At 41.2% G+C, this 288358-nt stretch overlaps 1 protein-coding gene across 2 annotated transcripts; it reads right to left on the bottom strand.

The window, feature by feature from the left end:
* Nucleotides 1-62071: 62071 nt before the first annotated feature.
* Nucleotides 62072-187633, bottom strand: EPHA4 (EPH receptor A4). 2 transcript variants are annotated; one of them, XM_073359960.1, is made up of 18 exons: nt 187509-187633; nt 185007-185074; nt 179678-180341; nt 132996-133151; nt 117620-117958; nt 94399-94523; nt 93136-93295; nt 91718-91829; nt 84285-84343; nt 82232-82345; nt 81832-82017; nt 77636-77697; nt 76915-77124; nt 74250-74399; nt 71419-71612; nt 68807-68962; nt 67652-68523; nt 62072-64544 (listed from the first exon to the last, which is right to left on the bottom strand). In XM_073359960.1, exons 1-17 carry the CDS (start codon nt 187597-187599, stop codon nt 68409-68411), a joined length of 2961 nt encoding a protein of 986 aa, XP_073216061.1. In that variant the 5' UTR covers nt 187600-187633; the 3' UTR covers nt 62072-64544; nt 67652-68408. The 2 variants fall into 2 exon arrangements, with proteins under 2 accessions (XP_073216061.1, XP_073216062.1); XM_073359961.1 differs by lacking the exons at nt 62072-64544; nt 67652-68523; nt 68807-68962; ... (8 more) ...; nt 93136-93295; nt 94399-94523 and adding an exon at nt 114292-114369.
* Between the last annotated feature and the right edge of the window lie 100725 nt (nt 187634-288358).

Genomic DNA, 288358 nt, shown 5'->3' with positions numbered 1-288358 from the left:
AAGACTATAACCTTATCTTGTTTAATCTGTCCCTTAAAGTCAATACATTCTGCTCCTTGCCTTCCCTCTTCACATCTAGGTGGCAGCTAACACCACTATATGTGGTGCAGCTCTTCCAATCCATGACTCAGTTGGGCTTTCCAGTTGATCTAAATGTTGCTTATCCGCATATAAAGACTGTTTACTTTCCTGAGGCTCGGAGCAGCACTAACAAAATTACGACACCAAATTGGCTCATCTTTCATGGCATTTGGGAGAAATAGCATGTGAAGAATTGTGCACTTGCAACGGTTTCTAAAGCATCAAGCAGTTTTGCAGATGGGGCTAGTGGACCATTCAAAGTCTTATTGTGACATTTCCTTTCTTTTAAGCACAAGTCTACTCACTAAAGCAATAATACTTTCTTTTAGTACCGGCTGTGCCAATATAAAGCCACTTTGTCAGACAGGTGGTGACACTACAATTGAAGTGCATTCTAGTTCAATCGTTCATAAATCAAGGTATCTATTCCACGTGAGCTATAATCTCATTTCATAATGTGTACTGTATTTTGCAGCTATTGATATCATATTCCAACATGATTAGAAAATCACATTTTTCACTTTATTACATTTTGAATATCGTTGGGTTTCCCCCACTTTATTAAATTATATTGCATTAGAAGAGTCTGAAAATCCTCTGATGCATGACCAAGGACACAGTTCCAGCTGTTTTGTTTTTCTCATTCATGACATAAATGACTTTATTTTAAAAAGTACATGTATTTCACTTTATGTCTGTCAGGATACATCATTTGTGATGGGTAGACACTTCACTGCAAAGCTTTGGAAAAAGATTTATGTCAATAAAACCAGCTTTTGCATAGATCAGGAGTTTTAGAAATGGGATATAGCTCTTCAAATTACCAGTTTAAATCTAACACACATCAGATAGCCATATCAAATCATAGCAATGTAGGGCTGGAAGGGACCTTGAGAACTCATCAAGTCCAGCTCCCTGTGCTGATGTAACGCCGACAGACCCCGGTCGTCGGTGGGCGGGATCGAACTGGGACCTCTGGAGCTTAGTGCATGAGCCTCTACTACATGAGCTAAAAGCCAACTGGCTATTAGCTAAGGCTGTAGAGCAGAATCATTTAATTCTCTCTCTTTAAATGATCCAGGTGCCATTAGATGGGACAGAACACCACACCCAGAAGGTGTGGGGTTACACTGAGGCAGGAACAAGTAAACCTAGACCATTCCTGACACATAGCAGAACCATAGTGCCTAAAAGTCATTGCCATTTGAAAGCTGTTTAGTGGCCTATATGAAATGAATGGGTTTCCTATCGGTTTCCTGTGCAGGCAGGTGTTCACATGACAAAATCTTCTACCTAATTGATATCTTTGTTAATCTCAAAACAGTAGCCATGTGTCTGATCCTGAATTCACTTAAACTGCTGTAAATCAGGAGTAAATCTATACTGCTCTTAGTATAGTTATGCTGCTCTACGTTAATTATTTGTATTATACTTGTCCCCCAACTGAGATCACGTCTCCATTGTGCTAGGTGCTGTACAGACACAGAGTAAGAGACAATGCCTGTCTCAAAGAGCTCACAACCTAAATGGACATGACATCTTTATCTTCGTTATGAGTGTCCCAGCAAGGTTGCTTGTGACACAGAGGCCCCTTAGTGTAACTGACACAGGGTTCACTTTTGTGTGTGTGTGTGTGTGTGTGTGTGTGTGTGTGATACAAGCAATTCCTGTCTGAGACCTGACAAGCTCATTACATCTAATACACCACTTTCATGGCATTTATCCATAAAGGGTAGCATTTAAAGTCTCTACTGAAAGCTTGTAACTTATCAGTAAACATAATCATTGTCAGATGCGCAAACAGGTAATATTTAAGAAATAATGGAACTATATTGAAAACTCTGCCTTACAGTCTTGAACTAAAAGTTAGTCACCAGAAAAATCAGATGTCTCCGTAATGGCCGTTCAAATGGGAGAGAGTTGTCACCCACCCCTCGGGTAGCCAGTGATGTAATGCAAGGTTTACTTGTCTACCCTTGCCCCATCCCACAACAGTCAATGGAAAACCATTAAGACTACTGCATACAATTGAAATCACTTGGAGATAAAAAGGAACAGTATAACAGACAAGGGACCACCTTGTTCATGAATGAAGACAAGAATGATTCAGTATAATGGAGTGGAGCAAGACATTCTGCATCCATTCACTGAGGAGACAACTTGTCAAGCATGGGTATTTCATGAAAGACTGGATCCTGGTTCCCGGGAAGCCAGCCAGCTCTGCAACAGACTGAACTTTGGGTGGATTGTGTGTGAGGGAAACCAACTTCATTAGACAGAAAAGGTAGTTATTAATAAGCTTAGTCTCTAGTTCACATTTTATGATCGTTTCATATTATAAACCATTCGCTTCCATCACTCCCTTGTTTCCAGTGCAACCTCTATTCTTTCTTCTTTTGTTTTATTATCTGTACTCACAAGCGCTTTGCATTATGCAGGAGTAGTGATTTAAGGTAAAAACTAGTAAATTGGGGGTACACTGTTCCTTTGGGAACAGCAGCTCTGGGAGATCTAGGAGTACCCAGTGTCAGGGGCTGGATTTCACAGGGGAACAATTCAAGGGGACTCAGGTGCACTTATTGTTAACCTGCAAGGCAAAGATAGGACTGGCATAGCCTGGAGGAGAGTGGCATTAGGAAGCTAACACCCAGTTACCTCAGGCAAGACTCCCTCTTACTGGAAGCAGAGCGTAACAAAGTGATTCAGTCCTGGTTACCCCAAGAACCATCACATTACTGCATTCATACCATTTGAACTAAAAATCTCAACAAGGACCCAACATGTGAGGAAAGCTGGTTCATGTGCCACCACCTGATAGATGTGCTGCTGTCTGAGGAGGCTGGTGATGGTATTGCCTCATCTAATCAATACAATAACATTTAGGTTAAGTAGTAGGCAGACACAGTCCAGGTGATAAAATGGAGGACATATTAGAAACATGGAGCAACTAAAAAAAGTTATTGTCCAAGAGGAAAAGACTGAACCATTGTTCACAGTGACACTTAGCCTCCTTAATTGTAGTCCATTTGCGGGTGGAGAAGGGAAATAGGGACTGGAAAGAGTTCATTACTCTGAAAATAATTGTATGAGCCATTAAGTCAACCAAGGTGCTCAGATCTTATGGTGATGGGTGCCACATACATCTGAAAACAGACCTTGCTGGACTGCCAGAAGAATATGATACGGGGGAAAATGGGATAACTCTTTGCCTCTGAAGGCATCAGGAGGGAAAGGGAGTAGTTGTTCCTGACCTCTCCCCCTCACACAAATCACAGAAGGAGCTGACCTTGCTCAGGGTTTGTGGTTCAATTCATGCAAAACTCAGCATCAAGTTAAGTGTTGCTATGCTTTTTAAAGTTTTTGTTTAACCTGAAACTCAAAAAAAACTCAAAAGGTGCAAACCTACACAGATGAAAAGTGAAGAAAACTCTCTTCACAGGAATCCCTGTAAGAAAGACTGCTAAGTTTTAGTGTTAAGGTTTAAAAGTGCAACCTAACAACAAAGGAAAGGGGTCCCACTTTTCCCAATGCACACGCTGGGAGTTCTAGGGCACTGAAGCAGACCTCAATAAATCATTTCCATGTACAAAATTAACTTGGGAGTTAAACAGCAGTGGAATTCTCATGTATTCCTCTTTTCTGTTCAGGTGAACGTTTATATACCCCACACACTTAAAGGAGTTCCCTTTCAACTTCAGAAATGTGCTATTTGTAATGCTGCAATACGTGTGTGCGCGTGCATGTTTGTGTGTATGTGCAACCTATTTTTTATTATACTGGCAGGTAGACAGTGATATACCCATTTTCCTTTCCCCCTCCTCCCCCCGTAGCAATGGTATTAATGGGCAAGGTGCATTTGCATCTCTCAAAAGATGGTGATTTGCTAGCTGAATATCAATAAAGATATTCCAGACAAAAGTGGAAAAGGATAAAGACTGGATTCATGCAGACCTCTATTCTTGAGAGTAAATTGCAAAGCCATGAACATGTGAGTGCCTACGTTTAGATCTCATTGCCCTTTCCTCCCTACCTGCAATTTAAACTCCACTTAGATCAAGTCATTGAAGAGAAGTCAGGACTTCTTAACAGGATAGGAACAAAAATTAGGTGGATCTATGTCCCCCGTGCCCTCACTGCTTCACATACCCGTTTTGAACTACTGAATGGAGCAGAAATTGATAGCTAGAGCAGAGCAGTTCTTTCCATTGGCAGTTCAGTTGAACAGTGCCTGGTAAGGATCAGGTATTCCAATTATCTGAAATTACAGAAAATATAGCACCATATCCAGAGATCTTGATGCTTTACAACTTTTTATACTTTTGGGGCAGGGCGCTGCGGAAGAATAACATGGGCAGGGCCAAAATCTGCTCTCAGATGCACAAATGCAAATCCAGAGTGATTCCTCTGAAGTCAATTTATTTTCCCACCAGTTTAAGAGAGAGCGAAATTTGTCCCATTGTTCCCAATAGGGGGAGTCATATATACAAGTATTTGCTCAGAGACTGCCCTTGTGTCCTGATCTCGTTATGATTTGTTCCATTATCATCATCACAGGTCACTAATGCTGACATACAGGATAAAAACAGGGGAAAGCAAATAGCTTTGAAGGCAGCCTTCTGTTTTTAACTGAAGCAGAATTTTCCTTTTTAGGTTTGGTATTCTATGCATCTCTCCATTTTAATAGCTTCGAAACTCGCACATGCATAAGCAACATAAAAGCAGCATGGGGGTTACTACCTATGAGAGACAGGTGGGCTGCTTTCCTGTAGCAAATACCATTTCCCAATCCCTTATGCCTTTCTGTAATTCCATCAATAATTAAGAGAATATGCCGGTTTCACAGAACTCACCCTTATCAACTGCCAGCTAGCAAAAGCTTCCACTGCAAAGGTACTTACCATAGCACGTGCTAACAAACCAGGCTGCTTTGATCTGTGTGCGTGTGTGTGTGTGTGTGTGTGAGATACATAAAAACATACGGTGGTATGCACTAAACCATAAGTCAAAAGCCTTAACTTGTAAACTGGTTTAACAGCCATAAATTGAAGGGGTTTGTGTAGATGCTAATAAATTCCATTAAAAAAAAAAAAACACCTTTTTCCCCCTCACTCACAAAATTTCACTGTGAGACTTCACATCATACACCTGTTCTCATTATGGGAAACATACACTTGTTCTGTGATAAAGCATTCCTCAGTGATAGAATAATTAAATATCATGTTTCTTTCATTCCTCTTTTGATCATTATGTAATCCCTTGTGGCAATAAAAACATATACAGTAAAATGAGTCGTATATAGCAAGATGCATTTCAATATGCTGAAAAATATCTGATCCAGCAAATATATTTTGCAGAACTCCCTTAATGTAGCAATATATTTATAAATATCTATGAAAAGTAGTACATTCAGCTAAATTCCTTCTGCAAAAAACTGTCTGACTGACTATGCATAACTACTACGCCATAATATGTAACATATTGGGAAACATTTTTTTAAAGAAAATTATTTGAAATAATGGCTACCAAAGAGGGAATGTAGGATTTAGATACATTGCTTGGAATGGTTATTAAACATGATCTGTAATTAGGGCATGGCATAAGAAAACTAACAGATGAAAACCTATAGCAATTAAAAATATTTGCCTTTACTACTTTATATAAAGGCTAAAACAGCCATGTGTTCCATTATGGATAAGCGTCAAGTTCATGAAAAGCGAGTGATAAAATAAACGTATTTTGGTTTTTAAAACAATAATCCCCAGTTCTGCACTATGTTCTGCTTATTTTGCCCTGCTCAGGCAGCAGAAACCACCCAAAAAGCCAGACAAATCAGCTCCAGGGAGTTTCTCCTAATCCCCAGATGGTGTACAGCCAGAGTAGAGGCTGCGGTGGGGTAGAGGGAAGGGAATATGGTTAGAACTCTGCTATACTATGATCCATGACTGCTGGATTTGGTAGTCACACCTGTGAGATAAAGCTACCTTCACTGGCCCAGCTAGTCCCACTCTGAGCATCTCTCAGCCAGGTAATCAGAACCAATCAATTTAATTATTTTCAGGCAAGAAATAAGGGTCAAATCCTGCCCGGACTAGCACAGTGAGGATGAGCAGTGACACTGCTCACTGTATGCTTTTCTTTATGAATTCTGCCAATTCAGAATGAATTCCATAGGATTGGATAGATGGATGCCAAGTGGGACACACGGTACTGCTCCTCTGACCAGGAACTTCTCGACTCCCTGTTCCCTGACTCCAGTTACCATGTGCTCCTGAATATATCATATGCTCTAAGCAACCAGAAGAGATGGACTTTCCCTTGTTGCTGACCACATCTCCTTAGCCAAATGGGTACAGATTCTGTCATCTATACACACAGGATTTAGTGCACAAGAAAGGGCACGTTCAAGACTTGCACATGCATAAAGTGGAGTCCACTTTGAAAAATCAGACCCCATTAAAGGAGACGAGACAAAAAATTGTAAGAATTGATTGAAAAAAAATCCAGTGGAATATTAATTCACCCCATTCACCTTGTTCGAGGGCTTATATGGGACTTCAGTAGCATTGTCCTGCACAGGGATGAGTTTCAGCTGAAAGGGATTTAGACCTATAGTCCCAAAAGTAGCTCCTAATTTTTGGAGTCTTAATTATTGGGTATCCTATTTTAGATACTTATTTGTGGTTTTATTTTCAGAAGTGCTGAGCACTCTGCAATCAATGGAGTTACTCTGCATGGACATTGGCATAACTGAGATTGAAACCTGGCCCAAGGACAGGATTTTTCAGGCATCTTAGCCAAAGAGGCTGAATTCCAAGGGCAGACGATAACGACCTTTCCCAAAGATGCAAGTGAAAAGGGAAGAAATTGGTGGAGTTTAAAATATGCCTTTGTAAATGTTAACATCCGCACATTAATTTTATATCCAGCTAAATGATGTGTTACATGGTAATTGAGCTACATTTTCTGGAATGGGAAATCAGCAAAACAACTTTTACCAGTCATTACAACTGCTGGTGCCCTAAGACATACAGAGTGCCAGTAGGTCTGATGTGTGACAAATATGGGCCAATTATATTTTTCTGATTGGTTTATTTTATTTAAACTGTGTTAAGTATACAAATAAATAGCTTCACCCCATTCTAGCCAAATGAATGTAAAAATACTCGTAAATGAAGAAAAAAAATTGTCTTTTATCTACTCTCTTGACTGTGTCTTGTAGCTGTACCTGCATAGAACCTCACATGTTGGACCATTATAACTGACACAATTATAGTTTTATGCAGTGTAACTCAGCCAGTTCCATGTTAGTCATCATTTCTCAGTAGCTCAGATATTAAGAAGTCTGAGCAAACCCCGCTAAATTGAGTACCATTGTATATTGAAAATGCTGAGAAGCATAATTGCTTTCGGAAATCATCCCTAATCCTTAAAGTTATAATCGTTATCATTGTTTTAATTAAGTGTGGTTTTGGAGAGCAGATAGCTCAAGAGATTGGCAATAGGCGACTGGTTTAAATCTAGCCATGGTCAATCATTGCAAAGTTGTCCATTTCATGACTCGTCAGTAATCTTGTAGGCCTTCTTTGCAACATAGCAGACCAGGGTCCACATCAGAACTGGCACCAAACTGGAATCTCAGCAGAGAAAATAAGGCCCTGATTTTGGATCATGACCTGGTTCCTTTATGTTGCTCCAGTGGTGAGGAGTGACCAGAACTCAGATAGATCCCTTGTAGAAATTCCCCTTGTCTAGGTGCAGTCTAGGCAGCCCGACGTCACCACCCACACAACACCCAACCTTGAGGCTGGTGAGGGAAGGTCAGTGGGGAAGGAGTGTGCCCCGAGCACTCTGGTCTCTGGCTATTCTAGGCTGTGGGGTGAACTCCAGAGGGAGCTATGGGTCAGCAGCTGCAAGTTAGAGCAGCCCTTGCAGCTGCTCTGACTTAGGCCAGGGCCACATCTGACCTTGAACCTGCCCAGAACCTGGGAGACACAAATTGGCACACAGCCACCATTATCCTCTGTGTAGCTAGGCTGCACCTGCTGAGTACACTGCTAAGGAGGGGGCTTCTCAGAAACAGATCCCAAAAGACTCAACCTGGAGAGTGAATAACTGTGTCTTACTTTTAAAGGTGGTCCCTTAACCATTAATGCTGACACACTTTGGCTATGAAGAATCATGTACTGCTGTTCTTTAGGTGAGCAAGAGATTTCACTCCCTGGAAAGGAGTACAAAAAAATACTTAACTTATAAAGATGTACTGGTTTAAAGTGAAATCTGCTGTTAGATAATGATTATTCCAATTAGTTTCCCCAATTATTTGCCCATATCACAAAATCAGCACACAATTAGATACTGTTCATCTTAGAACAATTATCAATGCCTGTGTAACAAGGAAACATCAAGCCACTAAGTATTTCATAAACACTGATATCATAATCCCTTCTTAACCTGGTGGATGTTTTTTATCCCCTGATATATTGAAAAGAAGTCTAGGAGAGGCATTCTCCTATCCCCCTGGTAATTGGGCTTGTAGCATTCAGAAATTAACTATACAAATGAATATTTACTTTCCAGGGTTTGTTTATAGATTTTGCCAGATGAATGTGTAACCTATGAACTATAATTAGGGATTACCAGCTGTTACCAGAAAGCCTGGAATGCACACATCTTGCAAGATTGGAACATGTTTAAGAATGAGCTATTGGTAATCCTAAAATAATATTACTGGATGGAGTAACAGATTTGAAGGCTTATTAACCCTTTAGGGACAACAATTACAGGACGTGTGTATTAGGGGGTCACCTTTGGGAGACTATTTGTGAGCCAAATTGTGGCATTTAAGCACAGCCCAGAATAAGTGGCAGTGTCTAGGTGTACCGCCCCATCAGGAGCACTGGTAGAATTGGGACTCTGAAGTTACTTTGCACTAGGAGGAAAGAAATTTACTGAAAATGGGTGTATGGGTATAGTGATCTTATTTCCCACCACTACCAACACCACCACGCCCAGCAAGCTCTGCCAGCCAGTGCATAAGAGGGTGCAACGACTTGGCTCCACTCAGTCCCTACCTGCTCTCTGCCACTTGCTTGTGGTGGGAGGCAGCAGTGACAGAGCCTCTGCATGCTGCACTGGTTTGGGTGCAAAATCCCTGTAATCCTAATGCAGCTTGCTTCTCTACTCCTCTCAACAACCATATAATAGAAACTGTCATTAAGTCTAATTTTGTCACTCCCTCTAACTTTCTGGGGGGGAAATCCTTGCAGCATACAATTTCTTGACATGTAGTTTTTGCTCAGAGGAGGTTTTCAAGTTAGACATTAATCGAGACAAGCCATATCTGAGTTATGAGACTGAAAAAGTGGTGGTTTTTCACCTTTGGAAATTTGTTCTAACATTTTTTGTCCCCTCATAATTCAAAAACTAGTTGTTGTAAAAACTTCAGACATGGTTTATACACTAATCCTCACAGAGATCCAGAGCAAAAGAGACACCGAGTGCAGAATTATAAGTTACAAGGGTTGAATTTTTGATGCCATGGAGTTAGTTAAAAGTTTTCTGTGTGTTACCACTTCCGTGAGAGGTCAGATAGATGTTCAAAGCTTGTTCCAGCTAATCTAACATTTCATTAAGGGGAAATGACAGTCTCCAGAATAGATAAAACAAAAAATCGGAACATTTCCTGCAAATAGGTATTTCTGAACAGGTTTTGCTGTGGAATCAAGACACCATGACCCCATTCTGAGGTCATGAAGAAAATGTCATGATAACTCTGTTGCAGAGACAGAGACACACACACACACACGCACAAGCCTCAGGAATCTTAGGGCATTTTGTTGCTGTTTTTTTAATTTCACATTTGATTTGTACTCTTTAAAAAAAAAAAAAGACATAAAACAAAAGCAAGAGTGCCTTTAAGAAATACAGACATGCATAAGGTTCTATAAATTATTTTTTCTCAAGTTACTAAGTACAGTAATTCAAGCTTTGGCTGTCTGCCTAGAACTACAGTTTCCTTAAGTTCTAATTCAAACTTTCATCTATAAAATTGATTGTGCCATTAAAATAAAAAAGTGACATAATTACCAACTGCTCACTATAATTAGATACTGTTAGGTCCTTCTTCTTACTTGAAAAACATTCCCCATTTAATAGAGACAGTTAGTGTTGACTAATGATCTACTTCATTACTAACTTTTACCAGTTACTGGTAATAGTTGCCTCAGAGCTGTGAACACTTTGGAATAGCCAGGAATTTGTTTTTGAGAACCAATCTGAAAGGTTCCAAGTCAGGTTTAAGTCTGGAGGCTTAAAGCAAAATGGATTCCTTAGTCATGTCATCTGCAACCTGAAAGAGAGACTAGCTAGATAAATATGGCCCCTTGCGTTTATTACAGAACCCATGCCACATTTGGAAAAAAAAAGTGGGACAGTAACACAAGTCTCCTGAGTATAGTCCAACTTGGATATTACATTCTCTGCTTTAAAGGCCACCTTTTTCCTGCCTCCCCTTCAATTTCAATGGAATAAATTATTTACACACACACACCCCAAAAATTCATGGCATAGTGTTTTTGGAAGCGAGTGACAGCTACATTTTATGGTGTATTGTAAACTGTTAAAATTACAGACTCTCACATTAAATGTAAAAGTTTTCCTGGTCCTGCTTGCAAGCTAGGGGCCTCTGTAGGGATGTGTGAAATCAGTCAGTCTGCAGAAAGCCAACCTCAAGTCAGATGGGATGAGTTGTGCCTCTCTGTTTTAAGGAACAGCCGGATTTGTCTCTTTCTGGTTTTGGGGTCTTATGTTAGGGCTCAAAATTCCAAGAAATAAAGAATATTTATGTTCGTATATAACTTTTCTGTGGGTATGCCATGAACATAAGACTTTCCACTCTACAGATGGAGTGAGAATGATCCTTATGTCTCCTGGACCAATCTGTATGCGTATAAATGAGAGCAGAATTGGCCCACCTACCGAATGAAAGGTACTGCATAAACAGTAGAGGTAACCCCAAATTAAGAGGTCCAGATCTGAATCAGTGTTTCAAAGTACTCTAACTTCAAATATGTTCTGATCTAGACCCTATTATAAAATCTAGGGTACATTTTCAAGATGTAGAAACCAATCCCAGTTCAAGTTTTGAAGATCCCCTAACATCAGAGTATACATCAAGTCACTATTATTATTCATTAAGTTCTCTCTCGAGCCAGGCTATTTTAATTTGTAAACCTATTTACATATGAACTGATACATACTACTAAATGATATTTTTGGAGATAGAGTACATCATAAAGAGAGGTCAGTTACATATTTTAATATTATAATAGTATCTTATTGGTTTGCCTAAAGTTTTTGGTATTTTTAAACCAAACAACTAGCTCCATATTAACAGCAATAGAAAATAATGGTAAGGAGGGAAGAGAGTGATCACGGACAAACACAAGCTGCACTGGAAAGACCAAAGTTTGGCTTACAAACTCCAGCCCATGCTGTGGAAGTGCAGAAGGGTCTCACTCTTCTCAGCCACCCTTCTTCCTAAGAGATCCTGGACAGAGCATGCTGCCATAGAATAGGGTGACCAGATGTCCTAATTTTATAGGGACAGTCCCAATATTTGGGGCTTTTTCTGATATACGTGCCTATTAGCCCCCCAACCCGTCCCAATTTTTCAAGCTTGCTATTTGGTCACCCTACAGCAGAACCTCTCTCAGCCATACCGAAAGTGCGATGTGCCTCGATTCCATATTGGGCCAGTTCTTCTAGATCATGGCTCCTTCCCCTTTTGGGAAACTAGTTCCCATGAAGTTCACTAAAAGGGACTATGCTCTCTAGTGGGATTGTGGAGTCACAAGTGTGGGAAGGTCATGTGGAGGGGTTGCACTTTCTCTCTCCCGCTCCCCCCCTGCAGGATGTGTGCCAGGCTGGGTGTAGAGAAGGATGCAATGTATTACTTTAGATACTTCTCTGAAGTTAGAGAGAGATTTCTAGATTTAGTAGAGGAGTTTATAGTTTAGTTCCTTCTGCTATTCCCTACTTACACATTAAACTAATTTCTATTATATCATTCCTTTCAATGATATACATAATTTCAGTGTCTCTCTCCAAATTGTCACAACATTTATCTGGACAACTGGAAGAAAAAGAGGTCTACCAAAGGTTTATCTTGCATATCAGATCTTTGATTTTATGATTTCTAATGATGAGGATTATCACAATCAAATGGATGGTCAATTAAACCTCAGTAAATCAGTCTAGTCACTTTATCCCTTCTTAGCCTAGGCCAGGGATCGGCAACCTTTGCCACGCAGCCCATCATGGAAATCCACTGATGGGCCGGGACGGTTTGTTTACCTGCAGCGTCCAAAGGATGTGCTGTCCACCGCTTCCCGCAGCCCCCATTGGCCTGGAACGGTGAACCGCGGCCAGTGGGAGCTGCAATCGGCCGAACCTGTGGAAGCTGCAGGTAAACAAACCATCCCAGCCCGCCAGCAGATTTCCCTGATGGGCCACGTGCCAAAGATTGCCAATCCCTGGCCTAGATCCATCCTATATGGCAAAAATGTGCTTATGGAACAGGAAACTCCACAAAAGTTTCCTATCACTCTTCCCTCCCCCGCAAACTGAGAACAAACAAAGGGGTTTATCTATCTAAGGTACTTATATACGCCCCCCCAATCACTGCATTATCTGAGTGCCTCACAATCTTGAAGGCATTTATCTTCAGAATACCTCTGTGAGGAAGGACAGTTATATTATCTCCATTTTACGAATGGGTTACTGAGGCAGAGAGAGGCTAAGGCCCAGATTCTGAAAGGTATTTAGGCTCCTAACTGCCATTGAACTCTACAGGAGTTAAGCACCAACACATCTGTGAATATCGAGGCTTAAGTGAGGGAGAAAGGGTTCTGGAAACAGAATCAGAAACAGACTCTATACATCTGTGGCTTTTATCCATTTCAACAGTGCCCACCCCACTGATGATTATTGCCCAAGCACAGCTGCCCAGCTCATGGAAGGGCAGAGTGTGAAGGAAGCAGAGGATAATGCTGTAACAGCTTCCACCAACACAGTTTAGATTTTCATCCCCTCTATTCCAGGAGGCAGATGCTCTGGGATCTTTATAAATGTATGTGGAGTTAAATCTAATCTGCAAGATCTTTCCTGCGACATGCTTCTGTGGAAAACATTTGTCAGCCGTAAAACATTGATGATGTCATGTTATTTTTATGGAGAGAGGGGACTCTAATATTTTGCTTACCACCCTTAAACATCATTACGGTAACTTTCCTTTACAAATGTGAAAAATGCTCCATAACAACAGAGATGCAGATTGCAAACCATTTCACTGCACAGACTTTGTTGTATAGTTCCATTTGTTCATATCAAGAGCTCCCACAAGAACTTTTTACAATTGCAAGACCCAGTTTAGGAAGAAATGTTGGTCCCACCTCAATTATATGCTCTATTCCTCAATTTAATCCCTCCTGTCAGGGTTTACTGCCCCTCACTGATGCAGACACAGAGACAAATGAGGACAAACACAGGGATCATTTTGAGTGGCAGGCTGCAACTTGATTAAACTTAACACAGGGGAGGAGTACTGCCCACCATGTCACCCGTACTCTCACATACTAGGCATTTCAGATGGTTCCAGTGCAAGGATTACAGGGCTCCTACCATATAACCCAGGGATCAGCAACCTTTGGCACGCAACCCATCAGAAAAATCCGCTGGCGGGCCGGGATGGTTTGTTTACTTGCAGTTCCCACTGGCTACAGTTCACCATTACAGGCCGCTGGAGGCTGCGGAAAGTGGCAGCCAGCACATCCCTCAGCCCACATCGCTTCCCGCAGCCCCCATTGGCCTGGAACGGTGAACCATGGCCAGTGGGAGCTGCGATTGGCCAAACCTGTGGACGCTGCAGGTAAACAAACCATCTCAGCCTGCCAGCAGATTTCCCTGACAGGCTGCATGCCCAAGGCTGCCAATCCCGGATATAACCCATGCCTCAAGGCTGACATGCCTCAGCCTACCCCAAGGACTTGGCTCAATCTTCTGAGTTCTACTACCTACCCCCCATAAGGGGGAAAGAGGGTACTAAAGTGGGGAGGGACCCTGGCTGACGAAGGCCACAGGGTCTTCCCCTATACTAGTGTTTCCCAAACTTAGGATGCCGCTTGTTCAGAAAAAGCCCCTGGCGGGCCAGCACCGCTTCCCACAGCCCCCATTGGCCTGGAGCGGCGAACTGCGGCCAATGGGAGCTGTGATCAGCCAAACCTGTGGACGTGGCAGGTAAACAAACTGGCCCGACCTGCCAGGGGCTTTCCCTGAACAAGCGGTGTCCCAAGTTTGGGAAACACTGCCCTATACCATGACCACAAAATCTCATGTTTTTTACTTCTTGCAACTTTCCTTTATCCACTTAACCACACTGGAAACTTGGTGGCACCCACAGCTACCTTGGTCAAACACCCCTAACCACAACGCCATATATCAGGATTCCTGCTCGAGCCTTTCCCTCACATTCCTGATCCAAATGTCAGCCCCTGCATCCAACAACTGTATTCCATTGTCCCTGAAGAAAATCAGGTCAATTATAATGGATATCCCTATGCAGTACCACAGAACCCCCACTCTCCAAGAATATCCTGGAAACCTCATGGTTCACCTTCTTCCAAGTCTTATCCACATGGGCTGGTTCTCCAGTTCCCCACCAAACCCACCTTGCAAGCATTTCTGACCAGGCCAACCGAATGTCCAACCACAGATGTTTAATCAATCCAATGTCTCACTGAATTCTATCCTGCCAACTAATTTCCATGCAGACCCAAGATTACACTCCCCAAGGTGAATAACCAGGACTTTAGGTGGGTGTATGTTACTCAATGAGTGCAGGAGAAGCATTAGCAGATCCCACAGTACGCCTCTCTGGCCAAACCACTGAATGTGTATAGCTTTGGACTTTAAGACCACCAGTGATCCACCAGCCAACCGGGCCGCCTTCTTTGAAAGTCCAAAGCTCTATAGAATACCTGCAAATCCAAGCATCAGCTATGCTTTGGATATCCCCTGGAATCCAAAACAGATAGGGCTATGTCTAGTCAAAACCAAAAGCCGGAAAGGACTTCTATGAACTACCTGCTATACTCGGTGCTCTAAAAGACCAGCACAGATCCCAAAATGGATTCTCCACAAATACTATGGGTTAGTTACACTTATTGCCAGGGGAAAGGTTATTGGAAATAGAGCAGACATATGTCCTGTTGCAATTAGATTTCCAGTGCCCTAACCCTTTGATGCTGCCAATGTTGCTGCCCCAATCCTGAAAGAACGCATAGCAAAGTTAGCTGGGTGGAGACTGCAAAGCATTTTTCATTATTGCAGCAAACTCATGTCTTGTCAGAAAGCTGCCATCCGCATGAATAACCAGCAGGTCCAGGACCTTGTTCCACATGGCTAGGAAAGTTTACATTCATCCATACATATCCGTAACACCACAAAGGCCCCTTTCCCATTCTGATTTGTTTCAGAGTACCTTAACTGTAGCAACACTACTCCAGGTGACAACGGGTTTGTGGCTACCTGAGGCACCAGCTCACTTACCTTAAAAGTGCCAAAGAAAGCCAAGACAAATGCTGCCTTAAATAAAATGACCTCCATCCCAGAACTGCATATCCTGCGCAGAGCATTTAAAAACCCTGTAGAAATGGCTAAGAGATGTATACTGTATCTGTCACCTCTGCACCGTCCCTTAACTGCTTCTGCACTATAAAAACCTCTGTGTGAGTCCGGGTAACCTTCTAGCCTGCACCAGAAGAACAGGCCAAATAGCTGACATGATACAGCAGAGGAAGCTAGCCTGTGGTGCACCAGTGATACCACATATTTCATTGCCTGATGCCCAGGAATTGATCCACAGCCCTTTCTGAGCTCAAAATTGCATGAGCTCAGTAAGGCTGGCCCATTCTTGGGGAAGCTGCATTCTTAACTAATCCCATGGCTGTCAGATGCCAACCTTCCACAGTCAGTGGGGTGTCACCAGAGGATCTGTCCTGGCAGGTGGGGCAAGCTCCCTAAATCTGCTGTCCTGAAATTGAGACAGAACATCAGCAATGCCATTGTCTGCTCCTGGAACCTGCACTGCATAGAAAACAATGTTAAACAAGATGTAGTGCAATACCAAAGTCCTCACTAGCCTCATCACCCACGTAGACAGAGCTGACTGCCTATTTGCTATACGAAAAATAGACTGGCTGTCATACCTGAAATGAACTTTTGCATTCCTGAATGTCTGTCCCCGAATAGCAACTGCCACCAATACTGGACAAAATTCAATAGAGACAATGTTGATCATAATACTCTGGCCTACCCCAGCCTCTCGCCATCACTAAGCACACCTTTCACCTTCATAATACACCTAAGACCCCATTCCCCATGGCATCAAATTGCACCCGAAACTCTGCCTGCAGAATTCACTCCGAACACCAAACTGAGACACCACTAAGCTGCTTGAGAAATTTCTTCCAAGTCTCTAAATATTCTTTCTTTCCCCTAGTCACTGACAAAATGGCGAGGTTCTTTCATTCCAGATGTGGCTTCTAATAGATGGGCTCAAAATGCCATACCATGAGCAGCCACCCAGCACACAGTTTAAGTGTCCCGTGATCTCTTGGAGCTCTTTCAAAATAATTTTTTTCATACTTTTGATTGCCCTTGTCAGAGCCATAAGAGCATATAACTTGTCTGTGGGTAGCAAGAGACACCCTGAATTGTGTCCAGTTAACTTCCTAAGTATGTTAGCCTTTTTACAGGGCCTTCTGTTTTTATTTTAATGGTGAGGGGGACTCCAAGGTGCTCAGCCAAATGATGGAATGCCCTCAGTAGGCAGGCACAATTCCCCAGTCCAAATTTTCCTCCAAACAGGAAGTTATTAAGTACACTGTCTTGATTATTCAGGTCTGTCTCTCTCACCATTACCCACTCCAACATGGAGCTGAATGTCTCAAAAGCTACACAAGAGACCAAGCACCACATGGGCTTGTCCTTATAAAAATAATAATGGCCCACAAACTGAAAACACAGCAAGTTAAAATCTCTTGGGTGCATGGGAAGTACCCTGAATGCAGACATGATGCTAACATAGCACCAGGGCCACACTGTCTATCCATGGCTATTGAGGCATCAAATGAGGAATATCAAACTGAACGTAACTGCAGATTGATATAGCCAATTACAGAGGAGCCCTTGAGATAAGATAAGCTATGAATCATCCTGTTTTTTCCATGTTATATCTCCCTTGGGTGTGGTTTCACAGAAAGCGAAGTCTGGCATTGGAAGGCTCAAGAATGGTCCCATTACTCTCTTCACTGCCACTTCTGCCAGTTTCCCACCCACCTCAGGTGGATGGGTGCCAGCGGTATTCTTCTCAAACTCTCCCTTTGCAATGACAAAGTTGCGACCAGTATAAACATTTGGAGGGCATTAATTTCTTCTATTTACTTTTTAGAACCACACTGGTCCTTTTGATGTTGTAAAATCACTCAGCCACGATGAATCCTTAACATATTTTTAACAAATGGAATTATGTACATTTGAAGGTCTACTTAAAAAGTTCATTCATTCTTGAGGAACAAGGAAATCTCATCATCCCAAACATTTCAGTAGTTATCTGTATTTAGACCTGAAACTCTAGACAAGTTTTATTACATTCTTGTAGAATCAAAAGTCCCAAATCTTAGAAGAATATGATCAAGCAACAAAGATTATCTGTATTACAGGAAATTGAGTATGATTTCCTTCCTCCTTTTCTAGGTACTCAAACACTCAGTGTCTGAAGAGTTTCGGAGTAGCATCTGTGTTAGTCTGTATCTGTAAAAAGAAAAGGAGTACTTGTGGCACGTTAGGTACTAACAAATTTATTTGAGCATAAGCTTTTGTGAGCTACAGCTCACTTCATCGGTAGCTCACGAAAGCTTATGCTCCAATAAATTTGTTAATCTCTAAGGTGCCACAAGTACTCCTTTTCTTTTTTCAGTGTCTGAAAGAACCCACCATCCTGTTTAGTCCGGCCTAAAGTTTAAGAAGGTAGTCCTGCATCTTGCCAAATCTATGATATTAAAGTGATTTCTCACAGCCCTGTAGAATAATTTCTTTGGTTGTGTTTTAGAATTAACTACCAAGAACATTCTTCTCCCTCAACTATACAATAGTACATAAAAGCCAATGGTATATAACCAAGGCCAATGGAATAGTGTTTCATCTCCAATTTGTTAGTCTTAACTAGGGCTGTCAAACAATTTAAAAAAAGTTAAATCGCGCTGTTAAACAATAATAGAATACCATTTATTTAAATATTTTGGTTGCTTTCTACATTTTAAAATATATTGATTTCAATTACAACACAGAATATAAAGTGTACAGTGCTCACTTTATATTTATTTTTATTACAAATATTTGCACTGTAAAAAACAAAAGAAATAGTATTTTTCAATTCACCTAATAGTAGAGCAATCATAAAAGTTGAACTTACAAATGTAGAATTATGTACAAAAAAAACTGCATTCAAAAATAAAACAATGTACAACTTTAGGACTGAGTGGAGTTGTAGGCTCTACTTTTTGTTCAGCCAATTGCTCAGACAAACAAGTTTGTTTACAATTTGCAGGCGATAATGCTGCCCACATCTTGTTTTATAATGTCACTTGAAAGTGAGAACAGACTTCACATAGCACTGTTGTAGACAGCATCACAAGATATTTAGTGCCAGATGAGTTTAAGATTCATGCATCCCTTCATGCTTCAACCACCATTCCCAGAGGTCATGCATCCATGCTGATGACGAGTTCTGCTCAATAACGATCCAAAGTAGTGCAGACCAATGCATGAGTCAGGTGCCACCAGCAGAAGGTTGATTTTCTCTTTTGGTGGTTTGGGTTCTGTAGTTTCCACATCAGAGCGTGGCTCTTTTAAGACTTCTGAAAGTGTGCGCCACACCTTGTCCCTCTCCAGTTTGGACGGCATTTCAGATTCTTAAACCTTGGGTCAGTTAGAAATCTCACATTGGTACCGTCTTTGCATTTTGTCAAATCTGCAATGAAAGTGTTCTTAAAACGAACAACATGTGCTGGGTCATCATCCGAGACTGCTATAACATAATATGCAGGTAAAACAGAACAGGAGACATGCAATTCTCCCCCAAGGAGTTCAGTCACAAATTTAATTAACACATTCTCTTTTTTAAAACGAGCATCATTAGCATGGAAGCATGTCCTCTGGAACAGTGGTCGAAGCATGAAGAGGCATACGAATGTTTAACGTATCTGGCATGTAAATACCTTGCAATGCCGGCAACCATGGGCGGCGGGTGAACCTCCAGCTTGGGGAGGCTAGCCCCGGGCCAGCATGCCCCTTCTGCCCGGGGCCTCACCCCTCCTGCTCCGCTTCCCCCACCAGAGGGCCCCCCCGCACACCAGCCCCAGAGTGCCCGGTGGGTGGGCAGTCAGGCAGCATGGCCCCCAGCCCAAGCTCTGGAGGGCGGGCGGAGAAGCAGCTGAGTGTGGCCCCCAGCACAGCAGGCGGGCGGGCAGCATGACCCCCAGTCCCAGAGTGCTGGGTGGGCGGTGACGCAAGCACTGGCCCCAGGCGCCCGGAGTCCCTGGCTGCAGGCCCGCCCCCAGTAGCCGCGGCCCGGGGCAAGGGCACCAGAGCCCTCCCAAAAGTGGGGGGGCGGGGGCCCCCACCCGAGGTGGAGGCAAAAGCAGCCCCCTGCCTGTGTCCCAGACCCCTGCCTAGGGCAGGTGGAGGGACCCAGGCTCCCCCCCACAACTGCCCACAGCTCTCTCCAACCCAGCTCTCTCCAGTGGTGCCTCGGAGCCACAGCCCAACCATAAGAGCCGGGCAGGCAGCTGTGCGGAGCCATGGCGGACCTCTACCTGTCCACAGTGAGGGGGGTTCCAAGCAGCCCCTGGCCCGTGTCCCCACCCCCGGTCTACCCTCCTGCCCAGGGCAGGTGGAGGGTCCACAACTCCATGGCTCCTCACAGCTGCCCACATGGCTCTTACCATGGCTGCAGTGCTGCTCCGAGGCCCCAGTAGGAGCCGGGTTGGGGAGAGCCAGGCGGGCAGCTGTGGGGAGCCGGCATGGAGTTGCAGACCCTTCTCGTGCCCCAGGCGGCCGGGAAGCCTGGGGACAGGCCAGGGGTTGCTCTTTTAGGCCCCTTCCCCGCGCAAGTGGAGGGTCCACTGTGACTCCCCACAGCTGCCTGGACTCCCCAGCCAGGTTCCACACTGGCCTGGACAGGGGTGGGGCCTCAGGGGGGAAGAGATGGGAAAGGGGGTGCGGTCTGCCCTGGCAAAAACAGTGGGAGGGCTATCCCCCCCTCCAGTTCCAGCACCAGCACCACTGGCCGGGGCCCCCGGACACATGGGAAGGAAGAGTCACAGCAGAGCACGGTGGGAAGGAGGGGTCCTGGAGGTAGGGGCAGGACCACACAGGCAGTTTGGGTAAACTTAGCCTTCCCCTGCCTTTGATACCTGCCACTCATGCTGGCCACAAAAGTGCCATGCGAACACCTGTTCTCACTTTCAGGTGACATTGTAAATAAGAAGAGGGCAGCACTATATCCTGCAAATGTAAACAAACTTGTTTGTCTTAGTGATTGGCTGAACAAGAAGTAGGACTGAGTGAACTTGTAGGCTCTAAAGTTTTGCATTTTTTTGGTTCTGAGAGCAGTTATGTAACAAAAAAAAAAATCTACATTTTTAAGTTATATTTTCATGATAAAGAGATTGCACTACAGTACTTGTATTAGGTGAATTGAAAAATACTATTTCCTTAGCATTTTTACAATGCAAATATTTGTAATAAAAATAATAATATAAAGTGAATAGTGTACACTTTGTATTCTGTGTTGTAATAGAAATCAATATATTTGAAAATATAGAAAAACCATCCCAAAATATTTAATAAATTTCAATTAGTATTCTATTGTTTAACAGTGCGATTAATTAAATTTTTGAGTTAATTAATTTTTTGAGTTAACAACGTGAGTTAACTGCGATTAATTGACAGCTGTAATTTTAACAAGTGCAGCTTTTAACTATGTCGCTGGCTCCTTACCATAACTCCTCTTCTACGTGAAGGTTTCATAAAAAGTAGGGTATGGTCCAGTTAAATCCTTCTGATTTGTCTCTGATCACTCTTGTCCAACTGAGTTTTAAGCAACAGTAGAACTTTGTTTTTTGTTGTTTTGAGAAACAAAAATCTATAACTCAGTCTAAGAATGCTCTGTTTTTACATGCATGTAGTTACAGCCCATGCTCACCAAGAGGCTAATTCAGAAGCAATGAGGGAAGCAATGGGGTAGCCTAGGGCACAAACAAAGGTAAAACTTGGCCTCAAGTGCCTTTAATGGGATGTTCCTCAGGGTATAGCCTAGAGCAGTGGTTCTCAACCAGGGGTCCGGGTCCCCTCCAGGGGCCACAAGCAGGTTTCAGGGGGTCCGCCAAGCAGGGCCAGTATTAGACTTGCTGAACCCTGCCACCCAGGGCTGAAGTCGAAGCCTGAGCAACTTAGCTTTACAAGGCCCCTTGTGGCATGGGGATCCGGACAATTGCCGTGCTTGATACCTAATGCCGGCCCTGGCTTTTATATGCAGAAAAAACAGTCGTTGTGGCGCAGGTGGGCCGTCGAGTTTTTATAGCATGTTGGGGGGGCCTCAAAGAAAAAGGCTGAGAACCCCTGGCCTAGAGCAGAACTTAGCCCATTGTCTAGAACCTACGGTGAAGGAATTTCAAATACCTCTGGATATCCCATGGATAAAATCTGACCTCAAGCCAAGTCAGCTAAATTAATCAGCTTTGATTATACAGGCAACATGAATAATCCAAAATGGATTAAAATGGAAACCGATCCTCTTTGATTTGTAGTTGGATTTAAGATCCATTTCTTCAAGAATTTGCGTACTAAGAAATACTCAAGTTGTTCCTGATACTATCATTCATAATGTCATATCACACGATGTTCTATCCAAACAGGTCTAGTGGATCAATAATCTGCATTTTAACAAAACCTCACATACCACAAACCAACCACTTGTGACCGTATAAAACAAGAACTGAACACATTAAACAAATGAGGCATACCGCAAATGGATGCCCATTAAAGTCTATGTTGTATTTTTAAAACTTAGCTCTTTTGTAAGTTGCAAAAATATACACACTGCCTAGAGAGGTCGTGGAAGCTCCTTCACTGGAGGCTTTTAAAAGGAGGCTGGATGGATAGCCATCTGTCTTTGATAGTTTAGACACAATAAATTCTGCATCTGGGCGGGGGCCTTGCGATCCCTTTTTACCCTATGATTCTACCACCACAGCAGCACCTGCCAGAGGCTTTCTGCCCGTGATGAGCAGAGGCAGGGGGAGTACCATCAGGAAAATACACTTGGGTGGCAACTACTACACCCCCTCAAGTGTCTAATATCCCACTACCATAATCACCAGCCAGGTCCAGTCTTCAGATACAGTCATCATAGGTCCTACGGGCTCTCTAGTGATTCTGGTGGATTAAAAACCTCTCACAGCTTGTGCTCAGAGAAGACAAGACACAGGATTCTGGCTGCCCCTGTGCAATTAGGCAAAGAGGTGAAGTGTGTTCCATGCACTGTGCCCTCCTCTTGCACGTCCATCTATGACTAACATATCTCTGGTGAGGGGGAAACATGAACCAATTCAAATGTCCACTGTCTCGTGCATTTAGCCCTGCACCACTAATGACCAAGTCAATGCAACTATACCTTGCAATAAAGTTACCATCAGGATCCCACCTTTCTGCCTGGAGGCCATGTCCACACTTCAGTTGTACTGCCTGCTTCAAAGAGCTGTGCTGGGGACTGTGGAATAGGTACCCAGAGGGCAGTGTAAACACAACAGTGTAGCACAGTGCAGGTGTGGACTTGATGCAATGCTGTATCTTTAACAGGGTGGGTAGTGTGGAGGCATTGCAGCTTTGGTCCTTACACTGGTGCTCTTCCTCCTGCTCATTCAGTTACTAGTAGTTCATTTTCTGCAGTGAAGACATAAGCATGTGGGGCAAAAGTCTGCTCTTAGTTGCATCTGAAAATCGTAGCCATAGTCCCATAGCTGCACCGCTTGTATTAGTAACATTTGACTTTAAAACTTCCAGGCAATAGCCGAAATAATCCATTTTTATGCAGAGAAAGAATTGGGAGAAATAATTCAAGAGTTAAAAAACCAAACACAAACAAAGAGCAGGAGACCTTTTATTCTGTTGATCATGTGGTATTTCCTACTTTAGAGCTTGCTATCAGAAGTATGTTTGCCCAATCTGACATGCAAGGAATGGAGAAGCACTACAGCACAGATATATTTGCAATGAATAGGGCCCAGGAGTGGTGCTACCAGGAATTTCATGGGTCTCATTCTAGAAAGCGAGCAAGGAAGGAACAGCAGTGGGAGGGGAAGCATGCGAGAAGGACTGGGAGCTCATTTGGATGAAATAAACAGTTGTCTGAACCAATCCAGAACTGAAAAAGAAGTTTAGTATTTTACTTTTGGAAGTGGGAGTTGAGGCCAGGACTGGAAGCAGCTTGGGCTGGTTCTTATTTTTTTTTCCTTTCTCCTCATTTGCTTTTGAGTGGTGCCTATACAAATGTCACTTCCAGAACCTGTCTTTCCAGTGTAAGAGAGAAAGGAACCCTAACACCAGAGTGGCTTTTTAAAACTATCTTCTATAATTAAACTTGCTCAGTCTCGTAACCCCAGTGAACTTGGAAGAGTTTAGAAAATGTCAGTTGACTCATTGTATGAGATCACTCTCCTCAAACTAGAACTTTATCACTGTGACAACACATTCCTGGAGACAGTTACCTCTCTGCCTAATCTCTAGGTATTAGTATCCCAAAAGAGTCACTTTACTGCCTGATAGAACACTAATCTTCAACAAGCAGGTTACCTGTTAATGCCCAGAAACTGTCTCCATGTAGCTGACTCTGTTTTTTGGAGTCTCAGCTTTTTTTAATGTCTTCTTCCTCACTGGGAAAATGTAATATTTGTATCTGAGAAGGGGGACTTCCATTCTATTTGCTTTTATGAGTTATATTGACCCAAAGGTTTCAGAGTAACAGCCGTGTTAGTCTGTATTCGCAAAAAGAAAAGGAGGACTTGTGGCACCTTAGAGACTAACCAATTTATTAGAGCATAAGCTTTCGTGAGCTACAGCTCACTTCTTCAGATGCATATCGATATGCATCTGAAGAAGTGAGCTGTAGCTCACGAAAGCTTATGCTCTAATAAATTGGTTAGTCTCTAAGGTGCCACAAGTCCTCCTTTTCTTTTTGCGAATACAGACTAACACGGCTGTTACTCTGAAACCTGTCATTATGCAAGGCACTGCATTTAGCCGTATGGAGTGGAAATCTATCAACTGCATGAAAAAACTTGTACAGATACAGACAGACATCATCTTCCTTTCCAAATGCAAACAGATGGACATCGTACCAAAAGGGCTGCAGTTTCCACGATATGCATCTGAAGAAGTGAGCTGTAGCTCACGAAAGCTTATGCTCTAATAAACTGGTTAGTCTCTAAGGTGCCACAAGTCCTCCTTTTCTTTTTATTGACCCAAAGGTATATTGTACACCTTACAAGCTAGAAGCCTGATCAACATCACTTAGAAATGAATATCGACTGACAATAGAATCTGGCACCCCTGGAAAAAGCACAATTAGACAGGAATAAATGCTCTTCCTTAAATTAACCTGGCAGCAAACACTAAATAACAGAGGGTCTTGAAATGCAAGAGGGGTAGGGGGAGCAGTAGTGAATATAAGTAGTGAAACAAAAAATCCTTATAGTGCTTATTGCCTAAGTGCTTTGCGGAAGATGCAGGGCAAAATGAGAAGAATTGCAGAGTTTTGAGGCTCTAATGTAGCTCCTTTTGTCACCACTACAGATGGCAAGCTGTAAAGAGCCCAAGTTAATGCCTCGTGTAGACATCCTATACGCAGATATGTATTGCAGCTCTCTGAAGTGTTTGCAGTGAAACAAAAAACCAAACGCCTTTGGCCTGGTTTCAGGTTTTGTTGCAAATATGAAATTCAGAGCTGGTTTGCTGAAAGATTTAGAAGAGATTCACACATTTTCAAGTGATTCTGGAACAGATATAGGATTCAGGAACAGACATAGGTCAAATTATGGTTTAGTGCTGAATCCATATAAAGTTCATGTTCTCATGATTTCAGGTGAAACCTACAGGATTTGACTGAATTGCCGTATCTAATTTTGGGTCTGATCAGGTTAAGAGGGAGAGAGAAATTTGGGGTAAAATTGTGACTCAAAGCCATATCTTAATAGTGCGTTATGAAGGATCTTCACTCCAGCGAAAGCTGCTAAAGGCATCATGCCATTCTAACATATACACTAGAGTCCAATTGAAAGTCAATCCTAGAGAGTGTCTAAATACTGCCTTATAATGCTACATAATAAGCCAAAAAATGAAGAGAAATTGCTTGTAAGTTTCACTACTCCTGGGAAAGAGTGGAGTAGGAACAGAAAGAGAGGATATGTTCATACTCAGAGCTCTCTCCTCCTTTTTGTGCCAGTGAAGTGCTGGAAGGGATTTTCAGAGCCTCACAAAGTCCCTTGGGGAAAAGTCTCTTTCAGAAATGGCAGCAATTGTTTGGAATCGGGGGTGGGGGAGGGAATACATGCTATAGGAATTTAGCACACAGATCAACAGGCAGATCGATTGATACATAAAAATAGGTTGAAGTCAAGTTGTTTATTTACATGTAGAGGGGCAGGATGAGTCTCCCCCCATTCTCTTCAAATTCCACAAACTGACATCTGTGCTATACACGCATTATACTCGGTGGATGAAACACTGATCTCATCTATAGCATCTTTACACCAGTGTAATTCTATTGACTTGTGGAAACACTCCTGATTTACACTCATTAAACTGAGAGGAGAATCAGACCCAGGAAGAAATTCTAAACACTTCTATCATGTGAGAATAATAATGAAGGAAGCAAGTTCATGCTTAAATGAGTAAACAAATAAATAGATCTTTTCCCTTTCCTTTCGGGAGGACATGCACAGCCATACATAGACTTATCGCAAGCTAATGGGGAACATTTTTGTGGGAGCTCCTTGTTAAAATACTGGTTGCACATCTCTATCCAAAGAGTACATTTCCCTTGTCCTGCCACATAAAGATCCAATAATTTAACCTAACTGTAATTCCTGATGTGACAAAAAATTGCAAGGAATCAATTTGTAGACTCTCCAGTGCAGTAGATTTCCTATATTAGGCCCACGCTATATAGAACAACTACATTCAGTTGTCGGGTGGTTTTATCTTTAAAAAATCATAACATTTCCTTGGCTAATAACTAACTGTTAATGTGTTCCTATAATGCTCTTTTAAATTACTAGTTAAAAAACACACATAGACACTGTGCTGATTTCAACACTGCATTAATTATCTATAAATGTGTCTGAGATTTCCTAGCTCAGATTTTCACAATCTCATTATTCCTGTACAGACAATTTAAACACACTGTAGCCATTCCAAGTTCATCATCCCTATAATTTACACAAACCTGGTAATTGATATTTAGAAGTACAGCAAATCTGGAAGTGAAAAGAAATGTTAGATGGTCTGGTTTAAGTTCACAGACCTTTAATTTGAGCATATGTATTGAGAATTTGGGATTTGCATAGAAACGGGCTCTCTCTCCATTGTGCTCTGGAATGTGTACCTGCAGCCATAGATCCTCCTCTTTTTACCCCCAGAGAGTGGATTAGTTCTCACTGCTCATTCATTGTCTGGTGATACTTGAACACAGGCCTGATTGTAAGCAAAAAGTGGGCAAACCTGTTTGTAAAATGTATCCCCAAGAATAAGCACTTGTCTGGCTGTGCAGTAGAAATTATTTTTGGATCATTCCAATTGCTCATAAGGGAATGTAAGTACCAGGTAAACTGTAAAATAAGCTTCAGAGTAGCAGCCGTGTTAGTCTGTATCTGCAAAAAAAACAGGAGTACTTGTGGCACCTTAGAGACTAACAAATTTATTAGAGCATAAGCTTTCGTGAGCTAATTAATTGGCCTCTTACAGTTTGTATGGCAACTTCCACCTTCTCTGTATGTAAATATATATATCTTCTTACTATATGTTCCATTCTGTGCATCCGATGAGGTAGGCTGTAGCCCACGAAAGCTTATGCTCTAATAAATTTGTTAGTCTCTAAGGTGCCACAAGTACTCCTGTTCTTTTTGTAAAGTAAGTGCATCTCCTTGGCTGAAATCAAAATTACATCTGTTTTGTGAGGCTGAAAGACCTGGAAAGGCTGAATATTTTATCTATTTGATAAGAAAAACAGAAAAATGCTCCTTGACCTGACAGCGGGTCTTGCACATCTAGCCATGTGCAGAGTATTCCTACTCTGTGTAGTGAGGCAGGTGGCCCCCCAAGGACCCAGAGTGGGAGGGCCCCCGCACTGAGTCACTACACTACTCAGAGTAGGGATAACTAGTGGTATGCAAGTGTACCATGCGGAGGCAAAACTTGGGTCATCCATAACAAAGCATATTTACAGTTGTCATCACCTACCCATCCCCATCAAACTGCAGCTCCTAAGTCCAACCTAAGGTAGCAACAGTCTAGAAGTCACCTATCTCAGACAGAAAAGGAGTACTTGTGGCACCTTAGAGACTAACCAATTTATTTGAGCATGAGCTTTCGTGAGCTACAGCTCACTTCATCAGATGTTTACCGTGGAAACTGCAGCAGACTTTATATACACACAGAAATCATGAAACAATACCTCCTCCCACCCCACTGTCCTGCTGGTAATAGCTTATCTAAAGTGATCAACAGGTGGGCCATTTCCAGCACAAATCCAGGTTTTCTCACCCTCCACCCCCCCACACAAACTCACTCTCCTGCTGGTTATGTAAAGAGTTGTCACTTTGGATGGGCTAGCACCAGCAGGAGAGTGAATTTGTGTGGGGGGGTGGAGGGTGAGAAAACCTGGATTTGTGCTGGAAATGGCCCACCTGTTGATCACTTTAGATAAGCTATTACCAGCAGGACAGTGGGGTGGGAGGAGGTATTGTTTCATGATTTCTGTGTGTATATAAAGTCTGCTGCAGTTTCCACGGTAAACATCTGATGAAGTGAGCTGTAGCTCACGAAAGCTCATGCTCAAATAAATTGGTTAGTCTCTAAGGTGCCACAAGTACTCCTTTTCTTTTTGCGAATACAGACTAACACGGCTGTTCCTCTGAAACCTATCTCAGACACCACTTCAGCCTTATGTACCAGCCTGGACTCTACAGTCAGTTGGGAATGCTTTAATTGTTAGTATCCAGGACCTGAGTAGTGTAAGGTGCGGGTAGGGAAGAATTCTCATTGACAGCAGCTGTCCCTGGGCACTGGGCTTTGACCCCAGTAGAAATCCGTCAGAGCCTACCACTTACAAGGTATGATGCACGATACATCTCTTTGTTCAAACTTTCCTCTAATTATTTTAGTTGTATTCCCCCAGTATAATCTCTGGGGTGGTTATTCCCCCAGGACTGGTCTTTAAGAAACAGTATTAGCTGCTGTGAAGAGACAGAAGCTATGATTCCTCATTGCATTTCATAACTCATATATATAAACGGAGCCCAGACAACAATGTGACCACATTAACACCACAGTAACACAAGCAAACACCAAACAAAGACCTGCTGACTAAAAGAAATATTCTAATTTTGGGAGCCACTGAAGTTGGAGTGCCTGTTTCACCTGGCCGCCCCTCTGTCATGATGGAGGGGTGTCCAGGCCAAATTTGAGTGAGTGGCACTGAAGGGAGCCAGGCCCAACCCTGAAGGACAGGAGCTCCCTCAGTGGGGTAAGTGCAGGGAGAGCTCGTTCTCCACTTGTCTGGGGACTCCTTTCCTCACCAAGCTGGGAATAGGGTTGCGGTGCTTGGGCAAATGGTGCCACTGTGGGTGGTCGGTACCTCCTCGGCAGTTTAGTATAGTGCCCCCATTGAATCAACAGGCTATAACTACCCTTGAGGCACTCAGACAATTTAATGGCACCACATAAGAACCTGGGTAGATAGATACCATGTTGATGGGAACCAAATCCCAGTGTATTAATATATACATGTACTATATGCTCTAATTATTGCTAAATTAACTCAGTATTAGACCATCCAAGAGTATCACTGCAAGAGAGCAGGGAGTGGCTTTTTTTCATGCCCGAGACATGCAAATATGTTACAAAAGAAAAGTAGACCTAGAAACCAGCTAATGTATGTAACTCAGGAAGTTTGTGCCAGACAAGGGAGTAGAAGCACATAAATCACGTCAACGACCATTTTTTTTCCACCCACTGGATTTTTCCATTTTCTGGGTTTCATGCTTATTTCCATCCCCTCTTAAATATATTTACCCCAGATAGGTCTACTCTAATTAACCACATAGGACCTGATCTTGTTTTTCCTTTAAACAGAGGATCCCACTTTATTTTGATCTTTTGCATTGCCAGGTTGTCGTTCCTACCTTCCATTCGCTTTATTTTCTAGGCCAAATTTTGCTGTCCTCTCTTACAGAAAGGTCCCACCGAATTTAAGATTCTACAGAATAAGAACAATAAGATTCTACAGAATTTGTGAGGCAATAGAATTTAATAGAAAATGCTAATCTCTAATCTTTTATTTTCCTGTTTAAAAAAAAAAATCATAGTAGCAGGAACATAGTTTTCTTGCTAAATTTTATATTGAAACCCATGGAAAATTAGCATTTTCTATGAAATTTTATCTAGATACTTAAATGGCCCTCAGAGGTATCAGAGTGCCTGGCAATCATTAACGGACTTCATCCTCAACACCACTCAGAGGTAGACAAATATTATCCCTATTTTACAGATGGAAACTTCGGCACAGGATAGATTAAGTGACTAGCCTATGGTCACATAGGTTACTCTGTGGCTAAGCCAACAATTGAACTCTCAATTGCCAGTCCAGTGCCCTACCCACTAGGCAGTGCTTATTGTGCATATGTTAGGCTATTTCCTGTGGGACTAGCCAAGCATATTTTCTTCTTCATATATATCAACCAGCTTTACTAACTTAAAGTCTCAGTGAAAAAGTCCTATTAAAGATATCTTACCCCCTTGACTGTTTTTTTTTAAATCTTTGTTAATGTAATGCAAGTGGCTCTGATGCAATGTGGATGTCCTTGGATTGATTTACTTGGGCAGAAAATCTTTGAAATATGCCCCAGGCTAATTCACTTTGAGGGTTAAAACAATGCATCCCTGTAGAAAATAATATATTAGCAGGTAAAATGATGAATTAATGGCAGTACTCAAATAGCATCTCTGCAGTAACCAGAACAGCTGAATTAATAACATACTAGAGTTTTATTATTTCCTGAGAATTACAGCTATGGTGACATTATAGGCAGACCAATCTTCCCCTTTATTGGGCCTTGCTAGACATGGCACTACTCATGGCCTCTGGAGAGGTTTTTTTTCCTCTTGTGATCATCAAACCAGGTTACTCCATTTACAGTAGCCTCTCCTTTCTTAGCCATCTCTCTCTCATTCCTCCAAGTTCACACACAGGCCACGCACCTAAGTATCTATGTTAAACCTGGGCTCAGGCAGAACAGTAGTGTGAAATTTGATTGGTATACCTTTAAATCTGACTTATTTGGTGGGAACTGCTAGAAAATGAGCTGTCATTCTTCACACAAAAATGCTTTATGCAATAAATATACATTCAACTATAAAAATCTTGGCAACACATGTAGTAGTGGGCCAAATCCTGCTGTCAGTTACCCTGCAGTAAAGCTGGAGCAGTTCCACTGCAGTCAGTGGAACTATGCCAGTATAAATCCAGAATAAGAGGATAGAATGCAGCATGTGGTCTTATTTTTTAATCTAATCATATAGTCCAGTGAAGATAGAAGACTGTGTATATTTGAAATGGAAATATTTAGTCCAATGTACTTTTTCTAGAGAATGAATTTTGGGCAAATCCACCAGACACAGTTAGATTAGGGATGCATTAAACCCTGCTCGTTTTAGGGCTCTCTTTCTTGTTGGCCAAGAGTTTTAAATTTAGCACTGGTCTGTATGAATGGGTACCAAAGGAAAAAAAGAGTCTTATTATGGGGCTTTAAACAAATGCAAGGGAAAAAGGGGATAAAAATGTAGCTACCCCACATTCCCATCTTGCTGCTTGAGCCTGGCAGAAAAAAAGGCCTTTGGTAAGACTGAGAAGACATTAAATTGTTGGTTGGGTTTTTGAATTAGGAAAGGAAATTGGTTTAGTGGATTTAGGAATTTGTGTAGCAAATGCTTATTCAGCAAGCTCCAAATCATAATCTGAGCCTTCCAGAACTGTAGGCAAAACCAGCCTCCAGTTCCATGGTCACCCAAGAGAAGGGGAGGGGAAAGATTTGAAGTGGTAGCAAAAATGTAAGCAGCATATGGAATTCAGAGTTATAGCTTTACCTTAGAGCTCATAACCATCTTCTCCGGTCACCCTTATAGCCTCTTTCCTAAAACTGTTGTCCACACAAAAGTCACTGGGAGTTATTATTTGGATATTTTTATTTTATTTCATATATAGGTAGTGTCTTCTATCCACTTTTATTGAGACTAGAGATTAGAAAAAGTAAATCGTGACCCACTCCTGCAATCTTCGCTAAGCAATAATTGGGACAAAGTTACAGTCTTATCTCCCAAAACTGAAACCAAAACAGTAGACAGAGTGTGGTTTAGTGGATAGGGCATACAGATGCAGCAGACTGGGTTCTGTCCCTGGCTGTTCCACTGACCAGCTGTGTGACAGCATATCAAGTCATTTCACTTCTCTGCCCCTTCCACCCTTTGTCGGTCTAGCTTATTTAGAATGTAAGCTCTTCAGAGAAGGAACTGTGTCTTTGTTTTTTATAGTGCCTAGAAAAACAGAGGCCTCCAACTGAGCTTGGGATCCCAAGCATTATTTTAAAACAAACACATAATTGCAGGATAATAAATCAACTGCACCTTTTTTAAAATTAATAGTTCTTTATTCATTCGTGCCTTATAGGAAGAGCTTAAGAAGCTCAATTTATTTAGTTTATTCCAAGAGAAAGTTCAGAGGTGATTTGATCATGGTCTACTTGTAGGAAAAGATTTTTGGGAGTAGATGGCTCTTTAATATAGCCGAAAAAGGCATAATGAGATCCAAGGGTTGGAAGCTGAACCTATACAAATTCCAAATACCTAGAGTTAAGGTACACATTTTAAATAGTGAGGGTAATTAACCATAAGAGGAAAAATTTATCTAGTGATGTGGTAGATCCTCCACGATTTGAGGATTTTAAATCAAGCCTGGGTCTTTCTGAAAGATGTGCTGTACCTCAAACAGTAGTTATGGAATTCAGGCAGAAATTGTTGGGCACAGTTCTATGTCCTGTGCTATGCAAACATGCAGATTAGGTTACCAGCATGTTTCCTTCTGGTTTAAAAATCTATGACTTTCTAAGACCTAGCTGGATCTGGGAGCAGAAGCACCGGAAATCATGCAGGAAAGCTTGTCCTCATGAGATTTTCAGCCCAATGTTGTAAACCCAACAGGTTCTGGCAGGTTTGGACAAATATCTGAACTTTTGGGTGTTTATCTGAGTGCTGAACACTGTGTGGTCCATTCATTGCTAACCCGCATCTGTGCTGTGACAAGAACTGTGAGGAATTACCCTTGAAGCTGAAATGGGTGTGTGTGAATGGAACTGCAAACTGATTTTACACTTAAGTACTGTGATGGTGATGAGTGAAAAAGGTATAGACAGATAATAGATGAGTTGTCACTCATTTGCGATATTGTGAAATTTACAATTTCTACCAGAAACAAAATGTCGAAGTGATGAAGTTCCATCCTCTGAACAAAACTCTGAATTGTTATGAATTTGCCCAAGGCAAATAGGTTATGAACAGCACATTGTGGGTTTGTGAGTGTAATAGGAGCTGGTAATCCTCAGAGATTACAGGCTAAAGGACAGGTTTGCCATTTTACACAAACAAAATACTGTTTTGTTCAACCTACAGATCTCAACAAACACTATCCTACATTCATTCTGAAGCCATCATAAATTGCCCCCTCAAAAATCAAATGTTTTCTTTGAGGTTCGGAGGTTGAGTTATTTGTGCTCCCTTGGGGAGCTGGGTTGCTAAACTCAGAATCAGAGTAATCTGGAGTATTTTGCAGGCCTGTTTTCAGATCAGCTAGTTTGTCTAATGAATGAGATGTGAAATGAGTTCTGGGCTCAGGAGAAAGCTGGAAGAGGATTCCTTGGCCTCTCTGGAACTCATTGTCCTCATCTGCTATTGAATGTCAGAGCCTAGCTAACACCTAAACAAACCAATCCATCACTAAGCCTTCTTCAGAGCATTAAAAACCCAGGGCAGAGTGGTTGATTTGTGAATTCTAATAGTTTTTAGAAAAAGGAAAATGCACTTTTGGCCAAGTCTACATGAGACACTTTTGCCATTATAGCACCATCTGTTAGGGGCAGGATTTTTTGCAGCCTTTCTGTCAGGAAAAACCTTTGTATAGATGCAGTTATGCAAGTATAGAATTGCTTTTGCTGGTATAGCTTATTTTGCTCACTTAATTGGTATGATTTATATTGGCAAAAAACACTTCTATGCTCGCATAACTGCATCTGCACCAGGAGAATTTGCTCATATAACTATACCAGCAAACATTTTCTAGTTTAGACGAGGCCTTCGTTTGAAGGCATTTCAAACAAGTTGCAGGTATCAGAGTCTTAGTATTTGTCATTGCTAGACCATTGCATGAAGTAAACTTAATGGGCCAAATTTTTGAAAAGGTAGTTTCTAAATTGTATATTTTAAATTGTTTCTAAATTCAGTTTGCACAACAGCACATTTTGCCTCCAACACCTTCTGGTTGCACCCACTCATGCATATTTTGCATACTCCCCATAGACTCTTAGTCCAAAGTTTTCAAACTCAGGTGACTCAATGAGAACAGAAGCTATAGGTCACTTATTGTGGTACATTAATGTGTATCAGAGCTTCTGGTGCTACCATAATATAAATAATAAATTATAATAATGTCAATTATTTCCATATTGTGTACTAAGTATTTTTTCCAAGTTCTAGCCCTGCAAACTCAACCCTGCATCTGACAGTCAAGCTGGGTTCTTTCCACCTCATCTGCATACTGCAAAGTCGGACGCGATGAGAATCTGAACAGAGCAGAAGTCACAATAATAAAGACTCTCTGGGCCAAATTAGGCTCCAAATACATCTGCAAGACCCCACTGTTTTCAAATTATGCACTTAGTGACACTTGTGCAACCCCTTTGCCTTCTGTGAGTTTGCACAGATTATTAAATGCTTTTCAGTTACAAAAGTACTCGGCCATTGATACACAAGGTGGAATAGAATCTAGCTCCCTCTGGTCTCTTAACTGTGTTACCTGTACAGGGCTAACGAGGCTAGAGTGCAGGGGAGTCAATGACAGAGCTAATGAAGAATGTGTCACTTGCTTTGGGAAAACACTCCCCTTCGCTCTCCTACTATAGCGCCAAGAAGGAATCAGACCTCCAGACAACCAGATCCATAAGTGGTGACTAAAGTATTTGGGGACGGGGGGGGGGGGGGCTTACACTTCATTCTAGCCCTTGCCTAGTGCTGCCTCTGCTATTGTGTGTTTCTATAGTTTCCAAATATGGCACTGAGGTGTCAGACTTCACAGCCTAGGTGAAGCCTACTTTCTGGACAATACTAAAATGAGATTGAGTCCTCATGTTAATTTGGATGGTTAGAAAGTGTATGTAACAATCCACAGCAGATTATCTCTTCAAAGGAAAGATTCCTTATAGCTCAAACATGAATTCAAGTCCTAGACCCAGAGATCACAGTGATTGGTGCTTTAGAAATGCATAAACACCATAATAGTTGGTGTTATAAGGATTCCTAATGGCTCATGATAACTCAAGATTCATATTAAAGATTCTTTTGTGGTTAAGGTCATTTTAGAATTTAGTGGGCTGCTTTCTGCATGCGGAATGGAAAAAATATCCAATTGCGATATGTTTGTGAGTTAGACACCAAATCTCAATTCTTTTGAGGTTTGCCCTTCCCTTGAATTCAGTCAGCACATAGTTATTCAGTAAATAGTTGCTGTTATTAAAGTCATGGTGAAGCAGTGCTCCTATTTGTCATTTGCACTTCATAGATATAAGGGAGCGTAGATTAAAATCTATTAGTACAGTATGACACCCGGGAATGTTTCAGTGGCAGTAATTAAATCCTGATGTAAAACTGCTACAAATATTTCTCAAAAACTGAAACAGATGTTCCTGCAATCAAGGGATGAAGAAAACCTGAAAAGTTCCACAAACCACACAAGGGGGCACTTCTGAGGGAAACCTGCTGCACGACTTTGCTACCATGCTGTCTCAATTTGCCAGCAATGTTAAATAGATACAAGACAGGCCATTTTTTGGTATTATTATCCTGGTCTCCAGTAGCACGCCAGAAGTAGCACAATAATATGTGTCAGGGGACTTTGGAATAAAAAATAATGGTAATAATGTTGCACAAGGCTTGTAAATTTACATTTGTTTCCAAAACCGTAATAAATTAGCACAATTGCTCAGACTCAGTCATGACTCACAAATCATATCCTTGTGTGGCTTTTATGGCCTAGAATTATCTAATTAATAACCAGTAGTGGTTTATATGTAAAAATATTAATTATTATTACTATATTCATTCAATTGATGTGGAGTTAAATTAAAACACACCATGTGTTTTAAGCTGTGCCAAGCTGTGAGAGAGAGAAAAATGCAGGACCCTCTGCCCTTTATAAATTTAACTGTTTACTTGGGGGAGTTTAGTCTCATGGAAAGAGACACCTCAGCCTTTTCTACAAAACACACCACTTAGCTACCTTGAAGAATGGTTTTACTATGAAGCAAGCCTCTCCTCTAGTACCAGAATATGTATTCACCATGGAGTTGTCAGTGGAATGAGATGGAGAACTATTTGATCCACAGGGACATAAATTGGTAACAGAGATACAGTTGCTACTGTGACCTCTGAGTTTGAACATGGTAAGCATAATTCTCAGTTGAGCCAGTTTTAATCCACTACAGTGCGGCTTTAACAGAAAGAAAGGAGATATCGGGCCAAATGTTCTAAAGCATGCAGCACCCACAACTGGGGCAAGATTATATATAATCTCTTGCCCCAGTTGTGGGTGCTCCATGCTTTTGAATAAATATATTTATATATATAAAGTGCTCAGCTCCCAGTTGGTCACATATAGGAACAGCGTTAGCTCCCAGATCTTGAGCACTTTCGAAACTCTGCCCACTTCATTTAGGTACCTAAATGGAAGCTGAGCTCTTTAGAAAACCCTACCAATAACATTACCCAGAAGGTATAATGCCTACACCAATTCCTTACTGGAAAGCAAAATGACAGCAGCTACCACTTGTTTAAAACTAGTGCATTTCATTTTGTCAGGGCAATTGCTGTCCTGGTACTGTAGCTTATTAGCTCTAATTTATTGTCAGTGTTAAAGTGGTTAACTGCACTGTTATTTCCTCTGCTACTGGGCTTTATTGCATGTCTGCCACAGTGTTCAGAGTAAGCCCAGGCAGCAAAGGAAACAACAAAGGCCACCACTTAACAATAAATATCCTCTGCAGGAACATGACCACCAGGTAGGGGAAACAAAGCACTATGCTACTAGGGAAAATCAGGAGAGCAAAACTATAGCAGCCTTTATGGGTGCATAGTGAATAACTCAAAGTCATTTATCCAGTGAATTTAGTCTCTTCTTCTGCTTGTAAGATAGCTGTGCAGATTGTGATTTCCACTAGTTTAGTAAGTTTTCATAATTCTTTGATGAATAATCTAAGTCTGTGGATTGATCCCTATCCATTGCTAAGAGTATATGCTTACTATACACACTGTATTAATTAGTTCAGGGGGAAAAAACAAAAAAAAGCACACTGTACTATTGCGGTTCCCTCATTGGCTGAGCTCCCAAGCACTTCCAGTGCCAATACGTGTAGTCAATGGAACTACTGATATGCTTAAAAGTTCAGCATGTGAATAAGTGTTGGCAGGATCAAGGCCAGGAAATTTCCTTCCACCCCTCAAAAATCTTTACAAACACGATCTTGACATGCATTAGTGCCAGTGAAACTCAACCACTGGAAAAAAGCAAATACAAACAAAGGTGCATGAATGTGGCCAAGCACATTAATTTAACATTAGTGGAAATATTTTTACATCATTCACCCAGCTGTGTATCAGCTACCAAAGCCAAAAAATAACATTGCTTTGACTGCACAACACTGAAAGTTAACTACAATAGAAACAGACCATAGAGAGTGGAACAAATAAAAATAGTTACCATATTATTACACCAGTAAACCAGCACATCTATAAATATATGTATTTTATATACACACACTTGTGGATTAGCATGTTAAATTCTAAATTAAATTTTATACTGTTTAATCATTACACTCAATCATATAATTACAAAAAGTACCACTCTGGAAATACACTCAGCAGTCATTTCACAGGTGAAGCAAGACTTTTCTTGATTGCAACACTGAAAGTGATGCTTCCCTACTTTCCATTTAAGCAAATTTCAATAAACAAGCCTCATTTAAATAAACAAGCAATGAGCCCATTTCTTAAATCAGTGGAGTTCTCTTGATGTATTTGAGATCAGAATCAAATCCATTGTTTCCTCAAGTGAATATCTCTATGTCCCAACAGCAAAAGATTTCCTGTGTCAAAAGATTTCCTGTGTCCAGTGTCAATAGACACTGAGGACTATTCTCAGCGCCCTGCAATCTATAAATGAGCATCTGATCCATAAATGGAGATTTACAGTTAACTATAACTGTTAGCTACTGCACATAGTTTCTAGTTTTATATACACACATACCTTTCCAATGGAATTAGCTAAACAAGAACATAGGACTATCAAGTAAGCGACTGAGATCACTGAAATCTAAAGTGCATGTTAACCAGCAGCTGCCATGCATTGCTGACCACTTTAACTACTGACTTTCCCCAACATAAAATTTGGGGAAATGTATGTTCAATTTAATGCTATAAACTCCACAGTCGCCTCCAATCCTGACTCAACCCATGGAGCTGCCTTTGTAATTGAGACATTAGCTGGGCTCCTTGCAAGGACTATTTACTGATTTCCAGCTTATAAAACAATGCTGAGCAGTACATACTTTGAGTGTTGTCCTTTATTCAGGCTAGTGAGAAACATAACAAGAGTTAATACTTACAAGCTTGACTACAGGAACATGCAGCGCCATGAAGGTGTTTCTCCCTTGCTTCTGCAAAATATAAATGGCCAGCTGCAGAAAGGCAAGCTGGGAAATACCTTTCTTATAAAAAAGAAGAATCAGTAGGAACTAGGTAGGAGTTAGTCACCTAAATACCTCTGAGGACTTGGCCCTAAGTATTTATCTCGTTTCAGCAAAGAAGTTAAGTGTATGAGTAGGTCCTATTAACTTCACTGGGACTGAGTACTTAAGTGTTTTGATGAGTTAGGTTAGTCTTTTGTGTGTTGTATGTCACCACTAAATAATTAGGGTGTTCTTTCAAAGAATCAGTCCACTTTCTGTGGCATTGGTGCAAGATCCAAAATCCCCATTATTTATGGAAAAACAGTGTCTACAGTTTCCACTGATGTTTCTGATGGCATGTACTCTGTCTGAAAAGGGTGTTTTGTACAAGCAAGATCAGAGTGTGACCCTTCCCCTCTTTCCTTGGTGCTTTGCATCTATCAGCTAGTAGCAGATAGGACTAGTTTGAAAAATTTCACCCAGACAGTTTGCAGAGGAAAATTGGGTTTTTGACTCAACACAAAATATTCACTGAGTGTCCACTTTCTGCAGAAAATGTTTGACTTTTCATCACAAAAATAAACTCTCAAAAATGGAAAAAGTTTTGGCCAAAAACAGAAAAAACATTGATTTGGAAATGCTACCACAATACCTCAGGGCAGTAGTTCAGATGCCTCCCTCTCATATGGGCTGGGTTCTACAGCTAAACAATAACGCCCAGGATACACCATGCTCAGGGATTTCCATGACCATGACAACTCAGGAAAAAAGGAGACGATGGTGCATCATGGGAGATGTAGTATGGCCAGGAAGCCTGGACTATGTAAAAGAATGGGACCGTGACTAAGACATTCAAAATATAATTCCCATGAGGCAATAGGGAGGAATTTTTCCCCAATAGAAATTTTCAGTTTTCAGCCAAAGTTCTCTTCTTTCTCCTGCCTCTCTTTTCTATCACTGCTCTCTTCCTTTATTCTGGCTCTGTTCCATTTTGTACTTTCCCTCATTGTTATGCCCTACTAAAAATCCTCTTTTGGCTCCTCCCTCCCACCCCCTCAATTCCTTTTCTCGTCTCCTTTTCCCATTTGGTCTCTGAAGGACTGGCAGCAGTAACACTTTACAGATGGCAAAGCTGCCAGCTGCACAGGGAAGCTAACTAGGATTTTAGTTGATTTTTCCTCTGCAGCCCTTTCCTTGTTTAAATCATAGAAGGTAGAGGTGAAAAAGGGGAGCTAGGCAATCCCTCTGGCCTGGGTAAGATTGTTCCTTGTTGTAGATCTGATTTATTAATGCCAAAGGATCAAGTTTTAAGTGTCCCCCCAGATGGGTCTGGCACAGCTTCCCTTGGGAGATTATTCTACAATGTAAGAGATCAGTCAGGAAGATTTCCTAGCTATTCCACTGACATTTTCCCTTTCTTGAGTTCATCCTATTACTCCTAGTTGCATTGTATCTTCTATAATTTGTCTCGCTCCTTGTTATTTTTCATCCTTTAAATATCCCCCTTAGTTGTCATTTAGCCAAGCTCTTTGTATTTCCCAGAACCCTTTACATCTATTCCTGTGCATCAGTCTCTCTAGCCCCCAATCATTGTTATTTATCTTCTATTAATGCCTTCCAATTTATCAATTTCTTCCTAGTAGTGTGGAGCCCGGGTATAAATGCAATGTCCCAGGTGTATCCAGGGGCAAAAGGAGCATAGCACCAGAAAGACCACCTAGAGAGTGGTTGTGGCTGTGTAAGGTACCAACAACCCAACACAGGCTCAGATGGGTGGCAATGGATCCCCTGTGCTAGTATGTTCGAATTAAGCTCAGGAACTATAATTACCTCCTCTGTGCGTGCTACCCAAACCTATGTTGTCCTTTCTTGCTATTAGATCACACTGCAATCTCGTGGCTAATTTTCTGCACACCATCAACTCTAAGGTCTTTTCAGATTTCTCCCTCCCAATGAGTATCTGTGCTCTGAATATTTTTTCTTCATATATTAACTTATGTTTTTCAAAGATTCATGTGGTTTTATTTTCTGCCTATGCTTCTATTTAATTAATTAATAACTTACACTGGGAGAATCCAAATGAGTGAAAAGCATAAGAGATGGGTGAATAATGTAAAAGATCTCCTGTGAACACTCATTCAAATTTAATTACTAAGGTGCTGCTGTTGTTAGCATTCCTGTTGTGTTCACTTTCTGCAAATATTCTTGCAATTGAGTTTTATTAGATTTACTGTGAATGCAGGCGGAGCACAAATCTTAAATATGCTTTGTGTGAGCATTCACCTCAGAGACTTGAGGATTATGCTCATCCAGTCAGGAAGTAGAAATAATGCCATACAACATGTGGTGCCAATTCAGCAACAAGATCTGAGCAGCAAACTTATGAAGAGCCTTCAAGTCAGTGCATCTAGCTGCAGGATCAAAAGCTAGGTGAAAAAAACATACCTTGACATTGTTGAATACTGAATAGCAAAATAAAGGGTCTAAAAAATTCATGAAACATTTAAACAAATAATTTTAAATAAATGAATGAATGAAACAGGAGACAGATCCTAGTCTGCTCCCAGGTCTGTGAAAACAGAAAAAGAGAACTTGTTCTGGGCAAGTTACTTGCTCTATTCTATAAGTGACCTGCATCATTAAAGGCTATGTATTGAGAGACTGGGATCAGTGATCAAGTGAGGAGCGTTGAGAGAGAGAGGAAAGGATGAGATATGGGGTGAAAATAATCAGATTGGATTGGCAGAGGAGAAGGAGGGCAAAAAAAACCCTCAAGAGGTTCGGATAAGCAGCCAAACATGAGGCTTGTCTAAACCAAGGGACAGGTTCTCATCTGTGGTCAAGGAATACTCAGTGCCACTAGGCAGAGGGGTGCAGTGGTGCTCTTTGCACAACCCAAATCCTGGGGTTTATTCTGCAATGGCTGTTCTAACCTGCACAAGCTGCCAGCAGTCCGAAAGGCCATTGTAACAACTACCTTCCGAGTCATACTCCTCTCCCTTGACCACACCTCCTACACTGGTTGCAGGGGAGAAGGTGGCACTGATGCATGACAGCAGTGGTGATCCCCTGGAGGGGAGATCTGCTAGATTTAGGGCCACTTTGCACCAGAGGAGTGACACAAAGGTCCTACAGAATGCCCAGAATCAGGGCCCAGATTTCCAAGCCATTTCTCATGGAGATGAGTATGTCTCATGATTGAAGACATACAAGTTCAATACATGTTTATTGCAATCCTCATGACTTGGCTAGCTCCCCAAGCCAATAAGTTTATGGTTTATTGACAACTGCCCTTTGGTATTTAGCAATCTACATATATCATTCTTCTGAAAGTACCCCTCTCTGACAGCAAAGTGGATTTGAGGTAACAGAGCAGGAAAATAAATTAGGAAAGAAATTGTTTGGTAGTCTTTTTTTTTTTTCAATAGAATTTGACTAACTGTACCCTGGGTCTGTTTGTATACAGTAGCACACACGTGTTACAATTGTTCTTCTCCCTTGCTTAAAATGAGCATTTCTATGGCCCATGCATCGATCTGTCCAGTATGGGTACATGCTGTAACAGAATACTAACACAATATCATCTCAATGGTATCTAGGATATTACTTTCATGTCACTCTTGAGTGATCATTCCTAAATGATTTACAGGCATATGAGCAATTGTACAGAACAGGACAAACAGTGGTTGATGGTTTTAAACTTTACCTCAGTAAAGTTCTCAAAAGAGCTGAGAGGCTAGCCAGACATTCTCAGAAAATGCTGTTTGAGTGCCTTATGCCAGCAGACTGAGTCATAGAATGCACCCATCTCTTTTTCAAAAAAGGCTGAGCCAGATTGTCAGCCGGTATAAAATTGACTTCAGTACAGTTATGCCCATGAATACCAGCTGAGGATCTGGCCCATTGTTTTTGCCTGGCTTGCTGATCTAGTAAGAGCACTCTGCACTGCTACTCAGGAGACCCCAGGGTTAATTTCCATTAACACTCCCTCATTTCCCAAAAACAGTGAGTCCTTGTGGCACCTTAGAGACTAACAAATTTATTTGGGCATAAGCTTTCATGGGCTAGAACCCACTTCATCAGATGCCTGAAGTGGAAAATACAGGAGAAGGTATAAATACATGAAAAGATGTGAGTAGCCTTTCCAAGTGTGAGGTCAGTCTAAAGAGACAAATTAATTAACAGCAGGATACCAAGGGAGGAAAAATAACTTTTGAAGTAGTAATGAGAGTGGCCCATTTCAGACAGTTGACAAGAAGGTGTGAGTAACAGTAGGGGGAAATTAGTATTGGGGCAATTAGGTTTAGGTTTTGTAATGACCCAACTACTCCCAGTCTATTGAGACCTAATTTGATGGTGTCCAGTTTGCAAATTAATTCCAGTTCTGCAGTTTCATGTTGGAGTCTGTTTTTGAAGTTTTCTTTTTGAAGAATTGCCACTTTTAGGTCTGTTATTGAGTGACGAGGGAGATTGAAGTGTTCTCCGACTGGTTTTTGAATGTTATGATTCCTGATGTCAGATTTGTGTCCATTTATTCTTTTGTGTAAAAACTGTTTGGTTTGGCCAATGTACATGGCAGAGGGGCACTGTTGGCACATGATGGCATAGATCACATTGGTAGATGTGCAGGTGAATGAGCCCCTGATGGTGTGGCTGATGTGGTTAGGTCCTATGATGGTGTCCCTTGAATAGATATGTGGACAGAGTTAGCACCAGGGTTTGTTGCAGGGTTTGGTTCCTGGGTTGGTGTTTTTGTTTTGTGGTATGTAGTTGCTGGTGAGTATTTGCTTCAGGTTGGGGGGCTGTCTGTAAGCATTTCCCAGTGAAAGATCCCATACTACTTAAAGGGACAATACCTAATTCCTCCACACTATACGCAACTCACATTTTCCCTTTGCAGCCCTAAAGGGCCAGTATACCCCATTACAAGACAGAACTGGCACTGACTTTAGAGGTGGTCTGGCAGGAGAAGAAGCACCACATCCATAATAGTCTGGAAGGAGAGGGAGTTACAGCAGCAATAAGATGACTAGAAAAGTGAGGAGATTCTAAGGTCTCCTTTGGGACTTGCATTTGTTCAACACTAGGCACAACTAAGGAACCCCATGCTCAGAAACTTAGCTGATAGCACATGGAACAGTCTTGTGGCAATGTAAGAGAAAAAGTAGGTGTACAAATTCTAAGGCTACATTATGCATTTCCCAATGTAGATTTCCTTCACTTTAATGCTGACAAGCTGTTGATTTTTATTTTTAATTATGAACTGCAATCAGGTTTTGCTGTCAGTTATAAATATAGCAGACTGCTGTTTAACTTCAGATTCCGTATCACTAATGTAAGGTGTAAGTACTGTGTAGTCAGCTCAGTATCTTTAAAATAAAATATTTGCTGACAGGAAAGGGAAATTTTATCTCATATTAAATAAATATAGAACGATATGATTGTTAGTGAAAATCTGGCCAGATGACTATTATTAATGTTGCAAGGGTGTTAAACAAATCCACATTTAGGAGAGATTTTCAGCCCAGTTTAAACATCAAAAATAAGGCAGGAAAGATGGCCTTGTGGTTAGGGCACTCAATTATTACCCAGAAGATCTGGATTCAATTTCTGGCTTTGCCACAGGTTTGCTCTGTGACCGAGAATAAATCACTTAGCCTGTCTGTGCCGCAGTTCCTGGTTTGTAAAATGGGGATCAAGATCCTTCCTTTGTCTATTTAGACTGTGAGGTCTCTGGGGCAAGGGCTGTGTCTTACTAGAAGTTTAAACAGTGCCCAACACAAGGAAGCCCCAAAATTGGTTGGGCTCTTTTGGCACTACCATAATACACTTATTAAATAAAATAACAGTGATAAAACAAAAACCAATTATTGTTGTTCCCTTTCATTCATTTCAGCTATAGCAAGCTAGCAAGCTCCTAAATGATTATTTTAATTCAGGCATCCTTGAATATCGCTTTGAGTGTCCCTTTAAAAAAAGCACACACAGAGACCTTTCACTGACTAAACTGACATCTTAAGGAAAGATTTCCCCAAGAAGTAAGCTTTGTTAACAGGCAGTATAACACCTTGCAGTTATGCTGCTAGTGGCTGCCACAGCCCAGTGTTCTGGTTACAGGAAAGCAGGCTTGCCATGAATTCAAGAACTGGCAAACTGGTTCTTATAATAGGTAGCAATGAATCATAAGCTTCCCACATCCTCATAGCTCATTATACATTATCACCTGCTAATGCAGCTCCTCTATTCTTCTCTCTCATATCTTTCAGGAGAAATAAAAGACATTTATCAGCTCCTTTGGAATCTATGCATTATATTTTATTTCTTTTTCTCTATCTTTGGGCCATCAAGTCTCCCTCAGTGGCCAAAACAATATTCTTGTAATTTAGAATTAAATTAACCGTTGTCTACTTGTCCCATCATTTTGGGGGTCAATAGCATAGAGAGGTAAAGAATGGTGGAGGTTTAGCCTCAGATACTTTTTCAATGTTTATTATTATATTCTCTTCTGTCTTACTCCATTCTGGCTTATTTCTGATAGTAGGATGAATCTACAGTATTCCTGTAGTCTTGAAAGGTTCAAGAAAATATTTTACCAAGCAACAGCTATACAGTCTTTTCACAGGAATATATTAGGTTCAGAATCAAGTCCCTTTTACACTTACAGAAAATCTGTGTCAGGTGTGTTCATTACAACTTGGCTGTCATTCTCCACAGTTAAAATGCAGTTTCAGCACAGAAAGGAACTAAAATGGTTTCATGTCTATGAGTCATACTCATGCTACAACTTGGAAACATCTATACCATCTTTCAGGGAAACAATTAAAATGCAGAGTACTAAGCAAACAGACACTATTAACTTTAATGAAATGGATATTTCTTCTTCACGAAACAATTTTGTCTTTGTACTGCATTGGAAGGCCTAGATCAATTAATGGTATGTTCACAAAGAGCCTGATCTGCCCTTGAAGTCATCAGAAGTTTCCCCATTGAGTTCAATGGGAGAAAGAGCATGGATTAGCCCTGGCCCAGATTAAAAAACACCTGTTTGGAGAGAAGGGATTTAAATAAACAATTGGGATGATCTTTCCACTACCATTATTGTTAATAATGCTTGTAATAGCACCAATCATTATTAGCGTAAGCTGCTGGCCTGATCCACCATCCATTGTTGATAATAGAAAGAATCACATGGACTTTGATGGCAAGTGGATAAATACCTGCGTGCTCGGTGCTGTATGGGATATAAATAATAACGGTCCCTCATGAGGAAGGCCAATAAAGCCATGGGGCTAAATTCCAAATTGTGATCACTATCTGTAAGAAATGGGATAAGTAGCGAGGGGTTTGTGATCCTTCCCTATCAGACTCATTATTATATGTTCCTCTTCCATTCACGACCAGTAAGCCTTCTGCAATGTTACTAAAATCCATTACTAGCCCTCAGCCTTTCCTATTAAAACAAGCAGCAGCATAAGGCTTTCAAAGAGCCATTCGGTAAAGTAGTACATGAAAGTTCATAGAGGAGACCTTATAAAGAAAGGAATGTAAACTACACTATTGAACATTTTAATCAATGACCTAAAGAAAACACAAAATAATCACTGACAAAGTTTGCAGATGACACAAAAAATAGGTGCAGTGGTAAATAATGAAAAAGACAAGTCACTGATTCAGAGCAAATCTAGATTGCTTGGTAAACTGGATGCAAGCAAGCAACATACATTTTAATACTGCTAAATGTAAATGTATACAACTAGGAACAAAGAATATAGGCCATAATTACAGGATGGGGGACTCTATCTTGAGAAGCAATGACTCTGAGAAAGACTTGGGAGTTGTGGTGGCTAATCAGCTAAATATGAGCTCCCAGTTTGATGCTGTGGCCAAAAGAGCTAATCCAATCCTGGGATACATAAAGAGAGGATTTTCAAGTAGGAGCAGAGAGGTTATTTTACCTCTGTATTTGGCATTAGTGCAATTGCTGCTGGAATACTGTGTCTAGTACAGTACTGAATTGCATGGGCCCACAACTGAAGAAGGATGTTGATAAGTTGGAGAGGATTCAGAGAAGAGCCATAAAAATGATGAAAGAATTAGAAGACATGCTTTATAGTGATAGATCAGAGAGCTCAACCTAGTTAGCTTATACGAAGGTGGCTAAGGGATGACAAATACAGTCTATAAGTATCTACATGGGGAACACATTTTTAATAATGGACTCTTCAATCTAGCAGAGAAAGGTATAACATGATCCAATGGCTGGAAGATTAAGCTAGATAAATTCAGGCTGGAAATGAGGTGTAAAGTTTTAACAGTGAGAATAATTAACACTGGAACAATGTATGAAGCGTCTTGATGGATTCTCCATCACTAACCATATTTTAATCAAGTTTGGCTGTTCTTCTAAAAGATCTGCTCTAGGAATTGTTTTGGGGAAGTTCTATGGACTGTGTTATAGAGGATGTCAGACTAGTTGATCACAGCGGTCCGTTCTGGCCTTAGAATCTATGAAATGGTTGATTCCAGAATACCATTTGGGTGTACTGAATGAGCAGCTGGATAGGAAATCCTCCTGGACAATTAGGAGCTGAGGATTGTTTCATATGCCACACGAAAGGTAATTTCCATTAGATCAGAGCTAAGATTTTACCATGGTGTTAAAGATATTCACATAACACTGTATACTGGCCAACAAATAAAAAAAACAGTGGATATACTAGATAGGTATTCAGTTGAAAGTGTAAACTCAATTATTAGCACTCAATGTCTAAACCATTACTTGTTTGAACTGAATATAGCTGTCCCTCAAACAGGTAACTCCAATGCTATGATACAAACGATGTGCCTGTATTATAATTCTGTTAAAACAGAGGGGAAATGAACCTAGCTTAGTCCATGATATGTGTGTACTCCAGCTGTATCAGTTCACAGCCTTGCCCACCTCTGCCAGTGCTCCTGTAATGGATTCCTATAAGCCCGCATATGCCATGGTATCCAGTTCCATTTAAATGCAGATGTGGACTAATGGCAGGGCTGTGCATTTTGAACGGAAAACTAGGGAACATATTACTCGCTTGTTCTGTGATCTGAATGTGTTTTGTCTTTTCCTGAACCACATTTATTTTTATTTTTTTTTTTAATAAATAGAGTGATTTTTCTCCATGCTCCATTCAGAAGGAAGAGGGGGAGGGGAAGAGCTAATTATATCTGAACTGAAGTGTAACAGTGGCCCTATTAAATAGGTAGCAGTTATGCGCTATTGATCGCAGTTCACAGGAAAAGCTTGTCATGTAGTGTCAGGAGGTTAATGTAATTACAAGAGCGGGCAGCAGGATCAGCTGTAGCCTCGAATAGGCGAATAACTAAAAGCTGCTTTAGAGACACATAATGTTGTCAAAGCATAAATAATTCATCCCAACATTCGAGAAGAAATTACTGCTCCGTTCCAGCGTATTATTCAGCCATTAAAATCCTGCCCTTGTAAAGACTTTTGATGTAGTCATATTTTCAGTTCTAAGAGCAGTTTTGGAGCATTCCGCTTTTATTACGCTTTATATTGTGCTGTTTTCAAAGTATTAAAAAGGATATGAAATAAACTTACAATTTGTTTAATAACTGCATTGCAGTTCAGATAAGAGAAAGAACTGTATGGATTTATGAAACAGCTGTGTATGTGAAGTGAGGAGGAAGCTGTGGTATAATGGGATGGAATTCCTGAACTCTCTTGAGCTGGTCAGAGTTAAGTTGACTTCAGTTATTTACTGGATGCTGTGTTGTTGTAGCCGTGTTAGTCCTAGGATATTAGAGAGACAAGGTGGGTGAGCTAATAGCTTTAATTGGACCAACTTCTGTTGGTGAGAGAGACAAGGTTTCCAGCTTACACAGAGCTCTTCTTCAGCTGTTCACTGGCACTGACAGCAGCAACAATCCTTGCAGCATTTGGTGAGCCATTTCTTGGAACCAGATAAGAAGGAGAACCATGAGAAATTAAACATGCCCAGCTGCCCTCCATCACAGCTTCTTGACTCCAACTATTTGCTAGTTCTTATTAGTCTATGGCAATTGGGCATTGAATGGACTCCACTCTTCACAAGCATCTTAGCAGCTTAAACTGTGTTTCTGTCAATTGCCTTCTATTAAAATATCTAAGATTAGCTGTGTTTACAATCCCCAGGATCTCTATTTTATAGGAGATCACAACAAAGTAACCCTAAGTTGTGATAACACATATGTACATAGAGCCAGAATGTGGCTAATCTTTGTGCACAAGAGGGTGGACAGGAGAAAGGGAAAGGGACATCTCTCTCTCTCTCCGGTAGTTCCTTCCCCACAAGAAGCCACTGGTTGCAGCCCTTGTGCTATCCCCAGGACAGAAATTTCTCTCTGCTAGCAACTTGTGGGGTACAATTCACCTCAAAATAGGGGAGGTCATGGCCCCTCCTACTCTCTCCCCCATCTGCTCCAAGACCTAATGGAAATAGCTGGCTGCAAAGTGAAGTGCACACAGTGCTCTCTTGAGATTCCTCCACATTTATGGCTCTCCACAATGCCTCCTGATGCAATAATACAGTTCCACGATGCACCCAGCAAAAGACAGGGAATAACTGCGAGGATCTTGCCAATATTATTTCATTTTCTTTCCTCAGAGATTTGACCTTAACTCAAACCCTCATGGTGAAACAACCAAAACCTCATCATTTTACCTGGTTTTGATTTGAAAATATGCAAACCTAACCGTTTTGCATTAATTCAGTGGAAGACAATAAAATGCTGGAAGTTAGTTTGGGTTTACTTAAAAGTTCTGTGAGTTTTTCCAGTCAAGCTGTTCCACGTTTTCAGTTCACAAAGAAACCTGAAGCCAGTCTAAAGTGGCAATAGCTGTGCTGTGTTCTTTTAAAATAAAGGATCACTTATTGACTGGGTCCTCCTATTTGTGTCAAAAGAACTACAGGCTCAGGGTAAAATCCTGCCCTCGTATACAAAGACAAAACTCCCATTGACTTCAGTGGGGCCAGGATTTCACCTGTTGTAAATCAGCATAGCTCTATTGAGTCCACCAGAGCTATGTCGATTTACACCAGCTGAAATTCTGGCCCATTAAGAGCAATATCCAAGATTGGTTTCCCCTCACTAAGGATTCTATATATATTTTTGCCTTTCCCTAATCTGCCCTCCTCACTCCCACCATGCCCTACCATTCCTGCACTCCCAGGTATAGCCTTGAGATAACTGTAGATCTGACTGAAGCCTTAAACCTATTTGGTCACTGAAAAATGATGACACAAAATCCAAACATTTGTATTTTTGTGAGGAACATATGTTTGATATATGTCCATTTTTAAAAAACATAATCTCATCTTCTATAAGGATGGATTATGGTGGGTTTTTTTATACAAATCAAAAGAAACAATACTACAGATTGCGGATGCAAAATCAGATGTGGATGGGAGGAAGCATGTAATATATTACAAATATCCGCACTTCATCTTTGTTCAAATCTAGAGACTGTATTATATAAATTGTTCACATGGTGGACTCTCTAACCAGCAACAGATTTTCCATTCTTATGTATTTTTTAAATGATACACAGTTAATATAGATAATATGTGGTGTGTTTTTCATTGAGCAGCTAGGATAAGGATTGTACACTATTAATTTGACTTCAGTCTTTTGTTATGACTAGAACATTAAGTAAAAACTCCTCTTTCAAAAACTTTGGAACTTACTATTTCCCATATTTTGGTGTTTAATAATCATTTTGCATTACATCTCTCATCTGTTTCCCTGCTTCCTTAATCTTCCTGTTGCTACTAAAACTTTGGTTAGCTCTGTTTGCAGGCACTGATCTTTAGGTCCAGCCAAACTTTGTACAGCTCAGAGCTAAAAGCATAGAGGAAGGGGAGAGCAAAGGTAGCTTTATAATACCTCATGGCTGCTCTGACTTATATCCACTTGCAGTGCCCTGCCCCACGTGTTCCCTATGTCAGAGGCTATAATAAAATGGTATAGAACTGGCTGCTCTAGCTCTGTGCCACCCTATTCCAAGGAAATCTCCAGCTGGCTTCTTAAGCTGGCTTTAAAGTTGCTTTGCACCACCAGGCTAGCACGAGGCAGCCATTTTGGGGAAGAAAAATGATTCGGAGTAAGAACTAGATTTGTTTTTACCATAATCTCTTGTTGAGAAAGTTTCAGTCATCCAGTCAGGCGGCAGAAAAACGCTGGGCAGTCACACACAATCAAGAGCAAACCACAAATCATTAAAGTGAACTGTTTGTGAACAGACTGAAAATCGTTCTTCCAGGCTGTTCAGCAAATGGTTGCTAATAAGGAATACCTTTGTAGTAATCTGAGTTGGTTTCCAAATGATACATAAACAGGAAAAGGGGCTACATTTGCAATGAATATTATTTGAAAATATACAAGCAACTCAGCTATTTCAGCTGAATTTCACTTGAACCCAGATCTAGAAGCACAATGCTAACCCACTTGGGCTGAAAATGAAGGAAACGTTTGCAGAAACCCCAGCAAAATGAAGCCAGTGAATTTTGCACAACTGCAACTATAGTCCCCACCAGTCCAGCTGTACCCAAGGCAAATATCTGATTGTGAGCTTTACCCTGTGTGACCAGAGTCCCAGGGGAAGCCAGCTGAAGTCACTCAATTAGAGTGAACTGCAAAGAATGGGGCAGACAATCCCCAAAGCTGGTGGATATTCCAATACCTGCATTTACCAAGCCAGCACTAAACAGCTTCTGTTATACCTTATTGGTTACTCAGAAGTCCAAAACACATTTCCTTTAAAGTAACCCAGTGTCAGGCCTCCACCTAGTTACCCAACAGATATGATGAAGATTAATGGAAATCTTATTTCATCATATAAAAAAGTTCTACCAATCCCAAAGGATCGGACACATTACCTCCCAGGTTAGTGAATATACCAGATTTTACCCACATACAAGCTACATCCAATTCTTATTAACTAAACTAAGATTTACATATGCTAATATATGGAACAGACATATTGCACGATCTTTCCATAAAATGTGCATGAAATTGAACCTGATGATGGACACAAATCATTCATGAATAGGACCTCCAGTTTCTCAGATGTACATTTCCATACCTAAATCCGCTGTATGTAATGAGACTACTATAGATTATGAGATAAAATACCCTATAGCTATGATTCAAAATGTAAGTCCATAAATCCATGGAATCCCCTTTTTAATAGGAGCAGAAAAAGTTTAATTATTCACTTTAACATAAATTTGGGCATCAGCACAAAGAAACTTGAATAAATTAGGGAAAAGGTGGACTAGTTAAAATATTGATCTTTCGCCCAGAAAGTGAAGTTCAATATCACACAATCTCCACTCATAATTTGATAAGACGCCATGTGCTCAGAAGCAGCCCAGGCGGCGTGCACTGTCTTGAATGCCCTACAGCAGTGAAGCTTTACCCAGGTCTCAGAAGATACACATATCTCTCACCACGCTTGCATGCAGACTTTTTCTAGGTGCCAGATAGTGGGCCAAATTCATCCCTGCTGTAACTTCTCTGTAATCAGCGTGCACCAAGGATGTGCTTGCAGTACGGTCCTGAAGCTGACGTAGTAGTTGCATCAGGAAATAATGGGAACTTAAAGCATGGACACAGGCATCCTTCCAGAGACAAGCAATTTGTACTTGCACTGATACGCAGAATTTGCTGATGAGTGCTCAAGGCTCAGACCCATAGCCTAACATCTAGTCCAGTATCCTATCTGTGACACAGGCAAGCACCAGATGCTTCAGAGAAACATGCACTTGGGCACTATGATCAGCGTAATACGCGTCAACACAAAAGTCCCCACAATGGCCTTGTGTATTTCATGAATACAAATGGGTTCCTCTTAGGATTTCTTTCCTCCATTGTGAAGAGCCAGAGATTGTTCCAGTTGGCTTGATGTTCAGTAACAAAGAACTTTAGGAAAAGAGAGGTAACGGAGCCCATATCATCTTTTTGTAAACTGGAAAACTGCAACCCAGTAATATTTCCTCACTTTAAATTAAAACACACCTAGTTATTTATATTTTAAAAACAGCAGGATTTTGCAAGTGTTTCTAATGCAGCGGAGATGGTAGGTCCCACCTTCTCCTCCCAGCTTCCTGATCTGTTTGGGGTGGCTATGGCTTGTACCTGCAAGGGGGTGACTGAACAGGGGATGTTCCTTGGGCTTTTCCACACAGGCGGGGGCTAAACACATTTTGATCATTAGTGCTTTTGTATATTGCGAGTGCACTTTGCAAAGAGAAACTCACAGGGCTCTGAAGAAAATGGGCCACATTCATCACTGGTAGAAGCAGACACAACATAGTGAAATCAGGGGAGTTGTACCAGTTACTGCCATCCGCCATCTCCTTAGTTTATACTGGGTACAATTAGGTAAGGGATAGTCTGAAATGTGGTACAGAAGGAGTAATTTTACCAAGCAAAGTGTGAGTGAGGGAAAGCCCTATTATCTTCACTCAGATGGCAAAATTAGAGACAGGAAGTATAATTATGCTTTAGGAAGAGGTGATGTATTTTGAGGCTTCTTAGGAGTCCTGGTTTGATATGTTGCTGCGTGTGAGACTGGCAGAGAACCCAGTTTCATGCAACACCGTTTTAAAAGAGGGAAAGGAAAAATTAAAACAACCAGAACAACCCCTAAACTGCAACATTGCAGACTGAGGCCAAAGTTGCTATCTCTGGGTGAGAAATCCAACCCATGTAGATAGCCAGCGAAAGACATATGCACCACTGTAAGTCTATTTTTGAGGCCTTAGGTGGGCCTCAAGAGATTCATAGCTTATGAAGCCAGATGGGATCATTGTGATCATCTAGTTTGACCTCTCATATGACACAGGCTATAGGCCTTCTTCTGGCCCCATTGCACAAGGGTCAATTTTACCTTCTATGAAGCTGGAAGCTGGAAATCTTATAATGTAGAGCAGGGTTAGAGGATTTTTTCCAGCAAGCACACCTGAAAATTGTAATGCCCCAAGGAAAATTGCTAGCTTGCAATAGGATTACCTTGGCTCTAACCTTGGGGCTAACCTGAAGGTTGCAAATGGGGTTATATTTGCATAAATCTAGACACAACCTCTTAGACGCATGTGCCTGCCCCTTTTTTAAGTTAGACTCTAATGAGATTTTGCTGTGTGGTTTTCACTGACGGAAGGCTAGGGCCAAATTCTACTCCCCAGTACAATGGTGTAACTGCAATGTAACTCCATTGAAGGCAACGGATTTATTTCATGGTAACTGAGGGCAGATTATGGCCCTTGAAATTTTAAACATCTCTCAACACTGAATCCATTCTTTCTAAATCCCATCGCTCCAGCCTGAAGCAAAGCAGCCACTGTGTGTGTGTGCCTAAAATACAACATGCAGCAGAGCAGCCATATTTCCTGACATTGTACCCAGTGAGTTACATGGGCCAGTACACAGCACCAAATTCTCATACTTCTGCCTTTTCTCTCTCGCTTTTCTAGCTGCTGCCTCAATACCCCCTACTTTTTCCATCTCCCTCGGGTGACTGAGACCAGTGCCTTCACGAGCAGTGGCAGGTCTACAGCTCCTATCCAGTCCGTGCTTGTAAAATGGATGGAAACAAAGAAATCCCTAATTGTGCCCCTGCCCTCTCACAGCACGTGTTGGAGTCCCACAACACAGCAGCAGCAGCACGCACCAACACAAAAAGAAAGGGTAGCACCATGTGTCCCTCTCCTACCCCCCCCCATCCACTAGTGTCCTTCATGACCACCCTGGAGAAAGCCTTTTCATTAGGTTTCTTTGGACAGCCATGGGAGGGACCAAAGAGCAGTCAAATAAGCAAACCCCTCAGAGCTGGTAATTCAGCTGTCACATGCCATAATAGGTGAATGAGGCAAAATATAGCTCTGTGGCTCACCCACATATCTGATACATCTCTGAGGAGTACTTCCCTCAGTTGTGACTGCAACAGAGAATAAATTGACAACTCTTCTTGGGGAATAGAAAGTGGAAAGAGGATTGCTGACAGCCAGAAACAGGAAGGTGAAGAAAAATGGAGACAAACATACCATATCCACACCAAGAAACCAAGAGGTTTCTTGTGCCTCTGAACAAACCACTGGGCATATTTCAGGTAAGTATTTATATAGATATACTCGGTTAAAATTGGATTGTGGGCCGATGAAGTGAGCTGTAGCTCACAAAAGCTTATGCTCAAATAAATTTGTTAGTCTCTAAGGTGCCACAAGTCCTCCTGTTCTTTTTGCGAATACAGACTAACATGGCTGCTACTCTGAAACCTGTGTGTTTATTGTTTCTCAGGGAGTACAGATCAAATGTGTTCAATTTGCAAGTAAAACAATTCCCTCCCCACCTTTCTAACTATCAGTCCAGACTCTGAGATTCAAGCTGGGCTCTTCCCTTCTTGTGCTCATTATTAATAAAAATTCTACAGTCACAATTCTGATTCTGCAAAAGACTGATGCATGGGTTCTGCAGTGCTTTCTGTCCCTCTTCCTTTCATGGTACCACATAAGTTGTCCACAACAATGGATACTTCAGCTCCACCCATACCCCCCAAAAGTTCAGGTTGCTGTTACTTACATTACTTAGTGGGAGTAAATGGCTATTTCATCAAAGTGTTTTTAGACCATTCTTCTGATCTCTTGCCATCACCACTGAGGAAACCTTGGGCAAAAAGAAGGGTTTGGGCAAAAAGAAGGGCTTGGGCAAAAAGAAGGGTCTCTGCTGGCAAGGAAATCCACAGTCATGGGCCCTCTGTTGAAAATGCTCTACACTAGTCCCCAGATAGTTTCATTCCGGTGTCTTTCATCATGCATGGTGGGATGCAGAATAAGAAGAGTGGGTTCCAGCACACAAACAACTCTGAAAATGAGGACAAAGGCTTTGAATTGGCTCTGGAATGTAACCGGAAATCAAGGGGGCACATGGGGGATTCTTTTTGGGCAGGCTGATGCATATTGTACTCATTGGATCTTCAACATGGAATTCACATTCATTCTCAGCTGTGAGTAATTTGTCTAAAATGGGAGAATACTAATCCAAGTTAAAAACAAAAGTAATGGAAATTTACATACATCATAAAAGTAAAGATAAGTCTCAGACTATGCAAATTGTGAAAATGGTACCGTCTTAGCATTGTCAGTCTTCTGGGTTAAGACTGATCTCATTTGCACCAGTGCAAATCAAGAGTAACACCAGTGAACTGACTTACTCTAGACTTACATGGGTGTCAATGAGATCAGAAGCTGACCCTTTGGCTTAGTTTTAGATTTGTTTTCCTTACTCATTGCCTTTGAGAAAGCCCTATTTACAAGCACCAGCTTGGACCTACAAGTCTAGAAAGCTCAGGAGTCCAACAACCCACCAACCACCTATATTAAACCATACAAAGTACCTTACTGGAGAGAGAAGTAGCCTGACTCTCTGTTAGAGCTCTATTGGATGGATGCTACCAAGCAATACACAAGGAAACAATTACCCTTATTGAGGCAGTATCCTAAAAATCCTTCTCACAGGATCCACAGAAGTAGTTCTATCACTCAGCTCACATTGAACAAAAATAGAAAACACCTGTTTTCAAACTGGTATAATTGATGAGCTCACCACCTCTATACCAACTCAAACTCTAATTCAATACAATATTTACAGTGTAATTCAAACACTGGTTTACTATGTCACTTACAAGTGATTTCCAAAATTAAAACAGCAGTGTGGGCTTCCTTAATACAAAAATAGCTCCTCCATAAACTTCCCAAAGTCAATCAACTAATTAAGCTAAAGGTATTCAGTCAACCAGTGCTGATTGGATTTAGCAGTTTGCAATTGATTTTTTTTGTTACTTCAACACCACTCACTTTCCAAACCAATTTTAAAAAAAGTTGCTGAGATTTTCCAAAGGCTCAGGAAGATAAGTGGGCTCCAAAACTAATTAACTCTAAAACTTAGGACCTGGGGAAGCCCTTCAAGGGGACTCGTAAAACCCAGCAAGAATTATGGGTTCCAACTTGAAGAGCAAAAACAAATGAAAAACAAAGCAACAACTACATTAAAAAAGAAGAAATGCTTGAAATCAATATTGCAGCAGATCATGGCTGTTTGAGGATAAAGTGATATACCCAGGTGCAGGAGAGATGCTGACTTAAGGTATCTAGTAATTGCTACCAAATAGTCTCACCTATCAACATGAAACCAGTGCAGAAGGAAAGCTATAACAAGAGCACACAATGCATGAGGAGTGAAACAGTGTCATCATGGATAAATCATTTTAAAAATTGCCACTGATACTTCTGAAAAATAATAGTTGGCTTATTAGGTTGCTTACTCCTCTGTGAAAGATCTGTGGCTCAACAAAAGACTCTGTATTCTACCTCTGCCATTCACTTTGCCTCTTCAGGCATAACTGAACAGTCTGCTGCATGTTTGGATTGTTGGATAATTGGGAGCACTTCTTGTTCATGTACACCTGGTGTTGTGCCCATGCCTGAAACTCGGTTAACAGAAAGAGTATGACTTCCCCTCCCCCATCTCCAGTATACTGGAGATCAAAAGTTGATGAATGAAACATAGGTGCCCTGTCTTCTTAAGAACCACAGCAGAACATTCTAAAAGCGCGTGCAAAAATGACACTCAAGTCTCCAAGGATCAAGTACCACAGTCCTAGCCCAGTTAGCCAAAAAAAATCCATCTGCAGTCACAATATGAACCTGAAAACAAATCTGAACCATGAGGGTATTAGGTTTTTGAGAAATAATACAATCTCTACTTGTGTGACTTCCCCTTCCCCCCACTTTTAAAAGTTTCAATAGCGAAAATAATGAAAATCTATAAGGTTCTATGTTTTATAGTTAATGGGCAAGATCTTCAGCTGATGTAAATCAGTGTAGCTATGTTTAAGTCAATTTGAACTAAGTACAATTTTTCATTTATTTTACTGGTATATTCTTGTAGTGTCAGTTTCACTTGTTGGATGTGTGCATTTATTTGATGTTATTTTTTTTTAAAAAAGCCTTTTTTAATTAAAAAAACAAACCAATTAAATGAATCAATTTTAATAGTCACCTTTTAACCTGGTGCATCACTGAAGTGTAGGTGAAAAGAGGGTAGTTGTTTAATACTTGTTGTTCATTGCAACTCAACACAACATTCTAGGCAGGAAGGAAATAACTTTTTCAGTGAATTCCCAGTGTGATTTTACACAGGGAGAAGTTGAACTGGGTGATTTTTTTTTTAAGTACATTTTCTGGAAAATACATTTTGGGCACCCAAACTATTTGTGAATGTAGGTCAAATTCAGTAAATCAATTCAGCCAAAAAAACAAAACCAAAAAATTGAAAAGATTTTTGGAAATATCAAAATAGTTTGTTTTGAAAATGTCAAAATGAACTGTTTTGACAAGTTTGTTTCAAATAGGCTTTTTTTTTAAGTGAAATATGAGTTAAGTAAAATTTTCTAAACAAACAATTTCTGTCCTGAAAGTCAATTTGGACCTCAAAAACTGCCCCAATAAAACTGTTGTCAGCATTTTTTGACAAAAACATTTTGTTGAAAAGTTTTCAACCTGCTCAAAGAGCAAAGAATATATTCCTCTAAATTCTACTATTAACTAAATCCTTGCAACCCAATTGACTTTAAGACATCCTGAAAAATGAAAATGGTGGTGGAACAAACTTTCAGGTGGTGAAGTGTCCTTGTAACATAGTGTGCATAATGCAGCAGAATCCTTTGGCACATGATAAGGCAATTAGCTCGCTTCAAAGATGCAACAATCTAATGGGCAAAATCTTGAGTAGTTTATGACATGAAAAGCCTGAACTAGATGTATAGCCTTGTAATTGCCACTTAATTTTTTAATACCTCAGTGCTTCTCCATCACTGAAGAACAATCATTTGTTATTCCAATGAATAGCTTCATCACTAATCTGTTCCCTGGGGATCAGATTTTTAAATGTCTTTACGTACCTAGAAATGCAGATAGGGGCTGAGGAGTATTTCAAACGGACCTAGCAGCCTAATGTCCATTGATTCTCCATGGACAATGCCTGACTGGCCATTGACTTCAATTGAGTTGAGTTAGGCCAGTGGAAGTGAGGTGAGAATCAGATTCCCAATGTTGTTTTTGTTTTGTCAGTCAACTTTTGACAGAAAACAATCTTCACAAGTTGAAGGCAGAACTTTGGCTTTGAAGTGTCTGGTGCAGTTTAAAGCATTTTGTGGTGCATTGTATTAAACAGAATCCTATATAAGTAACTAAACACTATGAAAAACATGGATCTCATTACTTTGTTGGTCTGGTTTCAAGCTAGTAAACCACAGCAGATTAGTGGGATATAATTGGCCCTTATCTGTTATGTATAGAATACTTTATTTATATATATTAAAACAAGTTAGTGAGTAGTCCTGTGGCTACTTTGTCCATCTGTGCATGTAAAATATATGCTTTAGTAAGTTGATTGGAATGGAATGCTTTAGATTTTAATTTTATTTTTTAGGCAAACTTGTACATATTCATAAAACTTTCTGTGAGGCTGCTGTAAACAAAGAATTATGTTCAGGGCCACTGCCAGAAATAAGATACGTCAGAGGTCTATTACCTATTCAGTAGAGAATCAGTCAATGGCCCAAGGGTACTTCCTTAAAAGGGAAAGGGTAAAATAACTAAGGTCAAGGCCTCAGATGCATATAGTTTTAATCATATTGTTGATTTAGGAGTATCATGAGCATTTTTTGTAATTGTAAAAAAAAAAAAAAATAGCAAAATGGATTTTGACATGACTAGAATGGTCCCAGCATCTGAAAATAAGTCATGCTTTTTCTCACACTCCACTACTCTAAACAGTCATCATGAACCAAGCTGCATTCTTTGCAAGTAAGGGATGCAAAAACATGCTTTAGGTATATTAGCAGCTCATGCCCTTTCATCTCTCTTATTGTTCTCCTACTACAATATTTTTAGGCTAGAGAGAGAGAGGGTCAGAAAATTTTGGGGGTTTTTTTGGTCAAAAAAAAAAGAAATGGAAACATTTTGTGAAAACATGTGGGTTTTGGTGGCATGGTTTCTTAGATGCAGGGTGAACTGTCTGGAGAGAGTGAAAGCCTAATCCAGTAGATGGAAAAAAATTGATGTTTTGACACAATTCCGGGTTCACAAAAACCTTCTAAAGCTTTTGTTTTCATTCCAAAGTAGAAAAAATACAAATACAAAACCTCTAAAGTTTTCCCAATAGGGAATTGTCATCTTCCGGCCAGCATGCATGCTCCCTATGTATAAATGGTAGGAGCATCCCATTGCTTGATATTTCTTCCCAAGTACAAATGATACAAACTTCAACAGTTTACTGCATATAAAGCATAACATATAGGGACTAATTCATCCATGGTGCAATTCCACTCCAACAAAGTTTCAGTCACGAGTCAGAAGCTAAATAAATCTTGAAGAGTAAATTTTCAGAAGGGCCGCCTCCCTTTTTGTGGCGCGTATGAATTGCATATAGTATTTAACTTCCCTATCCAGGATGATTAAGTGAACACTGATGCGATTGTAACGTGTGGTTCCAGAAAGTCTGTGTATTCCAAACATGATACTTGGACTACACAGTTGTACCCTTCAGCAATGTTTGGTTGCATTTGCTGAACGTGGGAGACTTTATTCTCATATAGTTAATAGAATTCCAAAGAGTTAAACACATGGCCTTTTTCAGTCTATTCTCATTCTTAAATAATGAAAAATGAGACAATACCTCTCAAATCTATTTCCAGAAGACCGCAACAGTAGTCTTAGCACATCTGAATGAATGCATTGTAGCCCTACAAGATTCTCCTTATACAATTTACATGGGTTGGAGACCTTCTGTAGCAGAAGCCTTCATTATTACACGTGCCTTACTTCTTAAATAGTTAAAACTCTGTGAATTATACTTCGAGCTACTTCAGTGTTTCCTTTGTTAGTGATAGGAGCTCGTAGCTGATTTAGTGGCACTAGTCTTTGACTAGCCAAAAATCTGCACACACAACAGGTGATAAAGGAGTTTGGTCATCTCTCAGAAGTTCCTAGTATGTTTCTCCACATCTCTCAACTACCCAATGCACAGTTTGCCAGAAGTACCCTCTGCGTATGAGAAGCCAGGTTTGGCGATTGGTAGGGGAGCCATACCCAGGTAATCCTGGCAAGTGACCTGTGCCTACATGCTGCAGAAGAAGGCAATGCCCCCCCACCTCCCCGCCCGAAATTGATCACTGCCAATCTGAGCAACTGGGAAAATTCCTTCCTGATCCCACATAGGGTGATCAGTTAGAACCTGAGCATGTGAGCCATTACCAGCCAGCCAAGCACCTGAGAGAAAGAATGCTAGGTGTCACCTCAGAGCCCTGAACCCTTCCCGTCCAGTGTCCTATCTGTACTTGTGGCCATCCCTAGTGCTTTAGAGGAAGGAGATTAAGAAAAACCTTAATAATGCATGGCGGAGAGGGAGACTTCCCTTCCCGACCCTTGCAGGTAGTTAGCTGAAACCCTGAAGCATGAGCTTTTAGGAACATAAAACATAAACCAGAAGTGAGCCCCAGGGCTTTTGATCACTGCTCCCTGCCATCACAAGCAACCCCCTCAGACAATTGCACTCACAGCTTTCTCCAGCTCTCTCTTAAAACAGATTGTTTGCCCTCCACAGTTTCTATTGGGAGGTTTTTGCAGAACCTTCCCCCGCCCTCCCATGGTTAGAGACATTCTCATTTCCATCACTACCACTTTGCTTCGCCAATACATTCTGTATCCACCATTCCTGTTCCCTCTTTTTTACCTGTTTTCCTGTCCTTTTCTTCACACTTTCCCCTTTCTGTTGTCTCACCACTCTCCCTGTGCCTCTGTCCTCTCCCCTATTCCACAGCCCCTAACTCTCTGTCTCCTCTTTCTCTCTTCTGCCATGTGTCTCCAAGAACATACCATTGGATTCACTCCTTATCTTGCAAATGTAACACAATAGCAGAGCAGCAGTGCCCATCACCTGCTGATGGACTGAAAGATTGAGAGTTGCATCGTTAGTGTTCCCACATTGTGTGTGAAATCCTGGCCCAACTGAAGTAAATTGAAAAACTCCCATTTGACTTCAATCAAGCTCGCAATTTCACCTCATGAGACGATAAAAGGCAGCATGGCAATATAGCGAGGAGCAGTCAAGGGAACAGTCGAAAAAGGGGCTATTCTCATTGTGCAGTGGAAACTGAAGTCTTAATAAACTTTAATAAGACCCCAAAATAAAAACTGTAATGACTGTTACACCTCCCCCCACCTAAACATCATCTGGAATACATTGGTATCTGTGTAAGGCAGGGGAGGGGAGAGGAATGGTGTACTTTAGTAAACGTCTGGATATTACGGCATTAATATGATGAGAGTGCACGTGTCACAAATACTGCAGAGAAATAACCAGTTTGGGGGCCGGGTAGTTTTGTGCTACGCCAAGCGCATTGTCAGCAAATGATCAAACATAAACAGTAGCAATAATTCGCATTAGCCACATTTGAGGTTTGTACAGTAACTACTTTATTGTTTTCAAATGCAAACTTTTGCATTGTTTGCTATTTTACAATTTTACAAACTAGGTATAAAAGACCATAAATAAATGACATAAGTTATGTGTACCTAAAATTCATGGGGGGGTGGGGGGGATTACAAATTAAAATAGAAAATCTATGTCTAACCCAGAGTCTGTTCAAATTCATGAACCAAAAAATGCTGTTAGAATCTTTTTCTCGGTATGAACTAAATTATAATATGCCTCATACATTCTACTTTTAACCACAGTCCTTGCATATTCCAACATACTTACAGTGATACAAAAAAATAAATGCACTCTCTCTTTATTTCTTTGATTAGTATTCAGGATTTTTTTTCTGGTTATGAAAATGTCACATAAAAGAAAAATACTGCTTTTTAAGTCCTGTTTACTGGTGAAGTACCAGCCCTTTTTTTTTTTAATACATTTTTAAATATACAGATCCAATCACAAAGTTAGTACAGCAAGAAACCTGGACGAACATCAACCGGTGGTGTGGTGAGCAGAACAATTTCTAACAACGGCTTGCCATGCTAGAGAGACCTGTCGATGACGTCTTCTGTAAGAGGGAAAAGATGGAAGCAAAGTCTGTAATAACTTGTTTACTTTTTAACTCAAGCTCTGTTTAGAACATTTAACTGCAATTTGAATGTGCTGGGTTTGCAATGCACACTTTCGCTCCCTGACTCCTTGACAGTGTTGTATGGGAAACCATACAACTACATGAGCTTTCCCCCCATCTCAGCTATATTGATCTTTAATTTGTGGTTCATGAGAGCACGTAACATTATTTTAATAAAGAATATAAAGGGGCCAGGAGAGAAGGAGGAAATAGAAGTAACTCTGAGTCATTTCTTTACGGCTCCATTCAATGTGGCATGCTCTTTTAACGTGGCAACATCCATACTTTGTTTTGGTTTTTCCAATGTATGTTTGACTGATTGCTTCTCCTGAGCATATCTGTTGCTGAATTCAAAATGTGGAATGGCAGCACCTTCCCCAGACTCTAGCATACATCTATACTCCAAGTATAGTTTACAGAAAATAAACAGTGAACGCTCCATACTCAGTAAACTTTTCTAGGTAGTACCGGTAGGTTGTTAGCACTGGTCTTTGGGCCACAGAAATTACTTTGTACATTAATTCACCTATCCTTTGGCTAAGGAGACTAGGAACGTGACAAACTTTTGCAACCCTTTTGTTAACAGCTGTAATCTTAAACGTCTCTTGCAATTTAATTTCCTTAACTGTTGCTGGGAGAAAATGAAGTATTTGACTGTCAGCTACAGGACACATGGTTCTCACAGCTGGCACACTGAGCAATGTGCTTCTGTGAATGAATAAGAATTGCATATATTTGTTTGCATTCAACAAGTCTTTAAAATCTTCTTTTTGCAGATAAAAAAGGCTACGTAAGAGTTCAGTTCAGGGTTACCAGTGACGGATACAGGCATTGTCGCCCGTCAACTTTTCATCAAGAAACTGGTGTTTTTGATCATGAACAGGTCTTGATAAGAATAAGTGATATTGATGGAAAGCTTTATCACCGTTATGGATCTCATTATTCATCACTCCACAACTGAAGTGAAAGTGCTCCTGTTCTAGGCTGCAGAACCAGTCGTTAAGGTTAGTGTGGCAGCTACAAAATACATTTACAGATACAGAAATTTAAACGTTTTTGTGTGTGTGTTTTCTTGCTACTGTTGCAGACATCATCTACTGGCCTGCTTTCTCGTGTAACTCTTCAACTAGCAAGGGACGGAACCCAGAGCTCCCAGAGATACTTTCAGCACATTCCCAGGCAATTCTACACATGCAGTGATGCAGACGCACGCAAACACACACGCACATTTGGAAGAGATAAGAAGTCCGTTATCAATTCGAAGAAAAAAATACATATATATTTATATCACTGCAATGGCACATTTTGTGTAAAATGTCACTTCAGCAATGTATATAGGCAGCTCACGTGAACTGGGTTCTGTGTCACGGCATCTGACTTGGCGTCCATGGTAATACCTGTAGTGCTCTGTCACTTGCACTCAAACAAGATGCAGCAGTGACATGAGGAGGGTACGGTGTGGAGGGGAATCAAAATATATAAATAAAACCGTAAGAGGGAAGAAGCAGGGGGGGGAGGGGGGAATCCCAGAAGTCTGAAGGGCTTTGATACAGTACATTCCTCAAATGACAACTGGAGAACAGATATTGAACCTTATAGTCTTTTTGTTTTGTTTCAAAGCAAAAAGGGAAATTAAAAGTCCCCACTCTTCAGGGACTGATTCCACTTATCGAGTGTCTGTGTTCCCCAGAATCCGTGCTGGTGAAGCAGGGCTTGTGGAATCTGGAAGGCTTCATGTCTGGTCTTTTGTTCTCCCATGGTCAATATGATCAATAGGAAAGGCTGTCAGGCCAAGGAAGCAGAATCTATTTTCCCTGTAAAAAGGAAACAGGAACACATTAGATCAAATACAAACGCAGCTACAACAGCACCTGGACAGCAGCCATTTGGATTTCCTAACGAAGTTGCCACTGCATCTTACCCCTAGGTAATGAGGTTCCCTGCCCAAATAGGCAGGCGTGGGAATTGGCCAGTTTGCACAAACGCACAAGTGTCTTATTTTTTCCTTTTAAATTACGCTTGTATGGTTATTGTCTGTATTTAAGTGTGAAAACGATATTCTGGCTCACTGAATAGTTTAAAGAAATAACATAGGAAGGAAAGGTTCATGAAGGCGCAGGATTTCTAATTGACTGTGTTCTATGTGCACTGCTCAGAAACGGTAGTACTAGTGGAAGTCCAAGCACTAACAGTGCCTTCTGTTACCCCAAAGTATGTCACTGTGTCTTCCAGGAGCAGCAGAGTTAATCCCCACAAATCACAGCAAGGTGTGAACAATGGAGGATCTCCAAATGCACGGAAAGGAAAGGAACAATTCCCACAGAGAGGTGCTGTAAATGGTTTATATTAGCAGGGGAACCGAGAACCACACCAAAGCCAATTGTGTATGTGCGTGTGTGTGTCAGCAGCAAGGAAACAGTGGATCAACATTGCATTTCCTTGTAGCCCTGACCCACTATGCCATTCTTCCAAAGGCAAGCAAATGTGTTCAGGTGCTTATTATTGTGAACTGATGAATCCTGGACTTATTTACAGGCAACATAACTGGGTAACGTGGGTAGGTACAACAAAATTAAAAACACTCCCAGCAGGTGGGGAAAATGACTTCCAAATGAGACAAAGGGAGTTTTGTTTCAGAGTGGACAGAAAGTACAATTCACATGTATATATGAAGAATTCCCACTGGAATTCATGAGCATCTTGTTGGCTAAACTAATGGCAGTATAGCCTGCTTATGACCAGTACAAAGATCAGCGTGTGCTCCTGTGTATGCAATTTTCTACTAAAACCACACGCAAATGTTTAAAAAAAAAAATAGCTTATGGATTTATCAGGTCACTTTAGTGAAGTGAACTTCTTTTGTAATCCCTTTTTGCTAGGAAGCTTTCATTTCCCTTGCAGCAGAATTGACACCCTGCAGTTTCCCAATGCAAAGTCCTGAGTGGAAACATCATTCATTAAAAAATGAAGGATAAATTGCTAGAACAGTAAGCTGTGTAGCACTGCCATTGTTCTCCTTGCTTTGCATCAGATCAGCAGGATAAAGACAACTGACACTTCTTTTAGTGAAGAAAAAACACTATTTTCCATTTAAGTTCTGTTTTTACTACCCCTTCAGTTTGACTTACACACACACACACAGAGAGCTTTCCTCCAGTTAAAAACATGTTCATGTTCTTGCCCACTCACCACTCTCATTTGATCACAGTGAAGTTCAGTGCTGCCACTCACCCTGTAAAATTTAGTTTCTGAACGGCCTTCACAATTTTCATATTAAAAAGAAAATATTAAAATACTCTGACCTTATTGTTACTAGATGTCAACCACATAATTCTCCAATTTGTTCAGAGAATTGGGTACATTTTGCTTTTATTTAAAAGATAGCCTTGACTTTCTATAGCAGGTTTACAGCAAGGGGAAGCTAAAATGTCTCTGAACTGAACAAAGGATATTTGTTGGCAAAGTACAAATGTCAGATCTTTCAAATGAATCTCCAGGGCTTACATCCTCCAGCAAAATGATGTTAAAACATGATGGTCTAAGTAGTTTTTGAAACAAATCTCATATTCCTCCCAAATAGAAAAGCTCTTATGAGTAATGTTGCAAAAAGGTTTTTACTAAGTTGTAGTGATTTTACAGGTCCCAAATTTAGGATCCCACATTCTGAACAACTTGCTTTCAGAATAAGCTGGAGTATGGGGGTTGGGAAGAAAGCTAGTGGTTCAAATCAGCAAGTTATTGTTACACGTGACAAAAAATGATGAGTGTGACTTGACTGAACAAGTCAAACTTGCCGTATCAACAAAGTCAGCTGTTTTGGATTCAGAATAAATACAGTGACTTTAAACTTCAACATACCAAGCTCAGTCTTTTGGAAGCTGCTGTCAGGTGTAGAGGTGGACCAAAAGTTCGCCCTACTAAGACTCTGTCTGTTATTCACAAAACTTTGCAAATCAATGCTCAGGGGCATGAACGTCCTCTTCTCTACACCTCCATATCAAAGCACAAATGGGTCTGGTACTCAGATACACTAAGGTCTGGCAAGGTACTACTGCTCTGGCAGTGTAAAAGGATCTTAAAGGGAGCGTACGTGTAATTTATGCCCAATTTAAGGCCTCTTTACACTGACAGAACAGTATAAATGGATCTTAATACAAATAAAGCTCAAGCCCAAATGGAGCTCTTTTGATCTCACCAAACTGAATCCCCAGGTGAACAAACAAAAATGCAGGGATCTCCTAGAGTAACATTTTTGTTTCATGTGTAGCCATCACTACACACTAGCTCACATCTGCAAACGGAAGAAAAAAGGCATATGTACTTCCATTTTACTCCATTCTTGGTCACATAACACCACAGATGTGACAGCAGAGACCCAACTTCAGCCTAAAAGAAGGTTAGAGGGTTTGCTCTGATTGTTTTACCTACGCAGGGTATATCATGTTTCCAAAGACAGAGGGAAATCTTATATTAGTGGTTCCCCTCCAATAGTACGTTTACCAGTACTGCTGCTTTTAGGCATTAGTGCCTATTTCTCTGTTTTCCCACCACTACTGTAGAGTCCAATCCTTTACCCACCACTGAGAAATCAACAGGAACAGCGTCAGACTCTTCATGATGAACTGTCCACCAAAACCATCTACATCCTATTGTCTGCACACATTTCAACCCACAACTGAGCTTGCAAGCGAGACAAAGGTTTGGAACAGCCCAATTTCCATTGTCAGTGAAGAGTACATGCAACTGAATGTGATGCAGTAGGAACAGCTGAGCTTAGTCTGGCAGACTAGTACAGGTTTATCCAAAATAGTTGGAACCACAGTCCTACATGCATTTTCTTCCACACAGTATTTACAGGTGACAGTATAGTTTAAAAAAATAAAAACACCAGGAATAGAATGGAGGCTATACTTTCACTGACCTTTTCAGTGTTGCAAGAGTGATTGCTCCTTCAAAGGGGAAAGGGATGTGAGTCTGGAAGTTTCACAGTCAAGATTGTCACAGCTGACTGTCAGTAAGACGTTTGGAAAAGGTTTACAGATTTACAACTCAGTATGGCACAACAACAGCCAATAACAAACCCCGCAGAAGTCCAGTTTTGTCCAGTAATCCTCAGGGTGGGTCATTCCCTATCTCACCCTGTAAATGGGTAAATCACTAATTGAGAGGCACCGATCAGCCAAACAATAGTCTCACTGAGGTTTCCGCACGGGTATCAGTGACACGCTGAGTCTGCAGAAAAGATCATGGGTAGACTCTTCGTTCCAGTGAAAGATGCACAACCATGGTTTATCCCACAAATAAAATACTGTGGTTGTAATCCCCAGGTCATTGGGGGAAGGAAGAATAATTATTTTTTAAGCACAGTATCTGGCAGCAAACACAGCATCAAAACTTGAATGTGATGTTATATTTATATAGATACATGTATTTTACATATCGTTGATCAACAGAAGCATATTCCAAGAAACAATTTGTTCCAGGTCTGGTTTAAAATGACAGCTTGTCATTTCGGTAGGGCCCCCTTCCCCACAGTTTCAGCAATCTGTACACCAAGCAATGCTGCAGATCTTTATTTCAAAGGGCAAGGAGACGACGTAAAAAAAGTGCAGTTCTTCAATTAAAGTGCATGGATGAGGTAAACTAATTTCAAGAGTTTGAGTTTATTCAGTACTGGCTCAGACGGGAACCATCCTGCCGTGCATCTGTTGCATTTGGGTCCGCATTGCCTGGACGCTGCTCAAAATCTTGTTCTGGTGCGCAACGGTGGTAATCCCAATTCGTGTCAGATCACTGATTAAAACAAGAAAAGAAGCAGAGGGCTGAGAACTTTGTGTTAAATGCTGATGCAAAGCAACATATGAGAGTCAACCACATGTAATACTGCAAAAGCAAGGCAGATGTATAGAAATGTTTAATTAAATAACTGAAGGCATTGTGGAGGTATTTTAAAGTTCTACTCCATCCAAATGAAAGGCATTCCATTCCTTTAATGAGCGTAATGATATGCAGCACAAAGCAAAAGAAGCCGATTAAATCCAGATTTACCAGTTTTTGTTATACGCTGAGTACTTACTCCTGGTTCATATGTACCACAGCCTCTAGGGTTGTATAGCCAGCAGCTGTGAAGTTATCCTTATATCGATCCATTTTAATGGCCTGGAGCCAATCCCCCACAGAAACAACGGCTGAGAATTCCGGAGAACTCGGATCCAACAGGGCAGTGTTTGGTCTAGGAACAGAAAATACATGGGCAGATAACAGGTATTAGCTGGTTTACAGAACAAATTTTAAGCTCCACAATGATTATGCTGTGACTAGGCAAAACATACCATCAGTTCAAATAAGGGCGGCATGTTGCAGGTAACTAGTAAAAATTGGGGCTCATGCACTATAAAAATGTAACCAACGGCAAATTTAGCAACCATATAAGAACAGGCCAATTTGCCCCAAGAATGAATTTGATCCCTGGTGTCTATTGTTACCTTCAGTTGTAAATCAAATCATTGTGCCCTTTATAGTTTAAGCCCCAGATGCAACAAAGTTCATGGAAAACACTTTTATTACAATGTGCTCGGCAAAGGATGAGGTCCTGAATGCTGGAACATGTTCAGGCTACTGTGTCTGTATCCTGCATACAGCAATTCAAGACTTGCCAATCTTGCATATGTCACACCTCAGTTCAACAACTACAGAAACACTACTGTAGTATGAGCAGAGGAACTGTGAGCTCAGAACCTGCCAGACTGGATTGGCGCTCAAACCTCAAGGAGAGTTCATCTCAGGTAGGTTTCTAGCCAGGTTTGCAAGCAGGCTCAGTGCATTCAAACAAACTCAGACAGCAGGGAGTTAATCCCCTCTTTAATCAATCCATTCCTGAGCAGCACGTATGCAAGGAGTGGTGGGAATAATGGTTTGATCTTTGTTTGCTCTGTGGACTGTGCTTCTTATTTTCCATTGTAGAGATTCTGGAATAATTATCTGAACAAATTCAATGCCCATTTAATAGCTCATTTATTATTTTACGTATTTTGAAAATTGCAATGGTTTTCATTCAGCCACTGTAAATTACTATCATAGATCTAAACAAAGCAAATGCCATCTTGATCATTTATTTTAAAATGCACAGAATCAAAGACTAGGTGTTCTACAGTGCTATTATATATTGTCCAGAGGGACTGGGTTCACGTTGGTAGCACTTACACAACTTTTACCATACTTTCTTGCAGTCTGTTCGGTGCCCCTTTTCATATTATATATAATGCATACACTACCATTTACAGTCTATTATCAGTCTCGATATATAAAGGCATACCCATATATTTGTTTGGATTTCATGCTCCAAGGAAAAGAAGTCTACAAACGGGATTTGAATGTAGGGAGAAGGCACACACAACAGGCTGTAAACTATTGTAATAATAACTAAATGTAGTCAAAGACATGTTATCTGTGAGTTGGAATCAAATCAAGTTGGAGGAGATTAAACAGTTGTTATTATGACTCTCTCCTTCTTAAATTATTTAAACCACAGAGGTGGATACACACGCCAGGCTACAGCTGCAATTAGGGCAAGCTGGAGGAAGTGTGGTGATAGTGGCCTCAGAGGACTAATAACCTGTCTTTGGTAATGTAAATGGTAAGCAATAGTCACAGAGGGATCCACTAGTTTAAAAGTGAAAAACAGCTTTTTCCATTATGCTGGCCTGCCAGCGGCTGAATCAGGAACGGTCTGGCCTCTGTTACTGCTCCACTGATTCAGAGATACTCATTCCAGGCAGCACAGAGAATATATATCTTATTTCCTTTCTGTTCAGGGATTGGATCATGTTTAGGATGTTTTTCCTCCACCCTCATTCTCTGCTAATTTTTGTCTCCCTCCAGACCCTTCCACTTATTCATTTCAAGCGGACTTAATTTTGCTTTAAAAGCAGACAACAAACACTCTCAAATAAAGGTTCAGATCCTCAGCTGGTGTTAATTGGTGAAGTTCCACTGATTTCAAGAGTTCCACTGGTTTGCACCACCTGAATATCTGGCCCAAAATTAAGATCTCTTTAACAGCTTTGAAATTTCCTTGCAACATAACACAGGATCCGTAGAGACATGAAACGTTGTCTTGCCACAAAATCAAATTCAAATTCACATAATAATTAATCCACGCCTTCACTGTGCCCACAAGGCTTTGGCTGTAATGCTCATTTGCAAATCCTACCTAGGCTTTATAAAACTTGATGATGTACTTTTCCCTTTAGGAAACCAGGTCACTCCTGCTAATTACGTTGCACTGAAGCAGACCCCTTCAGGATCTTTTATTGAAAAAAAAGAGAGACTCAGCATGTCTTGTTTTGTCAAGAAAACATCACTTGATTGCATCAGATCTTTTCAAAGCCACCCTTAAATCTAGGTTATAAAAACATTCGGAGCTGGTAGGATAAAGCAATTGCTTTCCTTATTCAGTTTCTGCTTTCACAGAGCCAGGAGCAACTGGGCCCCACAGTGTGGTCGGATGGAATGTCGGCGTAACCCCAGTGGGAAACAATCTTCCACTGGATAAAAAAGGGCTGTGCAGTCTAGCAAGCGCTGGGATGCACACCTTAATGTGAGTACCGAAGTTTAGGTGGAGTTACAGCTTGCCTGTCACCTCTAATATATTCCCTCATAGATCACCATTAAGAAAGCACAGCTGACCTGGAGTTCTCGGTGCCTGTCCTCTTCAAGCTGTTGGGGTTGCGGATGAGTTTGTCCAGCATGTTGACAATCTGTCCAAATTTAGGCCTGTCGCCGCGTTCCTTCTGCCAGCAGTCCAGCATCAGCTGATGGAGAGCGATGGGGCAGTCCATTGGGGGTGGCAGGCGATACCCTTCCTCAATGGCTTTAATAACCTATCCACAGCACCATTAAACACAGTTAAAGAACTTCACAGACTGTAGCTGTGTATAAACCATTCTAGGTTGACCCTAAGCATGGAAACAAACCCACAACAAAACGAAACAATGTGGAAAATAAAATTCAAACTCAAGCTGTTGCTGAGGCCTACCTACTCTCACCATTTCCTTTTGAGAATTCAGAAATTAATTCAGTTTAAAGCTAGTGAAGATGAGCACATTTAGGGAACATCTATGGTGCAGGGAAGACAATCACATGCATTTCAAGCTCATGACTGGGGATAAATATCACAAACATTTGCTGCATTAGGTATGGCTTCTGAAGCACACATGTCTTCAAAGATGCTGCTCATTGACGAGCCACACACCAAAATAACACAGACGGGGATCACTGAATTTCAGTGGGGCCAGAGTTAAGCTGCTAGTCGTCATGGATAGGGGTGAGGAGGAGCAATGCCACAACAGGAATTTCAGCCAGTTCTGAGGACAGCACCTCGGAGCTAGAGCTCCTCACATTCTTTCTCAGGGTGCAGCCTGTGCTCCCCGTCCTCTTGAGCTAACTTAGCTCCACTAGTAGTGTAATGTAGCACAGGGCCTGTTCTCTCTCTCTCTCTCCCCAGTTGTGGCTGGTTGATATGCAAGAGGGAGGGTAAGCCTCCTTCCATCCTCTTCCTCCTCTTGCACATCCCCAATCTGCCTACTGTGTCAGTTAAAGCATGCAACCTGATCCAAAGCCTGACTTTATGCAACTACCTCACACCTTCTGTACATATGGCTCATTACTATCCGGCGGCAGTCTGGCAATCTATGTGGTCATTCCAAGATCCTGTTCCTACTAGATGGTACCCACATCACAACCCTTTTCCCTATCACAGCTGGAACTAATGGGCACCCTTGTTGGCAGACTTAGCAGAGAACAAAGACCAATAGTCCATGAATCAATATTCCAGTAGACGGAATTATGCTGTTACCTCTACAGCTGGTCTCTAGAATAGTGGCTAAGATACACTGCCTGACAGTCTGGAGATGCTTGCACTGCCTCTGATCATTCAGAGAATAAGGAGACCTAGTGTCGCCTGGGCAGTCAATCCAGTACTTTTCACAAACCACCCATCACCACTGCATTGTCTTTCCTTGCCTATGTAATTCTCTATGTATGATGTGAGCTGCACAACACTTCTTCCGTTAGGATCCACAGACAATACCACAGCTACCTCACCAGTTTTTGGATCTATCTTGACCCATCAGACAGGGGAGGCATCTGCAAACCCACTTCTGTATTGCTCTGAATGACCTATCATTGCTAATGAAAATACGTTGTGTTTCCAAGGTGCATCTGGTGCTTTGTTTTCTTGTAAAGCCTTGATGACTTCCTGTTGATATAGGAGAGCAAGGCAGGGTGCCAGAGGAGACATCCACATCAGAAGGAAATGTAATTAAATTCCGTTTTTTAGATTAAATGCCATCCACACATAAATGCTCTTTGAAAATGTTCAGCTCCACATAAGAATGTGGATGACTTGTAAAATGTTATTTAACTTCCCACCTTTGACTCCATGACCATATATTCCGGTTAACTTTTCCCCACTCCTTTATTTGCTTATAAAACCCTTTGGGAAAGGGATTATGGCCAGCCCATGTCTCATTTTCACAGGAAATATTTGTTTTATTTAGTAAAAATTCTATTAGCGCAGACCCTTATTAGTATTATTATTAAAGAACTCTTCTGAAATAGCAGCTATTGTGTGTACTCCCCCTTGGAACAGGATGAAGTAGTCCAGATGGTACTGTTAAAAGGGACTTGCATAATTTAAGAACAGTCATTTAGTGAAGCTGCTTTTTAATGTCCTCTTGGGGCAACTATTCCATTCTCAAGGGATGCTTTGAGTGATAATCACAGTTATACCTTGTATGTGTTGTTCTGAATATTGTAAAAGAAATAAAGTTATCTGAACAACAAATAGTAATAATTTCAAGTATACTAGGGTTTGGAAAATTAACTCTTAATGGGAAGCCCCATAAATTCAAGAGTTTTTTTCCGAATAACCCTCAGTGAAGTGGAAGTTTAATATCAATATTCACATTGTCCTTCTCTTTTTAACATAATTATTTCTGAAATGTTTTAAATGAGAATTTATGAACATTTCAGCTCCACTCCTCACTCTTCTATCTATTTCCTTTAAAACTGTTTACAAGTCCTATTGACTTTTAATGGGACTTAAAAACTTGCTTAAGTGCTTTTCTGGGTAGGGATCCTTTTTTGGATCAGGGTCATTGTGTTTTCTGGAAGTCACCTAATCACGGGTTCCGAAGAGTGCCTCATGTAAGTCTATAGTTTAGTATAGCTCAACTTCATACAACACTTGCAATCGATGAACAAATAGATCAATTACAGGTCACTTGTAGATGCAGGATACCAGACTTGACGAAGTAAAGGTCTGATCCAAAATGGAAAATTTTATTTAAGGGCCTGATCTTGCAAAGAGACACACGTGGGTATAAGAGTCCATCCACGCTATTCCTTTTGCAAAATTTGGGCCTAACACATCACCACCACACTGGGATTGAGAGGAAAGAAGAAAAAATTGAAACAAAGAGGAAGAAAAAATAAAACAACATCAGAAGGGAACTCACATCTTGATTGGACATATCCCAGTAAGGTCTCTCTCCATATGACATCACTTCCCACATTACAATGCCATAGCTCCACACATCACTGGCTGATGTAAATTTACGATAGGCAATTGCTTCTGGTGCAGTCCATCTGATGGGAATTTTGCCACCCTATTAAAAACAGAAGAAGACCAAGGCTGGTAAGCTGCTGGACTGACGCTTCACGTGGATGTCACTGTGCTATGTCACTTGCTTCAAAACTGGAGACAGATGCCATCCATTTGTTCTCTTTAGTCACAGGGATGCAAATAAGTAAATTGTTAAATGTATTTTTATTAGCCCACTGCCAGATTTCTGCTTAGGGCTACACTGAGCATGGGAAAAAGCCAAGAGTTTATAGGGCATATATTGGAGGATTAGTATACAAAGCAAATAAGTACACACTGTTAGTGCAAGGGTTTGACTATTTTCTTGCTTGCCCGTCTGACCTTCTTGTCCCAGCCCCAACAAAATAGGCTTATAGACTTCTGTTTTTTTTTTTTCCAGAATAGCGAAATAAAGAGAAGATCAGCTAGGAAGCTGCATGAAATACTGTGCTTTTCCCTATGGATGATATCCCATACATAACTCAGAAGTAGAGTAAATCAGCTTTCAGGCTGCTACAGTCAGTATAGGAACAGCTAAGTATAGTATCATGTAACAGGACCACTTCTGATACCAGCTAACATTGGGGAGAGCTTTTTTTATTGCATTTTTTGAAGTACGCACAAATAAAAAGGCTCGGGCACCTGAATTGGGCAACTGGGGTTAGCTAATGTTTTAAAAAGAACTCCATCCCGTTTATCTGATTTTGCCTCGAGTGATGCTGTGCCAGAGATTTCTCCTTTTGTTTATGCTAATGCACAAGGTGTTTTTAATTGAGCTTTAAATTTCCTGCAGTCCCATCTGGGAACATTACTGAAAGTTGAACAAAGATGTTTTTTCTTCTTTGTTATAATTTATGTTGTTGAGTTTCTTTTTCTTTGCAGTTTCTGAAGACACTTTTTGTTCCTAACTCCTTGTCCTTTGTCTCTGTTTACCTGGCTGATAGTTTATTGCCCTTTGTGCGTCTGTCACGTGTTTAGTATGGGGCTGTTCCAGACCCCATGGAAAGCAATGGGTCTTTCCACTGACTTCAAAGGGCTTTAGATAAGGCCCTATGTGAATGCATATATGCATTAGTATGCCTTTTTTGTTTGTGACTACATGCTTTAGGATGCTTTCACTTCAGTGAGTTAGAATCCTGATGGGGAACAGAACAGACAATTATGTTAAGATAGGACAAGTGCTTTAAAAAAAAAAAAAAAAGCACTTCACTGTATTATCTATGACCATGAAGCAAACTCTCTCTTCTGTCAAACACAGATGTATGGACATGGCTTATGTGTGCTTGTTATTTTAAAAATTGTCAGTAAGCTCAACGTTTTTTTAAGCTGCTCGAATACAGTGGAGCTCATCCAAATGTTCCTGGCACTTCATTACTGATACTAAAAGAAGACAATGTGCTGTAATGCAAATTACACTGATTCACTACAGTTTACTCTGAGAAAACAGAGTACTATATTTGCACTCACTAAATTCAAAGGGAGGCTTTTCAATAGTTTCTGTCTTGCCCTGGTATATTTGTCTATACTTTTATTTGCTTGAATACAGCTTTCCAGACCTCTGTTTCAGCCCCCCTCTCTCACCACGTTTATTAGTGGGGAATACCAGGGTTGTCCAGCGTTTAATACTACAATACTACATGAGTCTATCTTTCCGAATAATGAACTGTGAATTCATTAAAAGATGAGTATAGGGATTAAACCACAGAAATTGAGTACTGCAGACAATCTCTGCACTCAGGAGAACAGATGGAGAATGGCAGATATTTAAAAATGAAACAACAAGCAATTAAAAAAAGACTTTATAAAATCCCTAACTTTTTTCCTGGTGCATGTTAATTTCAAAGGTGTTGCGGAGGGGTAGTGTTGGTATCATTACATGCAGAATACTAAAAGTAGGATAGCAAAATTAGTAGCACTATGCTGCTAAAATTCGAATCTACTCCCCACTTTTTCATATTTAAATATTAATTTGCATATTATTAGTAATGAACAGAAAATCTTCATCATGTCTTTGTAATTTATCAGGCATCTTTAGCATAAACTGCTTAGGGGTTGGACATCTTGAGAAGTTCTTTAATCACAATTAGAACAGAATCCATTTTAGGGGCTGGAAGAGGCCGTCCAGATCATCAAGGTCCAGATTCTGCAAACACTTAAGCACACACCTATATATGCACACGTGAGTAGTACCACTAAATTCAGTGGGACTATCCACATGCACAAAATTAAGCACTTGCGTAAACATTTGCAGGAGTAGGACCCAAACCCCTAATTCCTGGTCTCAAGCTCCTGTCACCAACTCCTAGCACATTGAACACCCTAATGAAGACAATGGGCTGGAGCCTAACAGAGTTATATTGATGTAGCTGCGTTGAAATCAATGGATCTACAATGATTTACACTGGCAGAGATCCTGGCCCAATGTACACTTTTATGCAATGAAACAGGTTTTCATGTGTGCCTGAGATTATTTAAAAACAAAACAAAAACAAAAAACCAAAACCACTTTGTAGGGAAGAAAAGGCCCTTTCCTGCCTTACCCTAGTAGTATAGGCTGCTTCAGGATCATCTTCCAGGACACGGGACATGCCAAAGTCAGACACCTTGCAGACCAAGTTGCTGTTGACTAGTATATTTCGAGCGGCTAGATCCCGATGCACATAGCTCATGTCAGACAGATACTTCATTCCAGAGCCAATGCCACGAAGCATTCCCACCAACTGGATTACTGTAAATCTGCCATCATTTTTCTGCAGATGGGGAAGGGGGGGAAAATCACATAGCATTAAGTTAAAAGCTACATTACTGCCACAGCTGAAGCTGGCAAAGAGCACACCTCTAGATCTTCATCTTGTTTGAAATGAAATGCAATGTTATTTCCTCACCCTCCTGACTAGCGTCTATAATTCACCAGTAAAGTACAAACCCAGAGGTTTTGTCATTGCTTCCTGTGATGTATGGAATATATCCAGTTTTAATGAATCTACAGCATTGCAAGGCTTTCAAAAATGGAATAAATCAAAACTGCTCCCTATTAAACATGGATTATTTAAGAGCCTACATTTCAAATGTTACATCTACTCTGTATCCCTCCACCAGCTACTGGCAGCAGTAGAAAAAGATATTAAAAAGCATTTCCCACATACAAACATTCTTCGGTTTATATTCTCTATCCCTCCACCAACTAGAACAAGAATAAGGAATCAGAGAGTGTTTCCCTATGTAAAACCTCTTTTGGTTTATTATAAAGCAATCACCTACCCTGAGGAAGGCATCCAAGGAACCATTCTCCATGTACTCAGTTATGATCATTACCGGTTTACCTAGAGTTTGCAGAAAGAAAAATATAATTCCTTGATGAACACTGATGTTAATGAGATGAAAATGGGTTGCACAGGATTTTACTGCCAAGACACCTGTCTTGCACCATCTAATTTAATTTAAAAAGCTTATGCCTCAGCTGTAGGGATCTGGAAAAGAAATATTATGGGACGAGAACATTGAAGGGTTCCATCTGGAAAGTTAACCCTTTGGGTGACTGGTTGACAAGGTCTTTAACTAAAGTGGCCTCGAGTCTCCAGGGAACCTATGAATGGATAATTGCTCACTAAAGAAGTAGAAGGGAGGGGAAACCAGATAGAGCTGTTCAAACTTGAAAAATCGTTAGGATAATTAAATTCTTTGCTAGAATATGCATTTTCTTTTAGAGGCAGACTCAGTGAGCACTTGGATCCTTTTTCTTCTTTTGAAAAATCAAAGCTTCAGGGGAGTGGAAAGCTGTCAGCAGCTAAAAGACATTCAGATGCAGCTTGAGATTTGAGCATGCAAAATATAAACTCCTTCCCCAGAACCCCTCCTGACTTTCTCAGTCCGGAATCCTGTATGTCTTGCTATTTCTAAATGAGCCTTCTCCATTTCCCTCACAAAATAAACGATTCAGTGAATTGTGCCAAATATGGGGTCAGATGCAGTAGCAGCACTCATCTTTCCATAGTGCAACAGGGAAAAGCTAACTTTAAGAAATGTAAAAAGAAATACTGGGTTACTGACATAGAATGGTAACTAGAAAAATGGCCTATCTCATAATAAATAATAATAATGAATAAATATGCACATATAGAACGCTTGACATACAAAGTTATATGGCCCTGATCCTGCAGGTGAGAAACCCCAATGATTTCAATGGACTAAACATGCATCATGTTCAGACTCTGTGTTTGAAGGACGGAGGCCAATCTCATTACTCCTGTTTTAAAGATGCCCAATGATAGGCATAAAGAGATTAAGTGATTGACAAGCCCAGCCCCGTGGGAGGCTGTGTGAATTCTACAAGGAGAACTGAAATCAGAGACTTGGGCGTGCTTAGCTCCTTAGAGGATCAGGCTCCACATAGTGGCAGTCAGAAACAGAAACCAGGATTCCTACCTCTCTGCTCTAATCGTTAGACAGTACTGCTTCTTCCTTCAAAAAAAAGAGAAATTCCTGTCCCTGAGAACATTTGCTTTTGTATTTATACTGACAGGAACTGCTTCGAACAAGGGAATTTTATAGGGGAGAGAGGGTTCAACCAACCTGCGACCTAAACTGCAGATGCCTTCAATATAAAGATTGAGCTGAGCTGGCAAAAACGCTCAACTTTTCCTTGCTCCATTCACCATCAGAATCTGCTCAGAACAATCGACTATTAAAATTGTCCATCTGTGAAATATTTTAGTGCTGAAAAGCTCCCATAATTATTTCTACGTCAGTGCATTTTTCACTCAACAGAATGCCTCCCCCTTGTAATTCTGCCAGAGGTGTGAAAAATCCATACCCCTGAGCACTGTAGCTAGGCTGACCTCCCCACCATGTAAACTCTGCTAGGTGATGCAAGAATGCTTCCATCAATCTGGCTAACCGTATTCCTACAGCATGGAGAAACCCCCTTCCTCTGATGCGTCTGCACTGTGGGGTTATGCCAGCATAACTTCAGTGCCATAATTATGCCACTAAAGTCCCTGTTAACGTAGACACAGCCTTCTATTCCTGATTCTCCTACCATTTCAGCCAATGCCCAAAACTCTCATTGTCATGATCACATGCCACCTTTGCTCATGTAGATGAACATGTGTTTGAAATTGTAATCAGGCAGCAGGATACTTACTAATCTGATTTGCATGAACAAAGGTAAGCCTTGAGCAAAACAATTATGTGGGTGTGATCTTAAAAGCCATGGCTGAATATTTGCATTCTTACAGGAAAAGGCTGGGAGAAGACATCACTCCTTCTCCCTCTCCATACAGGAAAATTCACCTATCTGAACATTCATCAGTAAGAATGGAAACCACTCTAATCCAATCTGCATATTTCCCCATTTCATTTACCCTTTGCAACTGTGACCGGTCATTCGACAGAACAAATACATCTAAATGAGTTTTAATTAACCTCCCTCGATCAAAATACACTTTGTCAATTCAGAAGAAAGGGAGACTCTCTTTCAGTGCATTAACACATAATTCCATTACTCAGGCGCTGCTTGAGCAGTGGGGAAGTGGGAGAGGGTGAAAGAGGCTGGGGAGGGAGCAAGTAACCATCATCTAGTCAATTATGAAAGTACTTGACTAGCAGCCAATAATGCATTCGTACTTTCCTGCTTCCTCTCTTCCAACAGCCCCATCCATTCCACATCCACAATTCATCTTGCATTTTAGTTTTCAGTTTATTAAATGCATTCATTTATCACAATGTTCAGAAAACCTACAAGAGGAATTGAGATGAATGTCTTCTTAAGTAGCCCTGTTTACCAAACAGCAACAGCTCTGAGCTGCCCGAGCTGGCTGGTAGCAGAAGCGCTGCTTCCTGGGAGCCAGATGACAGGACGCGCTGGGGTCGGCTCAGCCTACCACCTCCTCAGTGAAAATGTTAAATCATTTTAATTCAGTGAGAACTGCATTATGCAGATACCTCCAGCCATTTATAACTGTTACAGCTGTCCTAGCTAAGGGGTTTTAGCGCCTCGGTGGGATTCCAATACAAAGATCCCCCTGTTGCGTCTCTTTTTTCCAGAAGTGCCATGAAAATCACAGTCTGTAGCAAACACACCACCACCTACTCAGAAATGACCCCCCCCCTTTTCTTTTTAAAGGGAACAGACCTGCAAAGGTATTTAATTATAATATTATGTTTTAATTAAAGTACTCAGAGACTTAGCAAGGCCTGGTAAGCCATAAGCAATAGCAGTCTGAATGACTTTTTTTTCCTTGTGGAATTTGTATTTAAAAGAAAACAACGATATTCTGTACTAATTACATTTCCAATCACAGCAAAAATCATGCACATCAGAAGGGGGGAATTCAAGGATATAAAAGAGAAACTTTCAAAGGCACAAATGGGAGATTTAGGAATCCAGCTCCCATTTGACATTCCAGAGAGGATGGGTGTCCAACTGAAATCTTCCCTAAATGAAATATTCTTATTGTCACTGATTTTTTTCTACACTTTAGCTCATTTCTAATGTTAGTTCATTAAAAATTATGGGCTCTCCACTATCACTTTAATCAGCCACTTTATTTCATTATCAAGAGATCTTTTTAATTAAACACCATGTATTCTCATTGCTGTGTGAAGGGTTGAATGCACAAGCTCCATCCACTCACAACAATGGATGCAGAGGGTTCGTTGTGGTACTACACTGCACTGAAAATGAACCCCTAAATCTAAAGTTTCCTCCACTTTTAGCACTCTGCAGCATGTTCTGCAGCTATGCTATGCATTGTATTTGGAGCACAGACATCTTAAACAGTAACCACTACACAGTCTCAGTGGTGCTTTATGGAGTCAGACCCACATGGGTCTTGAAGGTGTATTTCAGTTCTGGCTTAGAAACAGCATCTGTTGAGCTTTGTCATACTCTTATTGAGACAGAATTCAAGCGAATGCTAACAGGCTTTAAACAAAATGATCGACCAGGTGTTACTATAAATGGAAGCAAGGCTATCAAAGTCATAAATCAGAGACAGCATATACGCAAGTCTCATACTAAAATAAAGACTATTTTATTTCAAAGACCTGCTCTTCACAGATATGCCTTGTACTTCAAAGCACACCGACACTGTAGTTTTGTTTTGATTTTTTTTTAAGTGTTTAAAATACTTTGCTTACCATCTGCCTTCACCTATCTTGTAACAAGCAGCTCAGTCTAGCAAAGGTTTGAAAGATGGCTGCTTGACATACCAAAAAACCTGCAGTATTAATTCCTCCTAAAAAACCTTGCACAAGCTGCCTGCAGATAGGGTATCAGTTGAAACTATAAACCCATTTATAGCTGACAACAAGATTAATGACTTGTCCTGCACTGATTTCCTCCTATTAGCTATCAGTGGATCTGTGCCATCTGTCACTTAACAGGGGGAAAAATATGCAGATTTAATTTCTCAATGACTTCCAAATTGGCCTTGTCACAGAAATGACCTACTTACATTTGGTAACTACGCCTTCCAAATGTATGATGTTGGGATGGTCAAATTGTCCCATGATGCTGGCTTCACTTAAAAAGTCCCTCCTCTGTTTGTCAGTGTACCCAGCTTTCAGAGTCTTGATAGCAACACAGATCTCTCTCTTTCCTGGTACTTTGAGACGTCCACTGCACACTTCACCAAATTCACCTGCAGGAAAATGACCAAACAATCAGCCATGAACATGAAACACATGACCCTTTGTAGCCAAAATGTAATTGTCAATGCAGTTCTGAAAAGTCCTGTTTGTTTTAGGGAGTTGTTACACTAACCACAGTTAGATCTCAAGGTACCTAAACACCAGTGAAAGCTATGCATTACAAAAACAGATTTACTGCACAAACACAGATGTCCTGAAACTTACCCACACCTATGACTTTTTCAATCTTTATACAGGAGGCATCGATTTCCTTGGCAAATTCCCGCACAGCTTGGTTTGGATCCTCATATGTAAAAGGATCCACATATGTTCTCACACCTGCAAGACAAAAATGCTTTATTTGATGTCACTGATCTACATGCTGCTGAGAACAGAACATACAAGGAGCGAATTCTTAATGGTATACAACAGCAAAGAAAGTGTCCAGTAAAGATTCACCATGTCAGCACTGACTGAATAAAGAAGAAAGGACTTAAGGAGATTCCACAATGGGATTTATTTTTAAATGCAAACATTTAATTTCCCATCTATTGAAACAGCATCAGGCTTTTGACAGTGAATGAACTCCATAAATCGCTGATATTGGTAGCAGGCCAACTAGCTGGCTGCAGCCCTGTGACTTAGGCCTACACTACACAGTTAGGTAGATGCAAGGCAGCTTACATCAACCTAATTATGTCAGCGTACACACTATAGCCTTGTCCCGCCAATGTAAATGGCTTACTACGCCAACATAACACCACCTCCATGAGAGAGGTAGGGCTTCTGTCAGTGTAATTAGGGCTGCGCAGAGTCTGTTTAGATACTAAAAAAAACGAGGAGTCCTTGTGGCACCTTAGAGACTAACAAATTTATCTGGGCATAAGCTTTCGTGGGCTAAAACCCACTTCATCAGATGCATGCACTTGGTAAGGCAATGCCCATCTTTTCATATGCTGTGTATTTATACCTCCCTACTGTATGTTCCATTCCATGTATCTGATGAAGTGGGTTCTAGCCCATGAAAGTTTATGCCCAAATAAATTTGTTAGTCTCTAAGGTGCCACAAGGACTCCTCATTGTTTTTGCTGATACAGACGAACATGACTACCACTCTGAAACCTACCCTTGGCTCCCTGCTGGGTTGTGCCTGCCAGGCTCCCCACTCAGGGAGCTGAGAAGCATGGGTGGCTGCTCCTCCCCCGCACATTCCTGGCAGAGTATGGGGAGCCAAGAAGCCCGGGCTGCTGCCCAGTGGGCAGCTGGGCTCCCGATGGGGAGCAGTGTGGAACTGAGATCCCTGGCTCTCAACTCCCCACTCTGCCCCTCTTCAGTTGGTGTAAGCGCTCCTAGTAAGGAGGGGTACCACCGTTAGAGCGAAGGTAGTGAGGACATCAGCCACTGCAGTAATTACTGTGGTGGCTGTAGGTCAACTTAAATCTGTAGTGTGAACATGCCCTCAGAACGCACAACTTCCATTTTTGGGCCAGAGGAGTTCTGAGTTCAGACCCTAAGCTTGATCCTTCACTCAATAAAGCTAGAAACAACAGCATGTTCAGTTACTGAGACTATATCTACACTACAGAGCTGTACTGCTTGTAGTGGAGATGCTCTAAGCCGATAGTACAGAGCTCTCCCACGGAGTTAATACCTCCCGCCTCTCCAAGAGGTGGCAGCTATGTCAGCGGAGAAGCTCTAAGCCGACGGGACAGAGCTCTCCCACAGAGTTAATACCTCCCGCCTCTCCAAGAGGTGGTAGCTATGTCAGCGGAGAAGCTCTCCTGCCAACATAGCGCTGTCTAAACCGGCGCTTAGGTTGGTATAACTTATGTCGCTCAGGAGTGTTGATTATTCACACCCCTGAGTGACATAAGTTATACTGAAATAACCTGTAGTGTAGACAAGATCTGAGGAAGGAATGCATGGCCTCACATTTCCTCTTAAGCACCTGCTCTGGTCCATCCTGAAGCATCCTTGACATACACTGGGCAGAAAAGCATGCCCATCATCTTCAGCCAGAAGTAAAGGTCATACAAACCTTTTGAGTGAGAGGGAATAAAAAAAATTTCCCCAAAAAACCTTTGGGATTTTTTAATAAAGCCTGCCATTCAAAGTTTCCCTGCTACTAGATGCTTTGTTATGGCAGAGGAGGGCTGCAAACAAGGAAAACAGTGAAATAGTCATCTCAAGAGGAATGTCATTCTTTATTTTCTAAGCATAAGAACACAGACATGCTTTGTGAACCAGAACAAAAAAACCAAATACCATTGCCTTTTACCTTGATTCAAATGTTTCTCCTCATCTGCCTCTTGCTTAGCCTTACTGTACTTACTGCGTCTGTCAGGATGAAAAAGAGCATTACAATTCAAAATAAATCTCTTAATTTAGGAGATGAACTCAGAATCTTCTTGACCTGCCAAGACTTGAATTGCTCTACCTGCCAAGACCTATGTTCTGGGTTGGTCCTACAACAGTTGATGGCCTATTTATAACCAACAGCAATGCAAGAAGCTGCATTCCTTACACAGCTCTAGATGTTACTGTCACCAACAAACATACCAAGGGAAACGCAAAAACTCGAATTTACATATTTCCATTCAAGAAAAAGGAGGTTTATTTTCCAGCTACTTTTCTTTAAAACACAGATCTTTGTAATTCTGAAGCCAAATTTTGAAAGGGGACCCAATTAGGCCTCCCGGTTTTTTTAGTATAATTAAATGTGGATGCAAATGCTAACATGTAGATGTCTAACTGATTGATTTGCAAGCACAATTAGGCGGACATCTAAATACTAGCCTTTGTATCCACTTCTAATTGCACAAAATTAGAGGTGGAATTTAAAAAGCAAGCTCTTTCAGTCTACACATCTGTGAATATTAATATGATAGGTGGTACAGCATATTAAGTTTACACATTATTATTTCTACACGTAAACACACAACCATTTATACCATTTATGGCTTTCATTTTAAAAAAAGCATTCGAGTATAGCTTTAAGCATCAAAGTCTGTGTGGATTTGAGAGAAGTTAATACAGGACACATCTCTGTAGTGAGGACTTTTCTACTGAAAGGTGCCAAGTTTGGATCTAAGGTTTGGTTTGGCCCATTATAAAGGGTGGGAGGGCAGTTGAAAAATACAGAGACAGATCAAAAGTCAAAGGAACCCAAAGCTGGGTGTTATTGATGCCCAACAACTCCACTTGCTTGCTCCTGTATGGGCCTCTGAATCTCTGACCTCATGATACTGACCTCCTTTGTAAAGCACCCTGAGACCTACTACATCAAAACATAAGAACGGCCATACTGGATCAGACCAAAGGTCCATCTAGCCCAGTATCCAGTCTTCTGACAGTGGCCAGTGCCAGGTGCCCCAGAGGGAATGAACAGAACTGGTAATCATCAAGTGATCTATTCCCTGTCGCCCATTCCCAGCTTCTGGCCAACAGAGGCTAGGGACACCATCCCTGCCCATCCTGGTCAATAGTCATTGATGGACCTATCCTCCATGAATTTATCTAGTTCTTTTTTGAACCCTGTTATAGTCTTGGCCTTCACATCATCCTCTGGCAAGGAGTTCCACAGGTTGACTGTGCATTGTGTGAAAAAATACTTCCTTTTGTTTTAAACCTGCTGACTGTTAATTTCACTTGGTGACCCCTAGTTCTTGTGTTATGAGAGGAGTAAATAACACTTCCTTATTTACTTTCTCTACATCAGTAATGATTTTATAGACCTCTTTCATATCCCCCCTTAGTTGTCTCTTTTCCAAGCTGAAAAGTCCCAGTCTTATTAATCTCTCCTCATATGGCAGCCATTCCATACCCCTAAGCATGTTTGTTGCCCTTTTCTGAACCTTTTCCCATTCCAATATATCTTGTTTGAGATGGGGCGACCACATCTGCACGCAGTATTCAAGATGTGAGCATACCATGGATTTATATAGGGCAATATATTTTCTGTTTTATTATCTCTCTTTTTCTTAATGATTCCCAAAATTCTGTTTGCTTTTTTGACTGCCACTGCACATTGAGTGGATGTTTTCAGAGAACTATCCACAATGACTCCAAGATCTCTTCCTTGCGTGGTAACAGTTACTTATGAAAAGTGCTACACAGAGCAAGGTACTCCTTTTCTTTTCGCGAATACAGACTAACACGGCTGTTACTCTGAAACCTGTCAGAGCTAGGTACAGTATTGTTATATAGTATTGCTCGGGATCAAGTGCTGCTCCTACTGACATCAATGATGAAACTTCCAACAGTCCAGACTGGGTCTGGCTGGGCAACGAGATTGGGACAGGAAGCCACGGGGACTACAATCAGATAAGAAACATGTGTGGGGAGACTGGGACTGGCTAAGTAAGGAGACTGGAACTAGGAGCCCAGGGGCGGGAGGAGTGACGAAATGAGTGAAATGGACCACCTGAGGAGGGGGGAAGAAGACTGGAGTGGCTAGACAACTAGTATGACAAGGAACTGAGGGGTCTGGGGAGACCGGAACTTGGACCTGGACCCTGGAGGGAGAAACTAGGACTGTCTTGGCAAAGAGACTGGGATTGGAATGAGAAGCATTAGAAGTGGGGACTAGGACTAGGTAGGAGAGCAGAATGTGACTGGGTTGAGGAGACGGGGTGGCAAAAAGACAGGACAGGGGCAGGCTGAAGGAGATAGGGTAGTAGGGGTCATGTTTGGGGAGAACAGAAAGAAGAATCTGTGACTACCACAACACTCTCCCCTCCAGAGCCTGGAATGAACTCAAAATTTCTGAAGGCTGTCAGCAAATACCTGTGATATGCATTGACAAAGTACATCTCATCTCCTTTTGGTGTTTCTCCATGCAGAAGATGACAACCTATGTCTGCTTATCTGTTTCTCCAGTAGCTAAAGTGGCATTTCCTAACTTCTGAGAGCTTCCTTTTGCAATCATAATGTTCTTCTAACACAGTTTGTAGCGTGCAATATACTAAATAATTTGCCCACAACAAAACACCAAACAGTCCCACACTGCCCTTGATCCAGGATTCACAGCTCCCTATAATGTCCTGGGAATTGTATTCATATGCCACGGACTGCACATAGCACAAATGCCTCTGAACTTCTTTCTTTGCTAAGTTAATTAAAAACCAATACTTTCAAATACAAGGAAACCATTAAAAAACCCTCTAAATCCAAATGCAGAGTTAAGCCATTTTCATTGCCTGTGGACGACTGTTGCAGTGAATCAAGGGACCAAATTCTGTTCTCATTTACCGGGGGGGAGGGGAGGAAAGAGGGTTGCATAGGGTGAAAGTCAGCACAAAATGTCTATAAGTGTATAATAGGAACTGACCTTTAGCAGAGAGGAACATGTCAGCACTGCTATTGCTGTGCATGCATAGAACACTTTCAGTTAAGTAAATGATCACCATCAGCCTAACTTAGGAAAAAAAGTTATTCTGAATTTTATCTATGACCCCTCCAACCTAATTCAATTAATACTGACATGCAGAAGTGAGAAATGCAATAAAAATGTGTGTTACATGAAAGTGGCTTAAGTATTAAAATATCCTTTTCATCTTGTTTAAAAACTTCCCTCTAAGCCCTACATAAAAACTAGCCCAAAACACCCTAGGATGCATAACAGGTAAAAGGAAACACAGGAATTACTGTTCAAGCAATATAATTGTAGCTTATTAGCTTTTAATAATACCTTCCAAACTAACTACCTGCTTCCACTTCTATCTTTGTCACCTGTTGACCTTTTCTCCTTGGCTTGGGGCGGGACACTGCTGTCTACAATTGTCCCTGGGGGGGCGGGGAACCCTGGAAGCTCATTATTCACTCATTGAGCCACAGGGAGGAAATCTGGACATGAACTGACATCCACAGAGAGCTCACCTGAATGACAGAAGGAAACCTTTGTCCCAAGTTTGAATTCCATAATTATAGGGATTTCAGGGGTGGTGATTAAATAGGGGCGGTGTTCAGGAAGAGAATACAGAAGCTTTCACAAACTGCAGGAGTCAGAGATGCGGGCAAGTCTACAGGTGGCACTTGGAGATAAAGAAGGGGTGGGGCTTTTTTCCCTATAGGCCTGCCCCACAAACAACAAAGGGGGGGATTAGCATGTATTGTGGTGAAGCAGCATGCACTCTGGGCTGCTCTCTCAGCCTCTGCATGGCTGCTGGCACCTTTACCATTTACAAACAAAAGGAGAGCTGAGGGTTAGAGCTGCTCTGATTAAAATACTGCCTGCCAGGAGAGCGCAAGGGTATGACTGAGATAGCCTGGTGTTCCAAGGCTCATTAGTAAAAGGTGGGCAACTCATTCAGCTAAATGCCCACCACCTGCCTCAGTGAGTGGGGGAATTTGATGGGGCCAGCAGTGAAGGGGGATAGTTGCTGAGGGACACACGGTAGCTTCTCCCCCTGGGAGTCTCTGGCACCCACTGGCCAGTGGGGTGGCAGCATTCCCCAGCTCTCAAGATTTAACCTGGAGTGGGGGCCATGTGGAGCCTCTTTTGGCTCCATTCCAGCAGTCCCACCCTACCGATCCTGAACTAGTAATGGGCATCTGGCCTGAAAGATGCTGCTAGTCTGGCTAATTGCCCATTTGAGGGGTCAGGAAGGAATTTTTTCTCCCATAGACCACGTGGCAGAGGACCGGGGAGTTTTTCGCTTTCCTTGCTGTACTATCAAGCTGTGCTGTACAGTCGGTTAGTAGGAAAGCGCTTAGTACCTAGGTTGGGTTGTTAACTCGTCACAACCTGCGGCCCATTTTCCAGTGCAGATGAAAGACTTAAATCAACAGTTCCCACAGTAAAACACCTGCAATTTGGTGATGGGCTTTGGGCTTAAGGGACAGGGTGAGACCTTGTGGCCCTCATGGTCCCCACCCTTCTGCACCCTCCCTCCCTCTTGTAGGGGTTGTGGGGGGAAGGGTGCTAGAACTCAGAGAGAGAGAGCAGAGTCAGGCGGTGTGGGGTAGGCTAAGAAGAGCCTACCCCAAGATACAGGTTATACGGTAAGGAGCCCTGTAACCCATTCACTAGAACCAATTAAATGGCTGGTATAGAAGAGTGTGGGAGATGGGCGGGTAGTACTCCTTGCCTGTGCTAAAGTTTAATAAAAGCTGCAGCCTGCCACATAATTCCATGCCTCAATCTGTCTTCATTTTGCTGATGTGTCCGCAACAAATTCAGAGAGTGGAAGGTAAACCAATCTACTACCCAAGAGACCTCTTTTCATTTATTAAAAAAAAAATAATTTAATTAGATAACCAAAAAAGGGTTCGTAAAAGTCATCTTTCTCCACTCAACTCCCTTCTGAAAATAAAGCCTCATCCTCTTGCTCCAAATGTTCCCCAAAAGCTACATTTGAAATAGTCTGAATTTAGAGGTGTGCTTATAGGAAGCTTTGTAGAAATGCTTAAGGTGCCATCTGTCCTTTGCTGTATGAATTTACGTGACTTAATCTACGCAAGTTTAAACTAACCCTTAAGTGGATTAATCCTAATGTTAACAAACTCTCCCAGGAACAGAAGAGAACAACATATTCTCAGGCTGTCGGAGGTAGCAGACAGCACGGTCCTTTGGAAAGTTTCCGCTGTAAGATGATTTTTGAGCACTGATTTGACTTAATGCTAAATGATAATATTAAGCCCAGTTTCAAATGTGGGCACCCTAAATGGATATCCCTATCCCACATCTTGATACTGATATCAGTACAACTGCACAGAATGGAGGTTTGTATAAATGCAGACCTAAGTGCAGACCTGTTGGCACAACTATGAGATTTAGGCCAGGTGTACACTAGAAAAGGTTTGCGGGTGTAGGTACGCTGGCAAAGCCTCCTAGTGCAGGTGGTTGGTGAACAAAATAAGCTATGCTGGCAAAAGTCCTTTTATGTTGGTATAACAATGTCTACTCTTGGGCTTCTGTTGGTATAGAAATTGGTTCTATTTGGTTGCAAAAATTCACCTCTCCTACCAATATGGCCATACTGGCAAAAGTTTCTAGTGCAGATCTGGCCTCAGGTGCCCCATTAAGGCATCCGCTTTTGAAAACTGGGCTTTGTTTTTCAATAGCTACTCCCAACTACTGGAGCTAAATGGATGTAGGCATGTAGTGCTATGATAAACATCCTAAATGCACTGATATTCACAGAACATCCCAGGAAGGGGACTCATGGTTTTTTATTGCCTTGGCATTTCATTTACTTCGTTATGTCTTTTCTCTTCCACAGCCTCTTAAAACCTACTGAGGCAGAGCTCTGGGGCATCTTTGAACCCACTGCCACTTGACTAACTTATCTGCATTCCCACCAGCATTTAGGCCAGCCTTTGGTCCTGGCTACCAGCCTGCTCTTTATCTGTGTTTTGTCCAATTTAAACACTTCTAGGCAGCGATAACTAAACAGACAGCCTGAATGGGGAGAAGAATTGGCTGAGTATGCATCAGCGAGTCTGTCAGCTACCAGGCTCCAGGCAGCCTTTCCTTTGACAGCTTTATGGCCGATACTAAAGAGAATCAATACTAGGGCAAGGGGTTGACATTTCATTTTCTAAAAAGTGATCCATTGAGGGCCAATCACCAAGCCATGTTTATCAGCCTTGAGAAGTGACATTTTTTTTTATTGGGGGAGGTGGGGAAGGAATCATCTCAGAACAACTCGACAGGCTCAATTCTCCAAGGTGGCGACTCATAATTAGAAATCCAATGTATCCCGCTATCAATCTGGCCTTAAATAATAAAGTGATCAATAAAAGCAGAGAGGAGATTAAGTCATCAAGCCCTGGTGATGCTATTTTCTGTTGCAATGGCTTTTAATAAACCTGTCTCTCTGCATTACATTTTCATATATTCTTTTTCTCTTTTTTCCTGCCAGCATGGATGCGTTGAGCTGAACACCCACAGAAAGCCATTACAATGCATGACTACTTACCAGATATTATAATCACACTGATTTAACTGCTCTTTTTAAGATGATTTGAAGTGAAAGAGTAAATCAGAAGGAAGCTGTGCCCATTTATAGCTAATGTGATCAGACCCTATATAGAGAGTGGGCCGACTTGTATTCTCTCCTCTCTGATATGAGATGTTGTAATGATTTTTCTGAGGGGTAAACCTTGTTTTGGGAGCAGCAGCGTGTGCTTGATGGGAGATTATGGTTCTGCCTGAAAATGGAAGCCATGGATCCAGTCTGGTGTGTTACTGTATACAAAGTATTGAGTGCCTATGGCTTCTCTTTAGAGCCTTTCTTCCCCACAATGGAAGAACTACCCCAATGGCTGATGCAGACATGTACAGACAACTGGGGATATTAAAATCAAAAACCAAAAACACCCAAGCAAGACCGTTTCACGTTCTCCATGCACGTTACTTCACTGCAGTACTGCTTTCCTTCCCCTACACGTAACAAGCCAACCCAAGAAGATCCCCTGTACTCAGACTCATTAAACTCAACATCAAATTACAATATCCAGTTGACTTGCTTCTCAATCCCAGTTACAGAAATCAGCTTTGCATTTGAAGGGCAAATAGTGCTGGAACTATTACCATTACATTACATACTGCTGTGGTACTTATGCTGAGAAGATCAAAGCTACATGGGAGAGGGCTTGTAATGCAAATGCACTGTTTATGATGCTAATCAAAGAATTCAGCTTTGTTTGGATGAGACAAAAAGCTCCCTTATGAAAGAGAGAGGCAGAGAGAGAGGTTTAAGTTCTTACCTCCTGCTGATGACAAAAGCAGCAATGAGAATGACCACGAGAACAACACTGCCAGCCACTGAGACAAGAAGCACTGTGGGATTGGTACCATCACCAATAATGGGGGAAGGAACTAGAGATAGAGAAGACATCAGTTAGTGTCACACACCTCAGGCACAGCCACCTACAGTACAAAATTGTCACGGCAACACTTGGTGCTGTGTTCTGATTTGCAGAGGCAGTTCAGGGTATTACTCAAAGCCAGTCTCAGGCCTTCATTATGTATTCATTCAACATAATTTTCCAGGAGGGTCCTAATTAGTTAAAGACATTATGCTTGATAATGGTTTGGGAAACTTCAACTCGCTGAGAACAAGGACTTCCTCTCCTTCGCCCCTCCATTCTCAGTCAGAGGGTATAATGCCTATTTTATTGCCCACTGAATTGCTTCCCAGTTTACTTTATTTTTTTTTAATGGACCAGATGCTCATTCCTCACTGACACAAACAGAGCAAGTTGTTTTAAAATGTCTTCCCTTTGCCTGGTGGATTGACTATTTTAAGTTTTCTCATGCCATGCCTGAGGGAAGTTAACACAGAATGACGTGACCTGAAGTGATTTAAACAGACCTGCATAATGGAAATTAAAGAAACAGGTTCGGTCATATCCTCTTCCTTCCGGTGTCTTAGGAAGCAAACACTCCATTCACATTTTTGTGGACTATTACATGTTACCTTGACTTAAACAAATGAGAACCTAATCACAGATAGCACAATCTACAAATGCCACCCTTTGCAAAATTGTTTAAGAGAAAACACAGAAGTAAGGAGACACACACAACACACCTCACTGATTCACATAAAAAAAGGAGAGTACATTAAAAAAGGAGAGTAACTGGGGTTTATCCTTCTCTAGATGAGACACACTGGAAATTTATGCAAATAATTCATATTATCATTAAAGGGAGTTGAAAATATAAATCTCCATGAATCAATGAGAGAAAAAACTTCAGAACATTTATAGTGTGTACTTCTAGCCTACCACATTCAGGTTTCTTCATTAAGATTTGTAAGCATCTTGCATCCAGTATGCAGCACATCCAAATAACTGTGCAACGTCACATTTACTAAGGCCGGATCAGAAAACAACAGAGGAAATGGCAGTCAACAGCCATTTTTACAAATCATAGTGCCACGCAGGAGTCACAATACGGATGCCACATTCAAGTGAATAAATGAAGTCAAACTCCCAATAAGCAGCTCAGTCATATTCAGTATATGCATAGAGTCAAGAAAGAAAGAAAGAAAGAAAGAAAGAAAGAAAGAAAGAAAGAAAGAAAGAAAGAAAGAAAGAAAGAAAGAAAGAAAGAAAGAAAGAAAGAAATGGGGGAAGGAATGTATCTATTGTCAGCCCTCTGCCAATGATGCACATGTTGTTACCTGTGTTAGTCATGAACTCAAATGGCCCACTGAAGTCCCCATATCCCGCTGCTGTCCTGGCTCGCACATGAAACACGTATGAAGTCAAAGGGTTCAGGCCTTTGATATCTGTGTTCCTGGAGGCTGTCTTCACAATGCGATAGCTGCGCTCATTTTGGTCCTAGGAGCAACAGAGCACAGGGGTGAGGCACACAAAAATGTCTCCAGGCACAGTGAACCCTGGATCCCCAGTTTGCTGCCAAATCTGTGCTGAGGCTATGACTAATAGCAATGGACTTTTCAAAAGATCCCTAGAAAGGTTTTTGTTGTTACCCTTACTAGTACTGGGTTTTAAAAGGGGGTCTTGGGGATGGCCAGAAAGGATGATGGGGATGGTATGTCTAATGATGGTAGGTCTAATGTCTCTTTCAGAAATCGAACGATAAAATTCTCTGGAAAGTAGCCAGGTCTTCAATCATGATCCTGCTGATGAACAAATAACATTTTATGCTCGTTCACTCTTTCTTTTTCCTCTCTTCCAGCCAGGAGCTACATATCCAAGAAACCCTTGGGAAATGTCTGCCAGAAAGCCCATGTCTTAAAGTCTATTTCAGGCTGGAAAATGTGTCAGAAAATGTTGTAATCTAGTTTCAGTGAAAATCAGCTGCCCTTTCTGGCTTTATTAGGGAGGCAAATAAGCAATTACCTTTAAAAAAAGAAAAAAGAGAGAGAGAGAAAGAAAAGGTAACTGTTCATTTTCCAGGCAACCGTGAAAGCAAATAGCTCTTTTCATAGTTCTGTACTTGAGGAGAGACAAATTATTTTGTAGAAATAATGTCTCCCTATAACTTGGAAAGACTAAAGAATGTAATTTTCTTTTCCTTATTTTCTATTAAAAGCCATCAAACCCACACCATCACTCTAAGCAGAAGCCATTGACTTAAACAGATCTTATTATTATTACTGTGTTACATGCTTCATTATTACACTTCTGTCTCTGACGTAAGACTAATGTATTACTACTTCTCAGCTATATTGATTCTCATTATAAATATGTTCTCTGTAAAAACCTGGTTCTAAGGGAGAAGAAAAGAAAAAAACCCAAATACACTGTTAGAGGAGAGTGCAGTATATTATTCTCATTATTCAGTGTAACTGTTCAAGTGTATGAAATCCCTAATTGGATATGATTCTGAAATCAAACCTATTTGGTCCCAATAATGAGATCCTATCTGGGAATGGCTGTAATGGAAACAAACCTCATCTGATCATTTTGAGTAATACCTTCTCATAATATTTGACTTCATATTCCAAGATGACTCCATTCGGCCTGTCAGGTTCCAGCCAGGCCAATGCAACACTGTGCCTTGTTATTTCTTTAGCCTGTATCAAAGCAATTGGAGACGGAGCTGACAAGAAAAAAGAAAAACTGTATATTAGCAATATTTTATTTTTAAATGAGGATCATGTATTTTTAATTGTAGCTTTCCTACTCAATGGGCTTTGTGAATCTATAGCACTGCCGGGAATTAAAACGTCTCTTGAAGAGAAGACTTGTGTTTGCGCATAAAGCTGCTATTTTTGCTGCTATTACCTACAGCACAGTGAGCTTTTATTCTTACCAAAAGATTCTCTAACAAGCCCATTCTTGGATTCTGGTCCATACTAGAGCGGGAGTCTCCGAAGTAACAGCATGGTGATCCAAGTACTGTGATGTTACACCATGCCTGCAGCCAAAGCCCTGTAAGAGGCTAACATACTAGGAGATGTTGGCTCATTTCTGACCTTTACTAAACATGCCGCATGAGGCCTTGGAATTGTTAGTTCTGGCTCCACAGCAATTCCACCTATTCACCTTCCACTATTAACTGGTGTCATTTCACTAGCTATTAACATTACAAGAAATGGGATATCGACCTTTGGCTCAATCCTCGTCCCTCTGAAGTTGAGGGACTTTTGTTTCAGTGAGAGCCCACTGTTTACAAATTCAGCTTCTCCCATAAACACTGGGATTCTTGCATCTCAAGTATATGGGCCAGTTTTTCTGCCACCCTAACTCATGCTGTGAAGTACCATAGCCTGTGAGTAGTCCAACTGAAGTCAATGGGCTTACTCCAGATGGTCAGATTCTGACTTTAATGGGACTACTTGGGGAGCCAGGTGCTACCCACCATGAAGAAGACATCAGAATCTGGTGTACTGTGAATAAGACTCCAATGGTAACTGTCCCTATATAAAAATGATAGCTAGTTACAGTTGGTTCACAGTACCATACACTTCCAATTCCACTGACAGGGCAGAAAGGAAACATGATTTTGGAAAATTAGTCATGTATCCAACAAAATTCAACTCAAATTTACATCCATGTTTAATAAGGGTTACAATTAAAAAGACAATGGAATATTTCTCAATGTGCACTCCAAATTGGGCCCTTGATAGTGCTGAAGTTCACTTTTTGACTGGTTGGAGGACAAAGCATTTTCCCTAGGACTATGAAAGTAACAGATTCACAGCTCTGCTGGGGGAATGGGTTTGCTGAAGATTTATGAAACAGGTTGCCTGGTTCTTGTTGTGTTGCTGTGTGGCCATGTCTCTAGCCAGCTATTATCAAGCCCTGCCACTACTGACAATAGCTGATACAAATGGTGGGGTCTCCAGGGATGAAGAGGGACATTCATGAAATTTTTAATCTTATCTAACAAAGCCATTCTGTATAACCAGAGATTAGAGGTCTTCCTAAATTGAATGTATTTCCTCTTTTGTCCCTGAAACCCTAGAAAAATACAGATTTTTATTTTTTTTAACTCTGAGATGAAGATCTATGAAAGTAGTCAAAAGAGAAAGGAGGATGTAATGTGTATTCCTGAAAACTACAGAGAAAGACGGAGAAATAAAATAGTCACAATAAATGAAGGGAAAATTGAACGTGAAAGCTTCAAACCTACTTGACCGTATCAGACGGGTCTGATGGGAGTGAAAATAACCAGCAGACACCACACACATAGTCACAAAAGGGAGTCTTCCTGCTGAAGTGAAGCCATCAGGGAGTCTCTTCCTGATTTATTATTTGACAGCTTGGCATCTCTGTTAGAAATGCCTCCAGACCCTTTCTCTCTGTCTGTCTGTCTCTGTATCTCACGTGCACAGACAGATACTGGATGACAGGAGGAGACTATAAACATAAACCAACAGGGAGGTTTCAGGTGTGTTCCATCAAGTTATATATGTGACATGACTGGGATTGGTAATGCAACTCTCCTGCTTGATAACCCAATGGCTTCTAAACCAAGGGCACATTCTCCTTGCTTTGCTTTGCAGTAACATCACTGCTTAGCTAATAAAATGGAAATCAGGTTCATTTTCTGCACGCACACACACACAGCACATTAGCAATACTCTCCACCCCCTCCGCCCCCCCGCACCCCCATTACTGGAGAGATGTTAATGAGCTACTTCACCTTGAATGGTCCCTTAAAATATGTGTTAACTACTTATACTAAACAATCTATTCCACCTTGTATTTAGCTGAGACACTCTGGGTACATTTTCCAGACCTGAAGAGGAGCTCTATGTAAGCTCGAAAGCTTGTCTATCTCACCAATCAAAGTTGTTCCAATAAACTATATTACCTCACCCACCTTGTCTCTCTAATGAAAAAAAAGTGTCTTTTATTTTTTAATTCAATATCTGGACAAGCAATTGGTTGATCACAAACTATGTAACTGGAATGTTACTCTCCTCCAGACATCCAAGCAGCACAGCTATTATGGACCTCAATTTCTAAAAAAGTATGCCTCGTGAAATCTGTTATCATTGGAGGTGCTCAACAGAGAGAAATACATCAAGTGGTATAGAAGTGAAACATTGTTGCCAAAATAATACCAAGTTACAACTCCCCACCTCTAATATCCATGTCTGCAGGCAGACACATACATACTAAAATGTTACATACTGTGTAGAAATTCTACCAAACCAGTATATTTCACAGTGAAGACTGACTGGAGATACTTTGGTGTGAAATAAAAGGAGATTCCCTTTGACAAAATGGCTAAGTATAACTTTTTTAAGTTCAAAGCTCAGCAATTTGTCTCCTTTAAAAACTCCACCCCCATACTGATGTGAATACAGCAATGTTCTTTTATCTACTTCCTCAATAACCTGCCATTAAACACCTACTAATAGTTTTATTACTACAGTTCTGTGTTTGTGGCCTACAAACGGGGAGAGAGAGCAGATGCACTACAAAAATTTCACCCAAGTGCCATAAAGCCATTTCCTAGGGCCAACAAGCCCTGAATTATAACAGTTTTGGGGCAATTGAAAGGAGGGCAGAGGCAGCATGACAGTGTTTCATTACCAGTTCATATTAGTATTGGGAGGGGGACAACAACAGGAAATAAACAGTTGCAATGAGAGGTCTCTGGCCTGTAAGCAGCCAGGAGTGAAAACAGCCCTTTATGAAAGTACTTGAAACCTGAGTACTTGGATGTCAAAGGCACACAATGCTCAGTGTTTTAGTCAAGTTACCTTCTTAACCACAGCAGGGTTTACTTTCTACTCCCCAGGATTTGAATTTAAATGTATCATGCTTACTCAAGAGGTCTTTCACTGATTGAAAAATATACCTCAGTTTATACATTACCTCAGCTAAATTCAAATGACATATTTAAATTTAATTACTTGAAGTTTAGGGTTTTTCATGCTTCCCCCTCAATTAAACATAACAACACTTATTTGTTCTTATCAATGGCTATGTGCTTTAAAATGCTGTCAGACATCAAAATTAAATGCTTGAATGCACTCATGATGTTACTGTGATTAAGGGTTTTACCTTCCAGGGTAGATGCTAAAAGCCTACTTCATTATTAATGACTTTAATGTATTATACATATGAGGGATTAAAGCAGAAAAAAAATCTTCAGAAAGCAAAGGAGACATAAAATAAGATCTTCTATTTATTGAAATGAAAAGCTAATACAAGAAACCTGATATGCACAAGGATTTTTCTTTGAATCTACACCTTGTAATGTTCTTTTAAATCTGATTTTCAAAACTATATTAAGTAACCTCACAGCATGAATAGGATGTTTGAAGAGAAAGGGTGCATGCATGTTTTTAAAAGGTTTCTAAAAGCAAAAATGATCTGTGCCAGATTCTTGTAACTTACTCATGTTGGATAGAACCTGCATTTGCGAGATGTCTCGCTGACGTGAAAGGAGTCAGAATTTAGCCCTGTATTTTTACATGAACGAGACTGAATTTAAAAGGCATCTCTTCAAATTCTCTTCTCAGGTAACTACCACAGAAAACCATCAATGGGAACTATGTAAGGCCAAGTTTTCGAATATATGTGTGACAACATGCCTGTGTGAAACACCCAATGCACGTGAGCCCAGTTGTGCACATCTGAATCCTAATTGCAAGCTAGATGTGTGTGCACTTTTGAAAAATTGGGCTAGAACTCTCAATAACCACCCCTGCTCTGTGTGTGTGGCTTGTGTCTCTCACTAACAGAAGTTGGTCCAATAACAGATGTTACCTCACCCACCTTGTCTCTCTAATATCCTGGGACTGACACACAACTACATTACATACCCCTCCCTCCCCATGACTATTAACATTTTTTTCCAGGGCCATTTTCCATGCTGGGGATCTGGGAACAGTGCATGCAGCCTGGTAAATTTTAGGTTATTTTTAACATGCATCTTAATGATCAGAAAACAGTACCCTCCCCATATGAACCCACTTCCTGTGTAACAGTAACAAATGAACTAGTGACAGAAGAACTAGTGAAATAAGTTTGGTTGCTTACCTTGGGAGGCAGGCCAGTCCTCGCTTACAGACAGCCCCCCAACCTGAAGCAAATACTCACCAGCAACTACACACCACACAACAGAACCTCTAACCCAGGAACCAATCCCTGTAACAAACCGCATTGCCTACTCTGTCCCCATATCTACTCTAGCAACACCATCAGAGATCCCAACCACACCAGCCACACCATCAGGGACTCAGTCACCTGCACATCTACTAATGTGATATATGCCATCATGTGACAGCAATGCCCCTCTGCCATGTACATTGGGTAAACTGGACAGTCCCTACATAAAAGAATAAATGGACACAAATCGGACATCAGGAATGGTAACATACAAAAGCCAGCAGGAGAACACTTCAATCTCCCTGGACATTCTATAACAGATTTAAAAGTAGCTATACTTGAACAAAAAAACTTCAGAAACAGACTTCAAAGAGAAACTGCAGAACTAAAATTCATTTGCAGATTTAAAACCATTGATTTGGCCTTGAATAGGGACTGGGAGTGGCTGGCTCACTACAAAAGCAACTTTCCCTCCCCTGGAATTGACACCTCTTCCTCAATTATTGGGAGTGGACTACATCCACCCTGATTGAATTGGCCCTGTCAGCACTGGTTCTCCACTTGTAAGGTAACTACCTTCTCTTCATGTGTCAGTATAATAATTCCTGCACCTGTAATTTTCACTCCATGCATATGAAGAAGTTGGCTTTTTACCCACAAAAGCTTATGCCCAAATAAATCTGTTAATCTTTAAGGTGCCACTGGACTCCTTGTTTTTGTGGTTGCTTATCTGAGCCACAGAAGGCCTCACAAAACACTCTATAATCCTCTGTCTTCACACAATCCTCCTTCCTCTGCAATCTCCTGCTAGCTGTTGTTGTCTTCTAAGAAAGATGATTGGTCTGCTACTCTCCTCCCTTTGGAAACTGAGGCACAGAGCGCTTAAGATAAGCATTTTCAAACATGAAGATTAAAGTGACGCATCTAAATCTACATCTCTGGAATTAGACGGCTAACATTAGGCACCCAAGTTTGAAAATTTTGGGTTTATGTGACCCAAATCAGCATGAAAGCTGGGATTAGTCTCTTGCTCTCAATCCTTCGCCGAGACCAGGCTGCTTCTCATGCTATTCGGCTTCCCGGAACCTCCTTGTGGCCAGAGGACATGCGAGCTGCTCAGTAAAAGAACTGACTCAGAGTTAGCTGACTAGTAGCCGGTTACAGTGGCTCTAGTGCCATAAGCAATAGGCTGGGTGGTACTGCCACCTATACGTGAGATAGTCCCCAAAACCAAGGGACATATGGTTGTATTTTTTCCAGACTCCAAAAGCCACTCACTGTGAATAACCTTGCATCTGAGGAAGTGAGCTGTAGCTCACGAAAGCTCATGCTCTAATAAATTGGTTAGTCTCTAAGGTGCCACAAGTCCTCCTTTTCTTTTTGTGAATAACCTGTGATCTTTAAGATAAAGGAGTGACAAGCTCTCGGGTCAAGTGATTGGTTCACATCAATTATATTTTCCTTCAGAAGGAAAAGGGATAGAAATATAAGGGTTGGGTTTTTTTTTAAATGTAAACAAGAAAGCTAAAATTTTCCTTTCAATTTTCTTTTCTTCTAGTAAGAGCACTCACCTGCTTTGGGAGTGCTGCAGAACCTCAAAAGCTGGCTCTCACTCCCATCAAGTTAAAAGCTTACAGCAAAGCTTGGGTCACTGACAAAAAAGTCCCTTTTGAAAGGAATCTCAGTTTGAAATTTGCAAAATGCCAAATATGATGGTTGATTCCTGAAGCCATTATATAACCTCTGCCACACTAACCAGGGATTTTTCAGTTTTCAAATACATCTCACAGGCTTTAAAATCCACAAGCAGATGCTTAGGTGTGATGGAGCTCTGCTGAGTTTACCTGATGGGGTAGCCGACATGACTTTTCAGCAGCTTCCTGACTCCTCTGCCCCCAATCAATGCTGATGGTCAGTATGGCCCTAAGGCTGCTCTAATTTCCATCACTGGAGTGCAATGCCTCTTACCATCCTGTCCTGGAAGAGACTGTTGATAGTGGGGGGAAGGGCACAATTTAAAGGTTCTGGTGGTATGCAGTGGGGTTCAGGCCACGACATATAAACCCTGGCAGAAATCTGAGGGGGGGGGGGCATGTGACCCTGTGCACCCCCCCCCCCCCATGTGTCACCTCTGTCCTGGCCTACATTCTCAGAGGCACACCACATCTGCTGAGAGAAGAACCACAAAGAACCTGTTGTGGATCCCTGAGTGAGATTCCAGTCTTGCCATAGATTAGAGCAGCACTGGGACTGCTCTAAATGACATGGAGCTGGTTATGGAGCCTCAGGGGCTGTCTGTTAGCTGGTGATTGTCAAAACACACTGAGTACATCTACACTGGGGGAAAAAAAAAAGACCTCCAGCAACAAATCTAAGAGCCCAGGTCAACTACAGGACTAAAAAAGAGCCAGGTATACATTCGGGCTGGAGGAAGGTGGCAGGTTTGTATAATTTTTGGTGGTGCCCAGAATGGGTCCAAATCCTCCCTCTCCCCTCCTTCCCCCCACACCTCCTGACACACACACACCTACCTAAGGCTCTGGGAGGGAGTTTGGGTGCAGGAGGGGTGCGGGCTCTGGGAGGGAGTTTGGGTGCAGGAGGGGTGCAGGCTCTGGGAGGGAGTTTGGATGTGGGAGGGGTGTGAGCTCTGGTCGGGGCAAGGGGTTGGGGTACATGAGAGGGTGTGGGGAGCGGGCTCTGGGAGGGAGTTTGGGTGCAGGCTCTGGGCTGCCTTCAGGGGTGGGAGATGCTCCGGGGGAGGCATGCAGGGGGGGCACACAGGGCCGGGGGAGAGACCCAGCCCTGTACATAGGTGGAGCTTGGCCCCTGGACTCTGAATATTCCTGGAGCATAGGCACCACGGGACTATGTAACTCCGCCTGTGGACTGGAGCCCAGGCTCTAAAACCTGGTGAGGGAAGAGGGTCTTGGGAGTCTGGGCTCCAGCGCAAGCAGGAATGTCTACTCTGATATATTTAGGCCCAAAGAACAAGCCCGAGTTAGTTGGTCCAAGCCTGGAGACTCCCTGACACATTCATTTTTTATTTTATTTATTTATTTGCTGTCTAGACATACTACTAGTGCCTGCCTGTAGCTTATATCAGAAGCTTCAGTGGCAGAGGGGTGGTGCAGGAGGCAGCTACACTGGCTTTGCATCCACTGGGGACAACAAAAATTAGAGAACCTGGCTATTAATCTCTGAGGGCCAAATTCTGATCTCAGTTACAATAGAGTATATCTGGATTAACTCCAAAGACTTGAATCTGTAATCACTACTACGCATTCCCACAGAACAGCTATAAACCAAACAAACACAGAATCTGCTGAGCATCATTTAGGGGAGCACTGTTTAACAAGAATCCTGCATTACACCCAAGCATGGGGTCTGTTTAGTCTGAGCACCGCTTGTTTTCTTTCTGCTAGCTTGCTAAGAAATCCTGTTGGCATGTTCTGACAAGGATAACTTAATACTTGCCAACAGAAACATGGCAGGATACTGTGTGTATTTTTCCTGTATGTATGAATGCCAGTTTAAAATAAACAGGAAAACAAGTCTTTCAGTTCGAAAAAAATCTGTCTGAACATTACAATTGCTGGGTGGGGAGGGGGGAATAGGCAAAGAAACATTCCTAAATGTCTATTAACACAAAAGGGGTGGATGGATTTAGCACTGCAAATTGCTTTAAAGAAATTCTACAGTCATAAGCAGCTTGTAAATTTGGAATTAGCTGCCAGCTCCCTAACCTGGGCAGGTACTGAGCCACTGGCCGCAGTGGAGTTACTTCTACCTGTAACTGAGATTAGAATTTGCCTCAACATAAAAGAGAAACAAATTCGGCAGCTTAAACAGAGCAACAATGTCCCTTTAATAGATTACAGTGGATAAAGAGAATAGCAGAATGTGGGACAGGCAGCCATGATAATCGGAGATAGCTGGGACATCCCTTAACATTGATTCCAGGTTTAAAACCTGTTCTGAGGGACAGCATGAAAGCATCATATTAAAGTAGCATCCCATGGGCTGAACTCTGGCTAGGGGCATGTGGAGAGCACACATTACTCTGTCATGTTAGAAGATGCACCGAACTCTATTCTCCACAAGCCAACAGTTCTACTTGTTGGTATAGAACAGTGCTTCTCAAAGCCGGTCTGCTGCTTGTTCAGGGAAAGCCCCTGGTGGGCCGGACCGGTTTGTTTACCTGCCGCGTCCACAGGTTTAGCTGATCGCGGCTCCCACTGGCCACAGTTTGCCGCTCCAGGCAAACGGGGGCTGTGGGAAGCAGCGTGGGCCAAGGGACGTGCTGGCTGCCCTTCCCGCAGCCCCCATTGGCCTGGAGCGGTGAACCGCGGCCAGTGGGAGCCACGATCAGCCGAACCTACGGACACGGGAGGTAAACAAACCAGTCCGGCTTGCCAGGGGCTTTCCCTGAACAAGCGGCAGACTGGCTTTGAGAACCACTGCTCTATGGTATAGATGCATATATATGTAAATAGTTACTGGGCAAGGTTCCAGTAGATGGCCCTCAAGAATGTGAAGCATTGTTTCTGGGTTTTGTAGGACCAATAAAACTTCCTGTTGTTGTGCTCCATAAATAGTTTCTTGTATGCAGCTTTTAAACCACTTCTGACGGATATAGTGCATCAGGGATCAGTAAAACTATGTAAGATATGCTAACAATAGTCTTTAAATACCAGAGTGACCACTTGTCCCTTATTAGAAGGGATAGCTCTGGCTCCATGCCTAATGTCTCAGATCTCATGTGTGTCAATATGGAATTTTTCTCTTTTCTTCAGTCCTTATTCTGCCTTTACCACCATGACATCTGAGCACTTAGCTATTTCAGCAGTAATCATGAACGTTTAATCCACTATGGCACAAATGAACGATTTTATTTCTAGGGCACCACACTTCATGGTGAAATTCCTTAATGAGACACATTTTCTGCATTTCCCATACAGCTGTCTTTTATTTACTTGGAACGTAGATGTCCAGATAATCTATACCTGGTGAATAATTTTCTTTGCCATTTACTCTCAGAATTAAGAATATTAGATTTTATAGACAGAACTGTTTAAGAGCCTGCCTAGAAATCCAGATAAATACAAGCCTTTTGCACTGTTCACTTGTCAGCTTTTGAAACTCTCCCACACAGAGGTACCCTTTGGACAAAAATATAATATGTTGATCATTCTGCTAACGCAGCTTTTCTTACTTGTGTAAACAGATTTGGTCAGGTGGTGTCACCCTGGCTTCCAATGTGCTATGGCTACCTCAAAAGGAGTTAGGCTGAACCATTTGTACTTCTTGAATCAATCATACAACATAAAAAATTCCAAGAACCTCAGAGGGAGGAAGATAATAAAATGATAAGCATTTTTACCCTGACAGTGATACAGGCAGGTCACAGGCTTCAACAGCAACTGAAGGCTTGATTTTAAATATGCACTTTTGAGCGTATGGTGCCTGCAAACATCAAAGAGCAACATAAAGCTTCAGCTCCCTGCTTTACAGTCTGAGGGTGGAAAGGAGTTTTAAAGCCATCCAAGTTCCTCCAGCAAGTTCACGTTTGAGTATTTACATTTAAACTGAACAATCTAAAGATTTAAATTTTATTAGCTTTCCTGCCTAAGTGAGGCCACTGTCTTGAGTGCAAAGGTTAGATGATCTTTTTGCACATGGCATGATCTCCATCGCAAGCGTTTGTAAACAGCTGAGAAATGCTCCACACTGAATCAAGCTTCATACTCACAAGTTTAAAAAAGGTAATGTAATGCTTTGTGCAAGGTGCCAGTGTGACAACATTAGAAGAGGGATCCCTCGGTTCTTCCACGAATAGTTACATCACGGATACCAGCACGGCAAGCTTTGCCACACTGCCTTGCCAGTGTGCCTAATCTCTCTTCCTGACGGACCACCTCAAGGGATGAAAGGGGAGTCTGTGATTTCAGAGAAAGCAGTGCCGCTAGTTAGCATCTGGTATGCCCAATTCTCTTGGACTCAGTCACACCCCTCTTTTTATTCCCCTATATTTCTCTGGAATTGAACTAAGTCCACTCTTCTTCATTTGAAACCTGTAGTTAGCAAACTATAAAACACACAAAGACTAGATAAGGGAGACACCCTCATTCTGCACACTGCATAGTTTTGTAAAAACAAGAGCAATCTTCAGTTAATTCAGTTAAAAACAGAATGAGGGATGGAAATGTGAGGAGTCTTCAAGCCTTGAAACATACAAACTTAGAATTTAAATCTTGCTTTAGGGTGTCAGTAACAGATTAGATCACAGGTGCCACACAATTTTAATTCATGCACGCTTTTAGCTGTGTTGATTTTGGTTTTATGTGTAGTGCTGAAAACAACTGAATTATTCATTTTTAATAAACCACCATTGTGTCGGTTACAAACTCCCCAGATGGAGCAAGTGCTTAAAAAATCAAGACGGCTGCCTTAACAGAAATGGTCAGGAAGGTGAGATAATTGCGAGGGATTTTTCCTTTCTGTTGGCGCTATTTCAAAGTCTAAATGATTTCAATGCTAAACTAACATCCTGTGAAGTCATGAAGACATGGGGGATTAAAACAGGAAACAGCAACTTTTTAAAAATTCCTCTTAAAACTGGCTAGAGCTGGCATTGAAGAGTTCAGAGCCCAAATGGTTGTGCAAACAAAATTCAGTGACAATAACGATCCTCAGTTTGGCCCAGCAGTCTCGTGGTTTGCCAACCACAGATCAGTTTGTATTCTGATCCTAGCCTTTGTTACAGACGTTTCCACAAATGTGATCCTTATTTATGGCCAGAGGAAACTGGTGACATCTGAAAGTGAATACACAAATGAACAATTTACCACAGTAGGTAAAGATCATTCTGTATCTGACTCAAGACAATGCCTACCCTGCCGAGCCTCCACTGTTTGCGACATTTGCTATTCTTCAATTTCTAAAAACGATCTCCAGTTGAAAATAAATCACACATCTGCCAACAGCTCTGAAGCTGTCTCCCTTTGCGCCTGGTCCACTCTCTTCAAATCACTTTTCTTCCCAGCGCTAGCGTAATTGCAGCCTTTTTAACTTTCAGCACATGCAGCAGCGATAGCAACAGGGTGCAGCATGCTCATGGAAATGCACTGCAGGGCCCAGCACATCATCTTTGATGTTCTATAGAAAATCCACAAAATCCTGCAGCACCCTACAAAATCCCACCAACCACCATGGCCTCAATTGTCCTTGGAGCTGAATTAATATTTGTTAAGCCTGCAGCTACTTGCAAATTCAATTCACCTACAGTCTTATTCATGTGCATGCACCAAGTCTTGATAACTAGACGGAAAGATGTGGCCCTTCAGTCCGTGTTCACTGTTATGCTAAGAAAGATAAATGGAGGCTGATTCAGAAGACAGATTTAAAGAATGTGGTATGTTATCTAGACAAACACAGTCTTCCTAGGGAGTCATTGTTCTGGGTTGTCTTCAGATCTTGCCTTTATTTGTTTGCTACAATGAATGGATGTTACACAAAACTTGCTTCATATACTAGACAACAGTTATGTACAACCCCTCTCTTTTGCACACTACCCAGCCAAATCTGCTTTACTGTGTTATTTATTAACGTGTTCCTATAACAGGATACAATAGATTAAAAATAATAAAAAAGTTAATTTAAAACATTAAATGTTTTACCACTAATTTTCAGGAATCTTTGAAAGGATATTTATGTCCACTACGTATTACAATTTAACTTTAGCACTTTTTCTGTCTGCAGTAATCCTTCATGGAAATGTCTTACAGAATTTAATACTGATTAAACCAATAGGGTTCTATCAAAATTAAACATGGTTTAATAGAAATTACTCTAAAACCTGTAGACTTTAATAGAAAATGATAGTCTTTTCTTCCTCTGTGTGTGTGTGTAAACTAGCCTATAGTCTTCAAAAGTAGGAATATAATGTTTAATTAAATTCTATAGGATAGTTCAAAAAGCCTAGAGAATGGTTATAATTTTTTTCTGTTAAGTTCTATAGACTTTTTCATAAGGAATCTTTGAAACAAAAAATAGAGAGATACACTTTGGTTTCCTTTTCTTCTCTCTAGAATTATTAAAAGAGAAATGTCTAAAAAACACTATCAATTTTTGTTACCTAGAGATTACAAAATATTACTCTCAGAGACTCTGAATCAAAGTGCTCCAACAGTCAAGCAGGTTACTAAATCAGAGTTTTGAGATGCCAGCTCTTGAATTTAGTAATAAAGGCAGATTACGTTAATCTAAAGAGATGCCATGAAATCCTTCAAGTGTATGCAAAGAGCAGACACATATTTACATGATTTGTTTGGGGAGGAGGAACCCACTGGAGTCCTACCATAATAATAGAGGACTCTCTTCATCCCAGTTCACATGTGGGGCCAAATCAGAAGTGACAAATCTGAGTGAAAGAAATTTCACTGGAAAGCTCAGCATTATGATTCCAGCAAAACATTACCACTTTGATTATAGAATCCAGTAGACATGCTACAGCCCTATTTGGCCCTCATGGCTCAATAAATCTCTCTGCAAAAAGAAAAAGAGAAACAGAAGACATCAAAGAATGAAATCCTTGGGAGTATTTTTCATGCATATGGATAGATCTGAGACACTTTTTTCAACAACAGCTACAAACTAACCATTAAATATATGAATGGAACAGGACTACCCTGACCACAGCCAGGTCAATTTACTAACCTGTTCCTCAAATCCGGAGTCATTGCAGAAACTCTGGAATTCAGAGACAGACTATGTTTATTTGTGCTACATTGCACGGCATTTTAATTAGTAACTGTGCGGATTTAAAACCTCTGAATGGACACACAGGGGCAGTTGTGCAGACTAGCTTTTGTGTTTCCACTCTCTAAAAAAAATCCTGTTTGAGGACATCAGCAGGGGGTTAATGGAAGCTTTGATAAAAGTTCTCTGAATCCCTTTATTGTTGCTCAACTACAGACTGGATTCTGGTGTCTTTCTGGCTGCTCTCTGGTGTAGATAGTAATTAACTGAGTCAGTTGAGAAGACAGCTAGAAAAATAAGAAGCCCATCTGAACATTTGGTAGCCACAAACCATCTTGTATAAAGAACTGAAAACTCCTCCTTGCAATGCTTTTGTGGAATCACTCGGATTAGAATACAAATGGAGAGAGATGTAGAGTGAACAAACATTGCCAAGTGCAGCTAACTAATTCATAGTAAATAAAAGTCTGATAGAGTCTGATCTCAGTTTAGTTATTCTGAATTTGCTCTGGCATAACACAGATCAGAATGGGGTCTGAGGTATACATCTAGCTTAAGTTTAATAAATGTAAATAAAAATAAAGGTTGGTGCTGCTCAGTCTTGCAGATGAAACCATCTTTTCTGCTGAGGGCACTAAGAATCATCCATTTCCCATAGTGATCTTTTAAAAAATGTGACCAACTTTTATTTAAATGCTGTAATTACTTCTTGGCACTATCTGACATGCAAGTTGTCTAAGCTGTTCACTGAACCCTGAAGCTGGTTATTTACTAAGACTCTTTAGAAAGCTTTTCTTTCCCTTTTGACCGGGACTTATATTCCCCACCTTGAATACAAATTCATGGAAATGGGTGGTGCAGATGGCTTTGCCAGAAAGTAGGCAGTTGTTATTTTTATTATTTCTTTGTGTAAAACTGAAATTACCTTAAAATAAGAATTTAATCCCTCCCAACAATAGTTTTTCTGGTTTTGCTTTTAAGATGGTAGCACATAAGCTTAGACTTATAATTGCACCTTTCTTATACACCATCAGTAGAAGCAGCAATCTGTGTATAAACACAGTGAGTTGTTAACGAGAAAACTGCAGTTCCTTATTTCTACACACTCTTCTACACACATAATTAAAGGTGCCTGGGAATGAATTTTCAACTGGCCATCACTCTGTATCTGTATCACATGTAAGCATTTGAGACAGCCAAATGAAAAGTATTCCTTACCTAACCACTTATTTTTTCCTTCCATGTAATTTTTTCATTTATGTGTTGGGATTATTTCTTTGTGGATCTCTCCTGCAACAGTCATTTGAAAGTTCTGTGGTTTCCTCAAATCCATTACATGTGTTGCCTTAAAACGCTTTATGATAACGCAGTGCATTACAAGCCTTCAAACATGCAAAAGCAAAACTTTCCCAGAGAGACAATATGGGGCGGGGGGAAATGGGGAGACTCTCAGTTCGTGTCAATTATCCATTAATTTCAATAAAGCTAGGACAATTTACACGCGCTGAGGGTCTACCTCAACATGTTCAATTAAAAATAAAAAAGAGGTTGTTGCTTACGCCTAGTAGATGAATTGCAAGTGTTAAAAATTCACAGAAGTTTAGATTTAAAAAAAAATACATATAATGTACTTGAATCTCTACCAAATCCTGCTGCAAAGGATTCAGCATCTGCCACTCTCACCATGTCACCCCTTCTCCAAGTCTTCCCTTCACAAGCTTGGAATCTCCTTTCCAACAGAGTTCAGGAGTGATACTCTGCTGAGGAGACTGCTCCACCTCCTTTAACATAAAATAAAACACCTCTCATTTCCAATCCCCTCTTTTCATGACTCTGGAATGGTACTTTGCCAGCTCTGCCACAACCCATAGCACAACAAGAGCACAACGGCCAGGGGGAAGCACATGTCTCATGCACGGGGCCTCTGGCATGACCCAGATATTCTCCAACAGTCACTTTAACTCACTCTTTTGGGGAGCAGAGCCATCCTAAAGGGACCATATTGTCTCAATGCAAAGCAGGGTCTATGTAAGAAGCTTCCTCCCCATTTTGTGTGGTCATGCAAAGGTCTCTGTTGCTGGCACAGTCCTTGTCAACGTAACATTACACTCTGATGTGCCCGAGAACAGCAGTTCCAAAACACAAGGAATCAAAGCAAGACACACAGGTAGGTGGTCAATCAAAACGTGTAATAACCATGAGCCACCTGAGTCAGCAACAGCCTGAACAAAACATAACAACAGTCCAAATGGCAGGTCTGGAGCTACAGGCCCTGAGTAACTGCACACACCCCAATGTTATGTACATGCATAAAGGAAGAGAAACTGGAACGCTGAGTTCAGCAAGCAGGAACCAGGAATCAAACAGGAACAAGGAGCAGGAAGCACTAAGCAGGAAGGTAACACACCCACACCCACGCCAGTCACCCTAGTCTCCTACAGTAGAATGTTTGATCCTGATCCCTTTGGCCCATTGGGAGCACTAACTGAAAAGGGGTGGTGGAGAAAGGTGGGGTTGTGGTGGTAGGAAGATGGTAGGAGGTGGGGCCAGGCTGGTAAAAAAGGTCTAGCCATGGCAATCCACTCATTCATTGCCTCCAGGCTTGATTGTCATTCACAGCTCATTCACATCTTGAAAAACCTGGTACACAATGCAGTAGCCTGTCTACTTGCCAACACACAGCTCAGGGCAACTGCACCTGCATTCCCCCTCCATGGTCCACCAAGGGTGCCCACTCAAGGTTCTCAGCTCCTCATAGATCATTTCTAGTGTAGAGACCCCACCTGTCTCCCTCCTGACCAGGGATTTTCCAGGGTGCACAGTTCCCTGCCTACAAAAGTCACACTATCTTAACAGACTTGTGTGTGTGCTCTGCTCTCTCCTCAGAGGCTATGAACAGCTGTAATTGCCTGAAATTAGAACTTACCTCACAGCTCTTTATAAGCAAGCATATTAATTCTTAAAATGACAACATTACAGAGAAAACACAGTAAAAAACAACAAACAGCATGCATGCTAGATGTTTACCAGAGATCACCCATCAAGTCTTATGGAGACTGTGCATGTCAAGTCCTTCCAACCCCTCTGCAGGGACTTCCCCCGCCCCCGGACAGAAAGACTTGTCCATCTGCAGGATCAGAAAGAAGACCCTGAGTCAGTTTAAACTCAGGTTATTTATCTAAAAGTCCTTTCTTTGTCTGCTGGTCTCTGGAAAATCCAGTTTGAACTAGTACATATAAGCATCTCCAGGTGGTGGTTACTTCTCTGGAGGTGCTACAATCTGGCTAATCACCCCCTGCTGTTCTTAGTTCCTGGAGGAATTGTGGTCATCCACACCACATCCCATGAATACATCATTCCACACACTGAGGAGCCCTACTCAGATCCTTGTCCTGATAGTCAAAGCTCTTCCCTCCCTACCTGTTCAACCACCGCTCCCTCAAGGGACCATAACCTTCCAGAAAAACTACATTCCACTAGAACGCTGAACTGCTGGCCAACAGGTGGAGGCTTGTGAGACCAGAAGAGAGAACTTTCACAGGAGCTGGAGCTCACTCCTGCTACCTTGGCCCTCACCACTTTCAGCATGAAATGTAAAACTCCTTTCGTTGACTCAATTTCCTTTCAATAATATTTTCAACACACTCATGCCCGCATACCTGCCACCACTCACTCCCCCACATAAACAGGCATGCCTTGGATCCAGCCCGCAGGATTGCCACCCCCATGGCGCAGCCACTCCCGGAAGCGGCCGGCACCATGTCCCTGTGGCCCCGGGGTTGGGGAGGTAGAAAGGGGGCAGCGGGCTGCATGCGCTGCCCTCACCTGTGGATTCCACACCTGAAGCTCCCATTCACCGGGAACGGGGAACCGTTGGTCGGGAACAGGGAACCGCAGCCAGTGGAAGCTTCGGGTGTGGAACCCACAGCTGAGGGCAACGTGCGGAGCCCTCGGCCCCTTTCCTCCTTCCCCAGGGGCCACAGGGACGTGGTGCCGGCTGCTTCCAGGAGCGGCGCGGGGCCAGGGCGGGCAGGGAGCCTGCCTCAGCAGTATGGCCCCACTGCCACCCTGGAGCCACTCCAGGTAAGCGGTGCTGGAGCCCGCACCCTGCACCACTCCTGTGCCCCACACCCCAACCTCCTGCCCTGATCCCCCGGCCGCACCCCCACCCTCCTGCACCCAACCCCCTGCCCTGAGCCCCCTCCTACATCCTGCACCCCTCCTCTGCCCCAACTCCTTGCCCTGAGACCTTTCCTGCACACCGCACCCCCTCCCACTCCCGACACTCCCTCCCGCACCCCAACCCCCGGCCCCAGCCCTACATTCATGGCCCTGCATGCAATTTCCCCACCCAGATGTGGCCCTTGGGCCAAAAAGTTTGCCCACCCCTGAGTTAGATAGATAGATCTGAAGAATTAGTTGATTTTATTTTCATATGGACATGAACTTTATATGAACACTTACAGTCTGTGGCAAGCAGGGATGTGACTATACCCTGCACTACACTAACTGTCCGTGGGGACTCTGCTGCTGTGCACTGACTGTTTGCTTTGTAACAGGAGTAGATTAAAGTGCCCTTGGGCATGTTAATGCTCATCGGCAGGGTCCACATGGACAGTTAGTGCATGGCAGGATACTGCAGGGTATATTCACACCCAAGCTCCCTGGAAACTAAATGTTTGTGTTGACAAGCCCTGAGTGTGTCCATGTGCTTACAGGTACATGTTGCTGCTGCTTCTTTTAATTCCTGCAAATTAACAACCTCTTTATATATCTCTATATTTCAGTGTGGAGCAATTCTTGATGGCAGAGTTATGAATACCTAGGGAGAGGGAGGTATTCAAATGGAAACACTGACAGACTCTTAGTTTTAGTGGCATTGGTATTCAAATGGAAAACACTAACAAGCCCTTAGCTTAAGTGGCATTGGCAGGTTTTGCTCCAAGTATGGGAATCAAACTAAGGGCCATATCACGCTCTTGATCTCTGCATGCAACTTCTATTGTTGTCAAAGTATGCAGTGTACACTGTCTGAGGGCACAATATATCCATGGATCCTTATTTGCTTTTGCACAGTCTAAATCAGACTGGCAGAACATAGGACCCTATATGCATTTTCTGTGCTGCGTGGTGCAATGTGTGTGGAATGCTAATCAATGTCTGAAAGGAAAGCCCGACTTTGAAATAAGTTACTCCAAAAGACGGAATAAGAATTTGTTCCTCTATCATAAAATCCTGTCGAGATGGTGAGTCATTTGGAAGCAAACAAACCACCCTGCTCTCTTTGATTTTGAAAAATTCTAGTTGATTACATAAGACTCCTTCCAAAGGATCATTTAGATTTTTCTTTGTTATAGTAATTGTGCCTCAATAAGGAAATGGAGTGTGGGGGTAAAGAGTGTCAGCCTCTTCCTTCACCACATTGAGCTTGAATATCTAGAATGGATATGGACACCACAGTTTGATAAAATCATTACCACTGAAATGAGGCTCCAAAGAATACTCAGCTCATCTGGGTCCACGCTGCAGGGGAAGGTGTCCAGCCCAAGCACTGATGACTCTAAGGCCTTGATAGTTACTACATAAAATGGAAGGCAAATAATGGCAGGGTTCTGTATGATGCTGAGGGACCAGGGGAGCATATGAGGGGGGAAGGGAGGAGGTAGAAAGACTGGAGCACGATCTGCCACAGTTTTCATCCTCTGACAAGAAGCATCTTTGAGACAGGCAAATAGACAGCTAGACAGACTGGGGGAAGGGAGGGGGGAAGGCAGAGAGGGACAGAAAGTCTGAGATATTCATAAGATCCGTTCTTGACTCTGATCACCAGCACTTTTTAAAACATCCACAGTCTGGTGTGATGAGGGAAAAGATCAGGTCTGTTTATTTATACAGTATTTCTGTCCTAATTGGCATATCCTGTATCCATCTAGCTGCCATGGTCCACCTAAGGAGAAACTGAGACGAAGGTAACCTAACAAGGTAACAAATCACCAGGTGACCTGTTTATGTCTATTCATAAACATCAGCCATATAATTTCTTCGAGAAAAGGACTGAAAAGAGAGCTTTGCCCCTCATAAAATGAAACTGAAAAAGGAGGGAGGAAGGAAAGCAGCATAATGATCTTCTAGTTTAAATCTCCTCTGAAGTTTGTTTCCTGTTGACCCTCCTTCCACATGAACTGCTTCACCATCAATCCAGAACACTGCCCTCACCGCGCTATGCGGCCATACACACAGATCAAGGACTATTCCCAGTGAACTGGGCTGTCAGGTTTGAGACCTAAATGGCTTAGGCTGAATTCTAATAAAAATATAAACTGTACTGTGCCCCCCCCCATGAAACAAAGGCTTCCTGCTTGTCATGAAAGGTCTCTTTATTGAGAGATTTACTTTTAATTTTGAACAGCTTCGCAGCATTATCCTCTGGGAAAAAATAAGGCTCTGAGATTTGTGTGTCATTCAGTCAACCTCCTGGTAGAGCCTCTTTTGGCCCGGTATGAGAATGGTGTCCCTGCAGGTCTTCCACAGTACTTTCACTTGACTTTTAGATGATGAACTAATTGTGATTTTCTTTGGTCATGAACATAGACAGCAGGCCAAATTCGCCACGGGTGCTAGAAAACATTGATAGCAGTCATTTGTTGTGCTCGCTGCAATAATGACACTGCCAGTAGGTTTCAACAACATCCCATTTCATGTTTTGCTTCTTTAAAATATCTCTATATTTCCAAGTTTAAGTGAGGGGAAGTGTCCTGTGTGTCAGTCTCCCAGGTACTAAAAAAAAGTATCATTTTATAACCAACGTGAAGAAAGCTGAGCTGAATTCTACGGCCAAAATTCTTAAAATGTCACAACGCTGAAGTTTTATTTTTAACATTAAAGAGAGATTTTCAATTGGTTTGAGACCTGAAATTTAGTCTTAAAAGAAACAGGGTCTTTTAAGAAAGCAGGATCTAGCACTAGTACATTTTTCAATATATTTCTCTCCTCCCCTCCCCCTGCAAAAAAAGTCAATGACAAAAGTTGTGTTTATTTTCATATAAACATTTTCCTGCAGCACTGGAAATTGAGAAGGGCTGATAACTGAAAAAAATATATATAGACAAAAGTGAATAGCCTAGTTCAGTGTCTCAGTTGAGTTGAGTAAAATGGCAAAAGCAAACAGAAAGCACCTGTGCCCTTCAACTGTACCTCTTCTGTAGCTGCAGTACCTATCTTCAAGCTCATATCACGTACAGTAATAAATATACTGATTTCCCAGTGCCTTCCATCTGCCCCCACATGCTCCCTCCTAAAGAGGCTCACACATAGAGATCATTTTTATATCAACATTTAAAAATCTACTCTGAGATTTCAGGAAATTGCACATTTTGTAGTTAGTAATGAAACATTTTCTGAGAATGGCATATCCGAATGCCCTTAGGAGGTACTTGCACACTTAACATGCAGCCCCCCAACCCCACTCCCCAGATTCTGCTCAGTCACTTAATATACTCAGTCCATATGCAGTCACAGAGTGTTTGCTTGAGTGAGGACCTCAGGATTTGATCCAAAAGGGCTGTTCACGTGAGTAAAGAGTCATATTCATAGAGTGCATCTAATTTTTCTTCTGTCAAGTGTGGGAATGTCTTAGGATACATAGCAAAAAATGTATAAGGTGTTTTAAATTCTTTCAGTTTTAACAGCTAAAGTTTTATTAGCCAAACAGCTTTTTTACTGTAGGGTCTTGAGTCTAATCTAATTTATACTAGTGTAAATCAGGAGTAACTCCAGTGAAATCAAGGCAGTTACACTGGTGTGAAAATGGTGTGAGAGCAAAAACATGTCCTGTGGATGGATATATATATGGTTATATATTTAACCACGGCAGTGTCTCTTTATAATGAAATATTACAACAGAAAATTGCTGCCATAGGAATTTTAGTGCACTCCAGACTCCCATTTACAATGATTACATGAATAACTATTTGTAAAACCCAAGAGCCCAACCTTGCAAACCTTTACTCAACCAAGCAGTTCCACTGAAGTCAAGGGACTGTTTGCATATGTAAGGATTAACTCCTGGGAGGAAAGGTTTGTAGATTTGGGCCACAAGTTCTTACTTTTCCACATGGCTATCCTAGGACGTTATATGCCCAATGTGATGTGAATTGCAGAGGGGGCAGTCTGGCATCTTTGAGTTCCTTTTCATTCACACTAGCATAGTTTTCCCTGGCCTCCTGAAGCATTTGATAGACTAACAGCAGGAAATACTGGCAAAAATACATACCTCCTGATGTGAAGAACTGTTACCCGTGGATAATAAACAAAATCAATTCTGGTTTGCATATTCAATCAGATTCCGGTTTGAATATTAAATCATAAGATGGCAGAATTTTTCACACAGGAGATGGATCCCACTTAATTATTCATGCATACATGCATCCACTAACCCCCACACATGCCAAAAAAATCAAAAGCGGTTTCTTTGCTAAGCATTCACTGCACAAAACACAAATCCGACTGCAGTCCTCAACCTTGGTGTTTCATATTCTGTATGTAACGCTCTCCCAAAGCTCGCTCCTAATATTCTCTCTGTGTTTTCTGTCAGTTCTTTTTTCTGTTAGTCCTGGCCAAATTAATAGTTTGCATTTTGAAATCACAATTTAAGGGAATATCATCAGTTAAAAGGTTCTACAAAAAAAAATACAGGACCAAATTTTCAAAGGAACCGCAATTCTAAAATTGTATTTGTAATTTTGCCTGCATAAGTAAGGTATTTCTAACTGGTTAGATATTTATACAACACTGTGTACACAAAATCATGATTCTGTACATAAATGGTAATTATGGACCCATTCCTAGAGGCTTTGCGTCCCTTTCACTTTAATGAGAGTTGACGCCATTTGGCACCTTGCTGGATCAGGTCATATATCTGAGGGTCTGGTAGCATGATGTCTAGAGATCTGAGTTGTACAAATGCAAGTGCATATGTAAATAATTTTGCACACACACTTCCAGAGTGGAGGCTGTATTTGAAACTTTGGCTGTGTCTGAATGAAAACAGTTTTCCTTAAATTAAAATTTAAAAACAGAATCTGAACTGAATACTGTAGTTCTCCTGCAGTACTGCAAAGTCAAGCAAATAGAACCAAAACCAAAAAGTGGAATGGAATATAGCCTAAACAGAGATGAAACTTACAAATCAAGTTTCACTGTCTTAGCAGGATGACAAGCAAAAAAGCAAACAAAATAGCATAAATGGTGAAAGGTTCATTTGATATTAAAAAACTACTTCAGTTTTGATAAACGGAAATGTTGTTAGTAACTTGGTTATGAAGATATTTAACAATGGGCCAAATTCTGCTTTCCATGTATAAAGGTGCATAGTGTAGGAGAAGCGTGCAAAGAGTTAACACCCCTGATCCTTGAATAGCCCATGTAAGTGCCAGGCAAAGCTTTGGGAAGTGCAGATTACTCCCCCTGTAACTCCCATCCTAATCACTTCCACCTTTAGGGTCTCTCCCACAGGATGCAGAGAGGCAGCAGGGCCATAGCTCCACCCCCTTAGCAATACCCAACAATGTGAGACTGTAGACAGACCAGTATCATGCACCAATAAAGTGCTGCACTGGGAGGGGGGCACGGCTGCTGCAGGGCTGTACCTAAAAGTCCTAATCAAACCCTTCTGTTTTTCTACCCACAGCTTACCTTTGAACATTAACATTACTCCATATAAATGATCCTGAAAATATGGATCTGGCTCAGCACTTTATATTTTGGGTTCTCTTCATTAATTTAATTACAAAGACATGAACTGAAGTCACGGCATTTGCAAAAAGCAGATGGGAGAGGAAGAGGAGGAGAGTGCATTTAGAGGCCTACCTGCTTGGTTAGTCGTCACAGTGACTGAGACAGCCTGGTCCTGGCTGGGGTTTTGCTTAGACACCCCATTCACTGCCCAGATTTCAAAGGTGTAGTTAGCGTGGGCCAGAAGGTCAGTAATAGAGACCCTGGTGGTTTTCAAGCTGTTCTGCTGGGGGCTGAAGTGCACACCACTGCCACATGACCGACAGCGGTTGAGGTCACCAGCCCCACATCTCTTGCATACCACGTTGTAGGAGATGTCGTCGCGGCCACCACTGTTCTGAGGGGCACTCCACTCCAAGTTCACTGATGTCTCATTGACATTGGAAATCAGGTTCAGGGGAGCAGACGGAGGGCCTAGAAAACAAAAATGCCTTTTCTTAAAAACATGTGAAAATATTCCTTCAGGGCATCTCAAAACTCTGTCTCCAGGAGGGGCTGAGTGCCCCAGCTCCCACTGCAGTCAATGATAGTGGAGACTGTGCAGTAGATCTCACTTTATTGGTCCCTTGATGAAGATGAAAAATTAACTCGTTACTAAATAATAACCATACCCTCTGAGGAGCACAAAGCATTTTTTAGACATTAACCAAAGTTAACTCTTGATATTTTATCATAAGTTTTATCACAGATTTTACAATATTATGGATTTTTTTAAGTCTTTTGTGATCTCCTGATGGCAGCATCAAACTCACAAACTTTTGTGTTTATTCAACATCACCAGAGTTCCCCATTATGTATAATGGGAATAATGCCTCAGGCAGTCCTCGGTCAAGATGGCCACCACCTCCTTATATCTTTCACTCATGGAAAGACGGCTGCCACCTCCCACTGTTACCAATTAGACTGAAGCCACTCTGAGACCCCTGCCTAGTAGCCAATGGGCAGGCCTGCATTTTTATTTATGTATTTAAGGCAGGTGTCTTCCTGTACAGGCTCAAAAGTAACAGGAACATCCAAAAAGTAAGTTTTAAATCATATATGATTTTAAAGCTGACCTCATAATTTTTTGAGTTCAGACTCATAATTTTAGAAAACTTAGATTTGGCAAGAATAACTCAGAACACCCTGTGAGGTAGGTAAAGGATTTTATACTGTAAGGAACACTTTACCAACCAGTGAAATGCAGCCACTTCTGGGGGGTGGAACACAGTAGCTACTTAACAATGCACATCGAAATTACAGAAACAACTGAGAACAGGAAATAAGGAAGAATACTGTCTCTGATGCAAATGTAACTGGAGGGAGAATAAGGTAGACAGAAAGTAAGAAAGAGAGTTGGTAGTTGACTAGGATATTGAAGGCCCTTCTCTGAAGGACATGATCACGTGCTTAACAGTCTCGGATTTACATTTTATGACCCCCAAAAGATATTGGGGAGGAACCCTTTTCTAGAAGATCCCAATTTAAAATAGGACTTTTAGAGCTAGTCAAAAAATGGGAAAAAAATTGACAACTTTTCCTGAAAATTCTCTCTCTCAAACTATGTTAGTTCATCAACATTTAGAAATTCAAAAAAATTTCAGAAAGAAAAGGAGTACTTGTGGCACCTTAGAGACCGACAAATTTATTTGAGCATAAGCTTTTGTGAGCTACAGCTCCCTTCATCGGATGCATCTCTACAGGGAAACGGAGGGAGGCAGGAGAAAAAAAACACAAAAATTCCATTCACATTTTTCATGGTTTTTAAAAATTCATCAATTGTTTTAGAAAAAAACAATTGTTTTTGAAAAAATTGAAAAATTTCAGCCAATCTTGTGATGTGTATAAAATAAAGTAATCATAATTTGACAGGTGGCAAAGAGACAGAAACACCCATTAGGCAATGGCCGCAAACTGAATGAACAGAGCTGAAGTAGTATTACAGTATTGACACTGCAAAGCAACTCAATTGTAGCAGAAGGTAACAGTGAAGGGATGACACAGTTTAAAGGATGGTAAAGGGACAGATTTGATCTGCTTGCCCAGACTCAACAGGGATAAGAAGGTCTCAGCTTTGGAGCAGACTGTTGGGGCAGTATCCTCCTTTAAGGAAGGGGAGATTGTGAGGGTCATGTCATATCCTCGGTCCACACTTGAAACATTTCATGAAGCCAGTATGAGTTTTACAAACAGAAAGGGGCCATCCAGTCCTGGGTCTTTAGCATGTGAGGCAGGTGGGTAAAGGAAAAAGATCGTAGATACAGAAACTAAATCGATCTATTTATCTATCTAAGGTACCGAGGTACTCCATCCCCCTAGTATCTGAGCACCTCACACAGTAATAATTACAGAGCAACCCCTTGGATCCAATCCAGCTTGTGAAACATTGCTTCTCTCTCAGAGACAAACCTTCTACTTCTGGGCCTGAAAGGCAGTGGAATTGGTGGGGTCCAATAAGTAAAGCGGTCAGGCCACAGGAAGCCTCTGCAAGGGGTAGTCTGCACTCTTTGTTCACCACAGAGCAGTGCTCCATGCAGGTTTTTATTTATAATTTCTTATTTGTACTATGGTAGCACCTAGAGGCCCCAGTTGAGATCAGGACCTCAGCACTTTAAGATCTGAATTGTACATATACACAGTAAGTGATAGCTCCTGTCATGACAAAAGGTAGAAAAAAGGAATAAGTATTATCTCCGTTTTATAGTGAGGAAACTGAGACATAACCAATCAAGTGAGGTGCCCTGGGTCACACAGGAAGTGTTCTGCAGAGTCAGAGACAGATTGATCCCAGACATCCTGGGTTCCAGTCCAATGCCTTAACCACAAAGCCATCCTTCCTCTCTGTAAAAGTTGATGTAAAACTCCTTGAAGGGGGATGTTTCAGAATCAAGCAAGGAAAAAAGCATATCCAGTGGGTATACAAGTATTCAGATCCACTGGTCAGAATAGCCCCTGAATGTACTAAGGGTGAGGGCAGTGGTCCAGGACACCATTGTAACCATGAGTTGCAGTAACAGCCACAGAACTACTGGTTGGGCACTGAACTATGGGAAAATGGAGGATTCCCATTCACCCTCCAGAATCACAAAACTCCTTTACACAAAGCCCATTTGCTCAAGCTACCCACACAGGGTGACAGCATTTGTCCCTCAGTATTTCTGTCTTGTGGGAAATTTTGCCGTACTACCTTCCAGCAGTTTCATCACGACAAGAGAATTAACGTTAAAATGTCTTTTGGAAAGTAAATAAAAAAGCATACAGAAACAAACAGCAGAAGTACATCCCAATAAACCGAGGGCAATCAGATCCCACTCTTGCCTGCTAAGGGAGCTGAACACCCATGAAGATCAACGCATCCCAAAAAATGCTCAGCACCTCACAGGACTAAGCCGTGGACAAACACAGCTCCTGGCTTCGCGGAAATGCCGAAGTGTTTTAAAGTGAGATGTTTTCTACAGACTTGCCACGACACTTACTATAACCCCACCACCTTCAATAGCATCTACCCCATCTTGTTTGCATGTCTGGAGAGCCATGAGAAGGGCTGCCATTAAGGCGAGTCTGATTAATGCTTTGCTGCTTAAAACAGGACCAGCTTATAAAACCCTTACTCTCAACAAGTAGTACCTTACTCTGCAAAAAGTCCCACTGACTTCAATGGGGGGCATTCATGAAGTAAGATACTGAATATGAGCAAGGTTTGTATAGTCTGGCCTATAATATACTTCAAATATCCTAAACAGCTGCCTCTGGCTCAGATACTGCAGCAACTTTTGGGTTAAACCTAGAGTTACTCTGAAGTCCATTAAGGCCTTAAGACGCTTTTCCAAGGCTCTGTGTCCAGTTTCACGTGGGAAAATGTGCCACAATGAATCAAGCTCCTCAGAAGCAAAAAGTCAGTAATTAGTATGTGGGACAGGGCACGGCAGTGTCTAAACAGAGAAGCAATGAAGCGGAAAACTAGGGAAGCAGATGCTTGCAGGTTGCAGAGATGAGCACACCACCTCCAGCATGAAAAGGAAGATGCAGGGGAGTTACCCAATGATGGTTGGACATTAAAGGGAGGGGAAAGGCAATTTCCTTTCCTCCTGAAGCATATTTGCTAATGGAGCTATAAGAATTAGGAGTGGGCAGAGTTTTCAGATTGAGAAGCTTAGTTTCAGTCTCTTTTATAAAACACAGGGCATTTTTCCTATCTCATCTGCGATCAGCACATCCTTTGTTTCGGACATGCCTAGAGCTTCCTGTGCCAGGTCAGAAGAAAATACCCTTAAAATGACACAAGGGAAAATCCTTTCATGGACACAGAGGGCCCTAAATAGAGTGAAGCCAGTGTTTTTCCACTGCAAAGCAAGTGGAGGGAGCAAACATGCTACTGGGATCACACAGGGAAACGGCACCTTCTGCAGGCCAGAGAGCTGCATTCATAGGGGTTCCCCTTTTGGGCCCTCATGGAGGAAGGTTTGGATATGGGATAGGAGGGGTTAGGGTGATGGCTCTCTGCCGTGTTGCCAATTCTTGAGATTTTATCATGTCTAGTCATTTATGGTGCTTTTCTAATAGCCGCAGGTGCAGGAAGCATAATAATGCATGTTCCACAGACAAAGAGGGAAGGGAAGTTTTGAATTTTACTACTTCTTGGACCCCATAAATTCCACATCACAACAGCCACTCTACATCAGTCTAACCCATGAGGTAACTTGAAGCAAACAGGGGACCTTGAGCGTAGCAGGAGAGGTACATTTCATCGCACTGCATTGTGTCTATCAATTTTCCAGAAAAGCACTACAAAGCTCTCTGTTTAGAAAGAGTTTTTGTTTAATACAGAAATGATATTTGTCAGATGACTAATGTTGTCCCTAACCTTGAACCACCTAACACACAACCAGAAGAGATGCCATTGTGTGCACGTGCCAAAATGGTTCTGTCAGAAAAAAGTGTTGCTCTGTGAATGTGCTAAACCATTGCAAAAGGCAAGTGGTGCAAAGAACAGTCCATGCAATTGGATCAATGCTCCTGCCACGGCTTCCTCACACAGGGATTGATTATGCCCAGTCCTTCATGCATGCACAAGCCCTGGCACAGTCCTGGCACCCAAATGTACCAGGGCTGTGCAAATCTAGCACTACTGCTGGTACAGGACTCCCCAAAAGGAGTAAAGAACGGGCCACGACCCCATTACAGGACAGCAGAACAGAACCTGTGTGCCTGGAGGAAAGTGAATACTACACTTTGTCAAAGGGTGGCGCCATGACTGCAATCTTGGAAGCACTATGCTGACCTGAGGTGTTCCCACCAGGGCAGTGCCTCTTAGTACTACCCACTACCATGATCTGTGACATACAGGCACAGTCTGGCACTTCACACAGACATACCTTCAGAGTTCCAACCTACCCTGTCTCTGTGCTGCTGTAAATCCTCCCTGACCTACATGGCCCTTAAAAGCCTTGAGAAATAATCAGCACGGGTGCATTAGGGTTAGAAATTTGAATACATTGTTTTAGGTGATTGCATGTGAGTTCTTGCTATGACTAAGGTTTTAATAGCAGGGATTTTACATATTGCATTTTTATTAGTGTTCTGCCCAACAAGGTGTTTCTCTGAAAACCTCCCTGGGTGTGTGCAGACAGTAAATTCAATTATACCTTTCCACGACTGGACCCAGATAGACTTGTTTGGCATAGGAAATACTGTTTTCACTAGACCAGATAATTTAGTCCAGCAACAATACTTGGTTAGAAGGTTTGGATTAAAGGACAGCAAAAGAAAAGAAAGAAAGGATTCCAGCAAAGCAGCTCCTGAGCCACACTGTCGTTCTGCGTAGTGAGAAATTTATAGCATGGGTCTCAAGCCATCAAAGCTTCCTCAGCCTGACAAGATGTCAGCATTCCATCCTGAAACAAACAACATTCTGAAATTCTGGATGGTCTTTTAATGCGGATGTTACGTGCGGGGGTGTTTTATCCAGTGATGACATACACCTTTTTTACCAAGACTCCTGAAGGGCTTTCTCTTACACAAAAGCTATGGAGAGGGTTTATTTTTCCCCTTTTTCTTTGGATTTACGTGGACAAAGCCTTTAAGATAAAGTGTTTTCTTTTTAATGAACCTGAATAGTCATTATAGGGTATTTTAGTAATGCTTTTTGTATTAGATAAAAAAAAAAATCAATTCTAGGATCCAGCATGGGTTTAACATCCAGGGGAAATACGCCTCTTAATGCTTTTAAAGTGAATTTAGTGCTTGTGAGAGGTGCTAGATTGATAGCACTGACAACTAATGTCTATTTAGCCACAGAAGAGTAGCTGTGCAAGCTTGCCCCAACTGCCCTGCTGTAGTGACTCAGCCCTGTTACTAGAGGGATCAGCACCAGAAGCTGCAGGGCGTGCCTTTCTCTCTACCAATTCAGTCCTTGGCCTCTCTGCGGAGGGTGTCTATAAGGGTACCTGTGTTGGTGGGTTTTGTGATTGTGACACATTCCCATCAGGGACTACAGTGATACCACAAGCAATCAGATAGTAACAATTTCTGTTTACTACCAACCAGGGCTAAGATTTTGTTTATTATCTTGAAAGAGTGCATGTGCGTGGGTGCAGTTCTATTAAAAAAGCAAACAGAAACCCACGCCCTCCACAGACCTGTTAATGGAGGTTTTCCAAATATACACCACACAAGGCCAGGCTTTATCTTAAACACCTGCGCAGTCACTGACATTAGTGTCTTTAAAACAAGGCACTCTTTCTGTTAGTCACTTTTAAAAGAGGTGGGGATTCCTAACTGGACTACTAAATTAGACAAGAGATTTTCCATTGACTTCAGTGGATTGTGGATCAGGCCCTAACAGAAGCTCGTCTTTCCAGTTTGACTCTTATCACACGATACCGTGTGAAATGAAAACCAGTTATTGCTGTGCAGAGCCTAAAACCCCAAAAGGCTGTATCCTGAAAGGTGCTGAGTGCCTCCTATGCAGAGAGCCTTCTGGGAGGTCAGCAGGCACTGAGAGCACTCAGGCTCAGATTTTTTAAAGGTATTAGGTGCTGCTCCGCTCATTGTAGCATCTAACTGGTTGAGCATGTTCAGTGGGACTCAGTTTCTAAATCCTTCTGAAAATGAGCCTTGGGTGTTGCAGTGCTCAGTGCTGCAATGCTTAAATACCTTTAAAAAGCTGGGCCTAAGTACCTATTACGTTCCTGAGTACCAGGCCTTCACTCATTGGAATTCAAATCCATTCATTCACTGTGTATATGTGTGTGTAAAAGAACATTTCTCCATCATGATACCCGTGCAGAATGTGCAATGGATGATTATTACTTTTGAATGGGTTCTCATCCAACATTCAGTCTACTTCTAATTTGTAGCATGAACCCCAAAGGAAGCTGTAACTCACTGGCAATTCCCACCAAACATTAGGAAACCTCACACATGCAAAAAGGACTTTTATCTTCTTTAACGATCCCTGTGCTATCCTTGGGGGGGGGGGGGGGGGGAATCATCTATGAGTCCTGGTACCGGCAAGACAGACCTTAGCTTGATAAGGATTGATGTGATCCTACCACAAAATAAGATGTCAAGATGCCCCGCTGTGGTTTAAAGCAAGCCTAATCTTCATCTTTAAACCAAGAAAGTTTTATTGAACACGGTTAAATTAATCAAAATGTAAATTATGGACCTGATCCAGAGCTTATGAAGGCAATGGAAAGACTGACTGGCTTCCGTGGGCTTTGGCTCAGGCTCTACAGAATGATTTTATGGGCCTGATCCAGCAAGATGCTGGCTGTCCTCAACTCCAATGCCTCAGGAGTAAGCCCTATGTAAAGGAGAGCCTAGCGCACTGCATAGCAGAGTCATACAACAGAAAAGACCAGCCAAGACTCACTGTAATCTAAAAGGGACCTGGTATGAATAGGACTGATTCGAATCAGCAATTTGACTGAGTAAACTATAGGAAAGCCCTGAAGTTTTTGATAAGATACAGGAACAACTTTGCAGTATAAGCATCTGGGAGTAAATGTCCAGATGTCAGCTCCTCTAATGGCAAGAAAACCTAACTGGATACATATTATTCATTGTACAATAAGTCATAAAAAATCAAATACATCTTCTATTGTATGAGGTTTGGAAGCCAGACACTGCATACGATATAGCAAGAATAAAAAGGACTATATAAAGAGATGCAAAGAGGAGAAAGATTCATATCTAGAACAGCTCCCAGAACCCAGCGTCTTTTAACCATAAAAGTATTTTTTTTAATCCATCACAAGTCTAAAATTGAACTCCCTAGAGACAAAGGTCAAGCACGAATGCAGATTGCAGTGTTTCCAACTGGGTGCACAGAAAAAAACCCTCAAATAAATAATAAGATAAATTCCTTTAAACTCCTGTTGCTGCCTCACTGAAACACTGGGGAAACTGGTGCAAGGACAAGAGTTCAAGAAGAAGCACCTTGGTTCTCCTCTTTCTATTTTATAAAGCTTCATTAATCATGTACAACTTTGGAGCTGTCAATAATGCTTCAGTGTCTGGGCTGTGAAGCCCTTCAGATAAGCCTTTGTTGTTAATCTCTCTCCATCTGAAAGACAGGTTATAACACAGAGTAAACACTTGGGATGTGTAAGTTTTGACTCTGAAATAAAGTCCATGCTTTCCCCTGACAGTTGTATATGTTGCTACCACTAATTGCTTTCTTTCAGCAGTTGTGGACAGCTCTCTTGTTGCTGCAGGCTAGTTTACATAAGGGCTGCCATTTACGGCAATGGTTGCTTCTTAACTGTATGGACATTCCTGGTCATTTATCATTATAGGCTATGTGTTTTTACAACTGTGAGGGCTAAAGTTAACAGTCCACTAAATGTAACAACGACTTGAGATATCAATCATCAGCTACTTTCCTTCTTTTTGGGCACAGATTAATATTAGTTCAGGTTTTTAATAGATTCACCAGGATATCTGATTGATACACAAGGGCCGGATTCCAAAGTTGTTACTCAGGCAAGACTCCCTTTGATGTCAGTGGGAGTTTTGCCTGACTAGGACCTTTGGAACTGGGCCCATGATAGAAATGTACATTTTCCTGGCATGCATTATTTCCCATTGACATGCCAAAAGACCTCTTCCCCTTTGGTTACTGGATATGTAAGACTTGGTTTCTAGGATTTAAAGAACAATGCAATTGATATCTCCACTTCTCTGAAGCTAAGCTAGTTACTGCAGAGCTCTAATTATTAATGTTCCATTGGAGGTCTGAGACACACGTCACCTTTGTGTGGGCTCTCTGAATTCCCCCACCAATAGCTACTCTAGTAACAACTATTGACCTTCCTAAACCAGCATGTGTGGCAACTCATGCTCTCAAACAGCCGAAAGAAGCACGACCACATCTTCTCTAACTAGCTTAACTGCAGATAAGAGCAACTATCCATCCAATTGCTTTTTAGATTAAAAGCAATGAAACCCATTACAGACGGCAAAAGGTTCTCTGGATATTGGATAGGAAAAAGTCCAGTCTGGAAAAATAGGTCATAACACTGCAACAAACTGCTGAATTCTTTACTTTGGCAAAACTTGATTTACTTCAATGGGAATTTTGCCTGAGTATGGACTTCAGTACTGCGCCAAATCAGAGTCCCAAATTAATCAAGTAAATGTCTGTACTAATTTAAAGATATGGAGAAAGAGAGGCAGTAGCTGGCTAATATCTCAAGGGAATCTTGCCTTTAATGAACTGTTGATTTTAGCCTTAATTGTAATTAATACACAGCCTTGTACAACTCCCCTGGCTCCCCATTCACATCAAGATCTGGTCCAAAAAATGCCCTCTATGTTTTTAAAATGTTCTATAGACTTGTTTCAGTGAGTCGACCCCCTCTCTTGTCCCATACCCTCCTCCCACTTAGCCTCTCCTCAGTCCCTTCATCCAATCACAGTGTTTGTGGAGAGAGAGCCTTCTCCTCTGAAATTCCTGTCATCCAAAATCCCTTCCAATATAGCTGCAGCTAACTGATGACATATTTCTAAATCTCTTCTAAAAACAAAATTAAAAAAATCCCCCAAACTACTCTTCCCTATTGCCTCTGCTAAACACAATTCTTTCTCCTGCCACTGTTATTTTTGTATAAGTTTGCAACTGTAATATTTTACCCTAAAAAGTTTTTCAAGGTAACAGTTGGTATGAAGGAAGTGCTACACAATACGGTTATGGGTTATTGTTCCTTAAAAGATGAGGCAGCATTTCATATAATTAAATCTGTCTTAAAGGAATAATAAAATCAGTTGTTTAATTATGGTCTTCTAATAAGGTGAGGCAGAATTATTACATTGGGAAACACAGTCTCTTATGACAGGAGGGTGCCAAATAAGGGTGGTCTCTTGTATAGGTTTCAATGTCGTTTACACTGGTCCTCACTTGCTCTCTCATAGCATATAGTACAACTTCTCATTGAAGGCCTCAGACTGCATTTCTAGAAAAAGTGTGGGGGAAACCCTGGGAAGAAAATATGGAGAAGTCCATGCTAAAGCTGCCTGAAACACACTACCGCTTCCATGGCCACATGTTTTCCCCTACTATCTGGTTCTTCTGCACCAGCAGTTGACCTCAAATTATATACAATTAGAACAGGTGACATCAGAATTTGTCTGGATGTGCAGTGAAGGGCTACGTTTAAGAAAAAATGTATGTGTGTGTTCTTTATGCAAAAATGTAAGCAATTGTAGTAAATATACTAAATACATGCTCAGATGACCAGCTCTATGTGCAATTAGTCATTCGCATGCAGAGTTATTGTGAATGTATTTGCAAATAGGTATGTAACTGCACCCACATTTTTGAAAATGTAGGCCAATGTTTATCTTTGTGATATTTTAAGTGTAACAGAGGATAGAATCAAGGACATATATGAAAAAGTAACATTTGCAAGATTAAAGTGTTTAGACCTTACAGACCTTTTTTTAAACCTTGACCTTGGAAACAAGTAAGGACAGTGTTATTTTAATTTACATTCAAATTTTAACAACACAGTCACACAGCACTAGTGGAATCCACATTGAGTTTCCACTGTTCATCATTTCATTATGGTTCATTATGTTGATAACTGTCAGAAAGCATTAGAAGCAGGGGGCTTGAGTAATAGGACTGAAATGGTAATTTAAAAACAATATACTTTCTGGAGGAAATACAGAAGTGCACTAAATTCAATTAGAAGAGGTGAATGTAAAGACAAACTAAGTGGTGTTTGCTGTTTGAAGTAAGGCTCTTTTGATTTCTTGATAACCTAAACTAGAGAGAGTCTTTTTAAAGCAGGCACTTTCATCACACATCTTGCTAAATTTGTTCTCATTAACTCTAAGCTCCTTTGGTATAAACTGTCTTAAAAAGCAGCTGTTTTAGGAATATTTTAGGCCATGCCAAACTATCAATCAATCAGACCTTGTTTGGGTGGCACAACAGTCTAAATTATTCAGGGTCATTTACTTAGACAGATCTCAAGCTGGACAGTCTATGCTAATCATCTCTCTTTTGTAAAATCCTCCCAATCACAAACCATTAATAATCTTGATCAAACAGGCAATATAAACAACACAAAAGTGCCTCATACCAGCTTATAATGTGTGTACTGTTTGCTAAAAAACAGTGAAAGAGACACACAGGGTAAGCAAGAGCAACTCTCATTGACTTGAGTGGGAATTACACCTGTCTATGCCAGAGTGGAATTTAGCAAGGGGAAAAAATGTCTAAAATCGGCATCCTCACAGATTAGAAAGAGAAATTCAGGAATGAAGAGCATGACTGTTAAATTGGTGGCTTTCTACCTTTCATAGCTTTGTTTATTGTGGAGACCATTAATACCCTATTTAAGTGCTAACCTTATGATAGACCCATCTTCTCAACAAGTACTGAAGTATAATGAAGGTCTGAAGAGTTGCATTAATATAACTTTTGTCATGCTTCCAGAGGGGAAAAATGACTGTTTTCCATAGTTTCTGCTCAAGTGTACTATAGGTCAATCATACCATTTCCTTGCCCTAGCACACAGCTGACAAGCCCTGTGCGCTTTAGAATTGCAAGTCTGAATTCCTGACTTAGCCGATGAGGCGGATCCAAAGTAAGAAGGAGAATTTTGTCTAAGAAAGGAGGAAGTGGTTCTTTTCCTTGGCAATGACACAACATCAGTGATTATCCCATGGAGGGGAGACTGAAGTGAAAGTTCCCTTCTGTCCCATAAGTAAACGTATGTCTTCCTGTCTTTGTGCATCGATGTCTGCCCTATTCACATGTCCCAGCTACAACCTGTGGCTCAAATTCTGCTGTCATTCATACCCATGCAACCCTACCTGGCCATATTCTGCTCTCAATATTGTAGGTGTAAGTCAGGAGTAACTACTGGTATCAGTGGCGCTATACTTGATTTCTACCAGTGTAACTAAGAGTTGAATTTGGGTCATTTACTTAAAGGGGGCATGAGCAAGAGTTAAAAAGTGGTTTGTATAACTTAACACAGGACAAATCCAGAGAACATGTAAAATATTCCTCATCAAATCTTTGATGCAGAGGGGGTAGTGTCAGAATATTCCAAGCTCTGGGGAACATGATCGGCCCAGCATATCAGAAACTAGGGGCAATTTTCGTAAACATGAGAATTGTGTAAAAGGGAAGGGAGGAAGATTTCTAATTCCCTCTCATCCATAAGCACAATCAGGTTAATGGAAAGCTGTAAGAGTCTTCCTCCCCAAGCCTGCAAAGGGTAAGATACAAATGACAAGAGAGCAGCCGATATATTACTAAAAGAAATCGATACCAAAGGGTCAAGGATCTACAGAAAAGAGTCCTGAGAAGACTGAAGTTCTTCATCTTAAAAAAAGGTTTAGAAATAATAATATATAGTTAAAAAAAGGATCAATCCACAGTGCATTCCAGGTGTTTCCCTCCAAATTACCCAACACTACTTTTGTTCACCTGGTCTAATAGTTCTCCAAGTGAACAGAAACCCGATTTTACAAGCCACTGGAGCATAGTCTATCTTTTTGCTAGAAGAATGGATCTCAGATACTGTGTTTTATTTCTTCATTAGTGTGCCGTCACACTGAGCGATTACTAAATGCAGGGCTGAATGAGAATACCAGGGTTAAAGAGAGCATAATGAACAAAGAAGGTGCCTGATTATTATGGCTGTCAGCACAAGGGAATTGGGTTTGTCACCTGGTTTAACCAACTGGTAAGAACTGATTAGCGTCTGAAATTAGTTTGAAAAAAAAACTTCTGATGTTTATGTTCCTCTCCGTCTCCACATCTTGTCAGGAAAGGCAGACAAACTCAGGGGGTTCTTCTGGAAGGGTTATTTACATACAGGCTCCCTAAATGGCTTCCATCACTTGCCCAGAAGGAGTTGGCCAATGGCTACGTGGAACTGGTTTCGGAAGGAGTGGTGCAGCGGGTGTCCTCTTGCAAAACCCATCTTGCTGTGAGACGAAGCCTTAACATGCTCACGTGGGGATACACTGCATTATCAGAGCATTTTCTGTTGTATATGTCATAAGCATACACAGTCATAAACAACACTAGAACACAGCTAAGCCAAAAACTGCAGAGGAGGGGTGTGCTGGAGAGTGTGCGGCCTGCCGTATGTGACTGCTTTCTCGATCATAAACAAACACTGAAATAACCTTGTTGTTCTCCTTCATTTTGGGTCACATAGAAATAAACCCTTTCACTTTTTTTAGCAATCCAACAAAACAAATCCATTTCACATTTCTTACAGACCACATGCAAGCGCACGCATGCACACTCTTTCCTTAATATATAAAGGCTCAAATCATAGCATTGAGCTACAGTGGGTGCAGTGTAAATCCACACTGTTCCAGGTAGAGCTCAGACCTGGACCATCATTCTTCCTCCAATGGTCCAGTTGTTTCTGTGTGCCCAGTATTCTCATTTGCAGAAGTGAGGAGTGGGGGCAGAGCTATGTCCCCATTTCTTGGGTTAAGCTATAACCCTGGAGTAATCCCGAGAACAGCGACTGCAGTTGTGACCGAGTATCGCACCAGCCTCAACCCCACTACACACACAAGCTGGTCAGAACCTCACCCACAGTGATTAAACTTAGCAAACATGGACCCTAGCCCAAACTGATCATTTGCAGGTATATGCTTCACAAGAAAGAACTGTACTTGTAAATATACATGTTATCCTTCCACAAAACCATTTCCTGGATATGACTCATTATCCATTAGAACTCTCTCTTTGCACTTTGGTCACCTGCACATACTGTGTCGCCTTACCTCAAACCTTCGTTTGGTAGTTTCATTTTTGGTCAGGACTTCTCTCACTAAGCCACGTTTTCATTAGTATAATGAAATATACTGGTATAATAATTGTGCTTAGGGGTGCAATTATTGGAAGGGAAGGGCTGGAATTTAGGGGCAGTGCTATAACAGTGATGGACAAAAAATGATTTCCTCTTTGAAGGGGAGAAATGAAGATTAAAAGGGATACTATAAAATGTGACCCATCTCCCCACAAGAAATTTGGATTACAATAAAAAACTAACAAAACAAAAAGTCTCTCTCTCTCTCACAGACACCTCCACATCCTGATTCTGATCAAAAAGCAGTCCCTATAGACTTCAATGGGAGCCAAGAATATACCCCAGCAAAATATAGCCTTTATGTTTATTAACTCAGAATATTACATTCGTACAGAAAAAAACCCTCAATTATCAAAATATTAGGCTGAGGGATGGTTTAAGTCTCACTTCTTAATCAGCATGACCCACTAACACATACCTGGCCTGATATACCAGTTGTAGTTACCCCCGTAGGCATGCTTCCCTGATGAAAACATCCTTGTGGAATTAAAATGTAATCTCCTCTTTCCCCACAAATTGGAGGGACTGGAGGATTTACAGGTTGCATATATGCACTTATAAACTATGTATGTATTGGGGCACAACAAACCAAGCATGTTGGTATTTAAGACTGCTACTGCCATCATTAAGGAGTCATGCTGTAAATTTTAAGCTAGTCAGCACTGATAGTCTCACTAAATATCCAAATATTTACATTCATCCTAGTAACTGTGAGCAAATGTATCACAATTTCTACAAACATTAAGATTTTAAAACAGAAGAGGCTGTCTAATCCAGAGGATAGTGAACTGGACTGGGACTCAGGAGATATGGGTTCTATTCCTGTCTCTGCCACTGATAATAATGGAGCATGAGGTCAAACCTTTGATTATTATTGCTGAGCTATTTATTTTTACAGCAACTGGTTTCATCTCTCATTTAATTACAAATTTCATGTTATGCTTTGTGTTGGGAAAAGACCTGCTTTTGATACGTTGCGTTTACTTGGCTAAGAGGAACGATTACTGAATGTTGCTGCCGCACACTTCTCAAAGTGAAACGTGCATCTCGAGGGAACATTTTTCATACAAATTATTGAGGCAGAAAGAATAACTAAATAAGAGAGTCCGACTTACGGGTGCAGGGCATGGAGGCAGCATCATTTTCGGCTCGGAAAAAGCCCCGATCACAGGTGCAGGAGGTAGAGCCTTCCCAAATGGAGTAGCTGTGCGATGGGCATTTGGCACAGGAAACATCTGTGGAGAGAGCCTTGTAGTATCCAATTTTGCAAGCTAGGAGAAAAGGGAATGGAGAGTGTTATTTGCCCAGGATGTGACAATAAAATGCTGTCTCCTCTACTCAAAACCTAGGCTGGAGACATTTTCAAAGAAGAACAAACCATGCCCACCTAGTCCCAGGTGAGAAGTTAACAAACCAAGAAATTCTTAGTTGCTAGCCCTACACTGAGGGATACCAATTTCTAATTCAAACAAGGGCCTTTGAGAAGCTGATCTGGTGATGTTACAAGAGCACCTATAAGCACATTTCCCTACCAACTTTGCTGGAAAATCTGCTTCATCTTTGTGTTATACATGAACTTGCATGTCACCCACTGTTCCCACCTGCGTGCACACACTCATACAGCGCAGTAATAGGGCACAACTGTTTAATTCTATGACCACTTAAGGAATGGCAGCTGACAGTCTGACAGTGCCAATTTTGGAGATGGAGTGGAACAGGCAACCACTGTGATTGGCAGGGAGGCTCTGAGTCTTACATGCCCGGAAATGGCATGTCTCCCTTCTGGCAAGGCAGGATTAATTTGGCTCTTTCTTCCCAAGGGAGGAAATAAGCATGTTCTTCCCTCCTCGAAGCTAGGGTATCCAATAACTGCAGTGCTGGCATGTGCACTGAATCCTCATGTGCACTTGGCAACCTTTCAGTGACATCATCTTCATTTACATGGATGGCTACTTTTACATCACTTGGAAAAATCTCACTACTGTCATGAATAGCAAGTTTTAGTAGGGGCCCCCAGGTATGTCATCCTAGAAATCTGTGCCTTGGCAAAAGAGAGAAGGCAGCCAACACCACTGGCTTTCAACCCTTCAGGGGACAGAGCAAACTTCCAGGCGTTTTTTATAAGAACAGACAGTGTAAGAGGGAGGGTTATTCCCAATATTTACAGCATGACTCACTCTCCAGGCTCTTCATTTAGCACCTAGACTATCTTTAGAGTTCCCACACTGTTACATGTATGCCTACAGAAAGGAACAGGCAGTCCCATTCAATGCCTTTCTTCCTCTCTGCACTCATCCAGTTGTTGTTGTTTTTCATTTATTCTTTTCTTTTTATGATACACACCCTAGACAGGGATTTTAGCAACACATTTGTAAAGGAGCGAGTTACTTCACTCTTCCTAACCAAAGCCACTGACGGAATTTCCTTAACGAGTCTAAACTTCATGATGTGTGGAGCGCTGTCAATAAAAGCACTGCGAGATCAATCTCGGCCTTGCTCACTTTGGCTGTCACTGGACCAGTGAATCTTATAATAACATGTTGCTCCAATGACTAAGATTTATGCTTCCAGAGTTTATACACATCACATAATTAGATAAGGTTCAGCTTGCAAGGTGCTTTTTGGCTACACTTCAAATGGCCTTGGGGTTTCGATTAAAATCAGAAACCGCTGCTTTGGCAGGAAGAAGCTCTGGGGTCAAGCCCAACCTCTCCACATCAAATACAATTAGTCCCCGAACACAAATAGAAACCCACTGGGTACAGGCCGTCACTCAGTCAGTCACAGTAAACAAAAGCAACTTGTGTAAAATGGATTATTCTGCATCCACTAGTACGGGCTGCCAAAAGAAGGGAAAACTACCTTAATATTTTTTTACATCGGAGTTGCAATGTTTGACGAATGAGCTCAAATACGGCTAGCAGCCTTGATGCATTTGGTTTAAAACCACTGACATGTAAATGACAGACTCTGAGTAAAGTTACACTGGTGTAAATTGGTAGTAACTCTCTTGAAAATGGTGGTGCATCTGGTTTGTATTAGCATAACTCGGATCACAATCATGCCCTAATTCTGAAAATGACATATACATAAATGCCGACAGAGAGCACTTTTTTGCAATGTAAAAAAGAAAGGGAGATGAAAAAAATACAACCTGAGACCTAACTAATCCCACTTATACTGCAAACTCCATTTCTATTTTTTTTAAAACCTAACGTCTAGCTTAATCGTATTAATGGCTCATGAAAATTATAAAATGAATAACTATCACTTGATTTTTTTCCTAATACCAAGACACATGGTAAACAAAGCACAGAATAACCAGCCCCACATAAGGGATGAAAATTCTGCTGTGGCTTTAACATTTTATTACAAAAACAGGAAGATACGGCAGTTACGCATTCTGGGGGACAATTCCCACCTTATACCCTCTTTTCAGACTCTGGGGCTAGGAAGTGATTGAGAGGATGCAGTAGGCAGAAGGAGAGGGTTTTGAAATTCTACAATTCACAGGAATTTCCCCCTTTTTCTTAACACAACATAATCTTTTGTTTTCTACTACGTTAAACCTTGGTCATTAATATTTCAGGACCTGCAGAAAGCTCTCTCTAAATGCAGTGGCAGCTTCTGAAGCACAGAGCCATTTTGCTTCGGCTATACAAAATCACCAACCACTGAACTGATGGTTTTCTTCACTTCAGTGTGTTCACAGATGCACTACATTTCAGCACTTGGCACATAAGAATACTTGAGAATACGCTGCATTTATTCAACAATTCTTTGCTCCTTGGAGTTCTATTGTATTTTCACTTAAAAACTTGATCCTAACCCTGTCAAGGGTATTCTTTCCCTGAAGTACAGCTGACACACCTACTATGACTGGTATTGGACTTTTTTTTTTAACTAGGATATTATACAGTATTTTTAAATGTTAATGAATTAGTAGACAAACAACAAGTGTGAATAGAACCCCTTCCTTGAAAGTCTTTATTGCTAGCTCATGACAATCCTTCATTTTGCTCCTTTTCTGGGGAGGATTTGCTAGATAGGACAGGGCATGAATAGTATTCTTACACAGCTTTCGAAAGATGTCATTGTAAAAAGATTAGTTTACATGTGCAATACAAACCTTGAATTCAATTCCTTTAGCTTTCCCTTAATTAGTTCTTTCTATTAGTTTTAAAAAAATGAGAGAGAGAGAGAGAGAGAGAAATCTTTTCTTCCATTCAGATCACCCACCAACATAACAAGGTTACATTTTAAAACAGAATTATCCTTAAGATTTCCAAGGAAATTCTTAAACAGAAATATTTTCAGTGTGAAAAATCAAAATTGTGACACCTGTATTTTTTCTGGGGAAAAAATATTAATTTTAAGTGAAGATGAGCCTAAAACAAAACCTTGGACTCACAGCTGCACAAAGCCTGACTTTAAGCAAATCTATTTCATTTATCTTTTCATCAGACTCAACAGAACACTGTCAACCTTAGCAAGCAAAAAATTTAACCTGCCATTCTTATAGCTTTCACTAGGGATAGCCACTAAAGTACAGTTATGGTTGCAAAAATAGGAGTTTAAGGAAAGTAGGAGTCCAGGTCTCACTTAATGTCAAAGGAATTTGGGTGTATAACTTCCTTAGGCCGTTTTGAAAATCCCAGCCTCTCATTATAAACCCTTGTTTTCAGAAGTTCATGACTTCCTGAAACAATTTATGTGCAGACTGAAGGTTGCTTTGCTTGTTTTCAGACAAAGTGTAAATTTTCTATTAAGGCCTCAGGCCTTTTCATTCAGCCCTTTCAAAATTAAGTGAAGTTGAAAAATAAACAAAACAACAAAAACAAAATAGTTCTCCTACCTGATAAAATTCTCCCACCACTTTTTTTTTTTTGGTGGGGGGGGGACCAAGGGTGAAGGGGGGGTGTCAATGCTACAGCAAGACAAGTTGAAGTTATTGCATGTAAATTAAAGCCCAAATTGTGGAGCGACACCTTTGATAGGTTTGGAAGAAAAATAATTAAAAACTAAAAAATTAAACATCAATTTATGTATATATTAGTTTTATTTCAAGCTGGGGAAAAATGCAAACATTTTCACCCAAAATTTGCTCCTTTTTTTTCCTTGTTGAAATTTGAATTTAATATTTCATCAAAATTGTGAAAAATCTGAACAACTCTACAAATGGTGGAAAATTAGATTAATTTTTGGCAAAAAAAACTGTATGAAAAAATTCATCACTATTTTTTAACTGAATTCAAAAAATCTACAAAAATATCTAAATCTGGGAAATTTAAGACAACTCTATTTATATTCCTTTTGGCTCTTTCTTAGTTTCTTTACTTTCCTTTGCCCTGGTGACCCTCCCTCCCTGACTCTACATTCACCAGAAGGCTAACTATTACTTTGGGTTTGGATAAAGGAGTCTCCATGGGGCTAGGCTTCTTTGTGGCAGATCTCAGTGGCATTGAAGCAGAGAAAATGAGACACGTTTGGGTTGGCAGGCTGCTGCTTAAGACCATAGGCCTCTCTATATGGGAGCTGCCCTAGCAGCCAGATGATTTAGGGGACGATACAGAAGCTAGAGGAAAAGATTTAAGGAGCTACCAGCTAACTCACTCCAACCGCAGAAGCATATTTTTAATGGGGTAAAATGGGGTAAATCACAGCTTCTGGTTTTGAAGCTAATAAAGAGGAGAAGGCAGATGGATAGACAAAGGGCCAAATCCTTTGTTGGCATAACTCTACTTAGTCAATGGGAAGGTCTGGCACATAAATTTTAAATTTTCAGTTCAGTGCGCAGCAGCAGTAAAGAAAGTTAATGGTATAGAGGTTTGTACAAGGACATTATGGGCGTATAAACACTAGAATGTTGAACTTCGACTCTATAAAGCATGGTTAGCCTGCATTTGGGGCCCTAATCCTGTAAGAAGCTCTACAAGGATGGTTCCCGGAGCCTGCATGGAACTCACTGCAGGATCAGGACCTTAGTAGGAAATTTATTCCTTTGCAAAAGGCTAGCACAGGGCCAATGCATCACTTAAATTCCACTTAAACCTTCATTAACATGACTAAGTGAGTGGTGGCGCAATAACCTTAAGATTTGTCTCTTTTAACTTCTCCAGTTAAACAATAATGTTGCATGAATGTATTTGACTGCATTTTTTATAGGTGAAGCACAATTGATCTGCTTAATAGAAAACTAGACCAGCTGTGTAAATAAACTTAGAACTTGTTTACACTTCGCTACACTTCCAGCAGATGTAGGGTACATGTAGATACATGCGGCAGTGAAAAAGTCCAGCAAGGGTAGACAGCAGGGAAAGGTTCTAGCAGTGGATAGCTGCTGGAGCCTTTCCCCACTGCATCCCTCTGTCAGAGCCTCTCCATGCTACCAGAATCTTCTACTGAAGGGACAAGCTCCAGCAGCTGGGAGGCAGCAGGATGCTACACTGCTAAAAATAGCAGCGTAGACATGGAAGGCATTGTTTGAGCATGTAGAGAGCCACATAGGGCATATATCCTTCGGTTCAGGAGTGCAGGCCACACTACTCTACTCTGTTGTCCTCTAAGCAGTGCCTCCCAGTCTACACTGCTATTTATACCCATGCTAGCTGAGCCTGCAGTGTGTGTACTCTATGTGCTGCCAGAAGTGTAGACCTTAGTTTCTAAAGTCCACAAAATACTTTGGATGTAATTAAAATAAATCCCAAACCAACCACTGTCCTTAAAGCAGCGGCAGCGCAGCTTCCATGAACAACCCTACAGTAACACACCAATGTGTTCAACAAAGGAAGAAGTAAATTCTTGAAGGAAGCAGACCTCAGCTTCAAGCTTCCAGTAAATTAGTTCTAAATAAGAATGGGAAAAGGAATTGTTTTTAAAATAATTTTTAAAATGATACCATCCTCTTAAAATCCATTTCAGATTACTGATGACTGGTTCCCTTTTCAACCACGCCTGCTACTTTGGAAATATTTCCAGTTTGTATTCTAACTGCACACCGGGAAATAAAAAGTTTTCATTTTTCCCTCTAATGTTCTTTTCTCTCTTTAAATGGATGGATTTTCTTTCTCAAATTTTAACAAAACCACATCTGCCTCATGAGTAGGCAGCTTCTTCTTAGCTCTCTTTTACTGTTATTACAATTTCTGAACAGATTTTTGTGTGTTAATTATAGAACTCAATTGTTTGAATAGTCTCTTTTGATGAGCTTTCTGCCCCGCGCCATGAACCCCTCAGTGATTGTACAGCTGTTTTAGTCCTAAATGCTCTTCAGGATTTTCTAATTGTCAAGCTGTCCCAAGGACTAGTTCTTTTTACCTAAAAGTCAAAGAAAGGGAGTCACCCTTGTCTTCCCGACATGAATACCATAGGACTCCCTATGTCCTCTCCCCCCATTACCTGTGAGACAATGCCTGTCCTGATCATTGCCAGTCCAAGCATAATTGGGTTTTGGGTGAAATGAGAAGATTTTAAATAGAATGAGTTAATGAGCTTCTTGTAAAATTAAGTTGTTCTTCTGGTCCAGACTAGTTACTCACTGTAATGCCCTTGAGGATGATAAAGATCCACAAAAGCCAGAAGAACAAAAAATATTGCTAACCTTCTCTCAAGCCAGTCTTAAAAGTCAAGTTGTAGAATTCAATGTGATGAACCCAATGCTGCTTCCAAATAAAGCCAGCTTCCTTTGATGTTAGCGCTGTCAGATCTTTGTCTCCTATTGCTAATGACTTCATATTTTGTACAAATTACAATCAGTTCCATATCTTTAGCTCACATCACTGATGAGAAAAAAAAACAAATCACTTGTAGTCATCAAGGATATTTTTTAACTGAATGAATTTAAATATGAAATAAAAGAAATACAAGCACCAACAAGAGCACGTTGGAAGGGTGGTGTAGATTTCTTAGTAGTTTTGGTATTCTTGTTTTTAATTGGGTAGGTTTCTAGGAAGGGCTTGAAGATAATCTGGAAGTAAAACTCAGGGGAACTAACGGTGCACATGGAACTATGATCATCAGACCGAGTCAAAGAAGGTCAGCCGATCTGGATTGACACAATTTGCACATCCCACCTGGTCTCTGTCTGGTCTTCCCTGGCTTCTACACCCTTACCATTCTTGTCTTCAAGGCTGAGGGGCCTGGCGTACAGTAGCTTGAGCACTTCCCCAACTTTGCTTTTCAGTTGCCCATTTCCCCTAGGAAGTTCAGGGGTGCCAGTGGTTGTTCCCTTCATCTTCTACCTCTGGGGGTCACCAGCTAAGGCCACTGTCCTTTTCCAACTATAGAAGATCATCTACAGGGAGATGGGTAGGAGGAGGGTCCCAGAAAGTGGTCAGATCCTGTCACAGAGCAGTAGAAGGAGCACAGCGTTCCTCTCCTCCAGTTAAACTGACAGTTGGGAAAGAAAGTATCCCAGTGCAGCTGGAGGCTAGCAAAGTGAAGGTCCATAAATCTGGTACTTGATTGGTTGCTAAGGAAATCCTGAGATTTCGCTAACTATAACACTAGGAATTTACTGGAGAAGCTATCTGTCCCTTTTTTTTCAGCTTTTTTTTCTGGCCACAGAATGAGAGTTGTTTCCTCTTCCACTTCCCTGTATGTACTGGGGGCTGGTCTGGCAGCTTCCAGCCCTCTTTCCTCGCTCCCTCTCCCCTCACCAGGACTTTTGGATATGGGGGAAGGGGATCTGAAGAAAGACCCCACTCAACCTCTAGAAACGGCAGATGAAGTGGTTAGGCCAGTGAGTCCCTCGGAAGCAACGTGAAGGAAAGGCCTGGCAGTGGTTGGTGTGAGGGAGTCACTGGGAGGAGGGTTATGAGAATTCCTCCTGCAGGTGTAAATTGTACAGAAGCAAACCAGCAAGGGGTAGTCAGTTGCCAGCCCCTGCCTAAACTGTACCTGTGCAAGGCCAAATTGGTGTAGCCCACTACATGCATCAAACCTTACCCAGCTAGATTTTTCCAGGGACTTGTCTGCATGGGGAAAAAAGCCCACAGTAGCTGGTGCATGGTGCAGCTAGCTATTCTGCACTCACTCCCCAAGTGGGCCGTTTAGCTGCACACTAAGCGTGCCTCTGTGCACATTAGCTGAATCCACTTTGGAAAGCCCTTAGTGTGCAGTAAGAGCATCTACACAGGAAGTAAGTGCAGTGTAGCTAGTGCACTTTGAATTCACATCTTAGCTCACTGCGCAATAACCTCCCTCTGTAGACAAACCCTGGGACTGCCAATTTTTTTCATGGCACTTTTTTTAAGTTTTGCTAAATGAACCGTAAGTTTAAAAAAGTTTAGAAAGGAACTTTAATAATGAAGACTCTGGGAAGCAGTCATCCGCTGTGTGAGCCAGCTCCACCTACCTAATGGGCTTGGGTTGTTGTAATACAATGAATCAGCTGACAATAAAAGATGACTATGTTAAGGGTGAATCAGCTACTGCTCTTTCTGGCAACAAGGGAAGTGTCAGTGGCAGACAGAAAGGTGGCTGGTGAGAAGCAGCTCACAGGCACAGGATTTCTGGGGTTACCCTGGGAGAAGCTAGGTGGCTATAGATTGCTGGAGTGGTCTCTGGGACCCAACAGGTGCTAGAGTCTTGGTGGTATACCTGACATGCTACCAGGGATTGGTGTTCAACTCGGAACAGGCACACCCCATACCACTCACCCAGAGCTGACGATTTCACAGGTGGCAAGATCTCTTTACAGTCCCACAGGTCCAAAACCCACAATTGGCTAATTTGGCTGGCAGACCTTTGGGGTGAGTGAGGTGGCAAAAATACTAATCAGTAGGTGGAAATGAGTAACCCTGACATCCAAGGTGTTTCCTTGGATTTAGATGGGGCACCAATGCTGACCTCTACTGTAGTCTGCCATTTGCTTTCTGGGAGGAGGTTATCCTAGGCACTAGAGTTACCTGCTGTGTATTAGTTATACCATCTTGTATTGTTAATCTTCCCTTTCTGTTGTATTACCTTTAACATACAAGAACATCAACCTTAAAAAATAGTGAAAAAGATTGTGCCACTGTTAGCCCAAGCATAACAGGAGAGGGGATCTGGAAATCCATTTCAAAAAACACCACAAACACAAAGCAAAGCAGCCAGACAGAGGATGCCAAAATTAGAATGGTATGTTAATCCCACACATGAAGGATTTATTTGTCTTTTTATCATCTTCAGGTTATATTCAGCTGTTACAATTTTCCAGACATATTGATTTCAGACCATATTCAGCACCCAATTAGGGGGATCTGGGCCAATTTAGGTGGCCATGCTTGGAAACGGTATTCTGTAAATTCAGGATCATAGCATTTCTAGCACAGTGAGATTGTATGGCATCATCACATTTCAAAAGAAGCCACTCCTTGTGTTAGGATTTCAATCAGCCACTATCACTCACATTGAGCAGCCCTTCTCCCATTTGCTAAGTACTAATCAGAGGAAGAAACTGTCCCCACATGTAGAATGCGTTAAAGTAACCTATTCTGATTATTAATGAATTTTTAACCTTTAAAAAAAACAATATAAAAGCAAAACCAAAATTAGTCTGATAACTCAGCCATCAGTTCATTTTTAAAACTGCATCTCCCCCTTTCCTCTTCCAGCATTTCTTGAGTATTTGCTTTTTCCCCAGCAGATCCCTATGCTTGTTTTGAGTCAAAAGTGATATATCTGGACTTACCTGGTATCTGCTACAGAGAGAAGACATGCCTGAGAAATTGACACTGACTGCATCATAGTCCCTTTGAAATGACTGGAAGAACTCCCAATGACTTCAACAGATCTAGGATCAGGCCCTAAATGGAAAATACTACTGCTAAAAAGCATGTAAAGAGCTATTCTGAAGCTCAAAGTTCACCAGATAATGTGTCATAACTGCTGAGCAAAAGTAGGAAAGGACTGCAAGGGTTGCCATCACCTCGAAATCTCACTTCTCTATGAAAATGTTGTACCTACTATAGCCAGGAGTAACACCTAATATTACTAAAAAAGGGAGAAGTTTGGGGGAAAGACTCTGTCTCTCCCTTTCTCTTAATCATTTATTTTGTGCATCTTGATGGCACTGTTTATATATATGTAAGGGGACTGTTGCCCCCTTACTAACATTCAGCGGGAGTGTTTTGGTTGGCTAGCTCCCAGTACTAAAAGGGGAAGGTTTATGGGGAATCAGGACCCTAAGACTGATAGTCCCCAGGAACAATGGGGAGAGGCCAATGCTCCAGGTCAGCCTGAATGACAGGGCAGGCAAGCTAATCAGGGAGTCAGGAAGCCAGGGAGGTCCCATCCTCTGTGTGACCTGGAATTGCCTAGATCAGACAGAGTGGGGCAGAGCTAAGGAGAAAGCAAGGGCCTGAGCTGAGTTGGAGAGCAGAGCTGTGCCAGATCCAGAGGGACCAGAAAAGCAGCCCAGAGAGAACAGACCCTGCCCTGGGAGCAGAGCTGCAGCCTCAAAGCCAGAGGCACAGCCCAGGGAGAGCAGAGTTTCCCTGGGAGCAGAGCTGCAGCAACCAGAGCTAGAGGGGCCAGAAAAGCAGCCCATGAAGCAGGTCAGTGCTGGGAGCAGAGTCACAGAAGCAGCCTGCAGAGCAGACCTGTCCTGGGAGCAGAGCTGCAGCAACCAGAGCCAGAGGGGCCAAAGAAGCAGCCCAGGGAGCTGGAGGCAGAGCAGCAGCAGCAGTGCTGAGACAGAGTGGTGGAGCTGGAGTAGTCCGGAGCTGGGTGCGGTGAGCAGCTGGGGAGAGCGAGGGGGACCCTGGGCAGCAGGCCCAGCACAGGGAGACGCCTCAGCCAAGAGGCTCTGCAGGCCAGGCTTGGATCGTAACCCCGACAGGGTGGGGGCAACGCTGGGAAGAAGGGTCCTACCACTTAGAGCCTGAGAGCGTGTGGCCACCACCAGAGCAAGTGTCCAACCCACAGCATCCCTGCAGCAAAGGCAGGGCCTGAGAAGAAAGCCTGGGACTTACAAGGAACAGACTGTGAAGTGCCCTAACATTCCAGAGACACTGTTTGTGATGTTCCCTGCCACAGAGCAGGGTGATGTGTTTCCTTTAACCTTTCCCATTTCCCCTTTTTCTTTTTAAAATTAATTGTTGATTAAATAACTTGCATTTGCTTTAACTTGTATGTAATGGTCAGTGGGTCAGAGAAGTGCCCAGGGCAGAGAGAGTACCCCGGAGTGGGGACATCCTAGCTGCTGTCCTAGGTGACCACAGCAGGGTTGGGGGTCGAGCCCCCCAGGAATCCTGGGCCCAGCCTTGCTGGAGTTATGAGAACAGGAGAACAATGTCCCAGACAGGAGAGTGGAAGGGAAGTCCTCAAGGCCAGGGAGGCCACTGGGTAAAGGAAGTGGGAGCAAGGACTCAGATCCTAGCCCACTTCACCAGGGTAGTACAGAAGCCAGGAAAGTTCCCCACAGTAGCGGAACTATTCCCCCGCTTACATATAGGCAGTTTCACTGTTTTGGTGGTGATCATTTCTATTTCCTGTCTCGGACATTGGCATGATCAACAACACTTTAAGGAGCTGTTTCTAGGCACTCTCTTTTAGCACTGATAGAAAATTTTCCAGCACAGCTGTATTTTCAATGAAAAAACTGGGCTTTTGTCTAAACAGATTTCTCTTGGAAAGTTCTTGCTTTCCTCAAAGTTTGATTTTTTTCCCTCAGAAAACTTTGGATTATTTGTCGAAAACTCAAAATTTTCCATGGTGGGGGGAAAAAAATCTTTATTCTCTTACCCCAGCTTTACAAAGCTAGGTCTACACTATGAGGAACCACAAAGATGAACTGAAGAGAAAGAGGGCAGGAAGGAGAAGGAAAAGGACTTGTGCACCTCAGCATGTGTCATATGGCTGCTCCCTCCCTTATAAATATCAGTAGGGCCCCAATTCAGCAAAGCATTTAAGCATGTGTTTAACTTCAGGCATATGGGGAAGTGTTTGCTGAAGAGGGATGGATTGCTGAATTGGGGACTAAAAGAGAAGAAAAGCTCTCTTAGAAACTTTTTTTTTGGTTAAAAAGGTTTTAAATAATAAATGCAGGCCACGCCTCAAGGGTGCCCTATCAGAAAACTGAACTGTTTGAAATGAGTGGTTTAGTAATTTTTTAATGCAGACCTGAGTTTAATACCAGCTAATGTTTGTGTCAGTAGCAACAATGCCTTTAAACAATTACTCTCAGGGCTAAGTGTTAGACCTTCTAATTTCGAGGTGTTCAAGCTGCTCCTGTGCTGTCACTGATTTCATCTGACTTTGGAAGTTTAGTAGCCTTTTTCCAGGATGCTATTGAGATTCTGGAGTCAGTTTCAAATAATTAATCAATTAAAGAAAAGTTGATTGTTTCTTTTGAACAGGAGTGGAAAAAAGAGGTACATGATGCAAAGTGGTTTGTTTGTTGTTTAAAGACAACCATAATCAGCAGCTAAGGCTGTACACACCACACTTTTTAATGTTGTTCTTAAACATAAATTAATGCTATTTTTATTTTATCAGCAGAAGCTGTGAAGATTTATAGGACAAACCACTAGCTAAATTTTTACAATATACTCTGGTGAAAGCTGATTAATTGGCTGAATCTCCACTTTAACAAGCTCTAATCCCTTTGTCAGGAGACCTGCTTATAAGCTTCCCTCCCCAATCAGTGAAAAAGCACTGATGGGAATGGAGATCTATATCTCAAAGCACTGGCCAGTCAGCCTGGGATTATCTCTCATTTCTTAAATCTTAACAGCTCTGTAAAAAGGCAATTAAATTTCCAAAGTTAGATGAAGTCTGCGATAAAGCACAGTAGCAGCTTGAGCAGTTTGAAATGGGAAGGCCTAACACTTAGCCCTGACAGTATTATTTAAAAGGTCCACTTGCTACTGACACAAGCATTAGCTGTCATGAACCAGATGTCTCAAAAAAAGAAAAAAAAAGAAAAAGGTTTGCTAATACGGTATATAAAATAGTAGGATAGTGTCCAAAACATATTAGAATGAATAATTATTTTTAAGTGCACCACTAATTCATATGAAGTAGTAAGAAGTCTGAAATAGTTTGAAATCATATGACTCTTAAAATTTAATTGCCTATCCTTTTTAATAATTATGGCCTTGATCCTGACCCCAGATCCTCTAGCACAGACCTCTATCCCCAGGCAGAATCCCATTGACTACAGCAGAACTCCACATAGGTTCAAGGGTCTGCACCATTATTCTAATTTAACACTCATATGGCAATAGTGCCTTGAGGCTCACTAGGTTTAGGTTGGAGACCAATGGTGATAGGTGCTGTACAAACAGAGAAAATTACAGTCCTCTCTACAAAGACTAGCAGATCCCAGACCAAAGTCAGACAGTCAGTGCACTGCAAAGCTGCCTTGGAAACAAAGAGGCAAACTGACCGTTAAAAATCATACATTAGCAGAGGTAAGGCATGTCGTTTCTTAAACTATCAGTCAACAGAGGTAGCATGATGCAGTGGATCGGGCACTGGACTAGAAAGCAAGAGTCCGATAGCCCAGCAGTTCTCAACTGGGGGTCTGTGGCCCCCTGGGGGTGTGCAAGCCCTTTCAGGGGGGCTGCGGAGCCCCACCCATGAAACCTGGTGCCCTGAGCCCCAGTGCCCCACCACGGGGCTGAAGCCCTGAGCCCCAGTGCCCCTCCGCAGGGCTGAAGCGGGGAACAGTGCGGGGCTGAAGCCCTGAGCTCCCCCACCCCCCATGGAGCTGAAGCTGGGAGTGGCGCAAGGCTGAAGCCCTGAGCCCTGGCACCTCTTCACCCCATGGGGCTGAAGCTGGGAACAGCGTGGAACTGAAGCCTCGAGTCCCCTCCCTCCTTCCCCGCCCCGCAGCCGAGAGGAGTGAGAGGCTGAACCCCTGAGCTCCGCCCCAACCCCCTGAAGCCAGGAGTAGTGGGCTTTAGCCCATGGGCAGAGCTGAGGGGGCACAAAGGTGTTGTCCCCCCCCACAAACTGCAGTACCTTACCCAGAGTGGGGTAATGCTGGGCGCAGCTCCACCCACCCCCCTTCTCCTCCTCTCCCTCAGGCCCCTCCCTCTGGCCAGGTCCTAGGCAGGAAGCCAGAGCCAGGCAGTGCAGGGCAGCTGCTCCTCCGGCTGGTGGTGCCATGGAGTGGGCAGCCGTGGCATTCCCCCGTCGGCTGCTGGTGCCCGGAGTTGTGGCTGCGTCTCAGCTCCCACCCTCCTTTGACTGCTCACCTAGCCACAGGCAGCTCCAAGCCCAGCAGAGCCCTTGGGGAGTAGCCACCAGCACACAGCCCCAGACAGGTGAGTGGCCTGACGAGGTGAGTCGGGGGTGGAGGTGGCACTCCCTCCCTGGACCCTGCTGTGCAGAGCTGGCCTGAGCCCTACCGGCCTTTGCACTCCCCCCCACCACCCCTAAAATAGAGTCAAACTACACCTAAGCCCCAGGGTCCCACCCCTGGCCTGGAGCCACCCAATCACTCACCCACCCCTGCTGGGTCCTGGAGTTTTTCTAGCATGTTGAGGGGGGCCTCAGAAAGAAAAAGGCTGAGAATCCCTGCTATAGTCTGTGCCTGGCTTTGCCACCTATTCGTTGTGACACCTGGGGCAAATCACTTCCCCTACATGTTCCCATTTCCCCTCTCATCCTTTGTCTGTCTTGTCTATTTAGGCAGTGGTCCTGCAAAAAATGTATGCATGTACTTAATTTTACGTGCTGCTAACAGTGATGAGAATAAGACCCCAACAGTCCATAAAGCTGAGCCCATGCATAAGTGTTTTCAGGACCAGGGCCTTAGAATGTAAGCTCTCTGGGGCAGGGACTGTCTCTTACTAGCTGTGTGTACAGTGCTCAGCACGATGGGATCACGATCCCAAATGGGAACCTCTAGATGCTACTGTCATGTTCATTTGTTTATTTATTTATTTTTACTTTTGGCATTAATATATATTAGGGCTATTGATTAATCGCAGTTAACTCACACGATTAACTACAGTACTTGTATTAGGTGAATTGAAAAATACTATTTCTTTTATCCTTTTTACAGTGCAAATATTTGTAATAAAAATAATATAAAGTGAGCAATGTACACTTCATATTCTGTGTTGTAATTGAAAGTGATATATTTGAAAATGTAGAAAAACATCAAAAATATTTCATAAATTTCAATTGGTATTCTATTGTTTAACAGTACGATTAATCGCGATTACTTTTTAAAATCACAATCAATTTAAAAAAAAAAAAGTACTTGTGGCACCTTAGAGACTAATCAATTTATTTAAGCATAAGCTTTCGTGAGCTACAGCTCACTTCATCAGATGCAACTATTGTCATGTACTATTTCTTTTGCTTTTACAGTGCAAATATTTGTAATAAATAAATATAAAGTGAGCACTGTACACTTTGTATTCTGTGTTGTAATTGAAATCAATATATTTTAAAATGTAGACAACATCAAAAAAATTTTAAATAAATGGTGTTCTATTTATTATTTAACAGCGCGATTAATAGCAATCAATTTTTAAATTGCTTGACAGGCCTATTATATATTTACATATCTATCTGTCTCTGTAGATGTGTGTGTGTGTGTGGATATATATAATTGAAACATTTCTATAACTATTAGCTTTGGAAAATATTAAACCCAAATTTTGGGCCAAATTTGACCTTCCAGAGTCTCTTTACGCAGAATTAAGATTTGCATAAGCCAATAATTTAAACTAAGATCCATCTTCCTGATTACGGCTTACTAATTAAGGCTTAAATCCAACACAACTGTCCATCCATACCATAAACATGTTATGCACAACTTCAGTCAAGTCCTAAAGCCTTTCACTGAGTCAATGATGCACAGGGAGACCTATGAGGAATGTGAAGGTTGAAGAGGTAAGGGAACCCTTCCCACCCCAAACAAGTGGTAGATTGCAGATCACAAGCACAGCTGATATATTGTGGCCACTAGCACAGCTCATGGGCTGTAGCAGCATCCGCAGCTGCTGCATCTTCTGTCCACCACTCCCATCATTGTGTGTTTGGCCAGTTGACCTGTTACAGTCTCAAACCTACTGAATACACCCCTGACACTTCTCTGGCCTACAGCCACCTTCGCTAAGTGCTGCTCTGGGTATTTACCACCACAGAGTGCTGCTTCCCCTGTGGGGTCTGTCATTCCCGAAAGAATGGAATTCTGGCCGTTTTCAGGTCCACATGAAGGGGACAGTATTTGGCCCCTACTACAGCAACTTGGCAGTATTTTGATTAAAATCAAGACTAGAGAAGTATTCATGCGTCACATTGAGTTGTTACAGTGGATTTGTTATCTGCCACATGGTAGAGACCTACAGGGACCTAAGGTAGTCTGCTTCCACAGCAAGTTGTTTGCTGTTCCCAGGTTTAGGAAGGTCCCCAACTCCTTAGCACAGTCTAGAGTTCAGGCAAGTTCAAAGTCCAATGCAAAGTAACAACTCTGCTCCACCTTTCTGAGCACAACAAAGCCACTCTGGAAAACAATTATTCAAAATAAACAGCACTGCAGACCTCTTGAACGTCAGAGCAAATAGCTGGACATACTTCTGAAAGACACACATAAGTATCCCTGTAAAAACTATCAGTCCTTATCTAAGTAGTACATCAGTTAAAATGATGGCATGCAAATCACGATCTATTAACTATCCACACTTGATTACCCATGACATTTCAGAGAGGATCATACATTTGATGAGGCGCTTCTGTTTTCCTTACCCTTTGATATTTGGGGTGCATGATCAGTACTAGCTCATTACAGATACAAAGATTAACAAACATCACACAGTTTAATCCAAATGAGTAAGGAAACAGCTGCTTTGTTTTTCATTCCCTTCTTCCTAAGACTCATGCAGACACATTATTTTTCTACATTTCTGTGCAATGTTCATCTGTAGCAACAAACCTGTCATTCTTAGCCTGCTGGCTTAGATCAAGTTCACTATCAGTTTAATACCCAGTATGTTCTTTTCCAAAGGACTACATGCTGCAGTTCCAAGGGATGGACTCAAACAGTTTAATAGGCTTTCTCCACATGGGACTTCTCCCATTCTGTCCTATGCATGTCAGATCAGTGAAAGGAGACTGAAAACCTGCTCCACAATTTGTCCATCTTGCAAGTATTGCAATTTCATGATGTGAACTTTTCAGCTTTGCCACAGTCTCTCAGCCAGGTTTTCCTGAAATGGGGTATGATCTGATGGTTAGCACAGGAAACTAGGAGTCAGGACTCCTGGGTTCTATTTCTGGCTCTGTCACTATGGATTAAATCATCCCTTTATAGCATAGCCCTGCATAATCCTTTCCTGATGTGCATGGAAGGTGAGCAAACTGCTACATCCTGAGAGGACAGTACAGCCTTCAACCCACAGTCTGCCCAGTCTAACTGGAGCATAGCCCAGCCTTCTTCTTGACCAGTTTCAGGTCACTCCCTGAGCACAGGAGCTACAGTTGTGGCTGGCCTTTCCTAATGCAGGCTGATCACAGTGGAGGGGGAGGTGGGTTAATTGAACCCTCTCTCCCCAAAAAGAAAAGGAGTACTTGTGGCACCTTAGAGACTAACCAATTTATTTGAGCATGAAATATTAAATCATTATTAAATCAAATAAATTGGTTAATCTCTAAGGTGCCACAAGTACTCCTTTTCTTTTTGCGAATACAGACTAACACGGCTGTTACTCTGAAACCTCTCTCCCCAGTGCACCCACATAATGGCAAGCCACATTCTGGCTCATAATCTCTACCTCAGTTTACCTATGTGAAAATTGACCATACTGTGCATAATAACTATGTCAAAGGGTGCTGTGATGCTTAATTAACTAATTAATGCGTGTAAAGCACGTGGAGATCCTCAGATAAAATGTGGCATACAAGGAAAGTGATACATATATCTGTGTCTTCTCTAATGACTAGGATGGTAAAGCTTGTAGGGTCTCAGTTCTCCAGCTTTTTATATCACAGAGCTTCAGCAGAATGGTCTGTGTGGGAGGGCAGAGAGGGGAAATCCTGTAACGACTTCACATTCCCATCTCTGAAATTCACTCCCATTAGAATCAAAAGGAACGGGAATCAGACCCTGCTGAAGATTACTTCAGCCAGGAAGATCAATATAGCAAGCGCAATATAGCAAGAAACCTCCCACCTCTGAGTAGCTATAAGGTGGAATGCATTCTGGCAGCTTTTGCATTCTTTTGTCATACTTTGGTTGTCTGGGAAAGCGCAGGCTGCCAAAAGCCCTTGCAGGTGAATTCCTTGGCCCTTTCAAGTTCATCTGATTTAGAATGATGAGTTGCAAGTGTGTTTATCTAGCTGTTTGGACGATTATGAATGAGATCAGCAAATCCTTTCCATGTATAAATTATAAATCACCTTCAGCAATGCCTGGCAAATGATCAAGTAATGTGAAAATATGCTCTTTTGCCTGTGACAGTCCTTTGCCACAAATAAGCAAAAAGCGAGGCGGGAAGTTATCTGGGGAGAAATATATCACTTGTAACCCTGAGACAATCTGTTATGTCATGAATGGAAACTCTGGTACTATTAACCCCTTTTAAACTGGGCACTGTGATATATGGAAGGAGACACCAAACTTGGCACACTCAGAATACTGGAAAAAGCAGGAAAGAAATAGAGTATTGTAACCAGCATAGTATAAAGCATTAGTACTGTCTCTGTTCATGTTTTATGCACATTCAGAATGATTTTCTTAATTGTTGTTCTGTCTTCTAGCATCCTCTGTGTCAGGACTGCAACTCTCCCTGTCAAAGTGAAAACTCTCTCCCCCTCCCACACATGGCTCCTGCAGAGGATAAGGAAGGGAAATAAAGGTGCTGGAATTGGATTTGTGGAGCTCTTCCCTCAGCACCACCTCCCCAGGCAACAAGCGCTAGGAAAAAAAGAACAAGTTCTCCAGCTAGACTCTGACTACATCAGGCTTTACTGTAGGAAATTCATGGGACATGGAGTTAGAATATGGGCCTGATTTAATCTCTGAATAGTCTGCAACCCTGAATTTCACGCTGAGCCCCTTTTTTGCCTCAGCAAAGGATGCTGTATTTTTGACAGTTAGTTTTAAGGGTCCAGATTGAGTACTGACAACCCAGCTGACAATAAAATTCTGGCAAGTCAAAGCCTGCAGAACTGTGCCCAGTGCGCCCTAGTCCATTTCTTTGGTAAGATTTGAAAACAGTTGAATTGAGCTTCACCCCAGAGCATTGGATGGGAGCTTTCATTACAACAAATGTGAATAAATATATAGGGTTAAGTGGGACCCTTCAGAAAAACAGCTGCTAATGTGTAGGACGCCTGAATCTCACAAGATGAGGCACCATTCTCTTCCTCACTGGCTTGGTCTTCACCAAGCCATTCTAATAAGATTCCTAATGCAAACACAATAATCAGTTAATGGAAATGTGCACTGTGAATGGAGGGTTGGGTGGGGACAATGCATTTCTTCAGGAGGAGACAACCAAGTTACCAGCTTGTGTGCCTGTTCCCTGACCAAAGTCATTATTTAACATTTACATTGCAGTAGCGCCTAGGCTCCGGTCAGGAATGAAGGCCCCATTGTGCTGGGTGCTACATACACAAAGAATGACCTTACAATTTAAGCAATTCAAATGCAATTTCAGAGTTACATTAGCTCTAGAGTTCTCAGGGTGCTGGTTAACGGTAGCTGGTTGCTGGCATGAGCAAGTGAAAAGAGTGCTCTCCCTTCTTGTGTATCAAACGTAATTGTTTACCACATTCGAGTCAGTGACACCTGTGCAAACCCACTGATGGCACAATGGGACTGCACAGGTGTCACTGATGGCATAGTTTGAAGACAATGAGGCTGCACAGGTGTAAGTCAGGATGTAGGTTTGATCTGCAGAGTCTTTATTACTGATGATGATGATTGATGATGCAGGAGAAGGAAAGAATCCAGGTGTACTTTCACACCCCTGGATGATGTCGCTGGGCTGGTAGTTAGAAAAAACATGATTTTACTTGTAAGCCAAGGAATGGACCCAGTTACTGAAAACAGTAAAAGAATGAGCACAGTCATGACTTCAGGTTCTTGGGGGCTTCATCACTGATGTGTGTTAGCAACTTGTTCAGACATACACTGAAATGGAAATTAGTAAAAGATATAAACATGGAAGCCCAGACTACTATTTGAACAGAGTAATTTCCAGAGCAGAACTGCATTAAGGGCCAGATTCTCAGTTGGTCCAAGCTCCATTGACTTCAATGAAACCACAACACTTTACACAAGCTGAGAATCTGGCCCTGTGACACTCCCTATATACCCGCTTACTGAAGTGTAATTCACATCACCTATGAATTTGGCCTGGTGTCTTTCTGAGATGATTAAAGCTATCAGTTTACAGTTCTTATGACATTACTTTTATCTAGTTTCAATAACCCATATTAAGACTTAGTTTTCCTGCAGTGATTAACAGAATGCTATCAGTAACATCCCAACTGTGCATGAGACGGCTTTACACAATAAGGCTTTAGTGTATCAGTGACAGGGTAACCTTACACTCAACAAAACAAATAAATTAGCTTTTGTGTGCACAAGAGTGTCACTTGCGAAACACATATTTCAATTTCCTATTGATGCCAAATTCACATGGAAAAATATCTGCTACCAGATTTCTGCCAAGAGACTGCAGATGTTTTTCAAAGATGTCTCGCTTTATATAGCTACCTGCTGAAGGATTGTTATCAAATCCATGTGAAATTTTATACAAAATATTTCTCCATTCTATGTAATTTTGTGATCTAAAGAATTATCATGTGATCAAACTCAAATCAACCCAACTTCAAATACAGTACCACTACTGCAATGAGATGTGTTCACAGACATCCAAATAGTGCAAAAGATTACTGTACCCAACCTCACACGTATTGTTCTCAGACATGATTACTCTCTATAAATACTTAAGGAGGGTAAATAGCAGAGGGAGGGTGAAGAGCTATTTAAGCTAAAGGACAACGCTGGCCCAAGAACAAAGCTGGCCATGAACAAATTCAGGCTGAAAATTAAAAGATTTCTAACCATCAGAAGGGTGAGGTTCTGGAACAGCCTCCCAATAGGATTTGTGGGGGAAAACAACCTAATTGGCTTTGAGAGAGAGCTGGACAAATCGTAAGTATGATTGTATGACGGGGTTGCTTGTGAGAGCAGCGGGCAGGGCTCAGCAGTCCTGAGGCTCACTTTTGGTTTATGTCTTATGTTCTTCAGGGTTTCAGTTGGGCCACCTGCAAGGGTCAGGAAGAGACTTTCCTCCACCTAATGTATTCCAATGTTCTTTCTTTTCTTTTCTTTTTTTTTTTTTTTTTAAGATAATCTCCTTCCTCTGAAGCACCCGGGATTGGCTGGAGATGAGGACATTGTATGGGAGAGTCAGGGCTCTGAAGTGGCACTGAGCATTCTTTCTCTCAGGTGCTTGGCTGACTGGTTCTTTCTTACATGCTCAGGGTCTAACTGATCACCAGATGTGGAGTCAGGATGGAATTTTCCACTGGGTCGGATTGGCAGTGACCTTGGGGTTTTTTCACCTTCCTTTGCAGCCTGGAGTGCAGGTCACTTGCCAGGATTAACCACTTCCCTGTCATTGCGGGGGCCTGAGACATTGGTGCACTTCAGTCCCTCTTATTCTCTGCCTGTGGTATATATCTAGTTTCCTGAGAGTTGTAATACTTTGATCTGATTTCCATTGTTGGGTGTAGTGTGTGAGTGCTGGGTGGTGTTGGTGGCCTGTGATACACAAGAGGTTAGATGATCTGGTGGTCCCTTCTGGTCTTAAACTCTAGGACTCAGTGAAGTTTGTAAAGACGCAAAGTAACATTCCCAAAACACTGTTTTCACAGAAGCACAGTGAGCTTATAAAGGGCAAATGCTTCATGTTAGCAGTCTCACTGTAAGCAAAGATTTTTGTTTTGTTTTTGTTTTTTTTTAGCTCAGGAGCTGGAAATTTTCTTGTTCTGTGAAAAAGAAAATAATTACCAAAAAACCAGCTTGCTTCCCATTTCATTAATTGGGACCTGATGCCTCTGTTCTTTTCAGGTGAAAAGTCCCATTGGCATCAATGGCAGGTTTGCATCAATACAGAACATTGCATTGTCCTGAGTAACCAAAACTGCAGACGTGTACTACCAGCTGTAGTGCTTACTACAGGGTGGACTGCACTGATTTGCTTTCTCTCTGATCCCCATCAAAGTGAGATCTGACTCCAGTTATCCCAGAGATAATAACACCATAGTTCCCACAGGAGCACAGGAACGGTGTCTACACACACAAAAAAGCTGTACTGCTTTAATTATAGTTTCCGTGGCTGTACTGAATAGTAAAAACAGCACAGCCTTTCCCACCCCCCATGCCTTGTAGAGACAGTTATAGTGGTATAAAAACGTGTTATATTGGTATGGCTGAGCCTGTACAGGAAGGAGAACGAGGGACACTGTAGTACTTACTGTGATCAGCAGGAAGTGTTTGCAAGATCAGGCCCACAGTAATTTCCTTTACTGGTCGCAATTTTCCCTTAGTGGGTAATCAACATCTTTTAAAGCTTTACATATCTGAAATATATCCCTCCATATGCTGTCCAAAAACCCCTAAAATAATTTTTCATATGGTGTATTTACCAAAATATTACTTCCACTACTACCCCTGTGGATTCTGCAAAAAGAGCCTTGGCTTTCTGTTTATTTATATACTCTATAATATTTACTTAAATTTGTAACACTGTAACCCTATATTACTTGAAACATTCATTCACCTGTGAAGCACACTCAAATAAAATTGGTGCACAAAACTGCAACATGAGCATTGAGTGCCCTGATTTTTTAGGAACAACTAGTTAATAGACAGAGTTTTCCTTGCTTCTGTTCATTTGTCAAAAAATTTGATCTGTGGAAACAAACACAGTGTTTTCTATTAAAAAGTAACAGAAAAAACAACAACACAGTTCAGGAGTGCGAGGAGTAGAGAGGGAAAGTGGTGACTGCAATGAGTTAGTTATGGCATGTCTGATGTGTCAAACTTTATTCGCTATGCAGTTTTTTTCCCCAGGGAAAGGTGGAGCCAAATAGCAGCCAAAAATGGTTCAGTACATTTGAACTGTGCCAGTGCACAACTAACTGTGCATGTGAGAGCAATCACTAAATGAGGGGAAACCATGGATACTTTCCTATATTTTATCTGTATGTTTCTGCCTACATTTCGTTAACATGCCACTTAAACAGGGCTATTTTTTAAATTGCGTCTAATTCAGTGGAGAAGGTACATCCATCTACTGGAAGAGTGGCATAAATCACCGTTATCAACATAAAGCGGGGTTTGACCTTAACAATATTTAATGATGTAATTCTAGTTGATGTGCTACATACTGAAAAATGCAAACATCACCTGGATGTTTGCTTCAGGGCTTCACTGAAGTGTGATACTTGAGTGCATATCAAAGTGAGAATGGATTCTAGCTCCCAATTGCTTTAAATCGGTTGAAAAAGGAGAACAAAGGGGGTCATTCATGCGCAGCAAAGGGTCTGTTCAACTTGTTTACAGCACAAAACTCCTCAAAACCAGGCTTGTGATGCTGTCCTGATTCAGTGCATCTCAATTCTGTGCAAGAGAACTGAGGTTCCTCATTGAAAATGTTGGGATCTCCATCAGAATTCTGATGTGCAGTTTGCTCTGGTGAAAGAGCAAGAATAGCAGTGATCCAAGAGAATTCCTCCACTCATGTAAGCACACAGCATCATGCAGAAAAGTAAGTGTTACAAGAGGCTGAGTACACAAGCAAAAACAGCTGCCCTGTCACAGTAAAAGATTTCCCAGAACTGTAGTTAAGCAGCAGCCTCAGCATCAAATACTTTAATAGCTACCTGCACATTAGCATCATTAATGCTGACTTGTAAGTCAGCTGTGCACAAAATTCTGCAACAGGGGGTTTAAACATACTGCTTCCGAACTTATCCACATTAACTTGCACATACAGAGCCAATAAAAACAAAGCATTTGCCATTCAAAGCACTCTAACGTTCAAGGTCAGAGTTTTCTAGCTCTGGAATCCTCCCCTATGTGCAAAATATGCAGCAGCAACTCTAGGAGACTGATTTTTAGCATCCACCTCCTGAAAACAATACAAGAATGAGCACAATCATAACTTCAGGTTCTTGCAGGCTTCGTTGCTGATGTGTATTAGCAACTTACTAAACTGTTTTGCAGCAAATTATGTGGAAATGTGAGCTCAGTAACTGCCACAGGCAATGACTGTAGGATATAAATGACAATTAGAATGCATCCGATGAAGTGAGCTGTAGCTCATGAAAGCTTATGCTCGAATAGATTTGTTAGTCTCTAAGGTGCCACAAGTACTCCTTTTCCTTTTAATTAGAAAGGTGTGTCCAGATGCTTGAGATATGAGCAAATGATTAAATGCTTGTGAAATTTCACCTGTGTGGGTTGGAAACAGGGGGGTGGGGAGAAAGGGGGGAGGAAGAGGCGTTGCCTTGAAGAAACAAAGTGTCAGGTGTTAATAAAGTTATGTGTGTATATATATATATATATATATATGTACATATCACATCCACACATTCCAGATCTACAGGTAATAAATCATAAAGCTTGTGGGAATCAGTCTGAATCAGATGTTATTAGAGACATACACCGAGGTTAGAACAAGCAGTACAGTTGAACAAACTGATGATTAGCACAAGTATCTTTTTAAGCTGGTGCAAAGCCCAAATTCTTTTCATGTAATAATGAATTTTGGCTTCATACTTTTACAGGTCTTGGCAAATTCCTCCCCATCAGCGGTTATTTATTTTTTAGAAAAGTATAAGGAGCAGACAAACATCTACCTGTTTTAGATTTAGAACAAAAGAGGACACTGATCATATAGTCACTTTTGTCTGATGAAATGTTTAAATGTTAACAAAATCCATTATAGTCAATAGCAGCCAAAAATGACTAACAAGAAAGAACATGAAATCACATCATGGACTTTCGGCAAGCCATTAAAATACGCCACTTTTCACAGTCAAAAATAGCGTATCCTACCAGCCTTGATTCCATCAGTCCATTCTGTCAGCAGTAAAAGCTGTTTTCTGGGGCATGGCATTTTCCATTAATGCAATCTGATTTGCCACTGCATTTTTAGAAAGCTAAGGTGAAAGTGAGATACAGAAAGAGGGCAGTCAGTAAGCCAGATAAGGAAGTCTATAATCCTCATATAGGGCAAGGTCGAAGAATAGCTGTCTATGGAACACCCCACAAATAACGGCTCATGTAATGTGTCACGTCAGTGCACTCCCAGGGCTTCATAGCTGAGGGGACTTTAAACAACCATTAATAATTCCACAAAATGTTAAAATAAATATAGAATATGACTTGCTGGCTTGGTTTTAACACCAGAACGCACTTTTAAACCTCTGGCACAGATAGGTTTAGTTTCCACATTAGTTGAATTACTACACATGCCTGTGAAAGTGCTGATCACCGTGCACATTCTGCATAGCTTTAAACCTGTTTCTACTTGCAAAAAGGAAGAAAATAAATCAGACCAAAACCTCATGTATTTTTGAAGCTACAACAAAATAACATACAGTCGGGTCTTAAACCCTGTCTGAATATTTCCAAGAATTTTGGCACTACACATTTCAGTAATGGAAGAACTAGCAGCAGTCTCCTAGGGAAAGGATAATATAATTAGTTAGAGATAGGAAATCTAAACAAACAAAAATAATTACCTCCATGTATCCATAAAAAATCAAAAGTAATTTTATATCTTGATAATCTGCTTACTACTCTAATGGGACCATTCTAAAAATAGGAGGTCAGATTCTTCTCACACTTACACTGGTGTACATTAGGAGTAACAAAGCAACAGACTTAAAATCAATGGAGTTGCACAGATGTAAATGAAGGGAGAATCAGGCCTTTGTACTGTACACTTAGAAGACTGATAAGGAAATCAGATTCAAGTGATACATGGAAACTGGGTACCATGTGTTGTATTATGGGTAAGGGAAATCACTGTTGCCAACTCTCATGGTTTAGCTGCAAGTCTCTCATGATATTTGATGTTTTTTTTTAAAGCCACAGATCTGGGAGACAACTGGATTATGTGAGAATCTCCGCCTCCTTAAAAAAAAACTTTTTGGTCTTGCTGATTGTGGAGAAAAGCTTGAAAACATGATGTGAGTGATAAAGAGACAAAACACTATAGTTTTTTTTAAATCTCATTTTTTTGAGACCTGGAGTTGCCGGTACTGTCCTGGTTTCAACTATAGAGCTGTTCTAGAGTCTTAAAAGATAATTCTGCTTCTAGAATTCCATTTGAATGAAAAAACTGTCCCAGTTTGAAGAGCTGTTATGAGTCTTAGTAAAATAACCCTAGACAACAAAACTGTAAGAAAGATTTTAAAAAAATAATTCAAAAACAATGCATGCTTTTAAAAAGGTATCTTTGTGGTGGTGTTGGTGACATTAGAAAGCTGTCTATGGTCTCCACAAAGCAGCTGACAATATACTCTGCACTAATTCTGAAGAGCTTGAACTTATTTTGGAATGCAAATTTGGGACAACTAAGGCTCTCTCTAATTCAGACAATGTGTGTTCTTTAAAAGGGGAGGGCATCACTGAAGGACTCACAAGGTGAATTTCATACACCAGGGTTGTCACAGTATGATTTGAACAGTCCTCTTGAAAGATGGAACAAACCGATAGATTGAGATTTAACAATCTAGCTTATTCCCCCAGATGTCATGGACAGTCTGAGATCAGCTTTTAACCTTCTATGCAGACAAATGGTTCAAAAATTAACTAGATATGTTGTCAATATCAATCACCACCAATATCTATTTCCTCTTCCAGGAATGAAGCAGTTATTTGCCCTTCTTATGAAGCTTTTATACCAATGACAACCCTAAATTCATGATGCTTTGGCATGAATACTGCATACTTATTTGAGACACAGACTGCATTATAATAAAAGAGTACAGACTAATGTAAAGCACGTACAGCCACTGCAGCAAATCTAGCATGACCATGCTATAGTTTGGATTTAATCAAAGGAGTCCAAAGTAGCCAACAATTTGCGTTAATCCAGCTAGGGGCCAATCCAGCAAGGTGGTGAGCACCATCCACTCCCATTGACTTCAAGAAATGCTGAGGATGTTTGCAAGCTTTTGCCTTTGGTATGAACGACTAAAAAGCAAACATGTAAAGTGGTCTGAAGAAAACCACTTGCTCCACATGTTTAGACTACTTACAACCGTGTTGTGAACCACTATTCTGAATTAACATCATTTCAGTCTTCAAACTCCAACTGCGCTTGTGCTCTGAACCATCTGCACAGACCTTTGACATTGTTAAAAAGATACAAATACTCACACACTTCTGCTGCACCCAAGTCTCCATTCCATAAGAGCTATACTGAATGCACAAATGGAGGGGAGAAGACAGAAGTGGCTCAGATACTATGATGATGGGTGCACGGTAAGAACCCGGATAAAACGGAATTTCTGCCACTCCATATTCTGAGGATGGCAGGGAACTAATTGCTTGGTTCCTGGGTTGAATCAGAACAGCTCCAAAGCTACTCTGATTTATGCTCAGCTACAATGACCCCCTCTGGATCATCGCATCCACTAAGAATAGAGGATTACAGTTGTGTGCCAGCTATTCCCTTCAACCAGACCCTAGCATGCTCCTTATTCTATGGACTGCAAAGGAGACAGATCATTGTAAAAACAACACAACTGGCCTAGATGCCATTCAGAGAAACCACAGGATAGGGGTATTTCCTGGTGGGAAAACATACTGTCTTTTCTGGCACTTTTAACCCATCAGAGAAGTGTGAAGTGTACCAATTTATCACAGTGCAAACTCAGCCCTGCTATGCACATGATCCATAACCCAACTCTTTCCTTTAATTTCAATGATCTGTGTCAGGTAGAGATAAACATACGTTGTCATCCTTACTTGCTCAAGTAGCACTGATTCACCCAAGTTCTTCTGCCCACTACAGTTAGTTGCACCAATCACATAAATAAGGTTTGCAGCGTCAGGCTCATACTGCAGTTGCCATCCCATGCTTTTCAAAAATACTTAAAGTATAGCTTCCTAGGATGGCTTTGGGATGAGGCCAGAGAAACAACCCAGTATCTGTTTCCCAAAAATACTTTTGTTGACTGTAAAAAATACTTGTGTTGGCTCCTAGTTTTTACAAGAGGAGCAGCAATATAACACAAAAACAGCTTCCAATTTTCATTGTTCGGTGGATTTGCTTGCTCACTTACAAAATCACGAACACTTTTTTCAGAGTAACAGCCGTGTTAGTCTGTATTCGCAAAAAGAAAAGGAGTACTTGTGGCACCTTAGAGACTAACCAATTTATTTGGGCATAAGCTTTCGTGAGCTACAGCTCACTTCATCATGCATCCGATGAAGTGAGCTGTAGCTCACGAAAGCTTATGCTCAAATAAATTGGTTAGTCTCTAAGGTGCCACAAGTACTCCTTTTCTTTCTGCTGGTAATAGCTCATCCAAACTGACCACTCTCCTTACAATGTGTATGATAATCAAGGTGGGCCATTTCCAGCATAAATCCAAGTTTAACCAGAACGTCGGGGGGGGGGGGGGGGGGAGGAAAAAACAAGGGGAAATAGGCTACCTTGCATAATGACTTAGCCACTCCCAGTCTCTATTTAAGCCTAAATTAATAGTATCCAATTTGCAAATGAATTCCAATTCAGCAGTTTCTCGCTGGAGTCTGGATTTGAAGTTTTTTTGTTTTAAGATAGCGACCTTCATGTCTGTAATTGCGTGACCAGAGAGATTGAAGTGTTCTCCAACTGGTTTATGAATGTTATAATTCTTGACATCTGATTTGTGTCCATTTATTCTTTTACGTAGAGACTGTCCAGTTTGACCAATGTACATGGCAGAGGGGCATTGCTGGCACATGATGGCATAGATCACATTGGTGGATGTGCAGGTGAACGAGCCTCTGATAGTGTGGCTGATGTTATTAGGCCCTGTGATGGTGTCCCCTGAATAGATATGTGGGCACAGTTGTCAACGGGCTTTGTTGCAAGGATAGGTTCCTGGGTTAGTGGTTCTGTTGTGTGGTATGTGGTTGTTGGTGAGTATTTGCTTCAGGTTGCGGGTCTGTCTGTAAGCAAGGACTGGCCTGTCTCCCAAGATTTGTGAGACTGTTGGATCATCCTTCAGGATAGGTTGTAGATCCTTAATAATGCACTGGAGGGGTTTTAGTTGGGGGCTGAAGGTGACGGCTAGTGGCATTCTGTTATTTTCTTTGTTAGGCCTGTCCTGTAGTAGGTGGACTTCTGGGAACTCTTCTGGCTCTATCAATCTGTTTCTTCACTTCCGCAGGTGGGTACTGTAGTTGTAAGAATGCTTGATAGAGATCTTGTAGGTGTTTGTCTCTGTCTGAGGGGTTGGAGCAAATGCGGTTGTATTGCAGAGCTTGGCTGTAGACGATGGATCGTGTGGTGTGGTCAGGGTGAAAGCTGGAGGCATGTAGGTAGGAATAGCGGTCAGTAGGTTTCCGGTAATAGCTTATCACTTTAGATAAGCTATTACCAGCAGGAGAATGGGGTGGGAGGAGGTATTGTTTCATGGTCTCTGTGTATATAATGTCTTCTGCAGTTTCCACAGTATGCATCCGATGAAGTGAGCTGTAGCTCACGAAAGCTTATGCTCAAATAAATTGGTTATTCTCTAAGGTGCCACAAGTACTCCTTTTCTTTTTGCGAATACAGACTAACACGGCTGTTACTCTGAAACCTCTCCTTACAATGTGTATGATAATCGGGTTGGGCCATTTCCAGCACAGGTCCGGGTTCTCTCACCCCCTTTTCGCCCCCCCCCCCACACACAAACTCACTCTCCTGCTGGAGAGTGGGGTGGGAGGAGGTATTTTTTTCATGCTTTGTGTGTATATAATAAGATCTTCTAAACTTTCCACAGTATGCATCCGATGAAGTGAGCTGTAGCTCACGAAAGCTTATGCTCAAATAAATTGGTTAGTCTCTAAGGTGCCACAAGTACTCCTTTTCTTTTTGCGAACACATTTTTATTAATCCAAACCAACAATTCCATAAACATTAGTTCAGTTTAGCTCTTCGCTTTTTCTAGTTCTTGGAGGAAGAAAGGACTAGCATAAGAATCAGGAGAAAAATCACTACGTCCAGATTACAAATTATGCTCTAATGACACGCCCTTGTAGAATAGCATCATGAACCCCTATCCTTATTTCCTGCTACTCCCCACTAACGGCAATGTGATTCCAGGCAAGACAGTTAAGGAACAGCCTGGGGTGCAAGAGAGAAAAAAATAAGTCACTAACCCTTTATATTTCAAAAAGTCATAAATAAAAATCTCCTATTGTATGTAAAAGCTTTTCTAAATCATTCCTGTATTACACTACCTGTTATGCATTTTTCTGTGGAAGGGATGTTTTTTATGCATTGTAAATGCATCCTGGTACAATTAGCTGACAAAACTTTCTTTGTGTACAACAGTCAAGTGCATTATGTACAACCATCATTTGAATGTAGATATCGGTAAATTCCAGGCTTGATCCATTTCTCCAGAACTGCCAAATGACACACTATTACATGGCTGGACCATACTGCACGCCCTATGATATCTTTTATATGAGCTTTGCACCTGTTAATGTGATAATCTGTAGAACATGTCACAACGACAAAACCTGTCATTTGCTAGAACTAACATAGTTCAAATGATCAGTCTTTCCTTGGCACTTCACTAACCCATGAGTTTAGCTGGCAAACAGAGTGAGTGTTGTATGCACGTCACTCTTTGATTTGGTAAATAAACCTGTAGTGAATTCAGGTTCAATTACAGTGTTTAAATTTATGACATCTACAGAACTGTAAAAACCTGGTGACAAATGCCAGTTTCATACAGAAAGCGTATATTAACATGCACAAGCTGCAGAAATCAATTGGCCTTCACACATTTATTAAAACATATTTTGGCACTTTTTATATAGCCCTTTATACACACTTGTCAGTATATCTGATTGAAGCTCTATTTAACATTATCAGTCTACTCTTACAGGAAACTTTCATTTTGATGTACTGATGGAAAAAGAAATTTGCTTTACTTGACATTTTCTTGCGTTGTACATACGCACAAGCCGTGGCTATTACTATTATTGAAATTTCGTTTGCATCAGAACATCTCATGCAAAGTACAACGGTTCAAATTACCAAGAGCATAAGGGATTCCATGAAAGTTAAGACTTCAAAGGATCTGGTAAAGCAATTTGCACTTGGGGCCTGATCCAAAGAATAGTGAAGTCAGTAGGAGTCTTTCCATTTGCTTCAGTGGATTTTGAATCAAGCACCTTGTGCTGTTTGTTGTCTACACAGCAGCAGATAAAATGACTGTTAATTCTGATGTGTAACTGGATTATTCAGATTTCAGAGTAACAGCCGTGTTAGTCTGTATTCGCAAAAAGAAAAGGAGTACTTGTGGCACCTTAGAGACTAACCAATTTATTTGAGCATGAGCTTTCGTGAGCTACAGCTCACTTCATTGGATGCATACTGTGGAAACTGCAAAAGACTACAGTATGCATCCGATGAAGTGAGCTGTAGCTCACGAAAGCTTATGCTCAAATAAATTGGTTAGTCTCTAAGGTGCCACAGTACTCCTTTTCTTTTGGCTTATCCAGATGATCTCATGACTGCTGGTGCCAGAGTCTACAACTCTTGAAATCTGCAACATACCTCTTATGTCTCTCCATCTCTACCCCACGCTTTACTTCAGACACGCTTTTCTCCCTTGTCTATAACTCTTAATTTCTTTCTCCCACTGCTGATACTTTGTAACAATATTATTTAATTCTGCAAAGTGTGTTCAGATACAGTTTGTATCTAGTAGTATCTAGTAGAGTATCTAGTAGAGTGCATAGATACCAACTGTTTGTGATCCTTGAAAAGCTCTCTATGTGCTTCTGTAGGTGAGTGCTCACCTCACTGTGCCCTCTGGTGGTCTCAAGGCAGCCCTGCATGCACCTCAGTTTCCTTTCTTGGATGCCCAAATAAACTCCACACATGGTTTTTCCAGTCCAATCAAAGCAGTCTGGATTAGGATCTGATTTATTGACTTAATGTTCAAAATTAAACTCAAAAATCTTCCTCCAGCCTCCAGCTGGGTACAGCTGAAGCTTCCCTGGTTTGGTCAGAATCCTTCCTCCCTTAGCAGGCTCCTCCCGTCCCTTCCTAGCTGGAGCAATTTCCCTGGTCTGTTGCAGCCACCTCCTGGTCTTTATAGGGGACTTATTCTGTAATCAGGATTGGCCAGGTCCCAGACTCTCCAGCGCAAGGGCAAACCACTCTGTTACAGCTTCCCAACACAGAAATAGATAAGTGCAGCCAATGGTTTACTTGAGAATAATCCGTTTGCTCAACATTGATTCAGTAATCGGTTTGGTGTTTCCAACACAGATCTTCATTTGGCTACAAATACAATAATACCCTCTTCCAACGTGGCAAGAAAAGTGTTCTCAAAGTAAGTGATTGGAAATTGTGAGGCAAAGAATTAAAATTATGGGGCCTGTAACAATGCTTACCAGGTAGATAACAGGTTTCTGAGCAGCAGCCGTGTTAGTCTGTATTCGCAAAAAGAAAAGGAATACTTGTGGCACCTTAGAGACTAACCAATTTATTTGAGCATAAGCTGTATTTTCCACTGAATGCATCCGATGAAGTGAGCTGTAGCTCACAAAAGCTTATGCTCAAATAAATTTGTTAGTCTCTAAGGTGCCACAAGTGCTCCTTTTCTTTCAGGTAGATAACGAATCCCATGTTTATTTAAATGAGCTTGAATAATTGATTTAAGAAACAAGCATGTTATTGGCCAAATGGAATGCATCATTAAAAAAAGGCATGCTCTGATGTACACATTAATGAATTATGTGTCTATTCTATATGTGTTAATGGAAAACACATACACAGGAACAGAGCAAAAATATACTATGCTGTGTGTGTATTTTTCCTTCCTCTCTGTATTTCAAAGACATAAACACTCCTCATATATCATGGTTAAGGGTTTTATTTCTTGGCTTCCACAGCTCAGGTAATGATATCATAACTCAAAAATGGTGCAAGGCCTGATACAGCTCTGAACTCATAAACAATTTTAATATCCCTTCTCCACCTCCCAACAGATATAGGTACTGTACCTGTACAGCCCACATCTCCTTAGTAGATATCTACTTATTAGATTAATTATCTACTTAGATTAGTAAGTGGATACACATGCTGCACATTAGAACCAATCTGGGTGTAAATGAAATGTTTCTACTGATGTAAATGAGGCCATTTTTCAACGTAATATGAGATAAGTTAACAAAACTGTGAGGGATGGGGGGGGAGTGGAAATGTGATATTAAGCCAAAATAGGTCACACAGTAAACGCCATCAGCACAGGAACGTGGATCTGACACATGGAACCTGCAGGAGTCTCCAAGACCGAACCCACAGGCTGAGGAACTTTAAAAGGATCATGCACCTTTGGAAGTAACTGCTGGATAACTGCACCAAAGCAGAAATGCCAGCCAGCAGCCACAATGGAGCCAGCAGTACAAAGATTCTTTCCATGGCAATCTGGAGGTGGGGAATTTAGGAGTCAGGGGGCTAATGTCCCCATTATTCCATTGTAATCCTGAGCCAGGATTTGGACCTGGATTAGTTAAAAGAACACCATCTAGTTATTTCATTATTTTCAATTATTTTCCACAGTGTTGCGGTCAGATTCTGATATCTCAAGTCGAACTGAATTGTATTTTATATGAGCAGACCCACTGAAGCCAAAGGAATTGCTTGTGGAGTAAAGTACTACTCAGTGAGAGTAGGGATATCAGATTCTGACCCCTAATGATCAGCTCCTTTAGAGGTATTGTATTTCCTTGTATCATTTCAGTTCACTTATTTGTTATTGTAGGGTTAGTGGTGAGATTCATGACTATGAGCACAGGGCTTTAAAGAATTTATTTTGCGCAATCAGATATAGATTGAAAAGGGAATGATGAAGCAATTGCAAACTTACATAAAGAGAAAAGGCAGGTCAAATCACCTTGGCGGTGTCTTTTTAAGTATTTTTGTATCACAGATAGTCATCTCCAGTTAGCCATGCAAGAACAAAATTCATTCTACATTAGCTTTCTGGTTTTTCAACATCTTATTTGCTGAAAAATCTGGAAAAAGAGGAGGCTATTTTCCAGCAAATATAGAGCTATGGAGCCAAATTTTCACAGTGTTTCTTTGTGATGAGTCATTCCCAATCCACAGAGACCTACCTGGCTACCAACTTCTCAGTTAGAAATTGATTAGAGTACCCTAATGCCAATGCTCAAGTCTGCAGGCATCACACAGGAGACATGGGAAATGTTAAGAGTCCACTTCAGCATATGCTAGTATTTGCTGGTAAATCTAGTTGTTCTTTACGACAGGTTTTTAAAAAGAAATATTTCTTTCAACACAAAACCAGATGCCCTGGATGTGACCTTTTTAGTCATCTTTCCACCCTCCCATTTAATTCAGGTTGTCCTCTGATGACCAAATTCTGTCCTCCATGTGCAATCCAAATGACTTCATTAAAGTGACACAGGTGTAAGTTACAGCACAATTTGGCCAAAAGTCTGCAGAGGATTCTCTTTGAGGACTTAAGCTGTGAGGAAGAAAGGTTACATGTTTGTTTGACTGACCATAAGGTTACTGTGATGTGATAATTATTACATGTTGCAAATTTTCAAGGAGTTATCCCTACCAAGCACATATCTTCCCTGTTACTTAGCAATGCTGAAGGACACTTTACCACCATTCTTTCAGAGATAGAGGCAACAAAATAGTAATTACTCCGTGCTCCTTAAAACAAGGGCCATTTAAAAAATAATTGCATAACCATCTCTCTCTTTGCGGGGTCATCCAGAATTTAGGAAGAGAGAGTAGCGGTTGACAGAATGCATTTGGATTTCAAAGGGCAAACTTCAAACCAAATAAAAAGGTAATGTTTACACAAGAGTAAACTTAGCCAGTAAGGGGTGCTGAGCAAACCTGCATAAAAATGCCCATTCATTAGTCTGTTACAAGAGCATTCTTAAAACCAGGTTTCAATACAGGTGTACTCAGAGGTCAAACTATCAAGGATTCTCTAGAAACTTAGCCAAGTGCACATTATAAAAATGGGAGTTAAAAATGAACTTAAAAGAAGCTGAGAAACACAGTGAGCTAGATCCTGGCCCCTGACACACAGGAGACCAGGCAAGGGGATGACACATGGCTGGAGTACTCCTGCACTTCAGCAATACCTGGCTGGCAAAATGACACCTTGCAGCGATCAGTACAAGGGCTGTTCTAACTTGGGGAGCAAACAAGCTTCCGGCAGCCCCAGGAAATGTGGGAGCCACAAAACTGGTATACAATCATCTTTTTCCTCCAGCCCCTTGAGGTCCCATGCCCCACTCAAAGAGCTGACCCGGAGTACTGACACAGCATATCCCTAACAGGAAGAGGAAGAAATAATCCCTTAATAAAGCCACAGACTGCTTTTGGTCTATGCACAACCCCATGACAACATGGTGTGTTCCACCATGAAATGAAGAAGGTGTCTCAATTCTGCTCTCAGGTACTACCAGTCGATCTGCTGTAAGATCCATCTTGTTCAGTATTCTGTCTCTGACCATGGCCAGCACCAGGCTCTTAGGAAAATACAAGAAACCTCTCTCTCTCGATGGCTTTCTCTTGCAGGTACAACACCCTTGCTTCCTATGTTGCTGCCATGTTCAAAAGCTCTTTTGCGTCCAGTATTGTAAGTGGTTGTAGATAAACAGAACTAGTGTTGTGTGTTCTCTCATAAATTCATCACCTTTAGCCTCTCCAGACAATTTCTAAAACGGTGGCCCATAATTATTTGAATTCATTTTCATAATCTATAATATTGCAACAAATCTAAGATTAGTAGGGACTCCTTAAATTAAGATACTGAAATGCACTAGTGAGCCACAAAACTGCGATCTTTATCGATTACATCTGCACTTCAAGAATATTTACAGCACTCAATATTTACAACACCCAAAATCCCCTCTCTGCAGGAAGTGGGTCCAATGTACAACCCTGTATGGATTTTCTGGAGCAGTCTCTTCTTTTGTTATTACAAAGCTCTAGTCAAGACTGAGAAGGGAATACACGCCGAACATTGCATTGTATACATCTGGGACGCAACAGAGGGTGTCTGCGCAGGGTTTGAGAATGCCCTCAGTAGCTCACATTTCATGCAAAAAGAACTTTCAGTGCTATAATTTTTGCTAATCTGTGTCAGATGCTGCTTGACTGAGGGCAGGGAGAGACTGGAAGGATGTCTAACTCATGGGCTGTTCTACACAGAGAAACTCTCCCTGCCTCCCAAGCAGAGGGCCTGGGGGTGCAAGCCTGCAGGGAGCAGGATCCAGTGAGGAAGGCTGAAGTGGGGAGAACAAGTCTGCTACAGGAAAGCCTCAGCAGAGACAGGACTAAGAACCCTGCACCAAGTGAGGCAACCAGGAAAGCTGGCTGGGAGCTCTTGTATTTTCTTGTGAACTTTGTCAATAAACCCAGACCCTGGAAGTGTTATGTGACACATGAAAATCTCTGCTGAAGTTACTGGGGAGCCCAAGTAGGGGAAACTGAGGCAATAGCTAGCCTGAAGTCAGACGGGGTAGGCGACACTGTTACAATCTGATATTAAATATCATGGGTGAGAATATCTTTTATTGGTCCAATAAAAGATACTACCTCACCCACCTTGTCTCTAATATCCTGAGACCAACACAGCTACAACAACGCTGCAAACCTTAAATATTATCTCAATCATATTCTCATTAACTGTAGTGAGTTAATAGTCCAGTTACTTAATGAGTAACTGGACTATATCTAGGAACCAGCTCCTGATTTTAATGATCTTATTAGCTCTAACTTGGACACTTACAATCTACAAAAAAGGAATGAGGAAATTCAATAATGTAATTCTGAGTGGGCAAAACGCACCAGCTCATTTGTGTGTGTGTGAAAGCAATGGGACGAACAGGAGGTTCACAGCTGGAGGATAGGATGGCAGATATACAGATCATTCAAAACAATTTCAGATAGAAAAAACATGAGACTGATTTGCTCTCCTGTTGACACCAATCAGCCACCCCACAGCATTTACAACTGGATGTAAATGTCATCCAAAGGTTGTGAGAGTTGGAAAGGCTGTGCTGAGAAGCCACCATTTCAGGAAGACTAGGATGTAATTTGGATCAGTAAGAGGTTTTTTTATGCTGGGGAAAGGACAGGCAAAGCAACGACTTTCAACAAGCACCATTTACTAATTAGATTACCACAGTGCTGTAAAGGAAGTGGTTTTCATTTAATGATGCACCTGTTGGTAAGGTGGTATAATGTTCAGCACTTCACATCTTCAAAGCACTCCTGGGAAGGAGGGAGGTGAACTGTTAGTCCCATTTGACAGATGGGGTATTTGAGGCAGGGATAGTCCAACGGCTGCAGAAATAGACAGCATCAGAATTCAAGCGTCCTTGGCTCCCAACCAACATACCTTTCTTTATCTATCACTCAAAGACAGAAGCAGGCAAGTTACAAGCAACCAGAAAACTGAGTTGCAGTTCTTAAAATAAAATAATTTTCACAGAGAAACCAGAAGTGGGTTCTGCAGTCTGTAAACTAGTACTTCTCAATGTAAACATTGCTGCATTCTCCTGTTAGAACTACCTAGAAGTTTCCTGTCTTTGAGCCCACCCCCTTTTTAATTTTTGTTTACTTGCCTCTTGAAAACGGCTAAAGAAATCTTCTACATGCTCAGGCTAAGCTTTACAAATGGAGTACTGCAACATCTAAGGAGGAGTTCAGTCAACTTGTGCCCTTTATTGATCTCCTATTTCTCCCTACACTTTCCTTCTAATCCTTTCCATAATTATATGGGCTGCTTGAGCTTTCCAGAGTTGTCAATTTCTCTTGACTCCATTTTCAAATGGCCATCCTTGAAAGAGTCTGGGCACTGGATCAAGCTGTCTCAGCTTGATCACAGTATATCCATGTTGCCCATACCGCTATCGACAGTTCTGAATCATACTGGCACAGCTGTCAAGAGACTTCTAGTGCTGCTCAAATTCTCTGCTCTGGAGAGAGAGAGAGAGAAAGAGGGAGGGAGAAGGAGGGAAAGGGGAAAGTATTGATCCAATTCTTTTAACATGCTAATTTGCCTAGAGGCTGTTTCAATCATTGCCAGACTGGACACTTCAAAAGGAAACTGTTTTCAAAGTGGGGATGTCTTTTTCAACTACAGAAAACACTTAAAACTGAAAACAAATGAATTCAAGCACCAAGTTCACAGAAGCCCGGCTCGACACTTTTTTCATCTCTCTAGTCAGATATGTTTTATGTCTGGAAAGACAGACTCGTTAATTAATGCTTTCACAATCTGGTCTGGCAGGAAGCCTCTGGGATTTTTTTTTTTTTAAAAAAAAGACTGTTCCACACCCTTTAAGTGAGACACTTTGAAACGAATACAATTTTTTTTAAATAATAATTTGTAACCTGTTGAAGAGTTTCATTGTTTTTTATTATTTATTTTTAAACCAAACTTCCTGCTCTTCTCAGGATAAAAATTAAGCTAGCTGCAATGAAACTGCTGTAATTCATTAACAGCATCAATGCTGATGAATGTTTGAACCTTTCTTAAAATGTTGACAATGGAGAAACAGAGCTGATTGTTGAACCCATTCATTCAGACTCTGATGAGAATGCATGGCAAATGTTCAGCAAAAAAACCCCATGGGTGACAGAAGCATTGTTAAAATATTTAGGAAAGATGCAGCCTCCTTGCCTGATGCCTTTGTTACCAACATGCACTGTCCTCAATCAGTGGATAAATACAATGCAAGGAATGGATATGTTGACAAGATTTAATTAATGGACTTTGGAAAGTCTGAACTATACTACATATACATAACGTTTATGAAAGAATTGAAAGCAATGAGTGTTTTGCATCTGTTTCCAGGTCACATGTGGATTTCTGGTAGAGACGAATCTCAGCCTGAGCTGTGAAGTTAAGAAGGGTTTCTCCAAGTTCAGGGCTTTTGGAGCTGGGCCATTCCAGTTCTGGCCCATTACAGAGACTGGATGGAACTAAGAAGTTTAGATCCAGATCTTAACTTTTCCAAAGTGGAGAGGGATTTAGATGTGGGATTCTGGTTCAGGCCCTTACCTCTTATTTATAAGGCTATGTTTCTCATTATGGAAATAGACCAAGGGAAGATCAGATCCCTTTAAGAAAACTATAATTCAGAAGAACAGTAGTTGGGAAAATATTACATCTTCAATCTAGCCCATTTATCTGTAATAAAGCCCAGCAGAAAAGCTCTCCAGCCAAGACCGTACTTTAACTAAGCACCAGGTCTGTCCATATTTATCTTCCGTCAGTATTGTGGGTGGAAGTCAGTATTCTCTTAACCTCTGAGCCCCTGGAACTGAAGGAGACAAAGAGCCAATCTGGAGCCACCGGAGAGCATAGCCAAATAGCAAACGGCAGGGAGCCAATTGTTAAAGCAACATTTGGCTCTGGAGTATGCAGCTTCATTGGGGCAAACTGTTATTCACAGAAACAAGGCATGAAGAGATAACACCATAAAATATGAACAAAATGGAACTTGTTTCCTTGCCACTAAATTGTTAGCTTTATAGGACTTCATGCTGAACAGTAAGAAAAAAAAAATCCAATTTGCTTTGAAGCGCATTAGTCTAACATCCTAATTATTGTTTACATTGCCATTTGCCTTCTATTAAGAATTGAATAATTACCCAGCGCTTCATAGTTTAAAAATACAAGCAAACAGGATTATCTGGGTAATTGAGACACTGTACCACAGCCTTGGATTGGGGCTGTGTATTCACATATATAAGAGAAATTATTATTATCAACTAACTTGGTTCAAATGATAATTTAAGATTTCAAGCAGATGGAAATCTGTAACAGATTAGGACATTGTTCCTAGGATCACCTTTGAGAAGTGTGGATCTGTCAGGGGGAGGAAGAACGGCCTGATGGCTCAGACACTAGACTAGGACTCAGGAGAGCTGCATTCAATTCCAAGCTCAGCCACAGACTTCTCACATGACCTTGAGCATGTTACCTAATCTCTCTATGCTTCAGGTCCCCATCCATTAAAATGGGGACAGCATTACTTCCTTCTCCTTCCCCATACTTTGCCTGTTTTCTCTATTTAGATTGTAAGGTTGTTAGGGTAGGGGCCCATCTTGTGCTAGACATAGCAAAACAAGGCCCTGATCTCAGCTGAGACCTCCACGTGCTACCATAATGCAAACACTACTTTAAACCTATCCTAAGAGAAAGAACTTTCTCTCTGAATTTTCTCTTGGCACAAATGACTAACTCATGAAGCACATACCAAGCACACAGTACCTCTTGGTATTATTTAACCCTAATAGTCCATTCCAATTGTACTTTGAACAGCACCATCTCACTTCCTGAGGTATTGCACAGGGCAAAACCAAAGTTTCTGCACGTTTCTTTGTTGTTTTAAACAGTCCTGCCTCTGCTTAATTATGCCACACGGTCTGACACTGTGCCATTTATGGCCCTGTGAAATTATCTTTAAGTTAAACACTAATTGGACATTAAAAATTGTATGCTTATATTTGCAACAAAAGCCCCTGCCTTGATGGTTTATAGAATGCAGCCCCTAATCTGATCACAGTCCTAACTTCATACTGTTGATTTATAAAACACAAAATGAAAAACAGTGCTTTTTAAACAAATACAGTACATGCATGCAGCATGTGTTCTGACTTAAATCAATAAACCTTTCAACAAATACGTCCCAAACAAGCCTGAGTTTGGGGAGCATTTAATGAGCCTCAGCTTTCCTGCAGGCCAATAGCAAATTTTAAGTAAAGTTAAAGCGAAAAAATTAAAAAGGGAAAGCTACTTAAATCAAAATATATGGGTGCATGTGTAATTAGGAAGTTTATCGAGGGCAATCATTCTTTTCTCAGAGATTGTTTTTTTTTGATAAAGAAATGTAGCAGTTTAATTTGTGCAAGTTTATCCGAGCACTACAAGCTGAATTCTCTCCATCCCCCAAACTAATAATTCCGGGCCAAGTTCATTCCTGTGGCAAGCCCAGGAACTCAAAGGAATGATATCACATTTGAACTGACCCTTTGCATTGGAGTCTTCCTGAGACACACAACTTTATGCTTTTATTTTTAGGAAGTTCCTGAAGTTGGTTCCCTTGGAAAAGATGTAACTACAGAAGGTCACCCATAAACACTGTGAGTAAAATCACACCCAGCAACATGCACCCCCCGCTCAATAAAAAGCACTAGAAACTACACTGCAAGTGAGTGATCAGTTTAAAAAACAAGCTGAGAGTTTTACCAGAGTGTAGCACTTTCCCACATGTCAACTTGAAATGAGCAAGTGGGCTCCAGCATTTAGTAGAGAGTGACAATCAGCCATATTCAGAAGGAGAAGAGCTGGGGTAGAATAAGAACACTGTACAAATATTGCACTCTGTATCTCTTAAAGAAATAACTTAAATCAAAACAGAATTAATTTGCATAAAATCCAAATCTTCAGGGTCTTCCTAAACAGAAGGAGATTTTGGCCAAAGGAAGCTCTTATCTCCTTTGTGAAATGGGGAAATGGGTGTGCTGCTTTGCATGAGGTGTATACAAAATATGCAAATGAGGAATCTGCTGCATGCAAAAGGCAAACTGGCCAGACAGTTGACAATCCCCATTCACAGAGAAAACTTTCCTAGTCTCCAATGGGAGTAAAGAGAAGGAAACCAACATGTTTGCTTCCCAGGGAGGTGAAGCAGGCTCTGAATATTCATAACATTCCCATGACTAAATGGACATTTTAATTGTCTCTGATTCATGAAACTATATGACCTCACCGGCTGCCCAAAAACATAAAAAGATGCAACATTATGGGATGAAATGAGAGAAGATATTTAGATCAGAAGTTGGGAGGGGAGAGCGGAGTCTCAAAAGAGACAAGCATACAGCTGAGCTATTGCTTAATCACTCCTTCTCAAAAGCACAATAAAATCCAAGACCATGGGACCATGTTATTAGACACCGATAAAATAACCCCTTGACAGGAAAGACTATATATCTAGGTCTCATCACATGTAACACAAGCTAGGTTGTGGAGATTTTTATCAGTAGAATTTTGTCTGGTATCTTACAAAAACAACTGAAGGCTGCTATCCAGTCTTCTAATAAATTAATAAAAGGATTTTTTTTCCATTTAGTTTTAACATAGTTTGTTGACCTTCCTTCTTACTAATAACATCCCATGTAATGACCAGATCCTGCTCTCACATAAATGAATAATAGTTTTGTCACTGATTCCAAATGAAAGCACACCCACAGATATGTGCCAAGGAAGATTTTAAAGGAACTTTTTAGATTTACATCTAAGGGGGGGGATTTTAAGTGTGCCAAATATTTAAGTGGACATCTTGCACCACACTGTGGTACAAAATCATATAGGGAGCTATCCTGATAAGATGTGGTGGACTCTGCTAAAGAGGAATATGTTCAAATCACTTATTTTATACAGATAAGTCTTTCCCCCACCCAGCAGCTTCTCTCTTCCAGTTTTTATTTTTTCTGTTGCCAAAAAAATAATCAGTCTGCACATCTTAAATGGCGAACTCAACTCTCCCCTCTCTGGGTAACCTCTGCGATTGCCCTTTGTGCTGATGGAAAGAGCAGCTAAGTTATTTTGGCAAAAATTTAGCCGCAACCAAACCAATGTGTAACAGAAAAAGAACAATAATTAAACTCTGATCCTCTGATATAAAATGAATTGTTTCTCTCAATGATCACAGCCATTATTCAAAGCCACAGAGATAAAACCAATCATATTACTCAAGGGATTGCTTCTTAAGTTTGCCATTATCAAAGGTAGGAGGAAAATTCCAAAAATGGCAAGGATATGAAAAGGCAACACTCTAAACCACATTTTAAACGATGCTGGATTTTCTGCCAGCTGGCCTGTTCAGAACTCACAACAGCAAGTGTATGAAGACAAAGCACTTAACTCTCATAACCTTTACACAAATCATAGCAAAAAAGCTCTTGGTTGTCTCACATATTTACACTAAATGTCAGGTCTAAACTGAGAATTGTAATTTCACAGCATCAGAACCATCCCAGATGGTTTCAATCTATTATATTTATAATCTGTCTATTTTTTTCCTTTTACTCCCCTCCCAAAATATATGGACAGCCATTTGATTGTGATAAGAAAATTACATAACTACATCTAAATCACACTATACTCATTGTATAATACGAGTATACAATAAAATAATTTATACAATATTTAAAGTGTAAAATAATTTATATCACAATGACATATTCAAAAGAAACACTATGGCTTGACTTTCCCCAAAAGCAGTAATTACCTTAGCCTTGCGATAGGTCATAAAATAAGATAATTTCATGTTTCATTAATAATATTCTTCATGACTTTTTTTCTTTTCCTAAAACCTTGATCATTAAAGAACAAATCAGAGGCAGGGGGGTGGGAGGGAAAGAAGAGAACAAAAAATCAATGTTAAAATTACCTTCTTTCTACTGGGTGTTAAAGCTGAAACCTCTATCATGAGAGGAGAATGACTGCTCAGCTAACCAGCTTTGATTGTGTGCATCAGTGTCAAATATTCCAGTGTTCCACTGTATCATATCTGGGAACCTTCCTTAGCTGAATAAAGTTTAAGATGTTATTTTTTCCCCTTCCTTGATTTTTGACAGATGACAAGGTCTCCGCAGAACAATTATCCTCAGGAGAGCTTGTCAGAAATTTTCCAACAAAAGAGGGGCAATTTTTTAGCAATACTTGTCCCTGTCCCCCCCCTAAAAAAAATCTCCTGTTTTTTTGACCTGTTCTAATTCTCAGCATCAACTATTCAACAGGTTCAAACTGCTGTTAACTGCAGACATACATTCTCCTTGAAAGAAGAGTTGCTTAACACTATGTGGTTGTCTCCCACCAAAGACTGAACAAAATCAGCTCAGAAAATGTTATTCAAGATCAGGAGCTGGAATGAACTTGCATCTGCTTTTGGGGCAATCCAACCATCACCTTATAAACTCTGACATGTCTCCTCATTCTTGGCCTCCATTAGCATATACTGCTGGAGATGAGAATGGCAAGAGGAAGTGTAGTTCTGTCCCCAAGGCTTCTGAAGTCTCCAGCAGATGACCAGCGTTAGATCTCACAACAACAGGGGCACCCCCCACTCACCCTGCACCCACCCTGACTATTCTTGCCTACCAAGCCTTTGTCAAACTTTTAAGATCTTAATCAATCAACTCTGACCTCAGGATCACAGGAGGAAGATGGATGAGGAAATGGGTGACCTCTGACATACTCTTGTATTTGTCCTGCCACAGTCAACCCATTGAAAAACAATTGGGGTGGAACCTGCTTGCAAGGTTCCAGTCATAGGCTGGTGTCTTTTTATAGGCTTTTGCAGACTTAAGATCTTTCGTCCCGCCTCACCATCCCCTCAAAATCCATGGGAAGCATTCCCCTCTCTCAACCCTTCCCCCAGAAAAACCTATGAGAGAAGCAAATTTGCTGAACTGTAAAATTAACTGGACTATGGAAATGGGAAAACTTCTCCAGCAATGTCAAAAGCCTAGTTGGCCTTAACCTCAGTAGAAATCAACAGAGAGTGAATTGTGAACTTTATTGTAAACTTCATGAATCAGAGGAGTTCCCTGGTACACTACTCTGACTTTGGGATTGGTAATGCCAAAAGGGAAACCACAAATAACCAGTGATGAAATGGTTTTAACTATTTAAAATTACTTGATGGCTTGCATCCTCTGAAAATAACTTCAACAGGCTAGATTTATGCAAGAGTTTCTTTCTCCTTTTATATATGACCCCATCAGATTTCTCTTTAACTGAGGAAATGGAGAATCAGGTTTTGTGGGTCCAACTTTCATGGGCCCAGTGGAGAGTTTATAGAGAATCTGGCTGAAGACATTAACTCCCAGTATCTATTTGTCATGCAATTAGCTCGTGTTTGAGCCAACAGCTAAAAAAAAAAAAAAGTGTTAGATCTGCATCCATCATTGTGACCCAATACTGACCCAATCGCCCTTGAAGAGAACTCAGGATAATCTCCATGCAATAAACCAAGATCCCTTTTTCATTCACCTCCTCCTCCCACAAATTGGGTTGTAAAAATGTCAAGGAGCCTTGACTACAAGTTATTGGGCCATTTCAAAATAATAAAATCTCTCCAGCCACTGATGCTCTCCTATAGTCCCCAGTCACCACATCAGCCACATTTGTATGTTTACTGACATGCAAAGAATTCCAAGCTTCTATTTCACAACATTCCATAAAACAGAGTAATTTACTGTAAACAGAGTGCCCTGCCACTGTGCTGTTAATTTTTCAATTCTCACTGCAGCCCACTGTAATTTTGTGGACGATAAGATATGCTTATATTTTTTCTCCAAATGAAAATGCTAGAACGAAGGCAGAGGCTTGTGCTTAGCACTGCTTTCCTGCCAACCGTTAATTTCAATGCATAACAATGAACTTCACATTGACTGTAAATTATCATCTAAAAGATTTCAGTAGGGCATTTAAGAAAAAAATAGCTCTTTTCTTATACTTGTCTAGCAGAAAAACTATCGGTTGTTTGTTTTATTACCTCACTCTCAATTTCTTAGTCACAACAAGATATTAAACTTATCCTAGGAAACAAGCACAAGTAGCAAAACAGAAGAGTGTCCATTATGATCAAAACTACATTTCCAAACATCTTAAAGAACAATACAAGGCCTAATAATGCAAGGTGCTGAGCACCCTCAATTCAGCACTTTGTAGGATTGGGCTCATTCATCCGTACAAGAAGCCATTAAAGGCTGATCTTTATTTATGCTCACAAGTAAGGGTTTAGAAGATCAGGCTCAAGATTTCTAATAGTTCACTTATAAAATAATGGTAACATCTTAGGGGGAAATGTAAATCTTTTTGGAGATAATCTGCCTTTTATATGAACTTTAATCCCTAATTCTGCAGCGCATAGTATGGGGGGTGGAGGCCTGTAGCATTTCTAAGAGTATCCTAGCACCTCCATTGTAATGACAACAATAGAGCCCCTATAAGAAATGAAAATATTTAACAAAGGCAGCAGTATCAAATATCAAATGGTTATTTAATACAAAAATTTGCAACAAGTGAAACACCAAAGATTTACACTTCCGGGGGAGCTAAACTCATCAAAATAAAACCCAAGTTTCTCTGACTGATTCTTCTCCCGTTTTAATACCAAAGTTCTCTACTGAGTCCTGAAGGAGAAAAGGAATACTTTTCTTTCTCAGAGTTTTCTCTGCTTAAACTTTGCTTGTGAAAGAGAGATAAATGATGGTGGCTCCAGTGCATTACTTTTGCATCCAATTTCAGTGGCTACACCAAGGTAATTCAAATCTAAGTGCTTGTTAGCAAACGTGTTTTGCCTTCTGCTGATTGCAGTAGCATCATTTGTTTTGTCAGGATTATACACTTCTTAGCCTTGCCACCTGGAGCTATTGCACTCTCTCATTGGACACCTCTGTCCCATTGCATCCCACAGGGGCTGCTAATTACTGGCTTTACTCCATCTACTTTCATCTCTCATTCAATTACCCGCACTGAGCCCTTATGAAAAGTACAATATGACTGGTCCTACCTTGGCATTCTCCATTGTGCTCATCATAGCCAGCATTGCACAGACAGTTGCCAATGGGTACCAGCCATTCGCCATCTGCCCCACAGTACATTTTTGGCACATCCTTTTCTTCTGAGTTGTTCACACAGGAGCCCCGAACTTCCACTAGAGAGGATGTATCAGCCCCAGTGATGGTGTCTGGAAACTGAGCCAGGTTGCGTACAGTCAATGGGCACTTCTTGTAGAAAACACGGACGGACACCAAGGCGATGCAGGCACCTACATCCTGAAAAGCCAGGTAAAACCCCTTCTTGCTCAATGGGCCCACATCACGTATCTCTGTGTTCAGCTTCATGATCCTATCACCGATGTCCACCTGAGTGAAGCTCTCATCAGCAGCAATGGTGTCGATCTTGGCAAACTGGCTCTCACGGATATAACGCTCCTTATCATTGTTTGATTCATAGTAGTAAAGGTTAAAAGTCTCTTTGCAAGTTCCCATGACACCTGGCAGACTGTTGCAGTCTCTCAATGTGAATTTAATTTCAATATATACTCTCTGAGCCCCCTCGCGGGGAATCCAGTCAGTTCGTAACCAGTTGTTCTGACTTGGCTCCATTACATTGCAGACTTGATAGGTGCGGATCGGAGTGTTTTTCTCATCCATAATGCTTACTTCCTCCCACTGTGAAGAATCAAAGCAAAAAGTACATCAGTGTTAACAAAGGTACATCAGCTCTTCACTACAGAATTAATCCTTTTGCTTCTACTGGTAGCATGCAGCTTTCATTTGTTTTCATTTATAGAAAAGTCGTTAAACCAAGTCATATGTATTACACCAAGTACCTAAAAATCAGTCCGTTACGGAGAAAGCAAGTTCAAAATTAGGTTGGTAAAATACCTCAGTGAACATATATTTAAGAACAAACAAAAAACATCACACTGAGCTAGGCCAACAATCTCTAGAGGCCCCCACCCAGATCTGCCCCAGTTTTGCTAATCACTGAAAAAACACATACTTCAAGATAGCCCTTGCGCTGGAGAGCGTACAATCTCAAAAGACAGGCAAAGTATTAATTATCCCCATTTTACAGATGTGAAACTGAGGCATGGAGAAAGTAAGTGAATTGCCTAAAGTCACACAGAAGGTCTATGGCACACCTGAAACTGAATCCAGATGTCCAAAGTCCCTGTCCAGTGTCTTTATAAGGAAGGATGTTTTTGTGGTCATTTCTCTAGGCTTTCAAAAACCAGCTACAAACAAATTCCCCCATTAAACCATCCTCAGTTTGGAATGGCAACAGTACAAATTTATTTACAAATGGATATCTATTATGAGCATTGCTTTACTGGAGACCTGGGGTGAAATTCTGGCCCCAGTGAAGTCAGTAAGACTTTTGCCATTGACTTCAATGGGGGCAGGATTTCACCCTTGGATTGTTAAAGACTGGGAGGGAGGAATGTGGTTTAAGTACAGGTTTCAGAGTAGCAGGCGTGTTAGTCTGTATTCGCAAAAAGAAAAGGAGTACTTGTGGCACCTTAGAGACTAACAAATTTATTTGAGCATAAGCTTTCGTGAGCTACAGCTCACTTCATCGCATCCGATGAAGTGAGCTGTAGCTCACGAAAGCTTATGCTCAAATAAATTTGTTAGTCTCTAAGGTGCCACAAGTACTCCTTTTCTTTTTGTCAGTTAATTAGCATCACTGACAGAACTTTGCTTCCTGATACCAAAAATAAAAACTCTTATTTACCGCCTTTTATTTTCATACCATCCTGGAGTTAGAAACCTCAGGCAGTTAAATTTACAGTCTAATAAACCCTAATATGTTATAATGCTGTAGGCAGGCTTTAAACTTGCACTGATGTAGGGATTTTCCTCTCCTGAAGGGAACGGAAAGTAGGGGGAATAAAAAGCAACATAGCTATCGCATTGGAGCAAATTCAATCCCTGAAGTAACTAACTACATTTGTGTCAGAGAAGTTATGTGAAGGATGAATTTGGCTCCCATGTGTGTGAACCAATGTTTCAGCAAAAGTGTGATGAACATACCATAAAAGAAAGGAAATGGTGAATCACAGCTTTGAAAAAAATGTTAGAGATTATGATAATCACATAATGCAGAAAAGAAAGCCACCACAGTGGCCTTCTTTTGTCTCTTTTTCAGAAAAAGAATCATGGTTCTGCTGAATTAGAAGGGGGAAAATCCTTTTTTAAACATTTGTATTCGATAAAAGCTACACTCTGGCTGGGATTCCAGGCTGTACAATGAAGCACGTGAAAAATATGCTTGGAAAATTGTTATAATGCAACTTTCCAGGAGCTTCCTAGAAATGCTTTTGAAAACTACTAAAGGTGCTGCTTTGATAAACAGCAACATTCTTAACACCGTGGACCTCAGCACATAATATCCTGTATTCTTTTTATAAGAATTGCTCTTTTGCAAGTGCTGTTTAATTTAAAAGCCCCCAGAGTAGCTGAATCTGCTTATGCATCTATGGCAGTTAGCAGTGGCACCATGAGTTAAAAGTAGTAAAGAGGGTAACATTTTAGTTTCTGCCTAGAGATACTTGTGAATTAAAAAGGAGGGAAGCGGGTGGAAAATCGATACACATCATGTCACACTACATGTTGCAGAAAAGGGAAAAACTGGAAAGTCATCTATCAATGTAAAATGTAACATGGAGTTAGTAACCAGATAGAGTTCTTTAATTTGCAGCTGCCATGAAACTAGTTTTGTGTCTTTATGATCCATCACTTTCCATTCTCCTTATCTTCCGATGGCCTGCACTACCTCCTGAGTGTGTGAGGGGATAGGGTGGGGGGAGATATAAAGAGTTGTCAAAGGGATTTCCTTTAGCATGTTCACACAATAGACGATGTAGTTGTAGGATTTGCTCTGAAGCTCACTGAAGTCAATAGAAAGACTACAACCAAATTCAGTTGGATCAGGCCCTCAGTGCAAAATACATACATGACCTTTTTAAAAAAAATCTGTTTCTTATTTAATTTTTTAAAAATCTGTCGGCTGCTGTAAACAATTAGAGTTCTAAATTTCCAACCACTTGAGATTATATGCAACACTAAATGTGTCTTCAAAGAAATATCTTTTTGCTTTCCCTCTAAAATGAAGTTTTATAATACAATTAATGTTATGGTTTAATGATGCGCAGAAAAGCATTCCAGAAATAGAACCTCTCTTTCAACTGTGAAATTTAAGAGTAATTCATTAAATTAAATTTATAATGTAATACTTTAATTCCTCCAGGGTTACTATATAAATTTGATAATGTTTAGTTCTATTCATTGGTCAATACCCTATTTTTACCTCCAATATCTCATATTAACAAATAAAACGCTTAACATCTAAAGGTCTGTTGTAGATCTATAAAACAGGTTTTTTTTAAGTACATACAATAAGCTACACACAGTTAAAAAGAAAACAAACTGGCCTGGAAGGATAGAACTTCAGGGGCTCTTTTCGAAAAAGAAAAAAAAGAAAGAGAAAAGGGTGTTCTTTTCTGCTGCTTTGAAATAAATTTGCAGCCTATGAAGTTATAATAAATGCTTTCCAAGCACTCTATCGCACAGACAGACCATGTACTCTTAAATTTTTCACTACCAAATTAAAAATAGAACACACATAGGTCGGCTTAGTGAAACCAGTCACGTCCACAATAAAACAGTACCCATTTCCTTCTCAAACTTGAGAGGAGTCTTCAAAGATGACTAAGAGGGGGGGAATCAAGTAAGTATTAAAAACATACAGAGCTCCTTTGGTCATCGATTCTGCTACTGACTTATTAAAAGACTCTTAATATATTTTAATCTACACTGTAGGTACCCCTTGGTGAAGCATAAGAAAGGCTCTGTCTGAATCATTGACCTTTCCAGGGTATAGAATTAACAAGGAAGCCTGACTCTCACTGAGATAAAGCTGTACCTTTCCCCACTGTCAAAAGATGAGGGCAATTGCCTGCAATCAGCAGTGAATGTGTGCTGTCTACACCGCCAGAGGCCTGCCAATCACTTCCCCTCTCTTTAAAAAATGGTCTCAGGGACTGTGCAGTGTTCTACAGTCAAGTTCAGGCAGAACAACAATGGGGGGCAAAACAATCCTCCATTTTCCCATGTTATGGTTAATTCAAAGCTTATGCATAATGCATCACTAAAATAAATGGCCTCAAATTCCTTCCATTTGCTACTGTTTCCTTTCCTTCTTAGTTGGGTGGGGAGGGGGCACGGAGGGAACGTTAGTCTACAGTGTGTTTCATTAGGTACTGGAAGAATCCACTTATACTAACTATTTATCTTTAAGCCCCTTTATTTTCACTCATTTTGACTTAGTAATAGCATGTGTTTGTATTTAAGAAGACTTATTTGTTTAATTTTAAAAAGGATCTGAGTGTATTTTAATTTGATAGGAGCAGGATGTACATTACTAACATTTTTTCTTAAATTGTTTACTTTTACAATTTCCTGTAGAGAAAAAGGTTCTGATACATTTTTTTCAGTCTTAAATGGTCCAATCCTTCAAGGTGCAAAGTGCCCTCAGCTCCTATATAGTTCTTCATTGGAGGATTTGAGGGGTCTCAGCAGCTTCCCACAAGAGGTGCTCTGCAGCTTGCCTGATTGGGCTCACTGCAGGTAGCAGCCAGTTTGTGCATACAAAGGACTATGCTAAAATCTTCCTAACTCCAACCACAAAATGTGTGACCCTTCCTTTCAGGATCTGCAACATAACATACTGTTGGTTACTACTCTTTTTATAGGGTCCTCAAAAGAAATTCATATGATTTGCCCACTGTACAAAAGAAAACCCTAAAAAAATCTGAGATTGGGGTTTATTTGTACAGGGATCAAAACTTGCAATATTGTTTACACTTTGAAATAAATCTATTTAACTACTGTCCCTTCACGCCATAAGAAAGGTCTGTCTTGTCTATTGATTCCTTTTCCCCCCACACCACACACTCAATTTAGAAATAGAACAGCAATTGCTCTGAACAGAGACTGTCCGTGGATAGAACAATTACAGGGGTGGATTCCAGTTTGGTCTCCAGATCACATTTCTTGTTGGTATTTCAGTTTTAAATAGGCATCTAAGTCCATGCTTTGACCAATCTCCTAATTTTGAAACCTTTTTCTGCCCTTTTGGTTTCTAATTCTTCAATGATAGAACTATCCGAAGGGAGTATAGGGTTTCTCCAACAAAGTGTAATTCACTTCATAGGCATGGAAAAAATCTGACCTCCTTACCACAAACAATAATCGAGCCATTAGGACTCTGCAGAAACTTACTAATCATTCCCTTTTACCCTTTTGATCAGATAGTAATTCAGAACTTACCCCTCCTTCCAAAGGACTTGCTATCCACCCAAGTTCCCCCTGAACTGATCTGGAATCCAACAGGGTAACTGCAGAAAGACAGAAAAAAATAGATTAATTTCCAGTTGCCAAAGGTCAATATGACAGACAGTATTTACCCGAGCATTTCTATACATGCAGAGCATGACCATATCCAACTTAGAGCAAAACCAAAACTTTTTTTCAGTTAGGTGAATATCTACATTAACTTGATCATCTCTCACTTTTAAACCTGGAGCATTTTTGAAAGCGTGTTTAACTTTCTTAACTGTTAAAATTTGTTCCAAGGATAATGATCTAACATTATTAGTACTCAAACCCATCTGTTAGATGGAATAATTCTGAATTAAAAAACAAAGACAACCAGAAACGACAAAAGATATACTGCAAATGATGAGCTCCCAAATACTTTTTTGTAAACCTTGTATTTTACATTAGACTACACAAAAGAGTGGAAAAGATTTAGGATGATCACATAATTCCTGACTCTTGAATATGGCTAAGCCACAAGTGACTTTGTATGGAATTCCCTTCAAACCAAAATAAACACCTTATTTGTTCTGTTTGCTATTCCAGTTTGATATTTATATCACTTATACATTGGTGAATATTTTTTAGAAGGAGGCTACAATAAACTGCTTAAACATTCAGCACATTTGTGACATCACAAGCGTCAGATAACATTGTTCTCATGTTCTGGAGGTTTTTCTGCACTGGCAGGAAAATGGGTTTGCTCTTTTTAAAAAAAATGTTTTGAGTTCACCAATCTGTATTTGTAGATAGATGAACACACACATATGCACTTCAGTTCTAAGAATAAAAACGGAGAACCAGGTGATTTTAAGTGGACTGTAGCCCAATCTTGCAATTCCTTGCACTACCCCAAAATCCCATCAAAGGTAGTGTGATTTTGGTATGTGCAAAGAATACAAGATCATTCACCTAATATGGAGTTAGCTATAGACACCAAACCAGACCCAGTGAAATTCCAGCTACTTGGTCTTTTCACCACAGTGATCCTGCAAAACCACGGATTCTGAAGACCACTGTAAATTAAAGCTCCACCTGGAACAATGAAGTGGCAAACCCCATTTGAAAGGAAGGGCTCGATTATTAATCTGGCTGTTTATGGCCATCAAGGACAAATGTGGAACCTTTTAGCATTTTTTTAAATAGCTTCAATTAAAAATCATCCTCTCCCAACCTTCCCTCTTTCCTTCCAGACAGATGTAGATTTAAGATGCCATTTAGTCCTGTAACTATTTTTAAATGTAGCTATCTCCTTCTCAAAACTCCCCCTCATTCTTCTTTTTGCCCCTGGAGAAAAACCGGCTACATTCATTTGGATTAATGTAAGGTGGATTAGAGAGACAAAGGGAACAATGCAACCCAATTTACCCAAAAAGGGGGGGGGAGAAAGGGGGAGAAAAGGAAACGTGAGGAGAATCAAAAGGAGACACGAAATGAAGGGGAGAGGGGAAGAGGCCAGAGTAACCCACAGCAGCTCTAAGCAGCGGCTTTTCATCTGCAACTCCTTCCATTCTCCTCTCAAGTTTAAACTCTGGGAGCCACGTTTGTGTCACAGACAGAGCCTCTTTCCAGGTCTTTAATTTTCAAAAAGGCAGGGTGCGTTAGGGGGAATGCGGACAGGACAATGAAATCCACAGCTAACTAACACAGGGCTTCGTCCTTCAGTCCTCTACTCTGGGGGCCGGTGGCAGCAGAGCTGAGATTCCAGCGGGCACCGGCTCGGAGAGAAGTCTCAGAGCACCTCTGCAGCCAGATGTGCCCAGGTCCGTGGCAGGGAGCGCATGTGTGGGTCCATGTGATTCTGCAACACTCTTGCAGCTTCGCCTCCTACCGGCGCCCCCTCCGTCCCCGGGGCAGGGAATGCCCCACGTCTCTCTCTCTCACCACTCATCAATAAGAAATTACCCCAGTTCTCGCTGCGATTCCACCGCCCCAGAAAGGGGGCGCGTGAAGGGCAGGGAAACTGGGTGCGCGGCACATTTTAGTGTCACTCATTGATTTGCAATCTCGGCCGCTCGGATCCAGAGGGTCCCAGCTACGGGGGGCTGGTCCCTGGCACAGGGTGCGTGGGCGCACGGCGAGGGGAGCAGTGTAGGGCGCACTGCGCTGCGAACCCAGGGCCGGCTCACCCACGCGCGTACGCGGAGCCCGTCCACACGCAAGGGGCTGCACAGATGTCAGCTAAAACTAAAACTTTCCTCGCCCGGTGCTGGGACAAAAGTCTCCGGAGGAGGCGCCGAGCGAGCCAGCTGGGAACCAAGTCCAGTCCGCAGCCAGCGCACAACCCCCGCAGCAGCGGGGACCTTGCACCCACTAGCTCTGCCCGCGCGGGCGGGCGCCCAGCCCGCGGTGCCCCCGGGTCCCAGCGGCTCGCGCTGATGAACTCTGCTCAAAGCCGCAACCTGCCCCAGGCACAAGTGCCCCCCGCAGCCCTGAGCCCGGCTGCCCACCTACCTTCATTGGCCGGATACACCCGAGAGCCGGTGACAGCGCCGCAGATCCCCCAGAGGAGCGAGAAGAGGGTGAAATAGACAATCCCAGCCATGGCTCGCCCGTGCCAGCGCCGCTCCAGCCGCTTCTATCCCAGTGGAATAAATGCTTCAATGGGGAGGCCAGCAAGCTGTAGACATTGCCAAGGGGGCGGGGCGGGCGGCTGACGTCTGCCCGTCCATCAACCCTATTCGCCAGTCGGAGTAGCTCATGGCAGCTCAAACCCCACCTTGCCGCCCAAACACGCCCCCCTTCCCCACTTGGCCCCGCCCCCACCTGCTTCCCGGGCCGGGCTCCTCCGCACGGGGCGATAGGTTTGCGCGGGGCCTGTGCCACCCTCCAGGCAGCAGGGTCCTACTCACAGTGTGGCTGAAGGCTCTTGTCTGCGGTTTGGCAGATGGGGAGGTGGCTACGATGATGCTAAGCCCCTGCCTCTCCTGAGCTTTAAGCGCTAACAAGCGATCGCCGGACACAAGTAAATTTGCCCTAAAATTAATGGGCTGAGTTTTTGGGGTGTGGGTGTGTGTGTGGGTGTGTGTGTGTTTTTAAGGAAAAAACCTTTTCAACCCCAGAGCAAAACTCCTTAGCAAATGGGCGCGAAAGGAGCTGGATCTGTATTATTCTGGACTGCATTTTGTTTAGCAAACATTTGGGAGGGGAAGTGATGTACAAAAGGGGTATATCGAATTTTTGTTTTGTAGAGGTTAGCTGTTAATTTCATGCGATTTCCCCCAGCCGCCAATCCTCCTTACACACACACAAGTAACTTGCTCCAAGACGGAATAAGTATCTCTTCCTTGGGAAGCAAAACAAACGAACAAAAATAAAACCCCCGCTACTTTCTTGAGCGTCTAGTGACAGGTAAAATATTTGATCTGTCTCCATTAATCCAGCAAAAATGTCAGCACACACAGATTTTGTTTGCACGTTCTGCCTCAAAGCCAACGAAAAGAAAAGGGATTCAAAGTATGACGAACTACAAATGAGAAAGGGGGAGGAAGTGTGCAGGTTGTCATTAACAGTAGGGGATTGAGAAATGAGAATTCCCTGAACCTAACAACTCCTCAAAGTCGCGCTACTTATCTTGTTTCCAGCGATTTCCTTGGAGGATACTCAAATAGAAAAATCGAAGAGAAGGGTGCAGCGTATCCTATCCACCCGCAGCGATTCCTCGCAAAGCCGTCAGCATCTGCAACATCCAAACCCATTTCTTTTGCTCGGGGGAGGATGATCAGTGAGCTCTAACCCTATTGCTAATGCACATTGCAAAAAAATAGTGTCATGCCTCGGAAGCCAGGGCAGAGTGTGCTTTTTCCTGTGATATTTGCAAATAACTGTCTGTCACTCTCTCTCTCACACACACACACACTTTTATTCCTTTTAAGTTAAGGAGTGTATTAGCTTCACTGAATAGCTGAGCTGATAGTTGGCAGGCGAGGAGATGCCCTTTGATGTATATTATTCTGGAGCATCCTCGTCTAATCAGGACGAGGAAAAAAGTTGGCAGTTTCTTGCCCTTTTGCTTGTTTTCCCCTTAGTGCATGGACTGGTGTCGGGATTTCCTCCCCAGTCCTCCAAGCTCAGGACTGGCTTCTCAGGAAAGCGCTGGTCTCATTCACCCGCGAAGAGTTTCTCATCATAAACCAACAGCACCATCTCGTGGATTGAGGGATAACAGGGAACCCAGACAAAGACGTCAACGTGACAAGTCAAAGGATGGGGATTCTTTTTTTAAGGTCCTTGCACCCAAATCATTTTCTGGTGCCTAGAAATGAACGGTTGCATAATATGTGCAGCACGTTCACTCGTTCCCTGCACTTTTTTAATGCTGCAAAAGGTTAATGTGGAAGGGGTGATTTTATCAGGGGAAAAGGTATGTTGAAAAACTCACACTATATAAAATTAGCTGATTTTCCCCCCAAAGTGTTGTAATAACAAAATGTGGGATAGTTCTGAACGCGAGGGAGGCTTTCGTGCCTGCTACTGCTGATCTGGTAAAGGGACTGTCGAGGTTATCAGTTATGATCAACCCTTATTATTTCCTTATCCTTCATTATTGCCAGAAGCTAACAGCTCACCAGTTACAGCCTCTGTAGGCTGCGAGGTGGAAAAGTGGGTTGGACTATTTCGGCTCATTTTTTCCTAGGGGGAGAAGACGATGGTAACAAAAAGTAGAGGTGAAAAAAAATCAAATCTTAGCTGTTAACATTTACAAGTAAATGCAGCTGAAATATACAGTTTTCAGCTGGTGTTTTCTCCTCTTATAATTAAAAATAAATAACAAAGGGGATTGCCTTAACTGGCATTTTAAGAGGGCCTCAGCCCAGTGTGTACCAGAATCTGGGTCTTTATGAACAAACACAGTGTTCTAACTGAAAGGGGAAGAGGGGGGGATGGTGCCTTTCTCTGCTGCTGGGGAAGTTCATTCTGATCTCTGGGTGCTGCTAAATCATCCCTGGACCCTGCCACAGATTAATTTTATTCCTTTGCTCAGCAAAGGTATGTCTGAGGCTTCTCTCCTCCCTCCAGCACCCCCACACACTTCAGAATGTGCTAGATTGCACCAAATGGCAGGTATTTTCCAACCAACGCTATGCCATCACCACCTGCTCTTTCCCCCCTTCAAATGATTCTGGTGAAATACATGTAATAAACAAATGTAAAGCAATTACCATGTGTCATTTATGAATGCAAGGCTGGATCCTGCACACCAACAGAAATGTTCCCTGAGGATGAGGCCCTCAGTTTTCCGCAAAGATGTAAATCCAATCATTTTTTAATGCACATGGACAGCAGCCTGTGGGAGTTTAAAAAAAAAAGCAATGAAACTGTAGTAATATGACTTTTTCCCACTCCTTTGGAATATGCATGCTGAATATTAAACAAAACCTTTCCCATTGCAGCTGCCTTGAATCAGTGCGTCCTTCTCAGTTACATGCAGTGACTTTAAAAAGAAAAAAATAGCCCCTGCCTCAGACAAATAATCTGCAGAACCAAGAGTCTGTAAACACTCACTGGAAGGGCAAATGTAACAGCTCTTTTGAAGGTGTTATGGTCTGTAGGAAAAAAATCAAGTTTTTGTTCATTCTCTGAATATTATGGACCATTTGGTTAACGAGATTCACAGGTACAGACACACACACGTATACCCACCTTTATTTATTTATTTATATTTAAAGCAGAGATTCAGAGCCTCTGTCAGTGGGTAAAAATAGAATGTGTTGGCATTTTCAAAGCAGTGCAGGGGATTTTAATTTTAATGGGAGATCTGTGGCTGAACCCCTGCACTGCCTTGAAAAATCTCAGACAGGAGAGTTTTTAAAAATCTTTAAATGCACATTTACAATGAGCCCATGCTTTTAAAGATCCCTTGGTATTTGGTTTATTAGCCAGTGTCACTATGGTAAACAATGCTCTTTAAAAGTATATATAATTTAAAATGGTCTGAACTTCTGCTTTACAGTGGGAATATTTCCTTCCTTTTAAAAGAGAATAAAAGAAAAACCTCAGAATGACTTATTCCAGTGTGATAGCTTGCAAAATGTTACTAAATCCTTATATGTATAAACCTGTGATTAATCACTGATTGTGTGATAAATAATAAATATAAGAATAATAATTAATAATAACAATAATTGGTGCATATATATTGCTTTTCTTCTTTAAAATGCATTGCAAACACTAGCTAATTAAGGCCCTGCAGCTGCTGGATACTAACCACCCTTTCTTTGCATTGAAAGCAAATGGTTTTGGAATGCTCAGTCTCTTTGCAGAATTGCAGCCTAAAGAAATAATTAAAATATTTAAGGTTTAGTTTAGGCTTGATAGGGATTGGCAGTCCATCCTTAACTCACCTTATGCATCAAGGTATTGCTGATATTGGGGGTTAATGAGAGTTTTGCTGCATATGGAATGAAGAATCTGGCCTTTCTGCTAATACAGCATAGCAGCAACAGATGATCCTACATCTCAAGTTTTCAGTGAGTCTACTTAGCACAATAATCACTGTGCATAGTATTAAATCTTGGCACGATCGGGCCCCACAAAAGCTGTAATAGTTAAGTCTAATGGGAAGAACCAAAGACAAGAAATGTGTGATGAAATCCTGTCCCCATTAAAGTCAATGGCAAAATTCCCACTGACTTCTGTGTCTCCAGGATTTCAGCTCTAGTCCTGATCACTTGTACCTTCAAAACTTCCTTTGAATTTAATAGGAATTTTGGGCACACGTCAAATGCAAAATTGGCTCAGAGTTTGATTCTCTCTGCCAGAGATTTGTTGGAATAAGCGTGCAGGATCAGGCCCTTAATATCTTCAGTCACATGTCTTGACTTGATGGCTCAAATCTAGACCTTTAAAAATATTTGTTGAGTGATGTAAAATGAATTATTGCTGTGAGTATTAACTCTAGTTTATTCAATGAAGGCCAATAGATGCAAGATTGTTCAGAAAACTACAGCTGTCGATTTTGAAGTGTGACTAAGATTATTTTGTAAACACAAGACAGAAACATAATAAGAATCAACTGGTTTATGATTAAACAGATCTACATTTTCCAAATGCAAGTAACTAAAAAAAAATTGTAAACAATATTTTAATATAACTTTATGCATCCAAAGACAGAGACTAAGTTGTGGTTATGTTTTGTTTTTGTTTCTTAGGATCCAGTTAGTATAACTTGTAGCACCTTAGAGACTAACCAAATTATTTGAGCATAAGCTTTCGTGAGCTACAGCTCACTTAAGTGAGCTGTAGCTCACGAAAGCTTATGCTCAAATAATTTGGTTAGTCTCTAAGGTGCCACAAGTACTCCTTTTCTTTTTGCGAATACAGACTAACACGGCTGTTACTCTGAAACCTGTTAGTATAACTTTTGTCAACATTTTTAAATGGCTAATATATATATTTTTAAAGTGTGTTAATGTTGTTTTTGTAATTTGGTTGTTACAGTCAGGATTTGAGCGGGAACGTTTCGCGCCAAACATTTATTTTGGACATCCATCACTAGCAGTATCCTAAAGATAACTCTGATAGCTAGTATACTTCATTCTTGCAGTAGAAAATAAATCCTTTAAGTGGCTGTTCAGATAATGGAACTTTGAAAATAGTCCTTGCAAAGCAAATGCAGCTTTTAAAATGTTGTACTTCCAGAGCTTAATTATCTATAAGGTTTCTTGGCCTAATGTGTGGGGAGAGGCGGAGCTTATCTCCTTTTTGGCTATTTATACAAAAATTAAGCCAATGATTAATTAAAGCAGTCTTACTATTTCTATTTCCATACCTCAGAGACATCCAACAGATCCACTCTAGGTCAATGGAAACTTTATGGCAGTAATGAAACATTCAGGAAAAACGCCTCCCTTTCTCTTAACAAAACACAGACCTCTGTGGTAATGTCAGAGAAATCAGTCTGAGCTACACAATATTTTTAAATAATTTTAAAAATTATTTTATTGTATTAGGATCATTTTCATTTATTAGGATAAAGGGTTTCCACATAAAATCACCACAGACAATGCAAAAAGGGACTGTAAATGGAATACACTAAAAATGCACAATTCTACCAAAACCCCACCATACTGTCCCCTACCATCAATATTTTGGTTCTAAGTAAACTTTCTTAAAAATCCCTGCCAAGATAATCACAATTTCTTTGCTTTGTATCTTTTATGACAACTCTACACTCATCTTAGCTCTACCGTGTGTAATTGATATTTAGACCAAATTCTGCTCTCAGTTACATTATACCAAATTAACTCCAGATTACAAGGAAAATCTCAGAATTTAGCCTTTAACATTTTGTTACAGAAATTGGGATCTGTTACTTTTTTTTTAAACTGCCTATTAACAGAGCAATCTGCTCCGTTGTCAACCTGCCTAGTTATATTATTGTGACCCACTATCAGAAGTGATTCAACTTTGATGGGGACTAATCATGTTTGCACCATAATCAAATTTATATAATTTAGATAGCCAATTTAGTGCAACTTAGCAAAGCATAGCCAGCTTTGCTCTATATGTCTTATTATGTGTTATTATTCACATTCAAAACTTTTGAAACCACTTTTACCAGAAACACATGTTGTAATAATTATGGTGCTGTGTTAAATGTTTGGTCATGTCTATTTCATAGAGGTTGACCGTGACTGAAGTATTTAGAAGAGTTTATAAGTCTAGAAATCAACAAACATCGATGCACAGGCACATACACAAAGAACACATTTCAAGATGATTTTGGTTTTTGAAAGACTCAATTAAAAATATTTTTACCCATTATATTACTTTTATATTATGCTTTTTATTTTTATAGTATACTTTTTATTTATATTTTTATATTACTTTTTTCTCACTTATTACAATATTCCAAAATATTCTCAGACTATATAATTAAGATATTTGGGCATTTACATATAAGGTTGGTCTTAAATATTTTTTGCAGTTAGTGTATTTCTTGTTAAACATTTGACATTATCTTGACATTAAAACTAATTCATATTTGTTGAGTTATTTTACATGACACGGATGTATCTAACAATTACAATAACCATGAATGCATTAGAGACCAGTAAAGAGCTGTGCTTTAGTACTAGCATTCTGGTCTTTTTTATTTAATCTTTTCAGTCCTTTATTTTTCCATGTCCACCTACTCATGTCCGTCCATCTCCCCAGAAGCTTTTTGCTGTCAGTCAAGTGACAGCCTCAGTAGGTGGTTTTGTGTGTTCACTGGCCTCCTGAGGCCCAGCACAACATTTAGATGGAAAAAGGAAAAAAGGAAACACAAGCTCTTCCTTTAGTATGCAGTTCCACAATCTGGAGGAAAAAAATCACCCAGCTTCTCTGAAAAGTGCTTTCCCACAAAAATGCAAGCCCCTTTACTGAACTCCCACACACCTTAAGCCCTACACAGCTATTTGGAATGGAGTGTAAAATCACACTAGGAAGTTTAGCACTCATAGTCTAGTTGTCAAAAGGAATAATGCACAAAAGATGGACCTTTACCAGACTAGTCACCAGAGAATTGCTATAGTTTCCTTCCCAGTACAAGTCTTCAGATGTGCCTAAGCTTTCACTTCTTGGATTTACAGATTCTTAACTGACTTGTGAGTATTCATATATATGCTGATAAATTACTTGAGGAAATTTATTACTAGTAATGTGAGAATAACTGTTGCCTTCTTTATTTGTTATGAGTAAGATTTTACTCCTCATTATATAAAGTTGTGCTAAGTGAACATCTACATATGGATAATAGTTTAGTTCTGTAAAAGGCAAGCTAGGGGACTGATCCTTATTGAGGTGAACAGGAGTTTTGCCATTGACCTCAATGGGAACAGGTTCAGGCCGTTAGCTCATTTTAGAATCCACATAGCTAAAAATCATAGCATGGAGTCAGACTTAGGCATTTCTGGTTGTTTAGGGTTCTTCTATTATTTTTATTGGTGATAGTCTTCATTTGTATTGCAGAAAATCTGATATTATGATTGTTATTACAAGGCACATGTGACAAACTGAGGATAGATAGTAGTTTTGCTTTCTTTTCTGATCAGCACTAGTCTCTAGATCAGTGCATAAACAGATAAGAACCATAAATGAAATGTACCAGGATTTTAACAATAACAATAGAAGCACTAGTTGCTACCCTGCTATTTATAATACTCTTCAAATCTCAGTGTTAGAGTGAAATTTATAATATACCACTGTCAGATCCTAGAAAGAAAATTGGGTCACCTAAAAATATTTATGAAGACAACTATATTTTTGATGCACTTTTTTCTTTATATATATAAACACACACACACACACTGATAGACACTGATAAGATGGTTAGGGAAAAAGTGAAAAGAGATACAGATCTATCAGAGAAAAAAATTGTATACCAGAATGTCAAGTCTGGTATTCTAGCTTTTCATATAATAACCAAATCAAAAATAATAAATATAAGAGCCCATTTCTGCTAGATGTCTGGAAGCACGGTTCATTATTGCAATCAGCCTTGTTAATACCGACAGGCAAAAGGCAATCTGAAGCTTTTTGATGTAGAGGTGTGACCACTAAACCTTTGCAAATAACTTTATAACCCTGGTGGTTGTTCGCAGTGCTGGCACAGATGCTTGGCAATGAGAAATGTTTGTGTAGACATTTGATTTAAAGGTTATTTAAAGTTGTTGAGGTTAAAGAGACCTTAATTATTCCAAAATGCTTTTGGAATGTCATTGGCTTCATAATGTCAATCTATAGCCATTTTACTTCTTTCTAATTTATTATCATTTGGGATTATAAGCAGCCTTCATGAAATAGAGTAATTCCGATGAAGATTTAGGACTCAGTTGTGCAATCCTTACTCATGTTGGCAAGCTCTTATTCAGGTGAGCAGTCCTATTGGCATAAATAAAATACTCATGTGATTAAGGGCTCACCTAGATGGGTAACAGTTACACAATCAAGCTCCGAATGAGAATTCCTGGGAGTGTTTGGCAAAGAGTACACACAAGTAACAAAAAACAAATGTAAGTGAAATAGCTGTGCAAAATCATACAAAGTCTGTTTCCAGCAAATTTAGACATGTCAATTAAATTCAGACTGAAGGGTAAAAACACAGAGTTGCAAACTGCATGTGAACAATTATTCTTTTAAAATCAGAAGATCACATTCTGCCATGAGAAATACAGGGTTTAGTCTGACAGTTTATCTTCTCCTTTCAAGAATAAGATTATGTAAATCTTTTAAGAACTCTGGGCCAGACCCTGCCTCTCTTGCTCAGGCAAAGCTACATCTTACTCCGAGAGCAATTTGATTATTTACTAAACCTAAATGGGGGGGGGCAGAATTGGATCATCCATCTGGAGAAAAATACATTTGCAATTAATATTACTGCGATATCCGGTTTTCAGATTTGTTTTCAGATTGAGATTTCAGTTTTTTCTTGCATTATTTACTCCAAGAATTCTAAAAAGAAAAATAATAAAACACTAGTGTTACTAAACCAGCAGACATTCCATATAAACCTCTATTGATAGACAGTGAAATTGCCTTTCTATGAGTTATCTTTTTGGTAAAACATGTAAGGAAAAGAGTGACAAATTTGTGAGCTGCAGAGCTCTAATTTGTGTTTATTCAGTGTATTTTGAGACAGAAATCTTCATGGAGATCATTTATGCAATGACAGCACAAATCAAACCACACCCCAGACAGGCTCCCTACAGAGCACTGGAGATTTCTGTCATTCCTAAAGGAGTGTAAATCCTAATGAATGCAGATTAAACCATTCTATCTGAGATAGACTATCCCACTGTCATGAATGAAATATTTGCAAACATGTGGATGAAAACCAAGTATTTCTGTAGTGTATTTAGAATAAAATATTAAATACTCCTTACTTACATATGATGTGGATTTTTGTATAACTGTGGGAAAATGGTCCCAACCTTCCCTTTAGGCTAAGTATATAACATTAGTATTTGCCTTCTAGAAAGGAGAAAGGATCTCTGAAAATTTTCCAGATATGAAAGAGGGATTTGTATTCAGAGGGTAAGGCAAAGATGTTTTAGTAGTTAGAGCCTGGAACTGCATTTTGGAAGCCAAGGATTTCTCTACCCAGATCTGCCACAAACTTCCTGTGGTACCTTAGACAGGTCACTTACACTGAGATTTTCAAACTTGACTAGTGATTTTGGGTCTCTCATTGTTTAGACATCCAACTTTAGATGCCTTAAATGGTCCTGATTTTCAGAAATAATAGAACACATGCCTTCAGAAAATCAGATCTCTAACAATGTCTCAAGTCAAGCATCTGAGAACTGAAACATCAAAAATCACTAATCACTTTTGAAAGTTTGGCCTAAGGCTAAAACTTTGAAACTTGGCATTTGTCACCAAAATCTGTAAGTAAATAGCCTGATTTTCAGAGATGCTAAACTTCAAGACAGCAGAGAGCTCAACACCTTTGAAAATCAGGCAACACATTTAGATGCCTCTGTATGAATTAAGGCACTTAACTTTACGCACCTATGTTTAAAACTTTTGGCCTTAAACTAAACATGCCTCATCTCTAAACAGGGGATACTTTCCTCCTAGAAGTTAGGCTTAATTCAGTCACGTCTGTAAGGCACTTTAGATCTTATACTGGAAATTGCTATATATAATGGTTGCTCTTAAAAACATACTAATTTTGCCTTAGATAAACTTACCTCAGAACCTGCAACATTCACTTTATTTCCCAATCCTTGTTGTAGAAAATATTGCAGATACCAAGTTAGTTATCAAAGAGAAAATTGGCTTGTTTTTAAGTGTGACCACTGGATGGAGGGAGAGAGAGAGAGAGTGTGTGTGTGTACACGCATATTTTACTTGAATGTTCTCTATAGCAAAGAATACTGCAAATACTGAGGAAACCCCGATGAAGTGAGCTGTAGCTCACGAAAGCTTATACTCAAATAAATTGGTTAGTCTCTAAGGTGCCACTAGTACTCCTTTTCTTCTTACTTAGAGCAGAACTGGTAACTAAGTGTGAGAATTGTGTGTAGCAATTCCACCAGAGGATCTCCAGGAAGGACAATGGGAGAAACTGGCCTTCTATTGCAAATAACTTACACTCATTCTTTTCCTGTGTTTTAAATCAATCTTAGAAATGTTCTGTGCATAAGTTAAAGATATCCTCGGGCCAGTATTTAATCAGCTCTCCCCCTTACTCTCAGTGACCTTGACAGCATTCCATGTGCACAAACTGCTTTTGAACAATTCCTCTAATTTATGAGGTACAAACTGACTTCTCTCATTCCATCCATTTATTGCATCAAATATTTTGTCTTTATTTGTGGCCATTGCTTGAAAAATCCTATTCCTCTGTCAAGTTTGAGTTTCCCTGTTTCCCTTTAACAGCAATTATCTCTCCTCATTTTAATGGGAGTCATACAACAAAACACTGTTCTCTTTAAAATTGTACAGACTGTGTAAGGATAAAAAGAGCAACAACTCATTCAGCACCTTTCTTGGAGGATTCTACTTTAAGTCCAGGGCTACACTAGCAAAGGTTTCTGGCATAGCTTTATTCAGTTTAGTGATACTGGCAAACACTTAGTGTGTAATTGCAGCTTCTACTGGCAAAAAATGGTACAGTGGTTTGCCCAGTGAAATAAGCTATGCCCGCAAAAGCACTTTTTTCAGGAACAACTGCATGTATACTACGGGTTTTGCCGGCATGGAAATGTCACCAAAAACCTTACCCACTAAACAACTGTTACTAAACCAGCAAATGTTTCCATTGTAGACTTGGTGTGAAACATGTTCTCCACCAATAGGTCCATTCTGAGGAAAGGGGATTGTGAATGATTATATTTGCCATGACCTGTCAAGATCAGCTATATTCTTCCTTGTCTACCATTCCAAAAGTTTGCCGTGGCACTAATAGCAAGAGAATTGGAAGCAACAATTTGCAAAGTATCAGGAATATCATCATGGATTAAGGATGAAGTGGTAATTTTATTAGCCATTTTCTACTAATGGGAGTGGTTACTCTGTAACCACCAGTGAAAGTTTCCTCTTGGCAAATACCATGGGAGGTGCAAGCATATAAAGACTTGCATGTTTTCCTTTCCCAAATTATTATGATACTTGCTTCCAAATACATCTATAGAACAAATTAGGGGGTGGAGGGAAATAGGGCTGCCCAATTTAAAATCCATCCTTAATCCTAGAATACCTAGATGCTTTTGCAAAAATGATCTGCAGTAAAACAGCAGGTAACATTTGTTACCATTAGGGTTCAGAGATAACACTCGTGCCTCAGAGATATTTTTCAGGCTATTTGCAGACTCAGGAATACAGCATTTTATCAAGTCACATGTAGAAAGTTTTCTTCACAACCATAATGGAAGTTTCTCTGTGGTCAACAGGGAATTTCCTGGGGTAGCATAACACAAAAAATCAGCTCAGGCCCGTCCACTTCAACAGCTAAATTACACATAAAAAGTGTGCTTATGTATTTTGTTGATACCATGCACCTAACATGCTTGTCCTGCCATGGAAAGAGAGCTGCAGGGATGTAAAACTCTTGTATATAAAGGCAGTGGTTCTCAACCAGGGGTATGTGTACCCTTGGGGGTATGCAGAGATCTTCCAGGGGGTACATCAACTGATCTAGATATTTGCCTAGTTTTACAGCAGGCTACGTAAAAAGCATTAGTAAAGTCAGTACAAACTAAAATTTCATATAGAAATTACTTGTTTATATTGAAATGTAAATACAATATTTATATCCAATTGATTTATTTTATAATTATATGGTAACAATGAGAAAGTCAGCAAATTTTCAGTAACAGTGTGCTGTGTCACTTTTGTATTTTTATGTCTGAGTTTGCAAGTATTTTTTAAGTGAGGTGAAACTTGGGCGTACACAAGACAAATCAGACTCCTGAAAGGGTACAATAGTCTGGAAAGGTTGAGAGCCATTGTACGAAGCAACCTGCTTAAAATGAACTTGGATTTAGTGAATTCATATATATGGTGAAGTAGAAAAAAATTGTTTCAATACATTTAAAGTGACTTTCCATGATGAGTAAACATCACTTGATGGTAGACATGGCTTCAATATAAGAGTCCTAATGTAATCAGGAGATTTTACAGTGGATTTTTTTTCAATAAGTTGTGGATGAAATTCTCTGTTTTATGTATATATATACATACACACACAAACCCACACACAGAGTGAATAAACATGCTTTAGTTAGGGGACTGGTATGTAGATTGGGGGATAGAGATCACCCCCTCACTCACAGGCAGAGTGCAAGCCACCCTACAACCCTCCACTGCTGCAACTGGCCATGTCTTTCTCCAAGCTCTGAACACGTCTTCTGGGCTGGTCTAAAGAACTGGTGAAATGTCAACTTCTGCCATGAGCAGCATTTGTGGAATTCCCCCAGTGTGTGTAGGACCTGATTCTTACCTCACACACATTGCTAAATAATTGAAATCACTGGAGTTACACCAGTGTAAAACCAGCGTGTGAAGACCAAGCTCTGGCTATGCAGCTGCCTGTCTCACGCAGAGGGACTATGCTGGTTCCTTTGCATTTTGGACTTTCCTCAGTCCATATAATGATGGGTAAACTTCACTTTACATTAATAATGCAAACATATTTTCAGCACAATTAATGAATGCACTAGTGCTCAGTAGTGTTGACATATCCTCAGGCAAACTAGTGCTACATTTAATCTGGTGAATCAGCACAAAACATTGATGAAGTTCAAAATATTTACTGTAAACAAAAGTTACTCATGTTTCCAATGTATGTTATTGTAAGTGTTGATTATATTCCCTTTTGATTGTCATTAATTTGAAAGACACTTGCCAAGCTAAATATTGTTTCATATACCAGCTATGCAGAATCTCCTTAAATGTCCATCATCAACATGGAACTGCTATACATAATTGTTGCACCTTTTAAACAACGGAAACCTCTATAGGTTTTTAGGCTAATGTCACCCTGCAACATACTAGTTGGCTGCTTTGTCATTTTGCCTGTGAATTTTCAATGATTGGAAACAACATCAATGGAGAGATCCTCTCTGTGGAGCCCATTTTCTAAAGTTTTCCTATCAGTTATTTAGAGCCCCCAAAAGATCTATGTGTATCTATCCATCTGCACCTACTTTTATTTTTCAATGTTTACACGTGCAAATCTCTCAGTGTCATAAGGTCTTCATAAATAAAACAACCTACTCAGATCTGCATGTTTTGAATAACAAATCAGCCACCAAACCAGCAGATGGATACATTTTTAATTAGTTAATCGCCTGTTGCCTTTTGGTTTGCAAACTGTCTTGTTTCGTTTAAAGAGATGGAAAAGTAATCAAGTTAATTCCAAAATCATGACAGCCCAACATGTTGGTTTTACGCATTGTGCTGTACATCAGCTCCGATCCCTGGCTGTGTGATGAAGGGAAATGAATGCAATATTTTTATATCAGGGGAATGTTAAAAGTGAAATATTTTAGGGGTCTTGCAAGAATATGTTATCAGCAATACTTTTTTTATGTCATATGTGGCTCCTTATACGAAGTATTCTCATTTGAGCAATACTATATGATCCAAATTCATTCATTCTGTTGCCGCTGTGACAACTTTCAATCTACATACCAGCCATCCTCTTGTGATGAAACAGAGAAGGATATTCTCATAGGAATAAATGCATTGTGTTGCTTAAAAATAATCCATGGAAAGAAACTCCTTGTGAAAACAAGGAATATGTGAAATTTCAAAAACATTTTTGGTTTGGGACTAGGAATGAAATCTAGTATGAGTAATGAAAACTGCATTCCAGAATAAAATGTAAAGAGAGACCCCTTTAAAATATATGTTTAGGGTCTCTCTAAATTTCCTTGCTCGGAAAACCCCATGGCTGCAGAGGTACTTTTGGCAAGAAGAGTCGTCTACATGCAGAGTTGCATTGAGTTTCTACATTAATTTTCAACTATTTAGTTAAACCGGTGCAAAAGGCTGTGTGGTGATTCTTAATCCAGTTTAAACCAGGTTTATTTTGGATTATATTAAAGTGATTAACAGTAGGTTTAAATTAAACTGAAAGAAGCTGCTATTTTAATCTGAAATAAGAACATCCGCACAAGTGCTTATGCTGATTTAGCTAAATGTGTAGACAAGGTCAGAGCCAGTGTAGTTCCACTATACATGGTTAGGGAGCTAGATTTTTGCAGAGTCTATCTCCTGGGAGGTGCAGAACCCTTCTATGGGAGTACACAGAAAACAGGTATGGAAATAGACTCTGTAAAAATCTAGCTCCCTAACGGCGTATAGTGGAACTACACTGGCTCTGACCTTGTCTACACATTTAGCTAAATCAGCACAAGCACTTGTGCGCGGGTGTTCTTATTTCAGAATTCTTCTCCAGCAGACTAAATCAGATGCCCATTTGCTAGGACATTGTGGGATGTGCTGAGGATTCTCTTGATCACCAAGTTCACCGTCTCCTTTTGCAAGGAAGGGGATGAGCAACAGCATAGTGTAATAATCAGAATGAAGATTCTGTGGCTGGTAGTCCTGAAGTTCCACCTATGAACTATTTCAGCAATACTGGGCAAGCCCATGGAGTTTCCATGTCCAAGAGAATGCTTCTTCCGAGCTCAGGAACTAAGTACAACTAGTGGTTTACATATATTGACCCTGATTCTGTAGCTACTTCATGCACAAAGGCCAAGATTTTAAAAGAACTGGGTGATTAATGTTTGGCTTTTAAATCACTATTTAGGCAATTAAATAAGGATTTCTTTTTTACTATCAAAACAAAACAACAGAATGCCACCCACATGCGCAAAGAAAATCTAACAGTACGGAGGAAAAGCAACTTGTAAAAAATGGACCAAACTTATCCTGTAACTTCTTTGGCTTTCGTGGCAGAACACCAGAGATGAATTTGTCCCATTCTGTTTCAATGTGCCTTTAAGATCTTGCTGCATATTCAGGGTCATGTAAAAATACCTATCAATTTCTCATAAATTAAATAATAAAACTTCATTCTATTGTTTCTGAAAGCTCCCTTCATAGTCCTTTTCGACTAACTAAATGGAAAATTCGACTAACTATGCCCGCAGCTGACTGATAAAGGAAGAAAGGACCTGATTCTGATTTCATTTGTACTGGCTTTACACTGATGTAACTCCTTTGACTTCAGTGGAGTTACTTTTTTTCCTACCATTGTTGGTGTGATCGAAATCTAGTCCTTAGTGTACGTTGAAAATAGTTTGAGTCTGCTAAAAGGTTCAAGATTCTTCTCAAAGTTTTGTTCCATTGCAGTCTAATTATAGTTTGTAAAATGACATTTATTGAGGCTCAGAAGCCAACTATGCAAACAGTGATTAGCTGAAACTTTAGAAAATAATAGTTGCCCACTGTTCTGCACGGATTATAGAACATACAAATTGTACTAGAGGAAATCAAGTTTATTCTAAATCAGATATTGCTTTCTATGTTCATATTTAAATAGAAAATACAGGAACAGAGAATATTATAAGGAAATACAGTTTGAGAGTTCTATTGTGTAGGGATAATTTTTTTCGCTTTTAGCTTTATAGTTCTCTTACTGTGCTACAATTTTCCATGGGTCTATTTCTAGACATATTATACTTCACAATCACGAGGAAAGGAATATCCTGTAATTTCACTATTGCTTCTAACCTACAGCTAAAAAAGAGGTGAAAATCTGGACGCTCTGAGCAACAAAATGTCCTTGTGCACCCCAAACCTACATTGAAACCAATAGCAACTATAGGAGCATATAATAGCGACTTCATTGAATGCAGTGGTCTGACCCTGCTTTAATTTACACCAGAGTAAATCAGGAGCAAATCCACCAAAGCTAATGATGCTATATTAAACTGTAACGGTGGTGAAAACGAAAATAGGATAGGACAATGGCAGTTTTGGGTGAGCAAGGACAGAAGAAATGGAACTAAAACATCCTTGCTATATTTCAGCTTTAGCCTAGTAAATTACAGCTCAGTTTGACAAGATAAAGAATAATTTAGCTACAGTAATTTGCATAGAGTTATTTTAATACTAGGAATGGGAGTCCTGTCAGTCAGACTGTCAACAGACAATTCATAATGATAAGACATCTTTCTAACTCAGATGAGTGTGCCCCCATTAGATGAGTGCCACAACCATTTTACTTCTCTGAACTCTTTCTTGGTAGAATTTGCTCAGGGTAGTGGCCTGAGTCTCCTACCACATACTCTAGTGGATAAAGATGGAGCAACTCCATTGAAGGCAAGAGAGATATACCAATGCAAATGCAGTGCACATGAGAAAAGAATTAGGCTTGTTCCATTTAAGAAAGCTGTGTCTTGTAACAGAAGAAGGATCTGAGTGAATTTCAGAGCAATCTTTTTAGTGTCTAACCTGGAATACCATTCTAATCTACCCTACCAAGTATTATTAATTATTATTACTTACTATAAGTGTACGACAGCTCAAGGAACAAAATACTACTGCTAAACTTTGTCCGCCTCTCATTAACATTTGTATGTGTTTAAGCCATTTCTTTTACTGTTTCCCAGCTGATTAATATTATTTTAATTTTGTGCAAAGAGCATTTTGCTTCGGATCAAGGAGAGGAAATTAAGTTTAAGATCTAAAAGCTTTAGGCAAAAGTGTCAGGCTTGGAGCAGATGACCACATGAGAGTTTCATAGTCTCTTTTGTGCCACTGATCAGCCTGTATTGTTTGGAGGCAGTTACTCTGGTGCAATAGCGCTAATGTAATTATGAGCTCAAGCAACATCTGGCGGATTTGGCACCCGGCTCAAAATCGATTATTCATCTGTGTCAAAGGATGAATGCACCTCAAGTGCACGTTAGGGTGCGCAATCATAAAGCTTGCATTAGCGAGCAAGGGAGACAGCGACATTCTTGGGTCTCATTGCCCAACAAAATTGATGGCCCACAAAAGAGCACTGGCAGAAGGCACAAAAGTGCTGATGCCAGAGAGACTGACACGCTGCGGGCGGTGTTTGACATCTCCTGGCTGAGGGCTGTTGTGTGTTGTGATTTATGTCACCATAATGATTGATTATTTCAGATCATTCCCATTCTATCATATCTCTGAGAAATTCTCTTCTCTTCAAACATCTTTTTGTTCCACCAACCCTAGGCTGCAGATGGTATCAACCCACACATCCCCATTGTTCGTAGCCCACAGAGAGCTCCACCATTCTTTTGGACGGGTGCTTATGGTTGAACTGCTAGTGTTCAATTAAGGCCTGAATGTATGGCTTTGGGCATTTTAACCTCTTTGTTCCTCTGCTCCCTTTGGAATTTCATTAGGTGCAACAAATATGGTTCAGTAAGGCCTAAAAAGGTAATCAGAAAAGAAAGACACAGCATTCAATTCCATTGTGTGTGCAGCTTTAAAAAAAAGTCATGTATATATCCATTTCAATAACGCTAGCTAGTTTCGCTGCTTTATATATAACAAAATAAGTTGGCCCCATTATATATGCTAAGGTATTTGTGTGCATGTGTGGAGTGAGATCTCAACTTCAGGATACAACTTGCCATTGTCATAATTCATACCATCCAAAGGTTACTGGTAGCTGATAAAATAAATTTGAAACTTCACTATTCTATCAGCTCAGTGACTTAGATTTTGTCTGCCTACTTTATGAACCAACAATTTTTCCTTGAGGAAATACATTTTATAGGTTATGGGAAAATGCTCATGGTGGTTGCTGCAGCTGCATCTGTCACACCTCCATAAAGGTCCTTCTTCACAAAAATAAGTGATCATCTCTGGCATGCAAGATCCCAGCAGACTCAGCACAAAGGCAGTAGGCTAAGCCTTCCCAACTAGGAAAAAACAAAGTGCCTCCAAGGTGTCCATGAAAATCATCAGTTCATTTCACAACTCAGCCATTCTGCGTGACATGAAATATCTGTGACTCAACATGCATCTAGTGGGGACAAAACAGACTCAGGAATCTAGCCTGCTTTTTTTTTTTTTTAAGTGAAGTGTACACATCCTTCTTGTTCTGATGGATCTTTAGCATGAGTCTGTGCCAGCTTACCATTCATAATATTTAGCATGTTCGATGTGTCACAGTCACACAGATCTATGGGTGGGCTTGGTAAAGAGGTGGAATTGACTGGACATTTTAAATATGGTTAAGAGGATTCACTTCTTCCAGTCACAACACACACAACTCCTAAAGGTTGTATATTATCCTAGGTCCAGATCCTCAAAGGTTTCTGGGTTCCTAACTTCCATTGATTTCAATAGGAGTTAGGCACTTAAATACCTTAGACTTTATTCTACATATGAGTGAAAAATATACAAAGAACAAATGTGATATTACTTTGATATTATTAGTGGTGTGTGCATTTTTTTTCCTTCATGGAAGTTGTAGGAAGTGTGAATGAATACATGGAGCATCCCAGACAAAGTTCCCTGGTTGAACTTTCATCAGATGATATCAGCAACATCATTTAAAAAACAACAACAACAGGAGAAAAGACTTCACTTTAGATAGATTTAGAGACAGAGTGAGTAAGTGGATGGGCACAACTGCTTTGAGAGGGCCTGAGGGAAATATGTCCCCCCAACTTTTTGCTTTCCTGTTTATGTCCTCCTCAAACCAGCTGCAGGGCTCATGCATTCTCAATCCTTGGCTCCCCTCAACATTTTTGACATAGTTACACTGAGGGGGAAAGAAGACTGAGACACAAATGGCTGAGGTCTCTAAATACATTCGCCTTGCTCGCTGTCTCCTTTGCTTTCACATGTGTCACAATCCCGCTATCTTCCACTCACATTACGCTTGTGGTGTAATGGCACTGGGTGGCTTGGGGCAATTTCACTTCACCACTTTGGTGAATAGTTCTACACTATGGGTATTGATAATGTTTGTTAAAATGTTTCTATATCCAGTGGTACCTTTTAAATATTGTTATTAGTAAATCAAGGAAGCCACAGAAGACTGAGAGAGATGCAACTACATCATTAATTAGGGCACTTAGGAGAGAGCTGGAGACCAAGAGGATGCAAAAGGAAGGAGATGTAGCCTTCTCTTGGGAGAAGAAGAAAGAGTGCAAGCTCTTTGGGGCAGGGACCATCTTTTTTGTTCTGTGTTTGTACAGCGGATAGCACAATGGGGTCTTGGTCCATAACTGGTGCTCCTATAAATGGCAGTAATACAAATAGTACCGAAGAAGAAAGGTATAAAATAATATATAGGATGCAGGACAAAAGAACCCATCTTTTTATCAGTGACGCCTTAATGATATAAACATATTTGCCAAGATTTCTCACACCTTGCTCCACAAGTGATCTCACTGACCTCATTGAGATCACTTCTGGGGTAAGACCTTGCGTCACTACTTTCGCTTGCATAAAATGGGTGAAAATGCTCCCATTTTGTTGCAGTACTATTCTATCCTGTCTTCTTCGCACAAATGTTAAAGACTGCACAAGATACAAGAAAGTGGTGAATCAGGCTCATTGGGCTACATTTTGCTTCCCATCTTAAATGATTCCTGAATTTATGCTGCCAAAGCAAGTTCACTGCCTATTCATATTCTATTTCACCATATTGCATTTAGCCAGGGACGCCATCTCCAACCTGGACACATTTATCAACAGCACATAGAACCTGCATTTTGGAAAGATGAGTGCCTTTGTCAGGTTAGAAAATGTATATATGCAAACATGTGGATCAATCCTACTTCGGCCCAGCCCCACCCCAGACCACACCACCTGCAGACACAGGTTGGACTGCAGATTGGCTTCCACATGGGTCTTAGAAGTAGGTAAAATCAAGGTGGAAAATGCCTTCCTTAGGCTCCTCATCTGCTCATATATTTTCTGGTATGTTCCTTTGACCACATGGCCACCAAAGATGACACATTGATTGGGGGATTTTTGTGCCAAAAATAGCATTTGTCCCTATTATCCACAGTTTAACTGTCTTATATGAATTTAGCCAAGGGGTTGAATAATGGGATCCACAGGCTTTAGGTCACCAGTAGTATAGCCAGGTTATTAATGACTGAGAGCATTATACCATCTATCAGATGCTCAGCTGGCCATTTAAATTCAGTTGTTGGTCTCAGCCCAGTTCTTACTGACTACCAGAAAAAGCATCATCATAATTTACACTCTTCTTTGCATTCACAGCCCAGAGGATTGAATGGACATGGAGCCTAAACCTCCCTTACATCCATAGAGGTGGTCCTTTGAGAGGAGGTTTCCGGCATGCTGAATCTGACACCTCCACTGCCCATGCAGTGCCAGTATTATGAATACAAAGAGGATTTCAGTTTCCAAGGCTATCTGGTACCTTCCCTGAGCAACAAAGTTACTCAGATTAAAGTTCATAATAGTAAACCAACAATAAAAGCCAAAACACCACCACCTATAATAATAAAGAATTCAGAGGATTGCAAACTGAATCTCTCTCTTTAAAGAGATCTGTGTGTGTGTACAGAGATAGATGCACATAGGTATATTACAGCTGTTTGGAAAGTGGTGAATATTTTCAGCAAAATGTTTGGAAAGAAATGCATTTCTTTTCAAAACAATGCATGGAAAATTTGTTGTTTCAATGAAAGAATAACAAAACAAATCAGTTTTCAAAAACTGGCAAATGTTGGTTTTGGTTCCAGTCAGCCATGGTCTTCATGCCAGGGCTCTAGGTGATCTTTTAGATATTGAGCACCTGACCAGTAAGGTCTGAAAACTTGAATTTAATTTGCTACTCTGTGGAAAGCCAGCACAGGGTGCAAAGGACAGGTCTTGTGTTCACAGGCCCCGTATTGCTGAAAACATTGGGACAGAGCCTCATCTGGTGTAAATAGGCACAGCCCTATTCAAATCAATGCCTCACTGCTGGCAGCCCAGACTGGGAGCTTGACTGGACTGATGGGGAATAGCCAAGCTTAGGTCTTGGGAAGGATCCAATGTCCCGCTTTCATTCTGTTCCCTCCTCCTTTCATTATGAACAGGATTATATGAAAGGGTTGCCTGTGATAGCAGGAGACTAGAGTCATTGACCCATAAGGCCCCTTCTAGTCCTATGTGGGGATTTTGGTAGGGGATACACTACACCATCTCTCCCTGATTGGCTGGTTTAGGTGAGGCAGGGTTCATTTGGCTTCCCTTTCCTTTTATCTCTCTCGCTAAGTGGGCTCGGTGCCACTAGATGGGACAGAACACCACACCCGGCTGTGTGGGTTACACCTGGTCAGATTATCTTTTTGGGACTAGAAGGGATTTTCCCCCTAGTCTAGACTGGCAGCGTGTCTGGTGCAATGCTGCCAAGTCTCATGTTTTTATTGCAAGTCTTATAATTAGTGTTCTTTCTTAAAGCCCCAGCTCCTAGAGTCATAGGCTTACAGGAGAATCAGAGCTTTTTTAAAAAGAAGTTTATAACCCTCATAGTTGTGAAGGAAAGCTTGTAAACCAGACCCAAGAGCATTATAAATGTTCAGAAGGAAAATACAAAGAACACACTTTTTTAGAAAAAATAATCATAATTTTTAAAGCAAAGTCAGGATTTCTGTGGCGCCTGACTCATGGTTTTTGAATGCTTGGGGTTGGCAATACCACTAGTGGAGGTCTGATGATTAGGTAGGATATGGGATAGGTTTAAACTTTGTCACAATTTATGAGCACTGGGTGAGTGGGTCAGGTATGGAGGCCACCTCCTGAGGTAAACCTGAGCATGGAACCCAAAAGATTAGTAAGGTTGACCTCTGGTCGATTCAAAGCAGAGGGTGGCTTAAGTGTCAGGCAGACTGGGACACCACCTTGTCAACATGCTTAACTCCCATATGAGAGGAGAGTGCTTAGAATCAAACGTGGGCTGAACGTCTGGTTGAGAGCAGGTGGGGTTAGGATGAGGTTTGCCTATCTCACAGAAGCTGTTTAACTCAATCTGTCTCACACTGGAGCCAGTGAATTGCCTGGTAGTCTGTTGTGACAGAACTGGAAAAAGCTCTTTTCACCTCCTATTTCCCTGTCAACTGTTTATTAATAAAGTTTGCAGTTTAAAGCCATTTCTTCGTGTTTGCGTCTTATTTTCTCATGTGTCAAGTAGAGCTATAGGCAAATTTACAGCAGTGGAGGATCTGGCTCACGGTCTTTTCTTTTTTTTCCTTAAAAACTGTTTTAAAAAACACCGTTTAGAAGGAAATTCCGTGTAAGCATTCATTTCTAGTGCTGCTCATCTATTTCTTTGTTTCATTTTCATAACAGAGTTTCTGGGGATGTGAGATGTATATCAATGGCTCTGGGACTAGATCTGTCGACTGAGTGAAGATTAGCAGGATTGATCAGTCTTTGAAATAACTAAGGAATTCCAGTAGAAGCATTTCATGTAAGTGGGTCAAAATAAAATGAAAGCTGTCCTTGGGCAGCTTTCAAATACACATGGGTTTGGTTTTTTCCCCATATTTCCTTTTTCAGAGGGAAGAAAAACATAAGCCCTTTTTTGCAAGCAGCATTTTATTTTTAGTATGATCTCAACCTCTTTAGAAGATGTGCATTTCCCCTCATGTCATTCAAACGTTCCATGGGCCTGATTCTCATTTATACTAATGCCCCTTTACATTTGCATCCACTTTACATTGCAAAGTGGGATAAAGAGCTTTTGTGTAAATGGGAATCAGGCCCAGATAGCTATAGAGGGAGAATTTTATTTGTCTTCACTGATTAAAATGGGAAGTCCATTTTACAGGTCCAGAACTGCCTCCACTGAAGGCATAAATCCCATTTTCTATAGTAGCAGATCTGGCCCTCCTGGGATTATCTCATTTGAATTATAGTGATGGCTGTTGTGAGCAAGCACAGAAAGGTGGTCCTTTGGTCCTGAGAGGAAGGGGATGGGACTATCCACATTGCTATTGTCAAAAGCATCTGAGTGTATAGCCCTTTTGCCAGTGAAGTACATTTAGTGGCCCAGTTCTTTGGCTGTGCTGTGGCTGCTTTTCACAGCTCTGTACTTGTAAAATGGCCCTAAAACCAGATTAACCTGCACTGGGAGGACCATTCTGCTGACCTAGAGCTGGTATAAATGCTCCTACACCACCACTTCCTGGCTGCCCATGTTGGGGGCTGGTCTGCAAATAGGAGACATAGCCTGGGAAGAGGATATATAGCTTGTGGGTTCCTTTTTCCCCAGTGACTCCCAACTGCCCCATTATCCTCTTGGGGCTGTTGGCAGCTGACATAAATTAAAGCAACTCTCAACCTGCTCTAATTTATATGAAGGAGCTGGACTGTTTCTCAACTGGCTCAGATTCATGAGTGCAAAGGTGGCATCTCTCACGTTGCTCTGTTCATAGAGATCAGGGATTATGTCCAATATCTCACACTCACCAAAAGAGGAGCATGCTGTTAATGGAAGTCATGGGTATGGTTCTGATTCAGCAGAATCAGCCCACCTGGTTTCACTGGGACTACTCACATTCCTAAAATTAGGCTTGTGTTTCCTGAACTGGGGCCCATAACATTATCTGTAATGAAAATGACTAAATATAATGCACACGCATGAAAAATATTCATGACCCGGTCCAAATGGAACCCATTTTATAGAATAAAAAAGGATATAGAGTTATATGGTTTGACACTAAAATAAATATATTGGAAATGTTTCAAATGTGTATTTACGTGGACACTGCCAAGTCCCTCAGGCTAAAAAGCTGTCATTAATTTTTAAGTGAGATTATTTCTCATTGACAAATCTGTAGTATGAATCCAGTAAGAGTTCTCTACAGAACAAGGGGCCGTATTGGAAACAGCAAGACACATTTTCCTATAACTCTCTGTCAATGTGCTTCAAGCCTGACCAGAACAGCACTATGTGATTGTATTAATAAGATATGCCATTTTTGTCCTAAAGGATTTGACAAAGCTTTTTTTCAGACATTATGAACATTACTAGTAAAATGGGACAATTTATTTTCTCAGTTACATTAATGCAACTCCACTGATATTAGTGAGGGTGCCTGGACATGACCGAGGATAGAATCTGGTCCACTATGTTTAACTGAGTGAAAAATAAAGATAACGTTGACCCTTTTGTCATATGAAACCGGGCCAGTCTAATTTTGTGCACTCTCATCAACCATCGAATTCTTTAATTCCATGCCATAAAAACACCCAATTCTCTGGCCCTCATTCTGCGACTGCATACAAGCATCTGCAGTCAATGTAATCACCAAGGAAGTCAATCAAATCTGCTTGCATGCGGCAGCTGCAGAATGAAACTCAGTGCTGCTCTAGACACAGCATTGCACCGTATGTGTGTTCACGTCATTTTGAGCATCTCCATAAAAGGTTATGGACACAACATATTTTCAGACAAAGTATTTTCATGCATGGAAACAATTAGCATCCACCCTAGCCACATCCACATGCACACACACACACACACAAATTAGTTTTACAATTTATAGCTAGATCAGTGGTTCTCAACCTGTGGCCCGTGGGCCGCTTGTGGTCCAATCAGCACACAGCTGTGGCCCATGTGACATCCTCAGGGCCATAAGGGTAGTATATATATTGTGTGGATGCAGCCCACATAACACACAGAGAGCTGCATATACGGCCCACAGTGGTAAATAGGTTGAGAACCATTGAGCTAGATAGATGTGAGGCTCTACAACAACAAATATATTCATTTTCCTTGGTTCAAAAAACAAGCTCCAGGGAACTCCCCCACACCTGCCAGAACACTAATGAACTACAGGAATAAAATGAGTGTAGATATCTTTTCTGGACTGCACGAGTGTTATAGGCACAATAGCACATGTCTATGCAAAGATGCTGTAAGCTACTGTTTGAAAGAACACTCATTGACATGCTAAATACAGTTCTGAATACAGTGGCATCTTTAGAAAGTGTGTGCATGCAGTGTAAGCACTGACAGAGGCTTTTCATATATTCCTGCATAGCTTTTTCTGGGCTTGAGACATAAAATTTCAATCTAGAATCAGACTTCAAACTCCCAAAAGCTGAGGGACCTTTATATGTGAGGGTTTGATTCAGATCACTGACAGAGATAGGTGCCAGCAAAACCAGTTCTGTAGCTGGGTTCAGATTCCAATTTTCCCCAAGTCTGAGGTATTCAGATGCAGGGCCCATCTTTATCTGGGAGCTACACAACTTTGTTTCAGAGAACAAATTCTGCATTCAGTAGCAGATGCAAATCAGAAATAGCTCTACTTGTGTCCAGAAATACTCTGGTATAACTGACCAAAATCTTTCTCCACAGTCTTTCTATGGGGAGATTCAGCGCTTCTGAATTTTCAGTTCAGTCACTGTTGTATCCTTTGCTGGTCAGGTCCTCTGAGCAACTTCTTTCAGTTCATTTAAAAAAGTCTTATAAAGGCCTCTGGGCATATGGACATAATGACCTTTAAAAAATGACAAATAGAGTAAACCCTTGAGTGACTAGATTAAATAAAGAGAACCCTCTCATTTTCTACACAATTCTTATTATATGCATTACATTATTTCATTGCAACTGGTACAATTATTTCTACTGCCCCCTTATTTTGAGTACTGCATATACCCCTAAAAAGAGTCTCTGTGTGAACTAAGCATTTCTGAAGATTAATTTTTTCCCCCAGATCAAGTCTTTAAACAAAAGGTTCTGATGTTATCTTTGAGCTACTCTGATGAGTTTTGCCTTGCATTGGGGCCGCGTGTTATTAGCAATATCACATTTAGAGTGGACTCAGTATGATTTTTTCCACTCACCACAGAATAAATGTCTCTTTCTCACATTGTAGAGGGCTCAATTTTCCACAGAACAGTTTTTGTTTTTATAGAATTATCCATGCACAAAACATTTTGTTCTGGGTGAACACTGCACTTCTTATTCATGGTAATTACACTCACATCTTTGATCTCAGATGAGATCTCTTATGCATATTTTGTTCTATTTATGTCTTTGATCTTATTTCTTATCATCCCCTCTCCCCCCCCCATAGGCTGCCTTTTCATTTGAAAGACATTCATCCTACATCTCTTAAAAGAGAAAAGGTGAAATGTTGGTAGATGTATACCATGCAACCCTGCAGAGCAGAAAGTACTGAGCAATTTTTTTTGAGCAGGGTGCATCTGTTTTTTGTCTCCTTGTTTAAATGAATAGTAGCACACCATGCTGGTAATGTCAAGCATTCACCTAGGTAGCTGAAAGTGATATGTGGTACTGAGAAGAGTATATTAAAAAAAAACCCAAACCACCAGCTACTGCTATTACTGCAGTGACAGCAGATTACACTGGAAAAAAGAAGACATGTGGGACCCTCTAGTGTGCATGACAAAAACTGGTTTCCATGACAACATCTGAGTTGGGCTGGGGGGGGGGGAGGGAGCGAGAGCTGTGCAGATCAACACAGAGCTCCTGCAGCCTGATTGGAAAGAGTTGTCTGTAATTTAGCTTGACTGCCTTGTTATGTAATATATTTTCTGAACTATGTAAATGACTTTGGAAATTTCTGCATCAAAAGCACCCTGACAAGAGAACTGAAGCAGGGACTGACACCTTCACACGAAGCAAAAAGAGTTTCAGATTTGTGGAGGACCCCTGACCTCTTGCATTATATCAGTGTTATTAGATTATTAATATAAAATATATCACAGATCTCTCTACAAGGCTATTTTTGGATCTGAGGGGGCTAAATTTTCTTGAGAAGAGTACAGTATTGTATTCTGGTCCTTATAATGGACTTTTAGGCAGTGAGTCAGCAAAGCCCTTAAACCCATGCTTATTGTTAACATCTGAAGTCAACAGGACTTAACCCTAAGTATGTGCCTAAGCCTTTAACTTAGTGTTTTGCTGAATCAGAGCCTTAATAAAATTTAGAATCAGAGCAGAGAAGCCAAATTTATATGGGTCAAAGGACTGATGCTGTGATGTGGCCTAAATTTTATTACAGTGTTTCAATAGGATTCAGTTGAAAGAAAGGTGTTTCTTTAGTTATTAGAGAAGGGGCATGGGCAGTTAAGTAGCTTATACAATAGAAAAGAGGCTAAAATTCATTTAAAATCCAGGAGAGGTTTCTTTATTATAAAACCATGTAAAGCATTTTTCAGTGGCTGTGTTGTGACGGCTGATGTAAAGCATATAAAGGACAGCCAGAGAGTACACGAAAAAAAGAACAGTAGGTGAGCATGATCCATTGTTCCTCACCTCCTTCACACATAAAATGTTTTAACAGTAATAGCCATTGTTACAGACTCATGTGATGACTCCATAATTGAGGATGAATGACAGTTTCCATTCTAGCTTCCATATTAAATCCTCATCACTCAAGAAAACACTTTTGGGCAGAGGTTGAATTTTCTCATTCTACAGGAAATGTGTGTATTTGTGGTGGGGTGGAGGAGACTTGACGTTCATTGGCAAAGCCATTTTTTTAGTTTACTTTCCAAATGTAATTGTTCAAGATAAACTCCTTCATGTCAAAAACCATGTCAGGTCCCCTGGTGCGGACTTTAACTTCTAGCAGATGATTTAAAATAACATGTTGCTCTGCGTATGATAAAACATAGACCTACTTCTACATTCTTTTATCTGTTGATCTGTCCATTTACAGCATTTCCAATGCACCCATTCTCTTACTGTAGAGGCACTTTATAGCTAACTGGTTTAGGGGTGGGATTTAAACTGATACCACCTAAAACAACTGTAATGTACTTATAGCCTTATGCTAATACCACGAACCCCATGCAAGTGAAGATGTAATCACCAGAAACCATGTGTGCTATGTGAGACCTGAAATATGGCTCTCGCTGCGATTACTTGGTTATCATTGACAGGAATTCTGAGGGTTACAAAGGTTACAAGCTCATTCAACTACGTTCAACTTCCATGAGGTGTGTGTGTGCCTTATAGTAATGGTAAGTCCAACTAGCAATTCCAGAGGGAAGCTTATAACTTTGGAGAGGCATCACATGCTGTACTTATGCTATATACTTCGGCAGTGGATCTTGTAAATCCCTATTCATCTGCCCTTAAGAGCACATCTGAAGCTTCACTGAAATTGTAGAATCTGCTCACACACAGGCCTCTGAAGATTTACTGGCTCTGCTGGCTAGGTATGTGGAGCTTATGATTTCTTTGAGGTCTCGGATATGGCTGGACTCATCTAGTTATGAGAATGGAGTTTGTATCCAGTGTGAACACAGCTTTATTTTTCGGGGGGGGGGGGGGGAGGAATGCCCCATTTCTTCTTTGTTGTGGGTTCCTGCGTGTGAGACTAAACCTTTCTTGGCTCTAGAGGGACAGGCTTCAGTTGTTGAAAGCTCTGCCCACACAGCTGGCAGAGCATGTAACTCTCAGGAGCATCTCTGATCCAATGCAGGTGCCACAAAAATTACAAGAATCATCTGCTCAACGATATTTGAATTATGCACACATGAAACAAACACACGCACAAAAACCCCACAGGTTGCTACATGAAAAAGTTAAGAAATTGCCAGACAAAAACTTTGTTAAGATAAAGTTAAGACAAATTGCAACTAACCATTAATAGAATGTTTTAGTTTTTTAAACCCCACAGAAATGCCAGGAGATTCATTTAATTACCAGCCTTTATTTTAGTTTCATATACTTGTCCATCCTCCAACAACAGGCCAGAGAGGCCTCTCCTTCTTCCCCCACCATAGAGACCAACCCATCCCTCCTCAGATGCGCCTGAAACACTAACATCTTCCATCCTACTTTCCACATGCTGGACAGAGATCTGACTCTCACAACCCGCAGCCCCACTGTGGGCCAGAAGCACCAGTCTTTTATCTTTTATATCCATTATCTTTTATAATACATTATCCAGAGACAACATCTATTTTTCATCTGACGTCCGACTGTGATTGGGATACCCCACTCACTTCACTCCAGTTTCCCAATGTGAGCTTGAAACTCCCTTGCAGTTGTATCATTCATCTGCTTAACAGGGGTCAGACACCTCATCTGCTTTTGCAAAAGATGTCAAAGTACCCATGAGAAGGTCCTTCTTCCCCTATCCAAACGATGGGTGCGGGAAAATCTACATATGCATACTACAGAATCATAGACGCAAAACATCTGTTAGGTCATCAAGTCTAAACCCCTGCCCATGCAGAGTTATTTCCTACAGTATGTTTTATCGTGCTTTTGCCTGTCTAGTTTTCAATGGTCCAAAGAGCCTGACTCCCATCACTTCCCTTGGGAGACTGCTCCCCACAAAGTCTCATTGATCTCATAGTCAAAAAGTATTCCCTGATACTAAGCCTGCATTTTTGTTTTTATCTCATTAACCCTAGTTCCTCCCCTCTATTCCACCCTGTATCCTCTCCTACCTTCATATTAGTATCCTGCTATTAGTTGTGGCTTTTATCCCACTCCATTTAATCACCACGTATGCCTACTTTTAACTTCTCCTCACAAGACAAAACATTTCCAGTCTCTGATAATTTTCTTTGCATTTCTCTGAACTGCCTCCAATTCATCAATGTGTTTGTGGTATACAGATACCCAGCCCTGAACTCAATATTCCTAGGGGACCCTCACCAGAACTGTACAGATTGGGCAGTTTCCCTATGCCCCAGGCAGTATATGAGCGCCATCTGCTGCCTGCCTTCTGTCTTTCCTGCCAGTCAGTTGCGAAGTCAACTGATGTGAGCTGACCCATCTATCTTAGCTATTTGTAAGGTGCCTGTCAATAAAGTATCTAAATGCCAACCGGAGGGGCTAGTACCCAGTATATCTCTTACTCCTCTGTCCTCTCTGCCTGAATCATACATGCTGCAATGGAAGCAGGTGGCTGGCTGGCGGTAATCAGGTGTATGCTGCCAGCTGACAGATCCAGGGATCTCTTCTAGCATGGAGCCTACACATCCTACAGACCTTCCATTAATCTGCCTTGACAGCGTGTTATTATGGAGCATCAGTACCCAACACTGGTTAGGAGAGTGGGTGTGGATGATACAATCATACAACAAAATATGCCATAGCAATTCCTGAACTTAATTGGGTAGATATGAAGAATTGTATTTCTAGCATTAGAACTTTCATACCATTGAAGCTTTCCCTGGGCTCCAACTGAGAAAGAAATTATCATGATGTAATCCTTAGAGTTGAAAGGTGTTGTGAATGGTGGGGGTCTCTTGCACCTAGGTAACTGGTAGGTGGCTGAGAATACTAGCAGCAGAATGATGATGGCTGGGAATCATAACTAACTTTCCAGACTTTATAGCATTTACAGGAATTTGTTACTAAAATACTTTAATAATGTTGTTTTTAAGGACAGCTCATATATAATTTGAGTTTACCTTTATTTAACATTGTCTCTTTTTATCTGTCTGTGCACTGGGGAGAAGAGAGAGCATGAGCAAACAATTTAAATCTTAATGTTCACAAGGAAAAACATAGGCTAAAAATGCCTTCATAGGTTGGAAGAATTCCTATATAACTAACTACTCCTCTTCCTTCTCCTGTGGCAATAAAATTCATAATTCTTCATGTCATTTTTACAGTATTATAGTACCTGAAGAAGAGCTGTGTGAAGCTCAAAAGCTTGTCCCCTTCCACCAACAGAAGCTGGTCTAATAAATGATACTACCTTGTCTCTCTCACATCCTTGTACCAACATGGCTACAACAGTGCAAATAACTATATCACTTCAGGTTTCAGAGTAGCAGCCGTGTTAGTCTGTATTCACAAAAAGAAAAGGAGTACTTGTGGCACCTTAGAGACTTTATTTAAAACAAATTTATTTGAGCATAAGCTTTCGTGAGCTACAGCTCACTTCATCAGATGCATTCAGTGGAAAATACGGTGGGGAGATTTATATCCATAGAGAACATGAAACAATGGGTGTTACCATACACACTGTAATGAGAGTGATCACTTAAGGTGAGCTATTACCAGCAAGAGAGTCGGGGGGGGAAAAACCTTTTGTAGTGATAATCTCACAATATCAAATCACCACAAAACTGAATTAGCTAAAATGTGATACAAAAATTAAGTAACTAACAAGCCACTTTTTTCCCAAAAATATTTCTGTTCATTTTAGACGACATAGAAAGATTTAGTCTTTGTGATGTTGGATTTATATGTGGTTTATCCTCTCAGAGAGCCCTTTGCAGAAATATTCACTCAAAACATTCCAGCTGCAAAGAAAGGGGTTAACAAAAGTTAATACCTTTCAACTGCAAAGAATTACATCATGATAATTTCTTGTGCTATGAGAGTTTCATGTCTTAGAAAAGCATTTTAATTCCAGGTTGAATACAATGGTGCGAAAGCTATAATTACCCCCTCTCTTCCTTCTCCTGAGGAAATAAAATTAATAATTCTTCATGTCATTTTTACAGTATTATACTCATGTCATCAATAGTTTTTAAAGTTTTATTTTTAAGAAAGTTATTGGTAGTGTAATAAAAGTGAAAATTAATTTCCTGCAGTTTGAATCAAAGTGTGCCGATGTCTCAAGATACAATGTTACAGTAAATCCGGAAAGTTAATGGAATATTAAAATCTGTCAGTTGATCTTCTGGGGGTGAGAGGGAATGGTTCATCATCTGTGGTTTGAGAGCTTTATGGGAGTAGGGGCTATGTAAATCACCAATTAACCATTCCAAATTAAAATGCAAGTGGACCTGTCCTTTCTACTTACAGAAACGAGAACCGTATCACAACGATCAAAGGCTCCTTCTCATTTTTAATTCGTAGGTAAATAACAATTACCCATTCCTTTTCAATATTGGATGGCAATAGCCGTGTTCAAAACACAAACATTTATTCTGGGCCTTTGCTGGAGTGATTAAAATGTTGAAGGCATTGCAGAGACTCCCCAGGCAACTTGACAGCTGTCATTGCTATTGAACCCAATTCTAACAACCGAAGAGAGCTTTATTGGTAAACTGTTTTGTGGGGCCACAAAGACACTCTCTCCATTTCACACAAGCATCTGTTGCCATATTTTGGAGCTTTATTCCTTCCCACTCTGACAAAGATGATGATTTGGTACCATGTGCCATTTCGTCTTCCTTATAAGCACCATTGGGCAGCTTTTTCACCACCATGACTTGAAGCTTTTGTTTCTAGGAAATGAGCAGGGAAAATATATTTTTGCCAAGTATAATTGTCTCTTTCTGGTCTAGTGGTGTGACAATGGAGCCTGTGGTTTTTGAATAGGGAGTGGTGTGAGTTCAGTGTTTTAAAGACAAATGCAAGCAGCTTTATATAAGTGCTGTACTCTGCCAATTTACATCATTTTTATGGTAGGAAAATGAGAATGTTTCACCACAATAAGGTGAGTTCTCAATAAAAGATAGGTCAGGGGGTCCCAAACACCCATCTCTATCAAACTAGACACTACTACAGCCAACATCATTTTAATAGCTGAGCCCCTCCCAACCTTTAATGCACTTATCCTCTCAACTCCCCTCATGTATAACGAGGAGCTGTTATCACCACTTCACAGGCAGGGAACTGAGGCTCAGTGAGCTAAAGGCCATGTCTACACTTACAAGCTTACAGCAGCATAGCTGTACCGGTTCAGCGGTGCCGCTGTAGGAGTGCTCGTGTAGCCGCGTTATGCCGACAGGAGAGAGCTCTCCCGGCGACATAATAAAACCAGCTCAATGAATGGCAGTAGCTATGTCAGTGAGAGAGCATCTTCCACCAGCATAGTGCTGTGCATACAAGCGCTTATGCTGGCAAAACTTATGTCGCTCGGGGGTGTTTTTTTACACCCCTGAGCAACAAAAGTTTTGCCGACCTAACTGCTAGTGTAGACATGGCCTAAGTTACTTACTGAAGGACACACAGGCAGTCTGAGGCAAAGCCAGGAACTAAACCCAGGTCTCCTGAGTACCAGCCCCGTGTCTTAACCTTGAAACCATCCCTCCCCTCCAATTGGCTAACTTACCTTGTACTTGAAAAAAGTAGGCTTTGTATTCAGCATCCATATTAATTATTCAAAAGTGAGTGCATAAGATTGGGGAAAGCTATCTCACCAACATTCAGCACCATTACTATACAATGAAGAGAATAAACGCATAAGCATAAGAAGACATGAGTGCAGTGAGGATAAAACGATATACATGATTTTTAATTCTTATATACTGTTTAGAGATACATTATGCTCTTGGCTATACCCATACAACCTAGTTGACCTCGCCAGGTCACACATTTTCCAGTTGGATCATTGGCTCTGTATGTATATTGTACGCAAGTAATAGTTGCCATCTAGCCTGCAGAATCCAGATGGCGGAGGGGCAGGGCATGGGAATGCACAATTTTGGCACATAGGGCAAGATCCACTAATCCTCTTTCATAAAGTGCATATACACTAATCTTCTTTCACACCATGCTCTGAGCCTGAACCACAGCCACTGCTCCTATGTGTGCCCTCTGACTTTGAATCACTAACAGATTCTTCACCCTTAACCTAAGAACATAAGAATAGCCTAAACTGAGTCAGACCGACAGTCCATCTAGCCCAATATTCTGTCTTCTGACAGGGGTCAGTGCCAGATGCTTCAGAGGGAATGAACAGAACAGGGCAATTTTTAGCAATCCATCCCCTATCATCCAGTCCCAGCTTTTACTGGAGGTTTAGGGACACCTAGAGCACGGGGTTGCAGTGTCGGGTATTTTGGATGACTGAAGCTCAGAGAATAGTTGTCATCAGTTAATATTTCAATTTTGGTTATTTTTCCCCCCACAGTAGAGGAGGGGAAATCAAGAACCAAAGAGATATTAATGGAGATAGAGGGTATTGTAATGTGTATCCACTGACTATACTGCATATAGTTAATAGAAACTGTATTTGTGTAGCAGCTTTTACCGCAAAGGATTCCAAAGCACAATATGATTTTAACATAATATTTTCTATTCTATTAGTCCATGTCATACACTTCTCAAAACACTTCTGGTGCATGATCATTCTTCCCACAGTGTTTTAAGTGACGGAACAGTTAGGCCTTTTATTTTCTATGCACTTCACCCATAAATCTGTAAGAGTACTCGTCTGTATGAAGTCCTTTAGCTTTTCTGTGTTTATTGTGATTATTCATGAGTGCAGACACATACATTGTAAATATGTATCTCACCAATATTCAGCATCACCACTATATACTACATTGTGAATTCTGTCATGGAGACGTTAGTGTATTCTTTCTTGTTTATTGTTATTAAATATCCTAAAATAAAAATAATGCAGATTGCAATGATCTGTTTGTTATATATCTCCATACACAAACATTACCTACCCACCACGGAAATGCATTCACCTCTGGGGTGAAATGTGGTAGCTGTTTAACAGCACACAGCAACACTAGAACAAGCAGAGCAGAGCTGTAGGGCTGGCCAGAAAATAAGAATTCTGCTTGTGTAAAATTTTGAGGTTTTGAAATTTGTTTTCATTCCCCATTGAAATGAAAATGAATGAATGAGAGTGAGTGTGTAAAAAACCACAAGAGAGATCTACTCCAAGATAGCCACTCACCTGGATTTCAGAGACCCAAGTGCAAGTCCCTGTTCTGGATCTGGCACTGAATCTGAACCAAGCTATTGGCTATTCTGGGGTCTGTCTCTCTGGCCAAATATTCCATCCTGGACCTAGAAACCTTCCCAACAGGAGGTTAATCAAAACCAATACATTTCTGCAAAAAGTTTCAGTTTTGATGAATCAGTGAAAACATGTTTTGTGACAAAATTCCTGACACAGCAGTCCCCCTGGACAGATCACAACACAGGGTCAGTGTCCTAAATAATCATTCTTATCTAGTCAGCAGCTACACCCACATTTCAGAGGTGTGCAGGTATCTCCAAAACAGCCACTAATTTTGACCCTTTCAGACTGGTTAATTTCCACAATATAAAGAAATTCGCATAAATGTAGAATTATATCAAATATCTATAGAAAATTCAATAAAGGCCCAGAGAGATCAGTCCCATTTTGGAGTTAAAAAACATGTGAGGATAAGTACTGTTGTATTCAAATAAATGAAGAAGCTAGCAGCCTAACTAGAGCACTGCTACCTGATGCCTGAAAACAAATGTGATCGAAAAGGTATGCTTTCAGACTAAGAAAGCAGGAAAACTAATTAGACAAGAAGCAACCGTGAACAAACATGTTAGCAGAATCAATAGCTGGAACTGATCAGCTATTTCTTTAATTGTGCCAGCTGGGCTGTAGCGATGTGCTTAGCAGAGCTTAATTACCCGTTTCAGTTGTACAGCAGAGTTGTGTTTGTACCACACGCCGCCCCCCATACACTTTCTTTTTCTTTTATATCAGTAGCTGGGCATATGCCATTAAAGAAAGAAAAAACAGGGTTGAGAAATTAGTGGAAAATGGGCTGTCCTCATATATAAGATGATATTATATGAATAATCAGAAATAGCCTGGAAGACTTATGCCAAATGTGACTTAATAAGAAAGTGAGCCATCAAGGAAATGTCACTAATTTCTTAATTTAAAGGACATTATGCACGCTGTATAATGCATGCAAAGCTGGCATTATAAAAAATTAGAATCCTTCTCTTTCATATTTCAAATGTGTGCATTGTTCTAATTTGTAAAGCTATGATTGATCCAAGAGTAGAGTTCTGTTACTAAAGCAGAGAAGTCCACGCAGTACAGCTGCCTGGTACCATTAGTAAGAAATAGGGCAGACATAAAGTAAAGCAAATAAAGGGAGTAGGGAAGAGAAGGTGCTCACTGATTAATTACCAGGGAAAAAATTCCCGATTGATGTTTACTTCTCTTTAAGTGACAGAAAAAAAAAAGTTTTAATAATTGTAAGGCTCTTATGAGTCAGCTACATGGAAAATCCATAGCTCTTTGGCTGTAATGTGCTGGAAGAAGCATAGCATTTCTGATCTATAGTAGTGCATAAACAGGTCTCCTTCAGAGCAGTTGTCACCTGGAAAAGTGAAAATTAAAGGAAATATACATTTTAATCAGTGATGGGTGAACATCAAGTGAGTCAGATGTCTGGGCCAGAAGTCTGATTCAAAGCCCACTGAAGTCGGTGGAAATACTCTAGCCCCACAAAAACTTCAGTTCAGAATCTTGTTCAAAGCACCTAAACTCTTTTTTTTTTCTTTTCCTCCTACTGTTTTCTGGATCTGCCAGGCCACATCACTGCCACAAGAACAACGTTCTCTGGAATAATTTTCACACTTCTAGTGCTACTCCCAGCCCAAAGCAGGAATTACAAAGGTATGAGTGAACTGATTCTGAAACGTTAAGCTGCACATCTATTTGCCTGGGAATTCTGTGCCAGCAGCACTCCCCGCAGCTAGTACAGAACCCACCCATGTGAACTCAGCTCCTGCTATGAAAGCAGCACAATGAGGGAGACTACTCATCCAGATTGCACAAGACTGAGGAAAGAGGTAGAAACATGCCTATGCATCTGTCCCTTTCCCTTCTCTGAACTTACTGGTACTGAAGGGGACAGATATCAGTTCTGGAGCCCATCCCTATTTGCTGATGTGGAGGAGACATATGCAAGTTAAAAACCTTAACTTGCATATATCTTCTTAATGCTTAAAATGAGCCACACTGGGATTCAGATTCAACGGTACCCAAGAGTCGGCACCCCTAACCTTGACATCAGTCCTGCATAGGAGCCGGTTTCCCCACATACTACAGAGCTAGGAGTGAACAGCTAGCAATCCATGGGCTATTCTCAGCAAGATCTCAGTGCATATACATGTGTTCGATGTATCACCCCTCACTCAGAATTCCGACGATTAAAGCTACGCCCCAAAAGTTAGCAGAACTTTTTCAAACTTTAGCAGTTCAGGATTGGTTTGTATTTTGCAGGAAGGTTTAAGTAGTTGTTTTTTTATCCAAACCAGTTCTCCTAGGCTTCATTTTAACTTGCTGGCTGAAATGATATCACTTAAATGCTACTACTTTCTTGATCTGGCATGTCTTTTCATACACATGACTTTTATGAGGTAATATTCAAAGGGGTCTGCATTTGTGTGGGAAGCTACTGCTGGCAGATGTCAGTTCTTTACAGAGAGAAGAGGTGAGTAGCTGGATTTATAGCAGGTTTGGGAAATTATAAAACAAAAGCATATTCTCCTAATGATAACAGAATCTTCAATCAAGAGCAGTCAATTATCTTCAGAAGGAAAATATTTGGTGATATGATAAAAATACATTAGGTGATGTTATATCCCACCAATAGTCACGTCATTTTTTTTACATAAGGTGTTTTGTGTGGGCATTTTTATGTATTATATAATATACACAGAATAAGATTGCAGGAGATATGAATTTCATCATTTTAAATGCTTCAGAAAGTGACTAAGTTTCCAAGCATTTATGGCTGATTATGCATTGCAGACACATTTTCATATGTGAGAAATTAAATCTGACTATTAATTACGGATTCACGCACAGACTGCTAGTCAAGCAAATTAAGTTGTGCAGAGATTCAGTGGAGAGAAAATGCACTCAATGCTTACCAGTGGGATGAGCTCTACTATGGCCTGACATAGGCTTGCACAGAGGATAGTGTTGGGAGCAGACCAGGGAAGAACCAATAGCTCAGCAATGACAAAGATCTAACAGCCCCAACACCTCACACAAGTGGGGCAAAGGGCAGTGTCTGACACTGCAGAACACTTCACCTCCAGAAGGCCTATTTACTCCAGTACTTTACATGGGGGAGAAGGAATTTCACTGGCTATGAAACCAAAGGAGTTCCTTTCCAATTCAGTATAATAATTTTTCACAGTATGGCAATCTAGGCCTGATCTTCTCTTCCTAGTACACCCCAAACTCACTCCAGTAGGAGTTTGGGGTGCAAAAGGGTCATAGAGTCATGCCTTTGATTGCCATTTTGACGGGTTGGACCCCCCCTTCTGAGATACCACCTGATGTACTAGGTTTTCCCTGCTACACTAACTTGGGCTTTCTCTCCCTGTTTTGCTGAATTAGGCTCACTGGCCTCTGGCAGCACACACACAGAGCTAGGGACGGACCAGCTGTAGAATCACACAGTCTACGATCAGCTCTCTATCAGAAGACTCAGCTAGGAAACCACCCGGCACTCAAGTGCCGCTCTCCTCTGCAAAATAATATTGTCTTGCGCTGTAGAGAAATCTATACAACGTAGGCTCATACATTCGCCCCCTCCCTCAATGTGGAGGAAGATATGCACAACTTGTTCCCCCCCACTCCCAGTTAGAAATTGCACAAATTGGGTTTAATACTTAAAAAAACTGGGAGTGGGGGGGAAGAAGTTGTGCATATCTTCCTCCACATTGAGGGAGGGGGCGAATGTATGAGTTTACATTGTATAGATTTCTCTACAGCGCAAGACAATATTATTTTGGTGTACTTTCCAGAGGAGAGCAGCACTTGAGTGCCGGGCGATTTCCTAGCTGAGCCTTCTGATAGAAAGCTGTTTGTAGACTGTGTGATTCTACAGCTGGTGCATCCCTAGCTGTGTGTGTGTGCGTGCTGCCAGAGATCAGTGACATGCCCAAGAAGTCCATAGGAGAGACAGGAATTAAATTCAAGTCTCCCAAGTCCCAGTACAGTGACTTAAACCACAAGACTATCTTTCCTCTGTCCTTTATATAATAACTGAATTTCATCCCAATTATCTTCCGGTATGAAAAAATGACCTGAATGGACCTTGGGAGTTTGGGATGCACAAGCAATATTTGGTTTTTATGCATTAAATCCAGCCACAATGTTACAATCTACTGTAACAACCTGACAGGGATTTTACATTTGTAAATGCCAAGGTGAGAATTTACTTTGAAAGGCAAAACATATTAAAAAGCAAAACAGCTTTGAGAACTGTTAGGCAAAGCTGTCGCAGGTAAATTTCTGCAGGTACAATTTTTCCCCCTGCAGCATGATCAGAGAGCTAAGTACAGCAGTCAATATGTAGTAATCAGCCTAATGATTGCCTAATAGCTAAATTAGGAGAGTGACTCTTAATCATGGAATATGATGCCAATAGTCTAGCACTGAAACCTAGACATGAAGCAAAACTCTTCAATTACACTTCACATTTTTAAAGACCTAATTAACTTTTATAAGACTTCTTGATTTTTAAAAAATCTTAAGTACATAGAGTATAATATGAAAACTATATAGAAAGCTGCAAGTGTATTTCTTAGTCGCATCAGTATGCTAACTCCATGAGGAGCATAGGGGTACATACAGATATATAGATATATTACAACAATGGAATCCAGAAGCATTAGTATTGTTAAAAATATTTTGCTATCTTCTTTTTAATACTTTTTATTAATTTTCAATATAAACCTAAAACCCCTAAAAATATATTTCACTTAAATGGTCTTACAAAAATACAATCAATTAAGCACAATGTAATCTATTCCAGAACCATTTCGCAATGAACACTAAATGAATTTGTCCCATTGAAACTCAGAGAAAAGGTGGAAAGAAAATGAAAAAAAATCTAAAATAGAGACAGTATAAAACACTAACAAAAGGACAAATGAACCAATGTAATCTCCCCTGTGAGCACCAATATATTTGATTAGTTATGTACCAATTCCATTATTCTTTTTAGAAAGAGAGTCCATTAAAAGTACTATGATTTTAAATCCTTTAGCTGTCAAATTTCCTTAGTGAATTCAGAATAAGCAACAAAATCCCAGAAACCACTTTGTTCAGTCCAGTCCACTTGACTCTTCCAGCTTCAGTAAATTCAACCACGTTATAGTTCACTCTGTCACAAAGTAAAGGAGCAGTAGTTTATTCAATAGTATATGCCTCCTCGTGGTAAAGTGCAATCTTGCATTCTTTGCTGAGGCAAGATCTTTATAGACACCAATGGGAGTTTTCCCAGGGTAAGGATAACAGAATACATAGTCTTAAGGGATACTGATATAGGGTCTGATTCAATGCCCACTGAAGCCCCTGGCAGTCTTTCTATTTACTTAAATGAGCACTGGATCCAGTTTATGCAGCTAAATCCCATTTGCCTTATTCACAAAGTTGTCCTGTTGACCTCATTTGTGTGAATAAGGCCCCATTACTAATACAGTGATCTAGGGAACACCCATGCAATTAGATAACTTTTCATAAAGGAAAAGACAGGGAGACATTTCACACAGTGGTCCCAATCCAACTTCCATTGAACTAGAGTGTGTGCGGTGCAGGGTGTCGGGTAGGATCATGCACAGTACATTTTAAATCCTTTGCAAGCTACAGTACACCTTTTCATAGAATATCAGGATTGGAAGGGACCTCAGGAGGTCATCTAGTGCAACCCCCTGCTCAAAGCAGGACCAATCCCCAATTTTTGGCCCAGATCCCTAAATGGCCCCCTCAAGGATTGAACTCATAACCCTGGGTTTAGCAGGCCAATACTCAAACCACTGAGCTATCCCTCCCCTCCTCCTGATTTCCAGGACCCCCATATGCCTAGATAACGAAAACAGGATCTTCAGGCCCTACGTTTTAGAAATCAGATAATGAATTGAAATCATATCTTACATGAATTAGATTCTCTGAATCAATTTGAATTAGGTCTCTTGCATGGAGGCTGACCCAGATGCTGTACATTTTTTAATTGATGGAAAAAACACATCAGCCAATTCTCCATCTATTTACCTGTCTTCCAATATTAAATCAAACAGGGGTGGGGGAAAGTGGAAATAAATGAAAAGGTATAGGAACTGGTATTTCATTCTCCCAGAATCTTACTGTATGTTTATACCAAGTATTTAAATGTGATTACTTTGATGGATTACTGAATTGCCTTCACAAATTCTTAGGGCACAAATTCTAGGGCCTGTCTTCTATTATTCCTGTTTAAAAGTTTGGTGTGTGTCTCTCTCTCCTTTTTTTTAAAACAAAGGTGCAGGTCAAAATAGTGTTTTATAATATGCATCTAATATATTTTTCCTGGAAACCTGCCCAAAGTCATTTGGATAGCTGGCAAAATATGGAATCTGACAGTACAGGAACTGAGTGGACAGTTTGCCATTCCTAGGGGGATCTATCTTTGGCAATAAATTTGGATTATATGTCTATTATTTGAGTGTGTCAGAACTGTGCCAAAAGCACTTTGGGATGTATAATAATAATAAATGAGTGTTGTTCTGAGTTAGCAGTGGAGTTCTACTAGAGGGTGTATATAATTTCATTGTAATCTCTTTACCATGTGACTGAATTTATGTCTCATAATAGATTAACCATATTCAATACTTGATCCCACAAGTTCAAATAAATATACACATAGGCTCTAATTGTACTCTGTGCCAGCAGCGGAATGCCCAAATCACAATGATTTCCTTCATTACAGAGCCAAACGAAAAGAAAATTTGAGGATAATGGCCAAATTCACTTCCGATGTAAGTGGGCACAATTCCATTGCAATCAGTGAAATTCAGCCTGCTTATGTCAGCTGTCAGTTTGTCTCTAAGGGCTGCTCTTCACTATGGGGAGACTGACCCTGCTGCAATTGATTGTAGCAGGGATCGATTTAGCAGGTCTAGTGAAGACCCACTAAATCAACAGCAGAGTGCTCTCTGGTAGAGCCGGTAATCCAGCTCTCTGAGAGAGTAAGGGAAGTCAACTGGAGAGCATCTCCCATCGATGTAGCGCAGTGAAGACACCGTGGGAAGTCAACCTAAGCTACATCAACTCCAGCTATGTTATTCACATAGATGGAGTAGTGTAACTTGGTCAACTTACCCCTGTAGTGAAGACAATGTCTGAAGAAGTCTTCACTTAATGGTGGGGACTAATGATCATTCCATATTCTACTTTATTTCAATTGTATCAGCCAATCTAAAGAGGTTTAGGTTTATTAAGTTCTTCAGACTGATGCAAAAATTTGCTTAGTCCTGCAAGGGCTGTGCCTATAATTTATAATATAGCACTTAGAATGTTTATAATGAATAGCTACTGTGCGCATCTCAGAAATGGCAATCCAATGAATACATACGTTATATCTGAAGACTATTGAAAAGTTTGCTAAGATGTGCAAATATGCACGAACGACTTTGGCATCTCTGAATAATGAGAGTGTGTGTGAGAATGTGTACAGCAGTGGTCTCTGACCTTTTTACATACAAGATCACTTTTTGAAGTTAAGTGCAACCCAGGATCTACCCTGCCCGGTCCCTGAGGCACTGCCCCATTCACTCCATCCCTCCCCTCTCTCTGTCACTTGCTCTCCTCCACACTCACTCACTTTCACTGGACCGGGGCAGGAGTGTGGGGTTCCAGAGGGGGTGCAGGCTCTGAACTGGGGCTGAGGGGTATGGAGTGTGGGAGGGGGCTCTGGGCTGAGCATGAAGCTGGGGGTTGTGGTGCAGGACTGGGTGAGGGGTGCAATCTGGGAGGGAGTTTGGGTACAGGAAGGGGCTCAGGGCTGGGGCAGAGTGTTAGGGTGCAGGATGGGGTATGGGGTGCTGGTTCCGGGAGGGGGCTCAGGGCTGGGGTGTGGGGTCCCACCAGGTGGCACTTATCTGGGCCAGCTCCCGAGCGGCTGTGCAGCGAGGCTAAGGCAGGCTCCCTACTTGCCCCGGCCCCACACCACTCCTGGAAGGGGTCAACGTGTCCCTGCAGCCCTGGGGCGGAGGGGCACATGGCTCCACATACTGCCCCTCTCTGCAGGCACCATCCCTGCAGCTCCCATTGGTCGCAGTTCTCCATTCCAGGGTGGTGCTTGCAGGCAGGAGCAGTGTGCAGAGACCTCTGCACTCCCCCTCCCCCGCAGGGCCGTGGGGGCATGCTGGACGTTTCCGGGAGCAGCATGGAGCCAGGCAGGCATTAGTGGCTGCACCGCCAGACTTTTAGCAGCTGGAGATCATGATCGATTGGGAGAGTCTCCAGAATCAACCAAACAATTGAGATGGATTGGTCTGTAACCACTGGTAGACACCGTTGGTGTAGTCAGAAGCGCAAAAGATTCAACACTGATCATGGCCCAGAGGTTCAGATGTAAAGCTAAATTACAGGCAAGCCTCTTGAGATGGTCAAAACTGGGCTGGGAGTCTGCTTCTGGTCTGATTAGAAATGGGGCATGTGGCATTGTCATTCTTCAGAGAGATATTGTTCTAATATGTTTATGGCATAACTATGATGTATTTTATACATGACAGGTCGTGTGAGGTGTCGCTGAAAAGATCATGATTTACTGAATATGAGTCTCCTATTTGTATGCATGTATCATTTTTGTATCTGAAGTTAGGAATCTTGTCTATACACCTATTACAAAGGTGTTTATACCTGGGGACTGCCGACTAGACAGAATGCAATCAGTTTACATGGCTGGTTGGGAAGGGCCATTAGGGAGAACAATAGGTCTTAGAACATGCTAATCTCCCACCTGGGAGCCTTCCTGAGATGCCTTCCTAAGAACGTTACAAACAGCCTGTGTCTCATGGCTGCTATGGCCTTATAGAGGCGTGTGACCAAGTCATCTGGTAGTACTGGACTCCATGATAATACTAGTATTTTTCCACTGACCAGGTGTGGGAACCAAACTTGGAGACAAAGGATTCCCCCCATATACAAAAACTATTTAAGGCAGGGGAGTGACATCATCGTGGTTTTTTTCTTCACTGACTCCCTTCCCAAGAAAGAAAACTGCTGGAAACATCTGAGAAACAAAAAGACTGAACTAGGGGAGAAGGGCTGAACCCAGGCTAGAGTGTTGTCTAGCCTGTGAAAGGAATAACTGGTATTTTAAGCTGCAAGCTTGCTTTCAAGAATCTCTGTAATCTGACTAAACCAACATTTAGGGTGAGAATGTGTTACACATATCAAATTTCTTTAGTATATTAAGCTTAGATTGCGTGTTTGTTTTATTCGCTAGGTAATCTGCTTTGATCTGTTTGCTATCCCTTATAATAATTTAAAATCTATCTTTTGTGGTTAATAAACTTGTTTTTGTTTTGTCTAAAATCAGTATGTGTGGAAATCATAACTGATGGCAGAAAGCTGTGTTTTTCCTCTCCAAATTAAGGGAGGGGGCAAATTTCATGAGTTTACGCTGTACAGATCTCTGTGCAGCACAAGACAGTATAATTTTGGGTTTACACTCCAGAGGGGTGTGTGCACTTGAGTAACTGGGCAGTTCTGTATCTGAGCCTTCCCATGCACAGCTGATCTCAGCATCTGTGTTTATTGCTGCAGCTGGGTGTGTACCTACCTGTTTTTGTGCTGGTAAAGTGCAGTCTGAAGCCTGGGGAAGGGTTTGACAGGCTGCATAGCAGTACAGTGTAAAGGGAACATAGGCTGGTGGGTCAGGCGGGCTCAGTGGTACCCCGGTCCCAAGTGGCACCCTGGGGCAGGGAAACCCATCACAGGGCATTCTGGGGTGTTTTGGACCTTCCACTTCTGGTTCCAGATGGAATTAGGAAATACCTTGCTCTCAGAGGCAATAAATACATAAATAAATACATAAATTAATAAATAGAAACCAACTAACAACCCAAAAAAACAACAAAAATCAACAAACCAAATGAAAAACAAATACCCCACAACCTCTGTTTCAAAGTTACTTGAATGTGAAACACCATAAAAGATTTGCTTTGAGTTTTCAGGTCAAGGTACAGATAAATTTTCATTTTATCCAGATGGATTTGCTTAGCTGTAGCGTTTGTAAAACCTGACTTTTCCTACCAAGAATTTCAGAGGAAGTATTTGGGTGACATTTCTTTTCATAGTCACTTTTTCCATTGCTCACGTTATCCACTGTTTGCTTCATCTACCTTGTCCATTTTCTAATTTGACATGGAATACATAGCAATTTAAACAAGCACAGGGCAACACGGTGAGGTGTTACAGGTTAAACGCTGCAGGCAATAGTAATTTTCAGGTTCAGTAATTCAATCATTTTCAAGATATCTCCAGAAGTTACTTTCTTAGAATGGTCACCCAAAGGCAATCTTAAATAGCTTCATCTGCATCTGTGACTAACACAAGCTCTACTGGCATTGCTGAAATAGTATGATTTGTGAATACCTACATTCACCCTGTGGACAAACAGCTAAATATCCCATGATAGCATCCAGATATGAGGTCAATACTTCTGATAGACTATCTGCAGTCCTGTTTACAGCTTTAAAAGATTTGGCCAACATATTCAAACTTACGTGTCTCAAGTTAGGCTATGAAACCCACATTTGGGCATCCACGTAAAAGTGGTCTGTGTTTCAGGGAAGAAGAGCACCCTAAAAATTCTATCAGCACCAATAGGAGCTGCAGCTGATCAGCATTTCTAAAGACTTTCATTCAGGTGTCCAGGTATGGACTGAAAATGCCCAAGTTCAAAAGTGGCTGCAGGGAATTCCAAAGGGATGATCACAAAGGGTGCGTGAAGGATTTCACGCTGACAGGGCAGGAAATTAAATTTATTCTGTTTTGAGCTAAGAGGAGCAATTGTGTGCTGCACCTGTTGGAGGTGGAAGTGGGGCTATAGTTGCTTTAAGCCATCTTTATACCTTTCTGATACTGGCTGTTCTGGGCACCAGTGTGGCCCCAGAACAACTCAGTCCATTTATGGATGTCTATGGGCAGCAGCACTACCCAGAATCTCAGCAATGCTATGCGCTGTGGCCTGCCCCACTCAACTCCAACAAGCACTTTCTACCCCAACCCTATCTCCTAGCATGCCCTCTCTACCTAGGGTTGAGAAACATCCTGTGCAAGACCTCTACAATATCCTTCCACGGTGCCTTCATTGGGGGAATTCCTAAGGGTATTTCCCAGTCCCTTTACACTGCCACAGCACTGTACAGGGGATGGGCTGTGGGGAGAGAATCCTTGCCAATATCTCCATGTGTTGTGTAACATTGTCCAATGCATAACCACTAGATCAGATAAGCAATGAATAATGCATGCTGCCAGCTTTCATAATGGAGCAGCATGATGTTATTCAGCACAGGTAGAGCTCTGATTGATGCTCACTTTGTTTGCTTTTGTGATAACCTGGAAATATTTATGAGAGAAAATCATCAGTGTAGTGAGTGGGGCTTCCGCTGAGCAACTTCCATTAACAGTTACCAGTCACCTGGCTAAATTCCTTCATCATACATTGAAGAGGCACACCCTGGTGTTCAATGGCACTCAACCCCAAACTGTCATTTGGGTGATGTGTTAGTATTGGGCTAGCACATCTTGCTGTGTACTATAGACCATATCTAGTAATAGAGAAGGAGATCTGCACATATTTGCTTAGGTGTATTTCTTTGTACATTTATTATATCAGGAGTGGATATGACAAGGGCTGCGCTGTGTGCTCACATCATAATCAAACAAGGTTTACAAGTAAGGGAAAGATTGTGGACCTGCCTTTATGACACAGAGCAGAGTGCAAGACTAATGGAGTTAAACTGAAGCAGAGGGAGAAATAATCTGCTACCGGATACATCAACAACAGATTATTTCTCCACTTAGAGCAAGAGCAAGGAAATGAGATTCTATGGGTTAAATCCTAGCTCCATTGACATCAACGGCATAAGAATATAAGAATGGCCGTACTGGGTCAGACCTATGGTCCATCTAGCCCACTATTCTGACTTCTGTCAGTGTCAGCGTCAGATGCTTCAGTGGGAAAGAACAGGACAGGCCAATTTCAAATGATCCAGCCCTCATCGTCCAGTTCCAGTGTCTGGGCGTTGGAGCTTCAGCCCTGGTCTACACTAGGACTTTAGGTCGAATTTAGCAGCATTAAATCGATGTAAACCTGCACCCGTCCACACGATGAAGCCCTTTATTTCGACTTAAAGGGCTCTTAAAATCGATTTCCTTACTCCACCCCGACAAGTGGATTAGCGCTTAAATCGGCCTTGCCGGCTCGAATTTGGGGTACTGTGGACACAATTCGACGGTATTGGCCTCTGGGAGCTATCCCAGAGTGCTCCATTGTGACCACTCTGGACAGCACTCTCAACTCAGATGCACTGGCCAGGTAGACAGGAAAAGAACCGCGAACTTTTGAATCTCATTTCCTGTTTGGCCAGCGTGGCAAGCTGCAGGTGACCATGCAGAGCTCATCAGCAGAGGTGACCATGATGGAGTCCCAGAATCACAAAAGAGCTCCAGCATGGACTGAACGGGAGGTACGGGATCTGATCGCTGTATGAGGAGAGGAATCCGTGCTATCAGAACTCCGTTCCAGTTTTCGAAATGCCAAAACCTTTGTCAAAATCTCCCAGGGCATGAAGGACAGAGGCCATAACAGGGACCCGAAGCAGTGCCGCGTGAAACTGAAGGAGCTGAGGCAAGCCTACCAGAAAACCAGAGAGGCGAACGGCCGCTCCGGGTCAGAGCCCCAAACATGCCACTTCTATGATGAGCTACATGCCATTTTAGGGGGTTCAGCCACCACTACCCCAGCCGTGTTGTTTGACCCCTTCAATGGAGATGGAGGCAATACGGAAGCAGGTTTTGGGGACGAAGAAGATGATGAGGAGGAGGAGGAGGTTGTAGATAGCTCACAGCAAGCAAGCAGAGAAACCGGTTTTCCCGACAGCCAGGAACAGTTTCTCACCCTGGACCTGGAGCCAGTACCCCCCGAACCCACCCAAGGTTGCCTCCTGGACCCAGCAGGCAGAGAAGGGACCTCTGGTGAGTGTACCTTTTAAAATACTATACATGGTTTAAAAGCAAGCATGTGAAAGGATTACTTTGCCCTGGCATTTGCGGTTCTCCTGGATATACTCCCAAAGCCTTTGCAAAAGGTTTCTGGGGAGGGCAGCCTTATTGCGTCCTTCATGGTAGGACACTTTATCACTCCAGGCCAGTAACACGTACTCGGGAATCATTGTACAACAAAGCATTGCAGTGTATGTTTGCTGGCGTTCAAACAACATCCGTTCTTTATCTCTCTGTGTTATCCTCAGGAGAGTGAGATATAATTCATGGTCACCTGGTTGAAATAGAGTGCTTTTCTTCAGGGGACACTCAGAGGAGCCCATTCCTGCTGGGCTGTTTGCCTGTGGCTAAACAGAAATGTTCCCTGCTGTTAGCCACAGGGAGGGGGGAAGGTTGAGGGGGTAGCCACGTGGTGGGGGGAGGCAAAATGCGACCTTGTAACGAAAGCACATGTGCTATGTATGTAATGTTAACAGCAAGGTTTACCCTGAAAGAGTGTAACCACTGTTTTATAAAATGTGTCTTTTTAAATACCGCTGTCCCTTTTTTTTCCTCCACCAGCTGCATGTGTTTCAATGATCACAGGATCTTCTCCTTCCCAGAGGCTAGTGAAGCTTAGAAAGAAAAAAAAACGCACTCGCGATGAAATGTTCTCCGAACTCATGCTGTCCTTCCACACTGACAGAGCACAGACGAATGCGTGGAGGCAAATAATGTCAGAGTGCAGGAAAGCACAAAATGACCGGGAGGAGAGGTGGCGGGCTGAAGAGAGTAAGTGGCAGGCTGAAGACAGGGCTGAAGCTCAAATGTGGCGGCAGCGTGATGAGAGGAGGCAGGATTCAATGCTGAGGCTACTGGAGGACCAAACCAGTATGCTCCAGTGTATGGTTGAGCTGCAGCAAAGGCAGCTGGAGCACAGACTGCCACTACAGCCCCTCTGTAACCAACCGCCCTCCTCCCCAAGTTCCATAGCCTCCACACCCAGACGCCCAAGAATGCGGTGGGGGGGCCTCCGGCCAACCAGCCACTCCACCACAGAGGATTGCCCCCAAAAAAGAAGGCTGTCATTCAGTAAATTTTAAAGTTGTAAACTTTTAAAGTGCTGTGTGGCATTTTCCTTCCCTCCTCCACCACCCCTCCTGGGCTACCTTGGTAGTCATCCCCCTATTTGTGTGATGAATGAATAAAGAATGCATGAATGTGAAGCAACAATGACTTTATTGCCTCTGCAAGCGGTGATCGAAGGGAGGAGGGGAGGGTGGTTAGCTTACAGGGAAGTAGAGTGAACCAAGGGGCGGGGGGTTTCATCAAGGAGAAACAAACAGAACTTTCACACCGTAGCCTGGGCAGTCATGAAACTGGTTTTCAAAGCTTCTCTGATGCGTACCGCGCCCTCCTGTGCTCTTCTAACTGCCCTGGTGTCTGGCTGCGCGTAACCAGCAGCCAGGCGATTTGCCTCAACCTCCCACCCCGCCATAAACATCTCCCCCTTACTCTCACAGATATTGTGGAGCACACAGCAAGCAGTAATAACAGTGGGAATATTGGTTTTGCTGAGGTCTAAGCGAGTCAGTAAATTGTGCCAGCGCGCCTTTAAACGTCCAAATGCACATTCTACCACCATTCTGCACTTGCTCAGCCTGTAGTTGAACAGCTTCTGACTACTGTCCAGGCTGCCTGTGTATGGCTTCATGAGCCATGGCATTAAGGGGTAGGCTGGGTCCCCAAGGATACATATAGGCATTTCAACATCTCCAACAGTTATTTTCTGGTCTGGGAATAAAGTCCCTTCCTGCAGCTTTTGAAACAGACCAGAGATCCTGAAGATGCGAGCGTCATAGAATCATAGAATCATAGAATATCAGGGTTGGAAGGGACCCCAGAAGGTCATCTAGTCCAACCCCCTGCTCGAAGCAGGACCAATTCCCAGTTAAATCATCCCAGCCAGGGCTTTGTCAAGCCTGACCTTAAAAACCTCTAAGGAAGGAGATTCTACCACCTCCCTAGGTAACGCATTCCAGTGTTTCACCACCCTCTTAGTGAAAAAGTTTTTCCTAATATCCAATCTAAACCTCCCCCACTGCAACTTGAGACCATTACTCCTCGTTCTGTCATCTGCTACCATTGAGAACAGTCTAGAGCCATCCTCTTTGGAACCCCCTTTCAGGTAGTTGAAAGCAGCTATCAAATCCCCCCTCATTCTTCTCTTCTGCAGGCTAAACAATCCCAGCTCCCTCAGCCTCTCCTCATAACTCATGTGTTCCAGACCCCTAATCATTTTTGTTGCCCTTCGCTGGACTCTCTCCAATTTATCCACATCCTTCTTGAAGTGTGGGGCCCAAAACTGCACACAGTACTCCAGATGAGGCCTCACCAATGTCGAATAGAGGGGAACGATCACGTCCCTCGATCTGCTCACTATGCCCCTACTTATACATCCCAAAATGCCATTGGCCTTCTTGGCAACAAGGGCACACTGCTGACTCATATCCAGCTTCTCGTCCACTGTCACCCCTAGGTCCTTTTCTGCAGAACTGCTGCCTAGCCATTCGGTCCCTAGTCATGTACCTTTCCCGGCCATCCCACATTGATGTTGGTGAAATGTCCCTTGTGATCCACCAGAGCTTGCAGCACTATTGAAAAGTACCCCTTGCGGTTTATGTACTCGGTGGCTTGGTGCTCCGGTGCCAAGATAGGGATATGGGTTCCGTCTATGGCCCCACCACAGTTAGGGAATCCCATTGCAGCAAAGCCATCCACTATGACCTGCACATTTCCCAGGGTCACTACCCTTGATATCAGCAGATCTTTGATTGTGCGGGCTACTTGCATCACAGCAGCCCCAACAGTAGATTTGCCCACTCCAAATTGATTCCCAACTGACCGGTAGCTGTCTGGCATTGCAAGCTTCCACAGGGCTATCGCCACTCGCTTCTCAACTGTGAGGGCTGCTCTCATCTTGGTATTCATGCGCCTCAGGGCAGGGGAAAGCAAGTCACAAAGTTCCATGAAAGTGCCCTTACGCATGCGAAAGTTTCGCAGCCACTGGGAATCGTCCCAGACCTGCAACACTATGCGGTCCCACCAGTCTGTGCTTGTTTCCCGAGCCCAGAATCAGCGTTCCACAGCATGAACCTGCCCCATTAGCACCATGATGCATGCATTGGCAGGGCCCATGCTTTCAGAGAAATCTGTGTCCATGTCCTGATCACTCACATGACCGCGCTGACGTCGCCTCCTCGCCCGGTATCGCTTTGCCAGGTTCTGGTGCTGCATATACTGCTGGATAATGCGTGTGGTGTTTAATGTGCTCCTAATTGCCAGAGTGAGCTGAGCGGCCTCCATGCTTGCCTTGGTATGGCGTCCGCACAGAAAAAAGGCGTGGAATGATTGTCCGCCGTTGCTTTGATGGAGGGAGGGGCGACTGACGACACGGCTTACAGGGTTGGCTTCAGGGAGCTAAAATCAACAAAGGGGGTGGCTTTACATCAAGGAGTATTTCAGGCAGGACTTCACGGAGGGTTCCAATAAGAAATGGTGCACCTAAGTTATTGTTCTTATTGGAACAAGGAGGTTAGCCTGGCCTCTGATTGACACATGGCTAGATTTACCTCGTTGCAACTTCTCTGTGAGTGACTGCAGTGTGACCTAGAGGAATGAGTCCCCTAGACAGGGGAGGAGGCAAATGAGTACAAAACAAATCTGGTCCATTTCTTGTTTTGATCCACTCCATCTATCTTTTACATCTTTGGCTAGCAGCAGACGGTGCAGAAGGACTGCATGCCATCCACATCTCATGGCTGCTCGGCAGAAGATGGTACAGTATGACTGCTAGCCATCCTCATCTCTTGCCTGCCCGGCAGAAGATGGTACAGTACGACTGCTAGCCATCCTCATCTCTTGCCTGCCCGGCAGAAGATGGTACAGTACGACTGCTAGCAATCCGTATCGCCTGCCTGCTCACCATAAGACGGTTCAATAGGACTGACTGCAGGACTAAAGAGAATGACCTGGTCAAGTCACTCCAAATTTAGTCCCTGCACCCATGTCTGCCCAGGCGCTCCCCGCCGATGTGGCCAGGAGCACCTCGGACATGACGATGACAGCTACCAGTCATATTGTACCGTCTGCTGCCACAAGGCAAGGGGTTGCTGCTACTGTGTAGCAATGCCATACCACGTCTGCCAGCACCCAGGAGACATAGGGTGACGGTTACCTGAGCGGGCTCCATGCTTGCCGTATGGTGTCTGCACAGGTAACTCAGGAAAAAAGACGCGAAACGATTGTCTGCCCTTGCTTTCACGGAGGGAGGGAGGGAAGGGGGGCCTGACGATATGTACCCAGAACCACTCGCGACAATGTTTTAGCCCCATCAGGCATTGGGATCTCAACCCAGAATTCCAATGGGCAGCGGAGACTGCAGGAACTGTGGGATAGCTATCCACAGTGCAATGCTCTGGAAGTCGACTCTAGCCTCGGTACTGTGGAAGCGCTCCGCCGAGTTAATTCACTTAATGCACTTAGAGCATTTTCTGTGGGGACACACACACTCGAATATATAAAACCGATTTCTAAAAAACCGACTTCTATAAATTCGACCTTATTCCATAGTGTAGACATACCCTTAGGGACATCCAGCGCATGGGGTTGCATCCTTGACCATCTTCGCTACTTGTCATTGATGACCCTATGACCCATCAATGACGAAACTCCCACTGATTTCACCCTATAAATCTTAATTCCCTCTCTGGTCTGCTCATGGGACAGCTCAGCTATATGTTGCCCCTTACTAAAACGGGGCTGAAAAATACAATCAAGCCCTACGTTTTGATCTTTCTTAAAGGGTAGGAGTACTCACTTTCTCTCCCTTTCTATGTTTGCACAGGTATTAGATTTGTGTACACTTTAGCAGCTAATTAAGATGTCAGATCACCCACTAAACATGGAGGTTTTATTTCAGCAAGTAGTATTTTCATACATTTCTAGATGAACGTTTGCATTTTTCATAATAACCAAAATATATTTTATTACATTTAAAGCTCTTTCATTGTCTTTACTTCCTGAATGCCCTCTCCTTAATTGAGATGCAGAAAGATTGCATGAAATCGTTACTAAACCTTCTAAGGAGAATACTACATATGCATCTCTTTGTTACAAGAGGATAATAATAAAAAAAATCATCATAATACAAGTCACAACATGGTGATCTCCACTTACTGTAATTTCTTTGTAAAACTAAACAAAGTTAAATAAGTTGGCTTCTAGTAAGGCAAATGAAGCACCGAGCTCTAAACTGGTATGCACTGCATCACCTAAACCCACCTGAGATCTGATATACTATTTCTTTTCATAGATGAGTTGCGAAGTATCACTGAGTGATGTCATGCACAATACTCCCTAATGATTCAAACAGACATTGGTAGGTTTCATCCTAATTATGTTAATCAGTTATACTGTTTACCTGATCAGATGACTCTGGGCATGATTTATACTGGCATGAAAACAAGAACTTTGGAAAAGTACAGCAATGAGCAAAAAGATGTAATCACAGGAAAACAAACTTTTCAGAACAGATTTTCTTTCTTCGTCTTGATATTTGTTCCCCAAAATAAAGGCTGTTTCTACTTGGAAGAGATGGGAACATGGATATGACCCTAAAGAACAAGGATGCCTCAGTGGATAGTCCCCGAAAATAAAGATTTATGGTCAGATCCTCAGCTGGTGTAAATCAGCAGAATTTCAGTGAGGTCTGACTGATTTCTCTTCGACCATGCTCATTCTATTTGGGGGGGGAGGGGGAATATTTTCATAATTATGAACTCGGATCATTTTTTCCCCTTTATATGTCTTATCTAGGCATGAAACCAATGAATGCTTCCTCTGAAGTTTCTGAGAATACAATGTGACTAAGGTGAGCATGAGTGGACCATGATAGACAACTTATCCATGGTTATTATGTCATCCATATCTTTGTGCGTGCTATCTGTATTTTGGCCCTTATTTTTAAAAAGCACCTCGATGCAGCCTCTGTTTTTGCACCTTCATTTTTGCACCCACAAGTAGTAGTGAGAGAACTATAAAATAAGCCCACAGAATTGCCAAGACATCATATTACCCAATTTGTGAGAAGAATTACCCCAGAGAGTGGTAGGTAGGTAGATATCTAAGTGTTGTGAGACATGCCGGCAATTATTTCTGGGCACAAAATCATATGCACTAATTTGGAGACAACTTTTCCAAATCAAGCCCTTTATATTTCATATTACTAATATTGTGCTAAATTATTTTTTGGATGCATATAGCTGTCACCCAATAGCATAAATAATTCAATTGTGGATACCACCTGACACTGCTTTAAAAACTGATTCATTCGATTCCAATATTGATCGCCCAGGGACTCTCACTAATGAGGAGGAATGGGGGAAACATAAGCCCTTGCTAGTAAACCCAAAACCTTTAAAGATTATTTTAGTATGTTATCAACTTCTTAGTGTAATTTAATTCAAGTACATGTAACTCTTAAAAATCTGATTTTCTTGATAACCAGAGCTGGTTTATATACTTGACATTGCTTGATACTGTTGATATTGTGCATAAGGGCACCTATTAGTACCATCCTCTTAATATATATGAGATATTTCACTCACTCACTCGCTCAGTAAAAGCTTTTTGTTCTTTTATAAAGGCTACTTAATGTAAATTGTAGATATCAATGACTGGGGACATCTTTCTTCAGTCTGACCCACATCCTAAGCTGTTGCCAAGGAGCTCAGGATGGAGAAGATTGTAAAGGGTGGGTAAGCAGGCTGCTCTAATTTGCACTGGTAACTATCACAGTTCAAGGCAACTATGCCTGTATTCCCTCTCCATGGTCCAGCAAGGACATCCACTCTCAGGTTTCTGGTTCTCCAGTCATTACCTCTCTTGGGAAGACACACACACACACACACACATCTGTCTCTCCTGACTGGGATATTTCCAGGCTCCACAGTTCCCTGCCTACCTGTGAATTCCCCAGCAAAGTCAGACTGCCTCAACAGGCCTGCTCTACTTTTCACTTCAGAAGCTATAAACAGCACAATTGCCTATAGGTATAAGTTACCACAGAGCCCTTGCTAAGCAAGCACGTTTATTTTTAAGGTAAAAGCATTGCAGAGAAAACACATTAAAAGCACTAAAAGAACCCTTCCCTAAGGACTGGGAATTCCCCTGGGAGGGACAGAAGGTCCTGTCCATTTGCTGGGTCAGAAAGCAGGCTCTGAGTCAGTTTAAACTCAGGACTTTTGGATAAATAACCTTTCTTTGTTTGCTGGTCTCCAGAAAATCCAGTTTGAATCAGTTTATGCAAGTCTCACCAGGTGATAGCACCTATCATAGAATCATAGAATATCAGGGTTGGAAGGGACCCCAGAAGGTCATCTAGTCCAACCCCCTGCTCGAAGCAGGACCAATTCCCAGTTAAATCATCCCAGCCAGGGCTTTGTCAAGCCTGACCTTAAAAACCTCTAAGGAAGGAGACTCTACCACCTCCCTAGGTAACGCATTCCAGTGTTTCACCACCCTCATAGTGAAAAAGTTTTTCCTAATATCCAATCTAAACCTCCCCCACTGCAACTTGAGACCATTACTCCTCGTTCTGTCATCTGCTACCATTGAGAACAGTCTAGAGCCATCCTCTTTGGAACCCCCTTTCAGGTAGTTGAAAGCAGCTATCAAATCCCCCCTCATTCTTCTCTTCTGCAGACTAAACAATCTCAGCTCCCTCAGCCTCTCCTCATAAGTCATGTGTTCTAGACCCCTAATCATTTTTGTTGCCCTTCGCTGGACTCTCTCCAATTTATCCACATCCTTCTTGTAGTGTGGGGCCCAAAACTGGATACAGTACTCCAGATGAGGCCTCACCAATGTCGAATAGAGGGGAACGATCACGTCCCTCGATCTGCTCGCTATGCCCCTACTTATACATCCCAAAATGCCATTGGCCTTCTTGGCCTCTTGTGTTCATTTGCCTAATGAGTTTAACCTGAGTTCATTTGCCTAATTATCCCCCACCCCCACTGCTCTTAGTTCCTGGTGGGCTGTGGTCCCCCTTCCTTATGGAATTACATATAATCCCTGGTTTGTCAGGCATTAGCAACTCTTAGAGAGAGAACCAGAAAGATCATTAATCTTTTCTTATATGAAGATTTCTATGCTGAATGGAACATTGAAAAAAACATCCGTTTGTGAAGGGCTGCTACTAGGCCTCTGTGCCACTTATGCCTTCAAAATCAGCGTTCAACAGAAGTTAAGTGATGCTTAGGGCTCGTGCTGGCAGCTCTAAACAAGGATGTATATGTTCCATGACTATCTCCAATGCACTATTTTGAATATGGGCACCATGAAGTATGGAAGAGTCAAAATATTTGGACCAGACTGTGATCCAGACCAAACTATTGCATTGTCAGAAATAAATCTACATAATAAGTCTTGTGAATTAACTGGGGTGATGTTTTCTACTAGTCAGGTACTGAATGAACTTGATAACTTTGGCCCCAGTTCAGCAAGATACATAAGGACATGTAGAACTAAGCATGAGTGGTCTCAGTGATTTCAATGGGACTGCTCACATGCTTAAGTGTTTTATAGAATCAGGTCCTTAATGCATGAGACTTTTCATCTGTTCTAACTTGATCTACCTATTCAGCTCTTCTTTAATTGGGTGACTATTCTTTGGTTTTTTAATCAATTTTTAATGTAACTCGATATGTGCCATTTAATGATCTCATATTTCCTTATGTGAAACAAACCACGCTCCTTCTCTTGTAGTTTCTTTTAGTAGATTTCTCTCTTATTTGCTTAAGGTAATAGATATGGTTAGTTCAGTATGTGTGGTATTATCTTGCATTTACTACAGGAAAGAGCTAACATATTGCATAGTGGGCCTGATCCAATACCCACTGAAGTCAGTGGAAGACTTTGCATTGATTTGAATGGGTGCTGGATCCAGCCAACACTGAGCTTAGCTAAAGCAAATCTTAGTTATTTAATGCAGCTAGTAAGCTCTAAAGCACCATTGTTGTATCTTTTGTTATACATATCACAGAAGTGATGACAGCAGCCCTCATTGATTCATACATCAACTTGTGATATTTGGCTCAGTCCACAAAGCTGCAGAAAAGGTATGGGAAGCCATAGAATGATGAAGTATGGCACGATTCATGATGGTGTGAGCTTTATATACTACTATTCACTTCAGTGTTATTCTCACACTGATATCAAGGTTAGGTTTTGGGGAGTTTTTTTTGCATGCATGTGAAAGGAAAATCCTGGGTTGGGTCCAGCAGGGTAGTCTAGTCTGGATTCAATCTGAAACCAAAACCACCTCCTTATTGTGCCTTTTTTTCATTTTGACATACTACCTTTTCTTTTAGAGGCAGAATTATGATTTCTACCCCACCTCCTCTACTCCTCCAAACTCAGCATGGGAGGAATTCAGCCTGGGCAGAAGGCCAATTGCAAAATGATCATTTATGAGAACTATGGGCAATGGACCAGATCCTCAGCTGGTGTAAAGCAGCATAGCTCCACTGAAGTAACTGATTTACACCCAGTGAGCCTCTAGCTCCATAACGTTAGAGCGAACTGATCTTAAATTCCCAATAATCGTACAAAACATTTAAGAGTAAAACAAATTGACTCGTACTTCAGTATTTTATCTGTAGCCATGTTTTATTTTCTGTATGTTTTTAGATTGTTTAAATAGCTATGGAACCATATTAACATATGGAACTGCAATTTTGTTTTATTCATGTCAGTGTACTTTATCAGTTGAAGCTGTCAGCTGTGGCTTTTGAGCATGATGGTAATGCAGTAATTAAATGTATATGAGAGCAAATGCAAAGTCTAAAAATGTATAACTATCTTCAGAGGTAATGTATATATTTCCAGAATAAATCAATTAGTGTTTATTTATGAATGATATGTCTTGAAGCTACAAGTTTATAATATTCCTGACTGGTTGCAATGAAAGTTATTTAGTATTAGCCAGACAAGAACAAACTACTTTGTCTGCCCAAGTGTTTATCACATAAAACCTAATCTGAAATAGCACCTGAATATAAAGAATATAAATCTACCAGATAGATATAAACAGTGTGTCCCAAAAGGCAAAACAACTTGTGCAATTGTCAGTCCAGACAAGAAAAGCTGTTCCAAGATTTGTTTTTCAGCACCAGATTATATAGCATGTCCAAACAGAACAAATGAAAGTATGCTGCATCTAAATTAGACCTCTTCCAATGGCAAGATTACTTTACATCAACAGAAACATTGATCGGCGTTAACAGCATCAACTAAATGTGACAGCAGAACCTGCTGGAGAATTTAGAAAGCCATTCATATACCTAACCCCGTCCCCCACAAATCCTTGAGGTAAAAACATGTGACTGATGGGTATTGAGTTAGAAGGACAATGACAAATCTCACTGCTCCTGTAAGGTTAATCTGTTAAGAAATTCATAATGATATCTGGTAACTATGTTCAGATGTTATGAAAAGTAGCCTATTACAGTCTACAGCTCAGTTCATCTGTTCTTGACAAGCCATTACTGTAGCTACTATTTTTATTATAGCATTTATTTACTGTATACTTGGACAGAACCTTATGATCTAAAAAACATCCATATATTTTCAGTTTAGTAAATCCTAACACACAAAGGTTGATTCACTGTTTATTGATTTATTGTCCGTTAAAAGTGATCAACAAAGGGAAATATTAAAAAAGCGATGTGTTCAATTGTGCTTATTTTACTATGTACAAAGAAGGCCCAAAAGGTTTAAGTATGCCTGTTTTTTTAATCATAGAATACATTGTCTTGTCTTTGGTGTAGCTGGAGGTCTCCTTGTAGGAGCAAGGAAACACAATGAGCGCTTTTCAGGCTTTAGCTGAAGGGTGCAGAGTGGGTGATTTGAATCTTTGCAAATGAGATCTTTGTTTTTCAGGCACTTGAGTTAAAGGCATTAAATTAAAAACCTCTACCTCTCTCAGTTGCTCAGATTTATGTTCCTTGTTAGATGCAATTTCATAAAGTTCCTAGTTCTCCAGTCGTCCATTGAGACTCCAAGGGAGACATGGGTAGGCAATTCCTGAACTTCTAAGGGAAAGGAACAAGCAGGAAAAAATGAAGAAGAAGAAGAAGAAAATACTTAATAATGAGCTCCCCATGCTTCATCTTTTCAAGACTTCTTTATAATTCATAAAGAGAAGCAGGGGAGGGCAAAGTTCATCCCTCCAGGATATTGCAGGTCACTTTTAAGGATGTGCTCCTGAGGGATGTTATGCATTTGCAACTCTGATTGATTTTACTGGGAGTTTGAGTTGGTGAGCACCAGGATCAGGCTGTGACACTATACCCCATATTCATCCTAGTAATATTATTATATGACATGATTATGGCATAATTATGATGCATTTTGTATAGGATGGGTCATGTAAGATGTCTGTGAAAAAGTTATGATTTACTGAATGTGCTTATCCTATTTGTATGCATGTATCATTTTTGTATCTGAAGTTATGAATATTGACTATGTATCTATATTTCAAATTGACAGGTTTCAGAGTAACAGCCGTGTTAGTCTGTATGCGCAAAAAGAAAAGGAGTACTTGTGGCACCTTAGAGACTAACCAATTTATTAGAGCATAAGCTTTCGTGAGCTACAGCTCACTTTCCTCACGAAAGCTTATGCTCTAATAAATTGGTTAGTCTCTAAGGTGCCACAAGTACTCCTTTTCTATATTTCAAATGTAGTTACACCTGGGCGACACCCACTAGGCAAGATGCTTCTAGTCTAGATATTCAAGGGCCTATTCAAGGTAATGGGCCATTAGGAAAAACAATAGGCCTTAGAGAGAAACTTGTGTCCCCACCCCCCCCCGGTGAGCCTTCCTGAGAATGCCCAGACAGCCTGTAAGTAATGGCTGCTATGATTCAGCAGAGCATGCAAGGGCATATGACCAGACCACATGACAATGATCTCCATTTTGGGTACCAGTATTTTTCCAAAACTGGGCTGGGAACTGATTTTGAAACAAAGGGTTTCTGCCCTATGTTAAAGTTATATAAGGTGGGGTGTAACTGTGACATCATCAAGAGCCTCCTCCTGGACTGGGGGAAGTGCTGGTCCCAGGCTAAAAGGGTTTCTAGCCTGTGTATGGAAACCTTGTGAACTGCTTATATCAGCAGCCAGAGTAAGAGACTGCTAATTCATATCCAATCTATCTAGCATTTGAGGCTTAATTTGTGGTTTTGTTTATTTGCTAGGTAATCTGCTTTGGTCTGTTTGCTATCATTTGTAATCACTTGTATCATTTGTATCTTTTTGTAGTTAATAAACTTGTTTTACATTTTAAGCTAAACCAGTGTGCCTTTGATTGAAGTGTCTGGGGAAAATCTCACCTTGGTTTAACACACGCTTATTGTGCATATTCCTCCCCACATTAAGGGGAGGTGAACTGCGTAATAAATTCATACTGGTCTGGGTTTTGATCAGGGCAGGACAGTACAGCTCTGGGGTCCCGGGCTGGGAGTTATTTTGGCTGTAGCCTCTCTATTGTTGGTTCATGTAGTGGCCCAGTCAGCCTGCATGTAACTGCAGCTGGGTGTGTCCCTTCCTGTGTGAATGCCGGTGGAAGTGTAGGACCAGGAGCAGTCCATAGCTTGTCACAGCAGCCCAGTGCTGAGAGGGAGCCCAGACTGGTGAGTCAGAGGGCTCAATGGTACCCCAGTTCCAGGTGGCACCCTGGGGGGACCCCATCACACAGACCTTCGATGCATCCTGTAGGAAAAGTGTAGTACATTTTTGGGGCCTACTGTGAAACTATCTTTTAACCTTGCAAATGTCAGAATGTCAGGGTTTCTTAAATGCACATTGAAATCCAGACTCTTGGTACTTTCCCCCAGTTTAATTATGTTTCAGTTCTGATCAATAACTTTGCAATCAATACCATTAAAAATGAAATAAGATGGGGGGGGAGATTTTAAACAATCATGGCCACTCCCTCAGCTGGTGTAAATCAACATCGTTCAGTTGAAGACAATGTTGCTATGCCAATTTATATCAGGTGGCCCGAGGTAGCTAATGAACAAATTTGAATCCATGGTAAATTTGCATATGCTTTTGATTTTAAGTGATATTTGCCCTTCATTTCCCCCTCCCCACTTTTGCAGATATATCAATTAACTAAAAATAGACAAAAAACTAAATGTAAAAAGGGCCTATGTGCTATGTTCTAGGTAAACAACAGTTGATCAACTTACTATAGCTGTCCAGTCAGAAATAACATCATGATTGTACTAGCAAAACCAGGCCCTCATTCTCCACATTGTCAAATCTGAGTCAATCTTTAAGCAGAAGGGAACATTTGAAATTTGCAGAAAGACTTGACACAGGTCATGAGACTGCTCCAAGTGCACACAATGATATGGGACTGGAAATACGTTTGAAATCCTTTATATTCTGGAGTAAAATCAGGATAGTCTTCCTAGTAGCCAAAGAATCTCAGAACCATTTTCAGAGGCTCACGCCTCTTCTGCTCTCAATCAGATGAAAAGGGGAGGGTGGTGGGAGGAAAGTAGTGATAAGACCCAAGACCGTAAATCACTGCTTTTAATGAAAAAAGTAGATAGGTCCCATTTGGACGACTGACACGGAGCCCACAGAGATACCAGTTCTCGATGGTGATTTTATTTGGGTATTGTAACCTTGTTGAAAAAACTCTCCTGTACTTGATTGTGTTCCTGAATGACTAATCACTCTGAAATCACTACAGTGAGCCTCAGAGACATTAGCTACTGCAGTTGGAAAGATTAATCTTGAACTGTCTTCCCTCTGCATTGAGACGTTCTTCAGGAAAGTACAAAATCTACACAGAGCATACAATCCAAAGCTATTCTATGCCTTAAATTAGTAAGCAAGCCAGCAATCATTGAAAATACATTCTTCTTTGCGTAATGGACACACCACATATAGGAAGTTTTTGTTCGCTTTTTTGGTACAATGCCAGGGGTGCATTGTATTAAATGGAATTATGTCCCATCAGGCACGATATGAGAGTAAGTGACACAATATGACCCAATATAAAAAGAGGAAATGTGTAGATGTTTTCTTTTAAATAGATGTAATTTTTGTTACATAGTTCCTATTCTACCTACTACCAGTCTTCTATAAGTGTCATAGATAAGAGGATGTGAAATGCACAAAAAGAACTGCTAATTATTATTAAATATTTATATTTCAGTAATGCCTAGAAGACTTTGATCTGGTCAGGGCCCCATTGCATTAGGTGTTGTACAGACATGTAGTAAAAGCTCATCCCTGCCCCATTTTTGAAGTAAAAATGCGAAAATGGGAGAAAAACAAATGGACAGGGGGAAAGGAGGACAGGGTAACATTAGAAAGTATTTTTGCATAGATTAGCTACGTGTACATTTACAGTTCACTCAGTGCTGTAAAATACATCCTAGAGAGCAAATACTAAAGCAGGTTGAAAAATGAAAACAAAAATAACTCAAAAATGTGTGAAAAATTTCAACAGTGCTCCAATTTCTCAGGGTTTGAAATTGAACCATTTGTCTTTTTTTGTGTGTGTGAGAGATTTTTTTTTTATTTATTGAAAGAGTTAAAGTTTTCATTGTTTACTGAAAACTCGTTTTCAATCAGTTTACCAAAAAAGCTGGGTTTTGGTAAATGAAAAATGTACACCATTTCAGGACCAGGTTTGATATTGTTTTTAATAAAAACTTAGATAAACCTCACAACAAATCTTAGGAAAAACAACACATTTTCTAAAAGCCAATAGGATTTTTTTTAATTTTCTGTTTTTAAAAAAGGCCATTTCTTAACTAACCCATACCCCCTCTTTTTGGTCAAAGTATTTCAACCTGTTCTAGAGAGATATGTGGTCTAGGAGCAGCAGCATCTGACAGAAGGTAATAGGCCCAGCAGAAAATCTAAATAGAACTAATCTGTCTAGCTATAAATGCATATTTCCTTCTAATCATCAATTTAGCTGTTTATCTGGGACCACCACAGTATCAGTTCATAAAAAATGAAGAACAGTATTGTGTGAAAAGAGAAAAGACAGCCATGATATTGGCAAAAGAACTCAACCAGACTTATGATTTAAGCTTTCTGGAGCAGGGACTGTCTTTTTGTTCTGTGTTCATATAGCACCTAGCTCATTGGGGTCCTGGTCTATGACTAGGGCTCCTATGATAATGCAAATCAACAACAGTAACAATGATTGATCATTATCTAGAACCCCTGTCACGAGAAAAGATCTGTAAAATTCCTGCTAACACCTACAAGCAAGAAAAGAAAGATAATTCTTCACTAAGATACATTGAAATGGACAACAAAGGATGTTGTAAAGTTTTGGGCCCAATTAATCAAAGCCTGAAATGGTTGGTACAAAAAAGAAAATCAGGTGAAAAGTTAGGCCTGGAAAAATCACTGAAGAATTAAGATGGTTCATTGGGGGTTGTATTTCTGTAAATGTTCTTGGAAAAAGCAAGAGCAAATCAAAGTATACTGAATCAGAAGGTGCAACATTGTGTATTATGGAGAGTGGGGGGCTTCTTCTGGAAAACAGGTGCTGCATCATAGGTTGATTTATCAAGAGGAGAATGACACCAAACATTCTTCTGCACTGTCTACAAGGATATTTAGCAAAAAAGAGTAATCTGAAGAACTTATTAGGATAACGTGCGGCCCCTTCAGAGCCCTGACCTCTATCTCACTGAGAAAAGAAGGGGTAAAGACAAGTCTTATACAACCACTAAAGGTAGTCTGTGGTATGAAGCATTTGTATGTATATGTATATGTATATGAAGCACATGTATATGAAGCATGCCACCTGTCAGTCATGGAAACCCACCCTAAGGAGTTTCTGCATACATGTATGGCCTTTTTGATGTCATTCCCAAAGAGGCAGAGGCAGATCAACTGGCAGGAAGGCAGTATCCAGCAGCTATGTAGCTTACCTTCTGGATTCCAGATGTGCTCCTTGGCCATTAAACCAGATTGGTCCACAGAGCTTCAGGTGGCTTTCTGCATTGTGGGGCTAGGATGTGTCCCATATAACTGCCACATGGGGAATGATTTGAATGGGTAGGTTTGGTAAGTACTAATGTTGTTAACTAATCAATGTATCCATTTTAGGGGGCTCTACAGGGCTCACCACCCTAATATCCAATGATGCTTAAAGATAAAATCAACTATGTAATAGTAACCAGAAGAAAAATACAAATTATTTTGTAAGTGTGAATGTACCCTAATTTCTTAAACTCTACAGACAGACAGCTGCTCTAAACTAATGGATGTTATTTATAATGTAAGATTGGTTGAAAATATAACAGATCATATAACAGCAAATGAACTAATACATTTTCATCAACTTTTGAAATGAGTCATTTATCTTCTGGGCTATGTACCGAATCATGACACCAAACGATAAGTTTTCTCTCTTTTACTGTCAAACTAAATCTCAGTCAAGCCCCACTTTACTGGGAATCCAAGTGAGGAGTGTGTTTTACTCCTGAGTGAAAATGAAAGGGAGGCTGGCTTGCTGGCTTTGCCCTAAATGGTTTTAATCTTTTGGAGGCACGGCTTAAATGAAAACGTATGGCAGTGTCATCTTAGAACAGTAAAGCACAGACCCATAAACAATTGACTCAGATACCATTGACTCAGAGTGTTACCAGTAAAGTGGGAGTGTTCTGCTTGTGATGACTTTATTTACCCACTTTACCTCTCCACATAAAACATTAACATTCTCTGGGCATCTTTAGCCCTCTGGCCATTTTAGTTAAGTGTATGCATTTCTTTTTATTACCCTCTTCTAAGTACAATCAACCTTCCCTCACAACACACAATGAAAACCCAGGCCTGTGTTAACCCTTAGTAAACTATATCTAACCTCCAGGTGCATGCTGGCCTGACTAATAGATGAGACCTATTGGGGGATGGGAGGCAGGGCCTTGGAATGTGGGGCTTTCTGGCTTCTATAAGGGAGATTCTTGCCTGGAAAGAGTTCCTCCCACCCATCCTTTCCGTAGGTGTGCACTCTTCATGTTATACTCACACTGTGTCCTATGTTCCCATCATCTGTTTTTGACCCCTCCCACCAGGGACCCGACTACCATGCCCACCTTATTCTCTATGACCTGTCAGGACAAACAAACAGAGTACCAATCCATCTTTTCAGTTCCAGCCAGCCTAGCAGCTGTTGTGGAATGTGGGCCAGACTGGGCTTGCTGATAGCCTGCCCTTCTAATGCATCTGTGTTAAAATCCATGGTTGTATTTATATGTGAGGCTTCTGATTGATTTCTCAAAACAAAGACATCCATGTTTATATCGAGAGTGAAAGAATATCATCTACCGAACACATGCTGAGCAACCTTACAACAACAAACTGGTTTGTGTTTATTTTGAGGGGGGGAAATGAACTTAATGGAACAGATTTAAATTCCCATTTCAAGCATCCAAGGGCTGTTAGGATATAGATATTCAGACCTGTCTGTAAAGGCCTATACTCTAAGAATTTAGGTGTATTCTTATCACTTAGCTAGTTATAGAGGTATAAAAGAAAGAATCAAAATCACTGTCTGCCGGTGTAAGGTCCTTCTCTTACTGTGACAGTCTGAGGCCCTGTGCTTAGGCTAAGATCTTTGGCTAAGCAGCAGGGGCAGCCATAAGCTGGGAAGCTAAGGATCACATCCTCACATTCCAAACTAGTCACATTGAAAGAAGGTGCTATTGGGCTGTTAGGAATACAATCCTGTCCTGATAATGCCTATCGCCTCCAGAGAAAGGGAAGTGCCTAGAAGATGTAAAAGGAAACTTAGTTTGATAGCATCCTGTCTGGCAAGAACTCACTTATCAATAGCTGGGATGTGAAATCCTCATTTCTGTAAAAAGAAAAGGAGTACTTGTGGCACCTTAGAGACTAACCAATTTATTTGAGCATGAGCTTTCGTGAGCTACAGCTCCCCATTTCCCTATTGTTTGTCTGCATAATCTCTGTCTGGTTCTGTGATTGTTTCTGTCTGCTGTATAATTAATTTTGCTGAGTGTAAACTAATTAAGGTGGTGGGATATAATTGGTTACATAATCATGTTACAATATGTTAGGATTGGTTAGTTAAATTTCAGTAAAATGATTGGTTAAGGTATAGCTAAGCAGAACTCAAGTTTTACTATATAGTCTGCAGTCAATCAGGAAGTGTGGAATCAGGAAGTGTGGGTGGGGAAATTGGAATCATGTTTAGCTAAGGGCAGGAATGGGAACAGGGACACAGGTAAGGCTCTGTGGTGTCAGAGCTGGGAAGGGGGACACTAAGGAAGGAAACTGGAATCATGCTTGCTGGAAGTTCACCCCAATAAACATTGAATTGTTTGCACCTTTGGACTTCGGGTATTGTTGCTCTCTGTTCATGCGAGAAGGACCAAGGAAGTAAGTGGGTGAAGGAATAAGCCCCCTAACAAAGGACTTATACAGTTAGGTAAGACTCAATGACTTTTAAAGAGATGAAAAATATCATTAAGTTTATGGTCCTTGACCAATGTTTAGCAGCAAGGCAATACATATCAAAGTAATATTTCTATAATTAAACTATTGTTCCAACCATTTGTGTAGCTGGTGCATGACCAGATCTGGCAAATATTTGTACACACATACCAGGAATGTACTAAAGTGCTCCTTATGGTCTGTAAAATAATCTAGGTATTCTAATGCAGGGACAGATTTTCCAAAGAGCTCAGAGCCAGACTGTAGGGGACTCAGTCCTTATGAAAATCTGGCCTGCCATAATATTCATTACTGTGTTAAGTGAACACCATCATATATTGCCACTGGTCAAGCTGTTCACTCATCCTTCACGCAAGTGGCTTAGAAGTACATTCTTTGGCCTCTGTTGATTCTTAAATGGCTAAATTATGTTAGGCTTGGTGTCACTTTTTTCCCCTACTGTATCACATTCCATTTTTAAATATTTTCTTGCTTTATTTTTTCTTTCCATAATAGTATTTACAAGTAATCATTTCAAGAGAGATTTTCTTACCATGGTGTAGTGTCCTTGTATGTACTAATCACTGTAAATTTGACTCCTTATTTTGGGGTAATTTCTACCATCCTTACCCACATTAAGTAGTACCATTTCTTTGCAAGTAACCTCATTGAAACTGATGGGACTACTCATGGAGTAAGATACTCCACCCCATGAGTAGCAGTGGCAGAAACTGGCCATGAATATTTTATTTTGACATCCCTAATTTAAAAGCATGCAGATTACATTTGTTTATTCATCTAATTGCTATAGAGGTGTATTGGCATGTGTGACAGGGTCTAGAGACCAAAATACTTTATGGTGATAGTTTTAATTTGTGTACACAGTACTTATTTCTAAAGTGATAACAAGTAAACCACCTACTTGATCCTTCTTCTGCCAGTGACAGCAGATGTGAAGCCCATTCTCTTGTTAATTTATTTCCTTTTCACCTCCTCTAGCTTCAGCAGAAACCAATGTCACCTGTGATCTATCTCTGTTATAAGCTCTTATGGCAGCCTGTTTTGCATTATCCTTACATATAAGATGAATCAATCATGAATGATAGCAGTGTCGCTGTCTCTGCATTTCACAATGTCCAATTCAACATCAAGAACATTAGTTTATTTTTTTTTTAAATCTATACACTTAAAAGAGTGGCAAAGTAATTTCAAGCTTCTTAGCTAACTCTACCTTTGATTACTGTGTAAGCATTTGGGGCAAGATCCTGCTCTCATAGAAGTCATAGGCATCTGTCTTGGATGATTTAGACACAGCAAATCCTGCACCTTGACAGGGGATTAGACTAGATGACCCTTGTGGTCCTTTCTAACCTTATGATTCTAAATCAATGTCAAAGCTCCTGTTGACTAAAATGGAAGCAGGATCGGGTCCTTTGTTATTTACAAGAAACAAGAATTCATATCTAAGGCATATCTATGGATTACAGTGATTACACAAACTATTTGATCAAGGCTTTGCAATGAAATAACTGAGACCCAGCTTGGTATAGAAAGCAAGAACACCTCACAGACTACTAGGAAGCCAACACCTTGACAGTTATGCATTTAGTCTGAGATTATGTAAAGTAGCTTTAAGTAATGATCTCAGTATAAAAGAGGCCAAATACCCTGTAATTTTCAATTTTACCTGCAACTCTGCGAGTGCTGCTTCATACAGAGCTGGTGGAAGAAAAGCTATTTCAAGCCTTACTGTGGTGGTGGTGGTGGGCGGAGGGGGGGAAGCATATCTGAAATAAATTGGCTAGATGGCTGCCTCTGCTGCTTGGCTAGATTCTATCTGGTGTAGAACAACAATAGGTCAGATTCTGTACTCAGTGCAATTCTGTTGGCTCTGTGGGCCTGATTCTGGTAATACTTATATCTGTTCTATAGTCATGCAATATCACAGGATGGACTCTCCCAGGCTCATGAGTAGAGCACTGTGCAGATACACAATTTGTATCCGCATTCAATCTGCAAACATGGTCCACGGATATCTGCATCCACTGATGTGGATATCCACAGGTTTGCAGGGCTCTCCTCATGATTTCTCCTTCCTAAGATCATCTCATTCTGATCACCTCCCAAGCTGAGAAGAACAGCCTCTTCCCCATTCAAGTTCAGGGTTGCCTCCTCCTCCTACCTGCTATATAATGTACTTTCCTAATGAGCTCCAGCTGACTAGACTCCTTGGCCCTTAAGCCTTTCCTGCCTGATCCCTAAATCCTGCAATAAGGAAAGAGGAGAGAGGGATTCTGCACCCTTCTCATGTGGCATCAGGCCCACTGTCCAGAGGTCTCGAGACCTAGGTGGGAACATACCCTGTTACAGATGGATTTTCTAATCAGTATTCACACAATTGTGAGCTTAATTTCAGCATGCAGTTACCTTACTGCACATTCTAACCTGGTGTGTGAACACCAAAAAAGCCATCTAACACCCGTTGGATGCTGAAATTAGGCACAGTTACAGTAACGACATATGCACATTAGATCTACAACGGCGTGTGCATTTCCGTATGGGAAATTTAGAAAAATCAGGCCCTGAGTGTTTTCCGTAAGGTCATTGCTGTTGTAAAGTGGGCTCAGAATAATAAAGCTTCAAAGGTTCTCATAACAAGTCAAGAGGATAAACAGTGGAACTTGTCCTGCCCTAAGAAAAATGAAAGAATAATGATTAATATATTGTAATGGACCCTTTCATCCTTATCTCTTCCAAACTGTGGAATGTTATTTCTGGCATAGATATTCTCGGTCAAGTATGAAGAATCATTGATTGAGTAAAGTGCTTGATTTAGCCCATTTTTATACTATTATAGAATGACAGAGAGAGGTTTTAGACAAGAATAAAATCAATATGGGGAAAAAGTAGAACTTGGCAGAGTGGCTATAACTCTGAATGAAAATGATATATTGGTGGGGTTGAATTTTGAGGTTAGAATTAATAAAAAAGGGAAGACAGACTACAAGGAGCTTATAAAGCTTTTGGGATTCACAGTCTGAAATCTTCATAATTAAATAATTATAAATAATGATATCTTAGATTTAAAAAGCACCCTTCAACCGGAAGAATCCCTGGGTTTCTTTACATGCACTAACAGAGAGAATTAGATATAGCCCCACAGGTACGCTTTGTGACATGAGGTAAACCTAAGTATGTGAGTCCTTGTGTGGAGGTGCAAAAATGGGGAGAGCCATCTCTGCTGTGTGCTCCCCTCTACAAGAGCTCAGGCTCCTTGAGATATGAGGGGTGCGAAGGCTGGCAGGTCTCCATTAGATCCCTCCCCTCCAAAATCAGTGGGCTGTTTCCCCCCATCCCCATGCTTTGGAAGAGTCATGGGCTTGGGGAATCCCAACAGCAGAGCTGCTACAGAAGTGGTGGGGAAGAGGAAATTATAGCACATTAGGAGCTTGCCTTTATCCACACAAAGCTAACGGAGTCTGTTAGATGCCATAAATCGTAAGGAAAGGTACATAGCAGATGCATCTGACTGGCTCAGGCCAGACTCCTGGCCACAAACCTAGGGTGAAAATGATCCCTCCTACTTCTATAGCTATTATTTATTTATGTTGTACAGTACCCAAAAGCTCCAGTCACGATCAGGGCCCCATTGTGCTATTCTCTGTACATACCCAGAGGTAGACATGTTCCCTGCCCCACACACCGTTTACCATCTAATTTGCAATGAAATGATCCTAACAAACGGTAGTATCAGAGTGGGACTGGAGAGTGAGGGAAGCAACAACAACACAGCCAATTGCATAGGCTACTGATTGGGTCATCAGACATTGGAGAGTTTTTGTTGAATAAACAATGTCGGCTACCCTGACTGCCAATCAACCTAAACATGGTGAGTTGATGGATTTCTCTTAGGCATCAGTCTGCATGTTTCTTGAGGCAGGATTTGGAGGAGGAGAGGACAATGACCTTACAGATCAGCTAAGACAGGGCATTCCGTATGGAAGGGTCAGAGTGCCAGAAAGCAGCTTAACGCCATGCCCCTTCCACTGAGGTTTAATGGGAAAATTAGAAGTTAAAAATGACATTTAGCATTTAGCTCCTGGTTTTCTGGAAAGCAATTTGTCTACATGAGGAAAAGGAATATTTGTTTCTCAGGTTTCTGTTGTGCGTGCTGTGGTTGGGATGGAGCACATTGGTACTCATGGTGTGCCGGGTGGGGGTGTGGGTCATACTGCATCCTCCTATCTAATTTGCACCCCACTGGGGCGGGAAGCAGAATCACACCATTCACATGCTCCAGATCACAGGGAATATGATTCTCAGCAGCCCTTGTTCTGCAGCATAGATAGGGGGAGGTTTCTTGCACTCACCCTCCCCTCTCCTTTGTGCAGCCAAGCAAGGCCATCACAACTTGGCCCAGAACTTTGCCAAATGTCAAGTTCATCAGAAAGAGTCAACAATGACTTATTCTTCCTGTGATCAAAACTTCCAGAGGGAGATGGATAAGGAAAGCTGAGTGTTATTGTTAACTATAGCAGATTAATCTCCTGTTTATTCCAGGATAACTGATAGCCTGAGTCAAGTTAGAGATAGATAAATGAGTTTTCTATCTTTGCTTAATATTGCATTAAGTTTCTTCTTCATCAAAACAGGACTGCAGCTCAAAGGGGAACAAAACCTAAATCTTAACTCGGAGAAGGGAAAAAATAACAAGTAGTAATATTACAGGAAAGGGTGGGGAACCCATGCAAGTTGAAGAGTCAGGGAATGTTTTGGGTAAACACCCAGATATGCAGAAAATCCCTCCATACTAGTGTTAAAATAGATTCATGGAGCTAGAGATTTTTAAGTCCAGAGAGACCATTATATCATCTAGTCTGATTTCCTGTATAATACGGTACATAGAATTTCACATCTAGTCACTCCTGCACGAGCCCAATAACTTGTGTTTGACTAAAGCATATCTTCCAGAAGAGCATACAATTTTGTTACTGGTTGTTAACTAAAGCAGAGATAGGTGGAGATTCTGACACTCGCTCTAGCTCCTGTATCTTTCTCCTGTAATGGACAGAGACCATAAACAGCCTTCTAGAAGATGGAGAATTTCCCAGGGGCAGGCACTGCTTTGGATAATCATGGGTAGACCTACACTGGCCACCCTGCAAGTCCAATTTAAGATACATGCTTTTAGCTCATGCTGCTTTGGTCTTTCTGGCTTGCACTGCAGGCCTCTCAGGCGACTGCAGCAAGGCTGCAATAACTTAGGCAACCCTGGAGGCTGCTCTAAGTTATGTCAGAAGCTGAAATGGTCCATAACCAGCAGGACACAAAGGTGGCTTTGCTCCTTCCTTCTGGGCTGCACCTCGTGTGCTGCACCTCAAAGAGGTGAACATGCCCCACTTCATTTGCACTCATTCTTCCATCTGAAACCTTCATAGACTGAAAGACATTGTTTTCATCACTAAAAATCAGTCTACATTGTGTCATGTAGGCACAGCCTTGCACCGTGGGAGGGATAGAAATGCAGTAGTTCAGCTGGAGCCTGTATCTCAAGATAGGTCTATGCTGCAATTAGACACCTGTAGCTGGGCCATGCCAGCTGATTCAGGCTAACAGGCTCAGGCTAAGGAGCCGACATTCACTCTCCCGCCTCGCAAGGTCCTAGAGTCCGGGGTCCAGCCAAAGCCTGAAATTCTACACCACAATCAGCCCATAAGTTCGAGCCCCAAGAGCCCAAGTCAGCACTGTAGACATACCCTCAACCCCTTCACTCTCCTCTGTTAGCAGTCCCTGATGCAACCCCGCTGCTCCACAAACAGTTTACAGCGAGATGTCACAGCTCAACCATCTATCCAAATGATTTGGATTGGGTCATCCCACCTTCTCACTTCCCCTATCAGCCCTATTTGGGTTGGTCTCCCCACTTTGGGATGACAAGAGAGCATTCATTGCCCTTCCCTAGGAGGAGGGACCACAAATGCCCCTCCCTCTGACCTTTTTTTTTTTTTTTTTTAGATCAGGGCAGGCAGGGGTCAGTTGCATGTGCCCTTCCGACTGCGCACCCATACAAAGGCTAAGGATGATCCGCCTCTTTGTGACAGAGACAAACGGGGCAAGTCGAGCTCCCATTGAAGTCAGTGAGCAGGATCAAGCCACTAATCTGGGTAAACAAAATGCAAAAAAATGACATTGATTGTGGATTGGCTTTAACAATGAATAATTACTCTGATGTGCACATAAATGTGATAAAAATCAAGGCAATACATTCAAAACAAAATAAAAGAGAAAATTCAAAGGCTCCATTACCATCTATTCTAAGCAGATTAAACAGTAATTGCTGTGTCAAGAAAAAAATATCGTGGGCTTTGTAGAATGAAAGATCACTGTAGGCTCCCATTTTATTACATGGCTTGATTCTGGGATAGTAGTGATGGGATTTTTCCACCACGACACATTCAATTATTTTTCAGTATCAAAAACTTTTTCCTGGAAATATTCTTCTGAATGATGATATCAGGCTCTCTCTCCACATTTTCTGCAGTTAGCTTTAGTTAGTCTTTCCATGTTTTTTTCATTTTCATTTTGAAATATAAATATCTTGAAATAAGGATTGATTCTCTGCAAACTTCCAACCTCTATATTCTCTCAGGTTTTAATGTCTGAGTGTATGTAGTTTTCTAATAGCTTTAACATACAATACTTTCTATTATCCATGAACATTGGGCTCTGGTATAGCGTAATATAGAGTAAGTTGCTCAAGTTGTTAGAAATTATATTGCCTAGGATTTCTAGAGGCCTAAGGAGTTAGGCACCCAAATCCCACTGGAATTCAATGGAAGGTGAGAAATTAAATTCTTTAGGCACCTTTCGCAATCACTGCCTTAATACTTTACTTGACTGATATACTGAATACAAGACTGATGGACAACAGCTGAGTTTAGTGACCAGCACTTGATACATTTTCTATAAGAAAAAGATGTTGGATGCAGTTATTATAGCATTACATTTTATGGAAATAATAAAAAGAATTTCTATAATCTACAATTAAACTGTATACCATGTGAAAAGGACTGACTTATTTCCTTTCTTGATCTTTGTTGCTGCAAGAGAAAAAAAAACTCCAAATCTCACAACCTTCTAAGAACCTATCTTGAGAACTGCCTACTCCAAATAAATGCCCGCTGCTAAGAAGTAGTGAGATGACTCACCTGAGTAAAGTAGACAGAGTATGGAAGCGATGGAGTAAACCTGCTGCCACAGAGTGGCAGACACTAGAATCCTGCATAAGGATGCAAGGTTCATCTTTGGAGTCACTCTGATACTAGGTGTGCTGGACCCTGGATGAAGGTACGGTGTAAATACTGTAAAGTCGTTTTTCTGGGCAGATGGAAGTAGGGTCTGGAACAGAGAGGTCCTGCGGATAAACCTTAGGAAGAGCCAAGCTTGGAGAGAGAAGTTAAACTTGTATTTATGTTTGGTCCTTATTATTTGACTTACCAGTAAAGTCAAACCTCAGGAACTATAATGGCCCAGATCCTCAGCTGACATAGATCAGTATAGCTCCATTGACTTCAATGGATCTGTGCTGATTTACAGTAGCTCAGGATCTGACCCAGTATATGTATATTCTATTCAGAGCAAGATGAAAACTATGCACGCTTAAAACCATCCTCTTCCACATACCTTTAAAAAAGCATGAATTATAACAAATGTAGAGATATGCTTTGTACTTGTCTACTAGGGGTTATTTTGCAGGGATTGAAAAGGAGCAGCAGAGGTCAGGCTAAAGATTCAAGTTTATTGAGGTATTACAAATAGCAATATAAAAGTCTAGCAAAGAAAAATGCATTGCTGCAAATCAATTTTGAGATAGCTATTTCATGAACAAAAAGTCGTGGGTAAACGTTAAAGAAGAGAGCGCACTGAAAGCAATATACCTGATGTTGGGACTGTTTGTACATAAAGGGTGGTTAAATATACAGCAAACTGCCACCATCAAGAATAAGGGAGCTCAGGAGGGGTGGGTTGTTTTTTTGGGGGGATGGGGGGAATCTGGGGAACAGGGAGAGATGAATAGAGTAAGAGGCAAAAGATGGTTAGGATGATTGTGTGCCACAGATGAAGTGTAGTTCCTTGGTCATGCTGAACATTCTTGGTTGCTAATATGTTCTTCCCTAAGACATTTATGTGTTCTTTTATTTTTGTGTGCTTGTAACTACAGTTAGATATCTATTTTAGTATATACATATTAAAGTGCAGTGGATACAGTTACAGGCTCTTAGGCACTATAGTAATACAAACAACAGCAAACGATTTTCATATATTTATATTCGTTTGTTTATTTTATGATATCATTTCTACCAACAGAAGTAGAGATGTATCCAAACATTTAACCCAGATCCAAACTTCCTCAAACTTTGGGAAAACTAAGTCTGGATACAAAATTCACAGACTAAATCCATTCCTAAATATTAGATTTTGTAAGCCTTTACCCATCCCTCCCCAGCTGAGTCTACATTTCTTGTTTAAACACTGAAGTGCAATGATCACTACTTAAAATGTTGCATGTTAGAAGTTATATATAACCACAGTTATGGAGAGGGTACAGTTTGTCCATAATAAATTGTCAGTTTATTAGTAAGTAGCAGCACTAAACCAAGCAAAAAAAAAAAAAAAGAAAAGGGGGGGGGGAATTCACATACTCAGGGGAGAGGGGGTGAATTTCCCTCTGCACTAACCATGGAGACACCAGGGAACTACTTACAGTGGGCTTCATGCTGAGAGATGATGAGCATTTACAACTCCGTGATGATGCCCGGCAAGTCTCAGGACTAAGTCTGTTGTCTCTCTCTAGTCCAGCTATTGACTCCAATTCAGCAAAGCACCTAACCACATGTATAGTTTTAATCAGATGGGTTCAATGAGAGCATTCATCTGCTCTAAATTAAGCATGTGCTTAGGTGGTGTGTTGAATTGAAGTTTGTGTGTCTGGGCAGAGAGATTCCAAACTACCTGGAGGCCCAATATGTATTCATTCTGAAAATCTCAGCCACTGACTTGACTGTTTAAAATCCTTCCCTCCTTGAGGAGCTGCTACCTTTAGAAAAAAATATTTTAAAATTTCTCTCTCGGCTTGTTTAAATCCATTTTCTTAATGAGGCTGCTCTGACTGTTCTGGAGTCAATCACTGTAACACCTCTATACTTGATTAATTAATTACCCCAGTAAATGGTAATCAGGAAAGCATGCAACTCCCCCTTCCCTGTTTGAAAATTGCAGTTCAGTTCTGGATGACTGCAGAGCCAGGTTGAACAATGACACTTTAAAGTCTATAACTCTCTGTGTTCTGTTCAGGGAGAGAAGCAAAAAATAATAATGCCATTCCTAAAAGCTCTATTTTATCTTAAAGGCACTTGAAAGCACATAGCACTGTGAGAAAAGAAAGTGTTACTGCTCTATCCTTGCCAGTAGCTGCCATTCAGTGTCCTGTTAAAATTAAGTTCCTGTTACAAAGGAGATGTTTATGATAGGATTCACTGGCAACCACAATAGTTTTATGTAATAGGTAACTAACTTCATAAGCCTTTCCTACTAAAATTTAGCATAACTGGAAGTGATATGAACAATAGTAAATCTTGGGTTCCAGGAGTTTGTGGTATCTCAGTAAGAGGATGAATAATATTTTTCCCCTCTGAAAAACAACTAAAGGCTGATCAGAGACGGACTATAAAACACAACACCATTTTATTTCCATCTTTTAAAAAATCACTTTTTTTAGGTTATATTAACCACTAGCTAAAGTAATAATGATTGCTAATGAAATTCAAAAGATACAGATTATTCAGTGCTCAGACAGATCTCTTGTGAGAAGTGTAAATGAATTACCTTGAGTTTGATGGCAGCAAAAGAAGAGACCCCAAGACACTAGAAGGTGGTGACAGGGCTGTCAAAGAGGAGTAGATCACTGAGTGACAGACAGCTGCAGATGAAAAAAGGAATTCTGGAGTTAGTGAATAACTCAGAGGAATTTTATAGGAATCAGAACTCATTTTAGAAAAGTACTGCAAAGGTGCCTCTTTTGTTCTAGTTTGTGAACACTGAGAAAGCTAGTCAGAGAATTTTATGTGCCATGGAGATCCACATCTAGTCCGGCGAGGATTTATTCCCTGTGTCTTATATAAAGTGAATCAGACAGTGATGTTAACACTTCGTCCCCCTCTCCCCGCTTTTTTCTTTTAGTGTAATGATACCTATGGTCTGGTCATCTGAGAAGACAGAGTCTGGCACCTCAGTTCTAAAAGCATGATCCTATGCTGCTTGAGCTAAAATACCAGGGCCCAGATCCTCAAGGTATTTAGGTTACCCAAAAATTTCAGTGGGAGTTAGGAGCCCAACTACCTTTAAGGATCTGGGCCCAGGTCCATTACCCTGGAGACAGTGGAAGGTTCATCGACCTCCTACATGGTCCAGCCACTGGGTGAGGAGGAAAAAAGACACACTGGATTTATATGGGTTACATTAACAATGGTGATCTATTGTCTGATGTTATAAAGATTAGTATTCTGGAGTGCCTGAGGATTTTGTTTTTTTAAATGTCAGGGCATATTTTCCAAAACTGCTGGGAAAAGTGGTCTAGGTTGTAATGGTTCTGTGGCGAAAACTAATAAATATGTCTAGTAGTATCACAATGGGTGAGGTAATATCTTTTCTTGGACCAACTTCTGTTGATGAGGGACAAGCTTTTGAGCCACACACAACTCTTCTTCAGGTCTGGGAAAGGTACTCCCAATCACAGCAAAATGCAAGGCGGAACAGATTGTTTAGAATAAGTAGTTAGCATATATTCCAAGGGACCACTCAAGGTAGAGTGGCCCATTAACACCTCTGCAGTGAAAGGACAAAAAGATGGGGTTAGACCCACAGGGCTACAACTACATTATTGCAGGATCACTTCATTCTTAGGGCACGTCTATGCTACAAAATTATGTCAACATAATAGTTACCTCAGCATCGAGCAGCCACAGGCATGAAATAGTTTTTACAGGCCCACACTATGCTACTTGTGTCAGCGGTACAATTCCTCACCACGAGCGCTTACACCAACTGTACTGTCAGTGCGGGGCACTGCAGGATGGCTTCTGAAATCCAGTCACACACTGTCTACATTGACACTGCGGTGATCTAACTACATCGACATTGACTGTACGCCTCTTGTTGAGGTGGAGTTAAGGGCAGTTATGTTGGCAGGAGTAAAATTTTCGTGTGGACACTTAAGTAGGTCAATGTAAGCTGCATTGCATCGACCTAATTCTGTAGTGCAGCAGACTAGGCCTCCTCAGACAAATTATCCCAAGTATGACAATGGCAAACCCATAGATAAGAAAAGGTATCGGAATCAGTATAAATCTACGGTATAGCAAAAGTAGTTGAGATAGGGAACAGCCAAGCATTTCTGTCCTAATAGGTCCTTTCTGGAAGGAGACAGGGTGCAAGGCGACACATGTATATGTGAAGCAAAGGGGGAGTTTAATTAACTAAATTTCAGGTTAGCATTAGTTAGGCAGATGTCACATTTTGACAGGGTCAGTTCAGCATTTCATCTTTCCAAGGAAAATAAATTGAGTACCATGCAGTTTATTGAATGTGGATCTTTTAGATAAGACCTTTAGAAACCAGGAAGAATCCTTTAGGCTCTGCATAAAATTCAACATCTCCCGGTACTTTTGATTAGAAAAGAAATTTACATTAATATTCTGGGCCAATAATTTCTCCTCCTCCAAAAACTGTGTGTATTTACCTCTTTGCTCCACCCCAAAGGCCAGTGCTTCTGAGCAATATGTACTGTGTATAGTTGTAAAATGCTTTATGAAGAGTAGGGATGAACAATTATATTGATATAAGATTTTATTACATATGTGCCTCAGTCCAAGCTTATTTTTGAGTCACAGAATTCCCTCTGAGCAGCTGTGACCATTAGGTGACCATTAAGTGGAGCTCATTAGCTCTGTACCAATGTTCAAAGAGCAAGTGAAAAACCTTCAAATAGATGTAACCTTTCTTAAAAATTATTGCTCCCCGTTCCATTTTTTTAAAATTCAGTATATCCCACACCAGTGGCAGTTGCACGCTTGTTAGAAAGGTCATAAGGACTGTGCTTAGTGCCTTCTATTCAAATTCATAGGTCAGGACTTCTCAGCTAATGGTGTGATCGATTCTGCTGAACTTCCTGGAGCATTTTATAATGCTTTAATATAAGATAATCAAATGGTACTGAATCCCTTGCAGTGATGAGAGAGCTCATTACACAGGGCTCTAAGCTGGACTCTTTAATATTTTGTCCAGGCATCACTAGACTTGTATGATACTGGCATTTCATTTGTCTGTGAGAATGAGCTAGTATTGTCATATCCTCTATTTGTGTGCTATCAGCTAAGCATTAGTTTGTGCCCCATTTTGGCATGACAGTGCTTGCTCTACCTGAGTGGAAGAACAGAATACTTATTCTCCACGCTATGCATCCTAGTGGAGGAACAAGGTGAGATTTCACTCCTTGTTAAAGACCAGGGATTCTAACAGAAGGAAGGGGTAGAGCAAAGGAAGGAGCATAAGTTCAGCCCCTGGGAGGCTGGGCCAGTGCAACAGATACACCCCTCAGAAGATGTACTATGCATGATTGGAAGAAGCATTATGTTGACTTAGGTACAGTGCCTCTAAGAGCTGCGGCTAAGGCAATGTACCTCCACACTCCTCCCCCTATGGGCTGTGGTTCAAAACTGATATCCAGCCTTCCTTCCCGGCATGCTGCAATAGGAGCATTTTGAGGACACTAATGTTGGAGTTTATGCTGAGAAACACAAGCAGGTGGTTTAGGTGATCTGAATACCCACCAAGTCATGGAAGTCCCACATTGAGTTTCTACTCACTGAGAATGGAGACTTACCATCATTTTACTTGGCCAATAAAAATGACCAATATTTTTAATAGTACAAATGCGAACATCTACTTATCCTTTTCCATCTGTTATTTAAGGAATGGAGATAGCATCAGCCTTCTGAGTTATGAGGAGTGGTGTACAGGGATTCACATAGGTTTTCCTATGCGAAAGACAGCTCCTTCTAATGAGCTCCGACATAAGCCACATAACGCAACCCCACAGTGCTCCAGGGGATATAAGGTATCCACTATCCCTTATGTGGGCAGTACACTAGTTACTATGCAGGGTGGAAAACAGTCACCAGAAGGCTACTTCCCTTGGCAGCTGAATCAGCACACAAGGGAAAAATCAACTGCTGCAGAAAAAAAAAAAAAGAGCTAACACCTTAGCTCACCTCACCTCAGGGACAATCCAAGTCCTTGCTCTGCTTCCAAGGCAGAGGAACTATGCTGCCCCTTCGCAGGCAGTATTGCAACATGGCACTCCAGCCTAAGAGAAGAAGTGAATCAGCCAGGGTGCACAGCTGAGTTGTTTGGAAGTTGCTGTTGTGACAAGAAATTAAAGCGCTGGTGTTTGGTGGAATCATTACCCAAACTGCACTCTTGATTATTTTTTTTAAATGTCAAGCTTCAAAATAATACAAAAGGAGCTTTACTTTAAGAGTCCCATTGTAGGTCATTAAAAATCACGAACAGGAGCTATGTGTGCATCTAAAACAGAACTGGGATCTTCATGGCCCCAGAAGATTGAAATCAATGGGAGCCCTCCGAAGAGAGAATTTTTAAAATATATAATTTCTGTAATGCTACACCTCATTATTACAACAAATGCAATTCAAAATAATCATTAAATAGAAAAGAGACAAAGCAAAACTCCAGATAAGATCTATGTAAGATAGGCACAAGTAGGGGGACCATACGCCTGGTTTTGGCTGGGACAGTCCCTTTTTTAAGCCCTGTTCTGGCCGTCCCAACTTTTTTGGCAAAAGTGGGCATTTATCCCATTTGCTTTTGCCGACTTGATCAGTTAGCAAAAGCAAACGGGACAAATGCCCACTTTTGTTAAAAAAGTGGGGTGCAATGCGGAGGAACATGCCAGATGAGGCAGATGCCAGATACCAGCCCCTTGTGGGGGGAGGCAGGGCTTGTGTGGATGGCAGGCAGGGTTCTAGCAACCCCAGCCTCGGGGGTCAGGGGAGGCAGGGTTCCAACGACCAGCAGGCAGGGTTCCAACAACCTCAGCATGGTGGTAGGGTGGGGAATGAGATGGGAATATCCATGGAGAGAATTTGGCCCTTTATGGGCATTGGATGTTGAAATCAATAAGAACCACATGTGAGTGCCAATGACAGAGTTTTAGAATGGGAATGGAATTGGGAAATTGAAGTTAATTGACAGGTTTCCGAGTAGCAGCCGTTTTAATCTGTATCCGCAAAAAGAAAAGGAGTACTTGTGGCACCTTAGAGACTAAAATTTATTGGAGCATAAGCTTTGAAGTGAGTAGCTCACGAAAGCTTATGCTCAAATAAATTTGTTAGTCTCTAAGGTGCCACAAGTATCCTTTTCTTTTTGAAGTTAATTGGAATCATATAAGCACATTCATGGATGCAACTGGGGTTTTTACGGTAACGTGATATTGAAGTCTGTGGGAACTTTATGTGTACATTTAAAAATGAAATATAATCCTGTATGGCAGTAGGATCCTGAAGTCAAAGGGAGACCAATCCATACAACCAAGGGCATTATTTTGACCATGCTGCTTTCACAAGAGTAACTATAAAACATTCAACTATTAAACATGAATTTTCTATGCAAACCTTAAATGTTACATGGTAAAAATGTTTTCACAGAATATCGATGTTAAAAACAACCCTCTATTGTTTTTAAATAAGTGAGAAGTTTAAAAAAAATTCTTCTGACTTCAACAAGTTCTGAAATAGTATATATCAAAAAGGTATTCCTGCGGAGGGAACATTAATTTAACAGTGCGGGGAAGGAAGCCAACTACCCAGGGTCTGATTTACATATTCAAACATAGTCTGCTAAAGTACTCTATTTTCCCTTTCAAAAGTACATGAGGTTCTGTGCTAGCAGAAACTAATTCCCGTTTTCTTTCTGAAAGGAGAAAATCATGATTACCCTTGGAATTTATTTCTAAATAAAAATGAGTTGATAGAGTCACAGGCTTCTATAATAACCCACATTTCAGAAAAGAATTCAAAGCACTTTGTTTTCATTACCTTTATGTTAAATTTACTATTTAACTTAGGCTGACAAATTATTTCCCAAGACAAGGCTGGAATACAACCTAAAGGCAGCTCTGAAAGTTGCTGAGCACCTTCTGAGCAGTGCTAAGCACCTTTCACTTTCAGGATTGAGCCCTAATAAATATAGCATAGTGTTGTCTTACATAAATTATAAAAATTGGAATAATTTTGATAGACTCTAGGACCAATTTTTACAGGAGTCCCAACTCAACCTCCCTTTTGGGGGTTCACTCAGGTGCTTAGATGTCTGAATGGCAGGGTTTTTGCACCCACAGATTAATTGCACTGGAGAATCTTGTCCCATATATTTTAACATTGCAGAAATGAATCTTTAAAATGTTCTGTTTCATATTAATAAAATATGTAATCATCTGTCAATGGCCTGTGAGGTGTCTTCTTTTTAAAATATGCATTTGCATTGTTTAATTAACTTTCTTCTGTATACATTACATTCTCCATCCTGGCTGGTAAATCACTACAAGATGGCAGTTCTTTGTCTCTTCTGGAAAGGCAAATTGCTTCTTTCAATTACACATTTTCTTCCTCACTGGACCAATACACACAACCAAGAATTATCTTATTGCAGATGTAAACATCTTTGTACATCCCCAGTGTGCTTCCTGGCCAAGTGCTGATAGTCCCTACATTTTGTTTTGGGTTTTTGTCACCACCCAGATAATGAAAGAGGCATTCATTGTCTCTCACCATTTAATCAAGGTAATAATTACAGGGACTGGATCTGAGACTAAAGAACAGGAAGAAGGCTTTTCAATCACTGCCCCTGCATTTCAATAGAAGCCCTATGCTGCAGAACAAGGTGTAAATCAGTTTAAGAACACAGTTCTGCATTCAATGCACTGTGGTTTACAGCTCCCAAATGACCTTCATCTATCTTCCTTAGCTGTAGAGGTGTATAATTGAACTAAAGAGAGGCTTGAATAATGAGGTTGAGAGCAGCAGCTCCACTGATGTTGCTTAATAGTACAACAGCCTTTCACTTCCCCTACCCCACCCCCCACCCCCCCAGAAATGTAACAAACTACTCTAGTGGGTCCAATTCTTCAGGATGACACTTGCTGATAACCCATATTTTAAAACAGAAAGAAGCAGGTTGTTGCAAGCAAAACAATAGATACACTTTTTTACTGAAAATGTGTTCCCAAAAATACAATTATGTGAGCCATTTTCCATCTGATATCTGCTCACAAAAGCTTGGAGACGAATGGAAATTACCTATACTTCTTTCAGCCATGGAATTTTTTTTTTTTAAAGACGATCTTTCTCATGAAAGCGAGAGTTTTTCCTTTCCTTTCCTCTCAGAGGAAAGGTGACAGTGGCTCAAGGCTGCCTTCTGTGGTGGGAGGTTGCCAGGACCTGGTGAAAACTGAGATGCTGATGCAGAAAGCAGCCCTTTGAAAGACAACCTGTTGCCAAACAGTGTTTTACTACAGTTATACTTGTGGCACCTTAGAGACTAACCAATTTATTTGAGCATAAGCTTTCGTGAGCTACAGCAGTATGCATTCGATGAAGTGAGCTGTAGCTCACGAAAGCTTATGCTCAAATAAATTGGTTAGTCTCTAAGGTGCCACAAGTCCTCCTTTTCTTTTTGCGAATACAGACTAACGCGGCTGCTACTCTGAAACCTGTTACTACAGTTATGTGTTTTATGTTGCTAAGTAACAAATTGCCCTGTTCATGACATTTAGGTGGGCTTTCCGCAGTCTTCTCACCTACCCTAAGTCCACTTTGTCACAAGTGGCAGCCAATTAAAGGTTTATTCCCCTCCCAGGTTCAGCCTGATGCAGCCTAGTAGTGCTCAGTGGAGCGGTATGTATGTAGAGGGCTCTAACAGTGTCCTGTGATTAGGTGATCAGGCTCAAGTGTTTTCTTAAAGTGGCGGGGGAGGAATAGAGAACACGCTTGCCTTTTAGAGTATATCTAAATGCACCTGGGAACGTGTCCCAGCACGGGTAGACATGCACTAGCTCTCCTCGAACTAGAGCAATAAAATTAGTAGAGTGCTGTGGCAGCATGGGTTGCAGCTCCAGCCCCACAGCAGGGAGTCAGGTGGGTTTGTACTCAGGGGCTAGCCCGAGTCTTAGGGCTTGTCTACACTATCGCGCAGGGTCGATCTAAGATACGCAACTTCAGCTCCTTGAATAGTGTAGCTGAAGTCGATGTACTTAGATCTACTTACCGCAGTGTCTTCACTGCCGTAAGTTGACAGCTAATGCTCTCTCATTGACTTCACTTGTGCGTCTTGTTCTGGTGGGGTACCAGAGATGATGGGAGAGTGCTCAGCGGTTGATTTATCGCATCTATACTAGATACTAGATGCGATAAGTCGACTCCCGCTGGATACTAGACACGATAAATCGACTCCTACTGGATCGATCACTGCCCGCCAACCCAGCAGGTAGTGTAGACAAGCCCACAGTCAGACTATTACTTTTAGCACGCGACCTTGGTCATTGTTAGAGTGTGTCTGTCTACCTGCACTGGGAAGGACACTCAGAGGCTGTGTACACATGCCATTAGTGGTGAGATGTTTCATTCAGAAAGAGTGATGCTGATTGCAGGTTAAGCTAAACAAGTAGAACTTTATTAAATCCTGTGCACTGCCTTGTCCATGTGACAGAATTGCTTCCATCCAACCTAACTTCCTGGCATGCCCTGTTTCCCTGCTGTCTCCTGAATAACTGTGCCTTCAGGGAACATAGACCCTCTAATTCCAGTTCCACAGATCACGATACACTGGAGGCCAGCCCAATACATAGCAAACTATGGCTGCCGCTGCTGCAGACAGACATGATGGTTGTTGTCAGCTAATCACACACATGAACCACGGGGAATTAAACTGCCACTACCGGACTGACTGTACTCTAGAGCTAGGTCAAAAATGTTTTATTCTAAATGTATTTGTTGAAAAATGATCACTTTTCAAAATGATTTTTCCCAAAATAGCTTCAATGAAAAAATTAAACACACATGTTTGGGTTTTCAGGGTGTTTTTTGTTTGTTTGTTTTGTGGGGAAGTTTTTCCTCTCTCTCTTTTTCCTTTTCTTTCATTTTGTTACTGAAAAAGTGGGGAGAAAAGAGAGAATAAGGAAAAAACCTGAAAACTGGAAAAGTTTGTTTTTTGGTTTTTTTGTTAAAAAAAAAAAATCTATCTGAAAATTTCCAAGTTAAAAAAATTGCAAAATTTATTTCAGCCAGATGGACTCTACCTCAGAGCTTAATTTACTCAACCACTGGAGGAATGCTATGAAAAACTGCACTGGTCTGACATCTAGTCCAGTAAAAATGCACATTAATCGGTTCATTACATATCCCTAACATTAAAAAGAAAAATGGGCTGGAGCTCAATGGAGAGGAAATCCAATCCAATACTCCTGATCCAGCCTCGGGTGCCTCTTCATAGTCAGGTGACTATTAGAATGAGAATCTAATGCTCACCGAACTATAGCATTTCTAGATTGTATAGGAAAGCAGAAGTCTCTTTGTTTAGGAGCTCTAGTTGTAGACCAGGACCCCATTATGCTGCACAAACACATACATAAAGAAATGGTCCCTGATTTAAAGCCATTTGAAGGCATAGAGACACAGTTTAATGTAAAAGGCCAATGACTGGCAACAGACAGTGACTCAGAGACAAAAGGGGCGCCACCAGCACTTAGCATCCCCTGCTCCGCTAATGGAACTGGTATGGTTCTGCTGAGCAAAAAGAACAGGATTTGGGAAGACCATGAAGGGTTAAGCATACCCCTTGTGCAATAGAGTTCAGTGCTCAGGGGGTGAGTAGAACAGAGAGGGGCAAGCTGGGAGGACTGGGACAGAGAATCTGCTCCCACCATCCTCCAGCTGAGGGGGTGCAAAGGGCTAATGAAGCCATACTGCCATGAATCTCTCCAGCATCTAGCCTAGCTACTCCAGCTGATTCTGGGTGCTAGATTTGGAGCTTGTTGTGCTTTATATACTGATTGGGGAAGCACCTGACTCACAGAGAGGTAGGTATCCTCTTTGCATGGGGAAGCTGTCAATTTAAACTCTGTTGTAAATCTGGGGTGGAGGGGGGGATCTGAATTCTCATCTTTGAAGTAGAGAGAATGCACCAAAATGTTCCCCCCTAGAATTTGATTTCTTCAGCTTTAGGCAGCAGGTAACAGAAGAGAGAAAAAGAGTAGGACTAGGAAACAGGGGATCCAGATGAATAGGATGAAGTAAGAGACAAAAGGCTGCTTTGCATGGTTTCAAATATTGCAGTGTCTTTCTGGGGATAGAGACGGAGATAGACGTACACCATGTAATAACCTAGCAAGATGCAAGGAAACAAACTATAGAGCACTCTCTCTCGGTTGATATTTTACTGTGCAAAATCCGCGTTTTCTCAACACAAGCAGATTAAACCCATTGTATATAAGGAATGGGAGTGACTTTTAGTAGGCACCAGTCTGTCAACTTAGACGTTTTGCCCAGGCTCAAGTTAGCCCCTTGAATTCTGGGAATGTACTATGTCAATACTAAGTTTTAAGTACGTTAAAAGAGGCTGAATACAGAGCAGCTAGAGTCACAGCCTCTTCCCACATCAAGCCATGCTCATTGGGGCAGTAACAGCAGGTGCCAATCTGTGATATGGAATGTGGCTTTGCCACACATCTGAAAATCTCATTAGAGAAAAAGTAATAAAGGTGCTAACGCTCCCACTTGGGACTTTCAGCCTTTAAGTAAGTCCAAAAAACCTGTCTGGGAAGAATAAGACATTTGTGACTTTTCCAGTTTCACACTTCCACTACACCTGCCTACATTTGTTAAAAAGAATATTGCCCTTTGAGGCTGATGATCTCCTTGCATTTGCTCTGACACGTGGCTGTCCCTTATAAAGAAAGCATTGCTGGGTATTTCTTTTCAGTTCCCAGCCACTGACACACCTGGTGCACATGCCTAGAGGTAATAGAGAAATCAGGCAGCAAACTGTCACTGTCTTCCTACTGTCTAGCTTTACGTTGCTATAAAGAAGTAAAGAGTAACTCAGTTTACCTTTTAGATGTGCAGTCTGTGCTTTTGTGGGCCAAATTCTGTTTTCAGATAGGTCAGTGTAAACCTGCATTGACTCCATTCAAAGGAGTTACACCAGTGTAACTCAAAGCAGGATTTAGCCTTACTTCTTTCCTGTCAGATTAAACTGTATTGTAGGACATTAAAAAGAACAAGTTTTAAAATTCCATTACCACCAATGAAAAGCACAACCAAACATGTAGTAAGTACAGCAAGTTATAGGAATATAGACAGGTTACATATAGAAACTCTTGATAACAATATGAAAACGTTAGGAAATGATGGACAAGGCTGTGAGAACATGCAGGGAAATAAACTCCTTTTTACAGAAGAATTTCTTGCACACCAAAATGGGGTCCTGTGTTCACATTTAATATGTGGGTTCTGGGATAGGGTCAGAATAGGATTGTGTGTAGGTATCCCACAATCCCTGTCTGAGCTCACTGAATGCTTCACCACAGTGGGGCCTCTGATGTGCTGAAATGGACTGTTTAGGTTATTTTGAGGGAATTTCATTGTCTGTGAGGAGGTTACCGATGCAACACATAAATCAGGGAGCACATAAGATTTTGGGACAGACCTCTAGCTTAAAAAGAGACATTGATTGCAAAGGAGATATGACAACTTAGAGGATTTGGCCCCTTATTTTTATGAGAAAGCATGGAGCGACCACTTGCATAATGAAGTGAGAACATCTCTCTCTCAGCAGGGAAAAGGACTTATATTACTGATCCACTTTGGGAGGCTAATGTAATCTGATTAGTTTCAGATAGCTTTGAAGAAGAGTGCTGCCCAGCCAACAGACCACTCTATCAATGGCTTGGAAATAATCTTTTGTCCATGACCATCTATATAGCGTCTCCAAGTTTCCTCTCTCTCTCAGCGTCATCTGCACAGGTCACTTCAGACTTATCTACATCATCTACCATGTCTACATTGGCACTTTCGTCATTAAAACACACCTCTGAATGACAAAAGTTTTAACGATGAAAAGCACCGGTGTGGACAGCACTTTACTGGTGGGAGTTGATCTCCTGTCGAAGAAGTTAATGCCCCTCATTGTGGGTAGTGTTATTTTGTCGTCGGGAGAGCTCTCTCCCAACAAAAAAGAGCGGCCACACAGTGCACTTTACAACGGCGCGGCTGCGGTTGTAAGGTGTGCTGTGTAGACATAGCCTAAGACAGACAAAGCAGGAGGGAAGGTGGCTGGGTTGCTGGCAGCCAAAGTCTGACCAACTGCATCAAAAAAAGATGCAACTGTGCGAAAAGCAGACATTTGTGTCTGCAAAACCCCAGCCTGGGTGGTATACAGTTTAGTAAGTCACAAATACTTAGTCTCTGTTTCATCACAGTCAATGTGAGGATTTTTCACTTTACAAGTGGCTCCAAGAGACATGTGAAAGTTTCAAAGCCTTACACACACACACACACACACAGAGAGAGTGTGAGAGAGAGAGAGAGAGAAAGAGAGTTTAGGGAACAGCCAGGCAGGGAGTAAAGGAAGTAGGAGTTTTAATTTTGTTTCACCTTTGGCCGTCTGAAGGCACATAGGTCACACTCTGTCCAGACAGTGACCACACACAAGTATAAGTATATAAAAAACCCCAATCATTGATCCGGGCAGCAGCTTCTCCTCTCACACACTTTCTTCAGACAACTCAACTTTCTCGGTTTTCAACCTTTGTGTTGCCCTTCACTTTAAGCCACAGACAGATTGTATTTAACAACTACATTGATTTTACTTAAACATTACTAACACAACCAGAGCTGGTGCTGAAGTCCACAATAGAGGGTGACTTTGGCTTCTGCATCTATATCCCACATCCTTACATAACACACACACACTTTCCACATTTCTCCCCCTCCCCTGGCTCACATCCTTCTCCCTTCCTGACATTGCCCAGCATTCCTCTACTGCATTTCCTTCTTGCACTGAATGGTACACAAAGCCAGCAGCCTCACCTGCACCAGCCAGGCCTACTTTCCCCTCTGCAAATGGCTGGTGCTGTGCCATGCAGCACTCTGCTCTATCCCAATGGATGGAGCTAAGTGCTCACTCTCAAAGTACATCTGAATCTGTCTGCTACTCTTAGGACAATGGTGGCTTAAAAGCCATAGTCTGGCCCTTTGCATTTTCATTCACTTCAATATATCAAACCCAGACTTAAAAAATGCAGAGATGAGCTGCCAACATTTCAACAAGGGGCTCCCACAAAAATCTTTTGGCCTTAGCCTATGATAAATCCTGGGAGTAGCAGGAAGTGTGCTTGCAGCCTGGAGGAGGCAAGGAACCGAGAAATCTAGTCATTTGGATCCTCTCCTCACCTCCACCCCCAGTTAAATAAGAACTGCCTTTGCAATAACAGCCAATTAAGGAAGCAAACCCACATGACAAACTCACTCAGATCAAGCTGCACTTGGCTAAACATGATTACACTTTGTTCCTGAGAAATATACTAGGTATTTTTATTATGTGAGTAACAAATACAAAGGCCGAAGATATTGTAGGTGAATTGGTGTATCCTTCTCAAGGAAAGCTTTGGAAACTATATGCCAGTTGGGTCACAGCAAACAAGCTGTTCTTCAGAAGTATAAGTCCTAGGGACACATCAGTTTTTAGCAGGAATGAGTTAGCAGATTCCAAGGAAGGCATGAACTTCCCTGGATATGGGAAAAGCATGCTAGCCTGCCCCTTCTCTTTGGAGGCAGTAATATATCAGTGACTTCCTGCGAGCAACGGAGACACCACCATCACCCAACACAGTGGCAAGATGATAATCAGTAAAAGGCCTGACTTCAATGGAGATTTACACCAGAGGTCGATCTGCCGAGAGCCTATGAAATCAAACCAGACAAGTAAGAGTAGCTGTAACTACTCTTCAAAATCAGAGATAAAACTGAACTGCAAAGACTGGTTCTGAATCCAAACTTCCCTGAAGTTCAGGACTGCTGGACTCCAGGACTGTTGGACTCCAGCGTTTTGGCAACAGTTCATTCCTATTAAAAAAAATCCACAGGAACCAATCTGTTGCCTCCAAGTTTCTCACAGCTCTGCTTTGGAGAAGGTTTAGCATGCAGACTTGTGTGCCCATCCAAACCTGCCACTCCACCATGCCACCTCCTGAGGTGTCCTAAATTTGACATCAGAGTCTGTGTGATCTTCTTAGGCAGTGCTGGCTCTACAAGTAAAAGTTGCTCTAAGTACTTGGCAACATCTTTAAGTTGTGCACTTAATTATAGAAGGGAGAAAAAAAATGACTGCATAATGCAGGCAAAAGAGTCCCACAGCTCTACTTCTTCATTCTAATTGTGTGAGAATCTGTAATATGCATAGCTTAAATCTGGGTAGAATGGAGCCCTAAATTGTATATTAGCTGGTTCTGGACTACTGCAATGCTGAATCAGCAATCACAAGGTCCTGTTCTCCCCACCCCCCTTCTCTCTTCTCCTCTAATCTGAAGTCATTGCTGAAACATTAGGTGATGGTGCATTTTCCCCAAATGTCTATTCAAATCCCAGAGGAAGAAGAGCAGGGAGCATATTATGCACTTAAATATCATTTCTCAAGAGGTGGGAGATTGCAGAGTGATCTAAAGGATGTTAACTCTAACTTATTACACTTTAAATAGGCTCTGATAATCACTGACTGATTTTTTTAAAAATGGCAAACATTCAAAGGGTGAAGAAAAAAATTAACTAGCTTAGCTTTTCCCTTATCTTTTTATTTTATTAGCAAATGGAGTGTTTATGCAATCTGTTGGACTCTCAGCCCTGGAGACTGAAATCTTCTGCTTAACCACAAATACGGCACATCACAGACAGTGGCAATGCAATATTCCCACCAAGACAATGTGCCTCAACCTTGACCCTGGAGGCACCAGTTTTAGAAAGGAGAGACTAGTTCAGTCTGCAGACTCATTCAACTCTGTGACCTAATTCTGATCTCACTTGTACTAGTGTAAATCAGGAGTATCTCCATTGAAGTCAGTGATGCAAAACTGGAATAAATGAAGGGCAATCAGAGCCCAGGACTCTATGAAAAGATTTTTATTAATGCTTAGTATTTGTATTGCAGGAGTGAGGAGGATCCAGCTGAGTTTGGGCCCCATTGTTCTATGTGTTGCATAAATGTATAGTAAGAGGCAGCCCCTGACACAATTAGCTTAAAATCTAAACTAACAAGAAGAAAAGGAGGACTTGTGGCACCTTAGAGACTAACCAATTTATTTGAGCATAAGCTTTCGTGCATCCGATGAAGTGAGCTGTAACCAATAAATTGGTTAGTCTCTAAGGTGCCACAAGTCCTCCTTTTCTTTTTGCGAATACAGACTACCACGGCTGCTACTCTGAAACCTAAACTAACAAGACGGACAAAAGGTAAGAGGGGGGACAGAGGCAAAGTGCACTCAGACAGCAGGTCAGCGACAAGTGGGAACAGCACTCAGGTCTATTGAATGCTAGGCAGTGACCACACTATCTTCATTAACAATTATCACCAAGAATACCAGTTTATTATACTATTACTTCTTCACACTTTTATGAGGCACCCATCATGATTCCTGAGCATGTCATTTTCAATTTATCTCTATTAACATTCTCAAATAAAAAGAGAAAATACAATGCAACCCCGTAGCTTTAGAGGACAGAATCCTGAGCTAAGCATCCAGGATTCCTGCACTCACATTTAGTGGGAAGCTTGGAGGAGGAGGTGCATCTTATAATGTAATCTGAACTCAGCCAGATTCATGCAAAGGCAATTTCTACCAGAAGCAAATTCCAATGCTACCAAGGCTGTCCTGCCTTCAGTGTCCACAAGTTTCAGCTTTAGCAGTGGCATATTTTTGTCCCCCCTTCATAGAATCATAGAATATCAGGGTTGGAAGGGACCTCAGGAGGTCATCTAGTCCAACCCCCTGCTCAAAGCAGGACCGATCCCCAATTAAATCATCCCAGCCAGGGCTTTCTCAAGCCTGACCTTAAAAACTTCTACGGAAGGAGATTCCACCACCTCCCTAGGTAACGCATTCCAGTGTTTCACCACCCTCCTAGTGAAAAAGTTTTTCCTAATATCCAACCTAAACCTCCCCCACTGCAACTTGAGACCACTGCTCCTTGTTCTGTCATCAGCTACCCCTGAGAACAGTCTAGAGCCATCCACTTTGGAACCCCTTTCAGGTAGTTGAAAGCAGCTATCAAATCCCCCCTCATTCTTCTCTTCCGTAGACTAAACATCCCCAGTTCCCTCAGCCTCTCCTCATAACTCATGTGTTCCAGTCCCCTAATAATTTTTGTTGCCCTCCGCTGCACTCTTTCCAATTTTTCCACATCCTTCTTGTAGTGTGGGGCCCAAAACTGGACACAGTACTCCAGATGAGGCCTCACCAGTGTCAAATGGAGGGAAACGATCACGTCCCTTGATCTGCTGGCAATGCCCCTATTTATACATCCCAAAATGCCATTGGCCTTCTTGGCAACAAGGGCACACTGTTGACTCATATCCAGCTTCTCGTCCACTGTCACCCCTAGGTCCTTTTCTGCCGAACTGCTGCCCAGCCATTCGGTCCCTAGTCTGTAGCGGTGCATGGGATTCTTCCTTCCTAAGTGCAGCACTCTGCACTTGTCCTTGTTGAACCTCATCAGATTTCTTTTGGCCCAATCTTCCAATTTGTTTAGGGCCTTCTGTATCCTATCCCTGCCCTCCAGGGTTTCTACCACTCCTCCCAGTTTAGTGTCATCTGCAAATTTGCTGAGGGTGCAATCCACACCATCCTCCAGATCATTTATGAAGATATTGAACTAAACCGGCCCCAGGACCGACCCTTGGGGCACTCCACTTGATACCAGCTGCCAACTAGACATGGAGCCATTGATCACTACCCATTGAGCCCGACAATCTAGCCAACTTTCTACCCACCTTATAGTCCATTCATCCAGTCCATACTTCTTTAACTTGCTGGCAAGAATACTGTGGGAGACAGTGTCAAAAGCTTTGCTAAAGTCAAGGAACAACACATCCACCGCTTTCCCTTCATCCACAGAGCCAGTTATCTCATCACAGAAGGCAATTAGATTAGTCAGGCATGACTTGCCCTTGGTGAATCCATGCTGACTGTTCCGGATCACTTTACTCTCCTCTAAGTGCTTCAGAATTGATTCCTTGAGGACCTGCTCCATAATTTTTCCAGGGACTGAGGTGAGGCTGACTGGCCTGTAGTTCCCAGGATCCTCCTTCTTCCCCTCTTTTTTTTAAGAGGTGGACATATTTGTCCTTTAGGAACTGAATTGTAATGACCAACTCATTCCATACAAAGGAAATGAAATGCTGTTAGATGGTAACTAGATAGGAAAACTCATTTGGCCTAATTGCAAACACTCACTACCATGGTGGGTTGGAAAGTCTGGCTCTAACATTACTGGGTTTGCATTCTGCACTGGGGAGACTGACAAACAAAAAGAGCAGGAAAGAGAAAAAATCAGAAGAAAAGGGTGGCAAATGAAACAGAGAGAAGACAGAGTGAAAAGGATGAAGCACCTGTGGAAGTCTCTTGACAGACTCCCATTGGCTTCAATGGGATGTGGATTAGGCCCAAGCAGAGAAAAAGAACAAATTCTAATGACAAAAATGAATCATGCAGCACCACCTATATTATTTGGGTTGCCTGATGTTTCCTGTTACAAGCCCCTGTGTTCAGGTGCTTATAACTTTGCCAACCTAACCATTTGGGCTGAAACTTTCCATGTTGGGTGTCTGCCTCTGGCTAATTTTTTTTTCTTTTGGGAGGGGGAGGGGGGGCGGACATTTCAGCACAAACAACAGTTGAGCCATTTCCAAGAACGGGTTAGGGGAAAATAGGCTGTTTTTCCCCATGTCAAAAAATTCTGGTGACCTTTTATTCAAAAAGCTCTAGTGCCCTCATGCATTGGAGTGGGGACTTGAAATTTGGCAAGGTGTGGCCTTTGCATCAGGGATGTGCCATTTTTTGTCCCTGTGAAAGTCAACTCACATTTGGCCAAGTTATAACCCTTTGGGTGGGCTACGGAGAAGAATCAGTTTCCATTTGCTCAGAGACTTCTTAAATTTTAGCAGCTAAATTTCCTGAAGATTCCATACGCATTGGGCAAGACTCCAGCCCAGGGCTGAGCAGGACTTTCCCTGCAATTGCAGCTCTAGAAAAAGGGATAAACAGTGAGGTAGCTAAGTTTGCAGATGATATAAAATAACTCAGGATAACTAAATCCAAAGCAGACTGTGAAGAGTTACAAAGGGATCTCACAAAACTGAGTGACTGAGCAACAAAACAGCAGATGAAATTCAGAGTTGATAAATGTAAGGTAATAATGCACATTGGAAAAGAATCCTAATTATATATTCAAAACAATGGGGTCTAAATTAGCTGTTACCACTCAGGAAAGAGATCTTGGGGTCATTGTAGATAGTTCCCCGACAACATCTGCTCAATGTGCAACAGCCGTCAAAAAAGTTAACAGAATGTTAGAAAACATTAGGAACATAAAAAGAAAAGGATTTCTAGTGGCACCTTAGAGACTAACCAATTTATTTGAGCATAAGCTTTCGTATACTGAATGCATCCGATGAAGTGAGCTGTAGCTCACGAAAGCTTATGCTCAAATAAATTGGTTAGTCTCTAAGGTGCCACAAGTACTCCTTTTCTTTTTGCGAATACAGATTAACATGGCTGCTACTCTGAAACCTGTTATTAGGAACATAATTGCACAGAAAATATCATACCACTATATAAATCCATGGTACTCCCACACCTGGAATACTGTGTGAATGCAGTTCTGGTGACCCATCTGTAAAAAGGTATATTAGAATTGGAAAAGGTACAGAAGAAGGCAACAAAAATTATTAGTGTTATGGAATGACTTCCATATGAGGAGAGATTAGACAGACTAGGCCTGTTCAGTTTAGAAAAGAGATGACTAAGGGGAGATATGATAAAGGTCTATAAAATCATGCCTGGTGTGGAGAAAGTGAATAAGGAAGTATTATATATCCCATCACATAACACAAGAACCAGGGGTCATCCAGTGAAATTAATAGGCAGCAGGTTTAAAACAAACAAAAGTGAGTACTTCTTCACACAGCACACAGTCAACTGGTGGAACTTATTGCCAGGAATGTTGTGCAGGCCAAAACTATAACGGGGTTCAAATAAGAATTAGATAAATTCATAGGCAATAGGTCTATCAATGGCTGTTAGCCAAGACGATCAGGGATGCAATCCCATGCTCTGGGTGTCCCTACGCCTGTAACTGCCAAATGCTGGGGCTGGACGACACAGGATGGATCACTGAATAATTGCTCTGTTCTGTTCATTCCCTCTGAAGCTTCTGGGGTTGGCCACTGTCAGAAGACAGGATACTAGGCTAGATGGACCATTGGTCTGACACACTATGACTATTCTTATGTTCTTATGATACAATGCATATCTTTTTATACAATTCTAGGAGATATTAAGAGGAAACAGATACTAATATAATAATAATATTACAGTATTAGTACTTATAATAGTATTATTATGGGAAGCCACAAAGGAACATTTCTGACACAGTATGAACACATCTTTTATGGAATATTATCCAGAGATCTTGGTGCTTTCCATACCTCTTGTTAGGCATGGGTAATATTTTAGAGGTGGTGCTTAGTATACAATAAAGGGATTGAAAATGACTGATCTGAACTTATTGCTCTATGGAGACTGGGCAAACTCTGTAGGTACTAGACTACCAATACCAAAGATAAAATATGCAAACATTGTATTCTGTAGACTGGTTGTGAAGAGGCTGCCACAAACATTTGCCAATTGTTAAAATTTCTCAGTAATAGTTCTGCCTCTCTCTATCAAGTTAATATTTTTCCGGAGTAGAGACTGTGAAAGACCATAATGACCAGAGCATCCTTTAGATCTTCTAAGTAAACCAAAAATCTTGCCAGGCAGTTGACATAAACCCATTTACCAAATGCTCTCCAGCCTACAACCAATAAATGATTAACAAGGAACTTCTCAATCACTTTCCAGATGCTGTTTGTTGAGACATCCTTGTACTACAATGACAAATGGGGCAGATTTAAATGAATGGCTGGAGATTTGACAATAATTGTAGTGATGCTCAGCTTGGCAGGATCCTGCCATTCAGCAGAATGCCCCCAAGGCTGAATAGTGTGGGCAAACACCACTATACAAAGGTTAACTCTATTTTTATTTATATAAACTGCACTTCTGCCCCACCTGGAGTTCACTAGAGTTGAAGAACAAAAACCTCATTTTCTCAAAGAGGTAATAACACACAATTATACAGCAAAGGTTAGCAAATTAATAGCTCTTATTCGGTCTGATGTCCCTAATTGCTTATTGTCTTTTTATGGTGTAAAAAAAAAAAAAAGTTTTAGACTAGCTGGGAAGTTAGATTTAATCACATTAACAACCAAAATAGGGTCTTATTCTCCATTGGCTTGCACTTCGAGGAGTCATATACAGCTGGGTGTAAAATGCTGCCACTCTGAGGCCTGGTTTACACATAAAACGTTTGACCAGCATAACTATGTTGGTAAGGGATATGATGTTTTACCAACATAGTTACACTGGTAAAAGCTGAAGAGTACAGGCATTTATACTGGTAGAAGACCCTTTTTATTCTGCAAAGCATATTTTGGTTAACCTAGACCTGCAAAAGCATGATTATACTAGTATCACTGGTATAATTGCATCTGCAGTAGAAGGGGTTGCCACATTAACTACAACAGTGTAGTTAAGCATTAAAATTTTAGTGAAGACAAGTCCTGATCTGGTAGCATTCTACACCCATGTTGCACTGGTGTAATGGACTACATAAGGCACAAGGGAAACAGGTCCCGAATCTAAAAACTTCTTTAGTGATGCAAATCTGACCAATATAAATTAGATTCTTCAAACTGTACAGATGGTAGAGAATTTTATAAACAACCATATATCTGCAGACCACATTAATAGATACTAGAGATGGAACTAAGAAGGTGGTGTTTAGAACTGGATATAGAAAAGCTTTTGGCTACATAGTTCAGCATTTTGGTTTGAGGGAATAATTAGAGTAAGGCTGAGTTCAGATAGGAGGATGCTGAAATCTCATGAGCTGTTCTTGTGATATTTCAGTTCCAAATGCTGAAACCTTGAAAAATCTGTGTATTTCCACATTCTTGGGTTGAAATCTGCAATTATTCAGCCACATCTGAATGGCAACCAGAAAAAGAAAATAAGACTTTTCCGGCTTGGGATTGGGTTCAAAACTGGGTTCTGGGTTTCCACTGGAACCTTGAGGCAACCCCATAATATAAATAAATAACAATAAAGATAAATTTCTGGAAAAAAAGAGTATAGGACTTGGGAAACAATATTCTAACTCTGTTAATGTGAATGGCTTAAGAACTAAATTACAAGTGGAAGGTCAAATTGCTCTTTCCTAACCAGTTCACAAAATAGTGATGAGAAAAAAAAAACACTGAATTTTATCTTTGTGATAAATATTTATGCTTGTTGTGAACCCTGTCTTGTTCCCATAGTCAAATTATTTTATCAACATTATGAACAGATTTTAAACACATAGGATTCTATTCTCCACAGCAATTGGCTTCCAGAATCTTCTGTAACTCTGCACCAGTTAAACTCCAAATTTTTCTTTCCATGTTACTCCCTTTTTCTTTTCATAGGGAATCTCAAGCCATGAATGAAAAAAATGGCCAACTGTGATCTACCTGAATGAGAAACAACTCTCCAGAGATAATCAACAACAAGCCACTTCAATCTTACTTTACATTACTATTTACGAAACATTCAGCGGGGTAAATCCTATTCCTGCTTCTTCTTCCTTTGTGGATGCAGTGGGCGCTGCCAACAACAGAACCAGAGCTCTTCAGGTTCATGGGCTAAAATGCCTGGAATCCATATAAAATAGACATGACCTGGGGATGGGAGTAGGCTGAGGGAGGGAAGGGGACAGTGTCAGTGGGTTCATCATTCATTCCCATCTGAACAGCAGAGACATAGGTACTCAAAGTACTTTGTGGCCCCAACCACTGCCTTACCATGGTCCCACAGGGGTAGATTTCTTCCTCCTCCTGTCTGCAAAATCCTTCAAAGCATTAGATACTACTGTGCACTGGGAAAGGATTTGTCCTCAAAGTCTTATGAAAGTAGTAAGACAATGGAAAACCAGATAAAATAAATAAATATGCATTTAGTGTTATTAATCATAGAATCATAGGACTGGAAGGGACCTCGAGAGGTCATCTAGTCCAGTCCCCGCACTCATGGCAGGACTAAGTATTATCTATACCATCCCTGACAGGTGTTTGTCCAACCCCTGTTGAGGTTACAGGGACAAACCATCCCGATGAGTCGAAAGAATAGTAAATATGGCAGGCGACCAGCTTGGCTTAATGGTGAAATCCTAGCGGATCTTAAACGTAAAAAAGAAGCTTACAAAAAGTGGAAGGTTGGACATATGACCAGGGAAGAGTATAAAAATATTGCTCGGGCATGTAGGAATGATATCAGGAGGGCCAAATCGCACCTGGAGCTGCAGCTAGCAAGAGATGTCAAGAGTAACAAGAAGGGTTTCTTCAGGTATGTTGGAAACAAGAAGAAAGCCAAGGAAAGTGTGGGCCCCTTACTGAATGAGGGAGGCAACCTAGTGACAGAGGATGTGGAAAAAGCTAATGTACTCAATGCTTTTTTTGCCTCTGTCTTCACTAACAAGGTCAGCTCCCAGACTGCTGCACTGGGCATCACAAAATGGGGAAGAGATGGCCAGCCCTCTGTGGAGATAGAGATGGTTAGGGACTATTTAGAAAAGCTGGATGTGCACAAGTCCGTGGGGCCAGACGAGTTGCATCCGAGAGTGCTGAAGGAATTGGCGGCTGTGATTGCAGAGCCATTGGCCATTATCTTTGAAAACTCGTGGAAAAAGGCTAATGTAGTGCCAATCTTTAAAAAAGGGAAGAAGAAGGATCCTGGGAACTACAGGCCAGTCAGCCTCACCTCAGTCCCTGGAAAAATCATGGAGCAGGTCCTCAAAGAATCAATCCTGAAGCACTTGCATGAGAGGAAAGTGATCAGGAACAGCCAGCATGGATTCACCAAGGGAAGGTCATGCCTGACTAATCTAATTGCCTTTTATGATGAGATTACTGGTTCTGTGGATGAAGGGAAAGCAGTGGATGTATTGTTTCTTGACTTTAGCAAAGCTTTTGACACGGTATCCCACAGTATTCTTGTCAGCAAGTTAAGGAAGTATGGGCTGGATGAATGCACTATAAGGTGGGTAGAAAGCTGGCTAGATTGTCGGGCTCAATGGGTAGTGATCAATGGCTCCATGTCTAGTTGGCAGCCGGTTTCAAATGGAGTGCCCCAGGGGTCGGTCCTGGGGCCGGTTTTGTTCAATATCTTCATAAATGATCTGGAGGATGGTGTAGATTGCACTCTCAGCAAATTTGCAGATGATACTAAAATGGGAGGAGTGGTAGATACTCTGGAGGGGAGGGATAGGATACAGAAGGACCTAGACAAATTGGAGGATTGGGCCAAAAGAAATCTGATGAGGTTCAATAAGGATAAGTGCAGGGTCCTGCACTTAGGACGGAAGAATCCAATGCACTGCTACAGACTAGGGGCCGAATGGCTAGGCAGCAGTTCTGCGGAAAAGGACCTAGGGGTGACAGTGGATGAGAAGCTGGATATGAGTCAGCAGTGTGCCCTTGTTGCCAAGAAGGCCAATGGCATTTTGGGATGTATTAGTAGGGGCATAGCGAGCAGATCGAGGGACGTGATCGTTCCCCTCTATTCGACATTGGTGAGGCCTCATCTGGAGTACTGTATCCAGTTTTGGGCCCCACACTACAAGAAGGATGTGGATAAATTGGAGAGAGTCCAGCGAAGGGCAACAAAAATGATTAGGGGTCTAGAACACATGACTTATGAGGAGAGGCTGAGGGAGCTGGGATTGTTTAGTCTGCAGAAGAGAATGAGGGGGGATTTGATAGCTGCTTTCAACTACCTGAAAGGGGGTTCCAAAGAGGATGGCTCTAGACTGTTCTCAATGGTAGCAGATGACAGAACGAGGAGTAATGGTCTCAAGTTGCAGTGGGGGAGGTTTAGATTGGATATTAGGAAAAACTTTTTCACTATGAGGGTGGTGAAACACTGGAATGCGTTACCTAGGGAGGTGGTAGAATCTCCTTCCTTAGAAGTTTTTAAGGTCAGGCTTGACAAAGCCCTGGCTGGGATGATTTAACTGGGAATTGGTCCTGCTTCGAGCAGGGGGTTGGACTAGATGACCTTCTGGGGTCCCTTCCAACCCTGATATTCTATGATTCTATGAACCTGCTCTTAAAAATCCCCAATGATGGAGATTCCACAACCACCATAGGCAATTTATTCCAGCGCTTAACCGCTCTGACAGTTAGGAAGTTTTTCCTAATTTCCAACCTAACCCTCCCTTGCTGCAGTTTAAGCCCATTGCTTCTTGTCCTATCCTCAGAGGTTAAAATGAACAATTCTTCTCCCTCCTCCTTGTAACAACCTTTTATGTACTTGAAAACTATTAGGTCCCCTCTCGGTCTTCTCTTTTCCAGACTAAAGAAACCCAATTTTTTCAATGTTTTCTAGACCTATCATTTTTGTTGCTCTTCTCTGGACTTTCTCCAATTTGTCCACATCTTTCCTGAAATGTGAAACCCAGAACTGGACACAATACTCCAGTTGAGGCCTAATCAGCACGGAGCAGAGCAGAAAAATTACTTCTCGTGTCTTGTTTACAACACTCCTGCTAATACATCCCAGAATTATGTTTGCTTTTTTTGCAACAGTGTTACACTATTGAC

The sequence above is a fragment of the Lepidochelys kempii genome, chromosome 9, assembly GCF_965140265.1.
Source record: "Lepidochelys kempii isolate rLepKem1 chromosome 9, rLepKem1.hap2, whole genome shotgun sequence".
NCBI lineage: Eukaryota > Metazoa > Chordata > Testudines > Cheloniidae > Lepidochelys > Lepidochelys kempii.
The sequence above is the reverse complement of the archived record's forward strand: the minus strand, read 5'-3'. Positions and strand labels throughout refer to the sequence as shown.

What these genes read in the sequence shown, in the direction of transcription:
- EPHA4 (XM_073359960.1), bottom strand. Translation starts at nt 187,599, where the DNA reads ATGGCTGGGATTGTCTATTTCACCCTCTTCTCGCTCCTCTGGGGGATC. An exon ending in GGTGTATCCGGCCAATGAAG is followed by an intron (nt 185,075 to 187,508) that starts GTAGGTGGGCAG and finishes GTCTTTCTGCAG; the next exon opens with TTACCCTGTTGGATTCCAGA. An exon ending in GGGATATGTCCAATCAAGAT is followed by an intron (nt 71,613 to 74,249) that starts GTGAGTTCCCTT and finishes TGCTGTGGATAG; the next exon opens with GTTATTAAAGCCATTGAGGA.